At 34.6% G+C, this 288,358-nt stretch overlaps 3 protein-coding genes and 1 pseudogene across 8 annotated transcripts; 2 read left to right on the top strand and 2 right to left on the bottom strand.

The window, feature by feature from the left end:
- The first annotated feature begins 61,378 nt into the window (after positions 1-61,378).
- On the top strand, positions 61,379-165,001 carry LOC149572913 (26S proteasome regulatory subunit S10B homolog B-like; annotated as a pseudogene).
- Positions 165,002-177,505: 12,504 nt separating this feature from the next.
- Positions 177,506-279,015, top strand: LOC149572910 (uncharacterized). 5 transcript variants are annotated; one of them, XM_089814020.1, is made up of 7 exons: positions 177,646-179,383; positions 179,517-179,609; positions 220,794-220,899; positions 256,561-256,605; positions 277,614-277,722; positions 277,856-278,078; positions 278,299-279,015. In XM_089814020.1, exons 3-7 carry the CDS (start codon positions 220,860-220,862, stop codon positions 278,491-278,493), a joined length of 612 nt encoding a protein of 203 aa, XP_089670146.1. In that variant the 5' UTR covers positions 177,646-179,383; positions 179,517-179,609; positions 220,794-220,859; the 3' UTR covers positions 278,494-279,015. The 5 variants fall into 5 exon arrangements, with proteins under 5 accessions (XP_089670143.1, XP_089670144.1, XP_089670145.1 ...); XM_089814017.1 differs by lacking the exon at positions 179,517-179,609 and having other exon boundaries at positions 177,506-177,677; XM_089814018.1 differs by lacking the exon at positions 179,517-179,609 and having other exon boundaries at positions 177,516-177,677; positions 277,620-277,722.
- LOC149572912 (uncharacterized) lies at positions 242,706-244,032 on the bottom strand. Of its 2 annotated transcripts, none has more exons than XM_089812025.1 (2): positions 243,727-244,032; positions 242,706-243,604 (listed from the first exon to the last, which is right to left on the bottom strand). In XM_089812025.1, the coding sequence occupies exons 1-2, from the start codon at positions 243,930-243,932 to the stop codon at positions 242,773-242,775; spliced, it is 1,038 nt and encodes a 345-aa protein (XP_089668151.1). In that variant the 5' UTR covers positions 243,933-244,032; the 3' UTR covers positions 242,706-242,772. The 2 variants fall into 2 exon arrangements, with proteins under 2 accessions (XP_089668151.1, XP_089668154.1); XM_089812028.1 differs by having other exon boundaries at positions 242,706-243,584.
- Positions 259,538-261,440, bottom strand: LOC149572911 (uncharacterized). The gene is made up of 3 exons (XM_089814016.1): positions 261,112-261,440; positions 260,561-260,957; positions 259,538-260,442 (listed from the first exon to the last, which is right to left on the bottom strand). Exons 1-3 carry the CDS (start codon positions 261,229-261,231, stop codon positions 259,784-259,786), a joined length of 1,176 nt encoding a protein of 391 aa, XP_089670142.1. The 5' UTR covers positions 261,232-261,440; the 3' UTR covers positions 259,538-259,783.
- Positions 279,016-288,358: the final 9,343 nt, after the last annotated feature.

Raw genomic sequence — 288,358 nt, 5'->3', positions numbered from 1 at the left:
GATACTTAGTGGATTATTTCCTTATTGATCTTTACTGGTCCACTTTCTAGCCATAATTTCATGTTGTACAATCAGCTTAAGATTATCTTGATCCATTCCACTTTAAAAACCTTCAGAAAGGCTAGGGCATGAATAAGCCCTTTCTTTAAAATAACCTTGTTCTCATCTTTCAAAACTTTGTTTGAACATAATTTTTCATAGGAATTTTTTAGTTCATAATCTCCAATTTCTCCAACCTTACACATGTAACATGAATGAACATCATGTACCATAATCACTCTAGGAGGAATCAATGACAAAGCACTTGATGTGTCTCCAGTCATCATGATGTCTAGGTATGCCTTAAACTTTGGTGGAGGACATTGATCATTCCTCACAATCTATGCATTGCTTTCCTTCAATATTTCCTTTCTGGTGCCAGATGTAGATGATACCATTTTCAAAATAGAGTTTTGAAAATAATTTTAAGAACTTCTTAAAACAACTAAACTCAATTCTCAAGTATTACATACCAAACACTTTGCAATTTGCCAATGGCATGTTGTAGATTCACACAAACTTTTGTTGAAATGGCTCTTTAATTTCCTTTGAATTGCTCTAAAGGTTCAAAATTGCTTAGTGAATGAAAAGGATCTTCAAATTTTTTATTTGAAATCTCTATATCCTTTTTATTTAGTAATTGATTTGAAAGTAGCAGTTGATTCATCATGTCTAGCGAGTTGTTTGTGAGATTTTGCACATCAGATCTCCTTTTATCAAATCTAGTAGCCCTTTGTCTTTTATCTTCTTCTACCATGAATTTTCCTTCTTTAGCCTTATTTTTCTATTTAGTAACTTCACATAGCCTCACTGATTGTATTTCATGCTCTCTCTTCAATCCTCTAACTTCTTCATTCATAATGTTGTTCTTCTCCAATAGTTTTATTATTGGTGCATCACTTTCACTAGAATTGTCATCTTCAAATAGTACTTTAGTATCCACTTCTTGATAGAGTGTATCATTTTGTTGAATAATCATCTCTTTTCTTTTCTTTAAGGATTTCTTCAACTCCTCTCTAGCTATTTCAAGTTGTTGTTGTATGATTTGGATGTCAAGCATATGATTTTAAATGATTTTTCCCAATTTGTAAGCCTCTATCTCCAAGATATTAACTCTGAAGTTGTTAGACTTCTTCTAAGTGAACTAGGATCTAATACCAATTCTTAGAATTTTTATTAGGAAGTAAGATACTGAGAAGAGAGCGAATCGAGATCTACAAAAACTTTTAACTACTTGAAACAAATGTTGATATGAGATTGTTTTGAAGTGAAGAACCTGTAATATTTCAATCATTATTTTGTCACTGATGTCAAACCTGATACTTGCTAGTAAGGTAACTACATACTTGATTTGAGTACTATCATTTGTTTGATTGATGAAGAGGTTTTGATCAAATATGTTAACAAGAGAACCTAGAGGAAAGGTTGAGTTATGACATAAAAAGGAGTACAAGGATCAATTGGGATAATGATGGCATAGTGTATTGATTATCTACTTAAGGCTACAAAGGTTGGATACACTAATTAATTCTAGAAGAACAAGTAAGAAGAATTGAGTCTGTCAAGCTTGACTGAGTGGACAGTAGGTGCTAAGAAAAGTTAGTGCAAGCTGAGAAAAAAATCAATTGGAGCCAAGAAAACTGAACAGTTGATAAATGTCAAGTGAACTTAGTGTGAGCCGAGTAAAGTTTAGTTGATGTTGAGCACTAGTAAACTTTAGTGTTTGCCGAGTTAACTAGTGGAAGATGAGCAGAAGAATAGTATGGAAGCTGAGTTACAACATATTGATGTTGAGTGCCAATATTCATGTTAAATCATAGATTTGATTAGTCTGAACCAACTATTTTTTTTTCTTGAATTATGTGAAGCATGTGGAAGATAACTATGATGAGTTGGTGGCACAAAATTCAAGGAGAATTGAGGAAGAAGTTTCTAGAGGAACCAAATGGAAAAGTGGGTAGATTCATTGTATCCAACCTAACCCTAAAATGGGTCATTTGGGTTAAACGAAAAAAGATCTTAAATCATTATTTATAGAGACTAGACCTAGTCAAAAGCAAAGGTTGTCATGTGTGAGAACCTAAGAAAGACAAGGAGTCTAGGGTATTTTCTTCATTCAGTGGCCAAACATAAGAGAATGTTATTGGCAAGCAAAGAAAGAAGGCTTAAGAGTATGATTTTTTGAAGGGTGAACAAGCTACTAGAGTTGAAGTGTGTGAAAGCCAAGCAGAATGGAGGACTAAAAAATAGATCTGTAATCTGCAAGTGAGTTGTAATTTGTTATTAGATCAAGCCTTACTATTACTTTCTAATTATTGTATCAATTTAGGGTAAATACTTTAGATTAAGGTTGACCTAACAATCATTTGTAAATCTTTTAACTGGGTGATATTCCAAGAGAATGATCTAAACTTCTCTAACAAGGCTCACTCCTATAAGGTGATTGAAATCCTCTAAGTAGGTCACATTTTATAGTGTGTATTGTAACCTTTAATAGGGTTGGCCTTTCATAGGGAATCACTTCAGAAGAGTGAGAATTAGTAGCATGTTACTAGTGTTTTTTTCAAAATTGGATTTCCACATAAAATCCATGTGTCAAATGTGTTATTGAATTTCTTATGCTTCATGTTTACATTTTTGCAAAGTTGTTTTGAACTAGGATAGTAACCTACAAAGTTTAAGAGTTGTATGATCTAATGGATGCATGCATAATAAGGTGTTATGGATATGGGTTCACTAAGCTATGAAAAGTTTTATTTGTACATCTAGACCTTGGATAACTAATTCAACCCCCCCCCCCCCCCCCCCCCCACCCCTATTATTCTAAAGAATTCCAACAATTGGTATTAGAGTCATTTGCTTAAGAGGATTAGTTTGAAGGTACTAGAAGCAAAAGATCAAGATGTCAAAAAGAGAGGTACCTGAGCTTAATAAGGAAAACTCCTTGCATGGTAAAGTATGAAGAAGCTACACCTAAGAGGTCTTAGAGACCATGCAAAATCTACCATCATCACTAAGCATGTTGATCCTGTTGGAGCCCTAACTATTGATGAACTGAAAAATAAGAAAGAACATAATAAATTGCCTCTTCCCTAAGTTATGTTGAATTTGATGACATCAAAGATTGTGATTCTACAAAGAAGATGTGGGATACTCTGCGTACTATTTATGGAGGAGACACAAATGTCTTAAGAGCCAAATCTAAAAGTCTTATAGGTAAATTGTATGAGATGAGAATGTAAGAAGGTGAAAATGTTGGTCAATATTACTCTAGAATAAAATATACTATTAATGCTATAAGAGGAGCTAATGGTATTATTTACAATGATACTATATTGAGTAAAGTACTAAAAACACTACTAGCCATCTATACTATTAGAGTTTCTACCATACAAGAACTCAGATGTAAAGGTTCTAATTTAACTCCAGAAGGCTTCATAGGTAGGCTCGCTACCTTTGAGCTCTCTAATTTTGCCAACTAAAAACCTGGCAATGTTGAATCTGCTTTGAAAGTTAAGTTGTCATTAAAGAACCTAAAGAGAAGAAGAAAAAGGTAAAGTATGTTTCTAGTGATAGTGAAATAGATGTAAAGGATGTATAACAACTTGAAGCATTGTTAGCAAGGAAATTTCACAGAGGCAAAGAAAAATTTAAATGTAAGTTACCTATCATATGTTTTAATTATAATGAGGTTGGTCATATTGTTGCTAGATGTCCAAAGAAGAAGAACAATAGAAGTGGAGACAAATACAAAAGTAAAAGAGATAAGGACAAGAAAGATTACAAAGACAAAGGTAAGAAGTCTTGCTACATTATAGAGGAGGAAACCAAAGATGGATCTAATGATCATGATGATGAAGAAGTGTATGTTGCAATGAAGAATGAGTCTGATGAGGATGAGGCAATTGCACTGGTGTCTTATGTAAACAAGAGTGACAGATGGATCATTAATAGTGGGTGTTCACATCATATGACTAGAGATAAAAGTAAGTTCATTATCTTGAATTATTATGAGGGAAATAGTGTAAGGTTTGGTAATGATGCACCCTATCTGATAAAAGGAAAAGGTTCTATTAAACTCATAGAAAAGGTTTTGTTTGATAATGCTTACTATGGTGAAGGACTTAACTATAATTTGTTAAGTATGTCACAATTGAATAGCTCAGGTTGCAAGGTTGAGTTTGAGAAAAAGATCGATAAGATATATGACACTGATGGGAAACCAATTGGGAAAGGTGATCAAACTAGAGGTAATCTATTTTATCTTGATATGGATGATGCTAGTTGTCCTATTGTAGAATTTGATGATGTCTAGTTATGGCACAAGAAGTTATATCATGTTAATTTTGATAACTTGGTTAGTATTAGTAACATGAGGAGAGCTAGAGGTTTGCCTAAATTGAAGAAACCTAACAATATAATTTGTAAACAATGTTAGTTAGGAAAGATGACAAAGTCTAGTTTTAAGAGTAAGACTCACAGCTTTCAAGAAATTCTTGAGATTGTTCATACTAACTTGTGTGGACTAATCAATGTGCAAAGCTACAAGGGTGACAAGTATATTATCCTATTTGTTGATGATTATTCTAGGATGATGATAATTATGCTTATAAAACATAAATCTAAAACTTTTCAAATGTTTAAGTGGTACTTAGCGAGAGTTGAGAAGGAGACAAGTAAAAGCCTACAATGTTTGAGATCTAATCGAGGAGAAGAATTTACACCAAATGAGTTTGAGATGTTTTGTAATGACAGAGGAATCAAAAGACAAACATCTGTACCTAGGACCCCTCCACAAAATGGAATTGTTGAAAGGAGGAATAGATCTATAATGAACTTTGTTAGGACACTCATGATGGAGAAAATTTTTGCTTTAAAATATAGGAGAGAGGTTGTAAGTAAATTTGTCTATACCTTGAATCGTGTACAAGTCAAGAAAGGTACTCATTAAGCACCTTTGAATTATGGTATGGATATTCACCCAATGTAAAATATTTTAAGGTATTTGGAAGCAAGTGATATATTCTTAAAGATTTTAACAATGAAAAATTAGATGCTAAAAGTGAAGAAGGTATATTCCTTGGATATTCTACAATAAGTAAATCTTACAAGTGTTTAAATAATAACACTAATAAAGTTGTGGAAAGTGAAGATGTGAAGTTTGATGAATATAAAGAGGCACATGAGGCTAAACCTATGAAGGAACTAGAGGAATACAAATCTTTTGTATACTTTTATGAAGATATGCCTCATGATGAAGATGTTGTAAGTCAAGTTGCAAATCAACAGCAAGTTTCAATGACTATTGAGTCACATACAATGAATGTCAAGTTGCATTCAGGAACTATTCTATAGTCAAGTGCTGAGTTGCAAACTGAAGTTGAGACACATTCTAATTCTAATATTAGTGTACATGAAATAAATGTTGAATTACCTGATAGAGAATTACATAGTGATTCAAAAGTTGATAGACCTAATGAGGAAAATAGAGCAGAACAAAGATTCTCAAAGTATGTCAAGAGACATCACCCTACTGAACAAATTATTGGAGATAAAGATGTTAGACCAATTAAAAGGACAAGACATGGACTCTAGTTCCTAAACTAGAGGGAAAAAATGTGATTGGAACCAAGTGGGTACACAAAAATAAGTTAGATGAAAATGGTGAAGTCACAAGAAATAAGGTAAGATTAGTTTGCAAGTGGTATGCACAAGAAGAAGGGATAGACTATAGAGAAACATTTTCTCCTATTGCAAGATTGGAAGGAGTGAAAACTTTCCGTGCTTACTATGCATACAAAGGTTTCAAATTTTATCAAATGGATGTGAAGTCAACATTTTTGAATGGCATATTAGAAGAGGTCTATATAGAACATCCAGAAGGATTTTTTGATGCTAACAACAAGAACATGGTATGTAGACTACACAAAGATTTATATGGTTCAAAGAAATCCCCAAGAGCATGGAATGAAAGGCTTCACAACTATCTTGTGAAGATTGGATTTGAGAAGACTGATGATAATAACAATTTGTACTTAAAGATAGAAGGAGGTAAAGTTATTTTACTGGCTGAATTTTTTTGATGATATATTGCAAATGAAATGAAGAAAGAATTTGAGATTTCTATGTTTGGAGAGATCAAGTTCTTTGTTGGTTTGCAAGTATATTAGATGAAATATGGTATATACATCACTCAATCTAAGTATGTGAAGGAAATGTTAAAAACTTTTAGATTGGGAAATTCAAAACCAATTAGCACACCTATGGTGATAGGACACAAGTTGTCAAAGAATGATGATTTAGTTGATGTAAATCAAACATTGTATAGGTTGATGATTGGAAAATTTCAATATACAGTACATAGTAGACCTAACATTGCATTATCTATTGGGATTTTTGCAAGATTGTTTGCTAATCCTAAGGAGAATCATTTGATGGTTGTTAAGAGAATTATGAGATATATGAAAGGAACAAAAGATTATGGTCTATACTACAAGAAAAATGAGATGTTTGAGTTGAGAGCCTATACTGATGTTGATTGGGTCAAAAACATTGATGACAAAAAGAGAACTAGTTGAGGAGCATTTTTCTTAGAAAAGAGGTTGGTCACCTAGACCAGCAAGAAACAAAACTGCATATCTCAATCTACTGTTGAAGTTGAATATTTGGCTACTGTAGTAAATTGTACAAATATTGTATGGATCAAAAAACTACTCAAAGGTATGAAGAAAGAAATTATTGAGCCTGTGACACTTTAATGTGATAATACAAGTGATATATAATATATATCAAAGAACCCTGTGATGCCCACAAAGACTAAGCACATTGCAATCAAGTTTCATTACTTGAGAGAGTTAGTTCAAGACAAAGAAGTGAAGATGGAATATGTGAATACGAAAGAGAAGATAGCTAATATCTTCACCAAAGCATTACCTAAGGATGCTCATGAGTATCTAAGAGGTAAACTAGGGATGATACCCCTATCCAAAGCTACTTAAGAAGCATGATGAGTTCCCTGCATCAACCAAGTTGAATGTTGTATCTTACAACTTGATGTGGTGGATCTTACTTTGGGAGCTACCTAAAGTAATCAAAGAGCTAGAATAGAAGATTAGTCACAAGTAAGATAGCAGAGGGATAAATTGAAATTGATTATATCTGCATGTTTAGATGACAATTCTTTGGCATTGTTGTCAAAGATGGAGAGATAACAGAAGGGAGAAGAGATAGCAGAAGGAGAAATAAAGAATATCAAACAAATTGAGAAAGAAGGAGAAAAACTTGTAATATCTACTCAAAGGGAGATAGTGTAGCTGATAGTTACCATAGAGGGAGAAAAGACAGAAAAGAAATACATCTACCTAGTAAGAGGGAGAAAGTAATGAGGGACATATAAGAACATGAAGAGTTGATTGTCTGTTGATGAGAACATAAATTTGTAGCCTATATAGACGTTCATAAAGGGAGAGAATTCAATACAAGGAATTTTTTTTTTGGTATTGTAATTGATATTGGTTTTCCATAAATTCTAAAGAGGGAGATTTTTGATATGAGATTGTTTTGAAGCTAAGAACATGTAATGTTTCAATCATTATTTTTTCATTGAGTCAAACCTACTACTTGATGGTAAGACAATTGCTTAGTTGATTTGACTACTATCATTTGTTTGATTGATGAAGAGATTTTGATCAAATATGTTAACAAGAGCATCTAGAGGAAAGGTTGAGTTATGGTATGAAAAGGACTACAAAGATTAGTTAATATAGTGATGACATAATGTATTGATTATCTACTTAAGGATGCAAAGGTTGGATACACTAATTAAGTCTAAAAAAACAAGTAAGAATAATTGAGTTTGCCAAGCTTGACCGAGTGGACAGTAGGCGTCGAGCAAAGTTAGTTCAAGACAAGTAGAAAACTAGTTGGAACCAAGCAAAGTAGCAATTTAGTAGATGCCAAGTCAACTTAGTGTAAGACGAGTAAATTTTAGTTGATGTCGAGCACTAGTAAACTTTAGTGTTTGCCAAGTTAACAAGTGGAATATAATGGAAGAACAGTATGGAAGTCGAGTGACAACATATTGATGTCAAGTGTCAATATTCACGTTAAATTGTAGATTTGATGAATCTGAGCAGACTATTTATTTTTCTTGAATTATGTGAAGCATGTGGAAGATAACTATGATGAGTTGGTGGCACAGAATTCAAGGTCAACCATTTTGTGGAGAATTCAAAGAGGATTAAGGAAGAAGTTTCTAGAGGAACCAAATGGAAAAGTGGGTAGATTCATTGTACCCTATGAAATCCTACCTAACCCTAAAATGGATGATTGAGGCTAAATGAAAAAAGATCTTAAATCTCTATTTATAGAGAGAGTTGTCAGAAGCAAAGGTTGTCATGTGCGAGAACCTAAGGAAGACAAGGAGCCTAGGGTATTTTATTCATTTAGTGGTTGAATAGAAGAGACTACTATTGGAAAGAAAAGAAAGTAGGCTTAAGAGTATAAATGCTCTAAGAGTGAACAATCTATCAGAGCTAAAGTGTGTGAATGCGAAGTAGAATGGAGGGCTGAACCAAAGATCTGTAATCTGCAAGTGAGTTGTAATTTGTTATCAGATCAAGCCTCACTCTTACTTTCTAATCATTGTATCAGTCTAGGGTAAATCCTTTCAACTAATGTTGACCTAACAGTCATTTATAAATCTTTTAACTGGGTGAAATTCCAAGTGAATGATCTAAAGTCCTCTAAGGCTCACTCCTAACAGGGTGATTGAAATCCTCTAACTAGGTCACATTTAATAGTGTGTATTATAACCTTTAACAGGGTTGGAATTTCACAAGGCATCACTTCAAAATAGTGAGATTTAGTAGCATGTTACTGGTGGTTTTTCCCAAATTGGGTTTTCAAATAAAATCCATGTGTCAAATGTGTTATTGAATTTTTTATGCTTCATGTTTACATTTCGGCAAAGTTGTTTTAACCTAGGATAGTAACCTACAAAATTTATGAGATATATGATCTAATGGATGCATGCATAATAAGGTTTTATGGATATGGGTTCACTAAGATGTTAAAAATTTTATTTGTACATCTAGACCTTGGATAACTGATTTGTCCCCCCTCTTAGTTATTCTAAAGAATTCCAACAACAAATAATAAATTAACTGCATCCACCACTAATCCATCTTATATCTAAATCATGTACCATATAAGTTTAAACTATAAAAATGAAATAGATCTAACTATTCATCACATCCATTATCATAAATGTAAACACATAACACAAAATATTTGATTACCCAAAAACTCTCCAAGGTGAAGGTAAATCTGGAGTGGGGTTGACACCCATAAATCTTCACTACTGCAGCAATAAAGTATGTCTATTAAGGCTACAATGTTTGATCAATTCTAGTGATCTACCCTATGAGGGGTCTAGCTTGTTAGGATCTTACAATACTTATTTATTCTACCTTGATTAAAGGATTTAAACTTACAACTAATTATGCACTCTGTTAGGAGATTTGACTAGATCTGTTAAAACTACTCTGTTAAGAGATTTACCCTTATCCACTTGTTAGAATGCCTCAGTACCTAATCCTTTGGTTAGAAATTTATTGCTAAATTAAGGGTCTTGTCTTTCCTTGATTGATTTAATCTCCTAATCTGATATTATTATTTTTTCCCTGCATTGCTAGGTTGCTTTGTCTGATCTATGCTTCTAATCATCAAATTTAGCCTTCCTCACTTTGCCCTTTTCCTTCTCACGAATACAAAATAATCATCATGATTAAGGGATTGATCCCTCCTTAAATGGATAGCTAGAGAAGGTTCTAGAACATGATCAACAATCTAGATTTCTCCCTTTTTCCACTTAGTCCTTTTAATTTTCTGATTTGTTACTATGCCTTCCTAGGGATTGATATCCTCTAAAAAAATGTGTAATTAACTCCTTAGCTATCTCCGTAGTAAAAAATTCTTGCATATAAGTTAGAAAAAATGATTTAATAAGTGTTTGTGTCATCTTAAACACATATTTCAAAATTGGTTTACTTGATACTTGAATATCCTGATACTCAATCGTAACTAATATTCATGCTATCACTCAGTTTTTGTATGGTTGGCAGTAACTAACTCACTTGGCATATATTATCTTTTCTTTATTTAGATTCCTTGTCTTTACTCGGCATATATTGTTACTCGGTCCATATTGGGGTGCTCAACAACATTAGACTTGCTCCACTCATAATGCCATATAAACAAGTCCATAAATGCTCGACCTTCATTGGGTGGCTTGACCGCAGTGATGACCAACCAACTCTACCTAAAAAATGACTAATTATTGGACACTACTAGGAAACAAGGCTTAGAGATCAAAATACCTATTTGATTATGAAAATTTTCCAAATAATCAATTGATTATAGTCATTCATAACATATTATCTTAGAAATATCTAAGTCTTTCAATAAATGATAATTTTAATGTATGTAATAGCATATATCATGCCTATTATTAGAAGAAAAAATCTTATGTTTTGAGGTATGGAACAAGGGTTATAAAATGATTTGCAAGAACCATTTTTTTGCTTACAAGTAGGTGGGAAATGTGTTGAAAGGATCTACCCAACCCTATATTTATGATTTTTTTAGAAGTCACTTTAGAGTTTTATTTCTCCAAACATGTAATGTCTTCTATATAGTATTGAGAGAAGAGTGAAGGAATTATTCTTATGAAAGTTATGATGTAGTTTTGCTATAGAAGATCAAGATGCAAACTCCATGTATAGCCTATGATCTTATAAGCATGTTATAATAGTATTTTGGAGTTCAATACACTAGTTTGGTGTTGCAAACACCCAGAATCATCCCTTCACACTTGTATTAATTTATTTAGTACCTCTAGTAGAACTATAGCTAATAAATAATTAATTAATTATACTTCTTCTTTTTTTATCAATAAACAACCAAAGCCTAGATTAATTATTATTAGTTGTTGGAATTAATTATTATTATATGTTAAGTGAAGGTAGATTTGAACCCAAGACCTCCCACATGAGAGGCTCGCAAGTTACCATTGCATTGTAGGCTTTTGCCTAATTAATTGTACTTTTTATATTTCACTACATATTTAATTTAATACATGTTTCTCCATAAATCACCTTTAAAATATATTTTGTTTATTTTTTCCTTCCACATGCTTAAATTCTACTAAATCCAATTAAGTTAAGATATTATTTTGTTCAATTGTAATCTAGACCTAGATCTGATATCACAAAGTGTTTCTAAAAGTGTTTTATTAGCCCTTTCCCTCTTACACACACTTACATGTTTACTTGTAGTAAACTTTGATCCATCCCATCCCAATTTCTCACACATGTGAAAAAATTCAAACTATGTGACTTATGTGTCTCCCTTCTGTCACATATATTGTCTATTGTATTATACGCATTGTCATCTCCATCTCACATTCTATCATTTGTGATAATTTGTCACTTCTGCATATTGTCATCTACATTTATTTTAGTCTATCATCTACACCTAGGTCAAATACATTAAGGTTTTTATGGCTTAAAATGAATTTTTAGTACTTTTTACATTTTTAGTCTTAGGTTTCTAACAAAGTGAAGGTTTTTTGAAGCTAAATGCTAGCAAAAAAACTATTTATTTTATCTAACTATATTTTTTCTTAATTTAATATCTATCATCTGCATAAGTTAGTCTTTTGTTCGCACTTCTCGAGAACTGTCTTGACACGTGATAGGTGATATTTTATTTTCTACAACATTTTTTAATTTAGGCCTCTATGCAAAAGACTTTGTCATTTACAAATATTCTCATCTACGACATGGTTGTATCATTACCATGTTAGACTTGAAGGTCAAATTATTTTACATATTTGAATCCTATTTTTCTTTTTCTATGCATTTCTAGTTTTATGAGATTTTAATCTTGTAGGCCACTTTGTTGAAGAAATACCCCCAAATATATCTCATATATGATTTTGTAGGATATTGTAAGAAGGTTTAAATTTGTCAAAACTACCCACTAAATCATATGAAGGTTTTCCTACATTCCAAATAGAGTAAAATGAATGCATTTTTGTTGTAGTATTATTCTTAGGAACTCACTAATTAGAAAGTGTTTTGTGAATAATTTATCCAATATTAGGGGAGTTTTCTCTTTTTCTTTTGAGAAATAAAAGACCTAGAATTTTGAAACACTTTATTTGCAAAGCATGTTTATGAGGAATTAATCATGTGTTTTGAGTTTTTGGGAAAACACAACTTGGATAGGAGAGTATTCTCTTTTCCCTAGTATAAAATTAAAGATCTAGACTTGGATTCAAGTTAACCTTTAGAGAGCCTGTTGATTGAGGAAAAAATATTATAGGAATGACTCAAGCAAGAATAAGTAGACACCAACCCTTCTAAACTACCATAATGAAAAGCTTACTTAAGATCAAATTCTTTAAGGACATAGTTATTTCTATTCTATATGATTTGGTGTGCGTAAGGGTGAGTGACCTTAATATTTCTTTTAGGACTATGTTATTTGAGGAACTCAAAGGACTATGTGACTTAACCCCACTTGAGGGACTAGGAGGGGTAGCTTAAAAATGTATATCTTGATTATGAAATTTAGAGTAGAAGCTACCTAGTTCACCTCCAAAGTATTGATAATTTATGTGCAAGGATGATAATAACTTCCCCAAGCCACTCACCATATTGTGCCTCCTTGAATATTACTAGTTGGATAATATGACATTTCTTGATCCATTATGTGTCCTTCAATGGTCATACTTTAATGACTTATTAGATGTGTAGCTAAGTTTGTGAGAAATTTTTTTCTACCTCTACTAATTCCTTTAGGGATAAAGAGTTTTTTTTTTCTTAGTCATGATGTTTACACCTTTTAGACTTCAATCTCATAAGTTTTCTTTGTCCCTTGTAGGGCTACTTTTGACACATATTTTCACCATTCTTATCACACCCTTAGTGCATTCAATGATATTTGAATGTTTGAAATTAGTTGTTTCCACTAAAAAAAAACTTCAAAGTCAAAAAATTAGTTGAACTATCCTAGATCAACCCAAAACATCATAATTCATATTCAATCATCTCTAACTTGATATTTTCATCTTTCACTTTTGTCATATGTAATATGAGAACTGACATCAATATAACAAAACAATGAGCTTCACATTTCAACACAATCTTAAAAAGTAGGTTTTTCAATGGTTTCTAAAGTCTTTCATCCTTAGTATCTCATTTTATTGGTAAAAACATGAATCTCCTAGGCTATGTAAAAATTTGTAAAAATTAAAAAGGTGAAGACTTAATTTTTAGATAACTAGGGGGGTGAATTAGTTATATCCAGTTATCATACAAGCCTTTCAAAAACTTTAGTACCAATTCAAACTTAATAAAATTTAATATCAATAACTCAATAACCACATCCAACATCTCAAATCAAACTTATAGCAACTTTACTTCAAACTATTATCTCACCGCTTCTTACTATACCAAGTATTAAAGTAATCGCTTAACTTATATCAAATTGCAATATTAAAAAAATAACATGAAAATAAATTCCACAAAACATAAGCATTCACATATTTGATACAAATATTTAATGTGAAAACCCTATAATGGGAAAAGCCACTTGGAAACTGATAACCCAAATATTTCACTCTTCTGAAATGAGCTCTACTAGGAGCCAACCTTGTTAAAGGTTACATGTGCATTTTTAGTATAACCTGGTTAAAAAATTTTAACCAAAGATCATCTAGACCTTATCACTCCTTGACATTTATAAAGAGTGGTCTTCTCTAAAGGACTTACAAACATCACTAATCAATGCTAGCATATAGGATTTCACATACTTGTTAGGTCCACTTGGGTAAGAGATTTTTTCTTCTACAAAAGTAAGAAAGTAATAATTAAGTATATGCTAGGTTTAGCACTATCTTGCTTGTTTAGATCTCTACTTCTCTCTATTTCTTCCTTTTGATCTCTATATGGCTGATTTACACATTTCCACTTTCACTTAGCTCTTCCTCTTGCTTGATCTTTTTACTTTTGTTCTGCTTGTTTCACCTTCTATCTTCTTTTTCCACTTTAATTTTCTTAATCAACAATAATTAGTAGCTAGAAATAATCTTGTTCATCTCCTTAAATAGGTAACTTCTACCTTCCAAAATCTTCCAAATTTCAACTCGTAATCATGATCATAGATCTTAGATTCAATGTATTTATTCACTAAAAAAATAGACCCTCTTCTTAAACTTTGTGCTCTTCTTCATTCTATTAAATCTTCTTCATCAAATCTTCATTATATTTCTCCAGTTGTAGATCTCATAACTAACTTTTACTTTATGCTTTGAACTTCTCGAACATTCTTAATTTTCAAAAAAAATTAGCATCAAATTATTCTTTTCTTTAAGTTCATGCTCGGTGAATATTAAAAATTGACTTGGGAAATACATCACTCAGTTAACACCAAAATTACTCCATTAACACTCAACTTTAACTCTTGTTTGTTAGGCGCTCAGTGGTCACTGTAGTAACTTATTTAATATTGTATATCTTATTTCACCATATAAAATTTCTTGCATATACATGAGATTCATCACTTAATCACATCATAACATGGTTATAAAATAATTAAACCAACAATATATTGTCACATTCCAACTCATTCAAGCACCCATTGAATACCATATACTTATCATCTATTTCATCATCATAATTTCTTCAAAAATGATTCATCAATCAAATCCTCTGCATCGATCAAATTATATGGCACTCTATAGAGTTAGCATGATGTCAAACCAAATAAGGCTTGACATAAATGAAAAAATAACAACTAACATGATTCTTTTACATACAATAACAATATTATTAGTTGGGGTAACAATCTACCCCTTTGGCATTGATGGCAACACATAAACATAAGATTTTACATTACAAAACATTACACAAAGATAATCAAATATAGGAATTGACAAAAATAAAATTCTTCAGCTCTCTGACTTCATTCAGGTTCTCTGCAACAGATTTCAACATTAGGTTCACTCAGTCTATATCTTCAGCATAGTCATCTTCACAAATTCTCCCCCTTTGGGTATACTTCTCTTTTTAGCTTTACATATTCTCCATATCAGGTTCTCTCCTCCTATATAGTTCATCATGTCTTCTTTGATTCTCTCACAATAACTTCACTCCACCTTTGACAACAATGCTAAAGGTAAATACAAGTTCCAATGTGAAACTTGTAAAAACCTTGTAGTAATACTTTCACTAGCACATTTTTGGGTCAAATTGTGATGATAATTTGCAATGAGAGATTTGTGAATTTGGCATTTTTTGTTAGTCCTTTCAACATCGTCCAAATACTAATGTGACCATCAGTATTTGGATAGACGCAAGAATATAACAAAAAAAAAGAGGGAAATTGATCTTATTTCAATGTTGTGAATCAAGAGGTTGAGGGTTCTAGGTACGTTCATCCTTTAGAACTCAATTGAGAATGTGTATTGAGGGTAATAGCTTCATTATCAAAATTAGAGTTTCATTAGAATAAAATGTCTAGAATAAGTAGAAATAGACATAGTATACAACCAACCATGTTCAACCATTTTATGCAGAGTAATTTCTTTTAAAAAAACCAAAATGGTCAGTAGAAATACTCCATCATATCAGGAAGTGATTGTTTGTTGTTTATGCATGGTGAAACAACATTGACTCCTATTTATACATGGTAAAACAACATTCACATATGCCTTCCCACATAGGGAGAAACCACTTCACATATGGAAAAAGATAGGGCTAAGAGGAGAAAGCTTGGATTGGGGCACTAGGGTGTTATATGTGGTGATTATCACTGTTTACATGCCCATTATTTGCATGGTTCATTTGTTCTATCAAAAAGATCTTGAAAGTGAAACCCTGTGGATTGAGATACTCCCATAGCATGACCCATTTGGATACTCCCATTACTTTTCAATGAATCATATGTTCACCCTAGAAATTGGTATGCAGATTGAGTTGGCATCTGGTATTGGTTCAGCATAGAGAACATCAAGTATCATCTATCATTGCTAGATGGTTGCATGACCTATTTTCCATGAATATTTTTTCAACTAGGCTAATTTGAATGTTACAATATCAATCTTTCCCTAAATGTCTTCTTCTACTATTCTACCTACAAAGTCTTCAAGAGAAGTCTAGATCTAGCAAAGTGTAAATAGGTAAAGAATTTCTCATTTTGTTTATTTAATATTTGATTTGTATTATGATTATTCTTAAATAGAATGAGTTTTTTGTTTCAGCAAGCTTTAATTTCTATTCATTTTTATTCTTTAAAAAAATGATTATTTTGTCTGTGTAAGATTTTATGTGTAATTATTATTCTTAAATAGAATTACTATTTTGTATGGGTAAGATTTGATCTCTATAATGTTATTCTATTTTCTGCTTTAAGAGAATGATAATTTTGTTTCAATGTGATTTGAGTTCTATTATGCTATTTAGTTTTACTTTCAAGAAAATGATGATTTTGTATTTGAAAGATCTTATTTCTATTGCTTTTATGAGTCGCATTCTTTTTTAGTGATTCATTTTTTTCATTAAATTGAAAAGAACCCAATAAATTAATCATATTCTGACTCCAAATAATTAAATATCGGTATTTATCTCCATGATTATTAGACTCAATAATGTTCCAAATCTAGCTCGTATAAGGAAAATTAAGATCAATACTTACAGGTTATAGCCCTATCTAATCAAAGTGCCTACTATTTGTAGGGGACCTATAGTTAGAATAATTTGTAATCAATATCTCAACCAAAATATGGCATCATAACATATTTTAGATACTTGAGATACTATATTAGTATTACTTGATTTTGAGTAACAAAGACGAGATCTTATAGTTGTAGCCTTAAAGAACCATCATGTATTTACCCTGTAGTGGCAATGAACTTTGATGAAAACCTTTAAGTATTTTTAGGATGACCTTTATGTACACTGGTTGATCTATTTGTCAATAAAAATTTTGCTTCTTTATTTTTGCAGTGGCCATTCATCATAATTTCATTGCATATAGATCAAATCAATTTATTATTGACATATTTCTTTCAAAACTACATAATCTGTCCATTGATTAAAAAAATGAAACTACACATTAAATGAGATACATAGTGAGTTATGGTGGTGACAATAGTAGTTTTTATGGTTACCTCAAGAAATAAGGTCACAAAATTGCCACATATGTTGTGCCTTCATTGGTGACATTGCAAACATGTGTGTTTATTTTAAATTGCAATATCCTCTAGATAGAACTTGTTTGAGAAACTTAGCACTAGACTAGATACAAATTGATGAAGGCTCTTATTTGTTGAAATGTTAGTGAAATTGTGATGAAGCTATGGACTTCAAGTATTGACCAAGAAAGATACATTTTACAAGAGAGTGTTGCAACAAGAGCTTGCTTAAATATGAGAAAGGATAATAAATTATATTAGATACATGAGTGAGATATGATACAATGGATAAAAACCTTGATATATATGCAAGATGTGAGGAAATATGTTAACTAACTTTGATACAAACATTAAATACTCAATAAAATATAATAAAATCCTTTAAAAAATTGAATTCCATAATGACTAAAATTATTTATAGGGAGATGGAAAAGCCTCATATGAGTAGGAAGAATTTGGAGGATTATGATACGAAAGGGAGTGAGTCTAATGAGGACTATGAGGCTGAGACAAATGAGGAGTATCAGCCAATGGAAAACAAGAGAAAGGTCTCTGCCACCCATGGCTCATCTTCTAAGAAAAGGAAGAAGAACAATAATGATGTGGATTATGATACCGATTTGGGTTTTGATGAGGATATTGTGAAGAAAAAAGGTAAGAAGTTTAAGGGGGAAGAATTGGGTGTGGAAAATCTATCTTATATGGGGGCTATGGATATTAAGGGTAAGAAAAATATTCCCTAAGGGGATGTGGATTTGAACTTGGAAGATAATCCTGAGAATGTTAATGTGAACCTAGGGGAGGAAAGTTTGAGATAGAGCTTTGATACTAAAGATCATGGGAATGTGACTAGTGTGTTCGATAACCCAAATCTAATGAGGAGGGATATTGATCTGACTAAGGATCAAATGAAGGATATCTGGAAAGAATTTGAGCATCTCAGTAAAATCAATAGGGGGGAGAGAACCTTGGGCAAGCACCTAGAAAGACTTATTGGATCTTATTGGTATTATTGAAGATGTCACTAATATGAAGAAAATAGTTCCACCCCTAGAGGAGACAATTAGAAATGTAGAAAAATGGTGAAATATCTACATAATAGGTTTGACAAGTTGGGAAGCAAAGTCATGGGGTTGAGAACACTCTAAAAAAGATTGTTCAATAGAGTTGCTCAATCTTAAAGGCCACTATTGAAAACATCAAGATTCTTTTGGAGAAGATGGAATAGGGGAGAAAAGACTAGAGCAATAAGGAGTTGAGGGATGATCAAGGACCTAGTAAATTTACTAGGGAAAGCTCATAGAAACCTGAGGCTATGGAAGATAAAGAGCTTGATGAGTTAAGGGCTTCTATAGTTAAAATTAACATTCTAGCTGATCAGGCAGTGGACCTGTTGAAGACTTTCTAGTTGTTCTTTTTTTATCTTTCCTTTTTTTTTATGTTGTCTCTATTGTTTTCCCCTTTTGTTAAAGGGTACTATATTTTTGGTGGTTTCTTCTATGGTTGTTGATGCATAGCTTCTTTTGTTCTTTTTATGCTTATATGCTTCACTCTTTCTAAAAGGTTCTAGGTCCTATCAAAACCTATTTTTACTTAATCAAAACAAACTTCTAGAAATGGAACTTAGGATATAAAGATAACTAATTTAAATCCTTAGTAAACATAACATGCATAGAGGTTCCCACTACTAACTAGATAGAAAATAACCTCATCCGAATTAGCACCTTGTGCAGCTTAGGGAGTAGAATTATTATGAAAATGGTTTGAGACCCTCATTTTTGCTACAATATGGGTCCTAATAACTAAGCCATCTTAGGTTCTCATGCACAATAGATCTCTCACAAGTAGAGAAAAGGAGAAAATTATGTGAGAAAAAAATCCTCTCCAAAAGAAATAAAATGCAAATCATGTACAATTGATAGTGTTGGCTCCTGATTTGATATGTTTTAACATAACCAAGTGACTACTCAAAATTCATAAGGATTAGCTATGTCCTATGATCAACAATTTTGAAATAGGTATGGGCCAACTGACAAGGATACTTAACTTTCTACACTTTTGAGCTCTACAAATATTAAGTGGGTTCACCTAGGACTAATGACATCACACTATGACCTTCTTCACCAAAATTTGTCCCCACAAAGAAGATATGGCCTATGATTCTTCTATACTTGCTTAAGAAAGATGAAATGTAGTAGCTAATTACATATTCATATTAATCCACAAGTAAAGGTAAAGCCTACTTTCAAGCTCATTAACATAAAATAAAGTTATATTGATTTGATTAATATTAATTTGAGAAACCTAATATTCTTGGGTGCCAAACCCTATACTAATTAGTGTCTTATCTAGATTCATGCATAGAGTCAAAAATATTTTTCATAGACTGCTCAAAGACTAGATCCTCTCACTTTGTATTAAACATATCATAAAACCTTCTACTCACATAATCTACTCGTATGCCCTATGAATTTATCAACTTCATGCTTATCACTTACTTAATTCATTAGATTGAAAGAAAAGCATGGAATGATACACAATCTTAAACGAATGTAACCAAATTACTAAAGAAACTTAATCAATATATTTAGAAAAAACATTAAATGCATAAGACAGACATAATATTTCATAACAATGTACTATAATTTTGTGTTAATTCTCTATAAATAAGTACAATGGAAACATATTGACTTAACTCTATAAATAATTTAGAAAACACACCAACAAATTCATTACATTTATTTCTCTGGTTCTATGACAAAATACAAATGATATCAAAACTTATACACAAAAGGACCAACAACATATGACATGTTAATGCAAGAAAATTAAATTTTAATTTTATGATGCAAGTGAAATAAAAAATATTGTACAATATTACCCTTAATTATTTTAAAATTGTTCTTGTCCTTTTTTGCTTCCTTTTCCAACTAAATATTTTATTATGTAGCAAGGCCCTTGATGCCCCATCATCAATTTAGAATAATGGTAAAGCAGCCACATCTTGCATTATAGGTTGTATCATCAATTTCTCTAGAACAACAATTCAAACACTTGTATTTCATGGCGTAGTAGCTTCCAAATCTACTACTCTCTTCCTCAACAATTCAACTTGCATCTCTAAATTGATACATGGTTTCACTTAGCCTCAGATGTTTTGAAATTTTTTGATACCTCAGAGTCATTTATGTCATATCTTGAGCTTCCTAATCTACAACATCATAGATATAATTCATTTGTTGGATTTCTCCACAAGAAACTTCTCTAATATTTGCATCCACAACTCTCTGTAGGAGGAGATTTCCTCTCATTCTAGTGTATCAACAAATTCTACATCCTTATGAGAAGGAGTATGGTAAGAGTAGCATAGTCTTTATTATAATGTAGTCCACTCATAGCCTCACTGTCTTGTTCATATTTAGGTCCATGTAATCTCATGCTCTTTGTAATGGCATCAAATCCCACATCTTGAAGATCCAAGTTTGGAAAAATTAATAGACTTGCCTATTATATTAACATGAAGAATTGTCATTCATTCTCATTGCATTGGCTCCCATTTTATATGGCCTAAGTGTCTCACCAGTCTTGGTCCATCCCCCTTTGATCATGATGAAATGATGGAAAATTAGTACCTCTAGGAACAAGGAGCCCTTTCCTTACTTGTCTAGATCTCTATCCTATATTTCTCCCAATTGTCTCATTTTCTCCAAGTATCCCCTCCTAAGGGTAACATGATATGGCATGACAACAAGAACCCTTAGAAATCTATATAGCTTGAAAATAGTACTAACAAAGCAGGGAAGTATATCTCCCCAATTGTGTGATATTGGTGGGTAACACTTATTGACAAAAGGTATTGAAAAATCAATTATGGGAGTTGGTATTCTATTTGGACATGTTAGGATATTCATCCTTAATGATGTAGAAAATTTGTTGTCAAAAAAAAAAAAAATTTCCCATGGCTAGTCAGGAGTCATAATAGTAGACTATAGTTGGATAGGGAAAACCTCACCATCATGTTCTATATTTAAAGTCATAAGTTGTCAAAAGTAGTTCATATTTCTATACAAGATCATGTGCATGAGAAAATATTACCACTTGAATTTAGGTGTCTTCCCATCATGTAATTGAGATAATCCCTAATTAACATTTTCCTCCAAATAGATAGGATAGTCAAAGATGGTCACATATCTTGGGTGTTGAATCAGGATGCACATTCATAAGGTACCCAATTACAAAGAACACCACTAAGGAACACTAATCTGACAAAGAATGGTACCCAATTAAAATTTTGTATTGTATCTTCTTAGATCATGAGATTATCTAAACACTTGATGCCTCTAATTTTGAGTTTTCATTTTGTGAATATTCATGTCCATTATAGAGAATGGTTCTATGATAGGAATATTCCACAGAGTTTGCACACATCCAAATGTCTTTATAAAGATCAAAGGTGGTGAATACTAGTTTGCAGGAATCCAAAGTTTCAAGCTCATCTAAATATGAAAATTTTCTAATGTAAGAGGAAAATGTATGTGTTAGAAATATCTATATAAAAATCAAGTATTATCACCCATGTATTGCCTCTTGTGTTTTCAATCTGTACCTTGTTGTTATTTTGATTTGAGAGATACTTGATACTCTTATTATTGTACTTTGAGATGACCTAAGGGTCAGATGTTATACTTTGATTTCAGTACCACAGATGCTTTATTGCTATGCTATTCAATTTATCATAATTGCATGTTGATGCCATTTTGAGATGACATTAGGTCTATGATGATATCTGATTATTTGGTATTTGGACATATTTTTTGATTATGTTATGTGATGGATTTTATGCTATGGTTATTTACTTCATTCTTGTCTCTTTATGCTTTATGCAAACGTGAGTGATGTAAATGGATTATTTGGGTATAATTGAATAAATGCTTAAATTATTTATTTAATGCATTTATTGCTTCAGCTATGTTATTATATGCAATTACACTTGATTTTGTGTTTTAGTGTGCAGGATTTATATCCCTGGCAGTGGCACATGGAGGTAGTGATTCAGCTATTTATATTTTACCAATGTCTTCCCTATATGGTTGGTGTATCCTTATTTAAGTATTTAAATTAAACCTTTCAGTAATTATTAAATCTAAACTCATTCACATTATGTGATTAGACTAAAAAGTGTGTCTGTGCATTTAGAGGTTCGCATTATGGCAAATTCGTTAAGGTGATTTACGTGATTTTGGGTTTTCGGGCTTTAAATTTTATTGAATTTAATTTCTGGCAACTTTTCCTTAGGTGAACTCCTATTATGAAGGATAACTTGTTTTTGTTTGGGTTGATTCAAAGTTTAGCTATTCTAACTAGCTATATTCCCTGATCGATTACACTCAAAAAGTGAATAAGTATTGAAAAAGGGATTTATTTTCTCACTTCTCACTTTTGAAAAATACAAATTTGAGAGTTTTTTTGAGAATCCTCTTGTGGAGGATCATGTGGGATCTTCACGAGGTCAGTCTCGTTGGATCTAGCTCAGGTAGTCCTTGCTTTGTCATGATTTTTGGTAGTTTCAGCGAGTGATTTTTTTTTTTTTGTTGCTTTCAGTTTTAGCTCCTTTTGTTGTCAAGTAGGCCTTTCCTATTTTCTTGTTTTTTCTTTGTTTCAACTTTTGTTTCTGGTATTAGTTTGGTAGGAGGCTAAGAACTAGAGTTCTCCTCCATTTCTATTTGCTGGTTTTTCCTAGTTGGTCAGATATGAACATTTACCCTGGTTTTGGGATGGGAGTTTGGGGTTTCGTATTGTTATGCTGGTCATTTTTGCATACGATGTCTGAACCCAAATATTATTGGATTTTTGGGGGTTTTGTGCACAAAGACCAAATGGGTTTTATTTTCAAAGTTTTCTAGTTTTTGGGGGTTTTTACCTCATTTTGTGTGCTGCCCTATTTTCTCAAGTTTTCTTGGCATTATGTAGGTCGTGGACTTAGATGATCCATTTGAATGTTATACAGACCAATATTTCACTGTTATGTTGCATTGAGATGTTTGTCGCATTTGTCCTCCTGAGTTGTTATTTATTTGAGTGTTATTTCTACTTGTGTTCTCATTCAACCCTTGTGTTTGATCTTCATGATGGTGGTGCACCACACACAAGTTTGTGCACATGCATTTGTCAAGTGACTTGTGAGGCATGACCTCCTATTTGTATTTTGGTGGATTTATGTTCATGTGGGGTTGGGTTTGGAATATGCATGCCTATAGGAACTCATCATGTGATGAGCATGGGTATGTAGGGTAAGGTGGTGGAGGGGCTTCTCTTGTATCCTATGTGGTGTCCCTAACATGGTGTATGTGTATAATTTTCTAATAAGTGATAACTTAATTAATTGATAGATAATTAAATAAGATAAGAAATTATGGTCAGCCTCTCGAGAGTGGTGTTGAGGGGAATGGTTATTATTTTAGCACATTAGCCTCCCGAGGGTGTACCAAGGGGAATAGTTTTTTGTGTGCTACAGCTTGGGTGATTCCAAGTTACCAAATCTCCACTAAAGTCCCTACATAGTGACCCATAGATTGTCAAACTAGGACCTATTGTACTTGCATTCTTACATGGTCTTGGTTTTTATCATCATTATTGTCTGGTGTGTGATAGCCATAGTTGTTTTCTTTGGTGTGTTTGTGGTTGGATCATTATCTCCATTAGCATGGTGAGAGTGGGCCTATGGGTTCCACATGGTTGGGAGGCATAGCTACCTATACCATTGCTCAAGAGTAGTGTACAAAGATGGTCTTTTATCCTAGTGTAACCATGGCTGGATGTTTTCACTTGGTACTTCGGGTTCTGAAGTATGCTTTCTTGTGATTCATGTTTCTATTGGAATGCTTGTATATCATGTTTAGATGATGTTAGTTATTGACACATCTCTTTATTATGATTATTAGCATATGATAGATGATTTTATCTATTTTTGTAAGATTATCTTATGCTTTACTTCTAGCATGTTAGATTTCCTTATCCTTATATTGTAGCACATTTTAGTGGTGACATCATCATTTGACAACACTAACAATCTAGTTAGTAGTTTGGGATGTTACGTGCAGGGGATTGCTAGGGCACATGATGGTCTTATGATGCTATCATGGTTGGGAGGAACCATTTACTTAGTTTGGTTGTATTGTTCATTACGATGTTGTTTTTAGTTTATTGTGATGTTATTTCAGTATACTGTGATGTTTCCTTCTGTACTTTCCTTTCATTGATTGGTAGATGGTTAGATTGTGTTTCCATCTTTTAGCTTTGTGTTTCAATGTTTACACCTCAAATCATGGATTAGGTACTCCTCGGTGTGGAGGAAATTCATTACTTTACTTTTTACTTTTTTGTATTCTAGCTTGTTGTCTTGGGATCTAGCATGAAATCATGCTTCCTCATGCGAGAATGCAAGATCTCACGTGGTGTGTTGGGTTTCTTCACATGGCATTTGGCACTTTCTTGCACAAAACCCAACACCAATTTGGGTTGTCTTGGTTGTTTGGCCAAGTACCTTCTCACACTAATTGGGGCACATCCTTGCATAGGAGGTACTTCCTTGCGTGGCATGTTGTACATCTTCATGCAAGAATATGTTTGTTATTGGTCCTCAATAAAAAATAGGTATCTCCACTGGTTTTGAGGGATCAATTTTTGGTGATTCTAGTACCCTTTGGGTTTACTTAATTTTCCATGTCTTGATAGATCTTAGATTCTTTGTGTTGTTCTCATTTTGGGTTTCTATTTTCTATTATGTGTGTGTCAATTCAGGTAGTGGCATTTGGAGATTCGTTGGTTGCTAGGATGTTGGTTAAGTCTTCCATTGTGATCTATGTGATCCATGTATGATGTTGACATGTGCACTCATACTTGTTCAAAAAAAATCTTGGCTTGTATTTCATCCTTGTTCCAAGGATCTATGGGCGGGGCATTACAACCCACAAATATCTCTAACCCAAATCCCCTTACAAATCCAATTTTGCTTTCAATTAATTTCTTTTACAGATGAACTCCTTTTACAAACTCATTTCCTTTGCTTCTAAAGACTGAATCCTTTCTTAAACCACCAAATGAACTCTTTTTACAAATAGAATCCCTTCTACCCTATTATTACAAAATTACTTTCATCCACTTCAATCAAATAATCTTTTTTCTATATTTAGGTACTCGAGTGGGAGTTGCTCTGAAATAGATTTTCAGCATGAAAGTCTTTAATTAGTGTAAAATACATGTAAAATCTATTTCATATTTGTTTCTACCTCCCTCTTTAGCATTAAGAACTTCATTTGAATTCAATTAAGTCTATTTTTAGTACAAACATATGTTAAAAAGTAAATATATCATGTCCAAAATATTCTTATAAAACAATAGACATTGATGATGGTTCTACTTCTGAGCATGAGAATATGCTATGCATGAGAATACATGATCATTTCCATTCATGTTTATTTGATAAATTATATTTTTTTGAAAGTTTAGTATTCTTAGTTAGCAACCCTTCTCCTACAACGAGTTTTCCTATTGATAAATTCTATATTTGGATAAATCCTTGAGAGTTTCTCATTTAGAAAAATGATTACAATGAGTAACAAAACATAGTTACTGCACATAAGAAAGTGTCGAATGATGTGACAAGGTGACTTTCCTCAAAGTTACTAGTCACCAGAATACATATCCATACTTAATTGTACTTTGTGTAACTTGGAATCCGCTGCATAAAATTAAAACTAAAACTAAATTCAAGACAATATTGAGGTTAGTTAAAGACATTTATTAAAGACAATATTAAATTTTCTTAAACATTTAAAATTAAAATACAAAAGTATCCAAAATCTCTTTATTCAAAGGAAGACAAAATAACATACATTTTCAAAAAATATTGGGAAATGATTTTCTCGCAAGAGTTTTTTGGTTTGTTTATTTTCAGCAACATCTACTAGGGTTTTCCATATTCTCATTTGTATTAACCAATATGTATACCTAAAATTAAGAAGAAGATTGTCAAGAATAACTCAGAAGGTATGCTTGCAATTTTTAGAATCCTTTATTGTTGGTAGCAAGGGATCATTTGGTGGTGTAAAATTGTGATCAAAGGGATGCCATGGTCAATTTTTTGTACCAGGGCTCCACTTAACTCTACCCCCAATTGGGACCTAACAAATTTATAGATGGGGTAATTTTTTAATTTCTTGATTCTTTTGGAGATTGGGAAGTTGTTTGCATGGAATCTCTCTTGGTAAATTGAGATTTCTTCATCCAAGCAATATTTTAATTTGTTTTGTTAGATGGGAGTCCAAGATTTTAAACTACATGGGAAGCACAAGTAGTTTTAAGTGATGTAGTAGTTTTAGTCCCTAGTTAAGACACAACATTAGTAGTGAAGGTAGACTTAGATCGAGCTGCATAACTGAGAGAAACCATCATTAGATGACCCAACATCAATTTAGCAAGGAAAATCTCAAATAAAATTAGAAGTTAAATACAAATGGTGGTCATGCGACAAGTCATAGAGGTTAATGACCAAATAGTGGAATCATATCATTGACAAGAAGTAATAATTTAAATTAAAAATAATGAACCATTCGATCACCATTTCTTACTAGTTTGCATCCCAAATATAAATTCACAAGGAGTAGCTTTGCCACAAAGCTAAAACAATAATATTCAAAGAGCAGAAAGAAATACCCAAAAACTCTATAAGAGAAACCATAAGTACAAAAGAAGATTAATTTCTTATTAAGTGTTTAAGAAATAGAAACCTCAGAACATTGGAATAATGAATCACAAGTTGTTTAATGAAAAAATAAAAAAACAAGGCAGGGAAATGATTGAGTAGTGAAAAGACCAATCCTGTACCCATTTAAGATAAGTTAGGGAAAATAAAGAAAAAAATTTTAAAAACTCAAGCTAGTTGTGGATGACCTTTATCAAAGTACCATCATTAGATGACCCAACATCAATAGCTTTGGCAGAGCCAACACCTTACTTATGGAAATGGAGGTGGATAAAGGAAAGTGTATACAAAAAAGCCATCCTACTCTTATTTGATAAATGATATTATCATTTGTAATCATCATACTTTGAAGGGAAAATGGTTATGATGCAATGGCATAAGTTTTTCCTATTAACCTCATAACCTCTATAGTGCAAGGTAAAGAAATATGCACTGGCAAAATGCATTGGAAATGAAATATATCTCAATAGATATTTTTTAGAGATATAATGCAAATAAGGAAAATGTAAAAATATTTCAAAATGGTCTTCCGCATTACCTATCCAAATGTGATATTTCGTTGAAATTTCAAATGAAACATTGACAAGTTACAACAAGACAAATCCACTAGTAATTGGGAAGAAGAGTAAAGCCAAACATAAAACTCCAATTGTGCCAAGATAGTCTCCAACTGTAGTTAATTTCTTTTTCTACCTGCAAAGATCTCAAGTGAGTCATATTATCTTGAATAAGTTGCACTAACAATGACTAAATTATACTTAAGATCCTTAAGAAAATGAAGTGCTATTATAATTAAACATAGTATAGAATCTTTGATTCAGCTTTGTTTTTTAATCTTTAATTTATTTTTCTCTATGTTCTTGTCTATTCAGGCTTTCAAGATATGCAACAACTATATATCTATATAAATGCAACATACAATCTAAAAATTTCATTACAACGGTATGGTATACTCAAGTGTTGTTTATGTTTCTTATATTTATTTATTGTTATGTTATGTGCTAACACTTGAAGAACTTCAATAATAGATATTAAACACAAAAATCCTATTATTGTAAATAAATATATAAATGTTTTTGTATTAAAGATACCTAAAGAAGGGTTCCACCAAAGAAAAGTAAGGAAAAGTTTATGTTTAATTTGGTGTTCGATAAGACTGAGAAGATCATTATTGACCAAAAAAAAGACTAAGAAAAAAATTTTGTGTAATCAAATTCTTAGTCAAATGGACATAATTTCACAATCCATTTCTATTTTATCTCCCAAACTAGAAATTATAGAAATTGGATCCAATGCAAGGCATGATATAATAATAATGTTTCTTCAATTTATACTCATTATCATCTCATAGAACTATAAAAATCTGATTGAACTAGGTGCTCGGCAATGCTCAAGCCAAATGCAAAGCATGATATAATAATAATGTTTCTTTTTAGAGTCAATTAGTAAAATATAAGATAGATGGTCAATGGATGCATGATATAAAAATATGATCTAACTATGTGCCTGACTATGCTCAAGCAAAATACAAGGCATGATATAATAATAATCTCTCTTTTTAGAGCTAATTAGTAAAATATAAGATAGACGATCAATGGATGCACTGGGGTAGTCAATTATAAGTTCAATTTTCTCTAAGAAAATAATTAGTAAAATATAAGCTAGATGATCAACAGATGCATTGTGGTGATTGCTTACAAGTGCAATTTTTTTTATTAGATAGCCTTAGATTTTAACGTGAATACAATTAAATATGGGGTCACATACATCTTTATGGAATCCATTGCTTGCCCTTCACATTTCCTCTTTGTTCTATATATAGATTGTCTTGATGCATAGTTCACATTGCATTTCTTTTCAATTCTTCTTTAGAGTTTGATTAAAAAATCTATTTTGGTGATAGTGATTGGATTGGAAGATGAACATGGAAACACCTTCGACGACCCAAAGACCTGCTTTGTTTTCCCAGTCCCTCAAATGGGTCATTTCAATCATTTTTGTTAGGTGGATTACTCTTTGGTTTTTAAGGTCATTGAAGGCTTGGGAGAATCCTTGGGTTACTCTCATAAATAAAACAATTACCTCTACTTTTGGTTTTTTTGGTATGATTTTCAAAGCCCTATTGCCTTCTCATCTTCAGTTGTTTATATGTCTGAAGACTTTTAATGAATCAACATTTTTTTATGAATTAATATTTTTATGATCCATCATTAGAATGGTAAACTAGATAAGAGAGAATATTGTATGTGTTCTAGTTTTTTTTTTATTGATGATCCTTGAAGTAAATATAACAAATAGTTATGGCATGTTATGTAATTTGATTGATGTTGAAACTTCACTTCTTACATTGTCCTAATTAGATGAAATAGGAAATTTTTGCATCCATTTCTCATGGAGTTTATTTATTGATTTATATTTACACAGGTCCTTTCAACCTTTTTTTTTCATCTCCTATATTTTTTATAGTCATTTTGGGGTGTATCTATCTCCACTCTAGCTAAAACTAGCAAATCACTGAGTAATATTTCAACTAATCCATTCAATTTCTTATCATTTCATCTTTTTCTATTTGATATACATAAAGAAAAGTAAGCTCAACCTAATTTGGAGCTTTGGATTTTATGAAATGTGTCTTTTCATGGTTTAATCTATTGTAACATGAGAAATAAATGAATTCCTAAAGATAGTGCTTCAATAGTAGGATGGACGGTATATGGGTTATTCTAAGAGACTAATAATGAAAATTGTTTCAGGGAAATATATGGTAGATTTTATATAATAAAACCCCTTTGTTTGTAGCTATTCATCTTGCAACACATAAATAAAAACACTTCATCATGCAATATAAATAGGAAATCTTTTATATGTTGTTTATTGTATACGAAGAGACAAATCCAAGATGTTTTACATATACATAATGGTTTTATTAGATGAGGGCTTAATATGTGAATATGATATTGATTTCAGATCTAGATTCAAGAGGAGGATATTTAATCTATGGACATATCTAGTATTCATTGGAGGACCTCTTGGAATTATTACTGGTGGATAAGTCCTCATTCTCCTTATTTTCTTAGGCTTAATGATATGGACCTTATCACTTTATATCGTCAATGGTCTAGCTAGAATTAACCATATGACATTGAAACCAAGATTCAAACTATAAGTAATAAATCACATCCTAAATATTTTCATTTAATAAATCCTTTTATGAAATTTCTAAGTTTACATTTATTTTTAAATTCTTGATGCAAGCATTTAATCTAGCCTCTTGAAATGAAATTCTTGTAGCACTTGGTTTCCTAAGTCTAGAGTCTTATTCAAGTAATAGATTTTTTATATTGATTTAAGCTATTAATCACTAATTAAAAGAATTGAAGTCTATTTTGTTAAGAAATAATTCACTAATCTAAACTCCTCTTGGACAATCTACATGAACTTTTGAAAATACAATCGATGTATAGAACATCATTAAAGTGAGGAAAGATATTGCCCAATTGTCATAGCTCATAATAATTTTTTATTTAAAACATCACTTGTCTTTTGAATTTATATGGAAAAATAATAAATACCAACAACTCGACGATGACTTGTCATCGCAAACATGGCATTCCCGTCGGTAATGCAAACTTGGGATGGCATTCTATCAAAAGTATAACATTTGTGACAAACATCTGTCCAAATTTGGATAGTTTAAATCTTTTTCAATAATAATTTCTTGCACACATCATCGGTAGTATAGCATTCCCATCACAACTATCATCAAAAATTAAATCCATTGTGATAGGTTATCATCAAAAATATTAGCTAGGTATGCATTCAATTTGTGATAGCCTTCCATCACTAATCGTGTCTTTTTGTTTTAAGAGTTAGTGAAGACTATGTTTCCTAATTTAGAAAAAGCTTGTTTCTATCACAAATTGTGACTCCAAAACTTTGACAACACTTACAGATGGCTAGCTATCCAAATGTGCATGGCTCCCCATTGCAAAATGGGTCAAAATGTACTAGTTCTTGTACATTGCATGTACTATTTACATTAGTTTTATTACAAACACTTACACATTTTTAGGAAATAATTCCTAAAGAGTGAACACTTGCATCAACTCCAGAAAGATATATATGATCATCCATGAATTGATACAACATGCATCTTTTCTTAGTTAATCTTAGATAGGGGAAGGACCCCTACTTTACCTCTTAGATACTCAAAAGCATCCTTAGGAAATGGCTTGGTAAATATATCTGCAATTTTTTCTTTAGATTTCACATATTCCAACCTCACTTGCTTATCTTGTACTTGATCTCTCAAGTAGTAATAATTGATAGATATATGCTTGGTTTTTGCATGAATCAGGATATATTTATTGCACTAGTGTTATCAAAATAGATAGTGATAGGATCAGTAACCTTTTCTTGCATTCCTTCCAATAGTTTCTTATTCAAATAATATTTGAACAATTAATTACAGAATCAACATACTCATCTTCAACAGTATATTGTGATATGTCACTTTGTTTCTTTCTCAGCCATGTAATCAGTCTTTATCCTAGGAAGAAAGCTCCACCATTTATACTCTTTCTATCGTCAACTTTTCCAGTCAAATTAGCATAAATATAGACTTTGACTTCAAAATCAACATCTTGTTTGTAACATAATCCAAACTCTTCAGTTCCTTTCAGATATATGAATATCATTTTTACAAAAATCATATGTGTTTCATTAGGATTAAAGGAAAACCTTGCTATAATTTGAACTATATGTGCAATATCAAGTCTACTAGGCACAACATATTGTAACTTCCTAACCATTGATCTTTATTGTGTCTCAGTTACCCCAACAATAGTATCCTCAGATAATTTTCATCTAGTCACCATAGGTGTACTGACTAACCTTGACTCATCCATACCAAATGTTTTCAAAATACCCTTAACATACTTAGATCGAGTCACATATATACCATCTTTTGTTTGATAAACTTGTAATCCAATGAAAATTTTGATCTCACCAAACATAGACAGCTCAAATTCCTTACTCATTTGATCAATAAATGGTTTTTACAAAAAATCATTACCACCAAATATGATATCATCCACAAATATTTCAGCAACCAATACCACATTTTTAGCTTCACTCTTCAAGTATAGGTTACTACTTCTCTTGTTCTAACAAGTCCAATCTTAATCAAGTACGAATTCAACCTGTCATACCATTCTCTCAGTGCTTTCTTTAGTCACTACAAAGATTTGTTCAATTTGCAAATTAGGTGCCTCTAATCTAGCCCAACCTATCCTTTTGGTTGTTCTATGTAAACATCTTTTTCAAGCGTTCCATTTAGAAATTATTATTTAACATCCATTTGATATACCATGAACATATTTTAAGTATCATATGCCAACAAAGTTTTAACTCCTTCCAATTTAGCAACAAATGCAAAAGTCTCACCATAATCAACTCCTTCTTCCTGAGCATAACCTTTACAAACTAGTATGGCCTTATTCCTTACAAGTTCGATATTCTCATTCAATTTGAAACTAAAAATCCACTTTTTTCTAATCATTCTTGTCAATAGGTCTTGGTACTAGTGTCCATATGTTTATTTTCTCAATCTGATCTATCTTCATTCATATCATTTATCCAATCTTCATTGTCAAGTGCAACTTTTACAATTTTTGGTTCAAACTCAAAAATTAAACAAGTATTATCCTTCAACTTACTTCTTAACATGACTCCAACACTTTTATCTCCAATTATTTATTTATGTCCATGGTTTTGTCTGACATATTTTTCTAACATGGGTTTTGTTCTCAGATTTTGTAGTAACCCCTCAAGGAACTAATATTCAAATGTAATTCTTTTGGTATTATTAGTGCAAATACATGGAAACGAGATGTAACAATGATGCCAAAAAAATTTATTTTGAATTATTACACCAAAATCATATGCTAATGAAGTACAATGATAACAGTGATGACAGAGAATGGGAATGAATCAAGCATAGACACTATAGCATGGCATCCTGCATGCATACTATAGTAATCAAAATTTATTCTCCAATTTAAGCACAAAATAGAACTCCTGAATTGAAGCTCCCTCAAATACCAAATTCAATGGATATTTCACCACCTCAAATGGTTGCAACATTGAAGAGTTGATGTTCTCCAATGGCTGGCTAAAATCAAAAACCTTAGTTTCTTCTCCCAACTTGATATCAAATGCAATTCACAAAATCTAATGATAAATAATGAAGCTCTCACCCCTTTTTATACTTTTCCTTGACCCTCATAGAAGGAAATAAAATATTTAATAATTGCATTCTCTAGAAGTTTCCCCCTTCCAATAATTAATGAACTTGCTAGAAGCTTCTCTCTTGCAATACAATAATTAAATAAAATATTTAATAATTGCATTCTCTAGAAGTTTCTTCCTCCCAATAATTAATGCACTTGCTAGAAGCTTCTCCCTTGCAAAACAATAATTAATTATGCTTCTAGAAAGTTAAATTACTAGAAGCTTCCCCCTTCCAATAATTAATGTATTCTCCAATAAATTAAATTAATTAAATATAAAGTCACTCTTTTTTCTTCTTCTTTTGACTTTTGACTTTATAAGAAATTAATTTAATTAATTTCTCCTTATTTCTCCACTTAGCCTTCAGAGAATGTAAAGGCTAAGAACTCCACTAATACACTAAAAAGATGGGGACATTATAGTCTGCCCTCCCTAAAATTGCTTGTCCTCAAGCAACTTTAAGTCCAGATGCTGAAAAATCTCCTCATTCTCCCATGTCGTATCCTTAACTGGCAGGTCCTTGCATTTCACCAAATACTCCCTTATAGTGCACCGCCTCAAGTTCCTTTCCCTGAAATCAATGATAGCCTCTAGCACCAATATCAATTTTCCCTCATCATCCAAGGGAGGTAATGCTACAGAAAGCACCATATTCTGACCCAACACCTTTTTGAGTCGTGACACATGAAACACATTGTGCACTCTACTATATGTGGGAAGCTCCAACTCATAAGCCACCTCACCAACTCACCTAATGATCTTGAATGGTCCATAATAGTGTGGCTTGAGTTTCTCTGCACCACTCTTCTTGAGAGTGGACTGCCTATATGGCTGCAACATGAGGTAAACCATATCATCTACCTCAAAACTATGCTCAATCCTCTTTTGGTCTGCATACTACTTTTGTTGGTTCTAAGCTCTAGCAATGTTTTCCCTAAGGGTAGCAACTATATCCTTACTCTCCTATAATAGTTCATAGAGATATATCCATCTAACCCAAGCTCGCTACTGAGCTGCCACATAATTCCTCAAATACCCTTCCACCCATTTGTTCACAATCTTCATTTGACCATTGGTCTGTGAGTGATAATTGGTGCTATGTGTAAGCTTGATGCCACACGACTGGAATACCTCCTGCCAGAAGTGACTCATGAAGCAATTTTCCCTATCACTCACAATGTTCTGAGGTAAACCATGTAATCTGAAAACCTCCTTGAAGAAGACCTCTACCACCTGAGCTACTGAGTATGCAGTAGTGATAGGGAAGAAGTGAGCATATTTTTTCAGCCTATCCACAACCACATAGATACAATCGCACCCCTAGGCCTTGGGTGAGACCGTGATAAAATCCATAGAGATGCACTCCCACTTCCTATCAGGAATAGGAAGTGGTTGTAGGAGCCCTGCTAGATAAGTGTGCACTTGTTTGTTCTACAGGAAAACAAGACACTCACGCACATACTGCAAAACATCAGCCTTAAGCCCCTTCCAAATGAACTGCTCCTAAACTAACCTGTAAGTCTTGAAATACCTAGGATGGCATGCTATAGGTGAATCATGGAGTGTTCTAATCAATTGCTTCACTTTGGATCCTGGGACTAAGTAAATCCTATTCTTGTAAATGATCAAATCATCTACAAGAGTGTACTTGGTGTTGATCATTGTTCCCTCCACTATTTTAGAGGCCCATGTGTCTCTAGCATATTATGCTACAATCAAGTGTTGCCAATCCTCTAATATTTGAATCATAGAAGTGAAGTGTGGCCTGCAAGATAAAGCATCTGCAATAAAATTTTGTGTCCCCTTAACATATGTGATATCAAAATCATAGGCCTGTAACTTACTCACCCACTTTTGCTAATGATCATTCAGGTCCCGTTGTCCCAAAAAGTGCCTCAAATTGTTATGATCAATTTTAATACAAAATCTGTTGCCCACAAAATACTGTCTGAATTTGGCCAAGGCATGCATGATGGCCAACATCTCCTTATCATATATGTTGAATGATCTCTCAAGCCTTCTGAGTTTCCTGCTCTCATAGGCTATAGGATGCTTGTCCTGCATGAGTACAGCACCAACTCCCTCTCTAGAAGCATCACATTGAAGCTCAAATGGCTTCATGAAATTAGGCAATGCTAATACTAGGCATGTAGTCATTATTTCCTTGAATTGCATGAAATAGTCCTGTGCCTCCCAAGTCCACACAAATGCCCCTTTCTTTAGTAAATATGTCATAGGTGTTGCATTTTGTGAGTAGCCACTGAAAAACCTATGATAGAGTCCACATAGACCAAGGAACCCCCTCAATTGTGTAAGGTTCTCTGGTGGTGGCCAATCAAAAATAGCGCAGATCTTTTTAGGATCCATCTGCACTCCCTCCGCACTAATGATGTGTCCAAGATATAACAGCTTTGTCATCCCCAAATCATATTTGGCATACAAGGACTCCCTCTATAAAATGCTCAATACTATCTCCAAGTGTTCTAAATGTTCCTACCAAGTCCTACTATAGATCAAAATATCATCAAAGAACACCAGCACAAATTTCCTCAACTAATGGTGGAAGACCCTGTTCATAGTGGACTCAAAAGTGGTAGGTGCATTAGTCAAACCAAAAGGCATGACTACAAACTTGAAGTGCCCAGAATGACATTTGAAAGCAATTTTCTCAATATCTTGCTCTCGAACTCTAATTTGGTGATAGCCTAATCTCAAATCATTTTTTGTGAAATAACAAGCCCCATGCAATTCATCTATCAACTCATCGATGCATGGGATGGGATACTTGTTCTTTATAGTTCTCTTATTCAACACCCTGTAATCAATACACATTTGTAGAGTACCATCCTTCTTTTTTACCAAAACAATAGAAGACGCAAAAGGTGACTTACTTGGTTAGATGTGTCCCATTGCTAGCAACTCCTTGATGGTCCTCTCAATCTCATCCTTGAGTCATTTTGGGTGCCAAAATGGTGTGATCATGATAGGCTTAGTGCCTTTCTCTAGCTCGATAATGTACTCAATGCCTCTTTCTGGTGGCCTACCTGGTGGAATCTCACTGAATACCTTCTCATACTTGGTTCTCAATTTTTGAATATCCAGATGATATTCAGTCTTATGTTGCTCCTCCTGGGTAGGCATCAAGGTGCATCTTGCCACCCACTCTATATCATCATGCCTGGCTAATCTCTCCATCCATCTAAATGAGATCATACTGACATCGCCATTATAGATAGCCTTTAACACATGAGTCCTGCCATCCACCTCGAATTGTATCTCCATATCCTTCAGTCTCAGGGTAACCTCCTATTCACCCTCTGTCTCATCAGGATCCTCATGGTGCTCTAAGCTATATGAATCTAAACCCTCGTAATAAGCCCACATCACCTAGTTAGCCTTCCCCTTAGGCCTCATAGGATAGTCAGGACCAAACTCATAGGGACCTTTGCAAAAGAAGCATAGATTCTTCTTATGCAGGTCATTAAGCATCTCCTTATCTAAAAGTGTAGTTGACTTGCCTTTTGAGTCATTAACCTTCTATTTACCCTTGTTGAATCCCCCTTTGTTATCTCTAAATGATGAAGAATCCTTCAAACTATACCAATTTGTCGAAGCTGCAAGTTCCATATTGTAGGCTTTCTTCATGGCTTCCTATAATGTAGGAGCATCAAAGGCCTTTACCCACCCCTTGAGTGGTTCAATCAATCCCTCTGTGAATAAAATGACTAGCCTCCATTCTGAAATGTCAGGCACCATCACTGCAAGCTTCTGGAAGTCATTGATAAATTTTTCTAAGCCTCCTAACTATCTCAACTGGGCTAACTCCTGGAAAAAAACTTTAGGATCCTTTTTATCAAACTTTTCTATCAATCTATCCACAAACTCCTGATAAGTGGTTACCTAATTGTGTTGCAATGTGATCATGCCATGTGTCCACCAATCATGAGCTGCCCCATCGAAGTGTAAACTGGCATACTTGAGTGCTTTAAATTATGTCATAGTCTTTAGAGATAGGAAAGTATCCACCTTATGAATCCAAGCACGAGCAATCATTTTCCCATTGCCATTAAATGTGGGTAATGCCAACTTGTTGGTGACCTGTTGCAACTCACTATGTTTATTTGCCTGCTTCTGCCTAGCAGCTTTGTAGTTTAGGTACCTATCAAATGTCCATCCATCCTGTACATATGATGGTAATGAATCCCACTCATTCCTCGCTTGTCAGAGTTCATCTGCAATATTTGTTACCATAGCATCAAGTGTGAGTGTTGGAGTTTCTTCCCTAAATGTAGGACGTGTGGGTTTGTCAGCTATCCCAGATTGAGTCCTATGTTGTGATCCTACTATGCTCCTATCATCCTGGTCATTATTATGATTATTTCTCTTTTTTTCCCCAATCAAATGTTGCATCGTAGCCATCATTGCTTGTGTACTTGCCTCTATTGACTGTAGAAGCCTATCATGACACTGTAAAGCCTCATCATCTCTCATAATTCTGGGTGGGCTTTAAGAATGTCTATCAGTCATCTTCTCAATTGTGCTAGTTCCCTATGTAAATAGACCCCTTTTTTTTTTGCATTTGTAAACTAAATTGAATGGTGGCTGCATAAACCCTGTCAGGCTGGCAAGAAATCACTCTGATACCACTATAATAACCCCTCAAGGAACTAATATTCAAATGCAATTCTAATGGTATTATTAGTGCAAATACATGGAAATGAGATGTAACAATGATGCCAAAAATTTTGATTTTGAATTATTACACCAAAATCATATGTTGATGAAGTACAATGATAACAGTGATGCCCGAGAATGGGAATGAATCAAGCATAGACATTGTAGCGTGGCATCCTGGATGCATACTATAGCAATCAAAATTTATTCTCCAATTTAAGCACAAAATAGAACTCCTGAATTGAAGCTCTCCCAAATACCAAATTCAATAGATATTTCACCATGTCAAATGGTTGCAACACTGAAGAGTTGACGTTCTCCAATGGCTGGCTGAAATTGGAAACCTTAATTTCTTCTCCCAACTTGATATCAAATGCAATTCACAAAATCCAATGATAAACAATGAAGCTCTCACCCCTTTTTATACTTTTCCTTGACCCTCATAGAAGGAAATAAAATATTTAATAATTGCATTCTCTAGAAGTTTTCCCCTTCCAATAATTAATGCACTTGCTAGAAGCTTCTCTCTTGCAATACAATAATTAAATAAAATATTTAATAATTGCATTCTCTAGAAGTTTCCCCCTCCCAATAATTAATGCACTTGCTAGAAGCTTCTCCCTTGCAAAACAATAATTAATTGTGCTTCTAGAAAGTTAAATTACTAGAAGCTTCCCCCTTCCAATAATTAATGCATTCTCCAATAAATTAAATTAATTAAATATAAAGTCACTCTTTTTTTCTTTTCTTTTTTGACTTTTGACTTTTGACTTTATAAGAAATTTATTTAATCAATTTCTCCTTATTTCTCCACTTAACTTTTGGAGAATGTAAAGGCTAAGAACTCCACTAATACGCTAAAAAGATGGGGACATTATAGATTTCCAACAGTATCTTCACTCGGTTGGGGCTCAACATCCTTCTTGGGTTATTATGTTTGTGGCTTAGGTAATACAAGCTAACACTCAGTAGCTCTCTGTTATTGCTCAAGAATTACACTAGGAGCATCTTCATATACACATACAAAAAAAAATTTAATCTTCAAATTCCTTTTTGCCTTACTCATCGTTCTTGTCTGCAAACTCATCAATTCTTACATTTTCACTTTCATTAATTGTGTTAGTAGCCCTATTCAAACATTTATAGGTTTTTCTCTTAGAAAAATAATCAAAGAAAATACCTTCATCACCTTTATAATATATTTGAGCAATTCCCTTTTCAATTAGTAGTGTTCTTGGACAATCCACAATTAACCTATTCCTTCTTTCAATAATATCATTCTATGATAGTGTCCTTGGTGCTGACAATTGTCCCTTGATTCCATGCTCAACACAAAATCTAGTGAATTCAATAGACATAAACTCACCCCCTCTATCAAATCTCAAACATTTTAATTTATTACTTGTTTCTTTTTCAAGTTTAGCTTTATACAATTTGAATATATCAAATTCATGCAACTTTAAATTCATAAACGTGACCATTATCATCCTAGAATAATCATCAAAAATAGTATGAAATATTTTTCACAATAATAACTTTCTATTCTCATTGGTCCTCATAAATATGTATGCAGTAATTCTAGAATTTTATTAGAAGTATGTGCCTTTCTTGAAAAATTTGACTTGGTCATCTTATCAAGTTGACATTGTTTGCAAATTACATTTTTAGGTTTATGAAAACTTGGTAAGCCTCTAACTCTTTTCTTTCTACTGACCTTAACCATATTCTCAAAATTAACATGACATAGCCTCTTATGATACAACCACACATCTTCGACTTTTGCAAACAAACATGTATCAATTATAGGATCAAGATATAAGATATTACTTTTTGTTTGATCTCTAGTGCCAATCATATTCCTTTCATCATCAAAGATGTTGACTTTCCTATTCTGAAACTCCAGCTTGTGGCTTGTATTATTCAACAGAACAACACTCAATGGGTTATATTTTAGTCCTTACACCCAATATGCATCACAACATATGATTTTTTAATTTAACATCAATGACCCTATTCCTTTCACTATAAATGGAACACCATTGCTTAATTTAATAGATATACCATCATGTTTCTCAAGTTTATCAAACTTACTAATGTCTCCAATCATGTGATGTGGAAATCCATTATCAATGATGCATGTTTCATTCTTACTAACATGTGAAATAAAATCTTTACCACCCTCATACCTTTTGTCATTAGGGTCTTCATTAATAAAAACATACACCATTTCTACTCCTTTCTCATCTTCAATGTCTGACTTGGTGTGCTCTTCTTCAGCAATATAGCATGATTACTTCCCTTTTTCCTTGTAGTCTTTTTTCTTTCTATATCTATGATCCTTCTTATCATTTTTTTCACTCCTCTTGTTAGGACATCTTGTAAAAATGTGACCTACTTCATTGCAATTGAAAAATATCAGAGGTCATTTACCTTTGCCTCTTAGTAAGCTCCTTGCAAGAAATGCTTCAATATTATCCATGTTATCTTTCGATTATGACTCACTTTTATCCTTGCTGCTCTTTTTGAACTACCAATGGTTAGTGAAGCCTTGAAAGAATTCCCAAATTTAGGTACACTATTATCAAAATTACTTAATTCAAATACATTTAAATGACCAATGAAAACATCAAGAGTAAGACCATTACTAGGCACAGCTCTAACTTCTTAAACTCCAAATATTTTTATAGCATAAATAGGTAAGACATTTCTAATAACTTTACTTACAACTTCAGTATCATTGATGACTCCTCCAACATTTTTACAGTACTCACAACTTCCTTGATCTAGATCTCATCACTCATTGACATTTCTAAAGAGTGGCCTACTCCAAAGGACTTGCAAACATCACTAATCTATGCTACCATATAATATTTCAAAAAAATTTTATGTCCACTAGGTTAAGATATTTTATCTTCTAATTGTAAGAAAGTAATAGTCAAGTGACTTGTTAGGTTTAGAACTACCTTGCTTGTTCAAATCTCTTCTTCACTCTATCTCTTCCTTATGATCTTTGTCTGGCTGATGTACACACTTACAATTTCACTTAACATTTCCTCTTGCTTGATCTTTTCATTTATTTTATGCTTGATTCACCCTATCTCTTCTTTTTCCACTTCAATTTGCTTAATCAACAAAAATTAGTAGCCAAAAATAATCTTATTCATCTCCTTAAATAGGTAACTTCTGTCTTCTAAAATCTTCCAATTTTTTTCCCTTAATCATGGTCATAGATCTTATATTCAATGTATATAGTCACTTGGAAAATAGACTCCCTTCTTTAACTTTTTGCTCTTCTTCATTCTATTATATCTTCTTCATCATATCTTCATTATATTTCTCTAGTCGCAGATTTCATAACTAACTTTGACTTTATCCTTTGAACTTCTCAAACATTCTTAATTTTTATAAAATATAAACCTCAAATTAATATTTTCTTAAATTTTTCTTTCTATTTAGGTTTATTGAACATTACAACTTGACTCGGGAAATACATCACTCAATTGACACTGAACTTTAACTCTTCTTTTCCAAGCACTTGGTGACCATTGTAGTAACTTGATTAATACTATATTTCTTCTTTTAGTGTATAAATTGTCTTGCATATATATACTATATTATACTATTATAGTCCAACTCATTCAAGTACCCACCGAATACCATACACTTATCATCTCTTTCCTCATCATACTTTCTTCAAATCCTCTTCATCAATAAAATGATAAGGTACTCTATTGAATTATCATAATGTCTAACCAATTAAGGCTTGACATTAGTGACAAGATAATGATTGACAAAATTCTTTTACATACAATAACAACATTAATATATAGGGCTAACATTAAATGCATTTTTCCTACAGAGAGAAGAAAGAAAGAAATCACAAAATTAAGTAATACAAGTAAATTTTGAAGTCATTAATTTGTTTGTAATGCCTAATTTATGCATTGGTTTCACAAACCCAAAGCAAATAGAGATATGATTCATTTTGAGACATATAATCATGATCCCATATTTCATCATATTTCTTTTAATTAACTTCTAGTGTTTCATCATTCAACATCATTCTTCTCAAGAACATTATCATTGGAACTTAATCAAAATTTTGTATTAATTGACCAACATCCAATTATAATTATAATCTAATCAAGAATCCTTTCCATTCGTAAGATTCCATCCAATATTTAGGTGGAATGATTTATATAGGTATGACATTAGATCCTCGTTAATAGGAAAAAAAAATTCATAGTTTACATTTCTTACTTGATATCATTTGTCCATTGTCAAGCATTGAGGTCATCTATTAATATGTTATTCTCACTTGGGATCATTATCCCATCTCCAAGTGGAAGAAATATATTATCATCTAATCCAAAATTCAATTAATTTGCACAAATATAGGATCTTTTTTCATACCAAGGTAACTTGAAACCCATCAAAATGAAATCAAATAAATCCTTGAGGTTTTTCTTCTTCATCCAAATTCCAAAATTCAAAAATAGAATATCAAAACCAAATCCAAAATCAGTAATCCTTGAGGTATTTTCCCTCTTGATCCAAGTTAAATTTTTCTTTCATCCAAGTATTTCCATTCCTTCATCAACTCTATCCACTCTTCAATCGTTGGTCACACTTGTATGGTCTCCACACAATTTGGTAAAACTATATCAACCAACATGATACAACCCAAATCAAAAGGATGTTGAGAATCCCTTTCAAATACAAAATGAATATTTAACAATTATTCACATCTAGACATGATTGACCAAAAAGAGGATCCTAATCTTTTTTCTTGATATCACTCCACAAACAAAATGGTTCCTTCAAGACCCATATAATGTGGATATGATGAAGGTTATTATATCTAACTAAATGAATATTTTCTTAAATCTTGTCAATGATGGTGTCACTATCCCTATAGACTTTGACAAGACCTCACTCAACTACAACATAAAAAAATATGAAGATTGTATTCTATCATATCCTATAGGATCCTTCAACATCATAAGAAAGAAATAAGGAACCCACTAGTACATCATTTGCCCCTACATAAACTTCACAACCAAAAACCTTTTAGTTGACCATAGAAAATATTTAATAATTCATTAGTGTTTTTCCCAATATAACATTGTATAATAGTTCTCTCCTATTGTGAGTTTCTTAAACATTGGGTAGACATGTCTTCCTCGAAAATTGTTTTGAAACTAGATCCACAATACACCCAATCAATTTTTCAATTTCAATACAAAATCCAATTTCATTGACACAAACAAATGCTCCTAATTTGGTACAAAAATTCAATGAAATTAAAATATATTTTTTAAGAAATGACACACAAGGTTACGGAGTTATCTTTCAAAGATTTGTGCCCCTTTCTATTTGATAAAAATATAAGAATGTGTTATCTTGTGGTGACTAATCGAGAAAGCATTGTACACTTTCCATGTATCCTCACTAGGGTTTGGGGATTTTTTTTTTACTTATTGGTTGATATATTGTAACTAACTTATTTGGTAAGTGGAAAAATGCTTGTATAAAATGGCTTAAGGTTAGGGATTTTGTGATGGATGATTATTTAGTAAATTCTTGTAGTGGTATTAAGTTGCAAGGGATTAAAAATTGTAATTAGGTTAAAATCATTGAATGATGAGACTGTTAGACTCATTGTTTGATGGATGTGACCCAGGGATTGGATTAACCATGTTAAATCTTTGTGTCTTGTGTTCTCTTTTGTGCTCTTTTTTTTTATTGGTTATATTTGCATGTAATTTTTAATTTTGTCTCTTTAATCCTAACAAGTGGTATCAGAGTGATGTTGTTTTAGTTATCCTCTCCAGGAAGGTGTCAGGATTTACTGAGTATCTCATAGTTGAGGAGGAGCAATATCAAGTGAGGGTAAGCTAAAGGTTGAAAAGTTTAATGGGAAGAACTTTTAGTTATGGAAAATGAAAATGTATAACTATCTTTGTCAAAATGATTTATGGCATCCATTTGGAGGAAAGTCTTAGAAAGATACAAATATTACAGATGAGGACTGAGATATTTTTGATACAAAGGCACTTCAAAGTATTCATTTATGCCTGGTAAAATTAGTGGCATTTAATATTACAAAAGTGAAAGTAGCTAAAGAGTTGATACAAAATATAGCATAGTATGAAAAACCAAATCAGGTATTTCTCATGAAGCATTTATTTAATAAGAAGATGGTAGGTGGATCTATTACTAGTCATTGGAAAAAGTTTAATAGAGTTAACGGTCAATCATCTTCTATAAAATATTAACTTTGATGAAGAAATTAAGGCTCTCTCAATTTTCTATTCTTTTCTTGAAATCTATAATAGCTTCATAATGGTAGTGAGTAATTTTGTTTCTAGGTCTAATACCATAAAATTTGATGATATCATTAGTGTGATTCTGAGTGAGAAAAATTATAGAAAAGCTTAGGTGGATCTACATCAAAAAGTGTCCTAAATACACAAAGCAGAGGAAGAATGAATGAAAAAGGAAAGAATTCTAGAGATCATGGGAAATCAAGAGGAAAATTAAAGGAAAGAGGTCTCAATCCAAAGGACCAAGAGATTGTTGGTACTGCAAGGAACTAGGGCATAATAAAAAATATTCTTGGTCTTAGAAGAATAATGGAGGAAAAAAAGAAGGAGACAAGGAGTAAAATATAGTTAGTAATAAATTTGAAGAGGATGCTCTACTTATTTTCTTAGAAATTGTTGATGATTCATGGGTTTTGGATTTAGGTGCCTCATTTCATGCCACACTTGATAGAGATTATTTTCTTGATTATGTCCAAGGGGATTTTGTGCTAGTTTATTTGGGAGATAAAAATCCATGTTAGATTGTTGGAAAAAATAGAATTAAGATTAAGTTGCAAAATGGGAATCATTGGCCACTACAAGAGGTAAGACATGTTCCAAGATTGAGTAGGAATTTGATTTCAATAGGGAAACTGAGCAATAAGGGTTGCACAATCACTTTTAATGATAGAAATTGGAAGGTTTCAAAATGTTCCTTTGTAGTGTAAAAAGGTGTGAAAGTAGGCACCTTATATCTTTGTATAGGTCATATTGTTCCTTCTATTTTAATTATTTCAGAGAAAAAATAGTTCAAGAATAATTGTTGTAGTTGCATGGGAAGAACATCAAACTATTGCTATAGATTCTGATACAACACTATTGAATTGGAATATAAGTGATAAAGGTATGAAATTACTTTATTCAAAGAAATTTTTACTGGGTATAAAATGTGCCAATATGGATTTTTGTGAAAGTTGTGTTTATGGAAAACAAAAGTGGGTTTTGTAAAGAATGGGAAGGAAAAGAAAAATGAAAAATTAGGGCTTGTGCATATAGATGTATGGGGACCAGCTCAATTATATTCTCTCACTTGTTTATTATGCTATTTTCATTGATGATGTAAGTAGAAAAGTATGGGTTTATTTTCTTAGACAAAAATTTGATGTATTTGTAAAATGAGACTGGTAAAAAGCTCAAATGTCTTAGATCTAATAATAATGGTGACTATTCTAGCAATGAATTTTGAAGACTATTATTCCTCTAATGGTATTCATAGAAAAAAATATTCCAAGGACTCCACAAGAAAATAGAGTTATTGAACACGTGAACATGACAATATGGAGTGTGCAAGGAGCATGAAGTTGCATGTTGGGATGTCCTTAGAAATCTGGGTAGAGGTTGTTAATATTGTTGTATGTTTTATCAATAAAGGTCCCTGTACTCCTTTGGGTTGTGGTATTCCAAAGGAACCATGGATGAGTAAGAAGGTGAGTTACTCTTTTCTCAAAATCTTTGACTGTATTTGCACATATAGATTTTGAAAAATAGAACCAAGATGGAAGCTAAATCTTAAAAATATGTATTTTCTAGATATGACATTGATGAATTTGGCTATAGACTTTGGGATCTTTAAAATCATAAACTTGTAAGAAGTAGGGATGTCATATTTAGTGAGAGAGTGTTGTACAAAGACCTATTGTAGCAGCATGAGAGGACTGAAAATGATTATGTAGTGCTAGATAATACTCAAAAGGATGATGTTCCAAAAGTCCCTCACTCTCTGCAACAACAAAAACAACAAATGCCACAAACCCTAGTGAATGTTTGATGGTCAACAAGGCTAAGTAGACCTCTAGAAATATTTATCCCTCTTTGTATTCTATTTTATTAACATATGCAAGATGGCATGATTGTGTTGTCCCTATTCAAGGATATCCATGATTTATGCATGTTTGATGTATGAATAAGCTTTAGAAAAGTAGAGTTGAAGTTTTATTATAATCTATTATTGTAGAGGAAGTTTAACAATAAAATATGTAGATTTTGTTTTGCCATCTTGTAGGAAATATTCAATGATATGAATCTAGATGTTCAAAAATAATGAGTGTGTTTTCTGGTTGTATATTTTAGGGCATTGCATTTTGGTATCAGAACCTAGTTACAACACTAGAGGAAGAGAATCAATTTTTCAAGAGACAGAAAGGTTTCAGACAAAGTTGTGGATGTTTTATAGAGTCAAACCAACAAAGAAAAAGGTTCGTTAAAATTAATAACTCCTAATTTATCCCTAAAAGCATTTCTACACCTTGGAGATATGTCTTTTTTGTTTTGATTAAGTATATTGCCCTAGATGGGTACTATTCCAAAATCTATGGTCATCATTTCATGCTAGTGAACCATTTAGGCATGGGGTTAGGGTTAATTTCCCTTTCTACCTCATGCAATCTTTGGATAGCACTATTCTAATTTTACAAAATGACCAAGATGGGGACCATGCTTGTCATGAAGGGCTTATGGATTTGATAATGAATCTATTGAAATTGAAGAAAGTGGAAAAGCCTTGTACAAGCAAGAAGACTTTGGAGGATTATAATATGGAATGGAGTGAGTCTGATGAGGACTATGAGGGTGAGATGAATGAGGAGGAGTATCAACTAGTGGAAAAAAAGAAGGCCCATGGCTTGTCTTCTAAGAAAAGGAAGAAGACCAATAATGAGGTGGATTATGACACTAATTTGGGTTTTGATGAGGAGATTGTGATGAAAAAAGGTAAAAAGGGTAAAGGGGAAAAATTGGATGTAGAACCTTTGTCCTATATGGGTGATATGGATACTAAGGGTAAGAAAAAGATGCCCAAAGGGGATGTGGATTTGAACCTAGAAGATAATCCTAAGAATGTTAATGTGAACCCAGGGGAGGAAAGTCTAAGATAGAGCTTTGATACTAAGGATCATGGGAATATAACTAGTGTGTTCATTAACCCAAGTATGATGAGGAGGGATATTGATTTTATTAAGGATCAAATGAAATATATCTAGAAATAATTTGAGCATCTCAATAAAATCAATAGGGGGGAGAGAACCCTAGGCCAACACCTAGACAGACTTACAGATCTTATTAGTACTACTAAAGATGTCACTAATATGATGAAAAGAGTTCTACCCCTAGAGGAAATAGTCAAAAATATGGACAAAATGGTGAAAGATTTATAGAATGGGTTTGAAAAGCTAGGAAGAAGAGTCATGGGGGTTGAGAACACTATAAAAATATTATTGAACAAATTTTCTTGATCTTAAAGGCCATTGTTGAAAACATCAAGATTATTTTGGAGAAGTTGGAATAGGGGAGAAAGGACTGGTGCAAGTAAGGAGATGAGTGATGATCAAGGACATAGTAAATGAACTAGGGCAAACTCTAAGGAACCTAAGGCTATGGAAGATAAAGAGCTTAATGAGTTAAGGGATTCTATAGCTAAAATGAAAATTTTGGCTAATCAGGTGGTGGATCTATTGAAGACTTTCTATCTAGTCTTTTGTTGTCTTTCCTTTGTTTTTTTTGTCTCTATTGTTTGCCCCTTTTGTTAAAGGGTTCTTTATTTCTAGTTGTTTCTTCTAGGGTTTCTGATGTATAGCTTCTTTTGGCCACTTAATTCTTATATGATTCACTCTTTATAAAAGACTTTGGGTCCTATCAAAACCTATTTTTACCAAATCAAAACACTAGGGGAAATCAATGGGTCCAAGATAGTTAGCTTTTCAATGGGTAGAAGTCAATAAATTTAAAGAAAATAGATTAAGCTTTTAAAGTAAACATACCTCTACACTTCATTAGATTTACATGTATAATTTTTTATTAAAAAATAGACATTATGAAATAAACCATTATGCTAGTTGATGTCTTAAATCTAAAAAATTGCTTCCTTCTGTAGTATTCTAAGGTTGATTGAAGTAGAAAACAAAGACTAGAATACATATATAATTAAAATATTTTTATGTCATAAATAATTTTAAAAAAGACAAAATATATATATATATATATATATATATATACATAATATACCATCAACATATGTTATTATATATAATAGATACATGTAGAAAAAGAAAAATCTATACATATTAGTGAATTAATTTTGGGGGAACTAACTATGTGTCAAACTCAACTAACTATTTAGATTTCATGGTTGAGAAGCCACTACAATGTAGCTTGCAACGGATTGAGCTACACCTCTCACCCCGAACCCCTACAAGTGTGCATCCCTCACCAAACCCTTTGATCGCCTCCCCCATGGAAATCTAAGACATAGTATTACCTCATACCCTAAATGAACATGTGGATAATCCCCCTCTTCCCTACACCACCATGGATACTCCACTAATGTCTTTGCATTTTGATGTAGGGACAAACCCTCACTTCTTGTGCCTATGCGATAGTGGCACAACAACTCCAATATGAGATGTCACTATGCGACCTATTTGTAAATTTTGTTTAGCAGCTAGAGGCTCTCCCTTCACCTTTCACTACCATTGTTCTTGGAGTGGCAGCCAAATACCGCTAAATTCTATTTAGAAACCCTCACTACCCTTGGGAAAGTGTAGCTCAAGTAGCCACTAACAAAAGTATTGTTGCTAGTGAACCTCCCTCACTTCCTATAGTGGCAGAGTCACCCCCTTACACTATTTTCCATGTCATTTGTATCCTTCATTGGGTTCTTTCAAGAAACATTTCCCATGGTCGTCTAAACCTTACAAAAAAAAAGATTTTGCAATGAGAATTAGAGTAAAATATGAAATGATATGTGGCTATCAAGGTCTCCACATGAGGATCAAGGAAAAAACCCTTAATAAGGTTTGAATTAAGGTGCATGATTTACAAAATACTTCTATATTCTTTATTGTGAACTTAGGTTTTGATTTCAAATCTACAAGGTTTGTTGCCCAAGAAAACTCAAATTTTTTAAGTACTTAAATCCAAAACTTTTACTCTGTGAGGGAATTAGTTGTATTGTTAATGGGTTATTTGAGTATTATTGCGATTTGACTCAAATAAAAAGAGATAAACATAATATAGTATTATAAAAAGACATTAAGAATTTTTTAAAAGACATTAAGAATTTGTAAACCACTTAAGAGAGGCCTCAACATAGGATAGATTATTAAAATAACACTACAATATTTGGGGTTAAATTGTTATGGCAATTTGCAATGGTGGTGTAATTTGTGCTCATTTCATTTTTTTTTTGCAATTATGTCATTGCAATACCGATGTTGACATTATAATTGCAATGCCCGCATGAGCATAAACAAAAAGAAAAAAGAAAATATAAAATAAATCATTCCCCATTTTTTTTTATTGTGGAGAGTTGTGTGTGAAAGAGGTGGAGAGCTCTAAACGAGGGTGGAGAGTTGTGAATATTGTTGTACCCTTGTGATCAGTACATTTCATTGTTGTGCCCTCATGATCTCTACATTTTGTTGTCATTTCCTTGTAGCTCTACAATTTCATTGTCATGTCATGCCCTTGTACAACATAAATCATTCCCCATTTTATTTTTTTATGGAGAGTTGTGAGCGAAAGAGGTGGAGAGCTCTGAATGAGGGGTCAAAGCTATGAACATTGTCATGCCCTTGTGATCAGTCCATTTTATTGTTGTGCCCTTGTGATCTTTGCATTTTATTGCCATGCCCTTGTAGCTCTACAATTTCATTGTTGTGTCGTGCCCTTGTGATCTACGTACTTTCTTCAAGGGCAAGAAGAGGTACCTATGTAAATATTCTTTCTTTTCCTTCTAAACATGCATGTCTTTATATTTTCTTCTAAACATGTATCTCTTTATATATTCAAAGAGATTTTTTTTAAGGTGCTTATTACATATTAGCTCATAATAGAAAAATTGATCTAGCTGCATACATATTCTAGAATCCAAATAATAAAATAATAAAACTCACTCAACCCATGCTAAATGACTTACCTCAAGATCATGCACAAAAATAATGCAGACCACAAAAAATAGCAAAGTTCGCAAGAAATTTTACAAAAACATATCATAGCAAAATTTTTAGAAAGAAACAAGCCATAACCTAGTCTTTATATACACATAGAAATATTTTTGAAGGTGCTTATTACATATTAGCACAACAAAAAAATTGATCCAGCTACATACATATTCCAGAATCCAAATAATAAAACAATAAAACTCACTCAACCTATGCTAAGTGACTTAGCTCAAGATCCTACATAAAAATAATATAGACCACAAAAAATATGTATATTTCACAAGAAATTTTACAAAAACATATCATAGTAGATATTTTTAGAAAGAAACAAGCCATAACCTAGTCTTTATATATATATATATATATATATATATATATATATATATATATATATATATATATATATATATATATATATATATATATATATATATATATATATATATAGAGAGAGAGAGAGAGAGAGAGAGAGAGAGATCTTTTTAAATATGCTTATTACATATTAGCACAACAAAAAATTTGATCCAACAACATGCATATTCTAGAGTCCAAATAATAAAATAATAAAACTCACTTAACACATGTTAAGTGACTTAGCTCAAGATCCTACACAAAAATAGTGCAAACCACGAAAAAAGGGTAGAGTTCACAATAAATTTTACAAAAATGTATCATAGTAGATATTTTTGGAAAGAAAGCCATAACTTAGTTAAATTTTTCTAGTTTTTTATTAGTTGGGTTGATTACAAAATCTTGTAGAACTATCATTAGATTAGGTACAATAAAATGAACAATCACTTGTTCCTAGCTAGTAGGATCAAATACATTTTTTCAAGGTGATAAAATTGCATATGCAGATGCTCACTTGCATGTCAAGCGTGAAGTGCATTCCCCAACTTATAATGAATGGTTGGATATAAACTCTCCATATGTTGGCCCAACAATGGAAGCCAAGGATGTAACCATGCATGTATTGGCTGTCATGCCCAAAATACAAGGGCAAAAACACACCTAATAAAAAAAATTTGTAAAGTTAATTCCACTCAATTTAATATGTTTGTTTCGCAAGTGAAAGTATAGGTACACTATAAGACGGAACTGGTTCTCCTATTGATAACTTGACATTCAATTTAAGTTTAAAATCAATGTGTAGGAGTAGGTCGTTAAATTTAATCTTCCATTGTTAAATTGATTAATTAAATTAACAATTCAAATTCAATTAGTTACAAGATCTAACACATTATCACTTTTTAAAATATTAATGAATAATACATTTAAATCATTCAAATAACATTAATAAATAAAGCATCAATTAATCAAAATATTAAGTAACAATATAATTGGTTCATTTGAATAATTATAAGTCCAATTATTTTAAAATATAAAAATCAACGAATTAACTATTGCCTAAATAGTGATTTACTAAGCTTACTATTTTGACAATAACTTTAAGAAGTTATAATCCTAAAAATAACTATAACTAAATTTAAAAACCACTAAATAATAAAATAAAAAACTAACATTATCTACAAATCAAACATTTTCTAACTCGAAAACTTTTTTACTAATCTAAAAATACTTTAATAAATTAAAATAGTATTAAGTACAATTTAAAAATAATTATAATCGTTAACATTTAAAAAATATACTAATTAACTTTTTAAACATCAAACTTAACTAACTGTAAAAACTTTATTCAAAAATAAAACTTGCTAATCTAAACATTTACTACTAACATAACTTATTAAATTTTATAATTTAATAAAACACTTAACTATGCTATTATAAAAATATTTTTTTAAAAACAAACTAACAAAAATAATAATATAAAAATTACTAACTTTTAACATTACTAACTTTTAAACTAAAAACTATCCAAATTAAACAATCCTAACAACTAACTTAAATAAATCCTAAACTAACCTACCCCACTAATCACTAACTAAATTCCTTTACTAAAATCTGCCCCCCCCATCCTACACATCTCCCTAGGACAAGAAGGCCTCCTTTTGGCCAAAAAGTCAAGGGCACGCTGGCCCAAACCTGAGCCTCCACTAACATGGACACCTACCAAGGAGAGGCAAAAAGGAAAGAAATAAAGTTTTTTTTTTTTGAAAAAATTCAACCAAACCTGCATACATTTAATATCCCTTTCAAATCCAATTTGTCATAACAATTCTCAACAAAAAGGAATATTGGCAACAATTCTCAAGTAAAAGGGAATGTTATAATGAATGTTTCTTTTCTTTTCTTTTAAAACTTTATTAAATGTGTATCCCCACTTTAACTCATTAAACTCAAACAATTTTGCTCACCTTTCCATGCACTTCCTTAGGGGTGACATCATCACCCATGTTAGATATTTCAAGGAAGTTATGAGATAAAGTTAGTCTGTTGGGGTTGGGATAAAGTAGGATAATAATTTTATTTTCTTTTGGAATTTAGTGTTACTTTTATTTTTATTTAATTACATTATATCATCTATGGCTTTGAGAATTTTATTCTTATAGTTTATATTTATTTAATGACTGTTATAGAATTTAAAATTTAAGATCTTTTCCCATACATAATACAACATCCTAGGTGGATGTTTTGAAAATCTTGTTTTTCTCTTCTTCTTTTTTTGAAGTCTTATGTATTTTTATTTTTCTTGCCTTGAGATGACTCTTTTTTTTAAAGTTGTATTTATTTTTCTAAGGGTGGGATTTCGAAGTGTCTTTAACTTGCCAAGGGGGGTATATTTTTTTTTTCCAAAGAGATTATAACTCATGATTTAATGTTTTGCTTATTCCCTACGAAGGGTTATTTTCATTCCAACAATTATGAAAGTACAAGCTAATCTATCGTTCAAATATTTGAATTTTCTTAACATAATTTTGGTATTGAATTTGCAGAACTTTATTTCTCATCTTTCTCTCTAATTACAATTTGATCGATGATTGCAAAAAAAAAAATTTAAGAGTATCACAAGAATGTAAAACATCATTTCAACTATTTACTAAAAAACATAAGCATGTAAATTTAATTATGCAAAATATCGTATGAATGGGGAATACTCCATTTTTATTTATTCTTCTAATTCAAGGACTCCCTTAGGAAAGAACCAGGGAAGAAAACTTGAGATCATGGTCATTTCAACAATAAGTTTAACAATAATATTTTTACACAAGATTTCAATCCCGAGGAGAAATCTCCCAACATAATTGAATTTCAATAACAATTTGAAATTCCTTCTTGGCCCTTAACAAGGGATCCATTACGAATTCTGCAATACATCACGATGATCATGGAGAGAACGAAAACTAACCAGAAGACAACCAATCATAACATGAAGACAAAATCAGACATTCACTCGCATACCGATTTTTCACAACAGGTTCAACATTGAACCAAAACTAGGGAAAAGGTGGATTTTTCCAACAGGAGACGTCGGACACAACACCAAAATAGATGCCCTATCGAGACTATAACTCAAGAACTTCTGTTCTTCCATTCTTACATGCCAAAACTGATATGTGGTTTGTGTTGACAGGTAGGGGCCCATAAGACCCTACCCTCTCTCCCTCTTCTCCTCCAAAGAAGAGACTCTACATTGTTGGAGTCCAACTGAAGACCTTTCCCCAAAAATGGCCACTTCTACCCTATCTGAGGGTGAGTAATGCCAAAACACCCATAAAAAAAAAACTTCAAAATTCAAAACAAAACACAAAGGAAAGACATTTAAGAAAACCTATTTTCAATCCCTTCCAACATACTCGACACACACACATACATACATAAACAATGAAATTGAAACATGAATCACAACATGAAACCATAATGAGGTAAAGTATTCCTACCTTCAAAAAAATAAGTTATGGAAAATGAACAAGTTTGAGATGAGCTTTCTTTCCTCTCCTTCCCTTCAATTCTGAAAATCCCTCTAAAACTAGAGGTTGGGTGAACACTCAAAACCCTCTCAAAATTGCCTATAAATAAAATCCTAAACTCAACCACCTCTAAAATGAAATAACTCTCCCACTTGCCCAAAATTTCTAGAGGCTTCTAACTCAACTAGATCTAAGGCTAACCTCAAAGGTGAAGTTAAAGTTATCCAACTCATGATGAAAACTATCAATTTTTGCAATAAAGCAAAAATGGGGTTTTTGAGTGACCATAAAAATCAACAAAAGAGGCTAGGGGGGTGGAAAATGTCCCCAACCCATACCCATACCTCTTGGGTACTTAGATTTCATGATTTTAGGCCTTTAGGATTAAATAAAGACCTATCAAAAGCTAGAAAAATTTTAGAACTTTCTAACAACCTACAAAAATGTAGATTATTCACTAATCATAATTAGGGTAATTAACTTCAATTACTAACTGATTAGCAAAAAAGTCACTAACCTAGTCTGACTTAGACCTTTAGGTTACTCGGTTAACCCTAACTTTCATGTTGGAATGCATATATAAGTCACGAGCATCAAGCAACACTATAAAAACACTATTATGAAACATTAACATTTAAAGATTATAAAATGATACATTCATTCAATCCACGACACATATAAAATATGAACAACAAGGTTTGCATCTTTCATCAAATTTAACCCTAGTTTCCACAAACAGTACATAGGGTTTAGTTCTGTTTCTCTGTTAGATTTTCTGGCTAAAAATATCTTGCACACTCATTGTACACATCAGTAGCTCAAGAAAATCTTATGCATATATATATATATATATATATATATATATATATATATATATATATATATATATATATATATATAAACTTATCAGGGAAATTACATAAATTAAAACATGAATCTTTCATAAAACTAACTATTTAATTCATTTCCACTCACATTTAATCATCATAAATCACATAATAAATATAACGTATAACTTATTCATTAATTTAGATTAAGTACTAGTATAATCATCGTTAGGCATGCATATACCTAAACATCATAACATCACCAATTAAAGAATACTAAACTATTTGAAGCATAAAACTTAATCATCGAGGTATCAAAATCAACACCCCTTATCATCAGGTGAAAATGTCTTGTATCATTGTTAGTGAAGTTTTAATGTTTAATTAGTCGAGATAATGTAGTAGTTCTCAAATCACTGAGTATTAAAACATGGATGTATCAACTACTCTTAATTTCATTAGGACATTGACAATATAAAACATAACTTCGTATCCATTCAAATCTGCTACAATAGATTTAACAGAGAAATTCATTTTTAATAAGTACGTGTGGGGAGGGACCTTACATTGGCACACTCTCCCTAAGATCAGTATCCCAAGTAACTATTGATGTTGTTAATTTGGGCATCCTATATGATCCAGAATCTTATGAAGTACTAAATCTGGTAGTAACTTCTCCCATGTCTCCAAAAAATGTAGCACAGGTTCAGGGTCCCTTGGCTCCCAAGAATTTGTAGCAACTATTCTCACTATTGGAAGAATAACTTCAATGAAGAGTTGAGTAAAAGGAGTTGAAAAGAAAGTTTTTCTTCTATGTAAATGCCATAATCACGAGGCTCATTCTCCTGCAGAAGCCTCTACCACAATGGCATTACCTCTAAACCATGCAAAGGATGTTGAAGTGGCTCCCAACCTTGAAACAGTCTTATAAGAAATGGAAAAGCAAATGCAGATGCAATACATGAAAAAATCCAAGGTGATCAGATGTTATTTCCAAGGTGATCATGAAAAATCCTAATATCTTAATATCTTAAATGCAATAAATCAGAGGGTAGGAATCTTGTGAGAAGTGTGTTTTCTTTAAAGATGTTGACAATTAGTATGAATGAAAGTAGCGGTCAACTTTAGAAGTAGCTCATATAGTTGAGTTACTATACCCTCCAATTTATTGCATTTAAGATACTAGGATATGCTAGTTTAAGTAAATGCATATGCTATTTCCAAGGTGATCATGACATAACAAGAAAGAATGTAATTCCTACTATAGATTGGTCAAAAAAAGATGATGAAGTTTTGATACAATAATTATTCATGTTTAATACCATTCACTCACAAATAGATAAACCAATAGATGGCTAAGTTGAAGGAAAAAATAATTCCATTGAAATATAAACTAATGAAAGATGTAGAAGAACCAAATGAGGAATCATGTGAACAACTCCCTAAATGTTCAAGAAAAAAATAAGAAGAATGGAGGGGGTGACAAGGAATTACAAACAAGATGAATGAAGAGGAAGGGGATAGAGGACAAGGGGCCACCTCAAAAGAAGCAAAGATTACCCTTATGTCCAAGTAAGCAAGAGATGGATTCCCCCTCTAATGAAAGTAAAGAACAAAATATTGAGAGAAATTTTGTGGTTAACTTTGAGGCCCTTTCAAATAATGATCAAATAGGGCCCTAAGGCACAAATGTCTTGGACATTAATTTGAGCACCCAATATCGTGATTAAGGAATTCAAAGTCATGAGGATGAACTAGGTGAGATCACTTCCCTAACATGGCTATCAAAGTGAATGTGATGGGGAAAAATTATAATAGCCCAACCCATTAGGAGTTAGCAAGGTAGATCTAATATGTACCTTTGGATTTGGTTTTCTTCATGCAATCTTATTTACCACAACACTTTCTAGATTCTATCCAGTGCTCCCATAATATCCTCTATGTTGTCTAGTTGTTGTTTATGTTGTGTAGTCTCTTTCTAAAGTTGCTCATTCTCCTTCTAGTATATTGCCACAAACTCTCTCTCATGCCTTAAATTTTGATCAAACTTTTGAATATCTACCTCTACCATATCTAAAATCAACTTCCCATTGTGTTGTAACTCTGGCATAGGTGTTTGATCCTCAATAGCTTTGATTTCAGCATTCAAGTTTTCAAGATTGGTCAACACCCTCACTTGTGGACCTCTCATGTCAAGCACTTTTTGTACTGTCTCAACACCATATTCTTGCTTCTGAGCTAACAATTCTTCAGGTGCATTTTCTTGTAAAACATTAATTTTGTTGAACAATTTTAAACTCTTAGAAAATGCATTCTTGTTTTCTATTACCATTGACAGGCTTCCCTTGAACAAAATCAAAATAAAGATGCATAAATACACTAATTTTTTCTTTCAAAACCATATGTGCAGATATAAACATTAAGTACAACATGTTCAATATTTTTGCAAATATACACATTAATTACACCAAATTTTTCTTTCAAAACCATATGTGTAGATATAAACATTAAGTACAACATGTCCAATATTTTTGCAAATATACACATTAATTACACCAAAATTTTCTTTCAAAACCATATGTGTAGATATAAACATTAAGCACAACATGTCCAATATTTTTGTAGATATGCACATTAATTACACTATTTTTTTCTTTCAAACCCATATGTGTAGATATAAACATTAAGTACAACATGTCCAATATTTTTGCAAATATACACATTAATTACACCAATTTTTTCTTTCAAAACCATGTGTAGATATAAACATTAAGTACAACGTGTCCAATATTTTTGTAGATATATACAACCAACTCAATAAGGGTACAAGAATAAATTATTCCTATGAAGAAGGATCATGTCAAATAACCCAAGGGAATTTGATTTACAAGGGGAGAAAATTACTAGATTGTCGTCTAACTTTCAAAGAGAAGGTGATGGCAAATGTTATTATCCTTGCAAGAGTTGTAACAACTTAAATACAAGAAGAATCAAAATCAAAATAGCTAAGAGACATTGTACAGAGAATGATCACACTGAAGGGTGGTTTGATTATTATCCATTGGTAATTTGTATGTTATATTGTTTTCGTAATTAATATGCATATGAGCCACAAAACTAGGGTTTGATTATCATCATTTTTATACAGGTCAATCTCCCTAAGGTAGTACATGATATGGACCAACACATCTCAGAGGAACATAGAGGTGTGAATGTGGAGGAACATGGAGGTGTTAGTATTGAAGGAGAAGATTATGACCCCATGGAAGATGATGATCATACACTAAAAAAAAAATTTGAAAATGTTGGTACGAATGCATTGATTCATGACACATTTGGTACTATATTGGTGTTGTTGTTGATGATGATGATGATGATGATGATGATGAGGATGAGGATGAGGATGAGGATGAGGATAACATTGAGGCCATCCATGATATACCTCTACTTGAGAAGGCAAACACAGCCCTTTATAAAGGATCCCAATCAACTCTTCTCTCTATTGTATTGTTGTTGGTGAATTTGAAGGTTATGAATGGTTTATCCAACATTAAAATGTCACGTATGCTAAGGTTTTTGATATACATCATAATAGTATATAAAAGGTGAAATATGTACCATTAAGTTTGTTTATACTAATGACTTATATTTTTTGTTGTAGATTGATAGGTGACTATTTGTTACCACCAAGAAATATTCTTCCTCACTCGTACAAAGAATTATGTGCCACTATGAAACATATTGGAATGGAGTATCAATAAATAGATGATTGTCCTAAAGATCATGTAATTTATCTTAAAGAACATGAAAATGCAACAAAATGCCTAAAATGCCATACGAGCAGATATCGAGATGATCAAGTGACAAAAAAAGGTGCCTCACAAGGTTTTTTGTTACATCCCCATTATTCCATGTCTTAAACGATTATTTAGGTGTAGTAGCTTGGCATAGTTTATGGATTACCATGCACGCAATAGAAGTCTAGATGACATTATTTGAATGCCTACGGATGCTTCAGCTAATGAAACTTGTGTTGGTGAATTTTATCATGTGATAATTCATGAATGTTACATTGTATTAATAGAATGAATGTTAATAGGGAATTTTGATGTTGGGTTGGGGGACAAATGAGCTTCCACCTTCACATGGTTGGCCCTAATTAGTACAGAATATTAAACTATTCTTGAAACCAAGTGAAGCTCAACATTAACCTATGATTGCATGACAACTAACTGTGTGAATCTCTTGGTTTTAGGCAATGTAGAAGGATGCTATAGTCAAACTCATTGATTTATGAAATTTAGTTGTAGTGTATGAAGTATTTGAAAGAATGGATTTCTATGGGATTGCCTCAAATAATTCTTCTCTAAGATATTATATTATTTTATTTAGCTACAATCATGTTTGATTGTGTTGTTATTTTTGCATCAACGTCTTGGATCACATTCTATGATTCATCATATAAATAAGAGACAGATATTAGAAAACATGATCCAATGCAAATAACATAATTAAAGTATTTAACTTGATTTATTTTGAATTGCTTGCAAAAGTGATAGTAGTGTTGAGGAGATTGAAATGTTTTAAATACATAGAAAGCTCATGTTCATAGCTTCTCATGAAACACCATTAAGGCAGAGCTTGGCAACAGATGAGGTTGCAACTGGTCATTGTGCTTCAAAGGTAGAATTTTTTTCTTGTATATTCAAATTGAATGGAGCTATTTTTCTAATGGAAATGAAATTAAATGATCTGATGCTTTCTTATTTTGATGCAGGGGAAGGTTCCTCTTATATCACAAGATGGAATTCATCAACTACATATCTTCATTTTTGTATTGGCAGTTTCTCATGTCTTGTCTTGCATTGTAATTATGACACTAGGATGGGAAAAGTTATGAGTCACTAGGAGCTTTCCTCCTCTTATTGTTATAATTTTCCATTTTCTTGTTGAATGATTGCATTTAATAACTTTTTTTGTAAATTTGGAGACATGAAGAAGAATTTGAATAGTGGAAACAAATGATATTAGATCATTCTAAAGTATACATTGATTCATGATTTATATTTTTAATTTTTAAATGAATCTTGTCATACAAATTGACTTCATATGTTGGGAGGTAATAGACTTAAAGGGTGAAACAAATCTTCCAGTGCATATGAATACACCATAATTCATGTGCTTGTGCATTCTATTGTTTCACAGTATTCTCATGAACTATTCTCATTTTTTCTTTCGAGTGTGGTGATATGTTGAATAATATTATAGGGAAACTTTTAAATTTTTAGCTTTTCCATGTAACCTTTTTCATTTATTACCACTTTTAGATAACAACTGAAGTGTAATTATGTCCTATAGATACACATTTTTTTCGATATAAGAGCAATATATATGTACTGGTGTGTATGGGTAGTTTATATTCCTTTGAAGGTGACAAAGTTCATTGAGAAACATACTAACATATTATTTTATTACTTAACGGCTTCCTTAAATTTGTACTTGGTTCACTGTCATACATGGTTAGACTCAGAAAATTGGTCAATCACCATTAGATGGTTTTTCCTCAACTTTCAATTTTTGTCTCAATAGTCCTGACATTTACATATTTGATGTGCAATCAATTGTTTAAATAGTTTTGGAAAGGTGACTGAATGATATAGTATAGTAAGTATGACATGTTTTAATATGGGTACAATCAAAAAAGTAATCAAGGTCCACTAGATAGTTTTTCCTTGATTGTTTAATATCAATATCCATGATATTTGCATATTTGACATGCAATCAACTGCATGAATATTGTTGGAAAGTTGACTAATTGATATAATATTGTAAAAATGACATGTTTTGGCATGGCTATAGTTGGAAAATTAATCAAGGACCATTAGATAGTTTTTTTCTTTATTACTTTGCATCAATATGATACATTCTTCTATATGATATTTACATGTTCCACATGCAATCAAATGTACAAATGTAATTTGAAAGGTGACAAAAAGATATAATTTAATAAATATGCTCATATTTATTTTCCAAATTCCTTATCCCCCATTTGGATGCATCCTCATCTCTTGCTCCTATCCTTGATCCTTGTTATTTCCATTTTGAAATATTGTTCCCATAATTTTTAGGGTACTCTAAAAAAACCCCTTCAAACATTCTTACATTTCTCAAATTTTTCCAACAAGGGAATGTGGATGTGGTAGGATCATACTTTATTTCACTATCATTCTAATATATGTATCACCTATGAATCTAAGATTCTATCTCCAATGGATGTTTGATTTTGAACAAAATAATATTTAACTATTCGTGCTTGTACTATTAAAGTAAATTAGTTTTTCTAATTTTGGGACTATGATTTTTCTTTGTACAATAATTGTGAAAGCTAGTAGTGGGCCAAGATATGTTATTGTGTGCCAGAATAAGGTAGATAAAGATAAGCTCACTGTAGGCACATATGTTGTTCTTGACATGACAACACTTACAATAATGAGGGCTCTTCCTTGTGAGGTACCTAGCATTAGAATCTCACATCAGAATGTTGTTAATAAGTGCAAATTATATCAAAATCTTTGAAGGGATTTTCTAGAAAAAGGCTAATCATTTTATTTTTGTGTATTGGATATAGGTGGACCCTGTTATTTATAATATGCTACACGAGGATCCTGGCAATGTTAGCTACTCAGTAGTAGGAGGGTTAGCAGATCAATCAGGGAGTTGAACTTCCATTAATGAATCCTAAACTTTTTCTTAGGGTTAGAATGAAACATCCTAAGGTAAAATTTGTGTGGGGTGAAAATTAATCATGGTAATTACGTTTTTATGTAAAGTTCAACTTGCATGTTTTATTTATTCTTTTTGGAATGCTTTCATAGAGGTTGCTTCTTTTTCCTCCAATTTCAAGGAGTAATTCTATATGACCCTCCTAGAATGGGAAAAACACTATTAGAAAGAGCTATTGCTAGTAACATTGATGTCAATTTCCTTAAGGTTGTAGCTTAGCTTTTTTGATATTCATCTTACTTTTATGCAACCCAACTTTCTCATTTCTTGTACCTGAGGTTTGATTTATGCCTTCTTTTTGTAATACTATTTTTCAGGTGGTTCCAAGTGCTATAATAGATAAATATATTAGAGAAAGTGAAAGGTTGATCAAGGAAATGTTTGGTTATGCACAAGATTACCAGGCATGACTTCTTATTCATTTGAACATCAAAAGACTAATTTTTGGTGTTTGTTAATGTAATTACAAATGCTAATATTTTGTTTATACATAATAATAGTTTTTTTATTTCAAAAAATTGTGTATGTTGAATTAGTAGCTCATCATATCTAAGAATTTGAAGGTATTGACACTAAAAAGTATTTCTATATATGCATGCAACCCTATTCCTCTTAGTAATTACATTGCAATCTACTAACAAGTATTCTAATTAATATAAGTGAAATTCTTAATGTTAAAGTGGGGCTTTATTGTAGCCATGCATCATATTTATGGATGAAATTGTTGCAATTGGTGAACGCCATTTTAGTGAAGGAACAATTGTTGATCAAGAAATTCAAAGAACTTTAATGGAATTGATTAACCAACTACATGGTTTTGATCAATTAGGAAAGGTAGTGTGTTTTAAGGTGCTCAAGCTACTATAATTGTCAATCAACTACATTAAACAATAAACTATGTTATTTAAATTATTTAAGATTCTTCAAAGTAGTGTATTTTTCATTATGACTTGAAAATATTATTAATTTTAACATTAAATGTAGGTAAAAATGATCATGGCAATAAATTGTCCTGATGTTTTGAACCTAGCCTTGCTTAGACCTGGTCGTTTGGATAGAAAGACTGAGATTCCACTTCCAAATGAAGAAGCAAGAATGGAAGTATTGAAAATACATGTTGTAGGGATTACAAAACATGGAGACGTAGATTATGAAATTGTTGTAAAGCTTGTCGAGGTCTTATTTTGTTTCTTTAATAATTTAAAATTTATCCAAAATATTTGGGTTTTTATCCTATACTACACTAGTATGTTCTGGAGTTGGCAATTGTTCTTTGATTAATTACTATATAGCTGAGATTATTTCAACTTTTATCAGGACTTCAATGGAGTAGATCTTCGTAACATTTGTATAGAAGCTGGTATGGAAGCCATCCGTGTAGAGTGTTATTATGTAATCTAGGAAGATTTTATGAAGGTAAATTTTCTTTCCCTTTTTGTTTAGCATTTTATAAAATTGGAGTTGCTTGTGTTGTCTGGCTTGTAACTTGTACTTATCTTTTCCATTCAAGTTATTTTCAAGTTGAATGAAGCAAAGAAATTGGAGTCAAGTTGTTCAAGAGTTGATCTATGTATTAAATATTTGTTTTTTAATTCAAAACAAACATACAAAAGTTATGTTTGGCCTTATTTGAGCAATCATGTATATTCAAGTGGCAAACAATGTGATCCAAACAATAGTGATTATTGCACTAGTGTGCTCCTTATTTTTCTTAAGACTTAAGTCACACTTTTCTTTTTAAATTTTGATGTAATGTTGTTAGGAATTTTTTGAATCTCCAATACAATCCATATTGTTTCAATGAATTCAATCATGCTTTAAAAGATATTAAAATGTTGATTCAAGGCTTGTCCTCTAGCCTAGGGGTCAGAATGAGATTTAGGGTGTGTTTGGATGCCTATGCCTCTAGAGTTCTTTTCCATGGTAGGAACTAATAATAAATTACTGAAACTACCAATCATTTGTATTTATAATGCAGCGATTGTGACGTCTTTTTCGACATAAAGTTGTTGCTCTCACAACATTATCATTACACATCATCACACTTGTAATGGTGACACCTATTAGATGGCCATCACTCGAACAGCATTGTCATTGTATGTCATTGCCATTGTAATGTCTAATTTGACATATTCTTGTCGAGCCTGCAAAAACTTTGTTGCAAGTGTGAGGGTAGATTGAAAATGTCGATTGTCATAATTGTGATAATCGGTCATTCAAATTATGATAGTGTGAAGAGGTACTCTTTACCTCTCTTTTTTCCAAATTTTGATGGTTTTAGGCATCCCAATTGTGATAGACTAGTTTTCCATCATAATTTGTGAGAAAAAAAGTCTAATGCCCATCTAACGGGGGGCAATTCATGCTACTATTAGTCAGGTGACGACTGGCTATCGCAATTGTGATGAATTGTCATCGTAATTCAGACCCAAATGTACTAGTGTAAGCAATGTTCTTAATATGATCATTAGTAATAATATTACATTTAATTAGTCTCCATATGAAATTTAATTAGAAAAGGTATTCAAATGATGAACGAGACCATGATATGAAACCACTTTTATGGTTAATTTAACATTACTAATGTAAAAAATAGTTGTTTAAAAAAAAATGGTCATAAGTTCCAAGCTTTTGGAGGGCCTTTAAAATTAAACTTAATTCAACTCTACTATAAATGACGCCTTAAACCTTTTAGCCTATAATATGTAGCTTAACATCATTAAAACCCAACTAATTATTGTGGTGAATTTGAGTCATGATAATTTAACATTAATATTGAGGATTAGATTACAATAAGAGATAATGTACTTCTTTTTTTAATCCTCCTCTTCCATGCACCACCATGGATACTCCACTAATGTCTCTTTATTTTGATGCAGGGACAAACCCTCACCTCCTACACCTATGGGATAGTTGTGCAACAACTCTAGTATGAGACATCACTCTGTGACCTATTTGTAAATGTTGTCTAGTAGCTAGAGACTCTCCCTTCACCTTTCACTATCATTGTGCTTGGAGTGGCCACCCAAACTTGCCAAAATCTATTCAAAAACCCTCACTACCCTTGGGCAAGCATATCCCAAGTAGCGACTGACAAAAGTATTGTTGCAATTGAACCTCCATCACTTCCTACAATGGCAGAGTCACCCCCTCACAACTACTTTCCATGTCATTTGTAGCCTTTATTGGGTTCTTACAAGAAGCATTGACCATGGTCACCTAAACCCTATAAAAAAAAAAGATTTTGCAATGAGAATTAGAGCAAAATATGAAACAATATGTGGCTATCAAGGTCTCCACATGAGGATCATGGAAAAAACCCATTAATAGGGTTTGAATTAAGGTGCATGATTTACAAAATACTTTTATATTCTTTATTGTGAACTTAGGTTCTGATTTCAAATCTATGAGGTTTGTGTCCCAAGAAAACTCAAAAAATCTTAAGTACTTAAATCCCAAACGTTTACTCAGTAAGGGAATTAGTTGAATTATTAATGGGTTATTTGAGTCTTATTTTGATTTGACTCAGATTAAAAGAAATCAACATAATATAGTTATCATATAAAGACATTCAAAATTATATATATATATATATATATATATATATATATATATATATATACTATTAAGGACACAATAACAGTAATAAAATTAATTAACTAAAATGAGTATGGTTGTAAACCATTTAAGAGAGGCCTCAACATAGGGTATATTATTAAAGTAAGCAATGTTCTTAATATGATCATTAGTAATAATATTACATTTAATTAGTCTCCATATGAAATTTAATTAGAAGAGGTATTCAAATGATGAATGAGACCATGGTATGAAACCACTTTTATGATTAATTTAACATTACTAATGTTTAAAATAGTTTGTTTGTTTTTTTTAAAACTAAATGGTCATAATTTCTAAGCTTTTGGAGGGGCTTTAAAATTAAACTTAATTCAACTCTACTATAAATGAGGCCTTAAAAATTTCCCCAAGTAACTGATATGATTTAACTATGCCCAAGTCAAGATCTTATTAAAAGGGAGGAGGGGGGAGGGGGGTCTAACATAAATATTTTTATCCTATAATACATAGCTTAATATCATCAAAACACAAACTAATTATTGTGGTAAATTTGAGTCATGATGGTTTAACATTAATATTGAGGATTAGTTTACAATAAGAGAATATGCTCTTCTTCTTTTTAATGTGGGTTGGATAGATTTTGAATGAAGATTGACTTCATTTTATTTTTGTTGATCTCATAATGGTTTTGACTAGTGAGTGTCTATACACTTAATTCATTTACTTAGTTCATGCAGAACAAGTAACATATGTCAAGGACAACAAATAAGATTAGAGCATGCGAAGTAAACAGTAAGTGTTGAGTCACTCACATGTCTAGTCACTCAATTCTCGAGTAGATAATATATGCTGAGTGATTCATGAGGCAAGCAAGCAGTGCATGCCAATTCATTTAGATGTTGAGTGATAGTATTGAGGTTAGTTAATGCTATACACCGAGAACTTCAAATGTCGAGTAACACAGTTTTGTCATAGTTGTTTGTATTGGCACAAACTACTATGTAAACCATTTTTTAGCCAACTTAGAGATTGGATTATGATATTTTGGTGATAAGGACAAATCTTAAATTGGAATCCCTATGTATATATAAGATGCACCCAATTAGGTAAAGGGAAGGTTTAAGCAGCAATATGGATGAATCACAACCATTGATTCATACCTAACCCTAAGTCACCTAAGTCTTCTTGAGGAGGACAACCCTAAATTTTTTAAGAGCATGAAAGGAAATGAATGAATGATCAAGGAGAGTTTTTCATGTGCAAACCAAGACATTCATGGTGACCAAGGTATTATGATTTGAATTGCATTGCAGAATTAGTTAAAGGAGAACAGAGGAAGGAAATAGTGAATATTAGAGAGACATCTAATCAAGAAGGATCAAGCACATAGAAGAATAGAGGTGATCTATTATCAAGCATAAGAGCACTAACTATAGGATCAATGCTGAGACATTCTAATAGGTGAATCGATTAAATCTCTTAACAGAGTAGTCTTAACAGGCTATATTGAAATCCTCTAACAAGGTGTTTACTTAATTGTGAGTTGAAGTCCTTTAACCAGGCACACTTCTAACAAGGTTTTGAAATCCTCTAACAAGGTGAGACCTAATAGTCTTTGTAAGTCTTTAGTAAGGTAGACCTTTCATAGGGTAGATCATGGTTCATGATCAAACATTGTAACTTTTATTGGATACACTTTATTACTACAGTAGTGAATATTTGTGGGTGTCATCCCCACCCCAGTTTTACCTTCCCATTGGAGGGTTTCTGGGTAATCATATCTTGTGTCATGAATGTGTGAATGCTTACTTGTTTACATGCTTTAGATATATATGATTTAAATGGTATTTCAATTTACTTAGTGAATGTATGAGATGAATATGTGGTAAATATTTTATGGGTCAAACTTTAAAGTGTTGATTCCCCCCCCCCCCCCACTCCTCTTAGAAGTTTACCTTTCCTATTGTAATTCCAAAAATTGGTATCAGAGCTTTGTTCACTAAAAATGAAGCTTTGCAGCTTTGAGGAAAGATCTTGGAAATGGAAGTCTACAAGCTAGGAAAGATTATTGAGAACTAGGAGATTGAAATATAATTCATTCTACATTAGTTGAATGAACCAAGAAAAGATCTAAATAAATCATTAAGGAGAAGGAAGGAAACTTCTATTGAGGAGAATGACACAAAATACTAAGAGATAGACACTACTAAGGTATTTACAAATGGAGATTCAATAAATATGATGCAGCAGTTGCAAATCTAATGGAAAAGAATAGAACCCTAGCTGAAGAGATCAAAAATCTTAAAATAGAACAAGAATCACAAGTCATACTACTATGTGAGGTGACCAAACAGAAAAAGAAAGTTATAGAAGACAAAGCCATGATTGAAGATGACAAAAGAGTTTTGACCAACAGACTAGAGGAGAAATAATTAGAGGTAACTAGGATTGCTAACATGCAATTAGAAACTTTGGGTCAAATGCTGGTTGCAAATCATGAATTGAATGCCAAGGGCATTAAGATAACAACACTGAAGTTGCAGAATGAACAGTTTAGCAATGAACTAAAAAGAGAAAATTTGTTGAAAATTTCAATAAACTAAATGAAGCTATCAAGTACTTTGAAAAATTGATGAGGTCTCCTAGATCTAACAATGATACATCTAGACTGGGATACACAAGTATTGAAGAAGGAGAATCATCCAAAAATATTGAAGAAAGAAGTAATAAAGATAAGAACTCAAAATCTACTTGTCATAATTATGGTAAGAAAAAGCATACTGCTAATGTGTGCAAGAGCAAGACTATAAATCAAAATGTTAAGTAGAAGAGCAAAATGTTAAGCAAAAGAGCATGGGTCACTACCACTAGTGCAACAAACAAGGTCATCAAGCACATGAATGTAGAACCAAGACCATTCACACTCAAAGATTTGAAGGTTACTATTATAACTATCAGAAGTATGGTCATAGAGCTTTTGAGTGCAGATCCAAACCCATGTGGTCATTAAACAAGCAAACAAAGGTAAAGAACAATGGCAACTCTTATAATTGGGATTATAATACAACATATAGTTATCACTACTATCAATAGTATGGACATGTTCCTAAAAATTGTATTAGGACACATTTTAGGAGTGACTACAAAAGGTGGTTGAGTCAAACCACATGTTTTAGTTGTTTGAAGACTGGTCACATCAGCTGATATTGTCTAACAAGGTCAAAGGCACCAAGTTGTGAGTTTAAAAAAGGCAAAGGCAAAGCATATATTAAAAATATTAGAGATGAGATGAACAAGCTATAGAAGAGAAAGGAGGATTGCAACACATCAAGTGCAGATGGGATCACTTCACCCAATGGATCAGGTGATCACACCTCATCAAACTAAGCAATCAAGAGGTATGTGGGACTGATACTTAAAAGTTATACCATACATCAGTTCCAAAGGATTTAGTTCTGAAAAGATTACATATGTATGAATAAAGATGAAAAGTGTTATTAGAAACCAAAGAAAAATCTTTAAGTTTTGTTGATTTTTCATGATTATTACCGAGCATGAAAAGTCTCTTATGGATGCCGAGTAAAATACTAGTGGATGTTGAGCTAACAAAATTGGTTAGTTGAGGCCAAGCTCATAATGGCTACCAAGTGAATGAAAAGACATGTTGATGCTGAGTGAGCCAAAAATTAGTTGATGCCAAGCTTACAACTATATAAGCACTTAGCATTAATCGCAATGTTCTAAGGGCTATTTGATCAATTTTTTCCCATTTAACATCATTCAAATTTGAAGAAAGAAAGTGAAGAGATAAAGGCAATATAGAGAACACTATTTGAAGAATTTGTAGAAGATTTGAACAAGAGTATGACACCATTTCATTAGAATTTGTAAGGTATTCATCATGTGCCGAGTTAGGTAGTTTCAATTTTGCAAACCCTAGATTTATGTGATGGTGTCTAGTTCTTCCAAAGAAAAAGGTGTAGAGGAAAAAGAGGTTTTAAATGTTCAGTTGATTAGTAATGAGATTAAACAACCAACTTTCAAGGCTATTCCAGACATAGCATATAAGTAAGATCCCTCTGGTGTGTTGTCTATGATACCACTACGATTCTTAATGATACAAGATGTCAGAAATTGTTATACCTATAAGATTGGTAGCATAGGTGACATGGAAATTAGAGAAGCATATGGAAAACTTTGTGAAAATGGAGATTTGAAGGAACAATACAACATTTTCAAGAAGAAAGGGTTAACTTGTGCCCTAGATTTTTTGAATGTCTTCAAAACTAAATGGATAAAGATTGGCTTGAGCAGAATACACGACAGCTTAGTATGGTTAGATAATGGGCTAGTTAGAATCACAAAGAAAATTATTCATAGGGTAATAGGGTATCCAACCCTAGATCAGCCAAAGACCATGAGAAGTGAGTCGAAGGAAGTCATTGAAAAGAACACAAGAGCCATATGGAACAAAAGGGGTATGACCATTGATACAATCACAAATCCCCTGATAGGTTTTGTAGTGAGAGTAATTGCCCATAAGTTTTATCAATCAAGTAGATTAAATAGTGTACCTTGCATTGTAGTGGACATGGGCTATAAAATTTTAAAGAATAGCAATTGATTGAAAACCTGGGAGCAATAAGGAAAACAAAGAGTACTTAGTGCAAATTCATATCTATTTTGATATGTATTTTCTTCTATGTGCAAAATACATTGCCTACTTTTGGTAAGGTTGCATGAAAGACAAATAGATCAATTGCAATATAGATAGGAGAGTTTAGTGAACAATTAGGAATTAACTTTGAGTCAGTAATGACTAGTTATTTTGAAAATTTTAAACAATCCATGAAGAAGGGATTAAGGATTCCAATTTCATTAGTGGAGAAATATTATGATGATGTTTGCTTCCTAGTTGACACTGATCATACATATGTACGAACAGCAATTCCTAGGGTGATATAGTTATGGCCATTAGGATATGAGATAAATGTAGATGAGGCCTCTGCAGTAATCACAACATTACTTGTAGAAGAAGTGGACAAAGAAGCCACAACATTTGGTAACCATGAATTAGCTAAATCAAAAATCTCTATGGAGTTGAAGACTGCTTCTATGATTAAGAAGAAGAACAAATTGGTAAAGAAACTAAAAGAAAAATTTGGTGAAGGAGCCAAGGAAGAGGAAGAAGATGAAGATGAAGAAGAAGAAGAAGTAGAGGCTCTAACACAAGGTCAAGGAGAGGATCATCAGGAAGAAGAAACTAAAATTGTAGAAGGTGTCAAGGGAGAAGAAGCAAAGGAAGCACCTACTCCTATTGACAAGAATAAAAGGAAGGCAAAAACACCTACAATGACAAAACCAAAGAATATTGCTGTCATTTCCCCTTTTCAAATAATTAAAAAATAATAATCTTTGTTAAGGCGGGCAGGCCCAAGAAAGTGAAGTTTCGAAAAAAGGGGGTTAATCTTTGGAAACCGTTGGACTAATAAATAAAAATTATTATTAAAATATGTTTCATTAACCTCTCTTGGACGTGAGTTACACTTATGCCCTTTTTTAAGGGGTTTGGAGGCATTTTGGGCTGATTCCAGAACTTGATTTTTGCTCATTCTTTGTTATTCTTCAGAGGCTGCCAAACCTGTGGAGAAGGAGACCCAAGAACGGGAGTTTGCAGGTTTCCAGGGAGACCCAAGAATGGGAGTTTGCAGGTTTTCAAGAAGGCTAAGGACAAGATTTTGAAGCCATTCCATGTGCATGCTCATACAGAGTTTGCCTTTGTGCTGAACAATGCAGATTTGTGAGTTTTCGGGTGTGTTTCTTGTATGAGTTTGGTGTTTTCAGTTGAGTATTTCATATCAGTTTGGGTTGCTGCTGTATTTCAGAATTTAAAGTGTTAAAATATATCTGAATATATGTATTGTGATGTGATTAAACTTTTGAGATAGATTATTAGTGTTTTTGTGGTGTTTTCGGGCATTTTTGTGTTAATTTCGGGAGCCCAATCAGCATAGTTTTTGTCCTACATTTGAGAAATGTTGTGTAAAGGATATATGGATCTAGAAATGTCATTTTTTAGGCTGTTATGCTACTAAAATTTCTGTAAAAATTTCCACTTTCAGATTTATTAATAATAAGTGAAGCTGTGAAGCTTTTGGCACAATTTCTGGCATACCCGATTTGGGGTTTCTTGAGAAATTTGGTGGATCTTTGTGATATTAATTGTTTGATCTTGAAAATCTGATTAGAGGTTGGAAATATCATGTAAAATCAGAAAAGGGGACATTTCAGTGGTATCAGAGCCATGATCTTGCCAGCCTAAGGGTTTGTAGAAGTTGCATGTCAGTTTTGACAACTACCTAGATCTTGCATTTCAGTTTTGAGAACTACCCAAATCTTGCATGTCATAATTTATGGTTGCATGTTGCTTCTAATCAGCTGCATGTCAAAATTTATGGTTGCATGATACTTTTAATCATTTGCATGTTAGTTCTTGGTGAATTTGGTGGTTGTAGAAGTTTGCATGTCAGTTTTGACAACTACCCAGATCTTGCATGTTAGTTTTGACAACTACCCAGATCTTGCATGTCATAATTCGGTGGTTGCATGTTGCTTCTAATCAGTTGCATGTCAAAATCTATGGTTGCATGCTACTTCTAATCATTTTCATGTTAGTTCTTGGTGTTTGAAGAAGTTATATCCTATTGGGGTTACACTCTACTTTATCTAGAATGGACAGGTATAGTACAGAGTCTCAGAGGACACGATCTTGGACAATTGATATCCAGAGTCAAAACAATAGAAAGGATGGTTATTTAGACATTCGAGATAAACTTATAAAAATAAGCCATGACATGTCTAAACAGTTGGTTGAGCACCACCATATAATGAATGACATGTTGTCTGACCCAGCTAAGGTGGATAAGTTGACTGGATTTCTATTTGGCAGATTTTCTCACAGGGAAAATGACACAATTACTAAGAATTTGCATGAGGAGTTTGAGAAACTAACTAATAGCCAGGTAGAGGTCTCAGATTCTACTCTGCCACAGGAGGTGGTGGGAAAGGATATTACACAGATTGATAGTAACGATCAACTTGATACTCAAATTGAGACAATTGTTTACAGGTCGTCAAAGGGTGATGCCACAGGTATTCAGGATGGTATAGTTACAACAGGCAGTGATTACAATGTAGTGGGTTCAGATGATGATTATGAGGATGTTGTTGTGCAGGATGGTGAGATACCTGGTAGAGATGAGCAGACATTCAGCATTCATGACTTTGCTAAGAAAGAGTACCAGGCACAGTTAGATGCTTCATCACATGAGGTTGAGGCTGGTAGTACTTCACATGATTTGTCCAGCCAGCTGAAGGTGAACAAAGATAGTATTGTGACTTCATTATCTCATCATGACAGGTATGTGGAGTTAGTTGGTATTGGTCATATTACTCAGGTGAGGAGTTTGCTTGAGTTACCAGTTGATTCTAGTTTACGGATATGGACTCGAGATTGTTATATTGGCATTTGGGATTCAGTTGACTGGAGATCTTTAACACTTTTTGGTAGCAGTGTTTGTTTGGGTGCTATCATGGATTTGATTAGCAGATTACACGGTGTTGTCTTTTCTTGTGCTAGTATCTTGTCTGATGTTGGTATTAGTTTTTATACACCGATGTTGGGCTTTGTTCATATATCCAGTCGACCATACTTGCTAGAATGTGTTGATGATATTTCATATTTGGCAGTGTGTACAGATGAGTCCCAGGATCATATGGGCATTGATGACATCCAGGAGGATGCAGTGGCCAGTTTTGAAGACTTAGTTTCCTTGGGTATAGAGGAGTTGGACAGCAATGCTAATGTTTTTGATACTCTATATGTTGATATGAGTTTTAGATTTGATTCATAGGATATGGATAGTAATACTCTAGAGACTAGTAACTTTGAGGATACTCCTTTAGACAGTGCATTAGAGGAGGTTTGTAGGAGACAGTCAAGCCAGTGCCATCATGTGTCTAATCAGTTGAGAGTTAGTGATCGAGACATTGCTATCACTTGCCAGCATTTCGATGCTGCTTGTCAGTTGTTAGCAATTTATGGATGGGGTTCTCCTACTAGTGATGAGTAGGGAGGCAGTTATCTTTCCTTGACAGAGTTCCACTCTTTATGGGAGGCTATCCAGATTCTAAGACAGGATTATATGCAGTTGGTAGCCGACAGAGATTATCTTATGAAGTGGGGCAGTACAGCATATGATGCATTGTTGGCCAAGGAAGATGAGGTGAGTGAGATTACTGAGCAGCTTGAGGTGACTTCTGAGATTCTTGAGAGTACACAGTTGGCTTTCAAGGAGTCACAGTTTCATTTGGCTAAGGTGACCATGGAGTTAGAGCGACTACAGTCTTTACCTGATTCTATACAGTCACAAGCTGTGGTGTTTGGTGATCCGAGGATGTCCATGGCCGAGATTGTCAGAGACAGTGGAGATGGGGATGCATCCATTGTTGATACTAACATTGGCATATTAGGTTCATTCCCACTAGAGTCAGGTTTAGTTGAGTTGGGTGTTGTAGCAGATTGTTGTATGCCTGACATGGTGGTGGCCTCTAGTATTGATGGCATAAAGACTAGAGATGTATCAAAGATCATGTGTGATGTTGGTGAGTCGACAGTTGGCATGGTTCCTGCTAGTAATACTACTCCCTTGGTGATATCTTCGGAGGTAGTAGTCAGTTCCAACATGGTTAATGATCAATTGCAATTAGTTTCATCTGGATTACAGTCTGAGCCACTAATTGAGATTGGCGCATTTTATCGGCATTACGCTGTGAGGTACGCTCATCAATTTACCTTTGATGACCATGTTGATGAGATAATGATACAGAGATGTACTTTGGTTCCTAGTGCTTATCATCAGTTATGGGACAATTTGATGCCTCAAGATAAGAGTTGTGATGGGCATGACATGGTGATAGGTTCTGCAATTGACAACTTGATAATATGTGACTTAGAGCAGGAGTTTGGGAGTGATGCTTCAGTGGGTGTTGTTATTGATTCTACTCCTTTGGCTATGACATCTCCTGACTTAGCTAGTGATCAGTCATAGTGGGTTGTATCACTTGTTTATAGTGAGTTGTTGATTGAGGTTGGTTTTTTTAATCAACATTATATTGCAGGGTATGTACATCAGTTAGCATTTGATCCTTGTTTTGAGGAGTTGATGGCAGGAAAATTTGGTTTGGATTCCATTTCTTACTCTTTATCTTGTAATGTCTTTTCACCATCAGCAGTGCATGGGAGTTATGGTTATGAGATAGTGGTCGGTGATTTGTAGAGTTGTGTTGACTGTAGGAGTTGTACAGTGTGTGGATTCTCCATACTTGGTACAGTTTCATTCGAGAGCGTTCACCATTGTTGCAGAGTTGGATTGTACATTCTGTATAGGCCAGTGGGATGCGTTGATGGTATTTACTGTGTTGGTAGTTTGATTTGTCCACTTTACTTGGGTTTTGATGTTCTAAGAGTTTGTGTCTCATGGGTTTTTTACTGTGGTAGTGGTGATTTTGGAGTTTGGTTGAGCTATAATTGTCAGTTTGATTATGGATTCCTCTTCATCATATTGCAGAGGATATTGCAGGAGCCTGTGTTAATTGGTAGTAGTATAGTTCATGACTACATTTGGGATCCAAGTGGATTGATTGGTTTATTGTTCAGCCATTGCTTGAGGTCAAGCAATGTTTGTGAGGGGAGGACTTGTCATGTCCCCTTTTCAAATAATTAAAAAATAATAATCTTTGTTAAGGCAGGCAGGCCCAAGAAAGTGAAGTTTCGAAAAAAGGGGGTTAATCTTTGGAAACTGTTGGACTAATAAATGAAAATTATTATTAAAATATGTTTCATTAACCTCTCTTGGACGTGAGTTACAGTTATGCCCTTTTTTAAGGGGTTTGGAGGCATTTTGGGCTGATTCCAGAACTTGATTTTTGCTCATTCTTTGTTATTCTTTAGAGGCTGCCAAACCTGTGGAGAAGGAGACCCAAGAACGGGAGTTTGCAGGTTTCCAGGGAGACCCAAGAATGGGAGTTTTCAGGTTTCCAAGAAGGCTAAGGATGGTAGTTTGAAGCCATTCCATGTGCATGCTCGTACAGAGTTTGCCTTTGTGCTGAACAGTGCAGATTTGTGGGTTTTCGGGTGTGTTTTTTGTATGAGTTTGGTGTTTTCAGTTGAGTATTTCATATCAGTTTGGGTTGCTACTGTATTTCAAAATTTAAAGTGTTAAAATAGAGCTGAATATATGTATTGGGCGTGATTAAACTTCTGAGATAGATTATTAGTGTTTTTGTGGTGTTTTCGGGCATTTTTGTGTTAATTTCGGGAGCCCAATGAGCATAGTTTTTGTCCTACATTTGAGAATTGTTGTGTAAAGGATATACGGATCTAGAAATGTCATTTTGTAGGCTGTTATGCTGCTGAAATTTCTATAAAAATTTCCACTTTCAGATTTATTAATAATAGGTGAAGCTGTGAAGCTTTTGGCACAATTTCTGGCATACCCGATTTGGGGTTTCTTGAGAAATTTGGTGGATCTTTGTGATATTAATTGTTTGATCTTGAAAATCTGATTAGAGGTTGGAAATATCATGTAAAATCAAAAAAGGGGACATTTCAATTGCAAAACCAAATCATCCCAAACCATCAGCACCTACCACAAGGGCTATTACAAGAGTCACTGCACAAAAGGCTAATAGGTAGCAAAGCCTAAAGAGCAAGAAGGTGGACCACAAAAAATGCCAAGAAGGAAGTATGTTTCTCAGGTTGAATCTAATGAGGAGAGGACTAAATCTAATGACAATAGCTAATTCCAAGTGGTGAGTCATAGTTCCCTCTTAGATCTAGATAATTTATGTGAGAATATATGAAACAATGTTGATTTGTTAGCTTTCTCTCACATTAAATTTGATAACCTTCGAAAGATTGAGAAAAATCAAGTAGAGGAGGAAATATATGCCATGATGGCTACTTTCAAGAAGGCCCCTCTAGAAATTTCCAACTCCATACCTAAGAGTCTATATGAGAGAGTTGAGTAGAAATGGAACTATTTTCTAGACACAAAAAAGCAAATTAGGGAGATAGCCCTCGCTCAAGTTATGCCTAAACTTAGCAAGGCACAACTATCAAAAGTCATAAAGAAATATGCTGTGAGATTTGTACCTAAATATAGGGCATTCATCATACTACAAAACAACATAAAGGATGTTGTAAAGAAGTCCAAACAAATGTGGAAGATCACATGTGGACTAGCCATAGTTAAAGAAGGTGAAGAAGAACCGATTGAGGTAAAAGATGATGAAGATGATGAAAATGAAGAAGGCATAGCTAAGGGAGGCGCTGATATGAATATAGATGATTAGGCAATAGCTGAGAAAGAGCAGTAACAAAAATAGAGTGTATAAGATACACAAAAGTCGAGTGCCAACCCCCCACAACTAATAAGTGTAAGTACTGAAACTGTTATAGTAAAGGATGTTTTTGATCTTACTACTTGTAGACACCTAAAAACCTTTAGAAAATAAAGTATTTTTATTTTCTGAAAAATTCCTAATGACATCATCATTTATTAATTAATTAATTATTTAATTAATTAATTAATTTTTATGCCATTAAATCCCTTTATCTTAATTAAAAATATTTAATTAAGGAATCCCTCCCAAAAATGTTTAAATCTTATTTAAACATTATTTCCTTATTTATTAATTATTTAATTAATAAATTGACCAAAAAACCCAAAATAAATAAAAATTTTATTTTTTGCCCAAAACTTGGCCAATTTCCTTAAGACCACTAACCTCTTTTAAAATCTTCTAATCCTTCTTTAATTTTGATTCAAAGCTAATCCCATCATTTCCTACCCCTAATCCCAACTCAAAATATTTAATTAAGATTAAATATTAATCCTCATGTTTATTAAAAAAGTTTTAATAAATATCTCCTCAACCCAAACCCTTGAAATAAATAAAACTTTATTTATTTCCTAAAAATCTAATTTATCCTCATCCTAAGAAGTTCTAGACCCTTCTAGAAAGTCTTCATCCTCATCCTAGGAAATTCTAGACTATTCTAGAAAGTCTTTATCCTCATCCAAAGTCTAGACTCTTCTAGAAGATGTCTTTAAACCTAATCCTAATCCCCTCTTGACCTTGTCACATTCTCTAAACATGGGTTAAGACTTACTAACCCAAGCCAAAGTTAACAAATATCTCCTCCTTCACCCACCCTCATTAAATGCCATCCACTTGCCTATCCCTAAGCTAATACTAAACCATCCTAATCAATCCTCTAATCATTTGTACAATCCTAAGCAAGCTTAAAACCCTCCTAATCAAGCCCAAGTCAAAATTGCTCTCATCTCCCTCAAAATATCTCAACCATAAAACTTTATGAAGCCCACTAGGCCATAAATGACTCTTCCAAGCCCTTTTATTGCTCTTACAAGTCATTATGAGGGTCTTTATGAAGATTTTATCCCTTGAGCCTCCTTTGTTGACTCATCCTTCCCCTTTTCTCCATCCTCTCACCCTGTGACATGTGTCACTCCTTGATTGGCTGTAAGGAAGCACAGTCCATGTGCTCTCCTCTCATGCAATCTGAGCCCTCCATGAGCTTTTTCCCATCCTTGTATCTTAGCCCTCAATCCCTCAAGCCTCTTGCCTATAAATTGGATCCTTCCCCTTTGCAAAATAACACAATCCATGAAGTAAAGTCATAATGCCATTTTAAGAAGCCATTTTACATCAAAACCATACACTCACACCCAAATTCCAACTCCATTTGAAGCCCTTTTTTAAGCATAAGATTGAGCATACATCCTATCTATTTAGACAAAGCCACTCAACAAGAGAGCTTCTTATTGAGAGAGCCCATTAATGGCTCATATTCTTAATTGAGAGCTCATCTTAGTCTATCTTGAAGTTTATGAATCTTGTTTAGTTTGTAGAAGCTTTATTTAAATTTGGTTTTTATTAGCATACTAACATTTCTCATATACACTACTCAGAAAATCAATCTGTTAATAGAGGAAGATCTAAAAAAGATACTCGACCAATCCATACTACAGGCCAAATTATGTGACAACCCTAAATTGGTAAGTATTGATGAAATTAAGAAGTCAGAATCTATGACTATAGGGGAGGAAGTGAAAATGCAAGAAATAATTATAATCACTCCTCAAGTCACAAGTGTATAACCTTCACCACCATTAGTTGTATATCAAAGAAAGGAGATAGCAAGTGGCACTATCAATACACCCATTGAAAGTACTTTAGTCTTAGCAAACATTCAAGAAACTGAAAAAGACAAGGATGAGACAGTTGGAGAAGATAAGGTGGAAACACTAGTCAATGATGGGTTAGCAAGTCAAATAGGTCAAATAAATGTACTTGCACCTCCAACACAAGTACAAGGTGTAATTGAACTCAAGGAGGTAGAAAAGGACAAGCCTAAAGAAACAGATTTGACACCCAAGACAAAGGAGATAGAAGCAATACAAGAATTGGTAACATTACTAGTATCAGGTACTCCTAGTAAAACTCTTGAGAGGCCGAGCACAAATGCAACCCCATTGCAATTCTTAGTGCCAAGTCCTAGCTCATCTAAGGCTAAAGAGGTAATAACTTATGGAGAAGTTGGCCTAGATAATAAATTGTGTTGCCAAAGTTTGATTATGTAGCAATAACAATTGAGTAGATGGGTAGACTTCAAGAGGCCCTAGCAAGAAAGAAACATCAAGAACTGCTCAGAAGGGAGCATAGGCAGAAGAAAGCTTTGATTAAGATCAAAGACATTTTCTTAGATGCATTGAGTTTTCTTACTCTAGATGAAACAAAGCCAATCATTAAACAATTGACCAACATAGTGGAAAGAGTAAGTGATGCAGACCTTGATACTAATACCAAATTATTAGAATGGTCTGAGAAGAAGTTTCAAAATAAAGTGCATGAGAAGATATCTAGTGATATAGCACTAACACAAGTTGCATTGGAAACTAAGGTAGAAAGTGTAAAGAAGGTACTAGAGAACATTTTCTCTCTGTACACCAAACTATGTAATCTTATACTCTTCACACATGAAATAACAAATCACATCCTAAGCTTGGAAAGTAAAATGTAGTAATCCAAAGCTAAATTTCCCATGACTCTAACTCAAAGTGAGAAACACTTTAGGGCCCTATTGCAAACCCAAAGTTAGTTAGCAACAATACAAGTAGATGAAGCTAACATTAGGGCTAAACTGATAAGCATCCAATCTACATTGACTCCTCACATGGAGTTACTACACAAGGAGTTAGGCTATGTAGAAAATCTTATGAAGAAAGACCCCAATCTTTCTACAGTAGATGGCCTAGTACACCTTGCTACCAAGATAGCGATCCAAATTAAGTCTTTGGAGGTAGCATGTAATAATTGGGATGTAGCTCTTAAAATTATTCTTGAAGTCCATAAATCTTTTTTGGACAAATACACCATTTATGTATAACCCATTGACATCAGTGTCAAAATAGTGGAGTAAGAGCTATGAGGGAGCAAGTATGGGGGAGTAAGAGAAAAGGAAGAATAAGAGTAGAAAAGAAAAAAACTAAGAGTAGAAAACATAACACAAAGAAAGAGTATCAGTTAAGGAAAATCTACTCAATAGGAGTAAGATTTTGAGTACATAATAGATCAAACAACTCAGGGGGAGTTATAAGATTTTGAGTTATAAGTCATGTTGCAAAATTTTGATATTTTTAAAATTTTGTATAGAAGCCAAATAAGAGTTTATGTTATACTTGTAAGAATAAGAATATTAATGTATGACCAAGTTTTTTTGACACTCATGTCAAAGGGGAAGATTGTTGATCTCAGAATAGTTTTGACAAGTGAGCGTCTATACACCCAAGTCATTTACTTAGTTCATGTTGAAAAAGTAACATATGTTGAGTAGAACATATAAGATTAGAGCATGTTGAGTAAACAATTCATAATGTGTCACTCACATGCCGAGTCACTCAAGTGCCAAGCAGATAGTATATGCCAAGTGATTCAGGGTTGAGCAAGTAGTGCATGTCAAGTCATTCAGATGCCAAGTGACAATATTGAAGTAAGTTGATGTTGATCACCAGGGACTTCAGATGTTGAGTAACACAATTTTTTCATAGTTGTCTATATTGGCACAAACTACTATGTAAACATTTTTTAGCCAACTTAGAGATTGAATTATGATATTTTGGTGATAAGGATGAATCTTAAGTTAGAATCCCTATGTATAACATGCACCCAATCAAGTAAAGGAAAGGTTTAAGCGACAATATGGATGAATCATAACTGTCGATTCATACCTAACCCTAAGTCACCTAGGTCTGCTTAAGGAGGACAAACCCTAAATTTTCTAAGAGCATAAAATAAAATGAATGAATGATCAAGGAGAGTTTTGCATGTGTAAACCAAGACATTCATGGTCACCAAGTTATTATGATCTGAATTGCATTGTAGAATCAATTAAAGGAGAATAGAGGAAGGAAATGGTGAACAATAGAGAGACATCTAATCAAGAAGGATCAAGCACACATCATAATAGAGGTGATTTGTTATCAAGCATAGGAGTACTAACTATAGGATCAATGTTGAGACATTCTAACAAGTGAATTAGTTAAATCTCTTAACAGAGTAGTCCTAACAGGCTATATTGAAATCCTCTAACAAGGTGCTTACTAAATTGTGAGTTGAATTCCTTTAACTAGGCACACTTCTAACAGGGTGTTGAAATCCTCTAAGAAGGTGAGACCTAATAGTCTTTGTAAGCCTTTAACAAGGTAGACTTTTCATAGGGTAGATCATGGTTCATGATTAAACATTGTAACTTTCATTGCATACACTTTATTATTACAATAGTGAAGATATATGGGTGTTATCCCCATCCCAATTTTACCTTCTGATTGAAGGATTTCTGGGTAATCATATCTTGTGTCATGAATGTGTGAATGCTTACTTGTTTACATGCTTTAGATATATATGCTTTACATGGTATTTCAGTTTACTTAGTCAATGTATGAGATGGATGTGTCATGAATATTTTATGGGTCAAAATTTTAAGTATTGATTCACCCCCTCCCCCACCCTCTCAGAATTTTACCTTTCCTATTGTAGTTCCAACATTTTTATGGCCTTGTATGTAACCAATGTGTAAGTAATATGTCCATGATGAAGTTAATATTAGGGATTATTATTTAATATAAATTAGAAGAGTTCTCTAGAAGAAAGTATTTAACCGATGTTATAGAAAGTCTTACTAAAAGAAATAATTTTATCTGAAGGGTTTCTACATAGGTTGGTGTTTGTGAACATTATAAAATTTTACTAAAATATCGTAAACTCAAGTGTATTTAAAATGAGGTTTGTTATATAAATGTGACACTTATCCATTGGAAGTCTTAGACCAAGTTTTGAGGCTACAGTAGACATTTTCATGTATTAAGAAATGATACCTTATTTAATCCATTAGTCAACATGGACGTTAGATGGAAAATACTTAATGAGGAGGGCATTAATAATCTAATAAAGAGTGATATTTTGTAAAATTAAATGTTTAATTATCTAAATTCTGATAGGTAAATTATATTTAAGAGATTACTAGAAAGCAATAAATTGCCTAACTCTAGATCGATAACATTAAATATTAAAAGGGTGACATACTAAAATATGATTATGATAACCTTTTAATTAATTATCTTTTGCAATGAGGCCTTTTATGTTAAACATCATAACTTGTAATAACAACATTTTGAAGGCATAGGTGATTGTGGGTGATTGTATAAATCTATAGTGCTAAGTATGTCTCTTTGAATTGTTGGTAATACTTAAAGATTGTTAGGTCATGAGTTAACTATATTTAATTAAGGAAATGTTAACATCCTATGGATTTATTATTAAATTAACTTTAGTTAGTAGACTTAGGATAGGTTATTTAGCTAATTAAGTTTTGTACTATGGTGGGGGGATTCTATTTTGAGTTGGCATTTAAATTGTTTACTTCTAGAGGGTAAAGATGTTGATTATGAACTTTAAAGTTTAGAGACCATCAAATACATTAATGTTCTTCTTTCAATCCCTCATAGTGTACTTTAAAATACCTTGTTTTAATTAGAAACATATTAAAATGAGAGTTAATATGTGAATGCGTTATGGAGTGTGTAAAAGTTAAGATTGAATTTAGAGGATTTAGTTGATCACTAGTATTGTATTTAGCAAACAAAATCTTATTCCTTTCGTGTTAATTTTGGAAGCATTATTGCAAATATGTAAGGGTAGGACCTCATTACATAAATTGCATTACATTATTGAATTTTTATGGATTTAGTATCTCAAATTCAAACATGTGTTGATTATTAGGATTGATTTAGAAAGTAAAACATAAGATTACAAAGTTGTTGCATTAGTGCAAAGATTATTCTAGGATAATGTGGATGTTATATTAGTCTATCAATTTCTAGGACATTTTAAGGGTTATCATTCATCATGTTCCAATATGTGATCAATCTTTATTATATTCATGTGACCAAAGGATAAAGTTTAGATTGTGCTACACTTGTAATTTCCATTATGGTTGGGAAACTACCATTCCAATCTTTCTTGTCAGTCACCCTGGGTATGTCAAAATTGTACTTGTAATGTGAAAATTGTTACCAAATGTGAATATTTACCTTGGTTCCTTGCTTCAATTTCTTTTTTCCCTTACTTTTTCCGACATACTAATGTTGGGCTTCTTATCCAAAGTTCTTCTTGATGGTCCCATTTTTCCCTAGGGATATGCACTACTATTTTAAATTAAGATTTTCACAAATCAAGCCACTCTTTTATTTTATTGAAATTATTATTTTCCATTTTTGACTTAAAAACTAATGAGAGCATAGGGCATTGAGGATATTTACCTTTATGATGATAAGATATTATTAGAGAGAGAGGTTCCCATGGTACTATCTTTCTCCTATATCTTCAATGATAGGAATGGACAACCACATTAAGCTACGAATAGAAGAATCATTATGATTTATTTAACATGGTAAGGGTGTAGAGGGACACCATGGTGATAAAAAAAAAATGAGATAGTAAGTATTCATAGGCTTAGATTATGGCTTAAACTTTGTATCTCCTTGGGATAAATAGGCACACACATGGATGCACATGTGATTTCTCCTATAAATTTCACTTAGTAATACTAGTCTTTCTCTAAGGTTAGGCAAATCCTAGGATGAGGAGAATGTTCTTAATTTTGGGTGACTTATAGGAGGAAGTCAAGAGCAAGGGGAGGATGTGAAGCCCCTTCTCTCAAGCTTAATAAAATCATAACTTCTCAGGTGTGTATTCATATAGGAGATTAGAATGGATAAAGGAGCGAGATGAGGTATTGGAATGGGAAAATTGTTATAGATTCCTTAGGAACTAAGCTCACCTGTATGTGCATCTCCTCATGATAACTTGATTATGATGCATTTTAACATAGCTTCTATCATGGGTCGAGGAATGTTATCATTATATTTGATTCATGAATTGATGTATGTGGTATCCTATCCTAAGATATTTTAGTCTTTCAATCACCTTCATATTAAATCCCTACTAGATATTGTTTGTTAGCACATTCTGAGATTTAACTTTAGTTTTCAAGGTGATGATATCATTATTAGTTTGGTTTCAAAACCATGTTGATGATATTAGGCTAATTCATGATATCTTATGCAAATTGAATTAAATGTTATTATAGTGATATGATTTGATTCCACCCTTGTAAGAATTTCTAGAAACTTAAAGATAAGAATATCATTACACTGAGAGTGATTTTAGCACAACCTACTAATAGATTAATTTAGATGATGATTGGAAATTGAATTAAAGTTAAATAAGAAATAATAAGTGAATTATATGCTACATGATTGATGAATTATTTGTATTTATTCTATAAGCTTAGGGTTGATTACTGACACTATGTTGTTGCATGCAATTCAATTAGTTAAATAACTCTTATGGTTAGTTACCCTACCTTATTGTACTATTCATATTCATGATGATCATTGGATGTTAGAGGTTTAAAATTCATTGTTTGTACATGTAATTTCATGTGGGAGATTGCCTTAGGAAGATGTTAGTATTATATTATGCGAGTTATAAATTAATGATGTAGAAATGGTAATTTAATGATTAAATTTCATAAATAATAGTTATTTACATACATTTCCTTGGACATGATAGAATCATCAGGAAATTATAGATGGAATATTCATTAGGGTAAGGAGTTTCTTGATGATATATTAATGTTTGAAGTTAGAAGTGACTTATGTTGCAAGTAAAGGTATTAGGTAAAGAAATGTTGAATTACTATATCAATTATTTATGGACTTTGACTATATTGAAAGGGAATGGTAGCATAATATGTGATGTATTTCATGTTATAGATGGTTACTAAATTTATGAATACATAATTATACCTGACTAGATAACTTAAGAGATAATTATAGTTTTGCACCTCATCTTATTTTGATTGACCTCATAATGTAAATTGGACACTCTTATTATTACATTTTAGTTAATTGGATTAGATAACTATTATGAGGTGGTGAGAAGGCCTTGGATAGAATGATTCAAGAAATGATAAAGTATTGCATGTTATGTGATTAGAGTTACAACATATGTAGGGTCCTAATGTTAATAGAATATATGTATAGTTATTTGCATTGGGATAGGTGCATTATGTATTAAAGTGGACATTATTGTCAATAAGATACTCTACAATGATTGGGTTCTTACATACACCTTAAATTTAATTAGGTTTTGAAATTGAAATTTATGTTGATTTTGAACATCGGAGGAGGAGGATTAGGACCTAATATGTATCCACTGATGTTTACATGTTTGGATATTCATGTTGAGGATGACTAAATTATGAAAGTGACATGTAGATTTTAATTTAAAATTGATCTTTATATGGATGAGCTATTACATGTTGTTTAAATGTGACAATTACCTTGTATGAGAATTGAATTATGGAGGTTATTTTGAAAGTGAAAGATTCTGGAATAATAAAATGAATAAATATTTTTTTAAAGTTTATTATTATTATTATACATTATGAATATAAATATCAAATTTAAATGATGTATTGTTGATTTTAAATATGTAATATCCCTAGACTATTAATACTTGGATAATTTAGTGTGTGGGAGAATAACCATGGTACTAATTAGAGAATCAAGGATAAATCTATGTATAACCTATGGAAGCCAAGGTTTAATCTATTGAAGAGATTAAAACCTTATTGTGATGTGTTGTTAGTCCCAACTACTATTCATTATACTGAGAGTGGGGTGAGGTGAACAAATATAGTCATTATTCTCTACTTTTTACTTCAAATCACACTCCTCACTTACCTAGAGGTTAGTGCAAGCTAACTCAACCAATATGAGTTAAGAAAAAATACATCAAATGAAAATATCAACACATAACATAGTATTTATCTCATGGAAACTTAGCTAGGGTAAAAACCACAATGTGTGAGTCAATCCTCACAAGTTTTCACTCTTTTGAAGTGTGCCTAGTCAAGAGCCTATCCATGTTGCAATATTGCAATGACATTGTAAGGTGCCACCCTATTATGGGATTTTTATGATACCTATTAATATCTTTCCTTGTTAGGAGTAGTCTAGTTAAAGGACTTTTGAACATAAGTTAATGTATCGCCATGTTAAGGGATTTGTACAAAGAACCTATTAGGGTTTACCCTCAATAGGACTTGTTGTTGCAAAGGTTAGTAAAAAATATAGAAATGATCTAAAATTTTAGGTACTAAAATTAGCTTGAAATAGATCTTTCTTTATATATCTTGACTGGCTCTACCTTCTTTCAACTCTACAATTATAGACTTTTATCACTTATGTGGTTGGATCTCTTTGCTTTTGCACATGGTACACCTTATGTTGTTCAAATACACTCTCCTCTTCTCAACACAATCACTCCTTGAAGATGATCTCTCTCTAATCACTCTTTTGCACTCTATGATATTCTTATTTAGCTTGGCTATTCTAGCTTTCTAGATATTCACTTGGCAATCTAACATTTACCCTTTCAACTCTATTTATTTTATACTCTTCTCTTGATTCACTTGGAATATTTGATCTAACAATTCAAAATTTCAATTCCCACACTACTCTCTAGCTCCACCTCTTGTTGTAGTAGTGTGTCATTATTGTCAAGTTGTGGCATGTTCATACAAGAGTCACAGGTGCCATGTGTTCTTGGTGACTTTCTCTAGTTGGAAAAAAATGAGTTTTAATTCTTTCAATTTTTCCTCAATCCTTTCTCCTATCACCATTAAATGTGATGTTGAGTTTACTCATACCCTCTACATGACTAAGTAGTCATGGGTTTCTTGCTCCATGCTCATTATGTTGACCTAGCTAAATCAACTCAATGTTTTGTCTATTATTCATTTCACTTTGCTTCTTTTTGCTTACGTGGACTTCACTTAGCATGCTTCATCTAAGTGGATCACCTTTTTCATTGCCTCTTCTATACTTTGACACCTTCTCTACTTAGATTACCCTTGTGAGTTAGAGTCATGCATTAACATGCCTTGCTAATTGTGCCTCTCTATCAGTCATGATTCCTTCATATGTGTTGCCAGCAATAACAATACCTTTGATGACTAAGTCTATTGGTCTATCTACCAATTAGTCCTTATGATACTTAGGCCAACATGTATTTTATTTTTAAAAGTAATTTGAATGTATGTTAGTAGATTAAATTCATTTTATGAGTTAGATATGTCACTTGTAATGTGAAATATGATTTTAATGGTGTCACTTGACACTTGTAATTTTTATGTGGGAGTGACATGTCAATTATAGTTTGGAAAGAGATAACTAACCTAAGGTCAAAATCTAATAGGACACCTAAGTTAAACCTCTTGGTTATTGATGCTAATTTAAAGTCCCATCAATGTAAACTCGTATCTAAACTTTGAGTAGACTTTTGAGGGCTAAAAAGTGGTACTATGAGTTAGGGGCTTATTTTTAACCGTTATAAGGTATAGATAGCCTTTATGACCCTACAAGTAAGCCACTTTTTCAAAAGTGGAGAAAAGGGAGATGTCATAATCACTTTCCCTTGCACCCACTCTTGGTTAACTTTACATTTTTAGAAGGGGTAAAATAGTGGAAGAAAAAGGAGACTTTTGTCACCTCCACCTTTAGCTAGGGTTTAATAGTGGTTTTGGAGGCCTATTTAGAGCATTTTGGAGGACTTAGTAAGTGTTCACTGACTCACTAATTTTAGAGACAATTAGGGTTTTGGATTTGGAAAAGATAAGGAAAAAGAAAAGGAAAGGGGCTCTTCTCAACCTCATTTGCCATTTTCTTTTTGGTAAGGTTAGTGCTCTTTCCATGGAAGAGTTACATTTTTTAGTTGTATTATGTTTATTTAAGAAATGAATATGAAGTTTTTTTAATGTTCCTCTTGTCATGTTATTGCATTTTTCATGTGTTGTAAGTATTGGGCATGATGAATTTTTGCATTGTTTTATTTTTGTGATTTTAGAAACGTATTGTTTTTTTGGGTGTACAAGGCATCACTCACCCTTGGGAGGGAATTAGTGGCCTTGAGTAAAGGGGTTAGTTTGTTCTCTCATTTTAGTGTAGAGTCTCTTCTCTTAGAGAAGAGGGAAAGCATAGTGTATGGTTCTATGCTTTCCATCTTTTTATTCTTGCATTTTGAAGGTGATAAGGGGAGACATTGTGTGGAGACAAAACAATGTGTATTTGAAGCCTTGAATAGGCATGGCATTCTTAGTATCAGTACTTTATATTGTATCTCCTCATTGATAAGGCCCACATTTACCCTTTATTCATGGGTCCATAGGTAATCCATTGTGAAGCTCATTGTTAAGGGAGTTCCATGTTGTGATTGTGTTGTTAATGCATTTGTGAGTTTGGTGTGTGTGTGTCCCATTTAGCCTTGATTTTCTAAGCTTAGGGGTGGTCTCATAAATACCTAGGATGGGAGGTGAGCTCTCTATGGTTTCCTTTGGAAATTTTGCAAGTTTTGAAGCTTTGATGCAAGTCAAAGAAAGAAAAGATAACTTGTTAAGTGTTCTTGAAAAGTTGTGTTCTATTGTAAAAAATATCATTCTTTGTGAAAGTTACATATGTAAGGTTAAGGGGAAAGAATCCCTTGTGTGAATGTATTTCCTGGAATAAAGTCTCCCCAGACCCTTGTTCATGTGAATCCTATTGTAGATGTATAAATTCTTTTTTTTGATATTCTTGTCATGGAAGGCTATGTATTTGTTATGAAAAAAAAAATAGTAGAAGAAAAGTTTTAGATTTATGCATGCTTGATGTATTAATAAGCTTTATAAAAGTAGATTTGAAGTTTTATTATAATCTATTTTTGTAGAGGAATTTCAACAATAAAAGATGCATATTTTACTTATCCATGATGTACAAATTGTTCAATGATATGAATCTAGATGTTTAAGAAAATGAGTGTATTTTCTGGTTGTAGATTTTATGGAATTACATGAGTTGGCTTACCTCTATTAGAGTCATTAGACTCATTAAAATCATTGGACTTAGAAGCCTCTTGTTGTTTTGTTTCTTGAATGCCACTAGTCAAATTGAAGATATGATCTTTAGATTTGGGTGCATCAACGACACCATCATTAACCACATGTTTTTTTTTGTTCCATGGTTTTCCCTTGTCCTTCTTGTTGTTGTTTGTATATTTTATTTTTATGAGTTCCCCTTTTTCAAAAAAAACTTCCTCAATATAAAAAGCACATTCTACCATAAGATCAACTTTAGAAAATAATTGCTTCCTAAGCTCAAAATGTAATTTGGTGATAAGATTGTTCAATATCAATCTTTTTAGCTTTATCTATTTAATGAGGGTAGCATGAGAGAATCTTCCTCCATCACTGATGGAAGTTAGCAAAGTATTTCCTATGCATTTTTTAGTGTTTTAAAGATCAAGTATGATGACATGATGTTGAATGTTGTATGAGTATTGTTGGATAAATTATTTTGCTAATTGATCAAAAGTTTTAATAGGTGGAGATAGTTTGATGAACCACTCAATGTCTTGCCCACTAATATTCCTTGTAAATAGTCTCATGAGATATGTTCATGCATTCACTCCATGCTAAGAGCACAAAACTCCTTAAGGTGATCACAAGGGTCTCCATTGCCATAGTACTCATTAAACTTTGGAGATTCAATCTTGCAAGGACAAGGAGGCATATATTAAATCTTATAAAAAGGAAAAGGACATATAGACTCAAGTGAAAAGGGTGTCCTTGGTTTTATTTTCTCCTTCTCAATTCACATCATCTTGTTATTTACTTCCTCTATTTATTTCATGACAACTTCTAAGGGTGATGGATCTTCCTTTTAAAAGATGTATCAATGTTAAAATTATTTGGCAATGTTACTCCTTAGGAGGTCATTTATATGAAATACTTATCCTATTGATCTCAGATTGGTTTTGACTAGTGAGTGTCCATACACTTAATTCATTTACTTAGTTCATGCTAAACAAGTAGTATATGCTGAGTATAATTTATAAGATAGAGCATGTTGAGTTCACAGTGAGTGTCGAGTCACTCATGTGCTGAGTCATTCAAAGTGTCGAGTAGATAGTGTATGCGAGGTTATTCAAGAGTTGAGTAAGTAGTGCATGTCGAGTCATTCAGATGCCAAGTCATAGTATAAAAACTAGTATATGCTAAGCATGAGAAACTTCAGATGTCAAGTAATGCAGTTTTGTCATAGTTTTTTGTATTGGCACAAACTACTATGTAAACAATTTTTGAGCTGACTTATAGATTGAATTATGATATTTTGGTGATAAGGATGAATCTTAAGTTGGAATCCCTATGAAGTGCATGCATCCAATCAGGTCAAGAGAAGGTTTAAGTGGCAATATGGATGAACCACATTCGTTGATTCGTACCTAACCCTAAGTCACCTAGGTCTTCTTAAGGAGGAAAAACCCTAAACTTTCAAGAGTATGTGGAAAGAGCAAAGAGAGAAGTTTGCATGCACAAACAAAGTATTCATGGTGGCTAAGGAGTTGTGAATTGAAATTGCATTGCAGAATCATTTAAAGGAGAACAGAGGAAGGAAATAGTGAATAATAGAGAGACATGTAATCAAGAAGGATCAAGAATACATTAGTTTAGAGGAGATTTGTCATCAAGAAACAAAGTACTAACTGCAAGATCAATGCTAAGACATTCTAACAGGTGAATCAGTTAAATCCCCTAACAAAGTAGTGTAAAAAATTTCCTTAGGGCAAAATCACCCAAGATCAAGGAACTCAAGCACAAGCACAGAATAGACCAAAGTATGATTAGAATAACAATATAGTATTCAAATTGATGTACAAGTACACTAGGAGTGCTTGTATATAAAGGCCTCTAGAATGCTTCTAGAATGTCTAAGAGTCAGCACATTGATAAGTATTACAACCAAGCGCATGTCCACCAAAAGTGGATTATCCTCCATTAATTATAGGAGTAAGTGTGATGATGAGAAGATAAGCCTACAAAGGTGTAGCATGAAAAATAATATTGTAGACACCATGTGCTTAATTAAGAGTGCAAATAATTGTATTGTCTACATGACAACTCGATTAATTATGCAAACTCTAGTGTCGTACACACTATGTGTTGAATTAGAGTTGCTTACTTCTATGTTGTCAACATGACAACTCATAAAAATATGCAAACTCCTAAATGTCAATTTAATAAATAATAAAATAATTCATTGATCTAAGTAAAGTGTAAATAGTGAATACTTATTTACACCAACACCCCCCCTTAAGTGCAACTTAGGGGAATGCACTTAAGCTCATAAATGCATTATGGGTCCCAATTACGAGGCCATGTTAGGTACCCATGTACAAAAGCAATGCTCTGCATTCAATGTGATGCAATGCAATCTCTCATAAAGTGGAGAAAGAGGGAAAACCTCATGGGAAATACCCTCCTCCAAAAAGAGAGATACATACAATAAAGAAGATGAGAGAGAAGAAGACCTCGAATGAGGAAAAGATCCCTCCCAAAAGAAAGAAGAGAGAAGTCAAGGGACTCCCCTTTCTGCAACATCCTGCACCCCTAAGAGATCTTGCAAATGAATATAATTGACCTCAGTGAAGGGTTTGGTGAAGATATCTGTGACCTACTCTATTGTACAACAATACTATAATACAATGATTTGCTCATGCATCAGCTCTCTGATGTAGTGCATATGAACCTCAATGTGTTTGGCCCACTGATGTTGAACTGGATGTTTAGAGATCTCAATAGCACTCTGACTGTCACAATGTATGATTGTAGGTTTAGGTAGATCAAATCCAAAATCCTCCAGGATATGTTCTAACCAAGTAGCCTTTTTATTTGCATTGACAGCTCCTCAATACTCAACCTTAGTTGAAGAAAGAGTAATATTATTTTGCTTCTTACTCTAGCAACAAATAGGGCTGGAACCAAGGTGAAACATGTAACCTAAAGTAGACTTGCAAGAGTTATCCCCAGCATAGTCTAAGTCTGTATATCCAACCAGTTGAAGTCCTATACCTGCTGCATAGTGTATCCCATGTGTATGTGTACCCTATACATAGTGCAAGATTCACTTGATGGCCTTCCAATGAAGCTCATGTGGCTCTTGCATGAAGTGAGAAACCATGCCAACTGCAAAAGCTATATCAGGGCGTGTATGTGTCAAGTAGATGAGACTCCAAACTAACTATCTATACAATGTAGCATCAACAAGTGGAGTGGTACACTTAGCCTCTAACTTGACACCTAACAGAAATGGAGTAGGAGTAGGCTTGCTTGCAATCACTCATGTGAAATTGAGAAAGAAATTCAAGAGCATACTTGGGTTGAGAAAGTGTGATCCCTGCTAAAGACTCTGTGATCTCAATACCAAGGAAATAATGTAGTGAACCCAAGTCTATCATAGCAAATGTGTCCTAAAAAGAGGTCTCTACACTAGCATTGATGGATGAAGTACTTCTTGTACTGATCAAGTCATCTACATAAAGCATGAGTATCAAGTGTGAGTCATCCCTTTGAAGAATATAGACACTCAAATCAGAATGACACCTAGTGAATCCTACTGAGAGTAAGAAGGAATCCATCTTGGCATACCAAGCCTAAGGAGCCTACTTAAGACCATAGATAAACTTCTTCAATCTATAAACCATATTAGAATCCTGTATGAACCCATGTGTTTTCTCCATATAAATCTTCTCATGAAGATCACCATTCAAAAAAGCACTCTTTACATCCATCTAATGTACAACCCAACCATGAGCAACAATAATAGCTAGTGCCGAGTGAATGGAGTTCATCTTGGTGAATGGTGCAAAAGTCTTTGTATAGTCAATACTTGGAACCTATGAGAAACCTTTGGCAACTAGTCTATCCTTATGCTTATCCACACTTCCATCCACTATAAATTTGGTTCGATAAATCCACTTACACCGAACCAATCTTCTTCCCTTAAGAAGGGGAACTAAGTCCCAAGTGTTGTTGTTCATCAAAGAGTTATATTCTTCCTCCATAGCCTTGTCCCATTCTGGAATCCCTGATGCTTCCTTAAATGACTATGGATCTAAAGCAATGGCAATATAAGCATGTGGAATTGATTTGTGTTGTGACCTTGTCCTCCAAATGTCTAAAGGATTCCCCACTAATGAACCTACTAAAACAAGGGTTTGTTGTACCCAACAAGGTTTAGTGGAAGAAGAAGGAATGACCTCAACTATTTGTGGACCCTATGAAGGTGGTGTCCTACAAGTCAAAGTTGAAGGAATTTCATCTTCTAAGTCATATCATCACTATTATCACTTTCCATGAATTAGGAAGAAGGAGGAGTTGAAGAAGCCAAACTTGGACAAGTTTCTTCAAAGTGAACACTCCCCTCAAAAAAGATTTCATGTGTCTCTAGATCCATGAGTTTGTATGCCTTAAGATGGTTAGGATATCCAACAAATATACAGGGTTTGCTTTGAGGTTCTAATGCCTTTCTCTTTTGTGGAGGTATCCTTGCCTGTGCTAGACAACCAAAAACTTTAAAGTGCTTTACACTTGGTTTTCTGCCACACCAGGCCTCAAAGGGTGAAATTCCATCTAAGGCCTTATGAGGACTTCTATTTTGGATGTAATTGGCACAACACATGGCTTCTACCAAAAACACTTGATCTAGAGATTTATGTTGAAGCATACAAGTGGTCATATCCTTAAGGGTTCTATTCTTCCTTTCAGAAATACCATTCTATTGTGGCATGTAGGCAATTGAATGTTTAAGATCAATACCCCCATGAGTGCAAAATTCTATAAGCTTAGAGTTGACATATTCCTTGTCATTATCTGTTCGTAGAATCTTGATGGATTTCCTTGATTTTTTCTCAACTTGAGCTTTGAAGGTGATGAACTTATCAAATACTTCACTCTTGCAAGAAAGAAGACCCAATTGTAGTGTGAAAAGTCATCAATAAAGGTGAGAACATAGTGAGCCTTACCAAATGATGGTACTAGAAATGGGCTAGCTACATCACTATGAACCAATTCAAGAACAGTAGTAGATTTCCAAGACTTCCCCTTGTCATATTTCTCTTTGGGATGCTTTCCTGCTTCACAACCTGGACATACACCCTTTGAATACTTAACTTGAGGTAGACCAATGACCATATCCTTGCTGCTAAGTTGTTGAAGGTAGCATTAATTGAGATGTCCAAATCTCTCATGCCATAGTTTACTTTGGGAATTTGAATGAGTCAACAAGGCAAGGCAAGTGGACTTAGGCACAAAATGAGAAAAAGAATAAAGTCTTGTCTCATGATTATCCTTTCCAACCACCACCATAGAATCATCCTTGAGATTTTTCACCACAACTGTATTAGGAAGGAACTTCATTTTGTTGCCACATCCATAATGAGTTATTGGTAGATGAAAAGAAGGTTGGTGCTAAGGTTAGGAACATGAAGAACATCCTTGAAGATGCCATTTTCCAACTTAACATTCCCTTTCCCTTCAAATTTCACTTAAGTGTCATTACCCACATAGATGTAAGGTAAATTTGATGGTTTCAAAGAGGAAAAATGCTCCCTTGAAGCACTCATATGATGTGTGGCTCCTCAATGAAGAACCCATTCCTCAGAATTGTTTGTACTTGCTAGCAAAGCTTGTCCCTTACCTTTTGAAGTGGTTGAAAATCCCTTATCCTTATAGGAATTTGGTACATCAATTTTTTGTTTCCTCATTAGGTTTACCAATTCATCAATCTACTTATCCTTCAACTCATGTTCATCATGACCATTCTTCTTACAATAGGCACAAGTTTTCTTCTCCCTTTTTTTGGAGTTGTTCCCTTTCTGATTATTTTTGGAAAAGGGCTTACCTTGTTGTGAGGAAGATTTTTGAGTGGAAGAAGATTGATGAGAAGAAGATTATTGTTTAAAAGAGGATTGTTGTGTGCCATCTTATGGCTTAGCCTTCCACTACTTATGCTTCTTGTTGGAGTTTTTACCAATTGAATTCCCTTCATCAGCTACCAAGGCTTTGGTCTTGGAGGATTGGAGAATTCCCCATACTCACTAAATTGTCATGTTCTAAGATCAACATTTCTAAAAATTTCTTGAATGAAGGCTTAGTGTTGGCACTACCCATTGTTAATTTGTGAGTATTATAACTAGAAACAAAAGAAGCGTTTTCAGGTGCAAGATGATTCATTATATGTTTGATCATCTTTCCATCCTTGATGGGCTCACCACAATCCTTAAGTTGTGCCCTAGACATTTCTACTTGGGTAAGATAATCTTTGATGGTGTCAAAATTCCTAGGATCCAATTTGAGAAGTTTGTCCTCAATGGTGTAGGCCATATCTTCATCTACGATCCCATACAATGTTTCAAGTTTAGCCCAGACCTCTATTGGATTGGTAAGTTTCCTAATGTGATATTTGACGAGATCTAAGATATTCTTAAGCAAGATTCCTAGGTCCATTTCTTGTTTGGATTCCTAGTCTTCTTTTTGAGCCTCATCAGCATCAGCAGGAGGTTTCTTTGCTGCACCAGTTACATAACATAGTAAACTTTTTTCAACCAATGGTTCGTTTATGTTTTCTTTCCAAGTAGCATAATTATGTGGAGTTAAATTTGAAAAAGAACCCATAATGCAAGAGCACAATATCAAGGAGACACAATACACAATACACAATACACACCCCCCTTTTCACTCAATCAAACCCCCCCCCCCCCCCGCCCCCGCCCCCCCCCCCCGCCAAAAGAAATATTTTGTCACTTTATATGTAGTACATTTGCAATAGGCCACTTTTCAAAAATGGACAAAGTGGGCTTCTTATTTTTCTATTTACAACCTCCTTTTGGAGTTCAAATCTGGAACTTTACAATGTATTTTAGAAATACAACAATTTTGAAGGAATACAATGCAAAATAGGACCTATTTCTAAAAATGGTATTTTTGTCCACACACACCTATAATTTGATTGCAATTCTAGAAAGTAGATGAAAAATTACGCACTTTCAAAAAAAATGGAACCTATTTATATGTCTAGATGAGCCCATACTAAGCCTTCAAGGTTGCAAAAAATCAAGATTTGAGACTTGCAAAAAAATTAAAGAATAGAGATATCAAAAATCCTACACCAATGTGTAGATCACAAAATTCTACCCCAAAACAAAAAAAAAATTGCTCGAAAAAAGGAGTTCGTATGAGGGAGATATCATTGTCTGAAGATCACCTCTGTAATTATTTTTCTTGAATCGCCATCGTTGCGCCTCCAAAAATCAAATGACTCAAAATTTTACCTCAAATGTCCAATTTTGTGGAAACAAAAGTCAATTTGAGGGTTTTTTGACCTTCTGAATATGATGCCAATATTTGATTAGCACCAACAAACTCCACTCTTCCTAAAAAAAATCTCTCCTACTGGCCTAATGGCGAAAAAAAATTGGACAAAATACACAGATCCAAAAAATAATGCAGAGAAATTGTAGAGACTGAAATAATAAAATATCTATATCTAAAAATTAAATTCAAAGATCTGAAATGATCATACCAAATTTGCAAATTGGGCCTTCAAGTTTCGGTTTGCAAAAATATTTTGCCTCAATTTTGACTATTGCCCAACATAGGAAAATTTATAGTCAAAATTCACTAAATCGATGCTCAAATGCAATGGTGAGGTCCTCTTTAGCTCTAGACGCTCCCAATAGTTGCGGATACTCTAGATCTAAGTCAAGGTGTCCTCAGAGAGGTGAAGCAAGATTAGTCTCCAATGGCTATGAAATGGCATTCCTATGGCTCTGATACATGTAAGAATTTTCCTTAGGGAAAAATCACCCAAGATCAAGGAACTCAAGAAAAAACACAGAATAGACCAGAGTATGATCAGAATAACAATGTAGTATTCAAATTGATGTACAAGTACACTAGGAATGCCTGTATATAAAGGCCTCTAGAATGCTTCTAGAATATCTAGGAGTCAGCATACTGATAAGTCTTACAACCAAGCACATGTCCACCAGGAGTGGATTATCCTCCATTAAGCACAGGAGTAAGTGCGATGATGAGAGGATAAGCCTACAAAGGTGTAGCACAAAAAAAAAATGTTGTAGAAACCATGTGCTTAATTAAGAGTGCAAATAACTATGTTGTCTACATGACAACTCAGTTAATTATGCAAACTCTAGTGTTGTAGACATCATGTGCTGAATTAGAGTTGCTTACTTCTGTGTTGTCAACATGACAACTCATAAAAGTACACAAACTCCTAAGTGTCAACTTAATAAATAATAAAATAATGCATCGAGCTAAGTAAAGTTAAGTAAAGTGTAAATAGTGAATACTTATTTACATCGACAAGTAGTCCTAACAGGCTGTATTGAAATCCTCTAACAAGGTATTTACTTAATTGTGAGTTGAAATCATTTAACAAGGCACACTTCTAGCAGGCTATTGAAATCCTTTAATAGGGTAAGACCTAATAGTCTTTGTAAGTCTTTAATAGGGCAGACCTTTCACAAGGTAGATCATGTCTCGTGATCAAATATTGTAACCTTCATTGGATACACTTTATTACTGTAGTAGTGAAGATTTGTGGGTGTCATCCACACCCCAGTTTTACCTTTTCATTGGAGGGTTTCTAGGTAATCATATATGGTGTCATATATGTGTGAATGCTTACTTTTTTACATAATTTAGATGTACATGCATTACATGGTATTTAAGTTTACTTATTAAATGTATGAGATGGATATGTGGTGAATGTTTTATGGGACAAATTTTAAAGTACTAATTCACCACCCCCCCCCCCCCCCCTTCGAAGTTTACCTTTCATATTATAATTCCCAACATATCCTACTCTTGATCCAAGGTTACTTTCATGAGTTTTTGAAACTATTTTTCTTGTTCAAATTGTAAGATTTCTTCCTCAGTAACTTCTTGATCGGATTTATTGTTTTTTTGGGAGATATGTGATGCATATCTAGTATGTTGTGACCTTGGAGGTGAAAGTGAGCCATGACTAGAAGGTTATCTATTAAATCCTTGGGATAAGCATCATGCTTTGTCCTATAAATAAGTTTGTCTCTCTGATTCTATGTGTCACCATCACTCACTATCCATCTTACTTAAGATTTCATTTATCTTCTTGTCACTCTATTTCCTATATTTAGTTAAAGAGATGCTATTTTCAAACCTAGGTGAAGAAAGAGGTGACTCAAAAGTGGTAGCAAAGGAATTAAAACCCCAAATTTCTAAATCTCTTTTAGTTGATGTATCAAAGATAGCCCTAGGTCACTTCCCTTGGAAAATATGACATCTGGTTATAACTAACATGAAAGAGAATGTAAGAAGATAATAGGATAACTATCCTAACTTGATGTCCAAACTAAGTAAGAAAAGTGTCCACTTGTCCAAAGTGGTGATGTAAAAAGAGAAAAGATAACTTGTCACAAGATGCAAAGCCACAAACTTGACATACCCTATGTATGACACTTTTAAAGAAAGAAAAGAGATAAGATAAATGACAATAAAAGAGATAATAAGAAAGATGGAAAAGTGAACAATCCACTAACCAAGTATATAGTCAAGAAATCCAAGAAATTTTTTTCAGCTAGAAACAACCTCTAACTCATTGGTTTAAGACCAAAAAATCAAAAAGACAATATATGGGTTTCCCTAAACCAACTAAGAACAAGCTCCAAATGCAAGAGACTCAGAACATCAATGCTACAACAAAACTCAGTAAACTAAGCAACAAAAAAATAGTAATAGGATATTTTTCTAGAAGATAGGTGATATATCTCAATATTAATAAAAAACAAACTTTAGTATCATACAATAAATCTTAGAATTGTGGGTGATAGATAATTTGATAAATACAAAATGCCCTAGATTTTGACCCAAAAGATATAGTTTGACTCATTATTTTGACTCTTTTATCAATATTTGATGTTTTGATGGCATTCAAATTCAATAAAAGTAGAAAGTTTGGCATTTAAAAGCAAGTTGTTCAAGAAAAATGAGACACAATAAGTCATCTCAAGAAATCAAGCAAGGGATAGAGAAGCATTGCATGATACAAACATATATGAAGTCTCAAAGTGTAACCCCTAGTACTATCACCATGTGTATGTTCAATAGATTTCTATAGGTCTTAACACAAATTAAAAAATTACATAAAATAATATCTACCTAAAGGTAATGACTTTGGCCCATAACTTGATGATCCCTCATCTCATAGAAAGTGATATTAGCTTTGTTGTGGAGTTATATCAACACATCCCAAGAAACTCTATGGTGAGTCAAATCTTGGGGTGATCTAGGTAGTCCACTTGGATCATTCCTTGCACCTAGATATCAATACAACTATAATAGGGTGGTCCCTAACCTAGGTTCTTATTAAGATCTTTGTTTATAGCATCCCCATTGGTCCTAACTTAGGATTAAGGCTCTGTGACCCCAAGATTACTTAGATGTGATGGTCTCATAAGGAATATTAAGGCCTCAAGGACCTCAAGCACATCAAGTATACCTGACTAGAACTTCCCTTGTGGTCATAATGCCACAAGCATCCTCACTAGATGGATAGAAATATTATGTCCCCCTCATAATTTGGTCTTTACCAAGGGCTTATTTATTATAGTGGGTTTGAGTATCTAGGTTCATTTGTTCCCACTTGGGTCATTCCTATGAGATTTTTTTCTCAATGATAGACCTTCTAAAGTATATAATATCACACTAAACTATCAACATAAAATGGATAGAAAGTAGAGGTTGAGATTTTTTATTTCCCTCAAAGAGGCAAAGATCATACTCTCCTATTCCATGATGCTTCTCTCAAACACACCAAGAAAGGTTAATTAAGATTACTAAAGAGAAACCCATTCAACTCACTTTCTATGATCCAAACCAAAGGGTCAAGGTTTTTGATTGTCTTAGAAATACAATAGAATACTTCCCTACCAATGGAAAGAACCCCTACTCATGAGATTTTAGTGTGCCTAAGAAATGAAATGAAAGATAATAAAAACTAGAACAATGATTAATATTTTCTTTTCCTTTGCTTTGCATTATAAATTTAGTACATGTAATATCAAAATGAAAGTAAAGTAACCTTGCAAAAATACTTGATTAGCTATTGTGATAAACCAAAAATATGAAATGCAAGTGAAATATAAAAAAACTAAGCTATCAAACTTAGAAAATGCAAGCTAGCATATTTGTATGATGAAATATACTTTACCAAATCATTGTATGAAAAAGTTCTAGAATGTAGACAATAAACTCTATCTAGGCAACATAACTCCCAAACCAATACAATAAATCATAAGAAGCTAGGTGATATTCTAAAAAAATAGCAAGTGATAAAATAGTGTACAACAAGTATCACCTACAAACTAGAACTTTATCACATGTAGAGAAGAAATCAGTTGTATGATAATTCATACTAAAAACTGAAAATGATAGACCTATAACAAGAAAATATGAAAAATGATGCAAAATGGAGCTAGAAACTTGGTTCTAGCCCCATTGTGGGCACCAAAAAATCTATGAAAAAATGTGACCACTTTTATAAACCCTTCTATCTAAGGTATCCAATAAAAATGGCACCTTGAATTATGGCTTCTAGGTCTCTATCCATGGCATGCAAAAAACCAAATGATGTGACTGTGACTCTCAAATGAATTTAAGGACTAGATACCCTTGTAAGGTGTACCATAGAATGAGAGATTCAAAGATAGAAAGAAGTGAAGATCCAAGTATCCAAGTATCCAAGATGTTGAAAACTATAATTGGAACAATTATTATCTTGTCATTAATGTCAAGCCTTACTAGTGAGATACTTACTAATAGTGTAGAGTTTCATAACTATTCATTGATGAAGAGCATTTGAAAAGAGAGATAACTAGATGAACTAGCAAAGTTGTTGAGTGAAGAAAAGAAAGCATTTTGGAATTACAATGGGCACTTGATCAGTTGGTCTTTGACAAGATAATGTGTTGTTTAACCATTATATGAAGTGAAGTAGACAGTTGAGTTGATGTGTAGAAGAGAAATAAGAAGTTGAGTAAAACACAAAGCTTAATTGAGTATATGTTTTACTAGGCTAATGAAGCAGAAGATTGAGGAACTTAAGAGTTAGCCAAGAAAATAGTATTAGCTGAGCATAGTGAAGACAAAGTGAGCCGGTGTAAGCCAAGAAAGATATAATAGTATAGATCAAGCTACATAGTGATGACCAAGAAAAAGAATCGATTGTCAGCATTTTTATAGTTTGTGAAGAATCAAGTTTTGAGGTTGACATAGTTGAATTTTTGAATTGGTCAAAATGTGTGGATGATAAGGATTGATGAGTTGTCATATTTAATGCACAAATTAATTTTGTTAAGCAATCAAACCAAGGATTTAAAGAGAAGTTTCTAGAATTTTCAAGAAAGGAGAAGAAGGACAAAAAAAATGATTAGATTCAATTAATATAATCAAACCCTAAGATCTATGGTGATGTTTAAGTGAAAAAAGATCATAACTACCTATTTAAGAAGGCATAAGGGATGTTTATTAAGGTTGGTTCATTGTTGATTGGATTTTTTTATGGAGAACCTATAAAGAATAGAGTAGCAAAGGAGAAATGAGAAGATTGGTGAAGTTTTATTGCTTGAAGGGTTTCCAAGTAGATTAGAGATGGAGAGTATAATGAAGTCCAGTCAATGAACCAAAAAATGAGCCGAATGGAGATCTAAATTTGCAAAGTGAGTTGTATCTTTGTAGGTCAAACCTAGTTGTTACTTTCTAACCACTATGACAATAAAATCCTTTAATCAAGTTTGTCTAATAGTCATTGTGTAAATCCTTTAATTAAGGTGGCATTCTAATGAAATGATCCAAAGTCCTCTAACCAAGCCACTCCTAGTAGGGTTATTAAATCTTCTAACCAAGTCACACCTAACAAAGTGTTTTGGAACCTTTAACAGGTTTGGCTCTTAACCAAGCTCACTTCATAAGAGTGTAAAGTGGTAGCACATTACTTGGTGGTTTTTCCCAAATTGAGTTTAAATGTTAAATATCAGTGTCATATATGTGTGAATGTTATATGTATGATGCATGTTGTTTATTGTTGTTTATTTACTTTAGTTGGCATATACTAAACATAGAGCTAGTGATGAATGAATAAGTTAAGTTTCTATATTGACCAAGTGATTTTATGAGATTGAATAAGTTGTATGAATTTTTTTAAAGTTAAATTGGTAGATATGGACCTGAGGATAACTTATTCAACCCCCCCCCCACCCACCCAATTATTCTGAACATTCTAACAATTGGTATTGGAGCATTAGTGCTTGTAAGGAAAGTTTGAAGGAACTTAAAGCTAAAGATCAAGATGTACAAGAGAGAAGTACCTAAGCTAAACAAGGAGAACTTTGCTGCATGGAAAAGATTGATGAGATTGCATCTATCTAGAGTTGAATATTTTTCAATGTACTATGTAGAAAATAAATACATTGAAGTACCTAGACTCGTGACAATTGAAAAAATGAAGGAGAAGCAGGAGCACAATCAAATGATGATGATAGATCTGGCATCTTCTCTGAGTTACATGCTAAATTTGATGATGTGAAGGAGTGTACTACTATAAATAGAATATGGTGCAAGCTAGCCAAAATCCACGAAGGAGACAAAAATATGCTAAGGGCTAAACAAAAAGTTTGAGAGGAAAGTTTGATGACATGAGAAAGAAAGAAGGAGAAATTGTTGCATAGTATCATGGATAAATCAAGAAGGTTGTGAATGTTATTAGAGGATTTGGAGGAGATATATCTAATGATATTATGATAAGAAAGGTGTTGAGCACTTGACTTCCTATCTATGCAATTAGAGTATCTACAATTCAAGAATTGAGATGTACACCTGGTAATTATCTGACCTTGGATAGTCTAATTGGTAGACTCACTAGATTTAAATTGTCAAATTTTGATAATTATGCACCTACTACTATTGAATCTACTTTAAATTTTCAACTAACCCTTGATGGATCTAAAGGAAATAAAAAGAGTAATCATGTGGATGGTGATAGTGAATCAGATGATGATCTTGATGATCTTGAAACACTATTAGCAAGAAGGCTACCAAGAGGAAAAAGGTAAGTATAAAGGTAAAGTCCATATTATATGTTTTACATGTAACAAAGTTGACCACATTGGTACAAGATTTCTTGACAGCGATGAGAAGGAATAAAGGAAAGACAACAAGTACCTAGGAAGGAAAGATATCAAAGAAAACTAAGGTAATAAAGACTACAAAGGAAAAGGTAAGAAATCTAGTTACATTGCTGAAGAAGATGGTTCTCATAGTGATATTGATGAAAATGATGAAGAAGTTATGTATGTTGCAATGAAAGATGCATCTGATGAAGATAAGAAAACTACTTTAATTTTAGATGTGAATAAGAATGATAGATGGATAAGAAAAATAATTTAATTTCACATCATATGATTGGTGATACAAGTAAGTTTGAAAAGCTAGAACATTATAATGGGAGTAGTGTTAATTTTGGAAATGTTGCACCATGTTTTTTATTAAGGAAAACAAGTTTTAACTAGGCCCTAAAACCCTTACATTACATAGAGTGGACAAAAAAGAATGCTTAAAGTATCAAAAGAAACTAAAAGAAACTAGCTAAAAAAACTCCCTAAAAAAAAGATAAAACTAGTTATGTTGCACCATGTTATGTGAAAGGTAAAGTATTAATTATACTAAATGATAAGATTAGATGTGATAATGCATATAACTTGTTTAGTGTGGTACAATTAAATAGTTTAGGCTATCAAGTTGAATTTAAAAATAAGAAGGCCATGATTTATAGTGTTGTTGGTGAACTAATTGGAAGTGGTGATCAAACAATAGGTAACTTGTTTTATATAGACCTATCTGAAGATACCTATCTATTTGCACAATTTGAAGATATTTGGTTATGAAATAAGAGACATTGTCATGTGAAATTTGATAATTTGGTAAGAATTATTAGTTGAAAAGAGAAAGAGGATTACCAAGATTGAGGAAACCTGATCAAGTCATGTGCAAACAATGTCAAATGGGAAAAATGACAAAGTCTAGTTTCAAGAGGAAGAATTTTTGTTTTGATGATATTTTGGAGTTGATTCACATTGATTTATGTGGTCCTGTTGGAGTGCAAAGCTATTATAGTGAAAAATATTTCATTCTATTTGTTGATGATTTAACTAGAATGGTGATTGTGATCTTTCTTGAAGAAAAATTTGATAAATTCAAATGTTTAAGAGGTATTTGGCTAGAGTTGAAAAGGAACATGTAAGAGTTTGAAGTAATTGAGAATAGATAGAGGAGGTGAATTCATATAATATGAGTTCAATATATTTTGAAATAACAAATGAATCAAAAGACAAATGAGTGCACCAAGAACTCCACCATAGAATAGGATAGCTGAAAGAAGGAATAGATCAATTTTGGATTATGCTAGGACACTAATGATGGAGAAGAATGTTTCACAAAAGTACTGGAGAGAAGTTGTAAGTACTACAATCTATACTTTGAACCAAGTTCAAGTTAAGAAAGGTACAAACAAAACCCCTTTTGAACTTTGGTATGGCTATGCACCTAATGTCAATTATTTCAAAGTCTTTAAAAGAAAATGTTACATATTAAAAGATTCAAGGAAAGAAAAATTGGATGTAAAAAGTGATGAAGGCATATTCCATGGATATTCCACCAAAAGAAAGGCATACAAGTGTTTAAATTCTAACACTAAAAAATTTGTGAAAAGTGCAAATGTTGGAGTTGATGAATTTTTAGAAAAGAATGAAGAGGAATGTAAGAAAGAACCCAAAGATTACGAAAAATTTGTCTATTTTTTATTACATGACAAGATATATTGTCAATTAGTGTCAAAATGCTTAGTCATAATGAAAAGATAGTTAAAATACTGAGCTGACTTGGTGATTGTTTTTGAAATTATTCATGTTGTAGTTGACCTATGAAGGAATTTATTTGAATTGATATAAGTATCCAAAGTGTGTGTATTCATTGTATCATCATTCAAGCATTAGTGAATATGAAAGGGCAAATTGCCTAGAAGGATACAAGCATCACAAGGAAAGGTAGAGTCAGGTGATCAATATACTTCAAAGGATCTTCACTAGAAATCAAAGTTGCATATTAGAGATCAATCCATTGATTCATCCTAACAAGTGCATTAGTCCCAAATCCTTTAACAGGGTGAACCTAACAGTCCTTACAAAAACTCCTAACAGAGTACACAATTAACTATATTGCATAAATCCTTTCACAAGGTGGACCTAATAGTCTTTATTACTCCTAATAGGGTAAGATCACTAAAGTGATAATTTGTAAGCTTTAATAGGCCAACTTTATTACTACAGTAGTGAAGCATTGTGGGTGTCATCCGCACCTCAGTTTTACTTTCTACTTGGAGGGTTTCTAGCTTACCAAATATCATGTTATGGTGTTGTTATTTTACCGCTTGAATGTTTGATGCATGAAAGTAGATTAGATAATATAACAAAGTGGTTTAAGTGACTGAAATAGAAGTGGTTCTTGATTCACCCCCCCCAGTCTCCTAGCTTACATTACATTTCCAAAAATTGGTATCAAAATTGAGTTCTCATATCAAAAAAATTAGTAGCTTGAGAGAAAATATTAGACATAACGGAGGTGTACAAGCTAGAGAAGGCCATTGAGAATGAAAAGCTAGATCTACATGTGGCCATGGAACAAATCAAAAAACTGAAGGATCAACATTATAAATTTCAGAGAAGAAGAAGAAAACTAGCAGCACAGATGAATGACAATCTATACATAGAAGAGAAAATTGAAGATATTTGCAAAGAAGGAAATTCAAATGAAGCAAATTCAGCTATAGAAGATCTACTTTTCAAGAAGAAATCAAAAAATTGAAAAGAGAACAAGAGATCCACTCAGTCAGAATATGTGAAGTCATGGGAAAAAAGAATCAAGATAAAAATGACAAAAATATGATAGAAGAAGATAGATGACTACTCAGCACCAGGTTAAAAGAAAAAGACAATGAAATCCACCACCTCTCACTACATCAAGCAGACTTGGTAAATCAGTTGAACAATTCAAATCAAGAAGTCATAAATTTGAGGACAGAAAATGAAATACTTGTGAATGATCTTAGAGCATAAAAAGAAACAATTTAAAGAATGATGAGTTCACAAGCAAGCATTGACTAGTTAGCTGAGATACCCCAAAAAAGATAGAAAGGTAAAGCAGGATTGGGCTATACTGAACAAGGAGAGTCATCATAGTAAGGAGCTCAAAACAATAAAATATCTACATGCAATCATTATGGAAAAATAGGGCATACTTAAAAAAAGTGTTGGAGCATTGGAAAGTCAAAGTTTAATGACAAATGTTACAATTATAACAAGCATGGGCATTGAGCAAGTAAATACACAAAGAAAACAAAATTTGAAGGAAAATGTTTCTCATGCAACAAACAAGGTCATAAATCTTTAGAATGTAGAACCAAGAATTGGAATCCTACTGACAACTTGATAAAGCTATCTTTGGTTGGGATTACAACACTTTGTGAAGATGTTATTTAAGTGGAGAGTCTAGGCACATTGGATGAAACTACATGAAGACTCACTTCAAAAAAAAAGATCCCACCAAAAGATGCTATATATGCAAAGAACTTGGTCGTCTAGCAAAGAATTGCATGAATAGAGGAAAATTTGAAGATGAGAAGAAATCAAAGGCCAGTACAATCAAAAGTCAAATGAAGTAGCAATGGGTAAAGTGTTGGAAGCATTAAAGCTGATGATATTCCTATGGGGGAGTATTGTAGAAACATGATTAGATCATTGTCATGATGATATGTTAAATTCATGATTGTGTTTGTCATTGATGTCAACATAGCAGTTTTATGTGGTATCTAATAGAAGAACATCGGAAAGATCAAGTTGGTATGGATAGATCATCAAGAATTTTTAGTAGCAAGGTTAAAAGGAGATACTACTAAGTGTCTAGTATATGTAACTAACCTTGGAAGCATAAGATATTAAGTCTACAAGAAGTTATGCAAGTTTTGGTGAAGATTATTCTAAGATAGAGTTCACAGAGGCATGTTTAGGTAAACTTGTTGTATCTCTTAGTAGAATTGTTATTTTGAGAAGATGAAGTTAAAGATGTGAAGAAGACATTCTAGAGATGATGTAGCCAAGTTTTCTTGTCATAATGACACATGTGCACAAAGATATTCAAGTTGCTAGATGGAAGATCAATGTTATCACTAAGTGTAATGTGTTCTTAATATGGTCCTATAATAATTAATTGAGAAGGTGTAATAGCTGACTCAGGGAATTGTTTTGTGGATTTGGTATAAAGGAAGGACATTTTCCTTTATCATGTATGGATGCATGTGGATAATTGTAAGCAGAACAAGTGCAGAATGTGAAGATAAGAAGAGCAAAGTGAAAGTGAAGGAAACTTCATACTGAGGTTTTATTGTGTGATCTGAAGTTTGATGCTTGGATCTGAGGTTTGTGACTTGGTCTATAAGGTCTGACAGTGATTGGTCCAGTTGATAGGATAGAGGAAGAAAGTTAAAGTATAGTTCATATAATTATTCTATAAGGAATAGTTGAGAGATCAGTTGGATAGTGAGTTCAGTGATCTTGCCCCAGAAGTTGTTTGGACAGTGGGTCCTTCTATCTTCTTAAACTCCTAACAAGGTTGGCACAACTCCTAACAAGGTTGGAATCTTCTAAAAAGGATTCAAAGTCTCCTAATAGGGGCTCATATGTACTAAATGTTGTAATAGACTCCTAATAGTGTCCATCCTCTAATAAGGAATATTTATATTAGTACATCATCTTATAGGCATCATTCCCACCAAGGTTTTCCCTTTGATCAAGGGTTTCCCTAGTCAACATATCTGGTGTAATTGTGAATGTGCATCTTTGTATGGTTGTTGTTTACTTTGGTTGAATGGTTGAGATTGTTTAAGGTTAATAAATGTTTTATTATTGGATAACTGGTTCACCCCCCCCCCCCCCCCCACCAGTTACCTTGGTGGACTATTATTTCTAACAATTGGTATCAGAGCATTAGGTCCTTGAAGATAAAGTTTAACAACTTTGGGGGATCCATGGAAAAACATGTTTAGGAAAGATAATATGAAGTTCAATGGAACAAATTATGACAGTCTGAAGGAAAAGATGATGACACATCTACTATGCATGGGTCCAAGAAATTGGATCTTGAAAAAATCATCAAAGACAATCATTGCTGAGAAAGATTTGGAAAGTTGTACCAAGGAAGATAGAGATCTTTTCATGTGTAACATGGGAGCAAGAGAAGCACTATTGTCTACACTTCCTAAAATTGAATACAACTAGGTAAAGTCACTTGTTACTTCTCATTTGATGTGGAAAGCTTTAGAAAATAGTTTTGAAGCTGATGAACATTCTAAGAAATTGAGGCTACAAATTTGGATTTGTGCATTTCAAGATGCTAAAATGATGGAAGTTGAATCTATAAGAACATATGTAGGTAGAATATCAGAAATTACTGCAGGTATTAGATCTTAAGGAGCAACCAAAGAGGATGATGAGGTTATATGGAAGATATTGAAGAGCTTAACACCACCATTTAAGCCATTAGTTCAAATGATATAGTTCTTGATATCTTATACCAAAGATTTCACAAAGGAGACATTGCTTTGAAGACTTGAAGCGGTTAAGAATGAGCTTAGACAATTCAAAGAATTGACTAGAATAGAAACAACTTTCAGTGCCTTGAATATTTGACCTAGCTTATCAAGGAGAGCAAGTACTAGAGGATATTTTTCTAGTAGTAGCAGACCTAATGAGGAAAAAAAGATTGAAGAAGGAGTAGCCCTTCTGGTAAGAAGAGAAAAGGATGGTAAGAAAATCTTTAATGTTGGACTTGTAATGAATTTGTTCATTATGCATCTAAGTGTCCTAAAAGAGAGAAAAAGTATAGAGGTAATTTCAAAGCTATAGGAGATAGAAAATATCTTTATGTGAATGAAGAAGATGATTCTAATGAACAAGAAATAAATGCTAGTGATGATGAAATTGGATTTGTAGCTATTAAAGAAGAAAGTTCAGAGAAAATGGCTTTGGCATCACAGGTTGAAAAGAAACCTAATTGGATAATTGACAGTGGTTGTTTACATCATATGACTAGTAATATGATCAAGTTTGTTGACTTCAAAAGTCACGATGGAGGCATTTTCAGAGTTGGAAACAATGCAGCATGCCAAGTTAAAGGTATTGGATCTATAACTCTTGATGGTAAAACTAATACTAAGGATGTATAGTTGTTGATGGTTAGAAGTACAATCTTTTAAGTGTTGGACAACTAGTGGATAAAGGTTATCATTTGCAATTCAAAGAGAAGACATGCATGATTAGAGACAAAGATGGAAAGGTAATTGGAACAGGAACCAGATCTAGAGGTAATATATTTCAGTTGAATCCTACTGTAATGACATGTTTGGTTGCTAAGGTAGATGACAGTTGGCTACGGCATAAGAGATTTTTTCATAGAAACTTTGACAGCATTGTGAAGACTAGTAGTATGTTTGTAATTAGAGATTTTCCTAAGATTGTAAAGTCTACTAACACAACTTGCAAGGAATGTGTTTTGGCAAAGCATAATAGAACTTCTTTTCCTAGCAAGAAGTTTACTACTAAAACAAAATTGGAGATTGTACATATAGATCTCAACGGTCCTATAAAGACTAAAGGATTCTATGGTGAAAGGTATTTCATGATTTTAGTTGATGACTTTTCTAGAATGATGTGGGTTGCATTTCTTAAAGAAAAATTTGAGGCATTTGATAAGTTCAAGATATTCAAGAATAGAGTTGAGAATGAATCAGGTACAAAGATTAAATGTTTAAGATCATATAGAGGAGAGTTTACTTTAAATGAATTTAACATATTTTGTGAAGCTAATGGGATCAAAAGATAGTTATCAGCTCCGAGAACCCCTAAACAAAATGGTATAGTAGATAGAAGAAATAGGTCAATGGGGGAGAAGTTTAGCATGAAAATAAGTGTGCGTGGAAAAATAGTTTGAGAAGAATGAAAAGTACAGCATGGGAGAAAGATTGATGAAGAGGATTTGAAAAGAAAGATTAATAGTCTTTTGCAATTGGTATTCTTGGAACTAGATGTTTTTCATCTATATTGCCATCAATGCCAAAGCGGGAGATTGTTGGGAGCATTAATGTTGATGATATTCCTATGGGGGAGTATTGTAGAAACATGATTAGATCATTATCATGATGATATGTTACATTCATGATTGTGTTTTTCATTGATGTCAACATAGCAATTTTCTGTTCTATCTGATAGAAGAACAGCAAAAAGATCAAGTTGGTATGGATAGATCATCAAGCATTTTCAATGGTGAGGTTAAAGGGAAATACTACTAAGTGTCTAGTATATGTAGCTAACCTTGAAATCATAAGATATTAATTCTAGAAGAAGTTATGTAAGTTTTGGTGAAGATTGTTTTGAGATAGAGTTTATAGAGGCATGTTCGGGTAAACTTGTTATATCTCTTAGCAAAATTATTATTATGAGAAGATGAACTTAAAGATGAGAAGAAGATTTTTTGGAGATGATGTGGCCAAGTTTCTCATCATAATGACATGTGTATGTAAAGATATTCAAGTTGCAAAGTAGAAGATCAATGCTATCACTAAGTGTAATGTGTTCTTAATATGGTCCTATAATAATTAATTGAGAAGGTGTAAAAGCCACCTTAGGATTTTTTTATGGATTATGTATAAAGGAAGGAAATTTTACTTTATCATGTATGGATGTATGTAGATAATTTTAAGTAGCACAATTGCAAAATGCGAAGATAAGCAGAGCAGAGCAGAAGTGAAGGAAACTTCATTGTCGAGGTTTTATTGTGTGATCCAAAGTTTGATACTTGGATCTGAGGTTCATGACCTAGTCTACAAGGTCCAATAGTGATTGGTCCAATTGATAGGATAGAGGAAGGAAGTTAAAGTATAATTCATACAATTATTCTCCAAGGAATAGTTGAGAGATCAGTTGGACAGTGAGTTTGGTGATCTTTCCCCAAAAGTTGTTTGGACAATGGGTCCTTCAGTCTTCTACAACTCCTAACAAGGTTGGAAAAACTCCTAATAGGGTTGGAATCTTCTAAAAATTATTCAAAGTCTCCTATTAGGGACTCATATGTACTAAATGTTGTAATAGACTCCTAACAAGGTCCATCCTCTAACAAGGAATATTTATATTAGTACATCATCTTGTGGGCATCATTCCCATCAGGGTTTTCCTCTGATCAAGGGTTTTCCTAGTCTACATATTTGGTGTAATTATGTATGTGCATCTTTGTATGGTTGTTGTTTACTTTGGTTGAATGCTTAAGATTGTTTAAGGTTAATAAATGTTTTAATTATTGGATAACTTATTCACCCCCCCCCCCCCCCCCCCTCTTAGTTATCTTGGTGGACTATTATTTCTAACATAAAGAAGTCTTCAAAGAATTCAAGTGAAATTAGTGAGGTCATTGACACCCAAGACAATGGATTGGGTGATTCAATCATCTCTACATAAATATTCAAGGAGAGCACTAGAGCTATGATAAAATTCATATTATACATAAGTTCTAGTCATTTAAGCAAGAATATAGTTCAGACCAGCATATCAGATGCACTTAGATAGATCAAAGACTCAAACTAGACCAAGCTACTAGTTCTAACTTAGTCACTCCTTAGATCTTACTGAGATGTTAGACCTAATCAAGTTACCTCTTAGACCTATTTAAGCATGGGTAGACTCAATCGAGTCACTAACTCAACTTAGCATGGGAAGACTATACTAGCCAAGCTTCAAAAGAAAATCAAGTATCTTTACCTACCTAAGTTCATAGCATTAAATGAAGCCCTAAGTTAATAAATCTAATAAAAGGTAAAGATCAAAGTTTTTTTCACTATGATTTCAAAATCCTCTTTGAGCTCAACATTCCTTAAGCCCCCCCCTAGAGCAATTTTAGTGCAAATTGTTGAAGGAGATTCTTAGGTGAAGTCATCATCATGAAATTCTTCTTTGACCAAGTAGTATGGTAGCGTCTTCCAGTTCAAAGGTCAAGAAAGGTTCAAAACTGTTGGTAAAGATTTTAGATTGCATTCCTCCAAAATTCTAGCTATATCTAGCAATTGCAAAGAAAAAGAATCCTTGGGTTATAAAGACCACTCGGGTGATATTCTAATACTTAAAAACACTGTCAACTCAACAAGCTTTGGCACTTAGTTGACACTGGTGCTTGGTCCACATTGATCACTCAGGAGTAGGCAAAAATGTGGTTAGCACTTGGTGATTCAACGAGCATTGGAGAGCTCAATAGACACTAAAGTACTCGGTTGACACTACAACTTAGTCAACACTACCTTCCTCCAACTTGGTTAACACAACTAGCTCGGTAGATATTGATAAGCTTGGTTAACACTACAAATCTTGGTTAACACTATAAAGCTCGGTTAGCACTACTTTCTACATGGTTTAAACTGTTAATCTCGGTAGCCTCTATGAAGCTTAGCTTAAACTAATTTCTACTTGTAAAGCTCAGTAGACTCTGTGAAGCTCTTGGTCTATGTTGTAAAGCTCAGTAGCAATGCAATCAATCAAATGATTAAGTGTTTAGTCACTAATAGACAAATGATTTGACCATAATGTCAACAATCTTATGCTTTGGCATTAGTGACAAAAATACTTATCATACCAAAATTCTAAATACTCAAAAATATAAGTCAAAACTCCCTCTATCAATATGCTTGGGTATGTAACTCAATTTTGATTGTTGTGTTGACAACTTAGTAGACTCTAACTCTATTTTTTATTTTTCAAAATTATTTTTGTAGCTTTGTTGTACATATATTTCTTCTTCCTCCTTATAGATATATTCCCCTTTTGTGTGTGTGTGTGTATATATATATATATCTTCCTTATGATATAATCATTTCACCCTTGATTTTATTCCTTATGATATTCATTTCCCCCTTGACTTTGACACAAATGCCAAAAATGCATATTTACACCAAAATGTGAGAGGAAATCATCATGTACCTTAAAAATTATGGACATGGTTTTGTCCCAATTCTCTTGCAAAACTTTGGAAGTGTGCAAAGCTATCTGCACTTCTATTGATAACTCCATCATATGATCAGCAATTGAAAAGTTATTGTCATAGATTAATGTTTTAGCATGAACAATATTTTTTGCATTACATCCATGTTGGGAATTATCATATTCTAAATATCTACCAGTGTAGCCTAGATTTTGGCTTCTTCCCTCAACAATTCTACTTGCAAGTCCGTCAGATACCTGATTTTCACAAAATGTGCAAAGCTAGTGCTTGGGTCAAGTGACAATTGATGTGCATTTTCCTTCAAATCAGTATCTATCTTAGACAGCTTGTCATTTATTTCCTTGCTGAAACTTCCATTAAAACTTAACTTTACAAATAAGGAAATAATATTACTTATAGAACTTTTAAAAGTAGAAAGAATAGTGGATAATTCCACTTGATCTATGGCAAAATTTTGTGCCACCTTCTCGTAAACTTTTTTGCCAAATTTTATCTCTGCCCTCTGCAGTATTTTTTCTTATTCAATCAATTATTCATTAAACTTTTGAACTATGTCAATAAGTTGTTCCAGTATAGGTTTCTTTTCATCAAATTCTATACTAAGTCCATCAACAAATATACCTTTTATGTCTTCTTCCTCTCTTCTCTTAGCTTCTACTTTTTGTCCCTTTTCTTCCATAGCTCTCCAAGGGTATCAATCTAATCAAGAGTAAGATTGGAAAGATCCCAATCTGGAATAACTATGTCTTCCTCTAGATGAATCTCATCATTAGAGGCTTCTATCTCTCTACCCTTTTCTTTTTGAATACTAGAAGGAATAATTTCTTTTCCTTTACTCAAATCCTCTATGTTCAGTTGAGGCTTAACCTCAACTGTCATTGCACTTATTATTGAAACACTAGAAGCAGAAATAGTATCACTTGTAAGATAAATAACAATAATAGTAGGAATATTTGCAATACCTTACTGAGACTCAGTTTGGCTTGCTGATATGAAGAGCAGAGCTTGCTACTCGGTAGATGAAGTGATAGTTACAACACTCATGATTGCACTCAGTAAAATAGCTCCAACAATCAATCGAGTTCTTGGTGGAACTATGTTTACCTTAATTGTTTGTCACTCAGTAGCAGCCTTCTCTAAGCTTGATATAACCAATGCTTTTCTTAGAGAATTAGGAAGGGAGGCCATTACCTTGGCTGCTACCTTTTTAGGATCTGAATCTTGAATATTCTGAATCTGAAGAAGATCCTCACTTACTATTTGATCCTCCTCATCCTCCTCATTATATTTCTCAGCATCAACATCATCTACTTGTATAACCTCTTCAATGGGCTTGCAACATGCAATCCATAGATATTCTTCCATGCAATTGCATTAGATTGTACAACGGATTCAATATCTTTTGACAAAATCAAGAGAGCATTGAACTTATAAGTTAGCTTTTGTTCATGTTTGGTCAATGCTTCCTTCACTTCCTTGTCAAAAAGATCTAGCATAACCTTCTTTAAGATTTGTTCCCTGATATCCTTATCAAATGCTACATCATTGTCCCATTGAGATGTCACTGCCTTGAGTATGATATTTGGAACTTGACTCTTCAATTCACTTAGAGAGTACTTCCATTTAGCCATTTTTGGCACTAAGGGTTCTTCAATCTATTTTTTCTCTTCCTTACTCCTAGTTTTATACTTAAAGGATTTGAAGTATGACATACCTCCTCCTTATGTAAGTCTTCTTAACCTTTCTTCAAAATGTAGGAGAAGACTTTTGAAAAGTTACGCGTTGCTCTTCTTCTTCATCATCTTCATCTTGAAGCCTAAGCTTCTTCCTTGACTTGGTAGGCCTTTTGGTGAAGAATGAGATAGAGGACCCTGTAGATTTCTTTGTTATATATACTTTCCCTTTTTCTTTGGAGGTTCCTCTTCTACTTCTTTGTCTCCTTCTGGCTCCTCTACATATTCTTCTTCTTCTTCTTCAATGTCATCTCCCTTTCCTTCTATGAGCAAAAGAGAGGAACCAGATTTCTTTTCCTTTTGAATCTTTTCAAATCTCTTCCTTCCTCTCTTTAGGGATTGAGGAATCTTAATTTCCAAAGAAATCTTGGTCTTTGCCTCTTCATATGTACCAAAATATGGTGCCCTTGGATCCACAAGCTCATTGACAAAAGCCTCAATGATATCTCTTGTGTCATGAATGTTTACCTCATAACCAAGAGGTTTTACCCATGCTACTCTTAGTCTAACTGACCAAATGTGTACTTTTTCATAGTCCACAAGAAAACATATATCTTGTTCATAATCATCAAATAGTTGTTTGGGTATTCTGAACCTGCACTGCTCCTTGAATGTATATGCATCCATGATGCCCTCAAAATTATCTTCCATTTCAACTATAAATTTTTTTATCTGATATACAACATGTATATCCTTCTTCCATACTATAGTGCCTTTGGAATGGAATAATTTATAAATGTAAAAGAATAGACATGTCAAGAGTGAGCCAAAACTTACATAGATTAATTTTTGATGCTCGGATGCTCTCCATATTCTTGCCTAGCTAGTCTAGCTGCAACTCGACAAGATTGAAAGATATTTTTTTTTGCCACTTTGAATGCTAGGTCAACATCTTCACATGAAACACTATTAAATTGGTTGGAGCTATATATTTTTTGAGCAATCACATGAATCTTGAACTTAATTTCCAAGTCTATAACTCCATTCAACTTCATTCCTCTACCATGCCACTCAGCAAGAGTCTTTTTTGCTAGTTCAACCGAACCTAGGGTTTTGGTTGTCTTTGCCTTGCTGATCATAGGTAACCTGGTAATCCTATGAATCATCTTCTTTGTTATTTGAATTGGTTGATTGATCCAAAATTATATGTCATGGACTCCACTTAGGATAAATCTAATCCATTATCCTTGGAAGTCCCTTGGCATGTGCAAAATGTGGGTTAAACCCTTTGCTTCCAAATGCTTGTTCTTGTGTTTCAAGTTACCATCCACACACAATGCCTCATATGCTTGATTTAACTCAAAAGTACCCAATTCCTTAATTAAATAGTGATAGAATGACCTAATGTCATGAATCAAGAGTACCTTTGGAGGAATTTGTGATTGAGCTTCAACTGGGTCTAATTCCTCTACAATCGATGGACATAGTTTGAATGTCAGGGTTTTATGCTCAACACCTCTGACCAACATCTTGGAACCTTTCTTTGCTTTACTTCTGGATGAAGATGCCATTTTTTTTGGTGATTCAAACATAATTCATGATAAAATTGCTTTGAATCACTCGGGGGCTCAAGAATGCTCTACTCTATTTGCTTTGAAATTTGTGGAGAAAATAAAACCTTCATTTTCTTCCTTTTCCCCAAATTTTGTCTTTAATTTGGCATTAATGCATCATACTTTAGATAGCTCAGTGACATCCTATTCAACTTGGCAGATACCTTTGATCTTCAACTTAGGAACCATACACTCAGTTAGGTCTCTAAACTTGGTACATGCTATCAACACTTGGTTGGAAGTTTGAACTTGCCATCTGCATTCAAGCTCAGCTGGGTCTTGCAACCTGACCTTTCTTTGTGAGGTCTTACAACCTGACCTTTCTCGATAAGGTCTAAGACATTGGCTTCAACTATCATCTTAACTCAACGATCCTAGTGCATCTAAAATACTAACTTGGATCTTCTTGCTTGTTGACAAGAACTAGTATAAGATGATTTCTTTTTAATCATAGTTCCAATAATCTCCATGGATAACTAGTTTGAAATGGTTGAGTAACCCAAATCATTGACTTGGGTGTCAACACTTTCATGAATTTGACTTTCATTCTCTGGAGATTTCATTATCCATTGCTACCTCATTTGACTTCTAATATTACCAGCCTTTTCTTTCTTTTCAACTTCAACATTACTTCAGTTGATAAAGTTTCTAGCTAGATGTCCAAGTTTTGTACATACAAAACATCTCTTTGTAGGGTCTCTCTTCCTCATGTGATTTATTATGCAAGTTTCTCTAATGTGCCCATCCTCACCACAAAAGTGAAATCTTCACCATGTGTCATAATCCCAACTAAATATAGCTTTGACAATTTGTTCAGCTGGGTTCCATTTCTTGGCCTTGCAATCTGAAGATTTGTGACCTTGTTTATTGCAATTGAAACACTTTCCTTCAAACTTGGTTTTCGCTGTGCATTCACTAGCTCTATGTCCATGTTTGTTACAATTGTAACATTTTCCACTAAATTTTGATTTACCATTGCTCCAACACTTATTTGATGTATGCAATATTTTTCCACAATGATTACATGTACGCCTTTTGTTCTTTTGAGCTCCTTGTTGAGATGATTCACCTTCATCTTTATAGCCTAATCTTGCTTTTCCTTTGTGTCTAAATTGATTTTTCTCATTCAATTGATTCATGCTTTCTTGAGATTTCATCATTCTTCCATTGGTTTGTCTTTCCATGCTGAGATCATTTTGCAATCTTTCATTGCCTATCCTTAAGTTGATAAGTTTTTGATTTTCACAATTGAGTTGACTTATCAAATCTGCTTGTTGAAGAGATAGGTGTTGAATTTCATTATCCTTTTCTTCTATCTTTTTAGTTAGCAATCCTTTCTCCTCTTTTTCTCTATCCTTTTGCTCTATGTTTTCACACATTCTGACTGGCTGAATTTCTTGCTCTCATTTTTGTTTTTTTACTTCTTCATGTAGAGTGAGATTCTTCTCAAGTAGGTCTTCGATTGTTGCATTAGCTTCATCTAAACTTTTTCTTTGGTAAATGTCTTTAATTCTTTCTTTTTTGTATAGATTTTCATTCATTTGTACTGCTATTTCTTTCCTTCTTTGCAAAGATTTTGAGAGTTTCTCCTTCATTTTCTTGAATCGATCCATGGCCAATTGCAGATCCAATTTTTCATTTTCAATAGCTTTCTCTAGTCTATACACTTCCATTGCCTCTGATCTTTTCTCAAGTTGTTAAACTTATAAATTAAGAACTAATGCTCTGATATCAATTGTTCTAAATGTGAGGTAGGCTAGGTGACTGGGGGGGTGAATCAAGAACCAATAAAACTTTTACTTAATTCACCAATTAATCCTTTGTAAGCTATTTTGATCTAATTGCATGTATGAAATACTAAAAGAAATAAAACATTCATAACAAAACAATATTGGTAACCAAGAAACCTTCCAAATAGAAAGAAAAATTGGGGTGGGGAAGATACCCACAAGCTTTATGACTATAGTATAAAGTTGGCCTATCAAGGCTTACAATTGATCACTTTTGGTGATCTACCCTGTTAGGAGCAATAAGGACTATTAGGTCCACCTTTTGAAAGGATTTATAAAATACAATGAAGTATCCACTCATTTAGGAGATTCTACATAAGATTGTTAAGTCCACCTTGTTAAAGAATTTGACTGATACACCTGTTAGAATGAATCAAAAGTAGATCTCTGATCTACAAATTAGTTTGTTGAATGAGATTCCTTTGATGTAAACTACTCACCTTGATGTGATAGATAAGACTCTACTTTTCCTTATACTGCTTGTACCCTTTGTCTTCTAAATCACACTCATACTTGTTATTCATTCACACTTGGATCACACAAGATATTTTACATATATACTAATCCAATTAATTACCTTTTGGAGTCGACTACAACACCAAATTCAAAAAATCTTCACTAAGTCAGCTTAATATTGATACTCAATTTTTGAAGACCACTCTAGTGATATTCTAACACTTGGAAACACTGTCAACTTGGCAAGCTCTACCACTCGGTTGACACCGGTGCTTGGTCTATATTGATCACTTAAGAGTAGGCATAAACTCGATTAGCACTTGGTGACTCGGTGAACACTAGAGAACTCAATATACACTAAAGGACTCAGTTGACACTACAACTCAGTCAAAACTACCTTCCTTCAACTTGGTTAACATGATTAGCTCAGTAGATTCTGATAAGCTTGGTTAATACTACAAATCTCAATAAACACTACAAAGCTCAATTAATACTACTTCCTACACGGTTTTCCCTATTGATCTTAGTAGACTCTATGACGCTTGCCTTACACTATTTTCTGCTTGTGAAGCTCGGTAGAATCTATGAAGCTCAGCTTACATTACAATAGCTTGGTTTATACTATGAACCTCGGTAGCAATATAATCAATCAAATGATTAAATGTTTAGTCACTAATAGACAAATGATTTGACAATTATGTAAATAGCCTCAAGGTTCTCACTCTTCCATACCTCCAAAGATACTACTCATCCACGATATCATATCATTTTATCATTATTCTATCCAAGAGCTCGAAAATGTCAAGATAGATGAGGCCTATGCAGCTTTGTATGAAAATGATGTGCTTAAGAAAAATCATAGACATCTAGAGGCAAGGGGTTGAACCACATTATATATATGCCTAGGAACTTTCAGATCAAGGGGATCAGGCTTATACTAAGCCTATGTCATCTTAGTTGGAACATACTTATCCTATCATCAAAAAGGCAATTCACAAGACAACAGGGTATCCTATGATAGAGAAAGCCAAGACCACTAAAACCCTAGGTTAGGTAGAAATGAAAAAATTGATACTCACCTAATGGCATGGTAGAGGCATGAAGTTGAACAATGTGGTAAACATGCAAATCAAGTTTGGCATCTATGTCATTGCCCATAAAATCTATAGCTCAAGTTGTGCCAACAATGTGTCATGCAAGGTAGTGGACCTGGCATACAAGATTGTAAACAGGAACCTATCATTTGACCTTGCTAAGCTTTAGTACTCCCATCTAAGCAAGAACATGGAGAGCATTCAGGCCTCAAAGAACAATTCATGTAATTTTGTTTCACTCTTAGTATGTTTATTCTTTTATGTTCAAAAATTGTTTCCTTCCAAAGGAAATGTTGTTTGGAAGAAAGACACCCATGTTCTGTATCAAATTAATGAGTTCATAAGTGAAATGGGTGATAACTTTGATAGCATCATTGATGCTTACTTTGACAATCTCAAAGAAAGGATGCAAAATAGGCTTAGGATCCCTGAGTAGCTTATCAAAGACTATGAATAGGATATATGCTTCCTAGTTGATCGTGACAAAGTTCACATAGAGGCACTCAAACCTAGGATAGCATGGGTTAAACCTCTATCATATGAGGTGAATATTGATGAAACAAAAGATCCAAAGCCAATTACTTTGGAACTTATGAAGAAGAAAAGACAAGAGTCTCTCTTGAGATTCAAATCCCTCAAATTCTAAAGAGAGGGAAGAAGAGGTTGGAAACCATTGGAAAGAAACTTGCCAAACCAAACACATCTCTTATGATCACTAAAGGAAAGGGTAATGATGTAGAAGAGGAAGAAGAAGATGAAGAGGCAGAGGAAAGTGATGAAGAAGAGGAAGAAGAGGAACCTCCCAAAATGAAAGCAAAGACCCTATCCAAGCCACTCAAGAGAGAATAAAGGTCAAATGTTGTGATAACAACTACCAAGACAAGGAAGGCAAGAAAGCAACTAAAGCTTCAGGATGAATATGATGAAGAAAATATCCCAATTATATCCTTGAAGAAGGCACCCCATACCTTTGAAAAAAAACTAGAAAATATAAGGTAAGGAAGAGGTATGGCAAAATTTAAATACTTCAATTATGACTCCAAAATCAAAGAGGAGCAGAAATAGATTGAGGAAGCACTTGTAGAAAAAAAGACAAAATGGAAATATGACCCTTTTGAGCTAAAAGGGCGTGGTCCTGAAAATATACTGAAGGTTGTCTCACATCATTGGGACAATGTAGTAAAAAAAAGGACATTATAGAGAAAACCTTAAGAAATTTCATGCCTAACCTCTCTACAAAAGAAATCAAGGAGGTAATGTCCAAACATGAAGATAAACTAACTCCAAGATTTAACACTTTTCAATTTTTTTCAAATAAAATAGAAGATGTTGTGCAGTCCACAAAAAAGACATGGAAGAACATCTTTGACATCAAGGATGAAGGAGCTCTTTCAGAGATTCAAACAATCAAGGATTTTAACACTAAGAAGATTGCAGAAAAAGGCACAGCATCACTTCCCTCCACTCCACCTAAGGAAACAATTATGCAGCAATTAATTGAGTTGAGCCCAGTTCAACCTTGCAATGAAGTGAAGACTCTCACACCTTCATCGAGTTCTGTCACAAAGGAAATTGAGCAACATGTTCCATTAGTCTTGACCAAGCATTAGGCTCCATCAGTCTCGACCAAGCATCAGGCTCTATTAGTCTCAACCAAGCATCAGGCTCCATTAGTCTCAACCAAGCATCAGGCTCTCTCCATCTTGACTTAGCAGCAACAACAAGAACAACAAAAGCACTTGGTTGACAAAGGAAAATCTATCATTACTTCTTTAGCAGCCAAAAGCAAGGGAAAAAAGAGCATAGTTGATGGCATTAATCTTGATGACGAGATTGTAATCCCAAATTGGGACCAATAAAATCTATCAACTGAGGAAATGGACATTTTGGAAGAGCTATGGAAGAAAAGGGAAAAGAAAAGAATGCCAAGAGTTGAGAGAGATAGGAGCCAAGTTTTGGAAGACATCAAAGAAATATTCATAGACTCTCTATCTATAGAGGTAAATGAAAAGGTCCCCATCATTGATCAATTTATTGATATTATGCACAAGTTCAATGAGGATACTAATGGGAAATACAAACTTCTCATGAAAGTTAAGAAAAAGTTTGAGAATAAAGTGCTAGAAAATGTAGCACAAAAGATAGCAACTGATCAAGTAGAACTATCTACTTTGATATCTACATTAGAAATTGTTGTAAATAATATTGTATCTTTGTTTGTAACATTGAGTGATTCCACTAATTTTACCAAGGAAATAAAATAAAAATTAGCCAAGATTAACAAGGACTTGCAGGATAGTGCAAATCAGTTGGCACTTAATCCAAGCTCCAATTCCAATCATTTTACAAAATCCATATTTTTGACAGATCTTCAGGTGGAATTGCTAAGGGAAGAGGCCAGAATAAGGGCAACATTGGTTGATATTCAAGGTATGTTACTTGCCCACATGGACATTATGCAAAAAAGGATGGATCATGCAAGGACATTAGTCAAGGACAAAAATATATCAATTGCAGATCATATGTATGAGTTATCAGTAGAGACTCAGATTGATATACATATTTTGAAGGTACTGCAAGATAACTAGGATAAGACTTTGTCCTTAATTTTGAAGGTACATCATGATTTTCTTTCTCATTGTGCCTTAAACTTGTAAATATTTTGACATTTGTAACAAAAACAAGGGGGAAAGAAAGTGTACAAAGGGGGAAAGCATATAGAGGAAGTACATATACATTTTTGTATACATATAAAGGGAGATATGTATAGGAAGGAGAAAATATGTACAATAGCAATGATATGTAAAAAGAAGAAAAAAAAAAAAATTTGAAAAATCAAAAACAAAGTCTTTTAGTTCATACCAAGTTGTAGAGTTTTTAGTACAAATTGAGCTACCAAATCAAGCATATTCAAAGGGGGAGTTTGACTGAAAAAGTTATTTTCTATGATAAGTGTTTTTGTCACTAATGCCAAAGGGGGAGATTTCTGATCACATGACAAGATATATTGTCAATTAGTGTCAAAACACTTAGTCATAATGAAAAGATAGTTGTAACTGAGTCACTAGTATGCAGTGTTAACTGAGCTCACAAAGGATCCAAGCAAACAAGTTAACCTTGTAGAAATTTGCAGTGTCAATTGAATTGCAGTGGCAACGAAGTTGACAATTCACACTGAGCTCTAGTGTCAACTGAGTTGACTATATGTACTTAGCTCCAATGTGAACCGAGTCAGTAGAGAAATCTTGTTCCAAGGTAATAATCAAGATGGCATAACAATGCAAGCTGATTCAAAAGCATCCACTAAGTGATCAGTGTGAACCGTGCACCCAACATCTACCGGGTGCCAGAGCCAGCCAAGGAGATGGTGGTGACTGAGTGTTTCCAATATTTCCTGAGTAAGACATTGACCCAAGTTACAACACTGAGCTAACTTGGTGATTATTTTTGGGACTATTCATGTTGTCGCTGACCTATGAAGGAATTCATTTGAATGGATATAAGTATCTAAAGTGTGTGTATTCATTGTATCATCATTCAAGTACTAGTGAATATGAAAGGGAAGATTGTCTAGAAGGCTACAAGCATCACAAGGAAAGGAAGATACTAATCTATCACAGTCAAGTGATCAATATACTTTAAAGGATCTTCACCAGCAATCAAAGTTGCATTTTAAAGATCAATCTAGTGATTCGTCCTAATAGGTGCATCAGTCCCAAATCCTTTAAAAGGGTGGACCTAATAGGCCTTGTTGAAACTCCTAATAGAGTACATACTTAATTGTATTGTATAAATCCTTTCACAAGGTGGACCTAACAATCCTTATTACTACTAATAGGGTAAGATCACTAGAAGTGATCATTTGTAAGCCTTAACCAACCAACTTTATTACTATAGTAGTGAAGCATTATGAGTTTCATCCCCACCCCAATCTTACCTTCTACTTGGAGGGTTTCTAGGTTGCCAAATATTATGTTATGGTGTTGGTACTTTACTGCTTTAATGTTTCATGCATGAAAGTAGATTAGACAATATAACAAAGTGGTTTAAGTGATTGAAATTGAAGTGGTTTCTCTTTCACCCCCCGCCCCCTCCCCACCCCCCCTCTCTTCGTCACCTAGATTACATTACATTTCCATCAATCTACATCTATGAAGGGGAACCTATTACATTACCTAAACCAGAGAAAGAGGTTGTCAAATATAGAAATTTAGGCACTGCCAAGGTTCAATAGAAAAGCTCTATCAAGCATCAACATATTGTTGGGAAATAAGTTGTAGGAATTGAGTCACATACATAAGAAGAAAAATGATAGAGAGAGGAAACTGATCACTAGACAAACAATGTCAGGTTGTAGCCAAAGATACCTAAAGAAGATTAGCAAGAAGAACTAAGTGAATTACCACAAGAAGAGAGAAGGTATGGACCTGTCCTAGAAAATTAAGTAAGAATACATCATACACTAGAAAAAATCATTGGAGGTAAAGATTCAGATAACAAGAAACAAGTTGAAAAGGGTTACATGTTTAATATGTGAGTTTGAGCATAGATCAGTTAAAGATGCTTTGGAAAATGAAGATTGGATTAAAGCAATGTATGAGGAGATTGATCAAATAGAGAAGAATGAGACATGGACATTAGTATCGAGTCCAAAGGATAAGAATGTGTTGGAACCAACTGGGTATTTAGAAACAAGCTAAATGAGAAAGGTGAAGTCACAAGGAACAAAGAGAGACCAATTTGCAAGGGATATGCACAAGAGGAAGGAATTGAATATGGAGAGAAATTTTCCCTAGTTGCAAGGTTGGAAGGAGTAAGAAATTTGATTGCATATGCTTCTTAAGAGGATTCAAAGTATATCAAATGGATGTCAAATCTACATTTTTGAATGAAATCTTGGAAGAAGAAGTGTACATTTGTCAACCTGAAAAATTTGTTGATCTTGACAAGAAGAATATGGTATGAAAATTGCATAAAGCATTATATGGTTTAAAACAAGCCCCTTGAGCATGTTATGAAAGGTTACACACATATTTGGTGAGAATTGGTTTTTAAAGAACTAATGACAATAGAAATTTGTACCTAAAAAGTGACTTTGAGAATAAGATACTGCTAGCTGAAATTTTTGTTAATGATATCATATTTGGAGGACATGATTTGTTGTGAAAATCATTTGCTAATGAGATGAAGAAAGAATTTGAGATGTCAATATGTGGAGAGATTAAATTCTTCATTGGTTTGAAAGTTTATCAGATGAAGAGAGGTATTTAAATTACACAATCAAAGTATATCAAGGAGATACTAAAGACTTTTGAAATGGAAGACTCAAGACTAGTTGGAACACCTATGGTTACTGGGTATAAACTTTCAAAGAATGATGATTCTGCTACTGATGTGAATCAAACATTATACATGTTAATAATTGGAAAATTACAATATGTTATTCATAGAAAACATGACATTGCATGAGAAATTGGTATTGTTACAAGATTTTATGCTAATCCTAAAGAGAATCACATGATGGTTGTGAAAAGGATACTAATATATCTAAAAGGAATAGAAGAATATGGATTATGGTACAAGAAAAATGACAAGTTTGAGCTAAAAATTTATACAGATGTTGATTGGGCTAGAATCATTAATGACATAAAGAGTACAAGTGGAGAAGCTTTCTTTCTAGGAAAGAAATTGATTTCATGGATGAGCAAGAAGTAAAATTGTATTTCTCAATCCACAATAGAGGTCAAGTATGTTGTTGATGTAGTCAATTGTTCAAACATTATGTAGAGCAAGTAATTGTTGAAAGGTATGGAGGAAGAGATTATTGAACCTATTGTAATATAATGTGATAATACAAGTGTTATAAATACATCAAAGAATCCTTTGATGCACACAAAGACCAAACACATGTCTATCAAGTATCATTACTTGAGAGAGTTAGTACAAGACAAAGAAGTGAGACTGGACTATGTGATTACAAAGGAGCATATAGCTAATATAATCACAAGGCATTACTTAAGGATGTTTTTGAGTATCTAAGAGGTAAGTTAGGGATCATTCCCCTATCTAAAGCAAGTTGATAAGAGAACAACATTGCATCACATGTTATGATTATAATATCTTACACATTGATGTAGTAGGTCACACTTTAAGAGCCGCCTAAAGTAGTGAAAAGATGGACTAAATCATGAGAAGGTGAGATTGTAAGGAGTTAAGTCAAAAATGAAAGAGAAAGTGATATTTCAATATCAGTCAGACAATGAAATAGAGAGGGTGTTGTGTATGTGAATAGATGATGTCTTTGGTATTGTTGTCAAAGAAGGAGAATATGTATGTAATTACCATACAAGTTATCAGATAAAGAGGGAGAATGTGTGATCAGAGTTACTATCCATCTAGTGACAAAGGGAGAAGTTGAATTACAAGGAGAGATGTGTATTACAACTGATGTCAAAATGAAGAATCTACAATTGGTATCATAGAGGGAGAAGTGTAAGAGAGTGCAAAGATGAGAATCAGAATAAAACTAAAGACGAGTATTAGAATGAAACTAAGGACATCAATGAATATCTGATATAGACTACAGAGGGAGTTGTTAATGACAAATCTTGAGATTATTTTGTATTGGCATGGTAAATAGAGGTATTTTCATCAATCCAAAAGAGGGATATTGTTGGGGACTATAATTGGAACAATTATCACATTGTCATTGATATCAAACCTTACTAGTGAGCTATTAACAATGTAGAGTGACATATCTATTAACTAATAAAGAGAATTCAAAAAGAGAGATAACTAGATTAAGTAGTGAAGTTTTTGAGTGAAGAGGAGCAAGTATGTTGCAATTACAATGGGCACTTGATCAGTTAGTCTTTGACAAGATAATGTGTTATTTAATCATTATATGAAGTGAAGCATACAGTTGAGTTAATGTCTAGAAGAGAAAATGAGAAGCTGAGTAAAACATAGCTTAATCAAGTATGAGTTTTATTGGGCCAATAAAGCAAAAGATTAAGGAACTTAAGAGTTAGTTGAGCATAGTGAAGACTAATTGAACTAGTATAAGCTGAGTGAGACAAAATGGTAGAGACTAAGCTACACAGTAATGACCAAGAAGAAGAACATAGTGATGGTCGAGTGTCATCATTTTTATAATGTATGAAGAATCAATTTTTGAGAGTGATATAGTTAAATTTTTGGATTGGTCAAAATGTGTAGATGATAAGGATTGTTGAACTGGCATATTCAATGCATGAATTGAGTTTTTTAAGCAATCAAATTAAAGGATTTAAACAGAAGTTTTTGGAAGTGCCAAGAAAGGAGAAGAAGGACACAAAAATTATCATATTCAATGAATCTAATCAAACCCTAAGATCTATGGTGATTTTTAAGTTGTAAAAGGTCATATCTGCCTATTTAAGGAGGTACAAGGGATGTTTATTAAGGCTGGTTCATTGTTGATAAGAAATTTTTATGGAGAACACGTGAAGAACAGAGTAACATAGGAGAAGTGAGAAGATTGGTGAAGTATTATTTCTTGAAGGGTTGCCAAATAGATCAAAGATGGAGAGTGTAATGAAGTCCAGTCAATGAAACAACAAATGAGCTTAATGGAGATCTAAATTTTCAAAGTGAGTTGTATCTTTACATATCAAACCTAGTTGTTACTTTCTAACCATTGTGATAGTAAAATCATTTAATCAAGGTTGACCTAACTGTCATTTTGTAAATCCTTTAATCAAGGTGGCATTCTAATGGAATGATCCAAAGTCCTATAACTAGACCACTCCTAACATGGTGATTAAATCCTCTAACCAGGTCACACCTAACAATGTGTTTTGTTAACAGGGTTGGCTTTTAACCAAGCTCACTTCAAAAGAGTACAAATTGGTAGCATGTTACTTGGAGGTTTTTACCAAATTGGTTTTCCACATTAAATATTGGTGTCATATATGTTTGAATGTTATATGTGTGATGCATGTTATTTACTATTGTTTATTTATTGTCAATCGACATATACTGAATAGAGAGGTAATGATGAATGAATAAGTTAAGTTGTTATATTGAACGAGTGATTTAATGAGATTCAATAAGTCATATGAAGTTGTTAACAGTTGAATTGGTATGTTTGAACCTGAGGATAATTGATTCACCCCCCTCTAAATTATTCTGAATATTCTAATACAAGATTCCAAAGATGAAAGGCAATACAAAACTAACTGAGATGCAAGATTAAGCTTGTATTATCTAAGTACAAGAAAGAAAAACAAGATGTAAGATTATTTCCTCCTAATTAAACTAGATGAGATAATTTGATTGCAATAAAAGGAAATGCTAAGCTAGGATGCAATTATGCAAGTGTAAGAGCGCAAAGTGCTCAAGAAATCAAGAATCAAAATGACAATATAACTTTAGCATGAACACTAGATCTATGAGAGAGTGAGGATAGATGCTCCTTTTAAAGAGATTTGGATAGTCAATATTAAGAGGCAAAAAACAATGGTGGAGATTTGTTCTTTAGTTGATCCATGTGCTCATGCTTCTCAAGAGGCAAAAGGAGTTGATGAGATGTGTTAGGATTAACCACATACATAAATAATAATCATATGCAAATATAACCAATATCATAAAACAATAAATGACACAAAAGAGACCACAAGACACAAAGATTTAACGCAATTCACCCAATTCTTGGGCTACGTCCACTAACAACGAGTCTAATATTCTTATTATCCAGTGATTATAACCTTATTACAATTTGTAATCCCTTACAATTCAATATTGCCATAAGAAGCTACAATACTATCATACATCATAAAATCCCTAACCCTAAGCCATTTTTATACAAGCTTTTTATCTCTTACAAAATTAGGGTTAGAATAATTCATCCAATAGAAAAATAGTAGTTGATGCCTTTTACAATCATAAATTCATTTGAGCCTTCAGGGGTGCTTGATCAAGCATAGTCCAGGAAGATGCTAAGGATGTTTCCATAAGCAAAACTGGGAAAAATCCAAAAAAAAAAATCAGTATTTTCTATGTTCTAGTAATTTGCATTTTTGGAGGCCTTTGGGGCATTACTAGGCTTTGACCATGCGTAGAGGTTGTAGCTATGAGTAATATCTCAATCAAAAATTGTAGAACTTTAGAAGATCTTTCCAAAAATTCTAATAGTTCATGATTTTGAGCTATGAGTAGAAAGTTATGACTTCTAAAAGTAGATGTAATTTTTAATATAAATTTTAGTAGTTTTTATAATTGTTAGAGTTTATTTTGTAATTAATTAGCTTGTGGACTTTTTGTTTTCATTTCCAAGGGATAATGGTAACCCTTGGGATCCATCACACTTGTATAAACTCTCTTCTTTTTTAAATGAATGGATCACTTTTTGGCTTGTAGAAACATCTACTATTGCATTTTAATTACTTTCAATTTAGTCACAATATTGTAGGTTCTACAATGGGTATTGTAATCTAAACGTCTAATTCAGATTAGTGTTGTCCCCAAAAACTCCAACAGGGGCATTGCCCCTCAACCCCACCCTGTATTGTGACAAGGAGCACACTTGGGGCTCTACCCCAAGACCCCAAAAGGGGTGTTGCCCCAAAACCCTCATAGTAATAATCTAGTGAGAAACCTCATTGAATAAAGTGACATAAATTAACCTCTAAGTCTAATAAGGCTCCACATCACAACAAGATGAAAAGGCAAAAGAATGAGTGGTCAAGATAAATAGGCAAAATCCTTTTTGAAAAGTTAAGAGATTCCACTCACCTTGGAAAGTGTGCATTCGAGTTGTAGACAATTTATTTTTATTTTTAAATTAAGAAATATCTTTTTATGTGTACATAGAAATAAGGGGATTTTTTTTTACTTAAAAGGGAGCATGTTCTTTTAATTAAATAAACTTAGGTTAAAGTGGGAAAACTATAGGATATAATTAAATATATAATTATGGGATAATTTGATCAAAGATGAATGATTAATTAATTATGCAAAATAGATTACATACATATGTGGTCTAGCATTTAGATTAAAAATACTCACAAAGGGGACTTATAATTTACTAGACCAAAACTGGATGACTACACAACACACTAGGATTTATGGGCTCGTGATAAATAAGAGGCCCACCCATTTCTTCCAAACTATGATGAACACCATAGAAAACTATTTGTTTAAATACCATTCTTAATTCTCATAGAGGACTTCAAATATACATAAGATAAAATTTCATCCACTCTTAAATTTTAACCAAAAGAGCACAAAGGCAATATGGGAAGAACAGGTGAATTAAGGAATTATTAAATCAAGTTTAAAGGACAAGCTTATGGATACATAAAGGTTTATACATTCTTTCTATCACATCAATTGAGATTTTCACAACAACAGTACAATGCAAGTACATGCAAATATTTCATGAAGTAGAAAAGACTGATGACATTGACATTAGCATAAAATGAACATAGAAGAGAAAAAGGAAAGTGATAAAAATTAATTTTTAATAAATTACTTTCCCTACCCCTACTTAATATAGTTCATATGTTTGTACATGTGACAAGGTCATCATTAATTAATACAACAAACTCCACTAAGTTTCCATTTATTGTGTAATGAATTATAGATCACTTGAAATAAATAAATGATGTTACATACTTGGCAGAGTGAAGTGACGTGAAGTACTTGTCTATGTTGCCATTTTGTTGTTGTGTTCTTAATGAAAAATTAACATAATATGTGTATGAATGGGTGACTGGATCGAAGACATGTAGAGAGAAGTGGGATGGAAAATTTATGATGAAAATAAATTTAATTCCTAGAGAGAATAAAACTTATTATAATTTTCATGTTGTTGTGTTAGAGCAAAGAGAGCAACCCAATGCCTTGACATTGAGCTACAAAAACCTCAAAAGAGTAAGGAATATTGAATTATTACATGAATTCCAACTTTATTGTTGGTTCATGATATAAGCGCAATAAATACCCATTAACCAAGAGTTTAAATATAACATGATCAATAGTAACTAATTGAATAGAACCATTATCATATACTACTTCAATTTCATATGGTTCCAACCATCATGTAGTCAGTTTACCTTGGTTATCTTGATACCATGAATCAAAACGAAATGCCTAACCTCCTAGGGAAACTTTCTTGCTTTTAATGTGCTTATCATACCAACGTTTCCTCTTCTTTTGTACTATTTCAGTATGATGTATAGAAACTTTACTCATTTCATCTAACTCATTAAGTTGCATGACTCTATTTTACTGTGTTGCATAAATGTTAATATCTAACTCCAAGGTTGTTCACAGTCTCTTATGTTAAAATTTGATAGGTAGCATGACCTCCTTACCATGGAGTTTCTCAAAGGTGGTGATTTTTATTTTCTATTTGTCTTGTATACCTAGATAGCCTCAGGAAGTCAATTGCTCCAACCCTTCCTATACATGTGTATAGTCTTGGTTAATATGGATTTAATATCTTCATTTATTATGTTTTCTTATCCATTGGCTTGTGAGTGACATGGACTTGATTTTCTATGCCTGATATTATATTCCTCCATGAGTGCTACTGTCAACTTTGATGTAAATTGAGCACCTTGATGTGTGATCATCTGGGTGAGTGCACCAAGATGGTGTACAAAAAGGGAGGAATAAATGGACACCTTTTTTCTAAAATCAGGTAAATCTAAACTTGGAGGAGACATTTGAGGTTCATCCACTCAAAATGACAATATGTGTAAAATATATAAATTGTAGTTATTTGAATCTACTTTCTAAACTACTAGAGTTTGTACAAAATGGATAAGATTAGGTGGGTCAAACCATGTGCACACGAAAAATAGTTCCTAATTTTTTTAGAAAACATAACATAGTTGTTTTCATGTGCAACACAAAAAACATATTTATATTTAGTAATTTGCATAACCCTTTGGTAGGATGATAGTTAAGAGTCATATCTAGAATTTGTGTTTCTTTTTGTAATTTTCTTATGAGTTTTTTTATTTTTTATGAATTATTGTACTGACTACATACTGATATTTTGGTACATGTTTGTGTGTTGAGCATAACTTGCACCAAAATAATCGAAAATGAAAACTTTTTTTATTTAAGTGTATAGAATCAAGTGTAGAACAATAATATATAATTTACTTTGAATTTGGTTAAGTATATCAAAATTTATTGTAAAAATGGTAGACATATGTCTGTGAGGAATATCAAGGCATTGGTAAAAGTAATTAAAGTTTACATTGTGAAGATTGTCCAAAAATAGAAAAAAAAATGGTTAGAAAGCTAAGAAGACATGTAATATTATGGTAGTAATTTTAGAGATACACACTTCACCATTAGCAAACCTGATGAAGGCAAAGATGAGAGTTCATTTTAGAAGATGAAAAAATTTCTAAAGGAAACAAAATGGAGGGAAAATAGTCTCCCAAGCCTTTGGGTCATTTCCCTATGCTATCACCAAGCCATAACCCAATCAGGTTTCTAGGATTCAAATAACTTGATCGGGTTATGAAAATGAAAAATTTCATTCAAAACCTGACCAGGTTTTGAAGTAAAATTTACTTCTTCAAAACTTGATCAGGTTTTGAAGAACTAAAAGTAGGCCATAACTTTCACATAGGAGTCTAATTGACTCTGTTCAAAATGCGTTGGAAAGCTATTGATGATATCTACAACATCATATAGATAAATCAATACTATTTCATCAAAAAATTATTTCCCATCAATTTGAACTAAGTATAATCTAAAATAGGTAGTCATTGCTTTCCAAATGTGTAATCAATAGCTAAAGACAAATGCTAATATATTTTTAATTCTGTCCCTCTCAAACACACATAAACACACTCACAAACTAACAAAATAAATCCTAAGATATCTCTCTTACTAACTCCTAACCTCTCACATTCTTTAACTAACTCTTAACCTCTCTCTATTTAACTTGTTGCCCTTAAGCATTGTCTCCCTCTAAGTAATCCCTAACTCTCTCTCTCTCTCTCTCTCTCTCTCTCTCACACACACACACACACACACACACACACACACACATCCTATCCCTTCCCTTCTCCCTCTTCTTATCCCCTACTCTCTCTCTCTCTCTCTCTCTCTCTCTCTCTCTCTCTCTCTCTCTCTCTCATAAATTCATCTCTCTCACTCTCTCTTATCCTACCCTCTCTCTCTCTCTCTTATCCTACCCCCTTTTCTCTCTCTATGTGAAGTTTCCATTTCAAGGATCAGAGGTTAGGGAGAGATAGATGGGGGTTAGGGATTAGGAGTGTGAGAGAGAGAGATTAGGGGATAGGAAGAGAGAGGGGATAGGATAAGAGAGACTAGGGTAGAGATGGAAAGAGAGAGATAGGGGATAGAGAGAGGGGGGATAGGATAGAGAGATAGGGAGTGTGAGAGAGGGAGTGAGTGAGAGAGAGAAGGGGATAGGATAGAGAGTGAGAGAGAGGGAGTGATGGAGAGAGAGACAAGGAGAGATAGGGGGATAGGAGAGAGGGGGGGGTTTAAGAGTTAGTAAGAGAGAGATTAGGAGTTAGTGAGTGAATGAGTGAGTGATTTTGTGTGTGAGAAAGAGATAGAGGGAGTGATAGCAATGATATAAAGATAAAACTATGATAATACTCTTACCTAACTATTCACTCCATGTTTGGAAAATAATGACTGCTTATTTTAGACCATGATTAATTATAATGGACGGAAATAAAATATTGATTTCCTACCATTATTTTAGTTGCATTATTTTTTAGATCCCTTCAATATCTTTCCAATGCATTTTGAATGGATTCGATCATAGTCTGGATGTGAAAGTTATGGCTTCCAGAGTGGAGTCTATTTTTATTTCTTCAAAACCTGATCGGGTTTTTTTTTTTATGTATTTATTCTAGGCTTAGTAACCAATCCTAGCCACTTTTTGAAATTTCATATAACTCGATCAGGTAATGAATAACCCAATCGGGTTATTCATGTTTTTAGTTTTTTTTTATTGTGGTGTCCACTATTGTACACCATCTTGGTGCACCTGACCATCTCTCTCGACACTCCATACCTAGTAAAAATATTGTCATACAAAAATGAATAACCTTTTTATTCCATGTATGCTTCATGGCCTTAGCTTTAACCCTGTAACATAGTTCATGCAAACTAAGATGTAGGAATTCCCACTTGATGGAGGACAAATGGGCCCAACAAATTCCATACCCCATTTCTCAAACGAGGTGATGACTACTTGTGGGTGCAAGGGTATCTCATCTGATATTGTGAGTCAGTCCATTATCTAGAATATATTACATTTTCTTGTGTATTTAGTTGCATCTTTGTATAGTGTAGGCCAATATTACCCAATTGTTAACATTTTCCATGGATGGTTCATCATGATATTCATGCATAATATCATATGTTTTATCCTCCCTAATACATCTTCTCATTACTTGATCAAGTCCTATATAAACCAAACAATTGACAATCTAGGAGAATTAAAACTTTTTTCAACCAACCACTCCTATAGCATGGTTAGAGGTATCTATGTGAATATGAAAAGGGAGAGACAATCATGTCCTCTTAGTAAAGGTGCTTGAGTGAGATCTGACTTGAGTTGGAGGAAGGCTTCATCACATTTTAATGTCTAATTAAATTCTAAATCTTTCGTCAATAGGGTATATAAAGGACCAACCTTCTTGCTAAAATCTTTGACAAATATTCTATAATATCCCCATGCCCTAGAAAACTCCTCACATATTTCTACTTTTTGGTTATAGGTAGGTTCAAGATTACTTCAATTATGGTTGGGTCAACTTGTATTATGTATTGAGATATCTAGTGTCCAAGGACCACTCCCTCTTACATCATCATAAAATACTTTTTAGTATTGAAGGCCAAGTTATGCTATTTACACCTTTTTAACACTTTCTCTAGGTTTTATAATGTATGTTCATAAGTAACACCATAGGTGGTGAAATCATCCATATAGATCTTCGTGAAATTATTGGAGATATCAAAGAAAATACTTATCATCTCTCTTTGGAAAGTGGAAGGTGCATTACATAACCCAAATGACAAAACTTAATAGGCATATGTTCCCCAAGGGTGTGGTCTTCTCTCAATCTTCAAGAGAAATCCTTATCTGATTGTATCCACTATATCCCTCAACGAAGAAAACATATTTCTTTCCTACCAATGAATCCAATACATAGTCAATGAATGGTAATGGAAAATGATCCTTCTTGGTTTCATTATTGAGCTCTCTATAATCTACACAAAATTTTGCTTGCTTCCTTTTGTAGGAATAATTACTAAGGGTGAAACCCATCGATTATCTAATATAGGGTATATAAACCTAACATTCAATAACTTATGTAATTCAACTTTGAGTATTTATTTAAATGTTGGGTTAACTCTTCATTGAGGTTGTCTTGTTGGCATGCCACCATCCTTGATGTATATCCTATGAGTATAGAGTTTTGGGTCTAACCCTTTTATATCTCCATAATCCCATGCAAAGGTTTTTTTATGGTCCTTCAACAATGTAATCAAATCTAACTATTGCTTATGAGTTAGAATATTGTTGATGTTTAGGCAATGACCTAGTATAAATTTGATTTGCTTAATAAGGCCAATCATTGAGGCTTCAATTAGGGATGAAATTTGTTAGGATTAAACCATGGACAAAAATAACAATTACATGCAAATATAAACAATATCAGAAAATAATAGATCACATAGAAAGGAACACAAGACACCAAGATTTAACGTGGTTCACCCAATCCTTGGGCTATGTGCACCAAACAGCAAGTCCAATATTATAATGATCCAATGATTACAACCTAATTACAATCTGTAATCCCTTACAACTCAATACCACCGCAAGAACCAATTTTTGTATCACCTTATGAAACAGTCCCTAACCCTAAGCCCTTTTATACAAGTATCAAACTACTTTAGGGTTATAATTAATAATTACATGTCGTCCCAAAATCCTAATAAAATATGAAGTATGTACAATACTTCCTTTATTAGTCACCACAAATGAATTTATGAAGTATGTACAGTACTTCCCTAATCAATCACCACAAACTAACAATCTCCCACTTGAGGACTGATCAAACTCCACACTAGATAACAATCTCCCACTTGGAGACTGATCCTATAGCAATATTGATACCACATGGGGCTCCCACTCAATCAAACCACCCTAGACTATGTTGTTCATTTATTCTTGTTCAGTCTAGAAGACCAACTGAAGTTGAAGAGGAATTTAGCTTCTCCCTTGTCACTACCTTTGTAAACATATTCACTGGATTTTCATCTGTATGTATCTTGTCCATCTTTAACTATCCATCATCTAAAATGGATCAAATAAAATGGTACCACAACTTAATGTGTTTTGTCTTTGAATGTAGAGTCAAATTCTTTGCAAGATGAATGGTACTCTGGCTATTTGTAAACAAATAATTATCCCTCTAGGGGTGTTCCAATTCTTCCAAGAAGAACTAAAGCCATATAACCTCCTTGGCTACCTTTGTAGTAGCAACATACTCTGCCTCTGTAGTGGATAAAGTGTTTACCTTCTACAACCTAGAAACCCAGCTCACCCTTGCCCCACCAATAGTAAAGACATAACCTATAGCACTTTGTCTGATATCAATATCCCCTGCCAAATCTAAGTCAACATAACCCTATAAATCAATAGTAGAGCCCCCAAAGTGTAAACACTTGCTACATGTTCCTCTCAAAGAATCCATTTGACTGCATTCCAATGTTCAATTCCTGAATGACTCATATATATGTTGATGACTCCCACTGCATGTTCAATATCTGGCCTTGTACATACCATAAAATACATCAAGCTTCCTATAGTTGAGGCATAGGGTACCTTGGTCATCTTATCCTCCTCTTCTTTTTTCTTGGGACACATCTCCTTAGTCAACTTCAAATGACCAAGTAAAGGTGTGCTGACAGTTTTAGCATTCTCCATAGAGAAATGTTGCAACACCACCTCAAAATAATCAGCCTGAGATAGCATCAATTTTTCATTCTTCCTATCTCTACAAATCTTTATATCAAGGATTTGTTTTTTTGCCCCCAAATCCTTCATAGTAAATGCATGTGCTAACTAGCATTTTAACCCTTTAATATGATCCATGTTAGACCCAACTACAAGCATATCATCAACATATAAACATAAAATAATGTACCTTTCACCATCCAACCTCTTAAAGTAAACACAATGATCTGAATGACACCTGTTATAGCCATATTCATGCATAAACTTGTCAAATTTCAGATACCATTGTCGAGGTGCTTATTTCTAGCCATATAAACTTTTCTTCAATTTGCACACTAAGTTCTCCTTACCCTTATCCTCAAATCCCTATGGCTGAGCCATATATATCTCTTCATCCAAATCACCATGAAGGAAGTTTGTTTTAACATCAAGTTGCTCCAAATGAAAATCTTCAGTAGCCACAATACTGAAAACAATACGGATAGAAGTCACTTTAACAATAGGAGAGAATATCTCATCAAAATCAATTCCTTTTTTCTATGTAAATCCTTTTACAACTAACCTGGCTTCAAATCTTTTCTTACCTCCATCATCTTCTTTTAACCTGTAAACCCACTTATTCTATAAAGCCCTTTTACCTGCAGGCAACTTGCATGAATCCTATGTCTTATTTTTCAGCAAAGAGTCCATTTCTTCTTTCATTGTAGACTCCCACAAAATCTTAGTATCCACCTACATAGCTTCATCATAACATTCAGGTTCACCAGCATCAGTAAGTAAAATAGAATACAAAGAGGGAGAAAATCTTTTTGGAGGTTTGCTTATCCTTGTTGACCATCTAACATTCACTGGTGTGTGTAGTATTTGTTGTTACGATTGTTGCACATCATGAGGAATTGTTGGAACATCAACTTTTGAAGTATCATCCAGCACTACATAATCATCTTCTTTCTTCTCATGTTGCTGCAATAGATCTTTGTACAACACTTTCTCATTAAATATGACATCCCTACTTCTCACAATTTTATGATTTTCAAAATTCCAAAGCCTATAACCAAATTCATTAATGTCATATCCAACAAATACACATTTCTTTGACTTAGCTTCTAGCTTGGTTCTATTTTTAGAATCTATATGAGCAAATGCGTCACAGCCAAAGGTTTTAAGAAAAGAATAACTCACCTTCTTGCCAGTCCATGCTTCCCCTGGAATACCATAGCCCAAAGGAGTATAGGGACCTCTATTAATCGAATATACAGTAGTATTGATAGCCTCCACCCACATGTGTAAGGGCAACCCAGCATGCAACCTCATGCTCCTTGCATGCTCCATTATAGTCCTGTTCATGTGTTCAACCACTCCATTTTCCTATGGAGTCCTTGGAATAGTTTTTTGTCTATGAATACCATTAGTGGAGCAATAATCTTCAAATTCGTGACTGCAATACTCACCACTATTATCAGATCCAAGACATTTTAATTTCTTACCAGTCTCATTTTCAACCAAGCATTTCCTTTTCTTAAAAGTTTGAAATATATTATATTTATGTCTAAGGAAATAAACCCATATTTTTCTACTTACATCATCAATAAATGTAACATAATAATGAGAGTCTCCAAGGAAAGATACCTAAGTTGGTCCCCATACATCTGTATGCACAAGCTCTAATTTGTCATTTTTATTTTCCTTCCCAGTCTTCACAAAACTCACTCTCTTTTGTTTTCCATACACACAACTTTCACAAAAATCTATATTATCACATTTCAGACCTAGTAGAACTTTCTTTGAATGAAGTACTTTCATACCTTTCTCACTCATGTGCCAAGTCTGTTGTGCCACAACACTATATCAGAATTTACAGTAGCTATTTGTTCTCCCTGCTTAACTGTAGGAACTATTCCTGAACATTCTTTTTTCTCTTAAACAATTAAAGTAGAAGGAACAATATGACCTGTACAAAGATATAAGGTGCCTACTTTCACACCTTTTTATACTACAAGGGAACCTTTTGAAACCTTCCAATTTTTATCATTAAAAGTAACTACACAACCCTCATCATCGAGTTGCCTTGTTGAAATTAAATTCCTACTTAGCCATGGAACATATTACCTCATGTAGTAGCCAATGATTCCCATTTTGCAACTTAATCTTAACTTTTCCCTTTCGAACAATCTAACAAGGTTCATTATCCTCCAAATAAACAAGTCCAAAATCCCCTTGGACATAATCAATGAAATAACCTCTATGAGGTGTAGCATGAAATGAAGCACCATAATCTAAAATGCATAAATCATCAACACTTTCTAAAGATAGAAGAAAAGCATCCTCTTCAAATTTTTTACTTACCACATTTGCCTCCTCATCTCCATCTAGTTTATCTCCTTCATTTTTCTTTCAAGTCCAACAATCTTTCTTTTTATGCCCTGGTTTCCCATAGTACCAGCAGTCATTCAGTCCTCTCAATTGAGACCTCCTCTCCTTTGACTTTTCTCTTGATTTCCCACGATTTCCAAAATTAATTCCTCTCTCAGTCATTCTGCCTCGACTTTGTGCATTCAAAGCACTTCCTAATGTAGATCCACCTGAACTTTTCCTACAAGTTTCCTCACTTAGAATAACATCGATCACATCATCATATTTTAGGGTACTAGATCCAGGAACAAAATTACTCACAGCCATTACCAAGCCATTCTAGCTTTCAGGCAAAGAACACAAAATCAAGAGAGCCTTAATTTCTTCATCAAAATTAATACCCACAAAAGATAACTGACTAGTAACACTATTAAAATCATTGAAATGATCTATAACATATCCACCTTCTTTCATTTTCATATTAAATAAATGTTTCATGAGAAATACCTTGTTTGAAGCAGAGGGCTTTTCATATAGTTTCGCTAGGGTTTGCATCAACTCTTCTGTTGTCTTTGCTTTTATAATATTAAATGCCACTGATGGTGCTAGGCATAATTGAATACTTCCAAGTGTCTTTCTGTCTAGAAGATCCTAGTCATCATTTGACATAGATCCCTGATTCTTGGTTTTTCCTTCCAACGGTTTCCATAAATCCTTCTAATAAAGATAGGCTTCCATTTGCATCTTCCATAAATGAAAGTTCTACCCATTAAACTTGTCAACCCTCAGCTTACCCTCATCTGCCATTACTCCCACCCAACTGTGAGACTCCCACTCAACCGTGAGACTTTCCTGTAGAGGATAATTGAAAAACAATGTCACACTAATACCACTTGTTAGGATTAAACCACAGACAAAAATAACAATTACATGCAAACATAAACAACATCATAAAATAATAGATCACACAAAAAGGAATGCAAGGCACCAAGATTTAATGTGGTTCACCCAATCCCTAGGTTACATCCACCAAACAACAAGTCTGATATTATTACAATCCGATGATTACAACCTGATTACAATATGTAATCCTTTATAGCTCAATACCACCACAAGAACCAATTTTTGCATCACCTTATCAAACAATCCCTAACCCTAAGCCCTTTTATACAAGTATTAAACTAATTTAGGGTTATAATTAATAATTACATGTTGGCCCAAAATCTTGATAAAATATGAAGTATGTACAATACTTCCCTGATCAGTCACCACAAAAGAATTTATGAAGTATCTACAATACTTCCCTGGTCAATCACCACAAACTAACAAAATTGTCATCTCATGGGAGAAGTAACCTATGATATATTTGTGTGGCTATAGGATCATTTATTGTCCTAGAGTATAGGTGTAAAATCTATAATGAGCATGATTAAGATGATGAACAACTAGCAATATTTTCCCAAACTCCATAACTATTTTGAAATAATATTTACAAGCAGTTCATCTTCCTCTTCCAACTCCATCATGGGATCACTTTTTAACATCATTAGTTAGACAATTGAATTTACTTCCTCAACTTCTTCCCCTAGCTCAAACCACATTGGTGAAGTGATTTCTAATTGAGGTTGGGCTGTTAGGTATAAGGTCAATTTCTTGGTATTCAAAACCATCTAATATTATCATATCCCTAGATAAATATCCTATAATCATTTCTTGTAGCCAATCATGGTCATCCAAGGATCATAGGGTATCCTCGTAATGTAGATTTAAGAGAGGATAATGAATTCCACATGGTACTCCAAGAATATAGAGTTACTATGATATCTTCTATTATCCCATTAGGATTAACAATGGAATCATCAACAAGCTTTAAAAAAGTTGAGGTAGACCTCAAACTATAATTGCTAAGTATTTTGATTGTATCTTTAGTCATTACACTAATGGTTGCACCAAGATGAATCAAACAATTTCTTACAAGAGTCCCATTGATCATGACCTCTACCACCAGAATTTCAAGATCATTATATTTTGGAATCGCCAACTTTCCTAACATAATATTAGCTAGTTGTCATAATACCTAATTTTTTTGCTCTTGTTTCTTTCATCCTGGTTTACTGAGGAAATTTTCCTAAATGGCCTTTCCATAGATAGGTAAATTCTTTATGGCTTGGAATGGTGGAATCTTCACATCGATATTCTTAAGTTGGTCAAGGATGTCAAAGGATGCTTCTTCTATAGGTTTAGCTATAATAGGTTCTAATATCTAGGGAAATGATGGTGCAACTTGCTTGGGTTGAGTCATCTCTTAAGGTAAATCCTTCCTAACAAAGGAGAAGGTTCTACTTCTAATTCATTAGATGATAAATTTGTGATTACTAAATGTGATGGGCATGGAACCTTGGTGCTAGGTCTGAGATGTATATCATTCACATATAGAGAGTAGACAACATAGTGATTTTGGTTTGTAGAATATATAGGTTGTTGTTATGGTTTTGTACTAGGACTGGGTTAAGGTTGAGCATGAAACTAAGTTGGTCTAGGAGAATTACTTGATTGGTTGAAGGTGATGCATTAATGCTAGTTTGTAAGGTAGAGAGGGTGGTTGAGGAGAGCCTTGTTAAGGTTGTCATTGTTGGTTTCCTCTCCATTGGTTATTCTAGTGTCAGCCTCCTTAAGCTGGCTTCCATTAATTTTGTAGTTGTTATGACCATTGGTTATTGGATTACTGTTGTTAATTACCTATGGGATATTTTCACCAAGGAGGAGGATTCTAATAATTCTATCATGGAGGAGGTGGATTATTCCACTATTGAGGTTGATTTCAAATATTGTACACATAAGGACCAAAGAGATCTAAGGGGTTTTATGGCATACCTTGTCTTTGTGCCCATGGAATCCATTATGAAACATAGTAAACTTGATCATTTTCCCCTTTAATTGGCTTGAGTTCTATTGGCAGTGGTGATGTGACAACTAGTCTTGCTCGTACCCTAGTTTCTCCTAGGGTCTCCTTAGGCCTTTCTCTTGACCCAATAGGAATTATAGTTACCCTAATATTCTTAGGATCATATCTATGAGATCCTAATCCCTTCAACTAGTGCACACCAATCAGGTAGAATAATCCTTCATCTACAACTTCCTAGGCTTACTTTTGGCCTTATTGCTTCCTCTCCATTAACACCACCAACAACCCAACTTCATAAATAAAACCCCAAATGAGGGTATGGTAATATTACAAGACATTAGGATGCTTCCCAATACTTACTACCACATTTGGTATCGAAACCCTAAACGAGTTCCAAGAAACACCCAAAATTGCACAAAACTGCTTGCAAAAAGGCTACAAGCAATTAACCCTCCTAATAATGAAAAACTAGAATAACTTGGAAAAGTACTTAAAAGGAGGTAACCTATTCACTAATTTAGACGCCATTTTTAGGATACTAAAGGATTCTTGAGGTCTCAGTCTCTCAAGTCATCCGTATAGTATGACCTATTTTAGTGCCTAAAAATTAGGGTTTTCTAGGTAATTGAACTAGTTTGACAAGAAATATGTTTCACCCTTCTTAGGGACTTAAAAACTACCTCCCACTAATTTTTTGGATTCTCCACACATTCAACTATCCTTCCTCAAGCTTTTATTGAAGCAATATAAGCATTTAATCCCTCATATCCACTTTGCATCTGTCTATGATCCCTAGCCATGCATCTCTGGCTCGCCTGGGGCATCACCACAAAAATGTTTTTCTTGCTTCCCAAGGCCCCTACTTAACTATAAAATATGTATAAGGATTCATTATCCTAATCCCAATAGATCGTATAGAACCTACGGTGGGAAATGGAATCATGACTCCATTTTGCTCACTCACTTGATTCAGAACAATAGGTAGATAGAAAACAAAATAATTTAGTTATACAACAAGAAACATATAAAACCATAAAATAATGATACATAGAACCTTAAAATTAATCCCTCTAATACTTATGCACATTTCCAATGCAATCTCAATCCATAAAAGTACCAAAATGCTCAGAAAACAAGAACTGTACCTATAAACTTATTGTTCAGTCTGTACACACCGAAATTGCTCAAACTTCCAACCCTTTCAAAAGGTTGAGGATGGCCTTAAATACACATCCCAAGTCTCATCCTAACTATTTCAGATAGTTACTAGGATCCATCTACAAATTTCCTCAAATGCAACAAAAAGTTGTCAATGTTGTCAATGACAACATTGACAATTTTGAGCAACTTTTACATATTTTGGAGTTTGACCCTCAAACTTGCTTTGAAGATTACCAAATATTACCCAATGCCCTAAATATATTTAAAAAACATGTAAAAAGGACCTTATATCATCATTTTTCCCATCCTACCCTCCAAAACACAAAAATGCCCTATTTGACCTAGTCATACAACTATGAGCAATTAAGGCCTCATAAGGCATCCTAACCTTAACACACTTCACCTTAGGACTAGGTTAGTCCTTTTATTAAACTAGTGGTGTGGCTAGCACCACTACAAGACAAAATAACCTAGGATCCTTAGGTCTTCCATGAGCCTACCTAGGTGTCCCTGCACCATACACTCGCACAAAAGAAAACTATGTCACTCTTGTGGGCAATAGGTCTTGGGGAATGCCTTCTTTGTGGAAGTCTACCTTAGCAACCCAAGTTGCTTCTAAATCTAGCCTATATTTCCACTTGATGAAGTGTTCCATGTATACCTTGTGTCTGGTGGCCTTCTTGACCCTTTAGTTCAACACTCTTTCAGCTTCCAACTTGCTTGGTGAAGGTACTATTGTAGGCTCAAGATCTTGACTGCTCTAAGGTAGTGTACCTTTGAATTCAACCAAATATTGCACATTGAAAACATGAGAGATGCCTAACTCTGATGGAAAATCAATTTTATAAGCATTAGCTCCATATTTGGCTATGATTTTCCAAGGACCCACTCTCTTCAATTATAGCTTAGTTGGCACACCCTTTGCAACCTGGACTTGTTCAAATGCACCATGACAAAATTGCCAATAGAAAATTAAATGTCCTTCCTCCTTTCATCTACCTTGGTTTTCAATTTTTGTGTGTTATCTTGGATAGTTCTCTTGACTTTCTCTTGAATTTCTTTCATGAAATGGGCAAAATCTTCAACATGTCCACTTCTATGTTCCATTCCTCTAAGACCCCACAACTCACATACACCCCTTGGATGCATCCCATGCACAATTTTAAAAGGGCTTTTACTTGTAGTTCTATTCTTACTGTCATTGCAAGCATACTTTACTTGGGGAATGATCACATACCATGTTTGCCCATACTCCTTAGTTAGGAACCTCAAGAAATTACCTAGCATCTTGTTAACCACCTCATTTTGGTCATCAATTTGAGGATGGTATGTTGAACCAAATGACAGGTTTGTACCAAGTCTACTCCACAAATTCTTCCAAAAGTGGCTCATGAACTTCACATCTCTATCTGAAACTATGCTTAATAGAAGTCCACGAATCCTCAAAACCTCTTTAAATAATAGGTGTGCAATGTGACTAGCATCATTGGTAGTCTTGCATGGAATAAAGTGTCCCATCTTACTGAATCTATCAAAAACTACATAAATATTGTCATAACCCTATTTTGTCTTGGGTAGATCTACTATGAAGTCCATGCTCACACACTCTCGTGGCCTATTTGGGATTGTTAAGAGCTAATATAAACCTGCATTACTCATTCCACCCTTAGCTTTCATACACACCATGCATTGTTCGACATGCCTAGTCACATCTCCAACTAGTTTAGGCCAATAGTAGAACCTTTGGACTAGCTCTAGAGTTTTTCTCACACTAAAGTGACCACTTAGACTTCCATTATGTTTTTCCTAAATTAGGTTCTCCCTTATGGATCCCCTTGGTACACATAATTGATTTCCCTTAAATAACAATCCATCTTGTAAGGTAAATTTAGAGAACTTTCTATGGAAATGGTTCTCAAAATCAGAACATACCTTATATGCCTCTACAAAGTCTTCATCCTTCTTATAGAGAATCTTGAAGCTCTCTTTCCCAATGCTATAAAATTGAACTTCCTGAACTGTTAACAATCTCCCACTCAATGCATCTACCACCTTGTTCATTTGTCCCTTCTTATGCTTAATTGTGAAAGTGAAAGATTGTAGATACCCCATCCACTTCAAGTGTTTTTACTCAACTTCTCTTGAGTATTGATGTAGCTGAGAGCTTGATTTTAGTAAACACAATAAATTCCTTGGGCAATAGGTAATGCCTTCACTTCCTAAGAGATTGAACTAGGGCATAGAGTTCTAGGTCATAGTAAGAATATTTCTTTTTGGCTTTATTTAGTTTTGACTCAACACTCCCTCTATGGCTAGGCCACTTGCATCACACTTTATGGTGAAAAGTTTCTCAAAACTAGGCATTTTCAAGACAGGTTGGGTATCTACTTGTTTCTTCAACATCTCAAAGGATTTCTCTACTTCTAAGGTCCACTTGAACTTAGACTTGACCCCACCCTTTATGGTATCTAGAAAAGGTGCATATATGCCACTAAAATTCCTAATGAATTTCCTATAAAACTAAGCTAGACCATGAAAACTTCTTACCTCAGTAGATGTAGTAGGTGGTGGCCAGTTGAGGATAGCAACAACCTTCTCTTGACCCATCTTCAAGGACCCCTTTGACATCACAAAGCCCAAATACACAAGCTCTTGCTTGAAGAAATCACACTTCTCAAGGTTTATAACAAGCTTCTCCTCGTGAATTCTCTACAATACTGCTTCCACATGTTTGATGTGCTCCTCCTTTGTCTTGCTAAAGATGAGTATATTATCTAGATATACAACCACAAATCTTCCAATGAAGTCTTTAAGAACTTCATTCATGAGCCTCATTAATGTGCTTGGAGCATTTGAGAGACCAAATTGTATCACAAGCCATTCATACAACTCATTTGTTGTCTTGAATGTTGTCTTACATTCATTTCCTTCCGTAATCCTGATATGGTGGTATCTACTCTTCAAGTCCAACTTTGTGAAGTACATTGCCCCTCCAAGACAATCCATGAGATCTTCAATCCTAGGTATGGGAAACCTATACTTGATTGTGATCTTATTTATAGCCCTTGAGTCTATACATATTTTCCATTTTCCTCCCTTCTTGGATGCAAGTACAATAGGGACTACACATGGGCTTATGCTTTTTTTTTATTAGAATATCTTGGTCCAAAATTTCTTGCAATTGTCTTGCTACTTCCAATATTTGGTCTGGAGTGAGCTTATATGCTACCTTGTTAGGCAAAGATGCACTAGGAATAAAGTCTATTTGGTGGCTTATCACCCTTCTAGGAGGTAAAGTGACAGGAGTACCATTACTCACAATGTCTTTATACTTGTCAAGCAATGTTTGTACCTCTATAGGCAATGTGTCTTTAACTATCTTGTCTTCTCCCTTGGACTTCAATACAATTGCATAACTCTAGCTCTCATCAACCTTGATATCTTTGACAAATTCCATCCCACTACATAGAAACACACTAGGCACCTTGGACTGTGGTTCTTCTCCTTCCAACAAAGATTGGATTTTAAAAGTTATGCATCCTTTCTTGAATGATATGGATTTTTCCTTTCCATCATAAACTGATTCTCTATCATACTCCCAAGGTCTTCCCAGTAGTAGATGGCAAGCATCCATGGGCAGGATATCACACAATAACCTGCCCTTGTACCCTGCTATGGAGTAATCAACCCAAGTTTGTTCATTGACCAATATACTTTGACCCTTATTGAGCTAAGTCACCTTGTATGGATTCACATAGGGTATCTTAGTTAGTTTAAGCTTTTCAATTTCCTTCTTTGATATGATGTTATCAGTAGAGCCTGAATCCACCACTACCTTGCAAACGTTCCTCAAAAATTTACATCTAATCCTAAATAAAGCCCTCTTATGCTTAGGTTCATCAGGAGCTGGTTGCTTGATTAGTACCCTTCTAAATATAAGGTTCTCACCTTTTTTCTGATTCCATGTGATCCACTTCATTCTCCTTGCCACTAGAGTTATCCTCTTGAGCATATGTCACTCTTATTTCATGGTTTAAAGAAGAGGGCTTTTCAATGCATCTATATGTTGGATGGCCTAGTTGACCACAGTTATATCACTTCATACTAGCAAATTATGAGTTACTTCTACCTGATCCTCTTCCTCTGTTGGAACCTCCTTGGTTACGTCTTCCTCTACTATAACCTCCTCTAAGAATTCTTTCAATGGCTTGCTTAGTGAGCTTGGTCTCACCTTGGTTCCTCTGCTCATTACCTTTTCCTTTGTATCTTCCTTTTTGTCCCCTCTAATTTCTACCCTTGCCTCTATCCTTGAAGTTAGGTTACTCTTTCTTTCTATGCATCTCTTCCACCTTTAGGACTATTTGATAGCACCTTTGAATAGTAGTAGGTGTTCATAAGCTTAGCTCCTCTTAGTATTCCACTTTTAAACACCTAAGTACTTAGCCACCTTTATTGTCTCTTCCTCTTACTTCTTGATCTAAGGCATAATCTCTTAAAACCCTTTGTATAAGAGGCCACATCCAAATCTCTTTGTTACAGTCCTTGTCTCCTCTTGTGGAGTTGAATCTCATAGTCCTCTGGTAAGAAATTCTCCCTTAGTTTGGTTTCCATGGCATTCCAATTGGCTATTGCCTATCCTAATCCTCTCATCTTGGACATATTTCCACCAAGTTAATGATGATCCTCTGAGTCTTGACTTGGCTACTTTGACCTTTTGTGCCTCTAACATCCCTTCACATTCAAAATGGTTCTCCATTCCATCTATCCAATCCATCACTACATCTATGTCCATCTTTCCACTGAATAGTGGAACACCTTCCAATGCCTTCCCTCCTAGGGCTTTTATGGCCTTCAATAAAGGCTCTTCATTCAAGATAGGGTCTAGCTTAGGGAAAATTTCTTCTTCTACTATCTCTTTACCCCTAACATTGCTTTCTTCTTCCTTTTTCTTAGTTGCATCAGCAACTACATCCAACTTTATCTTCACCTCTTCTAAAGCTTGTTCTAGGAATCTATTCTTATATTTTTGCTCCTCAACCTCTTTGGCTAGTTCTACATTAGTCACCATACTTGACTCACCCACTGACTCTCCAGTAGCTGCAAAAATACACTTCCTCCCCAAGTCTTTAACTTTCTATGATACCACTCTGATGTGACAACTAGTCTTGCTCCTGCCCTAGTTTCTCCTAGGGTCTCCTTAGGCCTTTATCTTGACCTAATAGGTTTTCTAGTTACCCTAATCTTCTTACGATCCTATCTATTAGATCCTAATCCCTTCAACTAGTGCACACCAATTAGGTAGAACAATCCTTCATCTACAACTTCCTAGGCTTACTTTTGGCCTTATTGCTTCCTCTTCATTGACACCAAAAACAACCCAAATTCATAACTAACACCCCAAATGAGGGTATGGGAATCTCAGAAGACACTAGGACACTTCCCAAGACTTACTACCACATTTTGAATTGAAACCCTAAAAGAGTTCCAAGTAACACCCAAAATTGCACAAAATTGCTTCCAAAAAGGCACAAGCAATTAGCCCTCCTAATGATGAAAAATTGGAAAAACTTGGAAAAGTACTTAACAAGGGGGTAACCTATTCACTGGTTCATGCACCCTTTTTAGAATAATAAAGGATTCTTGAGGTCTTAGTCTCTCAAGTCATCCATACAGTATAACCTATTTTAGTACCTAGAAATTAGGGTTTCTAAGGTAATTGAACTAATCTAACAAGAAACAAGTTTTACCCTCCTTAGGGCCTTTTTCACTACCTCCCACTAAATTTTGGGCTTCTCCACACATGCTACTATCCTTCCTCAATCTTTGATTGAAGCAATCTAAGCATTCAATCCCTCATATCAACTATGCATCTAACTACAATCCCTAACCATGCATCTCTAGCTCATCTAGGGCATTACCACAAAAATGTTTGCCTTGATTCCCAGGGCCCCTCCTTCATTGTACAATATATATAAGGATTCATTATCCTAATCCCAAGAGACTATATAGAACCTACATTGGTAAAAGGAGTTATGACTCCATTTTGCTCGCTCACTTGATTCAGAACAACAGGTAGACAGAAAAAAAAAATTATTAAGGAAATAAGAAACTTATAAAACCACAAACTAATGATACACAAAACCTTTAAATGAATCCCTCTAATACTTCTACACAATTCCAATGCAATCTCAGTCCATAAAAGTACCAAAATGCTCAAAAAATAAGAATTGTAGCTATAAACTTGTTGTTAAGTCTGTACACACTAAAATTTCCCAAACTTCCAACCCTTTCAAAAGATCGAGGATGGACTTAAATACACATCCCAAGTCTCATCCTAACTATTTCAAATAGTTACTAGGCTCCATCTATAAATTTTCTAAAATGCAACAAAATATTGTCAATGTTGGCAATGACAACATTGACAATTTTGAGCAACTTTTATATCTTTTGGAGTTTGACCCTCAAACTTGCTCTAAAGGTTACCAAACCTTACCAAAATCCTTAATGGAAATAAAACATATAAGAAGGACCTTGTATCATCATTTTGGCCATCCTACCCTCCAAAGCACAAAAATGCCCTATTTGACCTAGTCATGCAACTATGAGCAATTAAGGCCTCTTAAGGCATCCTAACCTTAAACCACTTCACCTTAGGACTAGGTTAGCCCTATTATTAATCTAGTGGTGTGGCTAGCACCAATGCAAGATAAAATACATAGGATCCCTAGGTCTTACATGAGCCTACCTAGGTGCCCTTGCACCAAGTGGTTTTATCTCCAAATTGGCTACCATTTTGCATTTGCAATCTTTCTTCTTCTTTCTATAATGTACACGATACTCAACTAGCATCGTCTCTTCATCTTCAAGTTTCTTCTTACCTTGAATTGTATCAAGCTTTGTTTTCATATTATTGATAATTTCCTACTTTAAATCCAAGAGTAGATGTGTGTTCATAGTTTACAAAACTCAAGACCCATTGGATTTTTCAAGTTCTAGGCCTAAATCCTCTTCAATAACTATTGAATAATTAAGGCATATATTATTAATATCATCCCATGATGATTATGTAATGTCACCTCCTGCCATAAGGTCTAGGGATTTTGCACTTCCTTCATGTGCTCCTCTAAAAAATTATAACATCTAAGACTCTTCATTTAATTCATATTGGATATTATTTTTCAAGTGAAACAAGAACCATGAAACATATCCTTTAGAAACTATACTCCTCCTGGGTCATCTTAAAAATTCCATCCCCTCTCATGCCATCACCTCTATAATATTCTTTGTATTTTCTAAGGAATGTAACTTTCATCTCATCCTAGTGATGAACAACATTACATCCTAACCCTATAAACCATCTAAGAGCTCACTCTTTGAAGGTCGAAGGAAATAGTTTGATGTTGTAAGCATCACTAGTGTAGTAATATCTCCTACATGAGCTATCAAACTCAAAAAGAAAGGTATCAAGATCCTTTGTAATCAATCCATAGAAATTTTTAAGGGTTAAGAATGATATATTCTTTAGGTTATTGTTCTCATGTTGACTAGTGATTAGGAAAGACAAAGTAAGAGTTGGATTAGTCATTCTTGGACCCCTAGGTTGACCTTGATAATGATTTAGGGCTCTATTGTTATTGACAATTCCTTAATTAGGAGTTTGGATTTATGTAGTTGGATTTTGGAAAAATAATGTGTAAAATTATTAATATCTTTAGGTTCTCCAAAAAAAATTAAAATCAAATGGGTCATCTTCAGAAAGGAGGATGCACATGAGGGATTTTCTTAGGCATCAACACAAGGATTTTCTTCTTCCTCTAGTTGGGGCTCATCAACATGGTTTACTTGATATATGGGGTTCTCACTAACAAACCACCATAACCATCTCTTACTCTAACTCATCTACTCATATAGTTGGGTTTTTCAAAACTTTTGGATATTTCAACTAACTAAACTAACCTATACTGTAGGAATTAAAATACTTATTTTTCTACTAATGATTACAACAAGTTCCTAGTTGACACCATCCCTGATAATGGAACACAAAATCCTCATCCCCGTAATAAGAATAATGATATTGAAATAATGCTTAATTTAGGGTAGTCAATCCATACTAAATAGCCATATTTCCCTTATGAAGATTCATTTAATTACCAAACCAGGGGCTTTTTACCTAAATGAATCGACACTATATATGCATTAGGAAATAGAATCAATTACACTACAAGAAACTTGTTAAAATTAAAGTATATTCTATGGTTGTGGGAAATATGATATTGGTAGAAAATAACTAAAATAAATGTTGAATCTAAGTGCACACATTGACATTTACAATTATCATTACTAAACATACTATTCTTACTAGACTCACACTAGAATTTACTGAGTCCCTTGGCTAGAGGAACATGCATCTACTTCCTGAAATTCAAATAATTACTAAAATGAAGTCTATTCTACTATAGGAAAGAAACTAATCTAACACAGACTACTCTCCAAGTGAGCCCCCTTGGGTGAGCATCTAGACAACTCAACACAATTTATATGCTCAAACATTTATTTCATTAACTTCCAAATATAAAAATACATGGTTGCGAAGTCTACAAAGGATGATTTTCTAAAATCAATAGTCTATTATTATCTTCTAATCTCCATCGATCTCTTGTAGGAGGGTGGAGTATTATTTAATAAGAAATAAGGCACACTCATTTATATAACTGAAAACTACCCATTTGACATAAGCTCTAGAATCTAGGTACCATCCCATCTTGGATCTTTTCAACCTTAGGAACACCTCATGGCTTAGGTTATTTCTATTATCCATGTGACCAATTGTGATTTGATCTTCATGCCATCACCTTCTACTACAAGAATGATTCTCTTGGTATTTGTTGTAGGAACTTCATTGATCTACTCCAACTATTGCTCAGCATCATAAATATTTAAAAAAATCAAAGAAAAAGCTCCCATGTAGATTATGCAATAAATCCATTCATCAAATGAGTAAATACAATTGAAAACATATTCATAGAATAACTAGTAAGAGTTAATATTTGCATATCATTATAACCAATTATCTAAATCTTTCATCCCAATCCTATCAAGCAAAAATAGATTAGCATAGTCTTTAGTGATAGCATGCCACTTGAGCAAAAGATAATAACATATGTCTATGAATCATGGAAGATCAATGTAAAATTAAAGTCCTAATAACACATAAATCTAGAAACTTCTATAAAAAAGATGGGCAATATTCTATCCCATCACATTGCATCAAAGAGAATTTGTATTCATACTTCCTTCGTATAATTTAGGTTGTGTATAGGCATCCCTTCACCCTACTTGGGTTTTTCTAATCTAACTTGAGTTATATTGAGAGTTATATTTGGAAGCCCCTTTTTCTCTTGTATTGAATGGTTTAGGGTGAAGATGTTTGACTAATGAACTTATATAGTTATATTAGAAAATTCATTACTTATATTTTCCCCTTAACATTAGGTAGTTGGACTAGGATCCAAACTACTTAAATTTTCCTAGTGGTTCAAAGTACCAACATGTCCTAATCATAAAAAAGTTCTCCTTTAGATAGTTTGTAGGTCAAGGAGGTGATCAAATTAAGGTTCTATAAGCTTGGTAGTTAATTACCATCAACCATCAACTTGTAAACTACACTATATGGTAAATTTCATGAGATGTAATCTTTTCAAATCCTATGAAGGTACAATTCATAAAAGGAAAGTGTGATAAAGTGGAATTACTAATCTAGCAACATATATTTTAATGGATAAAAAGCTAGTATTACTTGTTGCAATTAAAGGAACTCAAGCTCTAGCTAAAATGAAAGGTTGTGTCATTTTTGTGTCCAATTTTTAGTAAGCAATACTTTTTTTTCTTTAAATGAGGCTTCTTGTAAGTGATGACACTTGGGATGAAGAACCTACATCTATTGTGCAAGCTGCCTAAACTAGCCCAAAGTAGAGTAAGTGGACATCATGTCCCAACTATATTGGGTTGCATAGAAGGTACATACAATTTATGCCAAATTACACAATGTAATTTGTTTTTCTTTAGGAAGAAGAGGATCAAGTTGAGCTTCACAACCTTTTTATGAGATTGTAGCTAGAAGTAGATAGAACCCTTTCCCCTTAGGAAATTTAATTCTCTAGTTTATCCTAAAAAGAATCTTTTGTAATCAACAATTTCATTTTGCATATTCAAAATTCTTAAAAGTAACTTACGAAAGATATAGCTTAAAAGAAAAGAAATCCTCGGATGTTGCCATTTTTAGTGGGAAAAAGTATTTAACATTTGTGTCTTTTATTTTCAAGCATCTTTTGAATGTGTGTGTGTGTGTGTGTGTATAAATAGTGTGTTTTCTATATTTGTTCCATACTATTAATAAAACTTTGTGTTATGGCAGTTCTTTCATGACACTCGTCTACTTAATTTACTTATAAATCTATGGCTTTAGAGACTTTGTGATCTTGATTTCTTGTGCATCTGGGTTTAAGTTATCCATCCCCATTTATTCTTCATATGCTATAAAATAAATTGAGTCATTTTACCTTTCCATCACTCTATTTCGAATGATAATCACATTTATATCATAGCTATGTGGGGATTTTTTTTGGGTTAAAAACAAACCCCAAAAATCAATTACATTATAAGAGAGAGTTGTACTTATAAAATTTTGATGAAGAACATCCATTAAATGACATCTCTTTAATTATGGGTTGCATTTTGTTCTTAATACTAGGGAAAATGAGTTACCTCAAAAACGATTATTTTGGGAGGATAAAATCTACAACTAATAGATTTTTGGTGATTGCACTAGGGATATTTAAAGGTCAATGTAATCTCTTAGTGCCTTCCTAGAAAAAGAAGGATGACAACTCTATTTTTTTGAGAAACCCTCTAAAAAATATTTTAATACCAGAGCAAGAAAATACATTTATCCCAAAATTATGAGACAACCTATACCAATTTTTCAAGGGTCGAGGATGATGAAATCCTTCATTCTTTCTCAAATACATTTAAAGAGAGTATTTGTGAAGCTAAAAAAATAAGTTAGTTTCTTCAAAGACCACAAATCTACCTTGTTGCTAAGGGGCATACATACAAGGTACTATTTTCTTAAAGAATAGGAGAAAGTGATTAAGCATCTTCAAGCTTCACCGGAAAGATTGAAATTGTTGAAAGAACAACCAGAGAGTGAAAGCATGATGTGTTATAATTATTTTTCTTAGTAAAATATATTTTACATTGACTTGGCAAAAGTATTTTTTATGCCATGGCAACAACTTGTGGCAGGGGAAAATTTTACACGAGAGTAAAGATGAAGATTGACATTGTTCTTGACAAGTGTGCAAAAAGTACTAATTTCTTCAAAAGAAGGAATGTTTCTAGAAGAACACAAAATTCTCCTTCTTCCAACTAGATACCTCAAAAATAAAAGTAGTAAAATGTGGTATGTAGACAATAACATAAAATACCACATCACAAAGACAAAGATTAAGGTGATTGTAAATCATCCAAATACCAAAAAAGGAGGTACAAATCAAGTTGTATATGTACCCTCATTCTCTTCTAAGTTAGAAAATTTGAATTTTAAAATAGAATATGATAATACCAAAGTGGGAACTTCTATTTTTCATGAGATTAATCCCATACTCTATCTTTTAGAAATCAAGAGTGTAACACGCGTTAATGAACATAATCAATTAGAGTCTTCCACAGTGTTGTTCAAATCCTTATATTTAAGGTCTCTCAACCAAAGAGATAGAAGAAAGAAATGTGATAAGAGGTGGTGAGATCTCTTGACATTGATGATATTTTGCTTGAGAAAGACCCTTTTTAAGAGTCTTATCATGGAAATCTAATTTGTGTGAATGAATGTGTAGCATAAATAGTTTAATTTAACTTGGGGAAGAAGATCTCATGACAATTATTTTTGACTCCATGATGATGGAATGATACATTCAACAATATCAATCAATAATCAAGTGCATGAATGTTGATTCACCTCATGATTTGAGAAAGATAGGCATAAATCCTAGTGTTCCTTTCTTATCTCTTGATAAAGTTTGTAACCTTGTGAAGGTTGCACCTAGGGCTAAAAAATTAATTAATTATTGTCTAGAAGTCAGAGATAAAAAATGGTTGTTTGAGCATATGATTTCCAATGGATTCCCCTTAGTTTTTGTTAGCTTATTGGTGAATTTTTTAATCATATAATGTATTTATTTAATGTTGTCATGCAATTATGGTCCATTTTTCTACAAATGCTCATACTTCACACAATCTATCAATTATTTTACATGAGTGGTATGAAGTATTTCTAAAATAAAGGCCTCTCACCTTAATTTTTTGTTAATAATTTTTTTAGTGTGTTATAGTTTTAGTTAGTTTTCAATGTCTTTGGTATTGCCTAGTTCCCCTCCATCCCTATGCAAGCATCTCCCTATTTTCTATTATTCTTTGACTTTGTAGCTCAATTATCAAGACACTAATATTTTCTTAGAGTTCTAGATTCTCTTTTCCTTCTAGTTCACATCCTTAGAGCCTGTTACTACCCCAAAATTAAAATGTTTGACCTCTACCTTTTTCAATTTTACTTTTACCCCCTCTAGCTCAAGATATTCATTTTTGGCCTCATTATCCCAACTACATACTTGGTTGGTTTAACTTCTTAGGAGTCCACCTTTTAACTCTTATTTTTGTAAGTTTAGAATGACCCCAACTTCTATTAGGATTAACCATAGATAGAAATAATAATTACATGCAAATATAATCAATATCACAAAATAATAAAGTGCACAAAAGAGAACACAAGATGCAAGGATTTAATGTGTTTCACCCAGTCCCTAGGAGGGACAAGTTTAATTAAGAAACCCCTACTGAAAAAAAATGCCTAAAATGCTAGCAAATCCAACATTTTATGGGTGGGAAATTTTTCATGTCGAGGGCAATTTTTTTGTTCCATGTAGGGAAATAAAATATTATATGTTGGCAATTTTTTGCTTGCCCTAACAAAAGTCATTTTTAATGTGGTGAATTGATTTCTTTTCTTGCTGACAAATAAATAAATGATGGTTTTTTTTTTGCTTGCCAAAAATGATTTTGTGATGTCAGAGGTGAATTACTTGTTTTGTAGGAAAACAAAAAATAATGGTCTTGGCTAATCTTTAGTGGTAAACTAAAAAATTATTTAATCTAAAAGTGAATTTTCCAAGTGTATTGGGTAGTGATCTTTAAGGCTTTATGGTTTCCAAGTGTACTGACTAGTGTATTGTTTATTATTAATAATGTCAGTGTCACCATTACCAACTTGTCTACCATCACGAATTGATCTAGACTATTCAATGAATGATAGATCAATGACCGCAGCTCTATTTCAGGCCAAATTTTAAAAGGTATAAGTTAAATTCTATTTCTACCTGAAATCAGGATATGTGTCTCAAAATCACTTAAGAGACAATGTAACAGTTGTAGGTCAAGATTCCTTCTTATAGTTATGTTCGACCATTGATTAAAAGAAAAATTGATGACCCGAGATAAATTTTGGATCAATTTGGGGAATGTTTTTCCATGTGCCCAAATTCATCTAGAATCGTGACACGTGTTTGGTCATTGCAATGCTATATTAAGTGTCAGTTATTATGTTTAGTCTTTGTTATTAGTTAATTTTGATTGTTAAGTAAAAGAAAGATTGATGACCTAAGATGAATTTTGAGTAAATTTTGGGAATGTTATCACTGATGTCAAGAAACATCCAAAATCATGACATGTGTCTATGACAAGTATCACAATTCCAGGTCACTCTTGACAACAATGATAACATTCCACAAATCGACCCAAAATCATATCAAGCGAGGGTCATCGATTATTAAGTTTAATTTTTATTATTTAATTTATTTAAAATGTATTATGTAATTACTTATTACTTATTATTATTATTATTATGTACGTTATTGATGAGAGTAACTTACATGTACATTGTATAGAGTACAATACTTTAAACCATTAATTACTTACATTTTAACTTTGACTATTAAAATTTTACTTTTATGTTTTTAGACTATGAAGTTTAGAGTTCTCAAGAGTCCGATACTGTAGGGTTCTCAAATTTCAAATTTTCAAAGACTATGACTAAATTTCATTTTCTATTTTGAAGACTAAAAGTCTAAAACTTGAATATCATAGGACAACACCAATTATTTGAGTATTTTCTAGCAACAGTATTATGGAATCTCGAATCTCGATTTTGGGTATTTAAATTTTTTTAAAAAAATTCCAGTGCAATTGCAACAATAGAAATCTTTCTGTCTTAGGTTTACACTTTTCAATTTTTTAAATTAGGGCTTGAAGAAGAATTTTGTGTAATAACCAGTAGCAAGCATGGGCAAAACAAAGTTGAAAGCCTCTAGTACAAGTGCAAACAAAAAGGAAAAGAAAGACATTATAATTTATAAAACTTGTTGCGACTCAAAATTGAAGCATTGATTTTGAGTACCATTCTGATCAGTTTAAGGATTAGCCATTAAAGTCGTATTTCTTTTTACTTTTGAAAATGCATGTCAAAGTCAGTAAAGTATTTTTTGTGAGTAGCCAGGTGTATCCATGACCAAGATGAGGAGCCTCCATGGTGTTAGACATCTTCTTAATCTATAGGCAAAGCTTTTTAGCGTGGAGTATATGTATATCAAAATAGCAAAGAAGAGTAAGAGAGCAACTAATACAGAGAAAAGAGGCAAAGATCTAGTTTTTGTTCGGATTGATTAATTCAAATTGTTGTTTGCATTGAGGAATCATTGAGTAATTCCTATGTTTAAACACACATCCAACTAGTAAGGATAGCTTTAAGAAACCCCCATTTGAAAATTCTATAAAACCTTGGACAATCCATAAGTATTGAAGAAATGTGTGACCAAAAGTATAAATAAATAGAAACCATAATTTGATATCATCTAAAAAACAAAAACAATTTCTAATGACTGTAAGATTATCCTAAATCAATGGTATAAAGCCTATTTTGGGCCAAAATGTTAAAGGATAAATTTTTTTGAAGAAAGTCTCTAGAATAATGACACTTGTCCACATTCAAATCTATTTTGGGCCAAAGATTAAAAGTATCAAAACTTACTTGAAAAGTCATTTGAAGATACAATCAAGGCAGTGAGCGTAAGTTCGTTAAGGATTTCATGATAAGGTTTTATGTCTCCCAAACTTTCGCCCAAGGAGGAAGGCATATGAGCGCAAGTGCAACTTAAGGGTGGTCACGATGTTATGCCCAAAGAGGAAGCATAAAGGTGTACATCAATGGATAGTTAAGTGTAAGATCGTATAGTCAAATATGAAGCTTCCTGAAGTTACGGTTAAAGGTTAGCATATGAGGTCAAATGGGTTACGGTGTAATGACAAGGGTTAGTTAACTGTCAAGCATAAGAGTAGAGACTTCAAGCAATTAAGCTTGTGAACCTATGATCTAAGGGGAATACAGTTAAGCGTAACAATATAGGGTTAATTCTAAAGACTTTCGGAGTTATGCTTTGCTGTCAAGTGACTATGCAAGAGGCTCGATGTGTTCAAATCTTACACAACCACAAGCCAGAGCTGTTAGAGAAGAGAAGCAACAAGATTATGCCATGTGGAAATGACATGACGAAGCACCCAAGTGTAATATGACAAAGCTGGTGAAAGGGATCAAGTGACCAATCATATAAGGCCACATGTCAAGAAGAGTCAACTCGAGTTTGACTAAGCTTAGAAAGGGCCTAATTTTGATTCAAATATATGAGTATTGTATATCAATAGAAGGGGGAAGAGATGAACTTTCAAATTTTGCCATCAAATAAAATGCAGGTATCAGTGGGTAACTATGATTTTCAAATGAATCTGTCATGCTCCACTCTCAACTGTATTTTTGTTTAATAGTGCAAATTCAGTTTTGAGCTTAATGGTGAAGTGGGTTATCTCCAAATTTGGTAGGAATGTTCCTAGTAGGGTTATTATGCCATTGAAACCTTTTGACAAGCATTTTGACACAAGTTTTCATAGCAGATTTGGCTCCTTGTAGGCATTTTTCTTTCTTCATCATTGAGTAGTTTCAAGTGTGCATTTCAAACAATAGTGACGAGGGTTTGATTTTTAGTTGAAAGAGGAAAGATGAGAGATGTTTTGTAGCAACAAATGGAGAAGATTCAAGTGGACAAGTGTTAGTTTCAAATCAGATTCAGGATTCTTCATTCTTTTATACCTTTCTCTTCTCTCTCATTATATGGGGTTGGTTGGTTCCAGTCTATTGAGCAGAGTTCTAACTGTCCACATCCTCAACATTTTTCTCTTGTATGAACAACATTAATGAAGTTTTTAGTGAAATTTCTTATCTATTAGTTGTTTCATGAGTTCATCTTTAATGTATTTTTTTCAAGGAAATGAATAAAGAGAACTAAAGTATTTTTAGTTCCATTATAATTCTCATCTCCTATCTCTGTTGTCTGCAATGTTTTGTGGTTTATGAACAAAGAGCTTAAACCCAGTTGCAACTCCTTAAAGTTGTATGTCTTGATAAGCTTTGCTATTGAATCAAGGAATCAAGTAAATGCTTACTTATCTTGATAGGGTTGCAGGTTTCATGAGAAGGGTATTATGAGTATGAGATTTATTTTGAGCACAAATGTTTGATTTGCAAGGTGAATGGATAGATCTAATATCTTGATGTATCTTATATATCATTGATATCCTTGATGTATGTTTGTGATTTATGGAATGCCCAATAGATAAGGCACTGACCAAAGAGGATCAACCATATTTCTTATTGCTTCATATGTGGGTTATGTTGATATCCATTTATAATCAATATCTTTCCCCTTTTATGTTGTAGAGTTGAAAAGGTCAACCCTTACTTAGCTTGTGAATGAATTGGTCATGTTATTAGTTGTTTCATGCCTCTGTTATTGCATAAGTATAGAATAATTTGGGCTTTTCATCTGATTTATATAGATTTAGATTTATGGTTTTTGCACTAGTCACATAATAGAATCTAAGGTCTACCTACCTAGGCCTTGCAGAGCCTAAAGAAGAAGAAGGAGTTTAGCCATATAGTTGGCCTCAATGTCTAAATAGGTGTGTTGAACATTGGAATTAGCTACACCCTAGATATATTTGTTCTTATCATTAGGTTATTCAAAAAAATGTTAAATCAGGAGCCAACAAAACTTGGGCAAGTGCTACAAACCTCAGGTTTCACCAATGAATATCATGATATTTTTTATCCTCTTACCCATGGAGATTTGGGAATCATGGGAATTAGACATTCATTGTTTAATAAGTGGAAAGATCTACATAAGGGGATAAATTATTTCAAATATAACAAAAGTATTGGCGCACATATAAATAAACTAATTGCTTTGGTTAGTGGATTAGCAAACCTTGTTGTACCCAAAGTTTACCCTTGCCCTAAAATTGTAATGCTATGCACTTAGAAATATGATGAAAATAGAAAGGAAATTGTAAACCAAAACACTCATGAGGAGATTTTATCCATAACTAAGAGTGAATTTTTCACTCTGTTAGACCTAGGGCTAGGGTTTGAACCAAAAAGCTTTAACAAGTGTAGTGAGTTGGATAAACTAGCACAGGCTTATGAAAAACTAGATAGAGTTTTTCAAGATTCATATATTAAAGGTTTAATAAACTTAGAGTCGTCTACTGATCATACTAGTGTTACTATTACATTGGACCTATATCATAAGCCTCCTTATTAGTATGATATTTTTGTGCCATGGGTTCAAAATACTATTTCTTTGTTATCATTTTTTTTGGGATTGGATAGTAACAAGGAAGTGGGGGCCAGTGTTCTTGAAATGATTTATAATATCCATTGTTGAGGTCAGTCAGTTGAGAAGGTAGAGTAAGATATAATCATGTTAGGCACATTGTTGAATCTATGCAAGAACAATTACTAATGATTAAATAAAGTACAACTACAAGGAAGATGAAGACATTTGGGTTCACAAGTTACTTTGCTACCTTCTTTTAGAAAAGCATCGCCCAATCAAAGTTGTCATCCAAATGTTGGATTATCAACATTTGGATGACCAAATCCTGACCAAAGGTGCACTTGCTAAATGTTAGATTACCAAATCCATCTGATTCAGACAACAAATTCATTGGAAAAGAAGATTACATGAAACATTTGCATAATATCATGAACTTTGATTTAAGCAACTTGCCTAAGGAAACCACTCCAAAAAGAATTGCAAGTTGCATCAAACCACTGTCAACAATGAATTCAGCTATAGATAAATTCTTCAATTCATATAAAAATATCTCTTTGAAGTATTCACAATTGACAAGGTTACAACTATTTATGTACAACCTAAAAAAAATAGAGATTCCACATGATGCAAAATGGAGTGCCCTAAAGAACATCCTAGGAGTTGGGTCATATACTCATTCTGTTAGTGTTAGTCATAGCACTAACAAGTAACAACTTAGTAAGTGATAGTAGTATAATCATTTCATTACTTGTTGATCTTTAATTTCAAAATTTGGATTCAATTTCAACTTTGTTTAATGTTAATTGTTACAGGAATCAAGGACCAGCCTACCATGATAGCTGGATAGTTATGCCTACTAGTACTACCTAGAGCAGATGGAAATTTTTTCCCTACTCCTACTCAAAAAAAGTGTACAATTGGCAAAGTGGCAATATGATTGTATACACATAATGTAGTACTAATATGATTAAATATACAATTACAAACTGACCTACAACTATTGTTGCTCCCTTGTATCTATAAAAGGGAATTCAAGGTCATTGACTCATTTGCAAAGGGTTTTAATATTCTACTTCTCTAGGCTTGATATTTGTATAATTGTTTGTAATTGTTAAATGTATTATATACACCCTAATTTATAAATTATAATTAAAAAAAATTAAATAATTTTTTTCTATAAAATGCATTATGTTACAATTTATTAAAGAAACAAGAATCAGTGAAAATCTAAAAATGTCTAAAAACTAGAATGAATGAAAATCTCAAGTTCAACATGTATAAAAACTAGAATCAATGAATATCTCAACATGTTTTAAAAATACAATCATCAAAAATCTCAACATGTATAAAAACTAAAATCAATGAAAATCTCAACATGTGTAGACTCTAAAAACTAGTTTCAATGAAAATCTCAACATGTAACATCAACATGTTAATTTTTTTTATAAGCATCTATAATAGGATAGTGAATGAAGAGTATAAATTAACTTCTAAAAACATAATTAATTAGTAGATAGAGTCTTAGACATTGATAAGACTAGAGCACATAAATTAATTTGAATTAAAATTGGTAAGACTAGAGCTACTAGCCTACTATTTGACTCACATAGAGCTTAAGAAGCTGCAATAGTTGGCACTCCGGCTGGACCGACTTAGCATCACTATCATCAAAATACTCCTTATTTATTTCATATAACATTTGATTGCTCATTATGTTTTCTTCAGATTCACTATCAATATGCATGCCAAATTCAACTTCATCGTCATTACTTCCAATATTAGGACATAAACCACTATCACTACCACTTGGGTTTGAAATGTTAGCCATCCTTCTTCTTTGACATTTATTTCTCCAAATCTAAGAGCCTTGTCATAAGAGAAACTGTCTACCTCATACCTAGAATTATAGAGCCTCAAATAATTATCCAATTTTTTGTCTAATTTGTTTCTAACCTTTGAATTCAAGAAGCCCAATCTACTGGAAACTCTCTCGTCCTCTATTGAACCAAATATCATTGTCAAACATAAATCAGTAAGCTTGAAATATTCTAGTATTGACTCTCTCAGCTGATTGCTCTAACCAAGGTTTTTCCAAAGCTTTGTTACTGCTCCCTCTTCATTTGGATTCTCTATAAGATCATATTGTTCACTCATTATGCTTGCAAAAGAATATGACTAATCTCCCAATCAAGATTCATCTAAAATTCCATTTATAGTTTCTCCATTGATTACTTTAGTTTTACAAAAATGCTTAATCAAAGTTGTCATGCTTCTTCAAAAATCACTCAGATAGTTTAGAGACCAATATTGAGGAAAAACAATAGACATTGCTTCAAGCAGTTCCTTTGGAGGGAATTTGAATATAAATTGTGACAAAATATTGTAGCAAACTCGCTTGATAGAGTCAAGCAAAGAGTCAATGATCTTCTTGAAGTCTTCACTTTTAATGCATGAAAGTACCTTCTTTGGTTCTAATTCTAATTCACTTCCTAATTCATTGGGGTTGGACTCGAGGTCAATGCGGGCATTGTACTGCATTGGTATGTCAACTCCATGTACCTTGGCACATACCTCATTGTTTGCACCAATATGTAAAAAGTTCCCAAGATTGTTCAAATATGTGATTTTGTTGGTGTAAATACATATTTACTATTTAGACTTACTTAAGTTTACTTAGGTTAATGCATTATTTTATTATTTTGCATTATTTTATTATTTTATTTTGTGACAGTTAGGAGTTTGTGTACCTTTTTGAGTTGTCATGTTAACAACACTGAAGTATGCAACTCTATTTCAATACATGGTGTCTACAACACTGGAGTTTGCATCATTCACTGAGTTGTCATGTAGGCAACACAGTTATTCACACTCTCTTTTTAGGACATGTTATCTACAACACTAATTTTCGTGTTACACCATTGTAGGCTTACCCTCTCATCATCGCACTTACTTTCGTGCTTAATGGAGGATAACCCATATCTGGTGGACATGTTCTTGGTTGTATGATTTATCATGTAGCTGATTCTTAGGCATTCTAGATGCATCTCAGAGGCCTTTATATGCAAGCACTCCTAGTGTACTCTTATGAATGCATATTGAATTGAATACATTGATATTCTGATCATACTCTTTCTGGTTTGCAGTTGTGCTTGTGTTTGAGTTCTTAGTTCTTGGGTGAATTTTGCCCTAAGGCAAATTCTTACATGGTATTAGAACTTGAAGATTTTCTCTTCACATAGTCGTTCGAGAACATTGTTGCTTCAGCACCTTGGCCTGAATCTGGAGTACTGCAAAAATTGGGAGCATCTAGAGCCAGATATGACCTCACCATTGCGTTTGGAACACTAATTCGGTGAAAATCGGCTATAAACTTATCTACCCTAGGCCAAAGTCAATCATGAGGCAAATTTTTTTTACAAATCGGCACCCGAAGGCCCCAATTTGCAAACTAGGTATGATCTAATTGGTTTGTTAATCTCTTGTTTTAGATCTAAATTAATTTCATCTCTACAATTTATTTTTGAATTTCTATTTTTGGAAGAAAAAAAATTGCCCAGTCGGGCTAGTAGAGAATTTTTTTTTGCAGAACCGAGTAGTCACACCTGGCTTTGCAGCGTGGCATATTCCATTTGCTGCAGGGAATATTCTTTATTCATCAACGGCTTCAACAATTTTGCACTGGCGTTCAAAGCTGCCCAACATACAATATATAACCAACATTGTCCTTTTTCGGCAAAGACTTCAGTGGTGACTGCCTTTTCCATTCCACCGACAGAAGCACCTTTGTTTCTAAATTGGTAAGGGTTTTTTTTTAACAAGTTCAGCTCCCGTACCCCCACCAATGTGGGATGAAACTGACAAACACTGGCATTACATTTTGTTTTCCGACAAGGCGGCAAGGCCGCGACAATGCAAAACCTTTTTCTAGTCACAGTGATCATAGTGATGACCCCGCCACGTTGGATTGGCAATCTCAGGGTCGACAGTGACACACGACCACAACCTCTAGACACGTAGTTGCTAGATTAGACTTCTCTGATTGTCGACTGTGCTCTCGCTGACGCGGATGGAAGGCTAACCAATCCACATGGAACCTGAAGCACTAGTTAAAAACTGCCACATGGACCCATATCTGCCAACAGCTACGCCACATTAGATGCCCTGCATCAAAACTCTGAGCCAACTCACTAACACATCAATGTCAAAGTCACCTAATCGTACAGTACATGTGGAGTTTCGTACCAAATCTAGTTAGCGTACAATAGGTGTCTACATTAGTGCCACCTCATCTGACCGTACCGTACAGATTTGCCACGTCACCCAAGCAACTTTTTTTTTTCTTACGTCAGCATTTTATGAGCTAAAAATTAATGACCATCTAACCATCAAAACCAAGCATTTTCTAACCACAGCAATAGCCATTTGACCATCAAATTTAAGCACTTAGCTCTCTGCCTAGACCCCTCTCCAGATTGCTTTTTGAATTGGCAGCTTGACTTTACAAGGCCATAACTCGGTCATACAGACTCCAAATCAGGTGCATTTTTTTTTGAAATTGGGTAGAATTTCCCAAACTTTCTAGTGGTGGTGTTATTTTTTGGTTTTGGTGCAAGGATTTTTAAGAAATTATTTTTTTGGTGACTTTACCTGTTGAATCATGTATTTTGCAACTTCAAACGCTCCGTACGAGCTCATCTAGACACGAAAATAGGTTCCATTTTTTTGAAAGTGCATATTTTTTCATCTACTTTCCAGATCTATAGTCATATTCTAGGGTTGTGTGGACAAAAATTTCACTTTCAGAACTAGGGTTTTTTCTGCATTGCAATGCTTTGATTACTTTTCAGAATTGTTGTACATCTGAGCTATAGTGCTTAGTTCCAGATTTTGGGCCTCAAAAGGCAGTTGTAAAAAGCAAAATTAGAAATCCACTTTATACATTTTGACAAGTGGCCTATTGTACACACACTACATAAAAAGTGCCAAAAGCATCTTTTTTGGAGGGGTCTTTTGATTGAGTGAAAAGAGGGGGGGTGTATTGTGTTCTTGTGTCTCTCTTGTGTGCTCTTTTCATTTTCTACATCATAGGTTCACCTAAATGTCCACTTCTAACTTCATGTAATTGTTCTACATGGAAGATATTGCATGGAGTAGATTAATGGAAAAAGGTTATAGTATTTATGTTGATGGCACAATTACCAAACCTACTGATGCTAAAGAGCTCATTGATTGGACAAAACAAGACCAATAGGCTTTAGGAATTATCAGGAGTTGTGTACATAGAGATCGCTTCTTCCACATTGCCAATTTCACGAAATCCAAACCTGCATTGGATAAACTAGAATCATTGTATGGTAAGGTGGATGAGGAAAAGGGATTTCAAATTGAGGATGATCTACTTCTCTTGGATCCAGAGAACTTTGACACAATTCAAGATTACATCAACAAAGCCAATTAGTATAGAGCACTACTTAAAGATTTTGGAAATCCCATGAAGGATATCAAGTTGATTCATCACATACTAAAGAGGCTACCTTTAGAGTATGCCTATTTTTTTTCGAGTTTTAATACTCATGGGTTGACCATGGGAATTTCTTACTAGAAGCCTACATTTGATGCTTTTGCAGTTGCAGAGATGTTGATTGTTGAACAATCTCACTTGATAGATTTGGGACTTCTCACAACATCAAAGACCAAAGCATTGGTGGCTAGTGATGAGCACCAATCAAGTCAAGGAGGGAAAAGTTCCAGCAACAGCAAGAAAAAGCAATGGAAGTAGAAATCATAATCCGGGACACAACAATCCTCCTCACAGCAAGGCAATTCTTCTTCCAACAACAAGGGAAGTACTGAAAAGAGGGATAAACTTTTTTGTGCATACTACAAGAAGCCGAATCATGATGAGCATCATTTCCAGACTAACATAATCGATGAGTTGGAAAACCTACTCAAGAAGAACAAAATTCAAGTGCCAAGTACTTCCAAAGATTCAACTCCAATCTCTTCAAAGGGAAAAGGGCAAGCACTTATGGCAAAATCAATTTCTTCTTCAGAATGGATACTTGACTCAGGTGCCTCCTATCACATGGGTTCTTCAAAGGGAGAAATTTCTTCATTGAAGCAGTCAAAGGTACCACCAATCTTCATGGGAGATGATACTAAAATGGAAGTTGAAGGAAAAGGACATGTGGAAATGGAAAATGGTGAATTCAAAGATGTTCTCTATGTTCCAAACCTTAGCTTCAATCTCCTCTCAGTTTATCAAATCACTCACCTTGGAGATGGTCACAAAGTTGAGTTCCTTCCAGATTTAGTGATGGTGCACAGTCTTAGAGATGATTCATTGGTTGCAGTGGAGAAAGTCAATCATAACAAGAGGATTTATTCCTTCTCCCACTTTATGCCTAAGTCTCCTTCTCAAGCCTTGTTGACTCACTCTACTTCACAAACCACATCATGGCATGGGCAGTTTGGTCATCTTGCCTTCCACCATCTTCAACAACTTTGCTCAAAACACATGGTCAAAGGTCTACCTAACATCAACTTTTCTAAGGGTGAGTGTTCTTCACTGACGAAAGTCTTCTAAAGCACTAGTTGTTCTCCAGTTAGTTCACATGGTTTTAGCAATTCCTTTTTTAGTAACTTCAGTTAGCCAAGGTCGCTACATCCTTACTTTTGTTGATGACTTTTCATGATTCACATGTGTCTACTTCCTTCATCACAAGAGTGAAGTGGTTCATAAGCTTCAAGCCTTTAAGGCTCATTTTGAACACAAATCAAGGAAATCCATCAAAGTTCTATGGATGAGAACAGAAGACTTAAAGACTTTTGCAAACATGAGGGAATTGATCTTTAGAGTCCACCAACATTCAGTCTACACAATATAAATGTTGCAACATTGAGGATTAGGACTCTCAAATCCATGGCAAGTTGCATGATTCATGCCAAGTCTCTTGATCCAACACTTGAAGTTAAAGTCATTAGCAGTGCTACTCACATACTTAACAGGTCTCCTCATATTGCCTTAGATAGGAAGTCTCCTTTTGAGGCATGGTGCGACAGAAAACCAGTTGTGAGTCACTTCAAAGTCTTTGGTTGTCCAACATGGGCAAACCTATCTTCCAGGGAATGCAAGGCACCAACACCTAGGCCTTGTACTTTCATTGGTTACGAGGACAATGTGAAGGCATACAAACTTATGGATCCAGAGACTCATGAGATTTTTGTGGAGAAGGATTTTCACTTTGAGGAAAGTTCACCTAGCTTATCCTCTACTCCTCTTTGCACTTCATACACTATGGAAACTAATAGTGACACCAGCGATAGTGCTTCAACAAATTCAGACATGTGGGGTTCTATCGACAGTTGCAGCGAGAGGTCACGACATCAGTATAGTTCACATGCTTACATTGCCACAATGATAGGTCCAACACAACAAGGTACACGTTGTCTTTCAGCTCCAGCTTCAGTTGATGACTACATGGCAGACATTGCAGGTTTGTTCATGGAGTCACACACCACAAACTTAGGAGACAACCTTGATGATTTACATCTTCTCTTTGACGAAGATGATCCTTCTACAATTGTTGCGAGGGCTCACTCTGACCGTCATGTCCATTCTCTATATGATCAATCTTTACAGGTTGGTGTGATTGTGGATCCTTATGAACAACAATTGTTGGAGGTCTCTTTATTAGTTGAGGAGATAGATGGTTCATTGGAATAGGTTCCACAAACATCCTTGCCAGATCTACATTTGTTCTTTTTAACATAGTTGTAAGGGGCGACCATCAATATCAGCAGAGGGATATTTGAGAAGGTTTTAGGGCCACCATACATCTTTAGGATTGTACCTTTGCCTTTGTTTCTTCCAAAGGGGAAGAATGTCATTTTGCATTCTTGGACCAACTTCTTCCTTGGAGCAGCCATCACTAGTCGACATTCTTCATTTTGGGGGGGGGGAGACTACCTTGTCTCTCCTCCTCTTCTTTCTTATGGGGGGGACTTTTTCCTCTTATGAGGTCTTGTTCTTCTCCTTCTTCACTATTGTATATTCTAGATGTATGTTGTAACTGGGGGGGGGGTGTCTTGATTACTCCATCCATCCATGCATCGCTATTCATCTCTCTTTTTGGGGGAGGGTTTTTCCCAAGAGGTTTTCCCTCTTTCTCCCCTTTATGAGAGATTGCATTTCATTATGTACATGGGTACCTAACATGGCCTAGCAGTCGGGACCCATCTTGCATATTTATCCTAGTTTTCATAAGCTTAAGGGCATGCCCCTAAGTTGCACTTAAGAGGGGGGGGTGTTGGTGTAAATATGTATTTACTATTTACACTTACTTAAGTTTACTTAGGTTAATGCATTATTTTATTATTTTATTTTGTGAGATACTTAGGAGTTTGTGTACCTTTTTGAATTGTCATGTTGACAACATAGAAGTACACAACTCTATTTCAGCACATGGTGTCTATGACACTAGAGTTTACATCATTCGTTGAGTTGTCATGTAGACAACACAGTTATTCACACTCACTTTTTAGTACATGTTGTCTACAACACTGATTTGCGTGTTACACCATTGCAGGCTTATCCTCTCATCATCACACTTACTTTCGTGCTTAATGGAGGATAACCCATATCTGGTGGACATGTGCCTGGTTGTATGGCTTATAATGTAGTTGATTCTTAGGCATTCTAGATGCATCTCAAAGGCCTTTATATATAGGCACTCCTAGTGTACTCTTATGAATGCATATTGAATTGAATACATTGATATTCTGATCATACTCTTTCTGGTCTACAGTTGTGCTTGTGTTTGAGTTCTTAGTTCTTGGGTGAATTTTTCCCTAAGGCAAATTCTTACAGATTTCTATCCAATTTGCAAACTTTGATTCATCTAATGGTTGTAATTGATACAGAGTATCTAGGCTATTTCATGTCATTTTATGTAGCTTATTATATCCGGTAATGTATATAGCTCTTTGTTGAATATTTTTCATAATATTTCTCATGTCTTGTAGCATGGGGAGAATAGCTACTAAAGTCAAGAGTATCATAACATTAGTTAGACTCGAATATAACTAAGAGAATCTATCTTGCATAGAGTGGAGTGGTCCAAGCAACAATAGATATTTAGAGAATACTTGATGCGCTGGTCCATCCAAAGAGATCCATCTAGTATCATTTCTTTAAGAAGCTTCCTCACATTAGTAAGTCCTTGAGCAAAGTGTTGAATTTCCTGGACTCTTTTTGGACTTTGACAAAAGTGCTGGTAATTTTTTTATTATTAAAGATTCCAATTTACGAACACAACCAAAATTGTCGACAATTTCAAAAGCTAGATTCATTTGATGGGTCATGCAGTAAATGTGAATAGCATAGGGTGCCAAATCATTCTGGATCTTTTTGCAAAGACCACTTTTATGACCTTGCATAACCGAAGCTCCATCTGCTCCAACATACACCAACTTTTTGGCAATCTCCATGTTATCCATACCTCCACAATCAATTAGAGTACTCTTTAATAAATCATATAAATTTTTGGTTGTCGCACTATAATTCAATTTAGCAACAGATAGTAGAAAGGGTTGATGGAAAGGATCGTTTATAGTATAAACATGCATGCACACCCATGAAGTATTATCAATTGCTATAGCTTCATCTAGAGACAATGCAATGAAATTTGACTATTTTATTTTTTCCCTTCATATCTTCTTTTTCAACCTATGCAAGACAACTAGCCCATTCTCATCCGTTGTTTACTGACCAGTGATTGTTTGAATTATTTTAAACTTTAAAAAAGTGTAATAAACCAGTAACTGAAAGATAGTCCATCATAGGATGCTCTCTACTCAAAATATAAAAGACAACACTTAACTAAACAACTTTTCCCATATTTTCCACTTCTATTGCTTTCCCAAGAAAATCTTCAATAGAACCTTTTACTGCAAAATACTTCTCCCATAATTTCTTGTGGAACTTGTATAATTCAACATTCTTGATATGTAAAAATTTGTCCTTCATTTTCCAAGTTAGCATGAATTTTTCAACTCCATCTATAGTTTCCTTTTTGTAAACTTTACTGACATGCTTTTCTATGGTATCAAGTCTATGAAAATCTTACATCTACATTTTACAGGAGGCTCACCATCAATTGGATTGGGCATTGGTTCAATAAACTAGAAAATTTTCACCCATTCTAATTGAAAATTTCTTTTTGACAAGTCCCTGCGAGATCAATCTTTTTTTTATTCCAATTTTCTTTTCCCCTTTTGTGCACAAATATCATTTATGGCATCACTTTTGTTTTTCTCACCCAAGTCTATAATATCATTTTGTGACTCCCTGCTTAGGGGAAGTGCCTCAAAATCATGTTCAAGTTCATCCTCGATTGAGATATCAGGTTCACCAACTTGAACTTTTTCAAAATGGTCTCCAACTTGTGATGAATCTCCTTTTTCAATATGCATTAGAGATGTAAGTTGTGAGTCTTGTAGGTTGCCAACATTTCCACCACTAAAATATGCAGATAAGGTTTTGCATTTTGGTGGCCTCTCTTGGCTTTCAGGGATCCTACTGAAACCCCTCTTGTTTGATATTGCAAAACGATAAAGGTTGCACAAAAAATATCAACTTGTTGAATAAAAGAGTGATGAGTCAAAGATTGTGACTGTAGACTACTTAGACTACATATAATAATAATAATATGATTCAGTCGCATAAAAAGGGTACTATGGTACTACAATCTATGGTACGACCAATGAAATTCACAAACCTATCTGAGCATGTGAGATGTCCGGTGGACAGTAAAACATAACCAATACCACATAAAAAAATAAAAATAAAAATCACTTACCTTTTACAAAAACCACAGTCCACTAGTCACAACTACTCAATGGGCAATGCACTCAACACTTTGAAACTTTGATAGCAATAAAAATGCCAGTCTCTAGACTATAAAAGAGCGAACTGTGTAGATTAATAGTACCCAATGAATGTATATATAATACCAAATTAGGTTGGTGAATTGCATGAGATTAATAAGCATGAATGTCAAATGTAGGCGAAGCATACCTTCCTATGTAAGCCCAAAATATAAAACAATTTGCTAAATGGGGCTAGTGGTTGACACAAGTCGGGAAAATGGTAGGTGATGCCTAACCCAAGGAAAAATTAATTGGTTATACTAATGGAAAAATAATGTTGTCCAATAAGAAAACAACATGTAAAGGATGGAAAAATTTTAAAAATAATTATATCCAAAACGTATATTACAGTGGCGATTGGACTGAGATTTTTGACCAATCATGTGAAAACTAATGGGTAACTAGCATGGGCTTTGAATCCAAATCTTGTAAATTTTGGCAATGCAGTTGACTAATTTTACATGCTCTATTCACCAAATGACGATCAACCGATGAGAGAGGATCGCTAAATGGTGAAGATTTGCCACTAAAATAATCTCTGTCCCTAGGCTATGTCCACCAACAACAAGTCCGATATTATTATTATCTAGTGATTACAATCTGCAATCCCCTACAACTCACTATCACCGCAAGAAACTACAATCTCATCATACATTATGAAATCCCTAAACCTAAGCCATTTTATACAAGCTTTTGTTGCTTACAAAATTAGGGCTAGAATAAGTCATTTAACAAAAAAATAGCAGTCGATGCCCTTTACAATAGTAGGGTCATTTTTGGCTTCGGGGGCTACCCTTGAAAACCCTGTAGGGGCATTGCCCCTCTACCCCACCCTGTATTACGACAAGGAGCACACCTAAGGTGCTGCTCTAGAACCCCACAACGGGCACTGGGGTTCCGAATAAACCTTCGAGTTTGATTAGGCTCTACATCACAACAACTTCATCGATTATGCTAATCCCTCACTATTGACATACAGGTCCAAACCACTTAACTTTCCCAACAATTCAAAGTACCATACAGGTCCCCAATCATCAAAAACATGATCCTCTCCCTTAAAATGTCAATAGATCAGGAAGGTGATCAAATAAGGGTTCTACTAACTTGGTAGTCAATTCCCATCATCATTTGACATTGCGACTACACTATATGGTGCATTTCTTGAGATGAGATCTTTTCAATTCCTACAAAGGTATACTTCTTAAATGGAAATTATGACGAAGTGGAATTACTGGGATGATGACATAATTTTTAATGGGTAAAAATCTATTACTACTTTCATTGTCATTAAACGAGCCTAAGAACTCTACAATGAAAGGTGTGACATTTCTAAGTCCAATTTTAAGTAAGAGAATTCTTTTTCTCAAAATGGGGATCCTGACAAGTGATGAAACCTAAAATGAAGAACTCGTACCCATTGTGCAACCCAACTTGAACTGGCTTGAAGTAGATAAGTGATATTGCCTCGCAAATGTGTTCAATGTGTGGAAGGAACATACCTGTTATGCCAAATACTATAGGGTAATATTTGCCTTTGAAGAAGATGAGGATTGTGCTAAGCTGCACAATATTTTTATGGAATTGTAGTTGGAAGTAATAGAGTCCCTATCTATTGGCGTAGTTCAATTATCGATTTTAACATGTATAAAATCTTTTGTAATGAATGCTAGTAACGATAAATCAAGTGGTGAAACTATTTATATTCCAAAGTTCTTTCTTGAAACTAGTCACTTTCAAGATCATCATTATTGGGAATCAAAAATTATGTTTTGTATATATAGGTTTCTTAAAAGTAATTTAAGGAAAACATAACTCAAAAGAAAAGTGGTGCAGGAGCACCCACATAAAATATTTTGGACATGATTTCTGTATGAAGAATTTATTCAAATTTTGTCATTATGATAAGATCTTTTCTTGGGATTTGTATAGATCATTGTGGGGCCATTCTTCCCCATTCTATATTGATCTAGAGTATTCTGTAAGCTGTTCTTCCTATTTTTGTAATAATCTAGAATGTTCTGTAGACCGTCTTAGCAAGTATAAATAGAGTTTTTAGGTTTAGGTTTAGGTTTAAGGGCAAGTTTTTGAATATGAAAATTACAGGAAGAAGAAATTTGTGGGAGAGCGAGTGTATATCCTATTCATTTGATGAATTAATTAGAAGAATATTATTATCTATCTCTTTCTGGTGCTGGTTCCTTTTGTTTTTTCTTCTGTTGAATTTATCTCTGCATCATTTTTGGTATTAGAGCTTGGGGAAAGCTCCTAAGGTGCTTGGGAAAAGCTTGGGGAGAGCTTTCAGCTTCTAAGGCAAATTGGATTTTGTGACAGGTTGAGGAAAGAACCTGTAAGTGTGGCCAAAAGACTAGGTTGAGTGGAGAGAACCTAGATAGGAGAAAATGGTCACAAGAGATTTATCTCATGATCAGAAGATATTATTTGATGCATGGGTTTCATATTGGGATTTTTAGAACAAGAAGAAGGAAGAAGCAAGGAAAAGAGCAAAAGAGAAAAGGAAGAAAAGAGAAGAGGAAGCCAAAATAGATCAAGAGATAAAAGAACAAATGGAATTCCTAATGTAGGAACTGAGAAAGCATGAAGAAAATTCAGTGCAACTAAAAGAGGAACTGCAGAAAAAGATGGAAAAAGAAAATATAGATCTAAAGCATCAACCAATTCAGATTATAGAAGCCTATACTAAGACATTGGACGAGAAGAGTTGTCTGTTGAAAGAACAACTCGATCACATTGATGCTGATATACCAGATGAACAGATCGATGCTGACATACCAAATGAACACAATGATGCATATATACAAGGTGAGCAACAACATGTTTTTGATGAAACTTATGATACAAAAGTTCTTGAAGATAGAAAAGAGGTTGAAATGGTTGATGAGCATTGTGATGAAACATTTCATAAAGAGTTGGATGTGATGGTCCGTAATGCAACCAAGAAATGGCATTTGAAGTTAAGAAAGAAGGTGGTCTGGCCTATCAAAAGGATACTAGCAGCAAGGAAGAAGACTTGTGATGAAGCTAAGAGGATAGAGGAGGCTCCAATAGTGATGAATTTGTCTCCAAGCATGGAGATATTGCAACATAAAGACATTACAACAAAGGATGCAACAGCTCCTACAGTAACCCAAATTGGTGAAGTCATATTTAATGAGGTTCCATCTAATCCATTCATTGTAGGTTTGTAGAAGTTCTATCTGAATATGGCAAAAGTTTACGTACATAGGACAGTTGATTTGGATACTAGTCAAGAATACAAACAACAAATACCAAGGAATTGGAAGACAAGAAAGAGGAAGGACAATCCAAGGGACTTGGATTGTATTGTCCTTAGGAGTATGGTGCAGGAGCACCCACATAAAATATTTTGGACGTGATTTCTACATGAAGAATTTATTCTGATTTTGTCATTACGATAAGATCTTTTCTTGGGATTCGTATAGATCATTGTGGGGTCATTCTTCCCCATTCTATATTGATCTAGAGTATTCTGTAAGCTATTCTTCCTATTTTTATAATAATCTAGAATGTTTCGTAGACCGTCTTAGCAAGTATAAATAGAGTTTTTAGGTTTAGGTTTAGGCTTAAGGGCAAGTTTTTTAATATGAAAAGTACGAGAAGAAGAAATCTGTAGGAGAGCAAGTGTATATCCTGTTCATTTGATGAATTAATTCGAAGAATATTATTATCCATCTCTTTCTGGTGCTGGTTCCTTTTGTTTTTGCTTCCGTTGAATTTATCTCTATATTAAAAAGAAATTGTACGATGTAGCCATTTTAGGTTGTAAAAAATAATAAAACTCTGTATCATTTATTTTGAAGCATATTTTGAATGGAAACACATATGTCAGAACTATGTGTTTTCTAAATTATTTCCACAATATTAATTATATTTTGAGTTATTATAGCTCTCTCATCTTGTCTATTTAATTTGGTTATAAATGTACATCTTTAGAGACATTGTGTTTATAGTTGCTTATACATTTGAGTTTAAATTATCCATCCTTATCCATTCAAATGTTTATTTTATTTTGGCTAGCAGTTGCTACTCAATATTATAAACAACAATTTGTGAAGCCACTCACCCCATGTACATATAAATTTGCTACTTATTTTGTATTGAATTATATTTTGAAATAAAATTAGTAATATTTTATTTTCACTAAAAAGATGGAGGGAAAAGAGGCAAAAAAAAAAAAAAAAAGAGGAGAGAGAAATATGTGGAGACACCCACCTTTAATAAAAAAAGAAGTTGTTACTTTTTTTGAGCCCCCACTTTTTCCCAAAGCTTAGGTGGGGTCTCATGGAGGGACTTAAGCTTCTATTTTTAAGCAACAAGGGGTCTCATGAAGAAAAAAACAAATTGTTACGAGATCATTTGGAATCTTCTCCTAGAAAATATGAGCTCCTACATAATAGAGTTGTTTATTTGAATAGAAAAATAATGTTGAGAGCTAGAATTAGCTCTATTACCTTAGGAAAATATATCTAAAATTCACAATCTTGCTCTAATAAAATTTTAGAAGGAAAATTCATAAGCTCCAAACTTCTTTCAATTTTGGAGCTTAAAATTTTAAGTTGGGTTGCATTAGAAATTTATGGGGCCACTAGGTGTAACATATTCCTAAAAAAATTCTGTAACTTGCGCTCAATTTTTTTAGGGAGCTCCCTCCACGAGATCCCACCCTTAATTTCAATTCCTATACTTTAATTGCTCTAGTGTAATAGAGAAAGATCCAATTTATTCTTGTTCCATAAATGAAATTTTGCGTAGGAACATACCAATTGCAATTTTAGCAAAAGATCAGACTTATGTAGGTGTATGAAGACAAGGAATAAGGTTGGGATCCCACGGAGGGGGGCTTCCTCAAATATAGAGGGGGTGACTACTAAGATATTTTAGCAATATTGAAAAGTGAGTTGTCCCAAGACACCCTCCATAGGACCTCTCCCTAGTAGGATCCCATACATGACTATTCTCCAGACAAAATGCACCTTTGATTTTTTTCCAAAATTACGAAAAACACAACGGATTTTTACAATTTTTTTAAGAGTGATTTCATGTTGATTTCAATGGTAAATAGCAGAAAACATTACAAAATCTAGAAAAGAATTGCTGCATTTTAACATAATTGATTTTTATTGTTTGAAAATTTTGACTATTAGACATATTTTGTGGAGAGGATAGGTAGCCTGTGCCATTAGATCCTCCTTCCAACAAACCCCGCTTAAAAAAATGAAAAAACAAAAAAAAACTAGAACTCATATACCCCTCCCTATGTATAAAAAATGGCATTGGCTAATCTCGACAAAATGTACCAAAGACGAAAAAGAAAAGAAAAATCAAACATGATTTTTTTAGATTTACGAAAACAAAGCAAAATTTTCTTAAATTTTTTGTTATTTTTATTGACAAAATATACATATAATGAAGAACAAATGATAAAAATTTGAAAAAAATTCATTATGTTTAATTTTTTTTGAAATTTAGTGAATAGTATAGGAGATCCAATTTTACGAGATCAGATTACTTGGACCCTGCCTGGTACGAAATTTTCCTCATTTCAACCATGTAACCCGTATTTGAAATTATAACGAGCGCGACAGATTTGACATGTGAGGATTGTGTGGCAAAATCAGGGAGCGCGCTGTGCTTTCAGCTGTTGAAAAAATGGGCGACGCTTTGGTAGAGTTAGAGCTCAAGCTCAGATCAGCGAAGGTATTTCTGTTAATTTAACGGATTTCGACGTTTCTTAAAATGAAGTAGCTTACGGGGATTGCTAAGCTACTGGCAATTCGTCAAAGATGAACTCCTTTGGGCGAGTCGAAGCACATTTAGGTCCCAGGGTACAGAGCATTGTCGTTAATTTTTTGCCCCTTTCCTCTCCGGAAGCCTTTTTATTTCAATCGGCGAAGCTGGATACCACGAGCCCGTTCTTTGATTCCATGTATCTGATAAGCAGACGCCTGTGATGCTTTTTTACCCTTCAATAGACCCGCAAGAGAATTAATTTTGATTTTTTTACGTTTAATATACTTCCTTTTGTAGGGACCTTTCGCTTGGATGCTGCCATCCAGGGAATAATTATTTTTAGAATTTATACCAATTCCTTACCTCAAGTGGCGAGAGGGATTGGAGCTCCAAGTTTGCTCCAGTAGTCGACATGGTTACTCAGTTCATTTTTTGGAGGGTAAAACCAACTATAAAACCTGTACTTGGGGCTGACGGATATTTCAATAAGGGCTTTTTCGACCAAGATAAACTTTGATTACTCGCATTTGCATCTTATACGCGATGAGGTTTCTAAGTCTAAGTAAATGCCGTTCAATGATTCCAATGAAGTCTATTAATCAAGTCATGAGTAGAATCCAACACGAAGATTGCTAAGGAGAAGGGCGATGGGAGGTGGGCGGCGGCTAATGTGATGGAATGTAAGAAACAAGGCAAGTGGGTTGCCTGGCAGAATGGTTGAGCAGAGGGGTCAAAGCCTTAGGAGCCAGATACGGACCTGGCAAGGTGCACACATGAATTAGATTCAGATTCATCGTAGACTTCGGATCAATATTTACTCGGAGATTTAAATTTTTGAAAACTATCAAACTACTAGATATGTCATACGCACACAATCGTTTTCTTTTCTCATTTCAAAAGAAACTAATTTCAAAGACATGTTATTTGTTTTGAGTGCTTTCAAGCCCTGTTTCTACTGCTTAGTCATGTTTTTGGGTCACTCTCCATATACCAATTAAAGTACAATATTGGTATATCAGTAGTTAGTGCAGTCGATGATCAACCACACCAAACGGCTTTTCAACTTCTTCTGCACCTGCCGTCGTTTCTTTTCTGTTTTTGTCTTTGGCCATGAAATGCCAAGAGTCTTCAACTGCATACTAGCTCGGTTTCGCTTTTATACCAAGATCATCCTACCAGACTTCGATGATTACGTTTCTTCTTCTCCAATCTCTCTCATGCTGTCTGAGATTTATTGTCATCGACAGGACTCGAACAAACACAACAGCATGAGATTTAATGATATACAATTTAAATTTCTTGATTGCTCTTACAATTCCAAATGCATGTCTTTTCAGCTGCAAACTTTCTGTTTCATGATACATAATCTGTGAGAATTTTAAACCCTCGTGTTGCTGTATTGTAAAAACCTAAGCTGAAGATACGTGGTTCACATGATTGAATACTTAGTGACCCAAAGTCGAAAATTTTGAAAGAGTTACAGGGGCCTGAAATGCATGACTTGTGCAATCATTCGTTGAGGGGTCAAATTTTTGAAATTGTATGGAACACATGACTGAATGCTAAAGGTACAAGTTTTTGACGTTGCTAACGTTGGAAAGTGTGAATTATACCTTTGAACGCTAAAGGGAGAAGCTTTTCAAATTGTCAAAAGTGAGACTTTTGCGGCAGATGTAATTTTCTCAAATTAGGATCCTGAACAATATGAAATTTTTAGTAATATTTTGTGTATATTCAAACCCTCAAATTTTTGGAATAGTACACACGACTGAATGCTAAAGGGACAAGTTTTTCACGTTGTTAAAGGTGGCAGTTGGGGTAGAGAAGTGTGATTCATACAATTGAACGCTAAAGAGACAAGCTTTTCAAATTGTTAAAAGTGGCGCTTTGGCAGCAGAGGTAGTGTCCTCAATTGATTATCATTTTTTAATAATATTTTGTGAATATTCAAACTTAATTATGATTTTTGGAAAGTACGTAGCATTAATAATTTTTTTGGTGTTCCAGATTATTGGAAAACTAAAAAAGATTAAAGTAAATGCTAAGACTAAACCCTCGATGATTTTTTTTATCGTTTGTACAAGATATTATGAATTCTTACACAACAGTATGAAATACTGAATTATTGAGGACTGTTCAGAAAAAACCTATTACTACCCAAAATCCTAGATTTAATATCAATATAGCCCACGGGAAGAATAGAACATCAGCATTTTAAATCAGGATGAATAAGCATGCAGCTAATAAACCAGTTCTAGTCTCTTAATGAAGAAATGTAATGCCTTTTTTAATGTCTGTATTCTAGATCACGTGTCAGTCAGCTGTCACAACAGATTTGTAAGATAATCTAACTTTTATAAATCAGCTGCGACGCCCAGAATTATAAGATTCCTTTCCAAATCATGCTCCCATCTTATTAAACAGATTGCTTCTTACCCTTGAGGCATTTTGACAAACAATTTGTTTGCATACTTGTTATTAAACAGATATTTTTCAAATTTGTCAGGTGTTTATTGTTCTCCAGTGATGACTGTTTGTCTTCTGGCAGTCTCATAGTCGCATAGTGTAGATCGCGTTGGTGGGAACAAGATCTACATTATCGTCCATGTTAGACAACTGTGATCAGGCACTTGTGAAGTTTACCGCTACAACACTTAGTATCACTGTCTCTGTTTAATGTTGGGCAATGAAAGATCCCTGATGGATCTCTTTTGCTGATCTGCTGTAAATTTATATTTTTAAATTTGCTTTCCCTGTTTATTTAAATTTTCTTGTAGAGCTAGACAGAAGTTGCAGAAGGGTTTGATTGTTTTGTATTTTGATGATTTTCAATAAGTAATAACAGAAGTACAATAACATGAACCAGTTCTGAAAATGTATTCCAAATATATTGAAAACAAAGTCACTTCAAGCAGATTTTTCCTGAATATACGCCTAATAAGTAACCAGATGAAGATTTATAATCATATCCAAATGAATACAACCAAGGACAAAGCCAACCTAAAGGCGTGAATGAGAAATATGAGTCCAGAAAGAAGTTATGGCCAGATTCCAGCTCTTCAAGTGTTGCACATGGGAAAGAATATGGCTGCCAAGCGCGGCCGTACAGCTGCAAAGTGCCCACACGTGGATAAAATATCCGAACCCTAGCTAAAACTCTGACTCAATACTGTGTTCCCCTGAAGAAACAATGCACAATCTCCAAGATGCTTCTGACTGCTAAGAATCCAAACCACTGTTTTGGGGGCTACGTCCCAAGCAGGCAAAGCAAGGGTTTGGCATTCCAAATGTTGAAAGCTCAATCATAGCCCAAAACCCAAATCCAAAATGTAATATGTCAATAATGCCTTCGAACTTTGTCTTTACCTCCTTATAACCCAGCAAACTTAACTCGAACCCTAAAAGTGTCCCCATGTGGCGTTGGGTTATAAAATAATATATTTCTCATTTTTAAAGTGGTCAAGTATCCATAAAATAACCTTATTTTCCAATAGAAAAAAATCCGTTCATCAAAATGCTCTAAGTCAAAAGAGAAATATTTAGAGAAGTTCATGACCTTTCCAACGAGCTATTACACCAAGGGATATTCACCCAGATGAGGCCAAAAAACCCCTTATTACTCCAAAATGGCTATAACTTAGCTTTATTTAAATTATTAAAATGCTAACTTAGGAGAATATTTAAATATATTAAAATATTTCCCAAATAGTGAACTGATAGCCAAAAAACCTCTACAAGGTGAAATTGATCTCGTCACCTCTTGTGATTGATGCTGGATAATCTAAAATAACTGACAATCACATCCTTCAAAATAGGGATACTCCTAAAAAATAGGAATGTCTCCGAATCTTCGGAAACTAAAACCATAGAATGATCTCGTAGGGACTCAAGAATGTAATCCATCTCCACCTCCTAAAATGTAGGAAACTCCTCCTACAATTATGGGAACTGTTCTTCTACTGTCTGAAATTCCAGATCCGAACACTGTATAACCTGACTGAGTCTCTAAACACCACCGCCAGCCTACGAGACTCCTTGATAGGCTAAATCTATCGTCTCTGATGTCTACTCTAGAAAGGGGACATGACAATTCTCCCTTCCCGGAGATTGCTTGTCCACAAGCAATGAACAAACTCCTGTTGCGCCACTCTGATATATACTCCTGGGTGTGTGAAATGAAGCAACACATCAAGGATCGCCCAATCAAATGCACTGCATAGGATAATACCAGGATCCCACACTGGATGAGAGTGTTCCCACAACCAAGGTGGTAACATACTGGAATCCCTTTGAGACAACGCGTCAAACAAAACAACACCCGAATTCCAACACCATTTGAACCAAAACCCATCCATCAGGTATAAACAGGGATAACTGGAAACCTCTATCATGCCATATCTCTCCGCAACTACTGTGATACCACCACGAAAGTAATAATCATCCAAAGCATCATGACCCACATCATCCTGTAACCATGATCTTGGATGAAGTCTTTGTGATATAGATGTGATAGCCCATGTCGGAAACTGCTTGAAATAATGCTGGATCGTTTTGCTGGTCCCACCAACCAATCCTCCCAAACTGCTGAGTCAGGTGCCTACAGTCAGTAACTCTATCCTTTGAAGATGGGAGTGCACTATCACAACACGGATAGTATAAGTCCTGCTTCAATATCCCCATAGCCTTATGAAGAGCATGGAAATCTGTAGTGGAAAATCCTCCACTATCCTGCTCATCAGTCATAAGAGCACTCCAACTGAGTGTAGATAACATCTATCGAGTGGCATCAAAGTGCTCAACCACTATGTCTACCCTCTTGTCATCAACCCTGAGTTGTCTAATCAAGCGATGAGGAGTCTGAAAATGATAGTTCTCAGGCATGTGCACTAGCTCTGAATCTGCGCTATGGTAGAATACTGTGTCGGAGTCATGTACATCGCTGTAAGGAGTATCCAATATGCATTCACTAATGCATGTATCCTCATTTATAGTACTGCAACTTTGTACCTTTGAGACCACCTCCTCTGTCAATGATGAAACTGCTATCACCACACTATACTCACTCTCATCAGCTCCCCATGTGTCAAAATGATCCTGACCCTCTGTATTACTTGTTGTTCCATCCAAATCAACGCTGGCCTCTTCTTCTGTTGGAAGAAATAAAGATCTAATGGATGATTCCTTTTGTTTCCTTGCATCATCTATCTGATTATGGCATTCTTTGACTATTTGGAGACGTTGTCTTGCTTGGGCAGCAAGTATCTTTGCTTGCATAGCTCTATCTAACCAATATTTATTCAACCTTTGACAATGTTTTATATCATCTACCCCAAAGTACACAAAATCAGGCTTATGATGACTTGTACCATTCCCATCATCACGTCCCATGCTTACACCCATGTGTACCGTCAAATATAGAATACAAATCATTGTTCTCTTCTTGACCAAAGGATGCCACATCTTGAGGTAACGAAGTTGTGTCACTGCTGTTATGAACTTCAGAATTATTATGATGTGTTCTAGTTATATTTTTGACCGCTTTAAGTGTATTATCATAGAAAGCCTCATGGCCACCACTTGCATATGGGCCTTCATGACTATTTCCAAGTGAAAGAGTTTCCATATTATAAGGAGGGTGTAAACTATCGTTGCCTCAAATCAGAGTTGTGGGAGCCTCCTCCATGCTTCCATTCCAATCATCAAACAACACCCCATCTTGATTTTTCACATGCTTAGATAGAAGTGGCTCAAAGAAGTTTTCAACTTGGCTTCTATGAGATTCAAAATCAGACTGCTTGCATATTGAACTTGTCATCCCATTCTTAAGTTGAATACCATCATCAACATCATTACCTCCATTTGAAATAAATGTTACCTCATGATTTGAACTGCTGTTGCAAATTTCAGAATAGGCATCACACCTTGGTGTCACATTTCCAACATTTCTAATGGTTTGTCCCCTGATTGTAATCTCTTCCAATTTGTGACCAGTGGCTTCTTTATTATCATTTAATATTTCTTTCTTTTTTTGCTGTTGAAAGGAGCTTGTAGATACCCAATTATCATTTGCTTTAGGTACACCCATAAATTCTGTAAAGGAAAGGAGGTTGCGTATCTCCTTAGGAAGAGAACAATACTGATGGTAGCTGCTGATAACTGCAACATTGAATGTCTTGGCAAGAGGCATCTTACTTGTGCTTGTTAACCAAGATGAAACCTTAGAGCACCCATTTTTATTTCTAGCCATGGTAGGTTCCTGGTCTATTCCAAACCCTTGCTCAAGTTGAGCTCTCTTGCGCGTATAAAATCTGTGTATCTCAGCTCTTGGATGCATAGATTTGTATTCAATCCACCAACTAGTGACCACCTAGATGCTAATATGAATTATCAAAACTTTTGATCCAGTGCCCAGATGCCAAAATGAATTATCAAAACTTTTTAGCCAGTACTTAGATGTTGAAATGAATTATCAAAACTTTTTATCCAGTACCTAGATGCCAAAATGAATTATCAAAATTTTTTAGCCAGTACCTAGATGCTGAAATGAATTATCAAAACTTTTTAGCCAGTACCCAGATGCGGAAATGAATTATCAAGACTTTTGCTGAAATTTGTTGTGACAATTTCTCACAAACCCTACAGGCTGGCAGGATGTAAGCTTTGATACCACTGAAAGATCCTTGATGGATCTCTTTTGCTGATCTACTGTAAATTTATATTTTTAAATTTGCTTTCCCTGTTTATTAAAATTTTCTTGTAGAGCTAGATAGAAGTTGCAGAAGGGTTTGATTGTTTTGTATTTTTGATGATTTTCAATAAGTAATAACAGAAGTACAATAACATGAACCAGTTCTGAAAATGTATTCCAAATATATTGAAAACAAAGTTGCTTCAAGCAGATTTTTCTTGAATATACGCCTAATAAGTAACTAGATGAAGATTTATAATCATGTCCAGAGGAATACAACCAAGGACAAAGCCAACTTGAAGGTGTGAATGAGAAATATGAGTCCAGGAAGAAGTTATGGCCAGATTCCAGCTCTTCAAGTGCTGCACGTGGGAAAGAATATGGCTGCCAGGTGCGGCCGTACAGCTGCAAAGTGCCCACACGTGGATAAAATATCCAAACCCTAGCTAAAACTCTGACTCAATACTGTGTTCCCCTGAAGAAACAATGCACAATCTCCAAGATGCTTCTGATTGCTAAGAGTCCAAACCACTGTTTTGGGGGCTACATCCCAAACAGGCAAAGCAAGTGGGTTTGGCGTCCCAAATGTTGAAAGCTCAATCAAAGTCCGAAACCCAAATCCAAAATGTAATATGTCAATAATGCCTTTGAACTTTGTCTTTACCTCCTTATAACCCAACAAACTTAGCTCGAACCCTAAAAGTGTCCCCATGTGGCGTTGGGTTATAAAATAATATATTTCTCATTTTTAAAGTGGTCAAGTATCTAGGAAATAACATTTTTTCACAATAGAAAGAAATCCGTTCACCGAAATGCTCTGAGTCAAAAGAGAAATATCTAGAAAAGTTCATGACCTTTTCAACGAGCTATTACACCAAGGGATATTCACCCAGATGAGGCCAAAAGACCCCTTATTACTCCAAAATGGCTATAGCTTAGCCTTATTTAAATTATTAAAATGCTAACTTAGGAGAATATTTAAATATATTAAAATATTTTCCAAATAGTGAACTGATAGCCAAAACACCTCTACAAGGTGAAACTGATCTCATCACCTCTTGTGATTGATGCCGGATAATCTGAAATAACTGACAGTCACATCCCTCAAAAATAGGGATACTCCTAAAAAATAGGAATGTCTATGAATCTCCCGAGACCGAAACCATATAATGATTTCGTGGGGACTCAAGAATGTAATCCATCTCCACCTCCTAAAATGTAGGAAACTCCTCCTACAATTAAGGAACTGCTCTCAACTGCTCTCCTATTGTTTGAAACTCCAGATCCGAACACTGTATAACCTGACTGAGTCTCTAAACCCCACTGCCAGCCTATGAGACTCCCTGATAGGTTTACTCTATTGTCTCTGATGTCCACTCTAGAAAGGGGACATGACAGGCAATTTGTGTGAGGGCTTGTGAGCTGGAAATTACTCGTCGACGGTTTTTATGAAGTAATGGCAGTGTCTCTTGGTGTTTGGGGGCTAAGTCCCTTCAAATGCTTTAGGAGAACATTTTTGATATAGCAGTTGGCACATTTGGATGTTTTGGTATTCCAAAAGAGTCAATTTTTGTATGACTTCTTGGTAACATATGATGGTTGGTATTATTCAGTTTTGATTGCATGGTTACTGGAGGTATATGTTTTAGTTGCAAGTCGACTCTCTTATTTTTGGAGTGTGTATGTAGTGAAATACAGATTACAATCTCTCTCTTCACGGATGGGTTGTGTCATTGACGAATTGAGCTGGGAATGGATTAGTTGTTATTGCACTAAGGGTCATAATATCGAGATATATATTTGTTTTAGTATTGTTATGACTGGTTCTGTGAATCATAACAGTGATATTTGTTTGCCTTCTATCATCAACTTTGAGAGTTTTTGATAAAATAAAAGGTATGCTGATTGATTGACTATTGAGAGTCATCAATCATAAGCAGGATACTTTACTTATTTTCAAGCATACAATAAAGGATCTATCTTTGAGTGTGGCTGGGTTTTTCCCTCGAGTAGGAGGATTTTCCCAGGGTAAATTCTGGTGCAATCTATTTTATGGTTTTCTGAGATTTCTGAAATTTGTGTTATTGCTATTCTGGTTCATGAAAAATCAACAGTATTTGGTTTCAGATTTGTTGAAGAGTATTTGAGCCAAAGCTTTGAATAGCATTTTACTACACAAATTCAATTTCTGATTTTCTTTAAAGAATGATATTATATATATATATATATATATATATATATATATATATATATATATATATATATATATCCAGGACCTGCAGCCAAATGTATTGCTAGAAGCATTACCAGCAATTCACAACATAGATGAGGAATTAACATGAGAATCTGATTAGCTGTTTGCAGAAGTACCTGAAGCTATTTTTGGGCAGCAAGGAAGATTGAAATGCCTAGAACTCTGAACACCCTCTGCTATGGACAGTATCATCACTTTGCTGGTACAGGAATAGGCTCTGTTCCATGTTTGCAGGTAGCACAACGACATTGTTTAGACAGCACAACTACACAGTTTCACTTTCACCATAGCTTTGTCATATTGACAGAGCACTTCCATATTAGGAATACTAATACAGTTACATGCGTAAATACACTCCCATTGTTAATCCAATCAATGAAGTTTTCAATACAGACTTTTCCTTCAGTATATCTTCTTTCCCTGGCAGTGGATATGGATTCCTTCCTGCAAATTCATACACGCTACTGTTTAATGGACTTGCCCAATGTTATCTTGCCAACATCAGAATCTCAGTTATAAATGCAGCACGCCTCCACATCTCTGCATGATCACCAAAATTCTGCCAAGTCCATTATCAAGCCTGCAGTAATGTTTACAACACATTATTATCATACTCTTGTGCTGGAAGGAGGCCATGATAAACTATGGACAAATGTTAATCCACAATATAGAGACTTCACGTGAAATATTAAATGTCTAAATGTTTTAAAGGTATTCAGCACCAAATATTAGATTGCATAATGGATCGGCTGTCTTATATTTATTTGCAAACAATTACCAAAGCCCTTCCAAATATTATGCTTCTCCTATATTGTAAAGCTGGGGCACTCAAGATTTCTAGAAGGTGTCTCTGTCTAAGCTCATGATTGAATAAATAAATTCTATCTTCAATTGCATACAGTAATAATGTGTTTGAATAAAGGAATTCACAATTTTAAGCAAGCTGGGCATTTATGGCAAATCTTCAACTTATGATTTCTCCACAAATCGCATTCTTTCAAATAATTAAAGTGGTCCTGATGATTTATAGCAATGTTTTAAACATTTACCATGACCATAACCCTTATTATTTTAACGAGTCACCACTTTTATTCAAGACCTGTAATATTTATTGGCCAACTATAGAAAATCTGAATGGGATGGTAAACCATTATTCATTATGAATTTGGATAGATTAGGCTGGTAACCAACTGCCCATCTAATTAAATTGATCTTTTATTTACCCAATCAGATACAAATATTAAATATTATACCAGGGATAGCTTCTTACTCAAATTTGCCCAAGTGGAGACCTTGTCAAGAATCTACCTCATTGAAGAACTAGGTTTTTGTTTAGCTCTTCTGTCAATTCCTAAAGGTTTTCGTCTTCAAAAAATTCCGCTAATGCGAAATGCATTAGACAAATTTTTCAAATCAAAATAATATTGAATATGATATGAATAATCCTCTCTTTCAACTCTTCTAGCATTCTCCAGGAAACTCTTGGCTTTCCATCATCTTGTCTCTTGGCATTTGGTTTGTTTGTGTTTTAATATGAAAATAATGTGACTTTTATTTTATAATTGTGGTTGGCATGAAGTCACTCTAATTGCTCTATTAAATAATTAATTAAGTTGTCATTATATTTTGATAAATTATTTATTATTTAATTAATCTCAAATGTCCCATAAAGGAAACATTACAGTTGTCCCTCCTTAGAGATTGCTTTTGCTCAAGCAATCATGAATTTGCATGCCAATACGAGGATCCCAAATAAATCTGCAAATAACTCCATTGCACAGTTTGAAATAGCTGAACTCAAAATCAAAACCTCTTTGAAACTCAGGATAACGAACATCTGAGAAATGCAAACTGAAAATTCTGCAAGCTGTGATTCCTATTTTTGATGGTGAGTACATCTCATACCATGCTGATGTATAATCATTTTTGCACCAATTATTCAATCTCTTCATCTTTGTCATCATAAACATATTTAACTCATCTACTTACTGGCTAAAAGAGAAATGATATGCACTCCTCACAATAGAATCAAGCTGATTTGTTCCACCTTTTTGCAAAATCTAATGTTCAGAACTATTGGATTCATACTCATACTCCTGTGGTTTTTCGTTTGTTTTTCTATTTAAACAAGGTTGAAAATATTGACACACAATGCTGGCCCAAGTTTGTGTTTGAAGAGGGATTAGACCGAAGAAAGAAATTGTGGATGAAGTAGAATAAAAAATGGCTAAATAAGTGGGACATTGACATATTAAAACGCCCTAACACCAATGAAGAGATAAAAAGGCTTGTGTTGGAAAAATTTAAGGCTGCTATGTGGACAAAACAAATGGAGAAGAAAAAGACCTACTATGTGAAAGAGTTCAACCCCACTTGGTGTCATGAGGTTAAAGATTACCTACGGGTGGACATGAAAGGTAAAACTAGGCTGCTAGTGCCGCAGTTAAGAACATGTTCTCATCAGCTGTGGTGTGAGATGGGTAGATGGACGGTACCTCAGGAGGTATGGGACGAAAGAAAGTGCATCTTCTGCAGTAAAGGGTGTATCGAAACAGAATGACACTTTATTTTTGAGTATGCTGCTTATCGGGATATCCGATTACAGCTCGAGGACAATTTGAAGGAGGGCCACTTGCATCGGCTTTTTGTGGAAACAAGACTTCATAAAACAACTAGTTCTTTGATGCAGCTTCATAATAGAAGAGTTTACATAGAAAAGAACATGAATGTGGTCCCATAGTATGGTCGGCCTTGTGGACATTATTAAAATACCTTTATTCATTCATTTGCTGCTCCACTTTGTCAAAACTATCGTTTGAAACCCACATCCTACTATTCTCATCTAAATCGAGAGGTGCTCCCTCATCCATTTCAAAGAGTAGATTAACATAGATCATATGCTTGTGTACTTCAAATAATGAATTATTAACAAACTAGAAAATTGCCTCATGCTGATTTGTACTTCCATACTTTGCTTTCCCAATCAAGTGGGTAGTAATGTATTCATCTTGACATAAAGATGCACTTGTGAACTTAGCCTCCATCTTGTGTGCTGAAATTACTCTAGGCTCGCCATTTGATGAAGTCATCAACCCTACGCCCTTCCCATCTTGTAAGAACTCTAATTGCATCTTGTGATGATCCAAAGTGTACCTAACACTTGATTGAAGCCACTGCATGCCTAGAACCATATCAAGTTGTTCTAGTTTGATCACACAGAAGATATCAGTCAATGTGTAGACCCTAAATTGAATACTAAGCTGAGGAATTTTTGTAGTGCAATTGAAAGTTCCACCAGCAGTAACTCACATTAAACCCTAAGAGTTTTTCAACTTGTAATCCATGCTTTGCAACTAGCTGCTTTCCAATAAAGTTGTATGTAGCTCCCATGTCTACCAAGCAGACTATTTGTTGCCCCTTTAAGTACTTCCTTTAATTACAATGGATAGTACCAACATACTCCTCAAATTGTAGCAATGGTGACTTTAGGATGATCAGTTCCTTTTACATTTCTTTCTGCCGAGGGCTGCTCATTATTGTCCCCCTCATATTTGCTATCCGTATTCCAATCATCCTCATCCTCTGAGACTACCTCAGTGTAATATACTTTCTCTTTTCCTTGGCACCTATGTTTGAGAGTCCATGGTCCTTTAAGGTGAAACATGGTTTCCTCATCCTCAACTCTTTCCTTGACTCATAATCCACCTTAGGAGGGATAGTCTTAGGGTGATCATCACTCTTTTGATTTGTTTTAGAGCTTTTGGGATTTCCTTTAGGCTGTTGAAAAGAAGTGGATGAAGTCAAAGCTATTGTCCACTTTTGCAAGATAATTGTTGGTCTGAATTTTCTTCTCCTTTTGCTCTCTTGCATCTTGATGATGGATCATGTAGTGTTATCTGAAACATTGATGATAAGAAATCTTACACAATTAGATCTAGAAATTATCTTGCTAGAGTGGCTGAAGCGTCTAGGTCCAATGCCTTTTTAATTCCATCTTGTAGAGAGTTGGGTTTGAAGACCTGTCACAAATCCTTTAATCTTATCATCTAAACTTTAAACAAATAGCATGAGCTTACTTTTATCTGTCATATCCTGAACCATCATTGAATTCTCTGAAACTCATTGTTAAAAAGAGTTCAATGAACCACTTCATTTCGGCTGTGCCAACTCCCTGTAGTATGCTTCTATATCCTTTCTTTCAAAGCAGACAATTAAATTAGTATTGAGCTCCTTGTAAGAATTAATCAGTGCACGGTCTTGTGTCATGAGACCATAATGCTACCAATTATATACTGCCCCCTCTAAGTGCATTGTAGCAAATCTAATTGGCCTCTGTTTCTTTCATGGGTTTAAGTGGGAGGATGGTATCTAACTTATGTATCCAAGCATGAGTAGCTGTCTTACCATTACCATCAAATGCAGGAAGGGTCAACTTGTTCATAGCATGCTTTAAATTCTTGTTTGAGTTTTAGGCCTTATTTCTTGCCTTGTCCTCATTATATCTCTTTGCTGCCCCATTTACTATATGAAGCTTAAATCTGCTTTGACATGATCTAGTAGTAAATCTCATTCATCATGCATAGTCATATTGACATCAGATATAAGTCACTGTTGCTTTAGCATTATTCACTTCCTTGTCATCTTTACCATCAACAAAAGTAGGCATGAAAGGCCCATTTGAGAGTGCCTGGGAACTCTTCCACCTTGTGGGAAACCAATTGTGCTACCACCAACACTATGACTATGTTGAGATCATGTTGTGCTTAACTGCTGTATAGCTACTGTAAGCTGTTGAAGAACATTGGCCAATTGTCCCTGTCCTATTTGAATTCCTCTTAGAGTATGTCTTACGTCTCTAGTCTCATCTCGTGGTGGGCTATTATTCCTCCAATCACCCATCTTTTTTAACCTGTTCAACATTGCTAGAAGATGAACCAATCAAACTTCATATAGTTTTACCCTCAGGTTCTTGTGGTGGTTTCCAGATCTTGCGTAGATCGCTTTGATAATAGCTTATTTCCTTGTCACTTGGTTGCTTTAACAATCTGATGTAAACCCAAAGGATGGCAAGGCCTTGGCTTTGATTCCATTGTAAGATCCCTTTCCAAGTTCTGCTCCAGTCTAATCAAATAGATTGTTTATTACCCTTGAGGCATTTTGACAAACAATTTGTTTGCATATATAGTTTCAGATTTGTTGAAGAGTGTTTGAGCCAAAGCTTTGAATAGCAATTTACTACATAAATTCTGTTAATGTTTTGCCCAAAAATAATGATAAACAACAAAATAGAAGAACAAAATAGGTACAAAAGACACAACATTTATCCTAAGAAAACCCTTCAACTTGAAGTGAAAAACCCAACCACACTAGAAGAATATTTTTTATTGATATAAAAATGCTGAAGTACAATGCTTTTAACTTGATACAATATCTCATTACACTAAGCAATCACCTATATAAATTGAAATGAGAGACTCTTCATACTACACCTAAAGGTCTCTTCAATTTCCAAATACAAGATTCTTCATGTTTCCAAACACATGACTCTCCAAAAGATATTATCTCAAATATTATCATAAATATATTCTCTAGTTGTTGGCATAGTATTATCTCTATTTCAACATATGGGAAAATCAGAGATAAAGATATCTATCGCAATTACAATCTTCCAACACTCCCTCTTAGCAAGAAAGAGTCTTTAGTATGGCAGACGCACATAGCTGCAACCAAAGATGTCAATGTTAAATTCTCATCACATAGATTCTCATAAAGTATGTAGTTTGTGCATAACATAATTCACCATAGTAGCATAAAATTAACATTATGGAGTTACACACATGACTTTTACCATGCCTCATTGCAGAGGGTGGAATGAGGCATTTCACCTTAGATTTGTTTTTGAAAAGAATGCATTTCCACCACGCCTTATCACAAAGGGTGGAATGAGTGCTTTCACCTCAAACTTCTTGTAAGAATTTGGTATAGCTCTGATACCATGTAAGAATTTGGTATAGCTTTGATACCATGTAAGAATTTGCCTTAGGGCAAGATTCACCCAAGATCGAACAACTCGAACACAAGCACAATTGTAGACCAAAAAAGAGTATGATCAATATATCAGAGTATGTTCTCATACATTGCTCTGTATTGTATGTGATAATTGTACACACTAGGAGTGCTTGTATTTAAAGGCCTCTCAGGAAGCACCTAGAGTGTCTCTAGAAAGAACCAAGAGATGAGATAAGCATGACAACTAAGCACATGTCTTATCCATCATTCTAGATGAGAGGATAAGAGTGACAAGGTGTATCTCAAGTGGAGATGTTGTAGACACCATGTGCATAAAAGAGGTGCAAACTCTTGTGCTGTCAACATGACGACTCATAAGAGTGCACATACTCCTAGGTGACGAAATAAATAAATATTAAAATAATGCATTAACCTAAGTAAACTTAAGTAAGTGTAAATAGTGAATAATTATTTACACTAACACCCCCCCTCAAGTGCAACTTAGGGGAATGCTCTTAAGCTTACGAAAACTAGGATGAAATGCAGAATGGGTCCTGGCTACTAGGCCATGTTAGGTACCCATGTACATAATGAAAATGCAATCTCTCATAAAGTGGAGAAAGAGGGAAAACCTCATGGGAAAAACCCTCCCCCAAAAAGAGAGATGAAAAGACAAGATGCAGGGACGGATGGAGTAATCAAGACCTCCCCATTACGACACACATCCAGTATATACAAAAGAGAAATGAGAGAAGGACAAAACCCCTTAAGAGGAAAAAGTCCCCCCCATAAAGGAGAAGGAGACAAGGTAGTCGCCCCCCCTAAATGTAAGGTGCCGACCAGTGAGAAATTCTCCAATGTAGAAGCTGATCCATGACCGTTGAATGATGTTCCTCCCCTTTGGAAGAAACAATGGTAGAGGTACTGGTGAGACACTTCTGCTATATGTCGAAAGAATCTCAATGATGAATGGTGTCTCTGAAACTTGCTCAACTGTCCCTGTGTCGATATTGATGGTGGCTCCTTCCAAAACTGTTGAGAAGAAGTGCAGATCTAGCAAGGATTGCTGTAGAACTTGTTCCAAAGAACCAATAGTCTCCTCAAATGACAAAGAGACCTCTTGCAGATGTTGTACATAAGTATCCACAATCACATCAGCCTGTAAAGATTGATCATGTAGAGAATGGACATGAGGGTCAGAGTGAGCCCTCGCAACAATTGGAGAAGGATCTGCCTCATCAAAGAGAAGCGGTATATCATCAAAGAAGTCTTCCAAATCGACTATGTGCAATTCCAAGAACAAACCTGAAATGTCAGTCAAGAAGTCATCACCTGCGGTTGGAATTGGAAGACAAAGTGTACCCTGCTATGCTGAAGTACATGAATCGTTCGTTGTGGCAATGGATGAAGAGTTTGCCTCAAAGAGAAGATGAATATCATCAAGGATGTCCCCCACATCTTCAATGTGAGACTCCACGAATAGAGCTGCAATGGCTAGAAGGAAGTCGTCGCATGAAGATAAAGTAGGAAGAAATGAAGGGTCTTGCTACACTAAATCCGAAGCATCTGTGGCTGAAACAGGATCAGTAGGAGCAACAGGAGCATCTGGAGGTGTGATCTCATCTAGAGAGGATGTAGCTGCAACTAGAGGTATTAGATCTTTTGGGAATGGAGAAATGTTTGGATCTGCATACGTTTCCCAAAGATGCATCCAATGAACATATGGATCAGTTGCCTAAGGTCAATAAGTGAATCCAAAACCTCCATATCCGTATGTAGAAAGAGAACACTACTAATGAAGGAGAAAGTCTCAATATCATATGTAAGTCCTCTCGTATATGGTAGTGCATTGTGTTGATTGAGATATTTGATAGCCAATTGACTCCATTCCTGATAGTTGTCTAGTGTCAAGTAAATCAAATCTTCTTCTTCCATGATGGACTAATCAATGTAACCCGCAAAATGCAAAAAAATAAATCAAAGAACCCCCCCTAATGGATGATTCGGGCACTTGGTAGCCACTTGCCAATTTAGGGCCTATTACTGAAAGCAATATTTTAGTCCATAGAACCTATAATATGATTACAGATCTGGAAAGTAGACCAAAAAGATGCACTTTAAAAAAAAAAACCTAATTTGGAGTCTAGATAAGCCCATACTAAGCATTTGAAGTGGCAAAATTTGGGATTTGTGAGTTGCAGAAAAGTTCAGGAACAGAGATGTCAAACTTCCTGCACCAATGTGTAGATCACGAAATCTTACCCCAAAACAAAAAAAATTATTCGCAAAAAGGAGTACGTATGAGGGAGATATCGTTGTTTGAAAATCACCTCTGCTGTTATTTTTTCTGAATCGTTGCCGTTGCGCCTCCAAAAATCAAATGGCTCTAGATTTTCCCTCAAATGTCTGATTTGGATGAAACAAAATCTGATTTGGAGGTTTTTTGACCTTCTGAATGTGATGCAAATATCTGATTTGCACTAGCAAGTTTCAATTTTCATCTGCAAAAAATCTCTCCACCTGGCCTGTTGGCCAATTTTTCCGAAAAAATAATGCAGATTTGAAAAAAATTGTAGAGATGCAGATGAAAAAAATGCAGATATGAAAATTAAATTTACAGATCTGAAATGATCATACCAATTCTGCAAATCGGGCCTTTCTGTTGCTGGTTTGCAAAATTTTTTTTTGCCTCAATTTTGACTATGGCCCAACATAGGTGAATTTATAGTCAATTCACCGAATCAACGTTCCGGACGCAATGGCAAGCTTTGCTTTGGCTCTAGACGCTCTCAATGACTGCAATACTCCGGATCTAGGTCGAGGTGTTGAAGCAAGAATGGTTTCGAACAACTATGTGAAGAGAATCTCCTCGAGAGCCCTGATACCATGTAAGAATTTGGTATAGCTCTAATACCATGTAAGAATTTGCCTTAGGGCAAGATTCACCCAAGATTGAAGAACTCGAACACAAGCACAACTGTAGACCAAAAAGGAGTATGATTAATATATCAGAGTATGTTCTCATACATTGCTTTGTATTGTATGTGATAATTGTACACACTAGGAGTGCTTGTATTATAAGGACTCTCAGGAAGCACCTAGAATGTCTCTAGAAAGAACTAGGAGATAAGATAAACATGACAACTAAGCACACGTCTTATCCATCATTCTAGATGAGAGGATAAGAGTGACAAGGTGTATCTCAAGTGGAGATGTTGTAGACACCATGTTCTTAAGTAGTGTGTTAAATCCTGTGTTGTAGACACCATGTGCATAAAAGAGGTGCGAACTCCTGTGTTGTCAACATGACAACTCACAAGAGTGCACATACTCCTAGGTGACTAAATAAATAAATATTAAAATAATGCATTAACCTAAGTAAAGTAAGTGTAAATAGTGAATAAATATTTATACCAACACTTCTCACTGAGAAGAATGCATTTCCTAGTACGAAGTAATTGGTAAATATTTGCTTGTTATTAACAGAGACTGAGAGGTCAATATATGCAAAAGAATAAAATGATGTTTCCTTAGGAAACAATCGTAAAGAATAAAAATATTCTATTTTCGCTAAAAGAAAGCTAAAGAAAGCTAACAAATTAGTACAGACTAACTAATATTAGAAACATTCTAATATTTACAATAGAGTACAAATAGATAACCATTAACTAATAATAGAAGCTTATCTATTATCGTAATACCCTCCCTTAATGGTTAATCTATCCACAACACCAAGCTATCCTCTAAATTTAACAAACTTATCAGGACCAAGAGGCTTGGTGAGAATGTCTGCAGTCTGATCCGTGGTAGGAACATACTGCAAGTCTATTGTCTCGTCTACAACTAGTTGTAGTATATAGTGACAATGAACATCCACATGCTTGGTTCGTTCATGGAAGATTGGATTCTGTGCTAATTTGATAATGCCTTCGTTATCAACAAACAAGGTGGTCGGTCCTGCTGGTGACATTTGCATATCTCCAAGCATCCGACAAAGCCAAACAACTTCACAACCTACCTTGACTATCCCACTATATTCGGCCTTTGTAGAGGAGAGAGAAACTGCTTGTTGCTTTTTATTGGTCCATGTGACGACATCGGATAAACCAAATTGAACACATCTAGAAGTTGACTTTTTATCGTCAATAGAGCTTGCCAATCAAAATTTGTGAACCCATTGAGTTTAGGATTAGAACTTTGAGAGTAAAGAAGTCCAAAATCTATAGTGCCCTTCACATAACGAAGCACACACTTTGCTGCCATCCAACGATCAGCCTTAGGAGCTGTCATAAAATGTGAGATGTAGCTTACTGTGAAGTTGATATCAGGCCTAGTAGCAGAGATGTAGACGAGGCTGCCTACTAGTTGCCTATTTGTAGTATCATCAATGGGAGGAGAATTAGACTTGGCTGATAACTTGAGACCTTTCTTCATGGGTGTAGATGTAGGCTTGCAATCCTACCTACGAAATTTGTCTATTAGAGCCCTGACATATTTGGACTGAGAGATGAATATACTAGAAGATTGTTGCCAAACCTCAACACCTAGGCAATAATGCATGAGCCCAAGGTCAGTCATAGCAAAAGATTGGCATAAATTCTATATGATTCCCTAAATAAAAAATGACGAACTACCAGTGATGATCAAATCATCCACATAAATAACCATAAGGATGATGTCATTGTCATTGGTCTTGATGTACAAATTTGAGTATGAAGAACTCCTCTGGAAGCCTTGATCACTGAGGTACTTATTAGTTTTTATGTACCATGCCCGAGGGGCCTGCTTCAAGCCATAAAGAGCTTTCACTAATCTGAGAACCTGATGTTCTTTACTGGCAACCTTGAAACTAGGAGGTTGCGTCATGTAGACCCCTTTGTGGAGATCACCAATCAGGAAAGCACTCTTGACGTCCATCTGATAGACCTTCCAAGCAAACTGTGCTACCATGGCCAGGACTAATTTGATTGTGCTCAGCTTTGCAGTTTGGGCAAAGGTCTCATCATAATCAATACTTTGATGCTGAGAAAAACCCTTTGCAACTAAACGAGCTTTGTGCTTATCCAAAGTACCATTAGATTTGTATTTGATTTTGTAAACCCATTTGCAGCCACTGGGTTTCTTCTCTGGTGGAAGATCAAAAAGGACCCAGGTGTTATTCTTTAGTAGGCTTTGGTGTTCAGATGTCATGGCTTGTTCCCACTTTGGAATTCCTTTAGCCTTGGAATATGTTTGAGGTTCAAGCACATTATGAATGTTGGCGATTAGAGAAAAGTTAACAGACTCTGCAGGTTTGCTCTTTTTTCAAGCAATTCTCCCATCAATGAGCTCATCATCACGAAGATCAACAAGTGTCTTAGCTCACCACTTAGACCGGAGAGGAGAATGACCAATATTAGTATGAGGAGATGCTCTATGATCAGGTTCTTCATTTGAAGAATTTGCATCAAACTTAGGTGAAGCATCTACAAATATGGGTGATTCTGCAGGAGAAGCTTGAGGTGTCTGTACAGGGATCCCTGGAATAATTTGAGCTGCAGGAGCTATTGGAGCCCTCCTATCAGATGGACCTAATGGAAGCCTAACTCCCAAATCATGAGCTTTCATAGGCTGGTCTGCTGGATCAGGAACAGGAAAAACAAGCATGAATGGTCCTCACTGCTCATCAAAGACTACATCACAACTGTACAGGAGACGAAATGTCTTAGTGTCGATCAAGCAGTATACTTCATGATGACTTGTATCTAGCAAGCATGAGTTTCTTACTCTTGACATCCAACATGGTGCGTGACGCATCAGGGATCCAAACAAAAACAAGGGAGCTAAATTTTTTTAGGTGAGTGATTCTAGGTTTGCGGCTTGACCAGGCCTCTTCCGGAGTCTTATCTTTGACCACCATTGTGGGTGACCGGTTTAAAAGATAAAGTGCAATGTTAACTGCTTCTGCCTAGAACTTCTTCGAAACATGTCTATGTTCAAGCATTGAGCAAGCCATCTCGTTGATTGTTTTGTTCTAACATTCAACTACACCGTTCTGTTGTGGTGTGTGGAGTGTGGTTAACTGACGTTTGATGCCATGAGTATCCAAGAAGCTAGAGAATTCATTAGAACAAAATTCTTTCCCATTTTCTGACCTAAGAGTAATAATAGATTTCCTAGACTCTTTTTCAACTAAAGGTTTAAACTTTTGAAAGATAGGAAATGCATCTGATTTCTTTTCAAGAAAATATACCCACATTTTTCTATTGAAATCATCAATGAACAACAAAGAATACCTGGACCCAATAATAGAAGGAGTGGCCATGGGGCAACATATGTCAGCATGAACAAGTTGAAGTACCTAAGAAGCTTGCCATTAATCGTCTCTAGTGAAAGGTGTGCAATGTTGTTTCCCAGCCTAGAATGCATCACAAACTCCAAGTTGCCGAGTCTGAATCTCTAGCAAACCAAGGACAAATTCTTCCCGAGAAAGCTGAGAGAGATAATGCACATTTAAGTGCACATACTACTGATGCCAAAGTGTGCTAACAGAAGATTGCCGAGCAGCCATAGTTAAGTCTCAAGAATCACTAGAATCAGTAAGTTGAAAAATACCATGATCCTCAAGATCCACTGCAACAATAGGCTGAGTTGCCCTATCAATGATGGTATGCTGATGTGAACTGAAGGTGACATCTAGCTGTGGTGAATGTTGCAACAACTGACTAAGAGTAGATTTAGTTCCATCCTTGGAATGCACATCGAGGAAAATGAGATTCCTTCCAGCAGATTGAATCTGAATTTTTCGTTTGCCGACAACGGTGTACTCTTCTCTGCCACTAAAAAATAATAGAATCTGAATAAGGCTAGTAGTCAGTGAAACAATCTTTGCGGTGGGTGAAATGAAAAGAGACACCTAAATCAATGTACCAAGCAAACGACTTTACATGATCTATTGGACTTTTAGCCATGAAGGCGTAAAAGGTAGATTTCGTCTGCTTAGTGTGCTCTGCATTATTTGCTTTGGGCTGTGAACCTAATTGCTTAGATTGGGTAGATAAGCATTTCTAACATTCAACCTTCATGTGACTAAACTTGTGGTAATAGTTGCATTGAATGTTCTTCTTCCGGGAGCCTGTTGAATTTGGAGTAGAGGATTTTTGCTGAGAAGACTACTGAGACTTGCCTTTATCCTTCTAAAAGGATTTAGTAGCAAAAGCTTGTTCTGTGGAGGTGGAGCTGGAACTGCTATCGAATTGTTGTTTTCACCAATTTAGCTGAAGCAGAAGTGTGCAGAGATTTGTGAATTATAGATCAACACCAGAAGAAGTGATGTTGAGAGTCTCGATAAAATGCTCGTAGGACTTGGGTAAACGTAGAGTGATAATCACGATGTCCTCTCTCTCCATCTTGCGACCAATGGCAAGCAATTGATCACAAATTTCTTGAATCCTATTCTAGTGAGTTTAGAGCGATGTTCACTCATCCATGATAATAGAAAACATAGTGATCTTCAAAAAGAAAGCTTTGCTTTTGTCAGAAGTTTCATGAAGATTCTTGAGATGTGGCCATATCTCAGCAGCTGTGTTGTTGGATGGAATCTGAGAGAGCTGATCATCAGCTATGGATAATTTGAGAAGCATTCTGCCTTGCGATTATTCAGATCTGATGTATCCTCATCAATACTAGGGGTAGTCAGGTGCTGTGTAACACCCAAAACAATTTGATCAGTATTTCGATATTAAAATATTGCTATTATCCGTTGCTTCTAAATGCCATACTTCCGACCATTGAATTTTGAATTGCTCTTGAGCAGAATATTTGTCAAAGATGCCATAGTACATTTTTTAATGAATAAGTGTGAAAATCTGTGAAGGCATGTACTTTGGGGCAAAAACAAAAGACCCATAAAATTTGAAGGGGTACCCAGAAGAGAGCTCAAAAAATCCATAAAGAATATGTTGTCGATTTTTGGATTTGTTTTCTCGAAGATCGAGGCACCCAAAAAAATAGACAACCCAATTGAGATCTCGAAAAACTCATCAAGATTTTGTTATTTTTTTATCTAGTATAGAAAATTAGGGTTTTGAACAAAAATGGCCCTGTTGTAAAAAACCACTAAGAATGGCGGAAATGTGTAGAAAAAACAAATGGTAGTTGCAGAAAAATGGCCGTAAGAAGTAGATATCACATAAAATAATTTCAAAAAATATTGCTCTAATAGTTTGAAACAAGAAATCATAATAATATTTTTCGAAAAAATTCAAAGAACTGGCTTTGATACCATATTACAAAGTAATTGGTAAATATTTGCTTGTTATTAACAGAGGCCGAGAGGTCAATATATACAAAAAAATAAAACGATGTTTCCTTACGAAATGATCATAAAGAATAGAAACATTCTATTCTAGTTAAAAGAAAGCTAAAGAAAGCTAAGATAACTACACACTAACTAATATTAGAAACATTGTAATATTTACAATATATTACAAATAGATAACCATTAACTAATAATAGAAGCTTATCTATTATCCTAATTATTCCACCATGCCTCATTTCAGAGGGTGGAACAAGGGTTTTCACCTTAAACTTCTTGAGAAGAATGCATTTCCACCATGCCTTATCACAGAAGGTGGATCCACCATACCAACTCAAGAGGGTGGAATAAGGAATTGCACCTTGAACTTCTCTCGTAGAGAAGAGCTCATTAACAAGGGACTGCACCTCAAAATTCTCTCGCGGAGAAGAACTCATTAGCTACATGTATAAGAATGATCGAGATTCTCTCTCAACAAAGACTCCTCAGTAGGGACAACTTTGATCACCACAATAATATAGCTGATTTCAAAGAGCTTTAGTAGTTACACCATCACATAAGCTTGCAAAGAATTAGATGTAATTTCCATGTGTAATCTCCCTCTGAATATCATTTTTTGTATATGATCTTTCTTTTTTAATGAAGATAGACATCATCAATCCAGTACAATACTGCAAGCAGCGTCCTCATATAGTTTGCATTGCTTTGCATATAATCCCTCATTATTTCACTGCTTCCACCTTGCAACCAAGAGAGATCAAAAATAACTCATAAAATGCAAAAGCATACACTATTTCTAGTTATATATGTATGTATGTATATATAAAAATTCATAATCATATAATACTCATCTCATTATTGTCTTTTCAGATTTTGATCTCCATATCTTTCCTTGCTAATATCAACATGGTCTCTTTCACGTAACTAATATCTATGCCCATAATTCTTGCAAGAGAGACAATAGCCTCACACATATGTGCTTAAGTTGCTTTCCTAAATCCCAACAATCCTCTTGCACCACTAGCAATTGTTGTTTACAGGAAGGTGACACTCAACAACAAGAGTATCACATCAATTTCAGTATACTCGATAGCTCAAGCTTCCAATCTGGCTGCAAATGTTCCTTGGGTTTGCGAGGCTATACGGGTGGTGATCATCTAGGTTAGGCAGATATGACAATGTCTCACACAAAGATTGTTGTTGCAGCTCCATCAATTCACACTACCTCATGCTTTAATAATCACTATAATTCTAAACTATACACTCTTCGATACATCGGTTTTAAGAATCAGAACCTATATACTAAACTCTTTTGACACCCTTACACCATAGAAAATCCAAGTTTGTATCCTATGCAAGCGAATAAATGACATGATGATTACAAAGCGACACATATATCATTACAAGGAACTGAAAGTAGTATCACCTAAGCAATTCATATCCTATCATCCATAGGATTCACTCGAGCCTTGACAAGTTTTATCAATAAACACGTCACTTTGTCACTTTCTATGAGAAAAACATAACCAATGCTTGAGGCAGAGGTGAGTGGAAGCCATGATGGAAAAGAAAGCCAATGAGCTAATATGTAATGCATGCTCGTGAGAAAACATCTAAAGATTTCCTGTTAACTCATATCCACAAGCCACCTCATAGCACCCCACACGGTGATAAGAGATAGCTTGAACATGATATAGAGACATAGAAGCATAAGAAGCTTGAATATGATATAAGGGCACATATGAAAAAATGAACAAAATAAAAAAATACGAATGTTGGCTTCTTCTTAGTAGGAATCAATGAAAAGAGAATGATATCTTCTTTGCATCTCATGCTTTCAAGGAACAAGCATATAGATGTTGAGAGCACAATGCAAATTACAACCATGAAAGACTCTCACACAGCTACTAAACTTTAACAAAAGTAAATAGACCATTGAAGAGTATAGAAAAGCTTTGCTAACAAAGAAAATGAAACTACAATAAGAAAAACAACCAACATTACTTCGCTCTGAAAGAATACGAAATGACCACCACAAAGAAAGACAATGCCCCAAGTTAATAAACCGAAAGTACCAATAATCTTAAAAGGGAAACCAAAGCGTTTAAGAGAAGAGGAAAAAATTGCTGGTAGAGTTGAGATAGAATGCAAGATGCTAGTCACCAATAAGATATTAAAAGTAATCCACAAAGACATAGGCAATGACATTACAAAATAGTCCACAAAGGATGCAAAAGATAGAACCTGAAGCTATAGGTGGGCGGCAATGAAGATTGAAATGCTTAGGAACTCTGAACACCCTTTTCTATGGACAATATCATCATTGTGCTGGTATGTGTTGTGAAGTTCTCACACCATCGCCCCAAAAATTTTGGGGACCCCCTTTTTTTTAGTTGCCTCAGCAAATTTTTGGATTGTCCAAAAATTTTGATTTTTTGAGAATTTTGAGTCTTAGACACCTTCAGGCCAGATGGGGAGAGGGCTAGGTTTATTTTCACCTGCTTTCAGCTTGATTTTCCAGAGCAACCAATTTCATCCTTAGGCCAGAAAAAATTTCAAAAGGCAACGCTTGGCAGGATAAAATTGTAAACTTGTACTTGATCGATTTCTTTTGAAAATCTTGATATGACTGTGTGAACTTAGAAAATTTTCAAAAAAAAAGAAATTTAGTTAGATTTGAGTTTTGGAAAATCTTAAATTTTTCTTTGGTGAAAAAATTAATTTTGTGGGGATGAAGTCAAATTGCAAAATCGAGTGTAGACTCTAGAAATGATTTTATTTTTTGTCAATTTTTTTTTATATGGCATAGCAAAATCGATTTGGATAAAAATTGCAAAAATTGGCTTTACGGATTAAAATTGCTTTGAATTTTTTTTTTAAGCCTTTAATGAAATTGGTAGTTTAATATTGAAAAATGGCTTTTGGTTAGCCAAAATCCGGTTTTAATGACATATTAATTACTAAATCCTCATTAAATGAGAATATTTAACACCTCCAAGGCATTATTTAATTTCTTTTTGCAATTTGGAACTAATTGGCAATTTAAAAAAGCAATTTTCATTTTGGCAAAGTTAATTTCGTGCTTAGCATTAATTGTTGGGCCAGATTTAGAATCAATTATTTGTTTTTCTTTCTCCCAGGGTCCAAGTCGGCCAGCTAGGGAAGGTTTGTGGAGTTGGCTATAAGAGGAAACTCCTTCCTCTTCTTTCCTCACTTCTCATCTTCTCCTCCTTGCTTTTGGGCTTTTTTTTTCTAAGGGCAGATTTCTCCATTTTGGGCGAATTTCTTCTTGGACCAGCTCTCCATTGTTGGGCGATTTTCCTTGCAAGTGCAGATTTTTCTCCATTTTTGGCGATTTTGTCTTGAGGGCAGATTTCTCTTCCATTGGTGATTTCTTTCTTGGACAGATTTGGCCCTTGCTTTTGGGCAATTTTTATTGGAGGGCAGATTTTTCATGGTGTTGGTGATTTTATGCAAATTCTGATTTTTGCAAGGAGCTGCAATTTTGCCCTAGGTTGAGCAATTTTATTTGAAGGTGAATTACATGATAAATTTTTGATTTGCAAGAGGATTTGAAATTCTCAAAGTTTGATCCTAAATTCTGAAAAGTCATTGTCGGGCTATTGGTTAAGGTGAATTTTAATCATTTAGAGTTGAAAGGGGTCCTTAAGTTGACATCCTTCTTTCGTTCTAGTCTAAGGATTGCTTCCCTTGGTTTTGCTAGCCTTCCGGTCCACCACTCTACCATCCCGTAATAGGGCGACGAGATGGAGGATGTTAGTGCAAGTAAGAATCCCAAGCGGACAAACACTAAGAAAGACAAAGAGGATATGATGCCCAAAACACCTTTCTTCTCGAAAATAAAGCGAATAATCGACACCAATATCGGTACAGTGGACATGATACGGGTGAAGGACAGACTAAAGGAAGGACAATTCCCCTTGGCAAAGAAATACATAATGAGATTGCAGGGCACAACCTAAGCGTCGACACTTCTATTTCAACCATGATGAGCGACATTGGGGTGGCGCTTGATTTTGAGGATATCAGAGAAGAGAATATCAATGAGACAGATTTTGGATCGAGATTGGATGAGTTAGGGAAGGTTGCTATCAAGAAGAAGCATTTGGACACCCTTTCCTCTCTCAATGCTTTTATTGGATTTGCGAAAGAATATGAGGACCATAAAAAGATACTACAAGCAGCAAGCAGCTTGGTGAAGTCAGTGGAACTCAAGGTGAAGTATACACCTTGTCCTTCTATGGCGGAGGTCAACGAAAGGTTAGCTAAGTTCATTGCCTTAGCTAAGAAAATGAGAGAAAAGGGAAGAGTTATTTTTGATGTAAGCCTAAGTGGCAATTTCTCTTTCTTCTAGAATAGGACAAGTGTCTATTTCTGATTGGCCACCATTTTGGTGCCTTCTCATTGGTTTTCACTTTTTGCACTTTTTTCATTGGTCCATTAACGAGGTGGTAGCTTCTCATTAGCCGATGGGGTGGCAACCCTAATTAGGGTTTTTAGGATCCAATCTGGATCGTTGAGCTTATTTTGATCTCCACCGTCCGTTGTATTTTTGGCCCCTATATAAGGCCATTTGCTCTCATTTGTAAACGGGGAGTTATGTTGGAGAATTGTTGCCAAGATACTATCAAAATTGTTCTCTATTCATTGTTGTGACTTGCATGGTGGATATACATGATCATTTTGGTGTATTGCATGTTTCTTCTCATCTGTCAAATTAAAGTAGGATTTTATTTCATGTTGCTAGAGTAGAAGTAGATGGCTAGCTGTATGGTAGAATTAGTAAATGTTTGATAGGGATCAATACTAGACCACTAGCATCCTAGCGGTTGGTTGGGAAGCCTTGTGTTGTAAACTAGTTCATTTTCCTTTGAATCATCACATTTGTGGAGGTGGGGCCGCTGGTTAGCCTTCATTAGATTTGATCCCCGTCCATTTGCTAACCTTCCATTCATAGGAGTAGGAGTAGAATAGTGAGTAGCTGGGTAGTCGAAGTTTAGAGAAGGAAGTTAGAGAAGTAAGCCAAGTATTAGAACACACCCATTCACTCTCCACCACCATCGCTTTCCCATCAACATCATCATTGGTAGACACATCCTCCATCATCACCACCAGCAACATTATCTGCCACCTGCATATTTCGCAAACCCACCAATCATCCTACCAAAACCCAAGTCATCTTTGAATGAATAGCGTAAGGCTGCCTACGTGATTACCAACAAATCACATTGATAAAACTGAGCAAGTATCCACAAGAGTAAGGAACATTGGAGTTATTCTCATATCCCATGACCAATAACTTTTCAAGCGAGGAATTGTATGTTTGATACTCCATATCGGATATTCAATTACTAATATGTTATGTAAGTGATACAAAACTCGCATCAACATTATCTGGCGCTAGGAGGGCTGATTTAAATTCATTTTTGAGAAAATTGGAGCATTGGTGAGGCACATACCCTCCATCGTCGCACCATCAACATTATCTGGTGCTAGGAGGGTCGAATGACTTTCATTCTTGGATCGACTTGGAAATTCAGAGTAGAGATTGAGGAGGAATGAGCTTTCAAAGTTAGATTTGAGATAAGAGATCTCTTTTAAAGTAAAAATAAAAAAATTCAAAAAATTAAAAAGAAAAAAGAAAAAGAAGAAAGAAAGGTTTCTCAATGGATAGGCGAGTGGATGTTCATCCCATTTGGTTTGATTTGAACAAAAGGTTATCTCCATTGAATTTGTCTCAACTTGCTGCATCAAGGAAATGTAGGATACATGATACTATAGATCATGGGGAGATGGATTGTTTGGTGTTTCTCTTAAGAGTAGACTTGGCATTGAGAGGAAAATTTTCTTTTTCACAAATACATGAGTCTGCAGTCTTTGTCAATTCAGAGGAAGATTTTCTTGTTTTCAAAGAAGATATCAGTAGGGAACCAAAAAACATAGGTGGAAAACATTATTGGTGCCATGCACATAGTCTCATATATTCAGAGTCTACTTGCCCATCTTGCCAAGACACCATTGACTTGGTCAAGTTTCAATTGGGTTGGTATGAGGAAATATCAGTGGGGGGTGGTAAACATTTCTTTCAGCTTTTATGTTGGACACCAAAGAATGAAGAGGGTAAGGGGTATCAAGATGATATGGTTGATTCTAATGTTCAAGATAACTGAGTGGATGAACCTTCACGAGGTGGAGAGGTTGACAAGAAAATTGAGGAAACAATTGAACTTATCCAAGAGAGAGAATGGATGGTAGGCAAAGATCAACAGCTAAAGACACACAAAGAACAACAAATGGAACATCGATAGGTGGACGAAAAGGAAATCTTTGGCGAGCTTTCATGCATAATTCAAGGGGTGACTCTTGAGGATGGGTTGCAAGAAGTCTCAAATATCCTTAAAGAGGAAGATAATCAAGTGGGTGAGTTGAACAAGGAATTACAAGATATCACAAGAGAGTTCAAACATGCATAAAATATTGATAAACCAATACAAGATGCTATCTCCACCACATTCTTTGGGGGGGATGCTTGAAGATCCTACAGAAGAAATACAAAAGGAGTCATTGCCCAAGGCCTTTCAAGGTGATCAAGTTGTTGCAAGTGGCATGATTCATCATCAACTTCGACCTCCATAAATTTTGCCTCTTGAAATGGAAGTTGATGGACATCTCACAAAGACATATGATGTTTCTCCTATCAGTCTTGAAGGTACTATGTTTGGTGAGAGTCTATATAAAGAATGGCAAGATGTCCCTGAGGAGAGTTCAAAGGGAAATTACATGCTAGATGATGTAGCTTCTATGGATGAGGATATGCAAGGATTGTTGAGTGGTGATCAAGTTGCTCCCATAGAAAAGGGAAATAAAGAACAGTTTGGGTTGATGGTACAGTTGGATATTGTGTTCGAGCAACTTGGAGAGGTGTTTGATGGGGAGGATATCAAGGAATCCTTGATTTTTGAGGATACACTTGAGGAGATTCACAAGGATTCATGGTTCACTATTCACAGGGACAAGCCCCCAAAGACGACATTTCATGAGCTTGATTCCAAGATTGCTCCTGCCTGGACTACTAATGAGTTCGATATAGATGTTAGAGGGAAGATTCATCACCAAGTGCGACCTCCTGAAGCTGTGGATGATCAATTGATGTTTAAACAAGACTCACCACCTGAAGCGCACCAGGTTGTTTCTTTCCTTGCTCTTAAAGATGAAAAGTTTGAAAGATTTTATTTTGATTATGGAAATTTTGGAGAAACAACTTGTATTTGGATTAATCATGGGCCTTATGAGTTGCCCCAATTGTTGGTCTTGCATGTTAATCTTCTAGAGTTTGAGTTTGAGGTGACCAAATTTTTTTCAGAGTACAAGGATAAGTTCGCGAGATTGAGAACTATCACCCAAACCTTGTTACTTTTGAACATTTTGAGAAACCATGTTAGTCCAGTGTATATATTAGATCGGTGTTGTCCCTTTAGAGTCTTGTACATAGTTAGGGTAGGTTTGTCTTGGACCATTTGGTTCAAGAGAGTAGTTTAGTTTGCTTTCAGTTGGGTAGATTAAATTTCCTTTCGGTTGGGTAGATTAAAGTTTCCCTTTCAGTTGGTTAGAGTAGATTTCTTTCGGTTGTTTAGTTTAGGTGTTGTGAGGGAGCTTGAGCTTAATTTGTATCAAGTTATTTGACTTGAAATTCTTTAAGCTTCCCTCAGTCGGAGAGCAATTTTGGTTTTGGGGCTTTGCAAGTGCAAGTGGGGTCCACGTTATCACTCGTGGGTGAGGTGTGTAGATTTTACATTTTTGGTGACAAAACGGAGTCCGTCTTGTTCATTTCTCAAATACATTTAACAAGGTTCAGAGGTTAAAGGATGTGTTTAGTTGTTGATCTATGGTAGGACTTGTACTAAATTTAGGTCAAACTCGATGGAGGTTCTTAAGTTATCTTTGGCATGGTTACAACTTACAACATTCTACTCACTTAATTGCTTTGAGTTCTTGATGTCTTGAAGTGAAATTGGACTTAGTAAAAATCATACACCTGCTTCAGTGCCATTGTGGTCTTCCAAACCCTCCGCAATCTTCATTGCCTGCAAACCAACAAAAGATTGAAAGAAAAAAAGGAAAAAGAGAAAATACCATGAGAAAAGAGAAAAGGCAGTATCAAAATGAAAATAAAGATGAAATTTGGTTCAAGGGTGTGCAATCATCTTTACCGGTGCTATAAAAATAATCACTAAAGGTAGAACTATGATTGTGGTGCCATAGCGATAACTCCGTCGGGGCTATGAACGCCTGACTGGCAGCGGGGCTCTATCTATGTTGCTTTTGAAGTAAGGATATTATAATAAGCTAAGTTTGATGGATCTGAGAGATTATCACATTCTTGTCGAGCGGGAATAGATCAATTGCACACACATGGGTAACTTATGGTCAGGATGCTTAGGATTAACTTGAGAGTTCTTTCCTTTGATTGAGTGCTCATCCTTAAGTAGATTTTCAGAGAGGCCATCTTGAGATTTTGTTCTAAGTTACTTATTTCTTGAAATGTTCAAGAACATTTCTTTGGGTTGATGCTAGATGTTGTGAGGTTCTCACACCATCGCCCCAAAAATTTTGGGGACCCCCTTTTTTTTAGTTGCCTTAGCAAATTTTTGGATTGTCCAACAATTTTGATTTTTTGAGAATTTTAAGTCTTAGACACCTTCAAGCCAGATGGGGAGAGGGCTAGGTTTATTTTCACCTACTTTAAGCTTGATTTTCCAGAGCAACCAATTTCATCCTTAGGCCAGACAAAATTTCAAAAGGCAACGCTTGGCAGGATAAAATTGTAAACTTGTACTTGATCGATTTCTTTTGAAAATCTTGATATAATTGCATGAACTTAGAAAATTTTCAAAAAAAAAAGAAATTTAGTTAGATTTGAGTTTTGGAAAATCTTAAATTTTTCTTTGGTGAAAAAATTAATTTTGTGGAGATGAAGTCAAATTGCAAAATCGATTTTAGACTCTAGAAATGATTTTTTTTTTGTCAATTTTTTTAAAAATGGCATAGCAAAATCGATTTGGATAAAAATTGCAAAAATTGGCTTTACGGATTAAAATTGCCTTGAATTTTTTTTTAAAGCCTTTAATGAAATTGGTAATTTAATATTAAAAAATGGCTTCTGGTTAGCCATAATCCGGTTTTAATGACATATTAATTACTAAATCCTCATTAAATGAGAATATTTAACACCTCCAAGGCATTATTTAATTTCTTTTTGCAATTTGGAACTAATTGGCAATTTAAAAAAGCAATTTTCATTTTGGCAAAGTTGATTTCGTGCTTAGCATTAATTGTTGGGCCAGATTTGGAATTAATTATTTGTTTTTCTTTCTCCCAGGGTCCAAGTCGGCCAGCTAGGGAAGGTTTGTGGAGTTGGCTATAAGAGGAAACTCCTTCCTCTTCTTTCCTCACTTCTCATCTTCTCCTCCTTGCTTTTGGGCTTTTTTTTTTCTAAGGGCAGATTCTCTATTTTTGGCGAATTTCTTCTTGGAGCAGCTCTCCATTGTTGGGCGATTTTCCTTGCAAGTGCAGATTTTTCTCCATTTTTGGCGATTTTTTCTTGAGGGCAGATTTCTCTTCCATTGGCGATTTCTTCCTTGGACAGATTTGGCCCTTGCTTTTGGGCAATTTTTATTGGAGGGCAGATTTTTCAATGTGTTGGCGATTTTATGCAAATTCTGATTTTTGCAAGGAGCTGCGATTTTGCCCTAGGTTGGGCAATTTTATTTGAAGGTGAATTACATGATAAATTTTTTATTTGCAAGAGGATTTGAAATTCTCAAAGTTTGATCCTAAATTCCGAAAAGTCACTCTCTGACTATTGGTTAAGGTGAATTTTAATCATTTAGAGTTGAAAGGGGTCCTTAAGCTGACATCCTTCTTTCGTTGTAGTCTAAAGATTGCTTCCCTTGGTTCTGCTAGCCTTCTAGTCCGCCACTCTACCATCCCGTAATAGGGAGACGGGATGGAGGATGTTAGTGCAAGTAAGAATCCCAAGTGGACAAACACTAAGAAAGACAAAGAGGATATGATGCCCAAAACACCTTTCTTCTCAAAAATGAAGCGAATAACCAACACCAATATCGGTACAGTGGACATGATACGGGTGAAGGACAGACTAAAGGAAGGACAATTCCCCTTGGCAAAGAAATACATAATGAGATTGCATGGCACAGCCCCAAGGGTCGACATTTCCATTTCAACCATGATGAGCGACGTTGGGGTGGTGCTTGATTTTGAGGATATCAGAGAAGAGAATATCAATGAGACAGATTTTGGATCGAGATTGGATGAGTTAGGAAAGGTTGCTATTAAAAAGAAGCATTTGGACACCCTTTCCTTTCTCAATGCTTTTATTGGATTTGCGAAAGAATATGAGAAGGACCATGAAAAGATACTACAAGCAGCAAGCAACGTGGTGAAGTCAACGGAACTCAGGGTGAAGTATACACCTTGTCCTTCAATGGGGGAGGTCAACGAAAGGTTAGCTAAGTTCATTGCCTTAGCTAAGAAAACGAAAGAAAACGGAAGAGTTATATTTGATGTAAGCCCAAGTGGCAATTTCTTTTTCTTCTAGAATAGGACAAGTGTCTATTTCTGATTGGCCACCATTTTGGTGCCGTCTCATTGGTTGCCACTTTTTGCACTTTTTTCATTGGTCCATTAATGAGATGGCAGCTTCTCATTGGTTGATGGGGTGGCAACCCTACTTAGGGTTTTTAGGATCCAATCTGGATCGTTGATCTTGTTTTGATCTCCACCGTTCGTTGTATTTTTGGCCCCTATATAAGGCCATTTGCTCTCATTTGTAAACAGGGAGTTATGTTGGAGAATTGTTGCCAAGATACTATCAAAATTGTTCTCTATTCATTGTTGTGACTTGCATGGTGGATATACATCATCATTTTGGTGTATTGCATGTTTCTTCTCATTTGTCAAATTAAACTAGGATTTTATTTCATGTTGCTAGAGTAGAAGTAGATGGCTGGCTGTATGGTAGCATTAGTAGATGTTTGATAGGGATCAATACTAGACCACTAGCATCCTAGCGGCTGGTTGGGAAGCCTTGTGTTGTAAACTAGTTCATTTTCCTTTGAATCATCGCATCTGTGGAGGTGGCGCTGCTGGTTAGCCTTCATTAGATTCGATCCTCGTCCATTTGCTAACCTTCCATTCATAGGAGTAGGAGTAGAATAGTGAGTAGCTGGGTAGTCGAAGTTTAGAGAAGGAAGTTAGAGAAGTAAGCCAAGTATTAGAACACACCCATTCACCCTCACCACCATCGCTTTCCCATCAACATCATCATTGGTAGACACATCCTCCATCATCACCACCAGCAACATTATCTGCCACCTGCATATTTCGCAAACCCACCAATCATCCTACCAAAACCCAAGTCATCTTTGAATGAATAGCGTAAGGCTGCCTACGTGATTACCAGCAAATCACATCAATAAAATTGAGTGAGTATCCACAAGAGTAAGGAACATTGGAGTTATTCTCATATCCCATGAGCAATAACTTTTCAAGAGAGGAATTGTATTCTTATTTGTGTTTCTGGTGAGATTGAGTGTAAGTTTTTCAGCATCAACGTTTCGGATCATACTCCATGATCCATCATCAAGATGAGAGAGCTAAGAAAAAACTCCGTATCAGATATTCAATTACTAATATGTTATGTAAGTCATACAAAACTCGCATCAACAGTATGCAAATAGGCTCTGTTCCAAGTTTACACGTTAGCACAACCACACAGTTTAGAGAACATAGCCACACTATTTCATGTTCACCATTGTTTTGTCATATTTGCAAAGCATTTCCATATTAAGAATACTAATATAGTTCCTTGCATAGTGCACTCCTGTCATTAATCCAATCAATGAAGTGTTCAAGACAGACGTTGCCTACAGTATATAATCTTTCTCTAGCAGTGAATATGATTTCCTTGCTGCAAATAGCTACACAAAACTGCTAAATGGACATGCCCAATGTTCTCTTGCCAACATCAGAAACTCAGTTAAATGCAGCATGCCTCTAAGTCTCTATGTGAGTACCAAAAGAGTCAGCCGAGTCAGCCAAGTCCATTATCAAGCCCGTAGTAATGCTTATGACACATTACTATCATAGTCTTGTGCTAGAAGAACACCATGATAAAGTATGAGCAAATATTAATCCACAATAAGAGACTTGATGCCAAATATTAAACGCCCAAATGCTTCAAAGGTATTCATCATCAAATATTAGATTGCATAATGAATCAGCTGTCTTATTTTTTTGGCAAACAATAACCAAGGTTCTTCCAGACATTATTTTCCTCCTACATTGTGAAGTCGGGTCATTGAATATTAATTGAAGGTGTTTTGGTCTAAGCTTATGATTGAATTAATAAACTCTAACTTCAATTGCATACAATAATGTATTTGAATAAAGGGACCCATGATAAAGCAAGTTGGGCATTTACGCCAAAGTTTCTGCTCACAATCTCTCCACAAATTCCATTCTTTCAAATATTTAGAAAGGGCCCAATGTTTTATAGCAATATTTTTAACTTTCACTATAACCTTTATTATTTTAACGAGTCCGCACTTTTATTCAAGATTTGAAATATTTATTGGCCAACTACAGAAAATCTGAATGGGGGCGGCAAAACAAGATTCAATATGAAATTGGATCAAGCAGGCAATCAGCTCCCCATCTAATAAAATTGATTTTTTATTTATCTAGTCAGGTACATATATAAAATATTATACTAGGGATATTTTCTTACTCATTATGCCCAAAGTTCCCAGAGTCGAGTCCTCTGACTTGGTAAGGGTAACTTGACTCGTGAACCAGCTCAGATTCGACTATGACTCGGTGAAGCATCAAAACCCTTGAATTTAGAGATTTTTTTAAGATTTAAAGAACATTCCATGTACCCATTACTAAATAAAGCTTAAAGACACAATAACATCATGAAATAGAAGGTAGTTTGATCACATACATAAACATACATTGATTACCTAAGTGCAGAGGTAAATTGTAGCTAAAGGAAATAGCAAATATAGATATATAAAATTCAAAATACTTCATATTGTCAAATGAAAATGTATATCAAATCCATGAAGTCCATCAGATCAATAGTCATCATCAAATAAAATTGATTTTTTATTTATCTAATCATGTACATATATAAAATATTATACCAAGGATATTTTCTTACTTATTGTGCCCAAAGTTCCTCGAGTTGGACCCGACTCTGACCTGGCAAGGGTAACTCGACTCGTGAACCAACTCAGACTCGACTGTGACTCGGTGAAGCATCAAGACCCTTGAAGTTAGAGATTTTTTAAGATTTAAAGAACATTCCATGCACCCATTACTGATTAAAGCTTAAAGACACAATAACTTCATGAAATAGAAGGTAGTTTGATCACATACATAAACATACATTGATTACATAAATGCAAAGGTAAATTGTTGCTGAAGGAAATAGAAAATATAGATATATAAAATTCAAAATTCTTCATATTGTCAAATAAAAATGTATATCAAATCCATGAAATCCATCACATCAATAGTCATCATCAAATGTTCCAAACATATGTAATAAAAAACAAGTCTATGCTATGGCTCCTCACCCTCATCCTTAGCCTCTAAGTAATCTATATTATGCCTCCTAGTAAGGCATCTAGGGTAGGTCTTGGATGACTGATTAGCCAGTCTTTGCCTGTGAAGCGCCACTAGGATGAACTGTAGCTCTATGCTCCTCTGCTTCCATAGCTATGACCTCGACCTCTCTGTCTACTTGGTCAATCCACTCTAGGTCCTCATCATTGAAGACATGATCAGTAGCCTTAGTAACACACTCACGTTTTGAATCAACCTCGTCTAGAGTTAATCGGAGGGTGTTACTATCCAAAATCTCTCTTGTTCTAAGGTGCAGGTTGTAATGCACAAAGACTAGACTATTCATCCTCTCCACAGACACCTGTTATGCCTCTTCGAGTGGATGTGCTCGAACATGCTCTAATTTTATGTGAAATGGATGGAAATGAGTTGCTTAAAATGGGTCTTCTAGGTACAAAAGCATGTTTAAAAATAAGAAATGATGCACAATTGTATGCACTCTTACGGTTTATTAAAAGCCAAAAGTGAAAAGATGGAAAATGGCATGTTGAATTTAGAGGTGCCTTGTACACATGATGACTAGAAGGCACCAAGGCACCGAAACAAAATACTACAAAATGTCACATGGGTCAAAAGTGCATGATGCACTTGACTAATAGTTAGAAATACCGAAGTTTGCAAGGATGATGGCTTGTAGGGCATGATGGGACAATTATTTGCACTGACTGTAAAACATAAAAAGGAGTGGAATTTCTTCAATTTTTGAAAGAACCCAATCGACATCTTCAAGTGTGGCTAGTTTTGTTTTGAAATACAAGCATTTGAAAAGAGGCCAAGCATTCTAATTACTAGTGTTTTGTTGGAGCAACGTGCAAGGTGTAATAATTTTTTGATTGCCATTTTCAAGGCTTGTGCAACATTTAAGAAGCCTTCGAGTGTAGAGGGATTTTGGCATCCAAGATTTGCAAGACCACCACCATCATATTTAAAATGTATGCCACTAGGAATAGCAAAACTTATGGTTTCAATGCTAGAGTTTGTTATTAGCTAAAAATGGAATTTAAAAAGCCTTGCATCTATGCAAAGGGAAAAGGCTAACACATGGCTTTGAGTGTTTAGTTTATGAGGTCTTCAGTTTGCCATTTTTTAAAGGTTTGGAATTAGGTAAGTACCAATTATTCATTAATGGAAGCATGCTAAAGAAGATGGTGAGCAAAATTATTCTAGATAATGTGGTCGTTGTTATTGGCTTACAACCAACAACCCTCATTGGATCAATTCACTTCTTGTCGTTTGGTCTTCTCGTAGGTTAACCCTTTCTTCCTCATTCTTTATTCTTTTAATTTGTTGTTCTTTAGTGTAACATATGGCTCATGCTCATTACATAGGCACATTTAATATATATGTTGATAAATGTATACATTGTAACTAAATGTGCTTTATGTAAACCATCGGTTAAATTTGTCTTTGTGTCACATTTAAATGTATCCAGTTCCACATGGTTAGGACAAAGCAATTGTTCATGCATGAACCTAACAAGGCAATTTTGGCATCTTTTTTCCGTTTAGTGCAAAGGGAAGGATTATTCTTTGTGAAAGTTGTGAAGGGAACAAGTGTCAATCACTAATTTGGGTGATCCTTCTCCCTATAAACAGATTCGCCTTCCCTATGAACGGATCTTTTCCGATATTTTTCATTTTGGGTACCAAAGAGCAAGTTGACTTGTTAGGGTCATAGTAGTCATCTTTTTTTTTATCAGTATAATAGGGCCAAGACCACTTTGAAATGGTAAAGTGGCTTGGGTTGGCAAATGTTGCAAGTGAATAACGTTGACTACCTCTGAATTATTTTAGCAATCATGAGTTGGATTGTGATTGATCATACATTCTATGGGGATAGACATTGGTGGAAAGGCTCCCATAATGGATTATAGTCTTTTCACATCAATACACTGCTAAATTTGGATAAACTCTCATCTAGAAGAGTCCTACTTTTCTGTGGTGTTTTTGCTAATCATAATGTAAAGATGGTTTTGATGTGAACTTCAACTAAACTGGTAGTTATGTTCATGTTATTTTTATAGATATTTGATGATGTGTTATGCCAATCTAGTAGTCCAATTGCTTTTACCTTGAATTTTCTAGGTTGGCATATGACTTCACTATTAATTTTCCCACAGGAGTTGGCACTGGTCTTGTTAACATGAAATCTATCAGTCTTTGCAAGAATTGTCTCTTTCTTGCATAATAAGGGTTTTATTTTAACTAAGTTTTAAATCTGTTTAAGCACATTTCATTTATTTCACGTGAATCTAAATTTAGGAAACTTGCCATTTGAAAAGCATAAAAAATTCCATTTTCTGATTTGCATATTGTTCACGTATTTTTTTCTATATTGAGGTTATTGTCTGTGTTTGAAGATAAAGAAGTGTAATGGGGTGCTAGTGATAGTCAATTGAGTTCTCTAAATGCTTATTGCACTCATCTTCCTTGTGGATCTAGGTAGTCTTGGAGTCATTTGTGTAATTTTGAAGCTTAGGGATATCTGAATGGCCTAGTAGAGCAAAAAGTGTAGAAGAGGAGGCCCCCTCTTGTTTAAGGCTAGAATCTTACTGATCTTTGATTAAGATTGCACATTCCTAGGATTCCATCCTTATGTAATTAATGAGGAGTTCAGGGCTGAGAGCTTAGAGTAGCCCAAAATGTTCAAAGAAAGTTATTTTCATATGAAATTTTCACATTAGCTATATGTCATACCCGCAATCATGTGACAATATTCATGCGATTCTTATTCTCTAGGAGTGATGTGCTCATGTTGGATACCAGTTTGAATCATTACAATGCTCGGAGTTCCAACTCATTTGTAATACCTGTGTACAAAATTGATTGACCCCTTCCTTCTAAGATAATTCATCACACAAATCTCATTGTTTTTCTATGTTATCCTAGGTTTTTGGGATGAGGGGACAAGGGAATGGGTTCTGCTATGGATTGTTTTTTTCGGAGCAGGGGATGACAGTGGGAACAACTATATAAGAAATACAGAAATTTTAAATATTTATATAAAAATATGGATGAAGCACACATATGAATTATAGAGCTTTAACATATAATGTTTGAGCTAAATAATTTAACTTTAGAGTTCACATGAGAATGGAAATCAAACAAATCATCAAAGCTGAAACATTAACTTGGGAAAGGTTTCTGGAAGTTTAAGTTTCCGAGTTTCTAGGACATCCCGGAAATGGTGACGGGTCAGATTTTGCCGGAAACACGTTTCTGGGTAACATTGTTGTTGTTTTCCAATGTCTTCAAGCACAATGTTATTTCTTTTTTAGTTAATAGCTGACTCATTCAAGGTATTATATGTATTTGTGTTTAGCTTCAGTACTGCTATGATGCCAAGATTTTGGTTTACCTAGTATGCATGGTTCACTTTACTTGTATGATTTAATCTTAACATAGAGAATCCCACAAAATTAATTTTGTATTAGTCTTCCTTGTCATGTCAAGAGAGACATTAATAAAGGAAATAATAAGGAGATTCCTCAAACTTTATAATGAGCCCAAACTGGCTCTCACTGCTCAAACTGAATGATAGTATTGTTTCTTTGAAATTTTTTTATTCTTTCCTTTTGTAATCTTTCAATTTATGATTTTGATTTTTTTGATATAGCTAAATATGAATAGATAAGCCACAACAGTGAAGCCAAAATACTGAAAGGATTTATGCAATCAAACTTAATATACATCAACTTGCATTTTATTATTCAAGATCGATAAAAACTTGAATGTGCCACTCTTTTCACATCTTCCTCCAATAAGGAATTCGCAGCCCTTTGCTGACAGAGTTTACAGCCTACTAGAAGAGGCCACGTGAGCAGTATAAGCTGGCTGATGATGGTAGAAAATAATCACGTGTGGTAATTGTAAATAGCAGGCTGAAACCCCTAAATTGAAGGCATCTAACTCCCAGTTCGCCTCCCCAACTCTAGCCACCCAAGGTGGAGGTGTGCTAGCAACGAATTGACGCCCAGATGGGATGCACAGGCACCCAGAATTTCTGGATAAAAAATCACCCAAATGCAGATCCGTCTCACAGAGATACTGCTGCTCAATAACAGTATATTGGTGTCCCACTATGAGGAGTTTCATGCACCAAAATTTGCAGAGATTGTGACATCAACTTTGAAGAAATTCAGGTTCAAATTAATGGAGATTCTCATGGTGAAATAAATGCCAACAGCACATAACACTTGTATAATATAAGTCCCTTAAACAACGGTGCCCAAAACAGATGACAAATTGCCAAACAAGAAAGGGCTCCAAATATCAACTCTCCAGTAAATACGTTTCTCAGTAACAACAATATCTCCCGGCCACAGTCAATCACAGTAAAGGAGGATCAAATATCCAGAGTATATCAAAATCACTATACCTCAGCAATGATTTCGAAGCACCAGCTTAAATTCAAACCTCTAGATCAAACACTTATACCTCAGCAAGGGTATCGAAAAATCATAAACTCAAAAACCCTCACAAAGCAACAAAAGAAAACACAAATAGACAATTGGATGATTAATTTTCCAAATGAGAGCCCATATTTATAATCCCATTTGTGTAACTTAGATTCATCTTCAAACCTTTCACTAACAAAGCTTCCACTTCACAACATGATTTTATAACTTATAATAAGATAAAGTGCATTAATTATAATGAAGCCTCCTAATTAATAAATATGAACTCATCCAATAAACAGCCCCATCCAATGCAGATGATGACCAACTGCCAGTGCCACCAAGTGCACTGACAAATATGGCAATTACCTTAAATAGACTTACTCAAAATAACAAGTCAACAACTGAGACCCTCAAAGCTCACTGTCAACTCATAGGGGCCGTGATGATGAACTGACCAAGGCAATTGCAGAGACTTGCCAAAAACGGGGACATTACAAACTTGATGTGGATTAAGAAGGAGAAGCACCACATACCAATTCTTCCCCATTATTGACATTTTTACTTACATTTTTGGATAGTCACATTTTTTGGAGCTGATCAAGATGCATGTACGTTGTAGCTTTTATCTTATGATGGCTTAACCTTAAGTTGTATCCACTGGCTACTCAAGGAGATAGATCATGACCTTGAAAGAATCGTGTAATGGCATGCTTCGTTGTCAGGAGCTCGATTGTGAGGAGCATTTTTATTTCAGATATCCTCTGTATTATAAATGTCTATGGATGGTATTGTGCTTGCTTAAGGATTTTCATGCATTAATGGAACTCTAATAGATTATGAGTATTATAGGTTTCTCTAGGTTTATATGTGAGATGCTACATTGTTGACTAGATTTAGAAATCTTCAGGTCTAGATCCTTGCATATGTCCAGTTTGGTTAATAATTCTGGAGGCTTTTTAGCTTGGTTGCTCTTGGGAGATTGGCCAGTAGCTTAGACTTCAGAAACCTCATACACCTAGCAACACAAACATCATAACCAATTTTCCTAGTTTTGGTTTCTATGGGAGGTGATAGAGTCGATTGTTCTGACCATCTTTGTTGGATACTACCATTCTAGGGCTTCCTTCTTTTTAACTATTATTTAAGCCCTCTAAATTTTCACATACATTTGGTTTTATTTTTTTAGCTTTGTATTTCCTGCGCTACTGGTTTCACTAGATCTCTTGGATGACGTTTTTAACTATTATTTAAGTTTCTTCTTTTTAACTATTATTTAAGTTTCTTCTTTTTAACTATTATTTAAGCCTTCTAAATTCCGCATACATTTGGTTTCATTTTTTTAGCTTTGTATTTCCTGCGCTACTGGTTTCACTATCTCTTGGATGATGTTTTTATACTTTTATTCAGAGATGCATTGTGCAGTTGCTTCATAAACTCTGTATATCATACAATATGCAGCTCAATTTATTGCATTTGACCTCTACTGTTCATTCATATGTAAATTGAATATAATTTTATAAACATATGTTTTTGATATATCTTCTTACTTGGTGTCATTTTTTTAAGCCTTTGATTAACTCAGTTTATTGCCAACATCACATCTTCATGTTTTCCTTTCTGTTTAAACTACTCATGTTTTTTATGAATTTAGTGTAAATGTCATAATATCTCGCTTAGTAACAATTGTCACTTTATCTTTGCTCCAGAATAAATTGACAAATGAAGAAGAGAATGTTCTGCGAAAATGCAAAGAAAAGGCAATTAAATTTCTCATGACTGGCAGTTTATTTGCATCAGGAGTGACATGGGCAGGTATATTCTGGAGATTGATATTGTTAGACTTTTGTTCCTGACAAAAGTCACAAGTACATTTGCTTTTTCAACACTAAAAAAGATGTTCATTCATATTTACTAGATTCTGAGACTACCCTCTCAATCCGTGCCAAGAAAACTTTTAAATCTACTCTCTTCTGAAAATTATGCCTGTTCCTTTCCTTCCAAATTTCTCATATAATAGTGAAAGGACAGATCTGCCAAATGCTTGAAAATGTTGACTTTTCTTCATGTCAAATACAAACAATTAGCAAGATCTCTCAAAGTTCCAAGAAGGGGACTATAGCAACCTAGAGGTTTCATGACATGCTTCCAACATCTTGGGAGAAATCACAATTAAGAAGAAGATAGTCTAGAGTCTCCTCCTTGTTACAAAGGTAGCATTTTAAATTGCCCCACAAAACCACTCTTCTTTCCTCTATTCTCAGTAAGTATCCTTCCCCTAGCAGCTAGCCATGTAAAAGCTCCCACTTTCAAATTTCAATAGATAATTTGTTCCAAAACATAATACTCAACCACTTCCATTTTAGCTTCATTCTCAAGGATTTTATAGTCAATTTTCACTGAATATTCTACTCTGATCTAACCACACCAAATGATTTCATCTTCAGTCTCAGAAAGGGATAAAGGTCTATTAGTAAAGATTTCTTTCAGAGTATTAGCATCATTTTCTTCTGTACTCAACTCTATTGGATCTTTCCAACACCATTTACCCCCAAAGTTAGTCTTTGAAATCAACAAAGTCCCTAATGTTTGATAGAGGCCAAAATTTCTAGTCTTTATTTGTGCAAAATAGCTATAAATCAATGCCAAGTATTTGAAGGTATTTCTATATACCTCTACATTCTCACAATGAATGGATATAGCATATTTTTGCTAGATGATGAAAAGACCCAAGAGACTATTGACAGGATTCTAAAAGTGATGTAAGTTATAACAACAGTTGATATATACATATAACAGTCAAGTACATGAAGATAAAAATAACAAACACACCCCTGTGTTAGTAAACTCAGCTTTTTAACTGTTAAATAAAGGTGCAACTAGAGTATTTCTACCTTCTGGCATTGGTAACATTGTAGTGCCAGTTTATGATGATCAGTCAACAAGCTTAATAGCTCACACTCTTTTATCCGACAGTATTTGGCTCAGATGTTAGATAATCCATTGGAAAAGAAGCAGAGATAAAACATATATTCAAATATTATAGACGATGGAACTAAAAATGATATCTACAGAACATGGAATATAATAACTATCGTTCTATGAATACAAAGAAGTGAGGTTTTGAATGCAACCATAACAACAAAAACTGTCACAAAGTTTATATGCTACAGAAGTGACTATCACTAGCAAGGATATTTGGTACGATTGAAAGAAAGAAATTCAAATAATGAAATCGCGAGGTTACATAATGAATCAGTATAATATGTGGCACATATGATGGGATCCACTCTCAGGTTTTGGTAAGCTTGGAAGATCTTAAGCAAGCAGCAACAGCCGACTACAACACAACCGAAAGCTAGCTTGGACACACGTATTGCTTCATTTTTGAGGAAGCGAATGAGGGCATGGTGCGAGGAAAAGTTGTAGTTTCAAGCGCAAGAGTTATCGCAGAACATAGGGTTCCAGCACCGTGGCAATCAAATGAATGAGATACTAATATTTGTGGTCAAATATTAAGCGACAAATATTTCCTATATGTGTTGTCGGGAGTATTGGTAAAAAAAAAGAAAAAAGATGAGAAATATAAAATTGTTTTGGAAGTAGGGTGATTAAAAATAAAGTGTGATTATAGTTAAAGTTAAAATATTACTAAAAGATACAATCTTTCATATTGAAAAGACACACCTGTCTTTTAATAGGGTATAAAGGGAGACAAATATTTTAAAAGGGAAAAAAGAGGACACATTGACATCCCAAAGAAGAAGTATTCAGATATTCATTTGTACGGGAGGGATAAGGAGCTTAAATATGATTTTATAATGTAAATTCAAATATTTTATTTTAATAATAAAGTAAAATGTCCTTTGTTTATTTTTATTAAAGGCATGGAGAATTAAACTGTAGATGATTTGTCCTTCATAATCATTTTTTGAATTGTGTATACAATTTAAATATAAGTGGACATGGTCATTTAGCATCTTAAATGTGATCATCATAGATATAGTGAAATATGGAGTTGTTTCCGAATCTGTGTCCAGTTTGTCTCCCTACTAGAGGAGTTAAATTTCAATCTGGACTAATTTAAGATTGCATAATATTTAGTCTGTCGCATCTTGGTTATTAAATTGTTGACATTTCAAGTGCATAAGAACTTTATAAAGTTGTATGTGAAAATTCACTGAAGTTGACTATATTGCCCGGATGAGTAGAGGCACTGGTCTTTCTATTATTAAAGTTAGAAAATCTATATATTCCTTCCTACAAGCATCAAATCCATTATTAACAAACATTATACAAAATATTCCATTATTTCAAAAACTCAACATTCAGTTTCATTTTAATTGAGTTCAAGGACTTTGCCAACCGAAGAACTCTCAAAAGCTTAAATTTGCTTTAGAAAAGCTCTTAACCAAGTAAACATGTTCGAGGAGAAAGTTTACCTGCCTAGGTGTATTAGAGCCTGGAGTGCAGGGGAATCAAGGCGATTCTTGTTCATATGCCAAAATTGATTGTGGAATCCTGTCAGAGAATTGGCAGGCTCTTGGATTTCCAATCTGCAGTTTTGGGAACCAACAATGTTGACTCTCCATATTTGCTCATAAAATTCCTTTATTTTGTAATTTTTTTGAAGTTCAGCTAGTATCATCTTTCCATCCCATGAGTATGTTCAGTAGTTAGGTCTTCTTCTATCACTCATTTGCCAAGTGGTGTGATCAGAAATTACTAATCTATTACCAACAGTGAAATTCCATAATGGAGAACCTTGGGGAGGTCTTGGATGGTCAAAATTATTAATTTGTCATTACTGTCCAAGTACTTAACTTGTAGAATTCTCACTCATCTTTGTTCTAGAAACTTATACATATGCCACACTAGTTTAGCACCTATTGCCTCATTAAAAATTTTCCAGCTCCGCAGTCCAACACCACCCAATTCTTTTGGCTTGCAAATGTTTTATTAGGCCAAAAGAGGAATCTTATCCAAATCTTGATTACCATTCCAAAAGAATTTCCTCATCCTCTGTTTTAGAATTTGAATCAGTTTCACTGGAATCTTCAGACACATCATAGAGAAAAGGGGCATTGATGAGATGATAGTTGTTAGTTAACAGATTTGTCCCCTCGAAAATGCCTTCACACATGACCCTTAAATGCCCAGATCAGAAGAAAAACCAAACTAACAGTTGAGTCACTTGCAATGGTTATGTCCAAGCGCTTTCTGAATTTTGATGTGAGGGTACGACTCCCTTCTTTGGATTTGCGATGAATTAAATAACTGGATATGTCTTTAACTAGAAGACACAAAGGGACATTAATGCCCACCCATCAACATGGAATGAATGCGATTATCAGATTTATAAACTAAGGAAGAAACAAATGAATGACAAACAGATCACCCACCTAATCTCCCTAAAACAGAGAAGCAAAAAGAAGATGATATTCCATTTGAACATATAATTGAATAAACCCCTCCGAGTTTATGAAACACACAAACACTCTTTCTGAACAGGGCAATATTTCAAACATGATTGAATCAACCAACAGATTGTTTTCAATGAGAGGAATACATTATTTACACAAACAGATCTGAAAATGCATTTCTCTTTATTTCAAACATATAATAAAGAAAACCTACAGATCTTCTTTACCCGTGCACAAAATCATCACGTAAAAACAACTATCCTTTCTATTTTTCCACTATTACAATTTTTGGAATCAACAAATTAAGTCCCCCTGCCTGTAGCCTACAGATTTCTGGGAAAGAATAACCCTTTTGACTTTCTGTTGAATATTTATTTTCCATTTTTCCCGATACTCTTTTCAGTTATTAAAACTGTTTCTTGCAAATCAGATGCTCTTCAAAGTTAGTGGAAAATTTAGCCACATAATGTTTGGTTATGGGGATTAAATGTTGTTTTGATACCTTATGGATTATCATATGGTGTTTTAATTAAACCTGTTTTATGTCATCCATATTTTATCGACATGAGGGCACTGCTTATTTAAACTACACCTTGTATTATGCAAAAACAAGGTGATCTGTACGGGATTGCTGCCACTTGGATCTTTATCTGCCAGATCATCTTAACCCGTAAGTTGGCTAAGCGTGCTTGCTTGAGAGTTACCAATGGATCATTTGGAAATAAAACCACTTTGGGTGCTTCCCCCTGCATGCCCTGTCAACAGAATCAATGGTGTTGACTGTACACAATGTTTTGATAAATTGCCTGGAACGAGTATGGACTCATGTTTGGCTTCTGAATGTGTATGTCTACATTTGTAAACTTAGGCTTCTTGTTTATAAGAACCAAATTGCAAGCACAATGATTATTGCCGAGACAATCCAAGACCATGTTAATTGTGTCGATACCTCCAAGATAGTCATCATGTATGTATCCATTGTACTTCTGGTCAGTATATACCTCAGTAATATACAAGATTAATTGCCATCCCAATTAGTAAAAATCTTGTGCAAAGACATCGATCAACTAGTTTAGAAATGTTTCCTTTAAATCGGTCGTGCTCATCATTGTTGCTAAATGGATAGCGAGCCATAACGTCAGCTTACTCTCTGTAGTCGATCCTCTCTATTAATGCATTTTATGAAACAACTCGCAGCCATCTTTCATGTTCCACATATCCACGGTCTTTCATAACAATGAAGTTGAACAGGGGCTGAGAATTTAGTTAAACATCAATTGACATATACCAATGTGACTTGTGCAAAGTTTTCAATCGACTTGGTTGGAGCTCGATGGTATTTCAGCACTTGGCTTGATGGATCGATAAAGTGTCCATCCTCACATCTTGTTGGCGTTTTGGCAGCAACACTTCCTATGCCATCGATACCCTTCTATTCTTTGTTGACGACCTTCTTCATTTCAGTGAAGTATCATGGAGTTTCTGCATTACCAGAAGCCAACTTTTGAACAATTATTAATTCATATAATCTTGCCTCAGCTTTATCCATTTCGGTACTAACGTTATCAAGGCCATCTAGTATAGATGAGTCTTTACTCACAAGTGAAGCCAGAATTGGAGTTGATTATCCCTCAAGATCCAAAAGGCTCTTTGTAAATGCAGCGGTAAACATTTGTACAGTACTCTGTTTGCAGCGAATCAAATGTCTATCATGGTTAGACCAACATTTTGTTAAACAGTTTGCGACTTGTCTCTTTGCTGCTAAAAAAACAGGAAAAGCCCACAAGAACTTGAGCCTTTGGATTTTGGTCATGACGTTGACAAATAGCCAACTCTTGAGAATGATTTAGAATGTGTTATTTTTTCTTCTGCATCGTGGATCACGTGTGGTGAACACTATCCTTGTCATGGGCTAGAGCCTTTTGCACCTCTGTAATGAACTGATACTTTTGTCATTCATATTGGTTTACAAGATCATTTTACTTTTCATTATGTGCAATTGTCTCCAATGGGGCGACATTCCTAACCATCGTGTCTCAATATTTTGTCAGTCCTTAAGATGCATTGGGTCTTTGATTACCTTGATAGTGACCATGGAAATATAATTCTTTTTGCAAAATCAGTGCACAGGAACCATGGGAATTCAGTCCATTTCAACGAGTTGGTTGTCTAAGTCTTGTCTACATATGCTTGGAATCTTCCGAATCTCCTTATAATCAAACCATTTCCTATGTTTGAGTCACAGTAACCTTTTGAATCGTGTGGGCCTCTGTTTTAAATCTCATTGTAAAGCATGCTGTCTTTACTTTCTAATATGAATCCTATGTACACTTTCTCCAATTAGACATCGAAGTTTATTTTCATGTTCCACAGGTTTCATTCAATCTACAAAGATAACATGTCTTTCTTGTAAAAATGCAATCGTAAAAGAAACTAATTCCTTCCAGTTGATATGAAGGCAAAGTATTTTCAAAAAGAAACTTGGGAGTATAACTATAGGGTCTGAGGTGTTTCATAATGTTTTGAATATATCTGTCATTAAGAACAAGGTTGGAATATATAGTTCTCCTTGTGGAACAAATTGCATTGTGCTTGCCAAAAAGAAAATATATATAATTAGATCCAAAGAATTAAATTCTAATCCCTGAACTGTTGAAATTGAGCTTTGCGCCTTTGAATTTTGAACTTTAAACCTGAATCTGCATGCCTAAACTTTGAACTCGTGAACTATGCTTTCAAACTTGAACTTTGACCTTGGTTCACTTGGTTCAAGGGTTCACCTGCATGCTTTTATTTTACAAGATGTCACATTACAAAGAGATTGTCCATGATAACTGATATAAATATTGGGAACATTGAGCAAATTCTTCCCTTTGTTTCATTTTAAAATTTTGAATTCAGTCATAGGCAAGGCACCAATTGGCTCTAATTGGGGACATGTACCAAAAGTGGACATAGAGGATCCAAAAAATCCCTGGTAGGGGACTAGTTTCTAGCTATTGGGAATAGAGTCAAGGTAGCACATAGAACAGAGAGCTGCTTGTAGAGAGGGTGGAGGGAAGCAAGGTTGAGCCAACAAACCAAAACAGGAAACCACAACAAGTTACAACTAATACACATCAAAACTTTTATTTACAAAGGATAGGGCAAGCAGCCCATAACTCCAAGGATGCACTTGACCACTCATGTAAAATCATTGACTGGTTGGGAGAAGAATAGACCGGTGCAGAAGAGTGGCTGATATGCAAGATGCACTATTCTTAACAACCATCCTGCAACAATTTTGAGAAAAGACCGAGTCATAATGTATTGTAAAAATTTCTGAAGCAACATGGGTCCAAAACGTCAGTCAACATAATAGACTTCTGGCTGCAGCATTCTGACATCAGCTTGGATTAGATGGCTTGTATTAGAAACACCCATATCTTCCATCTCAGGAAAATAGGTTAGGCCTTTGATAGGAGAAAGGTTGGGGGGATACCTTGCAAGAGTGTTCTTGTCAAAATCTGAAGTTAGGCTTGCAGAGAATGTCTTCAATGAACGCATCACCAAGTTCATCTTCAAAATAAAATGCCTCCACCATGGGAGAGCTATGAAGTAGCTCATCTTTGTAGCCAACTTGGAATACCTCTAGTTGAGCCCGTGTATGTGATAGCATAGGGATGAATGAGTTTTCCTCATCTTCCTTTTGAATGTCTTCATGATCCTCGTATACTTTGGGCTGCAACCATGTCTCTTGATATGGTGTGTAATCAAATTGAAAAGTTTTATATTCCATCAGCCCATAAGATGAGGGATGCCTCCTTTTCCCTATTATTAACACCTTTTTGTCCATGCTGATCCAGCACGCTTTCCTAATTAACATCAATGGCTGGAATGGCAGAAAAAACTTCAAATGTAAAAGATTCAAATCTGGAAAAGGAACAGCCATTGATAAAATTTCATTTAACTTGTCACCGTCAAGCCCCATCTCTATAAGAGGTGTATCAAGGCAAGCTGTTAAATCAGCCGATTGTGAGACGTAATCATCATCATTCTCAACATGTAAACGATAAATCCCTGCCATATTAGAAGAGCTATTTTCAACTGATGGGCATTCTAAAAAATCTTTATCATTGGAAACCGTTAAAGTGTTGGTAATAGGAGATGGGGAACATTGATTTTGATGTCTTTATGGCAGATTTCTTTTGTGCAGGCTTCATCTTTGGGTAAAATTGCTGTTCATAAAGATAAAGTTCTATTTGTGAGACTTCTGCATGTTTTACCCCACTTAGAATCATATCATCATCTAACCCAATAGCCTCCCTTTGTGCATCTTCTAATCTTTGTACCTTTTGATGCTTTATTAGGAATCTAATTTCAATTTGCATCACAACAATGAAAACACGTAACTGATTACTTTCATTTGGTTGACAGGTTTGAGGAATCTTACCAGCACACATGTTGAACCTATCAATGAAATCCATTATAGGTTCATCCTCTTTCATTTGAATTTGAAAGAAATTTAGCAAAAACTTGCCAACATCAACTATGGGTTTAAATCTTTCAAGGAATCTTACCTTCAGATTGTTCCGGCAAGTAATATAGCCACCCTGCAAGTTCTGAAACCAATCAGCAACATTTCGAATAAGGCTTTTAGAAAACAAACTGACAAAGACGTTCTCTTCTTGCACACCGAGAATCCCACAGGTGACAATAACTGCTCTAATGTAGTCATCAAGATCATGTGTTTTATCTCAAACAAACTTAGGGAGGCATTCTCTTAATCCCTTGGGCAGAGATGAGTATTGAGACAAGGCAAAATGCCAAATGCGAGTTCCTTACAATTGTGTTGCAACCAAAGCCCTAAGATATAATGGAGCTCTTTAATTAAAAAATTCTGCGAATCAAAACACAGAGTCGCCAATCTCTTTATACAGAGATATTAATCATCAGTGAGGAAAGAAAACACTGTTCTTTTGTTTCTGCTTCCCCAGTAGAGTCACCAAAAATTGTTAGTTAATAGATTTATCCTCTTGAAAATGCCTTCACAGACGACCCTTAAATGCCCAAAATCAAAAGATAAACCAAACTAACAGTTTAGTCACTTGCAATGGTTATGTGCAAGTGCTCTCTGAATTTTGATATGAAGGTACAACTCCCTTCTTTGGATTTGCAATGAACTAAATAACTGGATATGTCTTTAACTAGAAGACACGAAGGCACACTAACATCCACCCAGCAACATGGAATGAATGCGATTATCAGATTTATAAACTAAGGAAGAAACAAATGATTGACCAATAGATCACTCATCTAATCTCCCTAAAACAGAGAAGCGAAAAGAAGATGATATTCTGTTTAAACATATAACTCAATAAACCCTATAGAGTTTATGAAACACACAAACACTCTTTCTCAATAGAAGAATATTTTAAACACGATTGAATTTGATGGAAATATTGTCATTGATGTCAAAGGATGAACAAAACTAGAAGCAACATCAATGTCAAAGGAACATACATGTCATAGAGAGGTATGAATATAAAATTGATTTAAAAGGAATATGAGTGTATGGAAGAGATTGTTTAAATATTAAAATGAAACAAGACAAAGAGCAAGTTCATGTCTTATGCTAAGTCACTTCCAAGTCAGCATATAGAGAAAGAAATAAGAAGAGCCCGATAAACTTAAAGTCAAGCAATCAAATGAACAATAAGGTTCAAACAATGACCATGAATATGAAGATAATGCTAAGGTCCAATGAATGTAAATAATGATAATAATAAATCTCTGTCCTAACAATGAACTGTACACAGACAAGTTCATGAAGTTTTGGCAGATAAGGCTTGCAAGCGTTTATGACAACAGAAGTGAGGGCATTAATATTAAATATAGTGAGAGAAAAATACATGCCAGTAATCCTTTCTACACAAGGGACTTTGAAAGATGAAACAATTTCTTCATATGTATTGTGATATTGAAAAATGCATAAAAGCAACGATAATATATAAAGCCAAGCCACATTCAAACAAAATACTGAGATTTTCAGCAAATACGAAAATATTGAAGTAGAGCAACCACATGAACTATCATTTTCAGTGAGACATATAATGGCTATGATAATGTTAACACTTGATTGGAGGACAAGAAAGAGCTTGCAGGGAACAGAACAAAAATAAGAAATTATGAAGGACAAGAGTTGATGGTAATGAATTTATTAGGAAATAAATATATAAACAAAAACAATGATGGTGATCATCCAGTGATTAAAGAGTATTTTATCAAATAGTGAACATTGTAATGAGCAGGATAAAAGACAAATGAATGCCATGATGAAGGAACAGAGAGACATCAGTAATAAGAAGTTCCAAATCGTATATATGTCCACATAAGCAATCAAGGAAAGGCTGTGTGATTACAGCATTAGAGATTGGTTTGATAACTTATAGCTTATTGACCTTATAAGCCAGATAAACATTACAAAATACTACGCCCAGTCATCATGTGATTCAATGTCACAATATGGAAAGTTCATATCGCATATTCCATAATAATATGACGTGTCCATTTGAAATTTCAAATTGTCTACCCAGCCAGTTAAAGAAAACAGGAGGTGCTGTCGCCTGAAGATTGAAAATATATATTTGAATACATCAAGTGTGGACAACCAGCAATGATGTTCATGGCAAATTTTTTGAGGCATGATAATGAACAAGCAAATAAATCAATATGCTACAGAGGGAAAACTATTCAGTGGAGCAACACACAAGGTCAGATTATAGACTATCCAAAGCAGCGACAATTTAGAGGAAATCGTTGTTTGTAAAAAGGAAGATGTCACCATGTAAATGGATGTAGTGATTACCAAATATGCAGAGACAATTATTAAATTACAGAGGGGCAATCAAAGCTTTTGAGTCATCTGTAACAAAAATAAAATATTAATAAGATGGCAATGAAATGTTTAACTTCGTGAAAAGAAAATGGAACATTAAAGGTTGCCGATATCCAGAGATAAAGAAGCCAGTCAAGACAGAGTTCAAAATGATGAACAAATTGAGGTGGTCAGCGGCTCATTCAGTTAATATATATTAAGGTTGGATATATCGAGTCTAACAAAGTTTGATATATTAAATAATTCAATTCATAAACCAAAAGGATGACATTAATAAAGGATCAGGTTATGAAATGGTAATAATTACAGAAATGAAAAGTCATACTCATTCATTTAAAGACACCCTATTTGCTTTAAAAAAATATAAATATATCATTTGAAAAAAACGTTCTGATGGATAAGAAGTCAGTGACAATTAAAGGAATAAGAGGAAAATAAGGGGAATGAAATGAGTGTCAGTGTTACAAAAGAAGAAACTTATTCAGAAGTTTTGAATCTAGGACATGTATATTTACCTTGAAGAAAAATGAAGCAATAGAAGTATTAAAAGGAAAAATATAAAATCAGATTAATAATCTGATATATATATATATATATATATATAAGTTGGGAATAAGTATCAGAAGGTTGACTTAAAGTAAAAGTATTCATACAAAGATACAAGAGAAGAAGTGTGCATAAAAGTTTCCATCATCAGTTGAGCAAAGCAATGCTGGTATGGTGGAAAAGAAGTTTAATTCCAATGGGTCGGTGCTCATGAAGATAACAGAGGGAGTTGGAGCTTCCAGTGAGTCGGTGCTCATAAACATAGAGGTTGTAGCCTCTAGTAGGTTGCAGCCTACAAACCAATTTGTAAACAAACAGTTTATATAAGAAAGCATTTATTTGTTGTGGTTTTCTCTCGCATTGGGTTTCCACATAAGTCCTTGTGTTATGTGCATAATTGTTGATTCGAACACAAACAGTTATTTGGATAAAAAGTTATAAATTGGCAAATTTGTTATTATACTGATTCACACCCCATCCCCCCGCCCAGTATAATTGTGTGCTCTTCAAAATCAACCAATGATTGTTTTTGATCAGAGGAATACATTATCCAAACGAATAGATCTGAAAATGCATCTCTTTATTTCAAACATCTAATAAAGAAAACCTACAGATTTCATTTACCCCTGCACAAAATGAGACTGTAAAAACAAATATCACTTCTATTTTCTCCTTGTTACAATTTTTGGAATTGGCAAATTAAGTCTCTCTGCTTGTAGCCTACTGACTTTTGGGAAAGAAGAACCCTTCTTTTGTCTTTGTGTTGAATATTTATCTCCCTTTTTCCCAATAAGTCTCTTTTCAGTTATTAAAATTTAAAACTATTTCTTGCAAATCAGATGCTCTTCAAAGTTATTAGAAAATTTTAAGAATACCCACATAATGTTGGGTTATGGGGATCAAACATTGTTTTGATACCTTATGGATTATCATATGATGTTTTAATTAAACCTATCATATGTCATCCATATTTTTTTGACATCAGGCCACAATTTATTTAAATTGCCCTGTATTATGCAAAGACAAGTTGATCTACACGGGGTTTTTGCCACTTGGATCTTTATCTGCTAGATCATCTTAACCTGTAAGTTGGCTAAGCGTGCATGCTTGAGAGTTACTAATGGATCATTTGGAAATAACACCACTTTGGGTGCTTCCCCCTACATGCCATGTCAAAAGAATTGATGGTGTTGACTATACACAATGCTTTGATAAATTGCTTGGAATGAGTGTGGATTCCCATTTGGAATAACTATGTATGTCTGCATTTGTAAACTTTGGCTTCTTGTTTATAAGAGCTGAATTTCAAGCACAATGATTATTGTTGAGACAATTCAAAGCCATGTTAACTGTGTTGATGCTTGCAAGATAGTCATCACGTCCATTGTACTTTTGGTTAGTATATTCCTTGGTAATATACAATATTAGTTGCCATCCCCAATTAGTAATCTTGCACAAAGACATCGATCGACTAGTTTGGAAATGTACCCTTGTAAAATCGGTCGTGCCCATCGCTGTTGCTAGTGTTGTCTTGCATTTTGTCACCACAAAATGTTGGTAACAACACGAAACTTTTCCAAGCTAGTTTCGTGTCTCTCTGAGCTTGAATTTGATATTCAATTGCTTAATGTTGATTGATTGATCCATTTCAATTCGAATATTAAATTGTTTTACTGAAGGCCTTCGTCAAGTCTTTTTTGTTTTGCTTTTTGTCGAGCCTTTGCTTGATTTTTGAAGCCTTCACAATCCGTTCTTTGCTTTTGAGTTTGTGTTTGCTTGTTTTTGGTCCTTTGAATTTGCTCATGTCATGCCTTTCGTTTTCCCCTTCGATTCGGTCTAACCTAGAGGTCAATCAGAATTGTCAGTCAAAAAATGTGGTCATTTTAGTGCCTCAAAAGTGGACATTTTAGGTGCAATAGCACGAATTAAAAAAATGATGTTATATTTTCATTTTGACATTCACTTTTTGAAAATATAACATTTTACTCACTTTTTGTTATGTTTTGAAGTTACTCTTCATTTAAATTTATAACTTAAAGTGACTATAGTGCACTTTATGTTATAATTTTAAGTTGAGTTACTTTTTAATTTTTCACTTAAAGTGACTATAGAACTATATAGTTACTTTTTAAATTTTTGATTTTTAAATCAAATACTTATATAAATGTCATTTTAACTTAATGTTTATGACTTATATTGATTAATATAATGCATAAATATTATTTTTGATCCATATTGTTGACATTTTTATAAAAATAAGTGAAATGCATAACTTAAAAGTCTAAAAGTGGACATTTTATGTGCATATGCATGTAAAAAATTATGAAAAGTGGAAACTTTTCATGCTAATGCATATGAAAACTCATTTTGAAGACTTTTTCATGCCATTACATCAAATGCTTGTAAAAGTGGACCTTTTTAATGCAATGACATGAAAAGTTGAGTTTTCATGCTTGTGCATGAAAAAGGTGAGATATGTTTATAAAATATGTGACTCCAAAAAGTGAGATTTTAAGAGTCTTATACATTTTAAAATATGTAATGGGCTTCAAAAAGTGAGATTATATCTCAAGACATATTTTAAAACATGCATTGGACTCTAAAAGGTCCTCTTTTGTCTTCCTACATGTTTTAAAATATGTAATGAACATAAAAATGTCCTATTATGTGAAGAAAACATGTTCTTGCTCCAAAAACCTCCTATTTTGATCATAACTTTTAATTTTCTCCATGGATTTGGATGAAATCAGTTGCATTCAAAACGTTTTGGAGAGGTGATCATTTTGCTCTCATCAAAAATCAGTATATTGCACCCAAAAATGTGTTCAAAACTCTCAAGCTAGGGCACAATTTTGCAAAAAACTCCATAAATCTTCAAATTTGGAACATGTTTTTGCTTGGAATCAAATCGTTTTGACCTTATTTGTTGATTCCATTACATTGTGATCATTATTTTGGTGTTAAAACACCAAATCATTTTTGCTTGGAGAATCACGTTTTTGCTTAAAATGCCCGAAAATTGGAGTTTTAATCCACTTTTATGTGTTTTGAAGCCACTTTTTTGCATTTTGATCCATGTATATCCATTTGGAGAAGTCGTTTTTGCATTCACAAGTCAAAAATGATTTTAAAATATGCATTTTTCAGTCACGTTTTTGCAAAAACGGCCCAGATTTTTGAATAAAAAAGTCATATTTTTGTTCAAAAAACTCAAAAAATGCATTTCCAGCCCATACCTTTGATCAAGAGGGATTGTTTTTGAGTTTTAAATGCATGATATTGTTTTTGGAGACCATTTATTTGACACTTTCATGTCAAATCCGACCATTGAATGTCCATTACATGCAAGTGCGGAAAAATTCAAAAGGTTGTTTGAAAATCCGGATTTAAGGGAGAATTGGTCTTAAGACTATAAAACTTGTTATTTTAGAGCATATTTTCCTTCATTTTTGGCACATATTCATCATGTAAGTGGACCTCTTCTTTCTTACATTTTAATTCATGCTTATCCTTGCTAATTTTATGCATGAAATCGTTGAATGAATGCCATTTGTAAGAATCTTTGCTTTAGAAAGTGCATTTTTCCTTTGAATATGAAGTTTTCCTTCATTTTGATATTTTTGGTTCTTCCCCAAGTTCCAAATTCAAATTTCATCTTTGGAGTGCATTGCATGTTGGCATGTTTTGAGTTGTTTTCAAAGGTATGTTTTTTTTTTTTTGTTTTGGTTTTTGTGTGCTTGTTGCCGGTTTTTCTCCATTTGGAGAAGTTGCAAGTTTTTTCTCAAAAACTTGTTTTTCCTTCACTACATGCGAAAGCATTATCATGTCTTCACTCCACTTTCCATTTCCATGTCACAACACTTCATCTCTCACTCAATGAAATGTGATTACATGTTTTTCATCCCATTCGCCATCCGCATATGCATGTAATCCCATTTTTCACTTCCGTTTTCATCCATCTCATTTTTCGCTTCCATTCGCACGACACGATTACACGAAATATCTTACGTGGAATTGCATCTAAAAGGTCCAATTTTGACTAAAAGTCACTTTTTGAAAAGTCAAAAAGATGTCATTTTCTCCTCTCCTTATGCATTTCACACTTCCATGAGCAAATACATGTTTCCGTATTTTTCCATGCTTTCCATCTTAGCCTTCATCCGCATATGCATGTAAAGCGTATCTTTCACTCACACTTGCATCTCATTTTCACCCTCCACCTTCCGTTACATATTGCATTTACATGTAATCCATTTTTTGTGCAATGACATCTTGAAAGCCCAAGTCACTTTTTGAAAATCAACAATTTTCATTTACATGCATTCTCATGCGCCAAGCACTTTACTTCAAAGAAAAAAAAAAAAGTGAGTTAAAGGTGTTGATGGAAAGTTGTTCTGAGTGTACATCCGAACATCGTCAAGAAGGTTTTCAAAGTGTCAAAGACTCCAGTTTGTGCTTATCTACAAAGGAGAATTCATGACAACTTGAGTGAGAAAAGATGGATCACATCAAATCTCCACATGATAATGGACAATTCATCAAAGAGAGCTAGAGGTTGTCGAAAGACACAACACTGTGGTTATCAACATGAATGCAGCAGTACAAGGTACAAGAACTCCTAATCCTGTTATCATCTAGGATTGCATCGTCAAGTACAAGGCCTTTCAGAATTGTTCTTTTCTTTTCCGTCTTTTTTCTTCTTCTTTCATGTTTGTAGTTGGAGAAGATGCATTACATGAAAAAGTGTAATTACATGTAATGCGAGTTACATGTGTATGTAAAAGATGCAATGTGAGTTGCATGTGCAGTTGCATGTAACCCTTTAGTTTCTGTAGTTAGACTTGGTCAAAGTTGGTTGAGTTGCTCCCACTTTTGCCTCCCCCTTTTTCTCAACTTCTTTGTCTATATAAAGGAGTGCCCCATCATTGTAAAAATTATCTTTTGTTGTATGCAAGAAAGCTCTGCCACATTTGTACAAGCATAATTTTGATTGTGTAGTACGAATTTGGGAGAAAAGTGAATAAAAGAAGCAATTGGATTCGAAGCTTTGACTGGAAGCAATTGTGATAGAACAAATTAGAAGCTTTGACTATAATTTGTGCCTATTGTCTTGATTCATGTTATTATTGTGTGTTCAATAAAAGAGCATAGAGAGTTAAGAAACAATTGAAGCCCGAGCTTTGACCAGGAACAATTGTGAAAATCCATAGCTAGAAGCTTTGTTTGTGGTTTGTATTTTCATCTTAATTCACAAAATAGTTAGATTGTTCTTACTTTTAGGAGTCTTTGTGCCCTAATTGTAAAACTTTTACCATATAGAAATACAATAGGACTTAGAGCCAAACTAGTATGTTTTGGCTAGCCTTTGAGTTAGTTAAAATTTATCGGTATCACTGTTTCCAGCTCATGATAGAAGTGTAATTAGAGATTCACCTTGCCCATTATTCGCCTTACGAATAAGTGGATCCTTTTTTGAAAGTTAAGAAGAAAGGATAATAGTAACAACCAATTTATAAATCTCTCAATTTCTTGCTTACCTTGAGTTGATCCAAGGAACAGTGAGAAGGGGGAGCCTTCCCTTTAAGGTAGGAGAGACTTTGTCTCACACGCTGTGGCTGGTCATCCTATTTTGCGACTGAATTTTTACCCAAAACTGTCGGTTGCAAAATATCCACCCAACAGCTAGAATAGACATCGAGCCATAATGTCAACTTACCCTCCATAGTCAACCCTTTGTATTGATGCATTTTATCAAACAACTTGCAGCCATCTTTCATGTCCGACATATCCGCTGTCAGTCATAACATTGAAGTTAAACAAGGGTGGAGAATTTGGTTAAATATCAATCATCATATACCAATCTGACATGTGCAAAGTTTTTAATCGACTTGGTGGGAGCTTGATGGTATTTCTGCATTTGGCTTGATGGATTGATAAAGTGCCCATCCTCACTTGTTGGCATTTTGACAACAACACATCCTATGCCATCGATGCCCTTCTATTCTTTGTTGACGACCTTCATTTAAATGAAGTATCATGGAGTTTCTCCATTAACGGAAGCAATCTTTTAAACAATTATTAATTCATATAATCTTGCCTTAGCTTCATCCATTTTGGTACTAACATTATTGAGGCCATCCAGCATGGATGAGTTTTTACTTACAAGTGAAACTAGAATTGGAGTTGATTTTCCCTTGAGATCTAAAAGGCCTTTTGGAAATGTGGCGACAAACATTTGCGAATGACTTTGTTTGCAATGAACATGGTCGAATGTCTATCATGGTTAGACCAACATTTTGTTAAACAATGTGCAATTGGTCTCTTTGGTGCTATGATTATAGGAAAAGCTTGCAAGAACTTGAGCCTTTGGATTTTGGACGTGATGTTGACAAATAGCCAATTCTTGAGAATGATTTACAATATGTTGTATTTTCTTTTGCATCGTGGACCACGTGAGGCAAACACTGTCCTTGTCATGGGTTAGAGGCTTTTGCAACTCAATAATGAATTGATACTTTTGGCATTCATATTGGTGTACAAGATCATTTTACTTTTCACTATGTGCAATTGTATCCTATGGGGCAACATTCCTAACTATCATGTCTCAACATTTTGTCAGTGGCTAAGATGTATTGGGTCTTTTATTACCTTCATAGGGGCCATGGAAATAGAACCACTTTACCTTTTCCAAAATTGCATGGGAACCCTGGGAATTTACTCCATTTCAATGAGTTGGTTGCCTAAGTCTTGTTTGCATATGCCTGTTATCTCCTTATAATCAAACCATTTCCTATGTTTGAGTCACAATAACCTTTTGAATGGCGTGGGCCTTTGTTTTAAATCTCATCGCAATGCACATTTTCTTTAGTTTTTAATATGAATCTAGTGTACACCTCAATGATTATTGTCATGTTCCACAGGTTTCATTCAACATACAAAGAAAACATGTCTTTCTTGTAAAAATGTAAATCATAAAAGAAATTAAACCCTTTGAGTTGATATTAAGGCAAAGTATATTCAATACAAAACTTGGGAGTATAACAATAGGGTCTGAGGAGTTTCATTATGTATTGAATATATTTGTCATTAAGAATAGGGTTAGAATATATAGTTCTCCCTGTGGCAGAAATTGTGTGCTCACCAAAAAGAAGATATATATTTTTACATCCAAAGAATTAAGTTCATATCCCTGAATTGTTGAAATTGAGCTTTGCACCTTCAAATTCTGAACTTTAAACGTGGATCTGCATCCTTGAACTTTGAACTCCTAAACTCCTGAACTATGCTTTCGAACTTGAACTTTGAACCCAGTTCACTTGGTTGAATGGTCTAAGGGTTCAACTACATGATTTTCTTTTACAAGATGCTACTTTACAAAGAGATTGTCAATGAGAACTAATATAAATATTGGGAACAGTGAGCAAATTCTTCCCTTAGGCTCAATTTTAAAATTTCAAATTTGGGTGCCATAAGCAAGCTAGCAATAATGTTTAGCATTAAAATCCTTCTCACTAAAGTAAGCCATTTACTTTTCCAACCTTCCAACTTGCCTATACACCTATCTATAAGACCTTTCCAAAGTGATGCCTTCAATGTTCTAGATAATAATGGAATACCTAAAAATTCACTTGGTAGTTTGCTTAACCAGATGTTGAAGATTTTCAAAATTTCTCTCTGAACATCCTTTCTTGTATCAAAAAAGAACACCTCAAACTTCCTCCAATTAATCTTTTGCCTCAATACATTATTGTACCTATCCAATACACTTATAACTCTCACCTTCCACAATTATGCCTCTCCCACTAAAAGATTGTCATTTGCGAATTGAAGATGAGAGACTTGATCCACTCCTCTAGTAATTGAAACCCCCTTCCATTTTCCTTGAACCTAATGTTTAGAAATCACTTTTCCCAGCCTTTGCCCTCATGATGTAGATAAGAATCCTTGAGGACTCTCCTTAACTAATGTCAAAGCATGATACTTAGCTGTGATTCCTTTAATCTAGGATATCATTGATCACTAAACCTGAATTTCTCAAGAAATCTACATAAAAATGCCTCTCCCACTAAAAGATTGTCATTTGCGAATTGAAGATGAGAGACTTGATCCACTCCTCTAGTAATTGAAACCCCCTTCCATTTTCCTTGAACCTAATGTTTAGAAATCACTTTTCCCAGCCTTTGCCCTCATGATGTAGATAAGAATCCTTGAGGACTCTCCTTAACTAATGTCAAAGCATGATACTTAGCTGTGATTCCTTTAATCTAGGATATCATTGATCACTAAACCTGAATTTCTCAAGAAATCTACATAAAAAACTCTATCCACTTTGTCATAAGCTTTCTTGATGTCCAATTTCACAAACGTTTTCCTCAAAGTCTTGAATCGAATTGAATGAATTTCTTCAGGGGCTATAACTGTACCTTCTAGTATAGATTTATTAGGAGTAAAACTACTTTGCTCCTTGGATATCAATGAATCCAATAACTTCATAAGTCTTTTTGGTGCTACCTTTCTAATAACTTTGTAGTCCATATTACACAGGAAAATAGGGCAAGACTACTCAAAATATTCCACTGCATCCCTCTTTGGGATTAATGCAGCAAAGTATTATTGAAGTCCTTTAATACAAAATCCTTGTGCGTGGATTCTTCCACCACTGCCCACATCATTCCTGACCACCTTCCAAAACCTCTGAAAACTTGAGGCTTGGAAATTGCCCATCCTTGAAGAGTTATCACCCTCCAAGCAAAAAGTTCTTCTTTGACTTGCTTAATTTGAACTAGAGCCTTTAGCATTACATTATCTTGATCTCTCACTAACTTTAGCACTAAGTATGTCTTCATAATCCTCCCCAGTAACTGAACCACAAACCATAAAGAATAAGAAAAAGAAACAACCTCTTTCTTGAACTCATCAACATCAAAACATCTTTGCTCAACTCCATTAAAATTGAGGAAACTTTATTGCTAGACCTCGCTTTTACTGAGCTATGAAAATATTTGTGTTGTGATCTCGCTTAAATCAGATTTCTTGACTTCTAATGACAATGTGTTTACTCCTTGGCTAAAATATCATTATATTGAGACCTAGGATCCTTTTCTTTGAGAAAATCCACTTGATCCATACCCTTTGAGTTCACTTTATTTTTCAATGCTTCGACCTAATCTTCAATGATCTTGTTTTCAGCAAATATATCTTTGAAATGGATCCTATTCCAAGCAACTCTTGATGAATTGAAGTTTCTTAAAAATATTTGAAAGCCTTTGTTGCTTTGACAAGCAGTAGAATTGGGCCACCACTTTGCTACCATCTCCATGAATCCCTCTTCACGAACTCACATCTTTTCTAACTTGAAGGTGCACCACAACGGAATCAAATCCTTCTCCAATGCTAAAGCTACTTGGAAATGATCCAACCTCATGAAAGGTAGAAGCAAATCTTCAAAAGCCACGGGGAGAGTGTCCCATCCACCAACCATAAAGAAACAATGTAGTTTTTTAGCTATATTGCTGAAACCCCACCCTTTTGTTAGTTCAAGTAAACTTCCCATTTTGAGTTGTCACCTCCCACAAACTATTCCCAATCACAAAACTTTGAAAGTCTATTTAGACCAGTGTTTTGGGACTCTAAGAGTCCGAGGCAGAGGCAGCCTTTCCGAGGCAAATGGCCTTTGGACTCTGACTCGGCCGAGTCTTGGCAGAGTCCACGTGGACTCGCCAAGTCCCGAGCCAAGGACTCCAAATTTTTTTTTCTTTAAATTTATTTTAAATTTTTTTATAAAAAAGATAAAGATTTCTGGAAGTTGCTTTTTTTCAGTGTTTATTAATTCTGAAAATGATGTTATGGTATGTCAGGAATTTATTAAGGATTGAATCTTAAATCTTCAAATTTATGTGTGAAAATCTTGAATATTTTAGGAAATTTAATGTTTAAATCTTCAAATGTCGTTAACCAGGTTATAACAAATTACACAACTGAACAGCCCTGCATCTCAAAATGAAGGATAGTTACCCAAATTGAAGGCTCACTGTTAATATAGGTTACTATTTGGGTTTCATTATGAAGAAGTCGCTTTCAGCATTGTAGAGTTCAGTAATGTTGTACACATATTTTCAGATTTACATATATTTGTGTTAGAATTCTATAATGATGAAATGAGCTTTTTCAATATTTTTTAGACTTGTGTCCATGAATGTTAGAACTCTCTAGTGTTGTACATAAAGTTTTTAACTTTTAGACTAACATGTATATGTGTTGCTGGCTATGTCCTTGATTATTTTCTTGGCAAAAATTTGTAAGCCAACTATAATTATCTATGTTCCCCCAAGTTTCCGGTACGGGGACGGCGGGACGGGTTTTCAGGACGGCAAATTTTTTTTGGTGATTTTGGGGACGGGGACGGCTATATATATAAGAAAATTTTAAAATATAGTATATACATTGAAATTTGTAAATATACATGTCATTCATATGAAACTAAGCACAAAGCATGTCATTTAAACATTATAGAACCATAACATACAACATTTGAATGCCATCTATGAAATAATATCCGATTTTAGTATTTTACTATTTAGTATTTTAGTATCCAATTCTCAAAATGCATATCAATACAATATCAGAGAACACTGAACAATGAACATTAAGTTATTCACCATTGTCAATATCATAAGACTCATAATGATAAGCATGATAAATCATAAATCTGAAAATCAAAATCAAAATATGCCCAAAGCTATAGGCTGCCATAAAGTAATAAGTATCATAATCATGTTCATGTTCAACATAAAAAGAAAAACATAGAAAATAAAGCAGACTGCTGCTCCTATTTTGCCTCTACTAATCCATGGCATCAAAATCAGAATCCTCCTCACTGTCATCCTCCACAGGAAGTGTAGTCTCATCTAATGGAACCCCAACCAGTCTTGGTGCTATGTCATCCTCATCTATCTGGGCCACATCCTGAGGCTCAACATCCCATCGCAAAGCTGGTGTTTGCCTATACTCTGGAGTCTGGCGATCGGCAAGTCGAAGAGCATGATGCACTGTCACTAGCTTCTCCGCTCTTTTAGAGGTAAGTCTATTCCTCTTGATAGAGTGGATATATGAATATGTGGACCAGTTCCTCTTTGCAGCTGAAGAACTAGCAACCTGTGAAAGGAGGCGACCGACAAGTATCTTTAACTCAGGTGTATCTCTCCCATGCCAAGTCCACCATCCAATAGGATCCCTCTGTGCCAAAACAACTCTATCCAACCTTGCTTGTGGCTTACCCAAGTTTGGGCCACGAAGGTTGGTGAAGTCAAGGAACTGTGCACGAAGAGTAGAGGCATCTTGACCTGAATACATCTTATCAATTGCTTTTGTGAAGCCATCCAAAACCTCAGGATCATCACATGGGAGGCCCCTTCCACCCAATTGTGCATACCATTTGGGATTTAGAGCAAATGCTGCCATATGAAGCGGGGTATTCATTATGTTCCACCTCCGCGTTACAATAGGCCTAATATGCTCCTCATAAAAGCCCAATGTAGGATCCTTTGCCGCAACAATTCTCTTCATCTTACCCAACATGCTGTCAATAGTCTCATAGATCTCTCCTAAACTAGGAGCATCAGTATCAGCATATCTAATGACATCAACAATGGGTGCTATGACAGAGCAAATGTATCTGCAAGATCAAAATGCCAACAAAAAAAAAAATCAAAATTAGAATTTTAAGAATTTTAAGATTATTAGTGGGAAAATCAGCAAGCAAAAGACTAATAGTAAATTTAAAAACCAACAACTTACTTCATTGTGGACCACCAACTCTCATCAAGGATCCTTTGCCTCACCGCTTTTCCTTCAGTGGACTTAGAATGAGACCATCGTTCCCACTCTGGATTCATCACCATCAATTGAAGGGCCTCATACACCTCAATCATCCTCTCCATCAAGATGAAATATGTGCAATACCTATAGCAACAATTAAAAATTAAAAATTTAAACTTAAACATTAATGATTAAAATTTAAAACAAAAAGCATCACATGTAAGTAAACTTATAAATAATTTTTTAAAATAACTTAAAGTTAAAACAAACTAAAAATAAACTATAATTATAATTGACATACCTTGTCTCGACTGGTTTGAGGAACTCTTTCTTAGAGAAGGACCTGAATAGAGCAAGTGAAGTGTGGTGGTTGCAAATAAACATTTGCACTTCTCTAGCTTCTAGCACCGCTTGCTTCACCCATTCAATCTTCCCTATGTCCTTCAATGCATTGCTCAAGGAATGAACACAACAAGGGGTCCAAAATATGTGCCTATAAGCACCCTCTATCATCAAACCTGCTGATTTGCACACAGGTGCAGAATCTGTGATAACCTGTACAACATTAGAGGGCCCAATCTCCTCTATGGCATCTTGCAAAATGGTGAACTGAAAATTTGCATCCGTCTTCTTTCCTGAGCAATCTATGGCTCTCAAAAAATAAGAGCCAGCAGGGGATGTGACAATGATATTGATGAGTGGCCGATGTCTAACATTGGTCCACCCATCCATCACAATAGAGCAGCCTGTCCTAACCCAAGTGCGTTTCATATTCTCAAATAATAAAGCAACCTTTGAGTACTCTTCATCTAGGATAGTGGTTCGTAGCTTATGCTCACCGGGGGGCACAAATGAGGAATTCATGCCCATAATATCTTTCACCATTTGTTTATAATAAGTGGAAAGGGCTGCATTATATGGGATACCATTAGCAACAAAGAATCTACCAATGGATGCCTCACTTCTCCTTTGCCTGTGCATTAAACATACTTTCCACCGAGCCCTTCTCGCTACTACTTATCTTTCTCTTCCCTCTAGACCCACTAGGGCTGCCACTAGTACCAATGGCGGATGAAATATGCCTAGATGATTGTGAGGGAATGGATGGTGATGTCACTGTCAAATTTTGCCCCTCCATTTCAGCCTCTAAGTGCAATCTTTGACATTCTAATTTTTGTTCATCGGTTAGGTTAGGACAAGCGTTGAGTCCTTGGCATGTAACACCTAAAAAATGTGACTTCACTTTTGTATAGTTGCCCCTAAAATCATCAAGACAAACATGACAATCCCACACCCTAGTCCCTCCCGAATTTTTTTTATCATTTGGCCTAGGTGTGACATATTGGAAAAGAGGTTTTTTCCTACTGAAAGGACCTTTTGCAAAATTCTTCATAATGTCGGAAGGGCATTTAAACAAATCAGCTTTAGGATTGGGTTTTTGCCTAGTGTCACTACTAACAACATCAACCTCTACATTTTCTTCTTCACTACTACTACTTGTACTCCCACTGCTGCTCATTGTGTATAAATATGCAATTGAATAGATATATGAGCTGAAACAATGAAAAAAAAATAAAAAAATCAGACTTTGCAAGCTACAAATTTATTAAAAAAATGATAGATGAAAGCACAAAGAGTTTTATACTTGGTGGACAAAATAGAAGATCAAACCCTTGGTCAAGCTCTTGGAAGAAAAACTATTACCTCCTCTACTTGCAAAATGAAAACTTTAGCTGGCTGCAACATAAAATGAAAACCAAAGAATGGTTAAAACAATTTAAATGTGTTGAGTTATATACATTTTAGGTTTTTTGGAGGAGTGGGGCCCACTAGCTGACCAAAAAAGACACAACAAATGTTTTTTTTATAATGTTTTGAGCTTGCAAAAAAGGGGGACGGTCGGCCGTACCCGGTACGGTCGGGGGACGCCTAGACGTCCCCTTTCCGTACCAGCCGTCCCCTTTTTGTCCCACCCATGTCCCCAAGTTTCGGGGACGTCCCCTGCAAAAAAAGGGAATTTGGGGACGGCTGGGGGATGTCCCATACTCGTCCCCCCGTCCCCGAAACGGGGGGTTTTAGGCCGGGTACGCGTCCCCGGGGAACATAGATAATTATTATTAAAAGACTTTTACTGTTAAAGGTTGTGTTTCACCAAGCAAATTGATAGACATACTTGAGAGCCTTGTTGTTGTCTACGATGCGCACATAAGCTGTAACAAACACATTTCTCAATATCTGAGTCTTCCATGACTTATCTTAGGCATATTCATAGGAGGGCATAGGCTATTATGAACCTTAGTCTTCTACACTTTAGCTAATATTTTGATATATGTTTTCAACTTTTGATTCCATGGATTTCATATATTGTAGACATTTGACAATGACACTACATTTAACTTTATATTATGTTATTCAGTTTTTTTCGTTTAGAAATTCGCTGTTATACTTATGTGATCTATGCAAAATTGTGTATGAGTGTTAAGTAGCTTCTATTTATCTCAATTATTGTGTATTTGATGTTAATTGACTAAATGATGCATGAAAACATCTTTAAACTTTAAAAAATCTTTGAATTTCATGGGTTTTTCGATTTTTCGAGTCCTTGCCGAGTCCTGTCACCGAGTTGGATTTTGACTTTCCGAGTTAGAAGTGAGTCCGAGTCCCGTAACTATGATTTAAACACTATCCAAAGAGCCCTTACCACCCTTCTTTTCAGCCGGTTTATTAGTGGCATTATAATCTCCCTTGAGAATACAAATCTTCTTATCCATACACCCCAAAATGCCAGAACTAGCATTTCAAACTTCCTTTTTCTCCTTAGAATTAGTTGGTCCATAAACATTAAAAAGAAATAAGTTATTTAGATGTAGCATGTGAACCTTTACCAACTGCCAAATTTTTAGCATGAGAGATATGCTCAACCTTTATCGACCTTGGATTCCATATGATGCCTAAGCCACCCGAAGCCCCAACAGAATTAACAAAAACACCAAACCAGAAGTTTCTAACACCCAAAAGCTATGTAACATCTTCTTGTTTAAGTTTGGTTTCCTACAAACAAATCTCATTAGGTTTCGTTTGATCAAAATCCTTCTTGATCAAATGATGCTAGTCGAGGGCATTACGGTCCTTGACATTCCATGATAGGATCTTCATTGCTGCATAGGAGAGAACAAGTCTCTGTTGGATCTCTATTTTGCTTTGGTATTGATCTTCTGAGATTTTGGTTTAGTTTGACAAATAGTTCTCTTATCCAAAATTCCCTCTCTATCTATGACTCCCAAAATATTCTCTTCTCCATTGAGATCTGCCGTCCCATCTCCCAGACCTTTAATTTCCAATCTAGGATTTTCCTCTCTAATTGGAGACATATGTATGACTTTGAAGATTAGCGCATTCTGTCCATTATTCGTTTCTTCAGTTATGAGCTTTGGATTCTTCTAAGCCTCAACCATATGTCCCATCTCACCCATCATCAATAAAAACTTGTAACATGCATCCTTCAATGAATCTCCTCTCTGAATCAATAATACTGCTACAGATCCTTGACCCTAATTTAGAGTCCCCTTATTTGCTCCCTCAATCTCCTCATTCTAATCTGCCTTTCCGGACCCATAATCTTGCCCATATTGTCCAAGATTTTAATTCTCAGAAATCTGATCTTGAGTCTGTAGTTCTGGTGGTAACGCTATCTCATTAGAGAGAACAGTTCGAAAAACTTGTGAGCTTCCCCACCTTGTAACTAAAATATCTCCTTTTTGAAACTTTTAAGTTTGGTATGTCTCTTTTGTCTCTTCAGGAGCTACAAGGCTTTCCTTGGAGATCAACTCTTTAAATCCCCTTAATTGGCTTTATCTGTTGCAATTAGCTTAGATTCCATGAGGTCTTGTTCTAAACCTTTCCCCTTCTTATCAATCAAACATTCCCTTGTCTAATGCCCCTAGAATTGCACTTCTCACATTGTTTTATTATCCTCTCAACCTCAATCTGTTGCTACCAGATCCTGATACTAGTCCATATTTCCACCGCATGAGGTAAAGGAGGGTGAGATATCCACCCTATACAGATTCTAGTGTACATACCAAAATCCTTATTTTCAATAGCTTCATCATCTTTCAAAAACTTCCTGAGTTTGTGTCCTATGATCTTTAATGTGTCCTCATTCCAATATTGACGAGACAAATTGTATAATCTTACTCAAATCTGTACCTGTCCAATAAACGCCTATTTTGGATTAAAGTTTGGAGATCAATCTTTAATATAAAGGCCAATACGCCCCACCAAGAACGGGCCATTATTCATCACCCTCTGTTACTCTCTAACACAACCAGTAATGACATAAAAAAGTCAATGGGGAATTTCAATGTGAAATGCTTGGACCAGTTTTTCACCATTTCCTAGGCTACTTCTCATTTAAAATAAAAAGTCCGTGCTTTATACAGGGTGACTGAATCCTTCCACTCATCAGACTCAATGTGAACATAAATGAATATTGTCCACCGTTGTAGGTTTTTCCTTGGTCAACTGAGATGGAATAAACATGTTCTTCAACCTCCATTCCTTGTTTTCCAGTACCTTAAACCCATCCTTGTGACCTGAAAAGATTCTCGAATAGCCCTAATGGTTCCTATCTGGGCCTTTCAACTTGTGTTTGAATAATAACACCTATTGATCCAAATGTTCTGATCCCCATTTCAGAGCCCTCTTAAGCCCTTCTGAGATAGTGCCACATCAGTGTATGATCTTGAGCCTAACGATCTCCATCCCATCCATTCATCATTGTATCAATAGTATAGTTAATTTTAATAAAAAGGTTATCTTATAGTTTATTACTATTTATTCATTTATTAATTTTAATTTTAGTATTTATTATTAAATCCTATTGTAGAAAGGGGACGTCACAACATTTTACATAACATTAGAGCTGAATTGGGATTTGTAAAAGGTCCTAGAGGCACAAGGCACAAGATTCTGTGAGATCTTTTTGCAACTTTACTGCAATAGAAACGTACTGGAATATCTCAAACAAGATGAATGAATCAGCTTACCTCCAAATTCATATACGATTTCAGTCAATAGCTATAGAAAGTTATTTTATCCGTCCCTCCTTGAGCATTGAGATGGATAAAGTACAAATAGGCTAGTGGACTAGGTCTTACAAGCATGAGAACTGAATGAAAGGTGAAGACAATGATGGTACACTAGATTATGAATGTTCTGTGTTTACCTGATTTGCACACTGAATGTCCCACATTCACTATTGTTGTACAATGGATGATGAATTATTCATAAAATGTTTCAATATCACTAAAGAAATGATCTTCCATCTGTTCAGTTGGATCTTTGAGCTGCTTCAGAAAGCTCAGTGGATAAAAATTGCATATGAATGCGAAAGAAGTTTGTAGTGACAATTTTTTTCAAATTGGATGACAGAAATTTCCAAGGGAATCTGTACTGGTACTACCCTTCAATAGTATTTCCATACACATACCACAACTGAGAAAATTGAATGTCAATGAAAACGGTTTTTCAGGCAGACATGAGCAATTCCAATTCTTTTGTCAAGTATGGACAAACTAATAGCATTTTTAGAATAGATCCAGTGCTGGGTTCAAATTTAAGCTTCAAACAGAATACCCATGTCAATCAATAAATAGAGGTGATGTTGCTGCATCTGCAGCTGCTAATCTTGCCTCAATGAATGAAGCTTTTTACAATATTCTTTTGCAAGCTATGGAAGAACACTCTCACAGTTATTTGGTCAATTTTATCTGAATTTAGTATCCCATGCTTACTGAGCCGCAGGGATGGCTGGCCATCCATGACAGTTTCCCATGTTTTGGGAATACTGCCTATAATTTTTCTGATTAGAGATAGCTCTTGGGACATTTCCTAGCCGTCCCTGTATTTACAGAATGTCCTGTGGACAAAAATGGCTGCAAATCCATAGGGGAGGTGTTCTAGTGTATGATGGGAAACAGTAGGAGCGCTAAATGAAAAAAAAACATAAGAGTTTCATACCTTTCAAATTCATTTATTAAATGATAAATCCCTTGTATTGGTTGGGTGTCACCTGAAACTAGTTCAAATCAATTAAAAATTGTTGCAATGAGACTAAAGAAGTTGAGACATTAAGAGAAAAAAATAGCAAGGCAGGTAAGTTTGACTGTTTGGGGCACAAATAGCGGAATTTTGATAGTTTTTTCTATTTAGTTATGGACCATTTGTGGGAAAAGGTGGGCACATTTTTAGTGTTTCAGTGGGTTTGACTGTTTCTAAGCCATTGACCTCTTAGGGCTAAGAGTAAGAAAGTTTTAACTTTTGAGCTGTAGACTTCTTTTTGTGATGGCAGCAGAGTTTTTCTGTTTTTAATTGCCAGCATTTTGTTGGGTGTAGGTATGTGAGGTAACAGTAGGGACGTGGTTCTTTCTTGCATTCATCCACCTTAAAAAGTTAGAGAAGAGGTGAAATGGGAGAATCTAGAGTGTGGATTTGATCAAAGATTAAATTATGGCACATCCAAAGGGAAATTTGGTCTTGGCGCTGGTTGTGTTGTACAAGATGAAGGTAACATTCTAACATTTGAAGCTCACAAATTTGATGATGGCACTAACAATGACATGGAGGCAAAATCGGCTCTTCTAGCTGTTGAGTTTGCAAGGAAATTTGAGGTTGACCAATTGCACTTGGAGGAAGACTCACAATTCGTAGTCAATAGACTCAACACCATTGCCATGGACAAAGTTCAAGCTTGGACAATTGATAAAATTATTTATATTATTTGAAAAAAAGCTTGAAAGAGTTAAATTTTATAAATGACACATATCCTATGTGAAGTCAATCAAATTATCGATACATTGTCCAAGTTGACTATCTTTTCAAACCAACAATGGCAAGGGATTGTGCCTAATAGAGGAGATGGGAAGAGGGTTGATTTGCCACGTGTAGTACTTTGCATTGAATACCAAGCTTTTCTCAAGGTGGTGAGATCGTGAGGTTGGGTATTTTGGGTAAGCAACCTCTGTAATTCATCATTTCGTTTTCTTGGCTTCCAAAAATCCCATGTGAAAGGTTTGAGATATGTGTTGGTAAGGATTATAGAGGTAAACTTCAGCCAGATCAAAGAAGCGACAATTGACATTTTGCGATCGGGTGATGAAGGAGGAGATGAACATTTTCACCACCGATGACCCTTTTCTCTTCATTCTAGTGCAAACCCTTTTGGGTGATGACATCTTGATGGCCACATACAAAACATGAAAAGCACATAAGTGACATCCATGTTTTGCATGGTGCTTGGAGCTGGGAGAATGAGAAGCTCACAAGGTGGTGAAGACTTGTGTTCATGTAGAAGATGTCATGGTCTCAATGCATTTTTGTCTGTGGCAGCACAGGGTCGAGATCTCATTGCCAATTAGGGAGATTGGGTGGATGTCTTACATATCCTACCTCCTTTCGACCATTTCTTGCTATGGAGAGATTCCTTAGGCAAAGATTTTAGGTGTGTCCAAGTTGCTTAGGGATGGGAGTTCATCAAAGATTGTGTTTGGGACTGGTAGATTGTAATCAATGCACGAGTCCCAAAGGAAAAAGGTGGTTAAATTTCCAGAGTGTAGTCTAATATACAGGCAAGGTGAAGGAGGAGATGAAGATCAAAAGGATTAGGCAAAGGGCCTTGAAAAAGAACAAATGTGTAAGGAGGGCGTGAATCCTCTTGCACAAGATTTTGTCCTTTTTTGTTTCTTTGAAGCCATTATTGTAAATTTAATTTCAAATACCTTTTTGTATATCCATGTATTGCACGACTGTAAGTTTAGTTTCTGTATTGACAGTCTTGCATTTAGATGCGTTGTATAGAGTGTTGATGATGTAAACGGGGATGTTGGTTCCCAAATCAATTGATTGGAAAGTTCTAAGCTTGCCAATTTCTATTGTTGAACCTTCCAATTGACTCGACCAACGAAAAAGAGTAGCCAAATTATGGTTAGAGTTCCCTACACTTTAAGCTATACAAAACCTAGGCATGAGCACCTATTCACCATCTGTAACCATAGTTTGATACTTTTTATGTTGGACAGTTATGTAAGGTATTGCGGGGAGCGGTGGGGGGGGTGAGGTTGGTGGTGAATCAGTACTTTAAACCTTTTGCCTTCAACCTGATTAACTTGCTGATATGAAATAACTGATTAACTATTGCTGAGTTGTAAAGCTTCTCAAGTAATAAGCATGTAACATGAACCATCACACACATAACTCATAACACAATGTTTTGGTCTCACAGAAAACACTTGGTTAGAGGAAATAACTGCGGTGGGGATGATACTCACACAACTCATCACGGCAGTAATAAGATTGCCCAGTTAAGAGCTTACAATATTTGTCACCTTTTGAGTGACTCACCCTGTTAGGAGTGATTGATACCTTTAGAAGTATCTACAGTCCTCTTAAAGATTACTCTGTTAGGAGATTTAATCTCACTTATGCAATTTTCACCTTCTTAGAGGATTTGTAAACAATCTGATACAAAAAACTTTCAGTCCCGTTAAAACCTACGTAGTTAAGGGATTTCACAATCTTGTTGCTAACCTGTTGGGAATGAAACAACAAGTGTTTGACCTGTGATTGCTTTCTCCAAAAGCTTGTCAGATCCTTTAAGCTCTTCCTCTGCTCTGTAAATATTCTGCTCTGTGAGCGCTCCTCGATTCTTTACCTCTTAGCAACCTTTTTTTTCCAACACCAATCCTCTCTGTTACTTCTGCTTGATCTCCTATTTATCTTATCATATCTTTCACCTTCCACGCTTGCCTAAACCTAATTAGGGTTTTGTGTAACTTCCTCTCAAATGTTCCTTAACACGTTTTTACTTTAGGTTGGCTCCATCAAATCTTGCTCTGTCACTCCCAAGAAAACTAACTTTATTTCCATTCGCTAAACCTTCCTCAAGTTCAATACTTAAATCTTTCACAGTTCTCTATAAATCACTTCCTCTTATTCTTTGACTCGTGTACTACATTTTATCTTTCTTCCAGATTCTACGAATCTCCCTCCTTGATGATCGCACATCTGATTTACCAAAACTGTTCCTTCATTTACCTGTTCCTGCAGTTTATTATTACCCATTATGCTAGTTCACCGATAGTACTCCTTTGTACCGACAGTGCTAGATACCCAGTTTACAGATAGCATTCTCCTTATTGCTTTTACTGATAGCATCTTTTGTTCTCCGATAAGATTTGTACGTTTACCTGTCGCCCTAACTTGTTTACGTGTTAACTTTTCAATTGTGATCTTTCTCTCTTCATGATTTTCCAGCAATGGCAATCATGCTCCGAAATCTTCATCAATAACCTATAAATGATTTTGTTGATTAACATTTTATAGCAGATTGAGTCTTCTATCTGTCTTCTACTTTCAATCTCTATCTTATCTACCTCAGAATGGAATAAGTTCTTGAAATAGACTGATCTGATCACTGCCTACTTGATTCCTTCTAACTCCTGATGATCTTACTTTTTAACTTTATCACCTTTCTACTGCTACTTTTTTTCTGACTCTTATCTACAACAATCTTTATATCTAACTGATTTCTGTTTCTTTTCTTTTATCTACACCTCTACTTCTTTGATTCTCCTGCTGTAATTTTGTTATGGTCTGAATGATTTTTTGTTTGAAAGACCAGTGCCTTCTCTTTTTTGGGCAGTAGAGTCACCTTCCTTCTAGATCTTGTATAACTCTATGAGAGAATTTTCAAATTTACCAATTGGATAAATCTGTCAACTATTTAAATCTCAATGCTAGATAATTATAATCTGCCACCACAATCAGTCCACTTGTATTTACAAGATGCACAAGAAAATAACTTCTTCTAATGATCTTGATATTCAAATTGCTATGACGATAAAAAATTTCTTCATACAAGAAGCTGAGATAGCATTCAGCCACTGAAATTGAAAATCATAGAGAACTGATATTGAAATAAAATTATACATTCTACAATTGTAGAGAAAATACTGAAAGTCTTTCATTAACTGATACCTGATTTATATGTTACATCCTGTTTTTTTTCTAACCTCTCTATTATATTGTATTTACTTCATATCTATTCTATTATTCTTGTCTTTATCTTCACATTTTATGCCACATTTATATGCGGTTGAGTGGTTTCCATGCTCCTTTGGGGTGAAAAGACACCGTTCTTTATAAAATTTAAGAAAAACTCTTTAAAAGGACTAATCAACTAATTAGTCGATAAACTTCCTTCCACCTAGCTCTCGGTTTTCTGGCTGGTCGACAACTCCAAACACCTCATATGAATCTGAGATATTTACTGCAGATGGGAAACATGATTTTCTAAAATGGGTCTTTCTTAGATTTGCAATTTTCACTCATTTTCATTCTGTGTTGACATTCATCTTTTCTGCAGTTTGAAATCTCATCTTCTTTGCAGTCAACATCCTCCCTCCCTCAAGTCTACGGCCCTTTTGATTAGGCTAACAGCATATTAGGAGGAAAGACCTTAGGATAGTGCTAGAAAATTTTATAAGGGTTCTAGAATAGTTTAGGAAATATTTTAAGGTGATTTGGCACATCCAGACAGTTGATTTGTAGTATAATTGAGGGTTGTGGATAAGATTATAGGGAAGCAAATGGGCACTTTGACACCAGGTATGAGAGGAATGAGATGTTTACTATGCTTCGGGCAATTAGACTTTTTATGACCTAGAGGGCAGGCAGCATAAGTTAAATGGATAACCTATCTTTATGGAAACATTTAGAACATAGGCCAATTGATTCGTTCTTATCCTTTATTTTTCCATTTGTTCTCTTAGTCACTTTTCATTCATCACATGACATCTTTATCAGCGTCAAGGAAGAATCATAAATCATGTCAGGTACCTTGACAAATTGATCTCTAATTTCACATATGAGGGTGCTTGAAATTGTTTTGAAATTTAGGCTCCAACAGGGGGTATGTACAAAGGATGGTATACTTGTTTGAATTTTGAGTTAGAGACAGGAGGGTAAGGGTTTGATATTTTTTGGACAGGTATTTTAGATTGGCTGGCTGAAAATCTATGGATACAGCCATTTTTGCTACTGAACATTATAAATCAATAAAATACATATTGTACCGATCAAGATAAAAAAGCAGTAGGGAGTTGTGGTTGCTTGTGAGTAAGCAGTTGATATATAGGGCCAGTTACCAATCACTGTTTGTTATCAGCTTTTTGACTACAGTTGAAGGCACATGTTCAATACAATTACATATCCTCACATGAACATACTTGAAGGCTTCTTCATGATAATTGGGTTTCTTAAGATTTGCTAGCACTGTATTCAACCCTTTTCTCCTAATATATGACAACGGAAGCTAAAGCAATATTATGAAATTTTCCTCTTCTCCACTTGTCTTTGTGTTTATCTGTTTGTAATTTACTGTTCATTAAAAAAAACTTTTGGAATGATAATTTTGCTTAATTATGTCCTCTACATTTGAATAGACATTGTTGTATCAGTATCTAAACCTTTCCCATTGGCTCCCAATGTTTCACATTCTTCTTCTCACGAAACATCAGTTGTGCCAGAAGATTTCATTTCATTACAAATTTAACAGAATTGTTGGCATAATCTATATTTTTTGGAACTGACCGATAGTAATTAAGCCATGATTGTTGGCTACTTATCTGACCTGTAACTGTTGGCTGCATAACTTATCTATAACAATTAGCTGCACGAGTGATTCTTAACTTGTGAATTGTTCTTGCAAAACTGACAGATATCTGCTGGCAGCATCCTTAAGTATAACTGATGTATCGATTTCTTCCTACAAAATATGTAAGAACAAAAGTTAGCTGCACATCTGACATATCTCTAGTTTTACATCACTTATAATTTTGGCAAACAATAGAGAGACATTGATTTTCTAAACAAAGATGTTTCTTATAAAGCATATATCATTTGTAGCCCAATACATGCTGAAAGCAAAAGGATATGGTACCTTGATTTCACAGTTGATTAGAGTAGATGTTTGATAATCTTTTCATCGTTAATCAGTGTAACTCGGAGACTTGCACCCCCCCTCCGAAACCTTGAAGTACCTGTCCCCAAGATGTGCCCGCACCGGGTACTTGAGTACCCAAGCACCTCCACCACCGCCATTCCACAACTATGCCGCTGCTGGGATGTGTACTTGAATTTCTATTTGATTTTTTATTTTTGAATGGTACTATTGGGTATGTAATACGTTACTATGTTGAATGTCAATGGTTCTAATTCATGTTGCAATTTCGCTATGTTCAAGTATTTTAATTTGGCATGTTCTAGTGAAGTACTGAAACATCATTTCATAACTAGCATTTCAAGTTCTATATGTATACCATACAACACCCCTCTCTGGCCTGTCCTCCCCTTGCTGCCATCCCAAAAATGAGGCCCATTTTCCTCATGTCCCGAAAACTCGCCCCCATGTCCCGCTATCCCGAAGTACCCCCGTACTAGTGTAACACTGTTGTTAATTGAATTCGTGGTTACATTTTTTTGCATTCTTCCTTTTTGTCATAGCAAAGATACCAAGGTTCTTGGATGGTGGTCAGATATTTCTGGGGAGGTTATTATTTTGAAGGGCAAATTTAAGTGTTGCAGCTGCTACTTTGAAATTTGTTACCTGTAACCGTGGTTTGACCGTACAACTTTGATCCTTTGTGTTTGGAAATTTAAAATATGAAATTATATATGCTTTAAGATATAGACATGAAAGGGTTCTTGGATGTTTGATTTGGTCTTCAAACCTAATCTTTTGTTCATTTTTCACAGTTACACCGAAATTAACATTTGTCAGTAGATTGAACACTTCTGGAGGTAAGATTTTTTTCGAACAGTTTAATTGAATATTTACTCTTTTTGAGTTTTTTTAATGTATAATTCAGGTGAATCAGTTTCTTATTTATATTTCCTGTGAATCCAAGGACAGTTGATGATTACTATTTTATTTGGTGGATTGATGTGCATTTTCTTTTATTCTTGGATTGCTTGCACTCAAAACTCTTTACAAGTTATGACTAAGCATCCAAGTTGCTTGTTTTGTTACGGGAGTTGGGCATGGATATGGAGTACTAGTACGTTGGTATGAATTTTTTGTTCTTGGTTATAAGATGACTGGGATTGGCTGTATAATATTATATATTTGTCAAGATATAAAAAATATATAGAATTGTAAGTACATTTGATATATCATATAATACTATTCTTGGTAGTATGATGCTTCATCATTGATCAATGATAGTGATAATGATAATTGTCAATTGATGGTTCAAAATTTCAAGATTATGCATACATCAATGTGCAAGTTGATTTAAATGAGAATTGTTACAAATTACAATTTTTTAAAATTAATACAATAAAAAATTTGCATCTTGATCTTTAGCCTTCAGCAGAAGCATCTAGATCAAGTTATTGGTTGGGTCAACATCATTTGAACCAGAAGCAAATAGAGTGCCACTCCCATTAGGTACATCATGTTAAAGCTTTATCATCATCTACATTCTCTTTCGTAAGTTCTACAATATATCGGAGTTGCTACACTTAGAGTTTATATCAAAGTCATTCATTGCCCCATTTGTTGCAGTGAACTTTGATATGTGATAGGATATGTAAGTTGGAATGAACATAGACCAAGTCATTTGTTCTTTATATAGTCAATTGGTCATGCTTTAGTGAGTGAATAAAGGATTATGTGCAATTCTATGTACTCTTAGTGTATATAGTTTTCAAGTTTCCACTTACTCCATTAGAGTGCCAATAATTTGTATCACCAAGTTAAGAGAATAAATGGCACACGGTGTCCAAAAATATACCCATACCTTTTCTCAATCAAAGCATCTAATGCCTTGTAATTTTTCGCATTTTCCATAATCACTTGAATAACATATTAGGATCTCCCATATTTGTAGACTCAATGCGGATTTTAGAAACATTATTTATCCTTGACTTTTTTTTATCTATTGTTACAATGAGAGTGGAACACTAGACCTCCATGGAGAGAGGCAACCCAATTCACCGCTCAACTGCGGGTGGCACTCATTTATCCTTGACTTGCAACTCATAATTAATCACCTTTAAAAACATTCACTCTTTGTGGGACATTGCAAACATATTTGCTGAAGGTGAGTTTTGCAATCTTTTTGTCCATAAAAGATAATGGACGCTCTTGTTTCAATTTGTGAATCCCTAATTAATTTTAGTCATGTCCTTTCGATTTTGTTTACTTTTGTCAATGAGATGGTGCACATCTTTTCATTGCCAGGATTTAATAATAGACAAAGACATAAGAGTAAAAAATACAATTTAAATTGTAAATATTAAAAAAATAAAATTAAACATAACCAAAATCTAGTTAAGTTTAATGAATGGTCAAAGGGCAGGAAATGAAAAGTTTTGACACCCTCAAACATGAAATATAAAAGGGAGAAGAAAACATCATTTTGAAAGAGGAAGAGGAAGGAAAAGAAAATGGAAGGTGTGAATCAAGAAAGAATTAATAAAGAAGAAAATAAGGAAGTGACTCCTTCAAAAGGAAAAAATTATGAAGCACTATGATTCAAAAGGGTTATATTTGTGAAAGGTTATCACTCTCCCAAGGGGTAGAAACAATGAAGGGTTGTAACTCTCTCAAAAGGTTGTAATTATGAAGTGTTGCGACTCTTTCAAAGAGAAGCAATGCAAGGTGTTGATCCTTTCACCAATAATGTATAAACAAGAAATCATTCCAAGCTTTCAAAGGACTTATCTATCATCACTCATCAATACATCGAATCAGCACTGACCACCATAAGAATTCCCATTTATTCAATCATCATTTACTAATATTGAATAATCAAATTGGAGGAAACCACTTAATTGGCAAACAAACATCAATTGGGAACTAAGCAAACATACCAATAGTCAATTCTTCCATCAATTAAACTAGTCTATACCATAGCCTCGAAACTTGGACTTGGCAAGGTCGATTCGATTCATGACTCGGCTATGACTCACTAATGATTTTGCTACAGCTCGACAAAATGAACATAAGTGCTAAATCCATCATATACGTAAAATGTAAACCGTAGCTAAGTTTGTCAAGAATATGGAATTGAAACCAAAGGGATTTTGGATGAAATGAGTTAAAAACATAAACCCTTTAGACAATCCTTTTGACCTTAGAAAGTTGAGATTGGTTTGGGGCGTTAGAGTGCTAAAAGACGTCTTGAATCTTGGAATTTGGTTGTGACTATAATTTGTAACATGAGATCTATTAGATTTCCACAATCCGTGCTAATGCATTCAAATTTCTGGATTTGATTGTGTATAGTTTTTTTAACATCAACATTTCAAATCATACTACATGATCCATCATCATGACGCTAGAGAGAAAAGAACATGAAAGGAGTCTATTTATCCATTAATTAACAGTAATACCTTTACAATCTTAATCGAATGAAAGGAGTGATAGTTATAATAGTTATTCTTAGTGTAACGAGACTCGGACTCGGCTCAGACTCAACAAGGGTAACTTGACTCATGACCCGGCTCGGCGGTGACTCGGCAAAGTGAAAAAACTTCGAAATTTTGAGATTTTTTAGGATTTAAAGAACATTCCATGCACCCATTATTGAATAAAGCGTAAAGACACAATAACATCATTAAATAGAAGATAATTTGATCATAATGCACATGCCACATACTTAAAGTTAAAAACTTAAAACTTAAAAGTCAAACATCGATTACATATGTACAATACTACAAAGTTACAAACTTACAAAGGTAAATTGCTAAAAGTAAATACTATATTACTAGTAATTAAAGTCAAACTAAGATAAATCCATGCAAACCATCAAAATGTATATGTATTATCATTTATGCATTATGAAATCCAACACATCAAGATTCAATAGTCATTATCAAATTCAAATGTTCCAAATGCTGATCATATATTAAGTTACTGTTAAACTGTTAAACAAAAAGTTAAAACAAGACTATAAGTCTACAGCTATGGCTCCTAGTCGGAGTCATCATCATCCTCATCCTCATCCTCATCCTCATCGTCATCCTCATCATCATCGTCATCCTCATCCTCATCCTCAACCTCAGCCTCAACCTCAGGCTCAAGCTCAGTATAATCTACAAAATGCCTCTTATTAAGGCGTCTAAGGTAGATCCTGGATGTCTCAGTAGCCATAGCATCAGCTCGTGAGGTGCCTCTAGGATCAATTGTACTCTCTGCCTCTGGCTCTGCCAATGTCTGTGAGGTGCCACTAGGAACAATTGGAGCTCTCTGAGTCTGGTCCTCTGCTGCCATAGCCATAGCCTCAGCCTGGCCCTCTCTATCTGCCTGGTCAAGCCACTGTAGGTCCTCATCATCAAAGACAGAATCAGTAGCCTCAGTGATCCAATCAGACTCTGGATCAACCTCCTCTAGAGTAATCGGAGAGGTGTCACTATCCAAAATCTCCCTGATCCTAATGCGCAGGTTGTAGTGCACAAAGACTAGACTATTCATTTTCTGCACAGACAACCTGTTACGCCTCTTCGAGTGGATGTGCTCGAACATGCTCCAGTTGCACTCACATCCAGAAGCGCTACTTGGCTGGCTCAAAATGCGGATGGCGATTTGCTGAAGGTTTTTGGTTGAAGGCCCAAACATTTGCCACCATCTATCTGAATTTTGAAAAAAGGAAAACTAAAAAATATTAGTCTCATTTCAAAATTTGAACTTTAAGTTTAAAGCTAGAAATTTAGAAATTAGATTGTATAAGGCTTAAGCTGCAATCTTTACCTGGTTGCAATTTTGTACGACCTTTGCAAATTTGACTTGAAAAAATGGGCCCTGATGCATTATTATAGGCATCCATCTCAAGCAATATATTTGTGGGATTAGGGGACATCTTTGATACCACTGTGTATAGGCCACTAAGAACCTCCTCCTCTGCCTTGAAATCATCAAGGAAACGGTATGCCGGATTGAGGTAATAGGCTGCTGCGTGGATGGGCTTATGAAGCTGATTTTGCCATCTCCTATCAATTATGTCCCAAATAGGGCCATAGTTTTCCTCAACTCCTACATATTTGGCCTTAATAGTCTCCTTGACCCTATCCATGCCCTCATAAATGTAGCCCATAGAGGGCTTCTCGCCATCAGCAACTCGTAGGAGGGCTACAAGGGGCTCGGTGATCTACAAAACAATTAAACAAAAAAACAATTTAGTGAATGATGAAACTTTGCAAAGTTGCACAATGAAAATAAAACAAAAATATGTATGAGACAAATTAATTTATAAAATTTTAAGACTTAAGCTTTTAAAATTTAAAATTTAAATTTTAAATTACCTCCACAATCTTCGAACATGGCTCCCAAAAATTATCATCATCATAAATGCATTTTGTTGCATCTATCCCTGCAGGGCTGCTCGCAAAGGAGGAGGAACTCCATTCTAGACCGACAAACATGCACCTCAACTCTAACCTTGAACTCAGCAAGGATTTTAGTGTGATAAAGTTAGAGGCAAATCTTGTGATACCAAGATGAGCCAACTCCTTTTCCCTTCGTGTATTTCCTCATAGTGCTGAGGACCAAGGCATGATTATAGATGAACTTACAAAGATTTTTGGCCTTGGTAACACATGATTTCACCCATACACGCTTGCCAATATCCTCTAACATGAGGTCGATGCAATGGGCCGCACATGGAGTCCAAAAGATTTTTGGGTGTCTCTCCATCAACAGTTTTCCTACAACAATTTTAAATTAGTTAGTAAACAATGAAAATTTTTGATGTATTAAAAAACTTTTAATTTTCAAAATTTAATGAAAAACTAAAACAAATTTTTTAGAAGTAGAACTTAGAAAGTTAGAAGTTAAAACTTTACCTGCAGCAACATAATTAGCTGCATTATCTGTCACCACTTGGACAACATTGTCTTCCCCCACCTCCCTTATGAGCTCCTCAATAGTCTCACGTAAGAATTTTGCATTTTTCACACATGAGGAAGCATCTATGGACCTCAAAAACATGGTGGATCCTGAAAGTGAAAATTAAACAAAATAATTATCATTCAAGAATCAATTAAACAAAATTTTCGTTATTCAATAATAGTATGCATTAAATTTTAGACTTCAAGAAGTAGAGCATGATGAATTACCTCCGCTAGAAACAAGAAAATTTAGGAGGGTTCTAGACCTCCTATTTGTCCATCCATCTATCATGATGGTACACCCCTTTTGGCTCCAAATCTTTTTGTGGTCCTCCAACTCAAGTTTCATCTCCTCAACCATATCTAGCAAGAGGGGGCCACTCAACTCATCTTCAGTGGGGGCTTTGAACCCCGCACCACAGATGGAAATTGTATCAATCATCCCTTGCCAATAAGTAGTCCTCTTACATTTATAAAAACATTTTAATTAGCATATTTCAAATTTTCAAATATCAAGTTAAAAGTATAAAATTGAATATAAATTTTAAAACTTAAAACGTAAAACAATCAAATATAAATGAAGTTGAAAACTTGAAGTACCTGGCTGCTATAAATGGAATGTCGCAGAAAAACCAAAACTTGAAAATTGCTCTTACTCCAGCTTCATGTATCTCCCTTTTCCAGCCCATGCTCTCAAGTGAGGGTTGTGCACCAAGAGTGGTACGCGGTACAAAAAAATTGTCCAACTTACTAGATTTTCTGACTTTAGGACGAAGAAGAGCAGCACTACTAGAAGGGGCAGCAGCAGTAGCATCACTAGAAGTGCAAGGAATAGATGTAGAAGAAGCACGAGCAACAAAAGCACTAGGACGGTAGGGGGGACGGGAAGAACCTTCTCCAACACAGCCTACTGACTCAGAAACATTTGCAGATGAGCGTGGAAGGGAACTAGAACCAATCAAAGCTAACTCTTCTAATTGTTTTTTTTTTAATTCTTTTTCTTGTTCATATTTTTCCAAGGCTACATAACAAAAACGTTGAGCTTCAACAGTTGCAGCTCCACAAGGCTCAATATCATGACCATGTAAGCTAGCAATATGGTATTTTAATCTATTTATTCCTCCACTATTAATGGTTTTGCAAAATAGGCATTTTGTTTGAGTTCTCTTTCTACCCGGAAATTCTATGGTGAACTTCCAACACTCATCTTTTTTGTTGCCTTTAGAGAGCTTGGGTTTTTTACCTCCTGAAGCCATTATGATTTAATTAAGGAAAAAGGTAAAGGTTGCTGCAATAAGACATTTTAGACCAAATATTACCATTTCAGCATTGCATTTTATGAAGATCTTAAGTTATAAAAAAACCCATAAACAAACAAAAAAAATTCATGCAAAAAACCCATAAGCATAGACAAAAAAATCATCAAAATCTAAACAATCAAGTCTTACCTCTTTCAAATGCTTTGGGAAGTGTTGAGAAGAGCTCCTATAAACTTCTTGATGATCTAAATGCAAGCTCCAATGTCACAAATGCAAGCTTTTCTCCTCCTCCTTTCAGCTGGTTGCCAAACAAGAAAACTCTATTTCTCTTCTACCTCTCTCTCTTTTTCTTCTTTTCACTATAGACTGTTATGAGAGCCCTTTTAGGGTTGTATGAGTGAGATATGTAAAAAAAAAACATTAAAAAAAGTTGAAAACAATTATATATTTAATGGTCGAAAATTTGCCTGCCGTGGCCGAGTCAAGCTCAGTCAGGTCAGGCGAGTCACTCCGTGACTCGCGAGTCACGCGAGTCACTCCCTGTGACTTGCCGCTCGCGGGTCACGAGTCATTGTGACTCGGCGAGGTCAGCGTGACTCGCTGACTCGCGCGACTCACGTGACTTGCCGCGAGTCACGTTGCCCTGGTTATTCTACACATTCACATGAAGGGGAATTACAAGTTAACTATAACTCACAATTTCATATCATAGAAAGACCAACTAACATTCCAAAGTTAGAACTACCATATCTATTGCATTTCCATCTCACGGTTAATTGATGTAACTGAATCATGACAACAATATAAATAAATAACAAAATTTAAATACATGATATTATATATATCAAATAAAATGCGGAAACATGAAATATATACTCATGAAAATGTAGAAAATGTCCTTGTGTTGTGCAAACCTTAGCATCTGGAAGAGAGTAGAAGCATTGCCATGGGCTTAACCTTCTAACCGCTGACCCTTAAGTATCCCCACACAATCCCTACAGAGAAAGGCCCTCCCTACCTTGGGATTAGGCTTGGGACACCATTGTTTTGCCACTGAGTGTCCTGGTGTTGGAGTGTCGGCTAGTGAACTGATGACGTTGTGAGCAACTTCCAACAACCTATCTTCTAACTTATAGCTCTCTCACCTCTAGTGATCATAACAACAATCATGCCACTAACCTACCTTGGCCAAGGATTTTGGATGGGCATCATATAAGCCCGATCACCCACCGCTCGACTTGACAGCAAGAAAATATATAGTGGACTACCACGAGTTGACTTAGTTATTTAGATATGATTATTGTTACTGATCCAGGTTGGGCAGCCATCAAATTTTGAAAATGGAGATGAACTTGTCCCAAGTGATTTCAGTAGTCTTAATAAGCTCTATTTTGGTGTTTCCCCACCAAGTGGCTACTTCTCCGAAGAGATGGTATATTCCCCTACTGCCTTGGATGTCCCAGATCTGCTCCTGATCTGGATGTAACATACCCTCCCCCTTGTGTTTCATTGTCCTCAATGTACTTGCAATAGAATATTCCAACTAAAACATATATTAATCCACAATACATTAAATTTGAGTTCATAGATCAGTTTCTTGGAAAAAGATGAGGGAATTTCTGGAAGATCTCATCATAATCTTTCCAACTGGCATTTTCCTCACTAAACTGGTCCAATGGACCTTGCATTGGGTTGTATCTCGATTCCGCAAGAAAAGCTTATGCACCTTGAGTATTTTGAGTAGCTCTATTTTCCACCACCCTTGGATCTCACACCTGCAACAGATTCTAGTCAATAACATGTGTATGATGGGTTATATATTTCTTAAGGTAAGACACGTGGAACACATTATGCATTTTGGCAAGGGCTGGAGGTAGAGCAATTTTATAGGCTATCGGTTTATAACTTCTAACATATGAAATGGTCCCACATGTCTTGGGGCTAATTTGGAGTTTCTACCAAATTTGATAGTGCTTTTCTATTGTTTAACCTTCAAGAGAACCTTCTCTTGTACTAAGAACTCTCTAGGGATCCTCTTTGCATCTGCATAACTCTTTTGTCGGTCATTTGCCTCCTTTAGCGTCTGACGGATCTGAACTACCTGCTCCTTAATCTCTAGAAGCATCTCGGCCCTGACGATGATTCGGTCCTCAATCCTATTCCAACTCACAGGGGTTCTGCACTAATGCCTGTATATAACCTTGAAAAGTGCCATCTTAATAGCAGATTGGTAAGAGTTGTTATAGGCAAATTCCACTAGTGGAAGATACATTTCCCACTGATACTGACGGTCCATACAATATACCCTTAGGAGATCTTCTAGTACTTGGTTTACCCTTTTTGTTTGACTTTCGGTCTTAGGATGGTAGGCGAAACTGACATTCAATTTGGTTCCCAAGGTTGATAATAGGGTTTACCAAAATTTGGATGTTATTCTAGTATCTCTATTGGATATAATCTTCTTTGGGACTCCGTGGAGTCTGAAAATTTCTCTCACAAACTTGTGAGCAATTCGTGGCGCTCCATCTGTTAGGTTACTTGGTATAACATGAGCCATCTTGGTTAGCCTATCCACAACTACCAGGATGGTATTATGTCTGTTTTAGGTCATGGGTAGACCTTGAATAAAGTCCATTGTGATTATTTGCCATTTCCATTCTAGAGCCCTATTCATGTGCAATAGTCCAGTTGGGTAATGATGGTTTTCCTTTACCATCTGACACTCGAGGCATTGTGCCACATATTCCATTATTTCTTTCTTCATTCCTTTCCACAAGTACAAGGGTTTTATATTGGCTAACGTCTTAGTCACCTCAAGGTGTTCTGAATATGGAGCAACATGAATTTCTCCTAAGATCATTCTTCGAATTTCCGGATCCTTGGGTATATACATCCTGCCTTCATATCTCAAGAGCCCATCTTCTTCTAGTTGGTATACTCCATATGTGGGGTCTTGAGGATCCCTCTGAAGTGCTTGACAGATCTTGTTATACAGATCATCTCTTGACAAACACTGCAAAACTTGCTCCTAGAGCCCAATGTTTATTGGCACCATGGCAGATATATGCCTTCGCTGGCTCAAGATGTCCACTACCTTATTTTCTTAACCTTTGATATAATTGATCTCGAAGTTGTAATTTGCTAGAAACTCTTAACATCTTCTTTGGCGAGCATATTTAGGTTGGGTGAATATGTATTTTAGTACATGATGGTCCGTCTGAAGTTCAATTGGTTATCCAATCAAATAATGTCTCCACATTTGTAGAGCATGAAGAATAGCTGCTAATTCCAAGTCATATGGTGCATAATTTTTCAACTTTTGGAATTCATAGGCGATGACCTGGTCCTCTTGCATCAATACGCCTCCCAATTATTCTCTTGATGAATTTGTTATAACCACGAATTGACCTTCAAGGTCAGGAACTCTGAGTACTGGTGCAATAGTTAATTTATCCTTAAAGTATTCAAAGGCTGCTTGGCATTTTTCAGTCCAATTAAACTCCTTCCCTTTCCTTTGAAATGAGATAATAGGTTATGCAACTCTGGATAAATCTCTGACAAAATTTCTGTAAAAGTTGCTAAGCCCACAAACCTCTTGATCTCTAACACATTCTTAGGCATTGACCATTCTCTGATTGCCTTGATCTTGGTAGGTTCTACTGCTATTCCTTGGGCTGATATAATTTTCCCCAGAAACTAAATTTCCCTACGATAAAATGAACACTTGGATAGTTTCCCATACAACTTATGTTGTTGTAGCCTTTGTAAGACTATCTCTAGATGTCTCTGGTGTTCCTCATTTGCGGAGTAATGAGAATATCATCAATGAAAAATAACACAAACTTGTCCAAACAATTTTTGAATATGCTATTCATGAGATTCACAAAGGTTGTTGGAGCTTTGGTTAGCCCATAGCGTAATGCTGTGAACTCGTAGTGGCCATAATGGGTTCTGAAGGTGGTTTTGTGAATGTCCTCTTGATTTGAAGCTAGTGATAACCTAATTTGAAATTGATCTTGGAAAATACTGTTTGTCCCCTAATGTGGTCGAAGAGATCATCAATTCTGGGTAGTGGGTACCTATTCTTGATGGTGACCTTGTTAGGCATCCTATAATCTATGTACAACCTCATAGTTTTATCCTTCTTTTTGACAAATAGTATTGGAGCTCCCCAAGGTGAAACACTTGGTCGAATGAGTTTTTTATCTAAAAGTCCTGCAACTGCACTTGTAACTCCATCAATTTGGTAGTGGTCATTCGATAGGGTGCTCTTGATATAGGCTCTGCTCCAAGCACCACATCAATGGTGAAATCTAATACCCTAAAAGGGCGTAGGCAAGGTAGTTCTTTTGGAAATATATCCTAAAAATTCTTAAGATATGAATACTTGAAGGATTCATTCAATTTTTCTCTAATTTCCCCTTCCTCGAAAATGTGGTCATCTTGATAGGTGGTCTCAATAGGATTCCTCAGGTCTTCTATCTTTATTGCAAAAATTTCACACACTTTTCTTCTACATCTTTTAAGTTGCATGGTCGAGATTTGACGAGAGTTTACCTCATGCATTATTTGTTTTATGTTTACAGGGTTTCCCTGATTGTCTAGACACTCCACTATCTTGGCAAGATAATTGACCTTTGTGCTCGCTGATCCAATTTATCCCCACAATAATATCATAAGACCCTAGAGGTGCTACATACAGATTAACTTCAATAGAGCAGTTTACAAAGTCTACATGAGCCTTAAAACAAACTTTTCTCTACTCTAACCCTTGTTTGGTTTACATACTTCACAGTCCAAGGTTTTTCCATAAATCTAGTTCTCTTAGGAAATCTACTCAACAATTTTGGGGATATAAAACATTTCATTGCTCTTGTATCAATTAATATAGAAATGGGGTTTCCATAAATCTTACTCGAAGATTCTATAGGGCCCATTTGCTGTTTGGCTTGACGGTTGTCCAGCGTTGCATGTATCCTTTGTTGATAGGCGACCTGTTGAGGAGGTAGTGGGGGTTGTGGTTGTTGGTTGGTATTTAACTTGTTGGGGCATTGATTGGCATAATGGTCCCCACCACATGTAAAACAACCATTAGGTGGTCCTTTCTTTTCATTCCTGTTGTTGTCGCCATTATTATTGGACCTTCCCTTAAACTCCTTACCATTGTTACCCTTGAATTCTGGTTTGTTAGGCCTGAAGTTCTTAAAACTCTTTTTATGCAACCTTGCATTTGAACTATCAGCGTTCAACCTAGTCTTCCTCTTATTATCTCGTATAGAATCATCCCTTACGATCTTGTGCTCTTGTTGGATAGCTCTCTTGAGAGCTTTCTCCATGCTTCACAGAGCAAGTACATCCACAACTCCCCCGATCCTATTGTTTAGGCCGATGAAGAATTTTCTAACTATTAGGCTTTTGTTCTGTTGATAAGGGAGAACGTACTTTAGCAAATAGATGAACTTCTCCTAGTACTTGTGTATTGTCAAATCCCCTAGCTTGAGATTTTGGAAGTCTAACAAATTTTGGTCATAGAAGGTTTGGGGCAGCCATTGGTTTTTGAAAATGGAGATGAACTTGTCCCAAGTGATTGCAATAGTCTTAATGTTGAGCTCTATTTTGGTGTTTCCCCACCAAGTGGTTGCTTCTTTGGAGAGATGGTATATTCCCCATATTGCCTTGAATGTCTTAGAAAATCTCTTGATTTCGAAATATTGTTCCATTTCAGTTAACCAAGCCTCAACGTTTTCACTAGACTTTGAGCCTAAGAACTTAGGGGGTTTGATTTTCTTATATCGGTAGATAAGTCACTGACTATCTCATGTTTCTTTTGTCTTTTAGATGGGGTTAATGAAGCTTGAATTTCTTTTAAACCGTGGCCAAAGTTCTCAAGTTTAGTCCTAGGACGAAGCGAGGAGTGAGTCTCCTCCTGACCTCGCCTAATCTAGGATGCCATTCCATTCATTCTGTTTTCCATATTTTCTAATTTTGTTTGCGTATCTCGCAAAACTTGGATCAGCAGATTTGAGGAGTTCTAAGGGTTGGCCCCACTGGTAACCTCCTCTACAGTGTTAGCATTGCTAGCCATGCTTTAAGTTTGAGTTTCCTGAAATATACAATTGTTTCCTAATCAATATCATGCTCGCATTTGTTTAAAAAAAAATGTATTTGATTGCTTTAAGAGATTAAGTGCAACAAAGAAAAGAATTTTCCAACTGCTTATTTTTATTGTTTTGGAAAAAATGTTGCTTGTTGCAACAACTATATTATTTACAAAATTTTCTCTTCTGAGGACACAACAAAAAGAATATGTCAACATAAATTGGACACCCTATTTCTGGGTATTCTCTTCATTTTCATCTTTGGGCTTATCCTGCCCTTTACATGGTTTATGATAGATCATAAGAGGATTGGTTTTCCTGGCATTCCATGCCTCATTAAGTTTGTTTCATATTATCGCCTTCCAGTCAGGAGTCCACCTGACCCTCTCTTTCTTGATTAGCCACAAAGCTTGAGCTAAGGTTTCATTATCCCTGGGTATGGAGCAGTAGGAGTAATCATGTTTAGGCATGTTCTTAATCAGGTACAAGTTTACTGGAAATTTGGGATGATCAAGTATTTGTGATATTTCTAATTTCTTAGCATGTTACTTGCTAATTTCCAGTAGTCTATTTATCCATTAATTAAATGTAATACCTTTACAATCTTAACCGAATGAAAAGAGTGACAATTATAACAGTTATTCTAAACATTCACATGAAGGAGAATTACGAGTTAACTATAACTTACAATTTCATACAACAGAAAGACAAACTAACATTCCAACACTAGGTTCCCATGAACTACAATTAAAAGTACCATATCTATTGCATTTCCTTCTCACTGTTAATCTATATAACTGAATCCTGACAACAATATAAAGAAATATCAAAATTTAAATACATGACTATATATATATATATCAAATAAAATGAGGAAACATGAAATAGATACTCGTGAAAATGAAGATAACGTCCTTGTGTCGTGCAAGCCTTGGCATTTGGAAGAGAGGAGAAGCATTGCCATGGGCTCAACCTCTCAACTATCCCCACATAATCTCTACAGAGAATCTACAGAGAAAAGCCCTCCATACCTTGGGATTAGGCTCGGGACACCGCTATCCTGCCATTGAGCATCCTAGAGTTAGAGTGTCAACTAGTCAGCTGATGAGGTTGTGAACAACTTCCAACAACCTATCTTCTAACTCCTAGCACTTTGACCTCTAGTGATCACAACGGCAATCATGCCACTAACTTAGGACAAGAATTTTGAATGGGTATCATATAAGCCCGATCACTCACCGCTCGACTTGACAACAAGAAAATATACAATGGACTACCATGAGCTGACAGTTATTTAGATATGATTATTGTTATTGATTCATGTTTGCTTTTTCTTGCATGGTTATTCCCCATCCTCACCCTTCATCTCAACCTTTCTAGTCGTCATGGATGAATTTCTAGGTGATTCTTTAAATAAATTCTGTTTTTTTTTTTTAACATAGGCACTGTCATCTCATTGTGCCCAATTTGGCCTATGGCATTACAAAATGAGTAATATAATTCCTTTTAGATTATTTTGATATCTTATAGGTGTTGCACACATCTTGGAGGGTATATTGACAGTACCCTTGTATGAGCTAGGACTTTTTGATAGAGATTTATTACGAATGCATAATCATGCTCGATGTGCTTTCATGAACATATTCTTCTAATGCATAATGGCTCCTTACATCAGTACAGGAGAAACAAAAGAATAAATACACAGGCTGTGAATCATTTCAAACTCTAGATTAAAGAAAGATGTTTATGCCTTCTTTGATAGACAATCAGATGATTCTAATGTTTGATTTCTGGAAGTAAACATAAAAAAAATCAGAGTACAAATCATGATTTGAAAAAGTATAGCTCGACTTGAGCATTGTGTGCAACAATTCAATGTTGATTATGTCGGCATTCCCGTGCAAGAATGATCATGAGTATTCATCCTGTATATGGATGTTGGATGTCTCAGCCAGAGACCGGCTCTCTTAATTGCTGTAATTGAATACACACTTGCTTTTGAAATAGGAACAAAGCTATGGTAACAGATTAAATACGACAAGGCTTAGAAAGCAGAAACTTGAACTGCAGACCGAGATGGGAGAAGAAAATAATAAGCCAACGTTGAGAGGTGAGCGTAGAAACAAAGGCCCACTGAATGCATGCTCAATTATGCACTCAACAAGACCATCAGTTCAAAAATATAATTAAATTATGATGAACCATTTAACAATTATAGGTCCCGATGGAATAAGAAGAAATTTGAAAGGTGGCCATGCATGAAATAAAATTAATCCTCTCCAAGGTGAAAGAATAATAATAACTTCACTCTCTTAATGTTTTAATACGAGGACATTGTCATACTTATGTATACTCATAGGTGTATGTACACATACATATATGTGTAAATCCTTAACATAAGTATTTTATGTATACTTCTCATAATAGATGTATACATCTTAATTGACTTACACATATATACATATATATGCATGTACATGTATGAGTATACATAGGTATCATGGTGTCATTATATTTAAACTTGCTTTACACAAGAGAAGCTTCTCAAATTATAAAGGTCTCAAGTTTGTTAATGCTTAGTGATTCTCCTTTATTGTTTAATGTTTATGATAATTGGTTAGCTCATGGTAGACCAAAATTTTCTCTTGCTTGCCAAGTCGTCTATCCTTAGTCAAGGTAGTTAGATTCCATACCTGATGGTTCATTAGTGGATTTGGTGCCCCATTCCTAACTTTCATTTTGACATTACTTCCCCCCCTTCATCATGCTCTTGCGAAAAGAAAAGGTCTCGGAGTAATATCATATTTCCATGATTTTAAAATATAAAATAAACTCCAAAAATATCACATAATCATTTCCAATTTCCATTATATTCTTTTTCAATTCCAACATAATGACATGTCATATGAAATAAAAACAAACAACCAAAATTTCCATTTCACATGATCAAGTATCTCAACAACTTTATCGGTCAATTGACTTTACATGAGTTTGCAACGGCTATGAGATAATTTTTAAATTAATCAAAAATTTGGGATGTAATACAATTTTTTGGAAAACCTCAAAATCTAGATTTTGCATCTTAACTCCTATGGAGCTGAAACCTTCTGAAATATCTTGACAATATTTATACAAATATAACTTAATTGTAACTTATATTTAATGTTATATTTGTAGAAATCCTCTCGCTTCCTGAGCCAATTGTTTAATTGCAAAGTAGACTTGCAAGCGTATGCTCAGGCCTAGTCAAGTTATGCATATGCTTAGACTCGGTAAGTGTGGTGAGTTTTGCCAACACGCTGAGTTAGGCGAGTTATAAGCCATTACGTGGTGAGCCAAGTAGTCAAGTCAGCATTTCTCAACAGAGTTGACTCTGCTTGCCAACGCACTTGACTCACCTAACTCACAGTTAGTTTGGGATCATTGATTTGAAGCAATGTGAGTAACCTTATTGGGGAGATTTTTGTACTATGTTACTTTTGTTGATGATTATGCAAGGAAAACTTGAATTTATTTCTTGAAACTTAAAGAATCTAATGAAGTTCTATCAAGATTTTAAGAATTCAAAGCCTTAGTTGAAAAAAATGTAACGGAGAAGAATCAAAACCTTAAGGTCAGATAATGGGGGATAATATATATCTGAAAGTTTTAAAGAATTTTGTAGTACATCTAGGATTAAGAGGGAGTACACTGCTCCTTACAACCCACAACAAAATGGGGTAGCTGAAAGGAAAAACATGGCCATAGTAGAATAGCTAAAGCTATGATGCATGATCAAAACTTACACATCTCATTTTGGGTCGAATCCTCTAGAACCATTGTTTGCATACAAAATAGGTGCCCTTACTCTTCTAGACAACATAACCCCTGAAGAAGCGATTACTAAAATTAAGCCTGATATAAGCCACTTTAGGATATTTGATTGTCCTTGACTCCTGTCTATAACCACATTCCTAAAGAGAAAAGGTCCAAATTAGAACCATCTAGGAAGAAGGGGATATTTGTCAGATATAGTGAATCATTTGAAGCTTACAAAATATACATTCTTGGTCAAAAATCAATTGAGCTTAGCAAAGATGTAACTTTTGAAGAAGACATTGCATTCAAAAGATCCAAAGGCATTAATGAAATTGATGTTGAGTCTCCTCAAAACATGGAAGAGGATATTGGTCCCGAGCTTTAGAGGGAGATAATTGTAAAAAATAATGAACCCTTGAACTTTACTCTTGAACCTAGTGATACTATTCTTAGTCGAAAAAAGTGTCTTTGGGCAAGGAAAATAATTGAAGAGGCAAAAAACTATGCAGCTCCAAAGGGGACTTTCAGAGAAAGCAATAAACCGAGAGGTTACTCAAACTATGTTGCCCTCATGAGTGAACTTATTAAGTTTAACCTTCTATTGTTGAGGAAGCATTGTAACATCAAGTTTGGAAGGATGCCATGATCGAAGAATATCAATCTATTCTAAAGAATGATGTCTGGGACATTGCACCTAGACCTAAAGGCAAGCCAGTTATCTCATCCAAATGGCTCTTCAAAATCAAACATGCAATAGATGGAAGCATTGAAAAGCATAAGGCAAGATTTGTTGCCAGAGGGTTCTCATAGAAGGAAGGACTTCATTATGAAGAGCCATTTGCCCCAGTTTCTCGTTACACTTTGGTCAGAGTAGTAATCCCTATTACTGCATCAAAAGGGTGGAAAATTCACCAGATGGATGTGAATTGCATTTCTTAATGGGATCATAGAAGAGAAAGTATACTTAGAATAACTAGAGGAAGTTGTTGTTCACAATAGTGCTTCTTATGTTTGCAAATTATAGAAGGTTCTATATGGCTTCAAACAGGCCCCTCAAGCCTGGTATGGGAGAATAGACAATTACCTCTCCAAATTAGGATTCTCCAAGAATGATCCAGATCCTAACCTCTACTTCAAGGTAATAAAAGGTGATATGTTAACTCTCATTCTTTATGTTGATGATGTACTAATCACAGGAGAAGATTATCTTATCACCTAGTGTAAACAAGATCTTGCTTCAGAGTTTGACATGAATGATTTGGGTACCCTACATGACTTCCTTGGCTTAGAAGAACAACAGCAAGATAATTGTATTATCCTAAATCAAGGTAAATATACTATTGATATCTTAAACAGGAATAGAATAATGGACAACAAGTCTATGTCTACACCCATGGAGACAAATCTACATGAGCTAAAAGAAGCAACTTTAGAATCAAAATTAGCAAATCGTAATCTCTAGTGACAGATAATTGGGTCCTTGATGTATTTGGTGAACATCAGACCTGATATTTGTTATGCAATGAATGCACTCATCCAGTTTATGTGTGAACCTAGAAAAATATACCTTGTTGCAGCAAAACACATTATGAGATATCTACGCGGGACTATTGGATTTGGATTAAAATATGGTAATATAGAACTGAATCTACATGGATATTTAGACTCAGATTGGGCTGGAAGTATTGTTGATCGGAAAAGTACCTCAGGGTGTTGTTTCAGTTTAGAAATCGGCCATGATATCTTGGTTCAGCAAAAAGAAATCCTCTGTTGCACAAAGCTCTATTGAAGCCGAGTACATTGCAGTATCCATGGGAGCCTGAGAAGTAGTTTGGTTAAGAAAACTATTGGTAGGACTGTTTAGACAAACCATGGAGTCCACAATTATGCATTGTGATAATCAGAGTTGCATAAAACTTTCCATGATTCTGTTATTTCATGAAAGATCTAAGAAAATTGAGATCTTTTATCATTATATTAGGGACATGGTGGAAAGAAATTTTATACAACTGAGATACATTAGCATAGATGAGCAAGCTGTTGATATTCTAACCAAGCCTCTCTCTAAGATAAAAGTGGATCACTTTGGAGGTAATCTTGGTATGGAAAAAATGTAACTTTAAGGTTGAGGCTCAATAAATCTATTGTACTAATAGTGCTAAAAGATGTTTTATATATAATTTTTTTTATATTTGTGGTTGCTATTTTAAAGTGATGACTTTAACAATAGTTTAACCTACTATCATGATGGATATCATATGGTTGATATTTGTGGATATATCATGATAGTTCATATCTCTTACACAATATTAACCAAGTAGAGTGTAACTACAATGAGTTATATATGTCATGGTGGATGTTATGGGACATAGCATCCATGGATATGTCATGAGTAGATATCTTCTTTGGTAGGTATCACGAGATTTGATACGAGTGCACATACGAGAAAAGATATAAGTATGGTGAATATCATATGGTTGATATTTGTGAACGTACCATACTTCTGATATCATCAATTATTTTATCACCTTGATATCCTTGAATATGCCATTAATTCAAATAAAACAGTACATGAGTATAATGTATTGTTTATTTGGATAAAAATGATCCTCCATAGCTGTGGGAGTGTTAATGATTTGTAGCTTCAGTCAGATAAGTTCAATCGATAAAATCAAATGCTTGGGTGGCCTATTAGGATTCCTAATATCTATATTATTACTATGGAATTATTAAATATGTAATTAATATCTATATTATTGATAAGTAGGAGATAATTTCCGCAGTGAGTCAAATTATGATATTGCTATTAGGATTTAACTGTGATTTTAAGTCAAACTCATTGACCCATGTTTCATGAGTAGTGATTCAACATGAATCCATCTCTCATGAGAATAAATGGAACACTTAGCACTCATTGGATCTAGGTGATGCTCACATAGGTGAAACTACGTAGTTAAGCGCGCTCAGGCTGGAGTAGGACTGGGATGGGTGACCTCCTGGGAAGTCCTAGTGCTTCACCCTGTGAGCATCACCTAGATCCAATGAGCGCTAAGTGTTCCATTTATTCTCATAAGAGATGGATTCATGTTGATCACTACTCATGAAACATGGGTCAATGAGTTTGACTCAAAATCACACAGTTAAATCCTGATAGCAATATCACAATCTATATTCTTACTATGTGAATTATTAAATATGTAATTAATATTTATTGGATGATCATATATATTTTATTTATTGATATTTTATGTGTGTTATTCTTCATCTAATAAATATTAACCATATATTAATATTCACACTATTGCCGAATATTGATTTGAGAAATTGATTATACTATTGACTAATGTGAAGTCAATCAAACAAACGATACTGTGCAAATGAATATAAGTATCGAAACAATATTAAATCTGTGTATCTTTCCTTGCTGGCATCGTCATAACCAACGGTGATTGGAGAGTAATCATTATACTGATACGCTGTTGTTAAGAAACAGCAGCACCAAGTAATGATAGGGCATGCCACACGTAGGGACATGTCCATGGTCTATGCGAGTCATGTCTCTATGAAAGAGATATATGTTGATTACAATTGCATCCTGGAAAACACAGACAATTTACTACTGCCATTACAAGTTACAGTAGTTGATCAATGCATATATCGTACCTACTTACAAGCAGCAAAATATACTTACAGACTGGCAGCCCTGTTCTCTTGTATAATAGTGCAAAGGAGCATTCACATTAGTTTGAAAGAAGATCAAATCAAAGAGCGTTTCAGTCACTGTCTATTGAAAATAAGAAATAAAGATTAAAATTACTCTATTTTCTAAATCTGATCACCTTCTTTAACAAGCTAAAATTGACAATGGCAACATTGACAACAGCTAGCTGCAAAGACTAGAAACAGATTATAAATGACAAATAACAAATTTATACTTAAAAATTTGAATCATGAATGACATGACTAACTTGTTAGTTAAAATTTCATTGCTTCCCTGAAAATAGTAGGGGTCCCCCTGGTCATGACTGAGCTTTGGCATAGTCCTTCGAGAGTTGGAGTGATTCGATCCAGAAATCACCCCTACCTCATGCGGGTCTTACCTACAACAGTATATACACAGACAGAATAAATTAGTTTAGAATATTTATTTTGGTAGATTGCAGACATATATATATATAAAGTTTTATTCTATATCCTTCGAGAAACAAGTAAATTTTTATGATTTCCATTTGTATGCTATCTTGATATCCAATATCATTATTTGTTTCCATGCAGCTATGATTATAACGAATTATGTTCAGATTTCAATAATACAAAGTGGCACTGGGTACCTACTGATATGCCTGCTATGTTTATTGCTATGGGGGTACTTGCTGTGTCCAATATAACAAATATAAATCTACTCTGCAAAAGACTCTTCAAGGCAGAGTGTCTAGGGAATATAGATAATTTATTTGCCAATATACAGAGAGGAATGTTTATATGTCGATCCTGTCACTATATCGAGCAGGATATTACACATTAATTGGTTTAGAATTTATTAGTATGGATATATCTGCTCAAATTAGGCAATTCTGGTTTATGCGTGCAAGGTAGAAAGTAGTTCCCTATTTTGTCGGTAAAGATTCGAAATACACGAGTCAGTAGTCAAATTCAGTTTAGTTTCTTTTATTCTAATACATTTAGATAATACATCCTTGATACCGATATCTTCATTAAAGCCCATCTTTTAAGCGTTCTGAATTGAGGGTATGAATTTCAGCTGCAGCTATAATAAGTGGGATGTGGGGATTCGACAGAGCCCTTAATTCTTGTCTGGATCACATTCTCTCCTTGGAAGGGAGTCGCCTACAGAGAGAGCTGGCAACTATGTATGATCTTCAACACATATATACAAATTTATATTTAGTGGTTCGATCCATGTGAGATATCAAAATATATACTTTGCATTTTGCATAAAACTTGTAAAGTTTCTAATCATCTAATATTGATTAATTAATACAGTTTGCTGAACAAGCATAGCAACAATCCTTGGAGAATGCGACTTGTGAATAAGCATTACTACCTAGAGAAAGTTTTTGATGATTCAAACATGGAAGCACCGTTGTCAAGGTGGCGTCGCAGAAGTGTGTCAGGGGATGCTTGGTCCGTTCAGAGATCCAATGATGCAAAATATGGTGATGGAATAACGGAAAATTTTCAAGGTTCCACAAATACTGCTCTGTCTGTAAGTGTCGTTTCAATCATGTGGCGTTGCGTTGGATTTTAGGTCTTCAATTTTTAAATATTAGAGTTTTCAGATGTCACTTTTTTGCATTTGTTTTTTGAATAGCTGAATTCTAGGTATGTACTTAACAGATTTTGAGCATAACTAGAGGAAACTGAGCATATCATTTGAACTGAATTTTCTAAAGAATCGACATCTGTGATGTGTTTAATACATTCAGGGAAGTAATCGTGTAGAAGATCTTCTTGCAGACCCTCTAGACTTTGTCTTTGGCCATCCTAAAATAACTGAAGATTCTAATACGGACTTTGAAGGTCCCCCACAAAGAAGGCACAGCCGTAAGCAGAGAAGGGCTCTTCGTAGACAGAAGGTTTCAACTGCCACTGCAATGCGAGACAGTGAGGGCACTGCATGACTGCCTCAAGCCCGTGAATAGGAGTTGCTACTTATTTCTTTTAACTAATCTGCTATGCACATTCGCGTGTGGGGGAATTTAATTGATAAGCTCGTCAAAAACATCAGATTTGACGATTTCTTTTTCAGTTTTCTGTAAAGTTGTAAACAGTAAAAGTAGAATCAAGTGTACTGTCGGATAAAAATGGCTTATTTGTACCACTTGGCCTTGGCATTTAAATTATAATTTTATGCCGACTGACCGACCCTAAGAACAGTTTGCCTTATCAATGCTTTGAACAACTTTAGCTGTTGGCCCTTGCCTCCTGGTATCTGGTGGTGATCCATAATATCACCAAGCCATTCTTAAAATGAAAGTATCTACTCATTAAACAGAACAAGTTCCATGTTCAACATGACAACCAAAAAAATTATTGTATAATATTTGTGGGCTTTCAGGAAAACATTGTTCCTGATGACATGTTTTTGAAGAACCCAGGTTGAGTTTATGGATTAAAAATGCAGAACCCATTGCAAAACTAAATGGTCTATTGTCAGCTCCTGGTATTAAGTGTTGATCCATAATATCGCCTATCAATTATCGTAATGAAACCACGAAGGTCCCGGAACAGAACAAGTTCAAATTTGAACAGCACAAGAAAACAAATTATTGTAACAATTTCGTGTGCTTTCAGGAAAACATTGTTCTTGAAGACGTGTTATCTTAGAATCACTGCTGAGTTTCCTCCATTAAAAAGAAGAAGTGGAGAACGTAAGTAACAACTAAATGGTCAATTATCACATAAAATTGATGTGAAATAAAACAATTTTTATGAAGACAATACAATGATAATTTGATGCTAAGCGAATCTGTCAATAAGTTTATCATAACAATATTTGCCACTACTTTCTACCAGCAAATTAAAAATCAAGGCGAAGCCTCACATTTTGGTAGCTAGGACAGTGCCCAAACTGTTTGGGAAGAGTGTTTTATAAAATTTTGGAAATTGTTGCAGAGTTCTTGATCGTTTTCGGTACGCTAATGTTGGTTTCAGGGCACCTTTTTAAAACATATTGTGAAGATTTTTGGAAGTTTTAAAAATTGGTGATGTTTAAAAAATGATAGTGTATCAAGCAGCTCTCGACAGAAAAAAATAAAATAACTAAACAAATAAATTTGGAAAACAGTTTCTTAATTAAAAGAGGTCGATCGTTTACTTTCAGTACTTATATTCGAATATATTTATCCTCAATTAAAATATCTAAAAATTTAACAAATACCATTAGTTAAAGAGTTTTTCTATTGCGCACCTTTGCTTAAGAGTTCATATGCTCAAATTGTTTAAAGGCTTAGGGTATCTTGAGGAAAATTTTAATTTGTTCATCAATACCATAGCTTAAGAGAGACTGGACTCAAAGTCTCCAAAAAGCTTTATAATTACAAACAAAAACTTCCTTTATAAGAATAATATCTTGCATCGACTCAAATCCATAAATAAAGTTATAAAAAAATAACAATGACACAATCTAATCTTCTTATTTACACTCCTAATGTAACCTAATTTTTGGACCTCAAATTAAAATATATATGCCAATTTCAAAATGACAATATATTCTTTCTTTAAGAATGTTTTATTTCTTGCTCCTTTAAATCACATTTCATGAGTAAGGAGGATATAATTTTGTTCATCAATAGTCCTTTCACCATAAGGATGAATACCCATCCAAGTTGAAGGAATTGTGTGAAATGTACTCTACTTACTAGTTTAAATGTGAGGGTTGTATCAAATGAAAAGAAGATCATTGCGCTTCTAGTAATTTTTTTTTTTTTTTGATGTGATTACATTTAATTAGGTTTCAAATATTTTCACATCTAGAAGCACAAGGTTGGGACAATAAAACTTGGATGGTTAGCCTTTGAAGATTTGGCATACCCACACTGTAATTCTCATCACAAATCTATAACAGAATTTAAAAAATATAAGAATCAAGTTTATAATTTACAGTTCTCGATTGAACTCAAAATTTAGTTTTTTTAAAACTTGTTTCTCTCCTTTGAGTTGTTTAGTTGAAGAAGAGAGACTCACTTTTGCACCATTTGTAGATCTTGAATGGATGGGTAAAAATATAACATGTAATTATTATCTATTTATAATAGATGTGTATAAAGAGTCAACATTAGATTGGTAAATCTTACCTCCAACCTATCAAGAATCTTCTCTTATCCCAATATTTGACACCATATTTGTCATGTCCCAATTTTAAAAATAATTAGATAGATATTATTAAATAATAAGTGATAATAAAATCATATATTTGAATTAATAGTAAAATATAAAATAAGAAATGATAATATATATAATCTATTATCAATAAAATAGGTTTTAAAATAAGTAATAAAATTATAACGAATGAATAAAAAATAAAATTAACTACAAGAGTGAATGTTGTAAAAAGTACGTACCTTTCTAAATAGGATTTAATAATAAATAATTGTAAATATAAAATTAATAACAATTTTATTAAACTAAATATAAAGAAAAGTCAAGAGATATGTAATAAAGATACAAGTCTCCTTTGAATTAAGATATAAAATTGATGAGAACTAATTTAAAAGAACAAGGGGAGAAGAGAAGATAAGTAAGAAAAGGATTATTGGAAGAGAAAATGATTGAAGAAAGGAACTTTTTAAAAGTTTTGATATGATGAAAGGATGTGACTCTTCAAAAGGGTTGTGATTATGAATGGTTATGACTCTTCAAAATTGTTTTTAAAAAGTATTGTGATTATGAAGGGATGTGACATTTCAAAAGGACATAGATAAAAAAATAAATTAGGATAGTTAAAGTACCAATGAATAAGAAACAAACAAGGTGAATTATATCAAAAGGAAGATTAAAATAATACATGGGCATCAAACATAATAAAAGGAGGCACATTTTAATAATATCATCAAATACTAAGAATAAAATTAAATACTTACGTTATTAATTTGCGAATAGAATCAATAATGTCTATTAAATGTAATCTCTAATATTATTATCATTATTATGTATAACCATTTGTTTTCAATCTCACTATTACATTATATTTAAGGATGTTACTAAAGGACTTTACCCAACTCCATCCTCTCAATGCCTTTCAAGCTAGGTTGTAATATTTTACTATTATAATCAATGGCTTCAACCTCTTGCTTATAAAAAAATAAATTAAATAAATTAAAAAAAAAAATTAAAATAAAAACAATAAATAATAGCATGTATATTTATTATCAATAAAGTAGGATTTGAAACAAATAAATAAAACTACAATGAATGAATAAATAAATAAATTAACTACAAGAGAATATTGTAGAAAGTATGTTATCTCTCTAAATAGGATCTAATAATAAACATAAAATAAAGAAGTAAATAAATAACCTTTAAAATATTACAAATTAACTAAATCTAATAGAAAGTCAAGAGATATGTGTTGGTAAACAGATTGTTCTTTTCAATTTAACTTTTTGGATACCCAATGTTTGTGAACAACAATTGATTATAACAGTTGGCAAGTTGTATTAAGTGACTAACTTCCCTCTGAATTCTTAGGTACAACTCCCTTTTGTATTTGTAATTTGCAATGAATTATGTTTGTTTCTAACTCTAAAATTGGTTATGTTCTTAACCCAAGAGCAGGAAAGGTGAACCAAGTTAGGCCTAAACAGGAACTAACTTAGGCGAGGATTTGAAATTTAGGATTAGTCAAATTTGTGTATTCACACATCTTATAAACCCGCAAATTTTAACAATTTAGCAATCAATACTACCTACAACTAAACTGATATTAACACGATTCTAACTCTAGGGATGTAAAGGACTAGCTTAAAGGAAAGTGCGGAAAATAATCTCTCTTGAACTTCTAATAACAATACATATTATCTTTGGTTTGTTGTTTCAAAGCAGAGGAATAAAACTTTGTTCATTCCTTGATTCAATTCAGACTCAAAAGAGAAGCATAAAACTAATACCAAAACAAATGGAATGAAAAATGGTTGAAACAAAATACCCTCAAATTGTCTTTGCAACATCAAGTATTTCACACCAAAAATTAGCCGACCTTCTATTAATCTTTCAATTAGATACATATAGGATTTCGAGATAACCATTACAAAATGGGACTCAAATCTATTCATCTCCTCAAAATTGACAAATGGAAGGAGCCAATTTGTTACTTGTAGTCGTTACATCAAAATGTGAAAGGATGGGATAAGAATCACTTCTCCTTCTTTCCTTTTACTGACTTTGCCTTATAGGCCTTGGTAGCAACAATGATTGGAATCAACTCCTCGTGCCTATGAAGATGGACGTTAGTGTATCTTAAGAGCCACTTGGAATGCTCTCTGGCTAAATATTTGAAGACATTCAGCTGGTCCTGTATTTCCTCCATATCCACATATATACACCCACCAAGTTTCTGGAGCTCGGACCCTTTGTTCCATTGATCAGAAGATATCTTCGTTAAGCTATCTAGATAATTGGAGAAGTTCTTTTGTATGCGGACCACTCCAATTATCCATTTTCCTTGTCCATTAGCCTAGGAATATGTATATAGGCCTCCTAATAATTCATAGTCTATGTCTTGATCCTTTTTAACTTTAACTTCTGTTTCCTTTAGTCCTTCGTGTGCCACTAGGATCATTTTAGATTTGAATTGCATGCTCTGTAGCCATTCAAATAAAGGCTCATCTCCCCTAGGCCAAATCTTTACCTCCACAACTTCCTTAGCCTTTATATGAATAATCATCTTCAGTAAAGAAATGCAATCTTCACTCTTGACTTTCTCTGCTGCCAGGGTAGCTTGATTGGCTAAGATATTATCCTTCTCTATTTCAAGCCTTAGTATTGCATTGCTGATTTTCTCTATCATTGCAAGTTCCTCATACTTTAGTTTTCCGCTCCACTCCCTACCAATCTGTCCAAAGTGCTTGTCCTCTTGTAACTAGGAGATGAGAGCTTGAACATCAGTAGTAGTAGGATCACTGGTGATTGACATTCCTAAGATGCTTACCAATGGGGTGACTAATTGTCTCATAAAGCTAGTAAGTTCGTGAATCTCCGCCTTCATTCTGAGTTTAGCTAGCTTAAGGCATTCAAGTTGTCCCTCCATCACATCATTTGTTGACTTCCACAGGCCCACCTTGGTGTCATGTCTAACTTCTCTAAGATCCACAAAATGCAAGGAAAAGTCATCTGCAGACATGTCTTCAATCCTCCCTTCTTTAGTGGGCTTGGAAATCTCCATAGTCAGATGCCCTATGTTAGGATCTTGTCCAAGAATTGACAGGGTCTTCTGCTTCTTGACTTTACTCAATGTTGGTCCAGAGTGGATAGCCAAAGATAAAGTCTCTTTATTGGGAACTCCCTCTTCTTTCCTCTTCCTTTTTCTATCCAAAGTGCTCTCTAGCCCTGATTCTGTGCCAATCACCTTGGATGCAATCCAGAGTGTGTCTATACTAAACATCTTTCTTTTGACTGGGGTCGATGTCTTCATAGCTAAAGAGAAAGGATTCTTTAGGACCTATGAAATGACCTTTGAAGATTCAGGACCTTTCTTTACTTTTGTAGTCTTCTTTGTTACTTCATCAGACTTAGTAGACTCACTTTCACTGCTTCCACCATCTCCAAGATCCACCACTTGTATTTGGGGACTACTTGGTAGGAGTAGTGTAACACTCATAGATGGGAACATATTGCTAGGGGGTGAGAGAGCTATTGTGATTGCATTATATTTCAATTCCTTTGCCTTCTTCTTCTTAGCTTTTGTTGCAGTTTTGATTATTGGTAGAGAACTATCCTAACAAGTTTTGGCAAGAGGAATGCTCTTGTCAGGAGGTTGATCAACTCCACCTGATGGTTGTGTTGGTCCTTGAGTAATAGACAAGGTTGCACCTAATGTACCACCCTAGGAAGAAGAAACCACTGCAACTTTTGGGGAAGCTTGAGCAAAAGTGCCTTTGCTCTGACTTCTTCGAGTTGTGGTCCATTTGACCCATTTTCTAGTCCTCTTGTAGACTCAAGCCATCATTATATCTAGCTCTTCCCTGATGTCTTCGTAAGGCTTTGAGCTTATGGGGGTGCTTCTGAGCTTGGTCAGGTATGTGTTGCTATATACATTTTGGCCATTGTCTTCCACCCTTTCTATATCAATGTTAACTTGGTACATCTTCACCTAATCAACTATTAATCTGATGAAGGCTTGATCATGACTCTTGAACTCATCCTTGTAGTCTACCTAGTAATCCTCAATGGTGGTGATATGCTTTATTACACTTCCTATCTACAAAACATCCCTGACATACCCATTCAGGTTGAACATAGGTTTCAGGACTTCGTACATGTCCAATTTATACTTCATCTCAAATACCTTTAACACATTCTTGGCATCAGAGTGACTGTAGCAACTGAAAGCCCCCACCTTCATGGGGAATTCATATCCTTTCTTCTTCAAGCTCCCGCTCAATACGTTCACTTGAATGGCTTGCTACACAATCTCAATCAACATGAGCATGTCACTGGGATACCTTGGAAGCTTTAAGGGGAATCCATTGAAAGCTACAAAACACAAATAAGAGAGAATTGAATGAAATAACTCCCAAACTGGTTGATGGAAGCCATGGATTCAAGACTGAATCTCCTTTCTAGACATCCCTATAGCTCCCTGCAAATCCTCATAGTGGATGCATCATTTACTTTCACATGCTCTGCATAACTATTTTGTAACTATAAGCATGGATAAAACTCATAAGATTTCACATCATCAGGAAAATTCTCCACTCTTGGGAGGCCTGAACACAGTTGAAATGAGGCCAACATATAGATGAGGAAAGAGGACATATAGGACGTATTATAAAATTTGGCTGCATTGAGAGCATTGGACAGAATTTTGCTTACCTCTTGAGCCCAACCAATGTATTGCGTGTCAGAGAAAATGACTTGTACTAAAAATAAATACTACTCAACAAAATTCAAAGCTTCTACTTCACCTTTCAAACTATGTAGGAGAACCACAATATCAATAATCTCTGGTTTGAGGTTGGTCCCAAACAAGGTTTTAGGGACTTCACTCTTAGCACTTTGTGGTTTCTAGAACCATGTCTGCATGATTTCTTTACTCTAGATCATCTTCTTTGCGGAGAACTCAAAAATGGCTCCCCTGAAGGTCAAGTCTAAGAATTCTTCTTGTTCTAGCACACAGAGGTAACTCACCACTATTTGCCTGTCAATTGAAATCAACACCATTTTATCAGGTAGCACAATTTGCCTTATCTCTAGGTTGTAATGATGTATGCATTCATAGATTAGCTCCAGGGCCTGAACTACAACTAGAAAACCAACGGCTTTGACCAACCCACATCCTTGGAGTTTCTCGGTGATGGGGTGAATCTGCTCAGACTTTAATCTCTTTTGAAAATCCTCTATGTCATAAAAGCATAGAGAAGTGTTTGTGAAATTCTGCAAGTGGGATTTGATTCCAGTCAATCCATCAAAACCCATGAACCTAGTTGCCATTTTTTCAAGAAAAAGATTTGAATGGATAAAGCGAAAGGAATGGCTAATGCAACATTCACTGGCTTTTCAAAAAGCTATGCACGTAAACATAATAACAGTTCAAAGAAAGAGTAGTAGCTCATTCAACTGTTTATGTTTCTATATATGGGAACCTCAATTCATTTGTTGATCTTCAGAATTTGTGCCACACAAATGAATTTAAGGAGATATCTATTGAATAGTAAATGTGGGAGTTTAACGAGCATCTAGAGGTCTTTTCATTGTTCCTTTGGGCTCAACAATAACTTTCTATATCTCCATAACTTACTTTCCCATTTTTTACTAAGTTTCAGGAAGTTACCATTAGGGTACTCCATAGGAGAATGCCCACCAAGTTAGATCTTGATTATCATCTCTTTTCGGTAATGGTTAGGTTCACTTTATTATCATTTTGAGATATTCTAAACATGACTTGCAAATCCAATCTAATCATTAACTCAATTTTCTTTGGAATTTGGGAAACTGTCCTCATGGGTTGAAAAGCCGCCAAGGAGAAGACAATTTCTACTTCTCTGTTAATGTTTTCTTTCTTAGTCATACTTTGGACAATCACCCCTCTTGAAGCTAGAAATGCCTAAATGGGATGTGAAGACCTTCTCGAGGGCCACTTAACATCCCTTTTCATTCCAAACTGCCCTTTTCAGAAAACCAACTTCATGGGTTGAAAACCCACCGAGGTGAAGTCAATTTTGAGTTTCTTGTTGAGGATGATTAGGAGGGCCACAATGAATTTGAACCATATTTGGGATCATAATCTTAAATGAAAACATGATTCACTATAGGATGCCTTTTTACTTACATGTTTTCGATGCATGTACATCATTTAGTGATCTTTGTAGGAAATTGTCCTCATGGGTAGGAAACTTGCTGAGGAGAAGATGTTTTCCAAATTTTCGTTAGCATCAATTTTTCAAATAGTGATAAGTCACAAAAGGATATAGCTTGTAGTTGATCTCTGAAAGAAGTAACATGAATCTCCATCAGACTAGGCACTAACCTACCCATAAGATCACTCGACAGAATAAAAAACCACCTGATTAGAAATGAGGAGAGGGAGAAAGGGAAAGTTTGATAGAGAGTTTTGATTTTTTCGTCGAGGATGATTAGGAGGGCCACAATGAATCTGAACCATATTTGGGAGTCATAATCTTAAATGGAAACATGATTCACCGTAGGATGCCTTGTTACTTGCATGTTTTCAATGCACATACATCATTTAGTGATCTTCGCGAGAAATCCTCCTCATGGGTAGGAAACCCGCTGAGGAGAAGACATTTTCCAAATTTTTGTTAGCATCAATTTTTCAAACAGTGATAAGTCACAAAATGATATAGCTTGTAGTTGATCTCTGAAAGAAGTAACATGAATCTCCATCGGACTAGGCATTAACCTACCCATAAGATCACTCAACAGAATGAAAAACCACCTAGCTAGAAATGAGGAGAGGGAGAAAGGGAAAGTTCGATAGAGATTCGCCTAACCTAAAGGGACCTAGACCTAGACTCAAATCATACTGAAACTACTCTCCTTTCATTAAAATACAAGAACTCACTTTTGCCAATCAATTAAAGAACAAAAAGTGGGGCAACAATATGAAATAAATAAATGTGACTCCTTTGAACTAGGATATAAAAGGAAGGAGAGTCCATTTAAAAGAAAAGGGAGAGAATAGGAGAAGGTAAGGAAAAGAATGAGAAGAAAATAAGGGACATTTTCAAAAGGTTGAGATGATGATAGGATGTGACTCTTTGAAAGGGCTATGATAATGAATGGTTATGATTCTTTAAAAATATTATTTTGAAATGTTGTGACTTTTTGAAAGGATTGTGATTATGAGGGGTAGTGACTTTTCAAAATGACATATAAAAAAAATAAAACAAGATTTATAACTTACCAATAACTAAGAAACAAACAAGGAGAATTGTATCAAAAGGAGGGTTAAAATAATATATGGGCATCAGACATACTAAAAGAAGGAACATATTAATAATATAAGAAAATATTAAGAATAGAGCCTTATGTTATAAATTTGAGAATATGTTGGCTAAGAGATTTTTCTTTTGTTGAATTGATTTACTAACTCTATCATCCTCTTTAAGAAAACAATTCTAGACAATAGCTGGATAAATGTGCATTTCTGTTTACCTCTAGATTTTGATTAAGGTACAACTCCCTTGTTAGGTATTCAATGAGTAATCCCTAATTTACCAAGCATGCATAATTCCAACTAGAAAGTAAATAAACTCACATGCATCCATTCTTTGATGGTGAGAACCAAATGAGCATAACAACAATTAT

The sequence above is a fragment of the Cupressus sempervirens genome, chromosome 2 (assembly GCF_028749045.1).
Source record: "Cupressus sempervirens isolate cs-2001-9-10 chromosome 2, ASM2874904v1, whole genome shotgun sequence".
Taxonomy (NCBI): Eukaryota; Viridiplantae; Streptophyta; class Pinopsida; order Cupressales; family Cupressaceae; genus Cupressus; species Cupressus sempervirens.
The sequence above is the reverse complement of the archived record's forward strand: the minus strand, read 5'-3'. Positions and strand labels throughout refer to the sequence as shown.

Bases quoted from the DNA above. Each gene is read 5' to 3' on its own strand.
- LOC149572910 (XM_089814017.1), top strand. From the start codon at position 177,630: ATGGGCGACGCTTTGGTAGAGTTAGAGCTCAAGCTCAGATCAGCGAAG. The intron at 177,678-220,793 runs GTATTTCTGTTA...TCTTTGCTCCAG, and splicing joins TCAAGCTCAGATCAGCGAAG to AATAAATTGACAAATGAAGA. The intron at 220,900-256,560 runs GTATATTCTGGA...CATTTTTCACAG, and splicing joins ATCAGGAGTGACATGGGCAG to TTACACCGAAATTAACATTT.
- LOC149572912 (XM_089812025.1), bottom strand. From the start codon at position 243,932: ATGTTTAAGTTTAAATTTTTAATTTTTAATTGTTGCTATAGGTATTGC. The intron at 243,605-243,726 runs GTAAGTTGTTGG...TTGATCTTGCAG, and splicing joins AGTTGGTGGTCCACAATGAA to ATACATTTGCTCTGTCATAG.
- LOC149572911 (XM_089814016.1), bottom strand. From the start codon at position 261,231: ATGTTTGTCGGTCTAGAATGGAGTTCCTCCTCCTTTGCGAGCAGCCCT. The intron at 260,958-261,111 runs GTAATTTAAAAT...ATTGTTTTGTAG, and splicing joins CATGTTCGAAGATTGTGGAG to ATCACCGAGCCCCTTGTAGC. The intron at 260,443-260,560 runs GTAAAGATTGCA...TTCAAAATTCAG, and splicing joins TCGTACAAAATTGCAACCAG to ATAGATGGTGGCAAATGTTT.